The sequence below is a fragment of the Moschus berezovskii genome, chromosome 6 (assembly GCF_049115385.1).
Source record: "Moschus berezovskii isolate FMDL1 chromosome 6, NW_MosBer_1.0, whole genome shotgun sequence".
In the NCBI taxonomy this organism is placed as follows: domain Eukaryota; kingdom Metazoa; phylum Chordata; class Mammalia; order Artiodactyla; family Moschidae; genus Moschus; species Moschus berezovskii.
The window spans coordinates 35100523-35385770 of NC_142465.1; the positions used below are offsets into that span (position 1 = coordinate 35100523).

At 44.6% G+C, this 285248-nt stretch overlaps 7 protein-coding genes, 3 non-coding genes and 1 pseudogene across 23 annotated transcripts; 8 read left to right on the top strand and 3 right to left on the bottom strand.

Annotated features, from left to right (window-relative positions):
* The first annotated feature begins 17416 nt into the window (after window positions 1-17416).
* Window positions 17417-24254, top strand: RND1 (Rho family GTPase 1). 2 transcript variants are annotated; one of them, XM_055396225.2, is made up of 5 exons: window positions 17417-17623; window positions 18336-18423; window positions 20996-21105; window positions 22186-22320; window positions 23261-24240. In XM_055396225.2, exons 1-5 carry the CDS (start codon window positions 17504-17506, stop codon window positions 23504-23506), a joined length of 699 nt encoding a protein of 232 aa, XP_055252200.1. In that variant the 5' UTR covers window positions 17417-17503; the 3' UTR covers window positions 23507-24240. The 2 variants fall into 2 exon arrangements, with proteins under 2 accessions (XP_055252200.1, XP_055252201.1); XM_055396226.2 differs by lacking the exon at window positions 22186-22320 and having other exon boundaries at window positions 23261-24254.
* A 4474-nt stretch (window positions 24255-28728) lies between these two features.
* Window positions 28729-43410, top strand: DDX23 (DEAD-box helicase 23). 2 transcript variants are annotated; one of them, XM_055394804.2, is made up of 18 exons: window positions 28792-28866; window positions 29344-29411; window positions 33880-34088; window positions 34497-34607; window positions 36105-36198; window positions 36314-36379; window positions 36836-36974; window positions 37252-37385; window positions 37502-37614; window positions 37842-37985; window positions 38082-38307; window positions 38610-38755; window positions 39116-39293; window positions 40004-40246; window positions 40675-40826; window positions 41054-41162; window positions 41901-42075; window positions 42509-43410. In XM_055394804.2, the coding sequence occupies exons 3-18, from the start codon at window positions 33880-33882 to the stop codon at window positions 42730-42732; spliced, it is 2463 nt and encodes an 820-aa protein (XP_055250779.1). In that variant the 5' UTR covers window positions 28792-28866; window positions 29344-29411; the 3' UTR covers window positions 42733-43410. The 2 variants fall into 2 exon arrangements, with proteins under 2 accessions (XP_055250778.1, XP_055250779.1); XM_055394803.2 differs by lacking the exon at window positions 29344-29411 and having other exon boundaries at window positions 28729-28866.
* An 867-nt stretch (window positions 43411-44277) lies between these two features.
* On the bottom strand, window positions 44278-56745 carry CACNB3 (calcium voltage-gated channel auxiliary subunit beta 3). Of its 5 annotated transcripts, XM_055394807.2 has the most exons (14): window positions 51910-52003; window positions 49741-49823; window positions 49542-49664; window positions 49216-49338; window positions 48494-48609; window positions 48106-48170; window positions 47888-47907; window positions 47609-47689; window positions 47350-47408; window positions 47073-47182; window positions 46614-46765; window positions 46311-46406; window positions 46070-46219; window positions 44278-45619 (listed from the first exon to the last, which is right to left on the bottom strand). In XM_055394807.2, exons 1-14 carry the CDS (start codon window positions 51986-51988, stop codon window positions 45305-45307), a joined length of 1572 nt encoding a protein of 523 aa, XP_055250782.2. In that variant the 5' UTR covers window positions 51989-52003; the 3' UTR covers window positions 44278-45304. The 5 variants fall into 5 exon arrangements, with proteins under 5 accessions (XP_055250782.2, XP_055250786.1, XP_055250785.1 ...); XM_055394811.2 differs by lacking the exons at window positions 49741-49823; window positions 51910-52003 and adding an exon at window positions 56588-56745; XM_055394810.2 differs by lacking the exons at window positions 49741-49823; window positions 51910-52003 and adding an exon at window positions 53288-53902.
* A 26094-nt stretch (window positions 56746-82839) lies between these two features.
* Window positions 82840-103904, top strand: ADCY6 (adenylate cyclase 6). 4 transcript variants are annotated; one of them, XM_055394533.2, is made up of 22 exons: window positions 82840-82979; window positions 88407-89265; window positions 92758-92907; window positions 93300-93421; window positions 93509-93620; window positions 93782-93909; window positions 94412-94570; window positions 94656-94797; window positions 94907-95035; window positions 95308-95333; window positions 95565-95712; window positions 95907-96004; window positions 96177-96264; window positions 96409-96525; window positions 96785-96943; window positions 97215-97393; window positions 98356-98391; window positions 98474-98603; window positions 98917-99180; window positions 99937-100141; window positions 101178-101302; window positions 101523-102695. In XM_055394533.2, the coding sequence occupies exons 2-22, from the start codon at window positions 88408-88410 to the stop codon at window positions 101646-101648; spliced, it is 3501 nt and encodes a 1166-aa protein (XP_055250508.1). In that variant the 5' UTR covers window positions 82840-82979; window position 88407; the 3' UTR covers window positions 101649-102695. The 4 variants fall into 4 exon arrangements, with proteins under 4 accessions (XP_055250508.1, XP_055250507.1, XP_055250506.2 ...); XM_055394532.2 differs by lacking the exon at window positions 82840-82979 and adding an exon at window positions 83712-83872; XM_055394531.2 differs by lacking the exons at window positions 82840-82979; window positions 101523-102695 and adding an exon at window positions 103482-103904 and having other exon boundaries at window positions 85469-89265.
* A 127-nt stretch (window positions 103905-104031) lies between these two features.
* Window positions 104032-163139, bottom strand: SPMIP11 (sperm microtubule inner protein 11). 3 transcript variants are annotated; one of them, XM_088836945.1, is made up of 6 exons: window positions 163040-163139; window positions 145243-145332; window positions 133901-134054; window positions 107620-107739; window positions 104925-105069; window positions 104032-104502 (listed from the first exon to the last, which is right to left on the bottom strand). In XM_088836945.1, exons 2-6 carry the CDS (start codon window positions 145243-145245, stop codon window positions 104454-104456), a joined length of 471 nt encoding a protein of 156 aa, XP_088693071.1. In that variant the 5' UTR covers window positions 145246-145332; window positions 163040-163139; the 3' UTR covers window positions 104032-104453. The 3 variants fall into 3 exon arrangements, with proteins under 3 accessions (XP_088693071.1, XP_088693070.1, XP_088693072.1); XM_088836944.1 differs by lacking the exon at window positions 163040-163139 and adding an exon at window positions 162832-163025; XM_088836946.1 differs by lacking the exons at window positions 145243-145332; window positions 163040-163139 and adding an exon at window positions 162832-163025.
* Window positions 163140-163184: 45 nt separating this feature from the next.
* On the top strand, window positions 163185-205803 carry CCNT1 (cyclin T1). Of its 2 annotated transcripts, XM_055394421.2 has the most exons (9): window positions 163187-163483; window positions 167110-167191; window positions 182617-182745; window positions 184828-184888; window positions 186379-186441; window positions 187794-187839; window positions 188641-188804; window positions 188969-189039; window positions 198256-205803. In XM_055394421.2, the coding sequence occupies exons 1-9, from the start codon at window positions 163323-163325 to the stop codon at window positions 199654-199656; spliced, it is 2178 nt and encodes a 725-aa protein (XP_055250396.2). In that variant the 5' UTR covers window positions 163187-163322; the 3' UTR covers window positions 199657-205803. The 2 variants fall into 2 exon arrangements, with proteins under 2 accessions (XP_055250397.2, XP_055250396.2); XM_055394422.2 differs by lacking the exon at window positions 182617-182745 and having other exon boundaries at window positions 163185-163483.
* A 3723-nt stretch (window positions 205804-209526) lies between these two features.
* On the top strand, window positions 209527-227889 carry KANSL2 (KAT8 regulatory NSL complex subunit 2). 2 transcript variants are annotated; one of them, XM_055394657.2, is made up of 10 exons: window positions 209527-209654; window positions 210242-210500; window positions 211288-211466; window positions 211960-212074; window positions 215141-215308; window positions 215469-215631; window positions 216556-216652; window positions 220272-220423; window positions 226355-226474; window positions 227163-227889. In XM_055394657.2, exons 2-10 carry the CDS (start codon window positions 210250-210252, stop codon window positions 227292-227294), a joined length of 1377 nt encoding a protein of 458 aa, XP_055250632.1. In that variant the 5' UTR covers window positions 209527-209654; window positions 210242-210249; the 3' UTR covers window positions 227295-227889. The 2 variants fall into 2 exon arrangements, with proteins under 2 accessions (XP_055250632.1, XP_055250630.1); XM_055394655.2 differs by having other exon boundaries at window positions 220272-220525; window positions 227163-227888.
* On the top strand, window positions 216744-216879 carry LOC129537317 (small nucleolar RNA SNORA2/SNORA34 family). Its single transcript, XR_008681984.1, has one exon. It is a non-coding gene; the product is annotated as a small nucleolar RNA SNORA2/SNORA34 family (small nucleolar RNA).
* On the top strand, window positions 225265-225396 carry LOC129537318 (small nucleolar RNA SNORA2/SNORA34 family). Its single transcript, XR_008681985.1, has one exon. It is a non-coding gene; the product is annotated as a small nucleolar RNA SNORA2/SNORA34 family (small nucleolar RNA).
* Window positions 226801-226939, top strand: LOC129537319 (small nucleolar RNA SNORA2/SNORA34 family). Its single transcript, XR_008681986.1, has one exon. It is a non-coding gene; the product is annotated as a small nucleolar RNA SNORA2/SNORA34 family (small nucleolar RNA).
* Window positions 227890-241580: 13691 nt separating the features above from the next.
* LOC129535987 (natural resistance-associated macrophage protein 2-like) lies at window positions 241581-256399 on the bottom strand (annotated as a pseudogene).
* Between the last annotated feature and the right edge of the window lie 28849 nt (window positions 256400-285248).

Genomic DNA, 285248 nt, shown 5'->3' on the forward strand with positions numbered 1-285248 from the left:
CATTACATATCCTTTGAGATTATGCTAAAAATACAGACTCTCCCAGAAAGAATGTACTGCAAATCTAGAAATGCTGTTGCGTGGTTCGGGGAATCTCATGAACTCCTGGGAGTTCACCCATGGGCCTCAGGACTTAAACTCCTGGTTTACCGTGAGCCCTGTGCTGGGCTTTGAGGGTACAATACAAATGAGGTACACATATCCCCGCCCTGTCTGAGCTTCAGAGGCTAGTGGGATACACAGATGATTAAAGACATTTTTACATGTTGAGGTATGTGAAGTCATTATGATTTATGTGTGAGTTAACTTTGATGCTAATTAGAACAGTGTGTTTGTGGCCTATCAAACATACATTGTACATCTGCTTTAATTATTAAGGAAAAGGGCACGTTGACCAGAAGTAAAGAATGTCCATGTTAAAAATAAAGATTAAATATCTCCCTTCCTGGGAAGCCAATGCTGAGCACTCCTTCAGTGATAAGACTCCCTTCCCAGGTGCCAAGGCCATACTGACTCACTATGTACAGTGCCTGTCTGGTTCTTCTTTTGAAACCTTGAAGGAAGGTATCCCTGACTTTTTCAATGTTCTTTGTTCTGTGCCAAAAACCGTGCTTTTCCTGAACAGCTCCTCAGAGTTACTTGAGAGGCTGTCTTCCTGGTTATAATTCTCAGTTTGGTTCAAATAAAACTTTTTTCTATTCCTATTATAGATCGTTTATTGATTATTTTTCACTGACACAGGATAGTAAAGAAAGGCTTAAAATTCAGTGGGGAAATTCAGGAGACCCACAAGGACCTAGACCAAGGGCCCTTATGGAAAGCTGAGACCTGAAGACGGAGCAGGAGCCGGTCAGGCAAAGGCTTGAGGAAGAACACATTGGGCAGGGAGAAAAGCACAGGGAAAACCCCTGAGAAGAGGGAACAGCAAACCTGAGAAGCCAACAGGAGGCCTGTGCAGCTGGCTCAGAAGTGCCAGGTGGAGAAGGCATGAGAAATGGGGCTAGAGGGTAAGTGCCATATGCAGCCCCTGAGATGTGACAGGGAACAGGGAGACAGCTGCCGCCCTCAAGGACACTGGCAAGAAAGCTGGTGGTTCTGCTGTAGAAGGGTAAGTTAAACACCAGGAGTGAGCAGAGCACGGTGTGGGAGTGTGCAGAAGCTGTATACCCAGTCCTGGGGATCGGCCTAGGGCCCAGGACATGAGGCTCAGTGATACACATGGTATATATCCAGAATACCCGCAGCCTCTGAAAACAGCCAGAGGATGAATGGGGAGGGAGCAATCACAAGTGCACCTCGGTTTGACTGCATCCTACCATTAGGAACAAACAGCTTTTATGCTGGGGGTGAAGAGGGCTCAGCTGGAGTGAGCTCAGCTCTGCCTACTTTTTACCTTCAGAGTTGAGGCCAGAAGCCACCTTGGTTAGAAAAGTGGGTGAGGAGGGAGAGGAATAGACCTGCTGCCCCCACCCCCTGCTGTAGGGTTAGGGGTGGAACAGGAAGAGCACCGGATGAGACAGGCAAGCAGGTATTGCCGTGATTTATTGTCAGTGATTTATTTTAACAAATACTCATCTAGGACTTACTGCATGCCAGGCACTGCCCTAAACACTTAATCAACTTTCATTCATAACACTTCTAGGAAATACGCATGATCTTCAGTGTCATTTTACACCTGGGGAAAATGAGGCACAGAGCAGTTAAGTGCCCTGGCAAAATCAAATAGCAAGGGACAAAGCCACCATCGGGACCCCGGCAGTCCGGGCTCTTCACCGCTGAGTGAGGCTACCTTTGGAACGGAAGGCAGTTGCAAGAGCTAAGAACTGAGCCTGGGCCTCCCACGTGAGAGGTGAGAACTCTTGCAGTCCACCTCCCAAGACACTGATTCCGCACTTGGAGGCTTGCTCTGCAGGAGGTCCCAGGGCAGTGGGAGGAGCACAGGGAATGGTGAGGCCTTGGACATCTGCTAGACTAAGGCTGAGGATCCAGGACTGGAGAGGGGCAACGAGCTAAGCAAGAAGGTCAGGGGCAGAGTAAAGTGGACTCTCCTACTGTGGCCCCTGAACGCCAGACTCTTCCTCCCTTAGCACTGTCATCTCTAGCCATTCTCCCCTCACAATGTTTTCCTCTCGCTGTTCTTTCCTGCCCCCAGGGCCTTCTTACTTGCTGTGGCCTCTGCCCTGAACCACCCCACCCCCTGCACACAGATACACCCTCCTCACGTTTTCTCAGGCTGATCCCCACTCATCCTTCAGATTTCAGCCTCACTGTGGGTTTTTCAGAGAGGCCATCCTGGATCCCATCTCTGGATTAGATTATTCTGTTATACTTTCATAGTAGTAACCTATTACTTCCCTTTATAACCTATATTATAATTTGAAGTTATAGATCCAATTGTGCTTGATGCTTGATTCTCCTGTTAGACCACAAGCTTCCTGAGGACCAGGGCCCCACCCTATTCTCCGCTTTGAACTTTGCTTATGGACTTCCCTGTTGGCACAGTGGATAAGAATCTGCCTGTCAGTGCAGGGGACACGGCTTCGATCCTGGTCTGGGAAGGTTCCACATGCAACTAAGCAACTAAGCTTGTGCACCACTTCTACTGAAGCCCAAGGGCCCTACAGCCCATCCTCTACCACAAGAGAAGCCCCGGCAATGAGAAGCCCATGCATTGCAATGAAGAGTAGCACCCGCTCTCCACAACTAGAGAAAGCCCACACAAAGCAATGAAGACCCAGTGCAGACAAAAAACAAACAAACAAAATGAAACCTTGCTCTTGGCATAGTGCTAGACACATATAGACACTCCATAACATTTTGCTAAATGAGTATATGAATTTAGAAGGGTTTTAGAGGTCTACTGGTCCAATGTTGGCTCCCTCTATCATATGCCCGGTAGGCAATCATTTACTTTCTCTTTGAATATCTCTAGTGTCAGAGAACTCACTACTTCACAAGATGCCCATTCCATTTTTGAAGAGATTTAATAGAAAACGAGGGGAAAAAAAATTGCATCATGATGGTTCAGCAGGTAAAGAATCTGCCTGCGATGTAAGTGACACAGGAGGATAAAATGGCAACCCACTCCAGTATTCTTGCCTGGAGAATCTCATGGACAGAGGAGCCTGGTGGGCTACAGTCCATGGGGTCACAAAGAGTTGGACACGACTAAGCACAAGCACAGGTAAAATAATAGTTCCTTCTTATTGAAAAAAAAAAACTTATTCCCCATTATTTCTTTGTCCTAGTTTGGCCCTCTGGAGCTACATGCAATCAAGACAGTCCTTTAAGCACTTACAGACAGCCATCCTGCTCGCCCCCTCCACCCCCAAGCCTTTGCTGTGCCACCTAAACAGTTTTTTTCAGCTTTGGAAGTCTTGGTTTCTCAACCCTTTCCACCCTGGGCTCTTTTCTCAAGAAACACCCACTTTGGTCAGCACTCAGAGTGTAGCCTTATTTTTGAATTATTACCCCCTACTCTCAGCCACTTGGCATAGGTGCAGCGGGATGATGGAGGAAAAAGTGAGAAAAGAAAGCTGTTTCTCTCCAGTGTAAGAGGGGATGTGGTTCTCCAGGAAACAATATTATTAATAATGGCTGGGGCCCCAGGCTAGTTCTGAACCAGATGTACCGTTGTCAGCTGCATTCTGGGTCAAGTGGCCTTTCTGGACCCTTTTCTTTGGGGAAAATGTGTTTGGGTTCCAAACAACCAAGTTATATATAAACCCTTTAGATAACCAGCTTACAAATTGGGAGCTGCTTCTGGAGAAGTATTTAGGTAACACCGAGTGGGAGAGTGAAGGGACGAGAACAGAGTGGGCTTGTTCAGAAAAGTTTCCAAGAGGCTCTCAAAGCAGAGGCAGGGAAAGTGGAAAGGCACACAGGCTTCAGAGCCAGACGGACTTGGGTTCAAGTCCCAGCTTGGCCATTCCTGCTGGGGGAGGCCCAGCTGTTGTCACCTAACTTTCCTTCGGGTTCCTGTGTCTAGAAAGACAATCATTGCAGAGTTGCCTGACAAGTGCTAATGAATGGTAGGCATTCTCATGTTTTCAAAGTGTAAGTCTTTTCCCTTGAGGTGCGGTGTCATGATCCATGACTTACTAAGACCCTGACCCCAATACGCAGCTGGCTCACACGCAGGAACACGAGCTGATTACAGAGGACTGTCCATAAGGAGATGTTCCAAAGCCTGGCGGGGGTAAAGGGGGTTTCAGAAAGAAGTTGGGGTGACAAAGGCATTGGGGGTCTGAGTGTCCCCCAAAACACGTGCTTCGGTGCACACCGTTTCTGTAGAGGTGTGTGTCTGCGTGGGCCCTGTGAGGTCTGGTGACTGTGTATGCCAGCGTTCTGCCTGTCAGCGGGACTCACGAGAGTCCCCTCCTTCTCTGTGGCTCCATTACCAGCTCTCGGCAGTCCAGCTCTTATCGCTTAGCTGTCTGCCCTCTGGCCTCTTCCCTTTGTTTACCAGCTTGGCTGGTTTTCTCCTCTGGGAACAAAGGAGGTGTTCAGTTCTGGGCAGTGCCTGGCTCCAGCTCCCTGCCCCCACTCCCTTCCCCTCTACCCCGGAGCGTTGCCCCCCACTCCCCCTTTCCTGTCTCAAGCAGACCCCTTGGTTCTGAGAGACGAGACTGGACTCCTTGGTCAGCATCCCCCTTTTTCTCACCCTCTAGCCCTCATTCCTGTCCCCGATGAGGCCTCTGAAGCTTCACTTGTCTGGGCTGGAGGCAGCTCCTCTCCCCATTGTCTGACCAGGATTTGGAAGCTCTGGTTTCCATAGCAACCCCTGGGCATTTAATTAAGGGAGGAGGCCTTCATCTCTTCTAGTCCGGGCAGTTCCAAATCTCTGCCCGAAAAGGATACCCTGAGGGAGTGAGGGGAAAGCATTGTCCTCCAGTATGGCACAATTCTGGCTTCTCCATCGCACCCTGGATAGCTTTCCCAGCTCATCCACTCCCACCTGCCGGTCTCCCCACCTCACACCAGAGCAGGCTGGGGAAACCTCACAGACCAGCCAGGGCAAACCCCAGGTGCCAGAATAGCAGGGCTCTGGGTCAGGGGAGCAGGTAATTTCTGCAAGCCACTCCCTCTTCTGGCTTTGTTTCCTGCACTAGTGGATTGGAGATGGGATGGGTGGTGAAAAAAGTGTTGTTAGTCAGTCGTGTCTGACTCTGTGACCCCATGCACTGTAGCCCGCCAGGCTCCTCTGTCCATGGGATTCTCCAGGCAAGAATACTGGAGTGGTTAGCCCTTCCCTTCTCCAGGGGATCTTCCCAACCCAGGGATCGACCACAAGTTTCCTGTATCACAGACAGATTCTTTACTGTCTGAGCCACCAGGGAATCCCTTGGTGGGATGGGATGGGGGTGGGAGCTAACTCAGCACTGGCTCTACCATCTAATTGCTCTTTGAAACCCCTGGAATTTAATGTAAAATGTTGTATATAAATTCTTACAAGCTGCAACTCTTGTTGTCTAGTCACTAAGTTGTGACCAACTCTTTGGCAACCCTACGAACTGTAGCCTGCCAGTCTCCTCTGCCCATGGGGTTTCCCAGACAAGAATACTGGAGTGAGCTGCCATTTCCTTCTCCAGGGAGTCTTCCCCACCCAAGGATTGAACTCTCATCTCCAGTGGGCTTTCATCAGCTCCACGAAGGAATCTGTGATCTCAAAATTTTCCCTAGATCTGTCATTTTCTAGCTCTGAGAACTTTGGGAAATTACTTAACCTCTCTGGGCCTCCAAGTCTTCATCTGTAGAGTGGAGTTCATAATTCTTACTTCGAAAGATGGTGAACACTTGGTAAGGGGCTATTCTTGTTACAGTTATTATTACTATGAGAGGGGGCTAAATGGAGGACCCCACCCCTTATTCGTTCCAAGCCACAGCCCCTCAAGATGACAGGTCTGCCCTCGGTAGAAGGCTTTCACCTCCCCCTCCCTCCTCCCTCTCCGCCCCACCCCAGACTGCTGGAAAGTGCTCCAGACTCTGATCGGAAGCTGGCAGCTTTCAAGAGCTCGTCATGAGGTGGAATTTCCAAGCTCCAGTAACCGAGTTATCCGGGTTCCTGAAATTCCTGACTCCAATTTCTCAGCTGTTGCTGTGACCACTTTTTCCCATTTCTGGTTAGGTTAGTTTGTGTGTGAGTGTGTTTCCTTTTCACTGTATTTTTAGACTTCGGAAAAAATAAACACAGCTCACACAGCTAGCACCTTCCTGGTCTTTCGGTTCTTCACAGGCACGGGGGTGAGGGCAATTCTTTCCATGACCGCGACCATTCTTCAACCCTGGCCAGCCCCACCCATCCTTACCTTCTGTTGAAAATTTCCAGCCTTATCCCACCCATCTCGCGTTACCGCCTCTCCCATCCCCTCGACTCTGGTAAATGTTGACTGTAATGTGACCCTTCTGGGTCTTACACCCTTTCCACACTTCTGTCTTGTTTCCCTCCTGTTGTCCCACAGTGGGAAGCTTCCCCCACCGTGGCCTGCTTTCCCCTCCCTTCAGAAGAGCCACTCTATTTCTTTGGTTCGGGGCTCGTCCCACTGTGACAGTGCCTGATTCAAAGGAGGAGCTGGGGAGTCCGATGAATCTAGGAACCCACACCCCACCAATTAGGTTTAGGCTTCATCATCAATAAAATAGCACTTACCTAAGGCTCAGTGGGCTTCCCAGGTGGCACCAGTGGTAAAGAACCTGTCTGCCAATGCGGTAGACATTAGAGACACAGGCTCGATCCCTGGGTTGGGAAGATCCTCTTGAGAAGGGAATGGCAATCCACTCCAGTATTCTTGCCTGGAGAATTCCATGGACAGAGGAGCCTGGCAGGCTACAGTCCATGGGGTCACAAAAGAGTCAGACACGACTGAGCAACGAAACAACCAGAGTTGTAGCGAGGTTGAAATGAAATAATGCAAGGAGAGGACTGAGCTCAGGTGCCTTGCGGGTGGCAAAGGCCTTGATAATGGAGCTGTGATTCACTGGACCTAAGGGTCTCCAGGACGCAGGACTGTATCTCAGCCCTCGTTCATTCAACCCTGTCCACATGCCAGTCAGAGTCCTGGAGCTGGAGACACAGGTGACGTCCAGAGCTGGCACAGGAGAGGTGTAGGGGGAGGGCTCAGGGTTTTCTCTTGTGAAGGCAAGAGTCAAGGATTTGGACTATCCAGTCTGGAGCAAACTGGAAGAGGAAGGAAAGGCTTTTAATAATAATAACAGACTTCAGGGCTCTCTGTGTCATATTCTGTTTTCTCTCCCTCAGGGAAGAGGAAGTGTTGGGGTTGGAGAGTCTAGGAACTGGTGAGCAGAAGAATGTCCCAGCTGTGCATGAAACCTCGGCTCAGGAAATTCGAAATCTCTGCCAAGGCTCACAAAGGTTGCCTAAGGTCACAAGGTAGTCGGTGCTGGGCCCTGGACGTGGACGTAGACCACAGCCCACTGAACGGGGGCCAAGGCTTTCAACCCACACGCTGTGACCAGAGGCCCGGAGCCCCAGGGGGTCAGATGGGTTGGCAAACCTAGTGGAGACTCCTGATTTGCTTAAGAGTCCCATCCCCAGGAAGTAGTGGAAAGAACACGAGGTAATGCAATATTGCCACCCCCATTTCAGAAAAAGCAAAGTTCAGTGAAAGATGGAGTAATTCACCCAGTTCACATAACTGGAACCAAGATTCGAACCCGGGCCGCATGATTTGAGCCTGGGTTCTCTGCCTGTGCGGCCTCTGGATGTGTGGAGTCTGGTTCTCAAGCTAGTGGGGCGGACTCCGGAGTGGAGTTGCTAATGAAGTCCTGTAGCGCCTCCTGGACCCTCAGAGGACTGAGGGCTGAGTGAGACAGTGCAGGTGGAGCCCGGCACGCAGGGAGAGCCGGCGCAGCTGTCCTCACTGTGTCTGGCTGGCTTCGGCTCTGCTTTTCTGCTCTTTGCTCTGTGCCTGGGTTTATGCCCTTGGCCTTCACTAACCTGGAAGCAAATATCTGTCCTTCCTCCGTGTTTGCCCTGACTCAGTAAACAGGATTGTGGGTTAAGGGGTGACTGCCTGACCCTCACAGTCCCACCCACCGCCAGACTCTGGTTGTTTGGGGCTCATCCCTGACGTGCCCTGGAAGACTGGACTGGGGGTGAGCTGGGAGGCTCCCAGAGAGCAAATCCAGCCTCACGTTTTGTATAAGGATGCTGAGGCCCAAAGAGAGAGAGTCTGGGTCAGGGTCATTCCTTCAGTCTGTCCACATTCACTGAGCCCCTGCTGTGTTCCAGATACCGTTCTAGACATTGGGGATATGGCAGGAAATGGTTCTGAAAAGACCCCACCAAGAGGCAATGTAAGAGATGTACGTTCGATTCCTGGGTCAGGAAGATCCCCTGGAGGAGGGCATGGCAACCCACTCCAGCATTCTTGCCTGGAGAATCCCCCAGACAGAGGAGCCTGGTGGGCTGCAGTCCATAGGGTCGCAAAGAGTTGGGTATGACTGAAGCGACTCAGCAAACACACACGCAAGTCTGCCTTACCAGAGTGGAGGAGAAAGACAACAACAAAACACAGGTACACAAAAAACAGATGCCAGAGAAAGGTCACGGTGAGCAATGCCAGGGAACACGAAAGGGAACTGTCGAGTGGCTGCTTCAGTTAAGGTGAGGTCTCTGGGCAGATGACACTAAAACCCCAGATCTAAGGTATGAAAAGATACCAGTGGGGACCATCAAGAAGCAGGGTGGCCGTGGAAGAGGGAATGCAGCTAAAAGCTCCCAGGCACAAGCAGAGTACATGGTACTTAGTAAAGGTGACTGTTTGGGGAACTTTAAGGTTCTTTTTTTCCCCAGGAACTTTAATTTCATAGGGAGCTGTCATGCTGGGGGAAGTCTAAGGGAGGAAAGGCACTCAGGAACATGGGAGTGAGCTTGGAAATGATGTGAAGGCTGGACCACACATACTCCCTTTCCAGTTTCCCAGGTCCGTCCGCTTCCTCATCTGCTAGTGTAGTAGGAATGTGTGTGTGTGTGTACGGTAAATATATATTTATATGTAAATGTATGTGTAGATTAAGTGTGAACATGTCTGTGTTTGGGCTGTGATGTAACGTGTTTCTTTTTTTAAAGTGTTTATTATTATTATTATTATTGTTTATTTGACTGTGCTGGATTTTAGCTGGGGCTTCCCTGGTGGCCCAGGTGGTAAAGAATCTGCCTGCAACGCAGGAGACCCCGGTTCGGTCTCTGAGTTGGGAAGATCCTGTTAGTTGTGGTACATGGTGTTTTCAATTTTCGCTGCAGCAGGCAAAACTCTTAGTTGCAGCACGTGGGATCTAGTTCCCTGACCAAGGATTGAACCCATGTCCCCTGCATTGGGAGCGTAGATTCTTAGCCACTGGACCACCAGGAAAGTCCCCATAACAAATTTCTGACTATGACTTGTGATAGAAAATTTGAGAGCCGTGACTGGAGGAAGCAAAGGTTCAGCACGGCTAGAGCACAGTGGGAGAGGGGCAGAATACAAGGGCAAGACAGGTTAGGTATGGTTCTAAAAGAAACTGGATTTTATTCAAAATGAACCTGACCCCATAAGACTTAAGCTGAGAATGGACATGACCTATGTAGTTTCTTGGTTTTGTTTTTAATCTTGCCTTTTAGAAATAGATAAACTGAATCTCTTTATAGTTACTTTTCCACCAAAACAGATTTGCCTTGCTTTTACTGGCAAGAAATTGGGTTGGGGGGAGGCAAAGGAAAGTTATACTTCTGTCCACCTTGCCAGGTCAAGAAGGACCTCTGGGAGGGACCCAGGAGAGGGGGCACACAAAGATCCCTGGGAGGCTGTACTGAAGGGTGGCAGAAGGAGGCCCAGAGAGGGTGGAGGGGGAGCGTTGCCACACTAGTGGATGAGGAAGTGCTGGACCTGGGAAACTGGAAAGGGAGATGTGTGGCTCAGTGTTCACATGGCTTCCCCGCTCACTCCCATGTTCCTGAGTGCCTCTCCTCCTTAGACTTCCCCCAGCGTGAGGGCCCCCTAGCACCTCGGTCCTGACCAAGCCTTGGTGGTGGCAAGAAAGGCAGGAAGCCCTACCTGCTGCGGTCTTACCAGGGTCCTCTGCTCCAAGTACCTGTTTCAGGAATGGTGGCTACACTCCCTCTGGCCACCTTCTGCTCCTCTGTTCCCCACTCCCAACCCACAACTCAGTCCAAACCAGGCAGAACAAGGTTTCCCCAGGACTACTGTCTTTACTGTGTCCCTGTTTCCCCTCCTGCCCCATCCTCAGCCATCTTTTTCCTCCTAATTCTTAGTCTAGTTCAGGTAGCTTTCATTTCTTTCTCTTCCTGTACAGGCCTTCACACACACACACACACACACACTCACTGGTCCTCTTTTTCCATCTCTTGCTTCCACGCCATCCCATTCCCTAGATCATTCCCTGTATACTACCCACCTCTCAGCATCTTATTCTTATTTTAACCATAGCTCAATGCTACTTCCTCTAGGAAGTTTTCCAAGAAAATTCTTCTTTTTCCTTTTGTTTCTGCTTCTAATCGCTCACCAGACGCATACAACACTCAGCTATCCGAAAGAGGAGCAGAAGAGCGCAAGAAGGAGAAAAATCCCAGGAATGGGCCTGGCCATCACAGCTAATCTTTGGTTTTCTCCTATGGAATATAACACTTTCACAGAATATCAACATCAAGCAAGGCTGCCCAATGACCGAAATAGAGCAAGAAGAAGACCTCACTGTAGTCACATCCAAATACAGACAAAACCAAGAAATTGTCAAAGCCATAAAAATGAACAAACATCCCCCTTTTCTAGCTCATACTAGTGGCTGCTTCTCCTTTACCAATCAAGCATTAGGTTTGCTTCGTTTTTATTTACTAAGGTACCATTATGGTTTAGAACTGAGAAGGTGGGGACTTCCCTGGCGGTCCAGAGGTTAAGACTCTGTGCTTCCACTGCTGCTGCTGCTAAGTTGCTTCAGTCGTGTCCGACTCTGTGCGACCCGATAGACGGCAGCCCACCAGGCTCCCCCGTCCCTGGGATTCTCCAGGCAAGAACACTGGAGTGGGTTGCCATTTCCTTCTCCAATGCATGAAAGGGAAAAGTGAAAGTGAAGTCGCTCAGTTGTATCCGACCCTCAGCAACCCCATGGACTGCAGCCCACCAGGCTCCTCCGTCCGTGGGATGTTCCAGGCAAGAGCACTGGAGTGCCATCGCCTTCTCTGTTACTTCCCTGACCTCTCCCCAAATCTGCAAATTTAAGTCCAAATCCTAAGTCTTTTCCTGGATGCCCCACAGTTGATGTGTGCTGTTCTCTTTGATGAAATGAGTTCACAAACCCAATTTTGTTTGACTGTAAGTGTCTGCTGGTAGTCTTTGGCTGGAGGGCATTGACAATCAAGAAAAAACATACAAGTATACTTGTGCGTATTTTTTAAAACTCTGAACTCCTACGCTTTGGTTTTTAAGTGTATTTTATGATATTTCAGTACCACATTCCCTTTCCTAATTCTGTTCTCAGGCAAACTGCCCCATCCCCTGAATCATCTGCTTCAGCTGGTTACGTTGATTTTTCTGTCCTCAGGCGAGCTGAGCATTTCCCTGCATCTCTCCTCTCCAGTCTTTTTAAATAATGTTTGTCTGTTTATGTCTTTGACTACCTTGGGTCTTAGTTGCAGCTCTGTAGCACTTGCTTCAGTGGTTACGGCACGCTGGTTTAGTTGCTTTACAGCATATGGGTATGTTGGTTTCCAGAGCAGGGATCGAACCCACGTCCCCTGCATTGTCGGGAGGATTCTTAACCACTGGAGCAGGGAAGTCTTGCCGTCTCCAATCTTGTATTAAAACTGAGGCCCGGGAGAAACCACTCTCTTAGATGAGGCTTCCAAGATCACCTGACCAGATCTGACCTCTCCCTTCGCAGCACTCCTACCACACTAGTTTCAGTTACCCGCCAGGCTCTTGTTTTATCTCCTCCTCATAAGCTGTAAACTCCATGAAGATGGGGACTGGGTCTTAAAATCTTGTTTAGCACTCTAGTGAGTGCTCCAGCTAAAAGGCCCCGTCAAAGGGTAGGTATTCCCATGGCCAGGAGCCAGGGATCCCTGAGATCATGAGAAGCTATGGTTTAGAACTGAGAAATGGAGCGCCTGAGTCATATTAAGGAGGGGTGAGTGGGCCTTGCCTTCTGGACTCCTGGGGGACACAAGTGGCAGTGTCCCTAGGAACTCTTTGTAAGGATCCCTAGGGCAGAGAAAGTCCTGGGTTTGTGTACTCTGTGCTAAGAGTCAGAGTGGATTTGAATTTGCTACCACTCTGAACACCTTGGTGTATTACGTCACTGTCCTAGATAAGGACCTTATCACAGTAATCAGAGTCAAAAAAAGATAGGACAGCCCTGAGCTTTGACAGTGTGGTACACACACACACACACACACACGCATGCACATGATATCCAGTCTAGTGGCTTTTAAATTGTGTTCCCTGGAGTTTGTCCCCTAGAAGTACCCTGGAAGGCTGAGTGTGTCCCATCCCAAGTCCCTAATTCTGATTTAACACTGAAGTTTTGTTTTTCATCTTTTTGTGTTTTGGGATACTGCATGAGATGTAATTTAATACATGTTAACAACACCATGGAGATGCAATCAGCAAAATCCAGAATATGGAAAACACTGTAGAATAAACAACCTAGTTTCTTCATCAGGTAAACTTTAGGGGAAAAAAAGGAAATGGAATCTATGAAATAAAAGATGCTTAAGAGCCATATCAATGAAATTCAGTGAGTGGACTTTGTTTAGATTCCAGTTTAACTAAATCAATGAATGACACAATTGGGGAAATTTTAGCACTGACTGACTATTTGGTGATTTTTAAGGAGTTATTTATTTTTAGTGGGGATAATGGTATTTTGATTATGTTAATGAAGAATCTTTTATTTTTCAGATGAGTACTGAAATCTCTATGGATTAAATGATATGATGTCCAAAATTTGTCTTATAATCGTCCAGTGAGGAGGTGTAGTGGGGAGAAGCTGGGTGGGGGTATAGATGAAGTAGGATTGTGTGGATGATTGTTGAAGCTGGGTGATGGTTACAAATGGGTTCATTGTATTTTTCTATTTCTTTAAATGTTTGAACATCTCCACACAATACATTTTTTTAAAGAAAAAAACAAGTTAAAGGAGATTGTAAAGAGAATTTGAAATTATAATCTTATTTATTTATTTATTAAGTAACCGCTTTGGACTTCCCTTGTGGCTCAGTGGTAAAGAATCTACCTGCCAGTGCAGGAGACATGGGTTCCATCCCTGGTCCGGGAAGATCCTACATGCCAAGGAGCAGCTGAGCCCATGACCACAACTGCTGAGCCTGTGCCCTAGAGCCCGTGCTCCAAAACAAGAGAAGCCACTGCAATAAGGAGCCTGCTCACAGCAACTAGAGAGTAGCCTGCACAGCAACAGAGACCCAGCACAGCCAGAAATAAATAAATGAATAAAATGTCAGGAAAAGTAACGGCTTTATCAAGATATAATTCACACACCATACAACTCACCAATTTAAACAATCCAGTGGTTTTTAGCATATTCACAGACTTGTACAACCATCACCACAATCAAGTTTAGAAGAGTTTTGTCACCTCAAAAAGAAACCTCACACCTATTAGCAGACATTCTACATTCCTCCACAACCCTTACAGCCCTAGATAACTACTAATCTCCTGTGTCTGGATTTGTTCTGGATGCTTCATACAAGTGAAATCATATAATATATGGCCTTTTGTGACTAGCTTCTTTCACCTTAGGATAATGTTTTCAGTTATAACCTTGTTTTAAAATTTCCTGGTCTTATAGGAGGGCTTCCTTGGTGTTTCAGTGGTAAAGAATCTGCCTGCCAATGCAGGAGACCTGTATTTGAGTCTTGGATCAGGAAGATCCCCTGGAGAAGGGAATGGCAACCCACTCCAATATTACTGCCTGGAGAGTTCCATGGACAGAGGAGCCTGGCAGGCTACAGTCCATGTGGTTGCAAACAGTCAGTCTTACAGGAAAAAACAACCATATAAATTTATTACTCTGGTTTTGGATTTTTAAATAAAGATACATGGAAGAGGTTTAAACAAACTTGGGGGAGGGAGTTTAACTGCTAAAAAAAATAAAGAAAGGTGAAAGCCCCTTTGTTAGTCCAAACCCCTCACCTTACATTCAAGGAACTAGGGGCCCAGAGAGACTAACCCAAACACACATAGCTTGTTAAGGACAGAGCTGGTCCAACACCCAGACCAGCTGAATTTTGGCTCCATCCTCCTTTCATGTTGCCACACTGCCTTCTGAACACACACACACACACAAACATACACACACACACACCCCCCATATTTCCCACTGTAATTCATAAACATGTGACCCACAAAATATCTTCGGAGACACATCTTGACAAGGTGAAGGGACCTAGAGAGGAAGTCTGGAGATCTCTCCCTTCTGCTCAAGGTCAGTTTTACTTCAGCCCCGATCCCCAGGAGGCCCCATGATGGGGGCTGCTTTGTCTCACAGCTCAGGCTTTCTGCTTTCCTCCCCTGAAATGCAACCACTCAGGGAAGAAGCAGTGTTAGCACCAGCTCACAGAATTTCTGTCTCCGTGGACCTCAGGAGTGGCAGTCTTGTTGGAAGTTAGAGGAAGGTGTTTGCATAGCAAGAACAGTTTTTACTTATTTGGATATTATTTGGAGTGCCGCAGGAGAGGGTGCGCGTAGCGGGAGGCTGGGACAGAGCATGGGGAAGAGAGAGGGCTAGAGCCTTTGGGGCTGCCATTGGAGGAAACCCAGTTAAGGGTTAAGAGGCTGCATGGGAACCCCACTGGTGCTTCCAGGACTGAGTTCCGATGAGATGGAGACACCAGGAAAAAGTCATGCTAAGGGGGAGAGGACTCCAGGCTGAGGCAATCTGTGATCTTACAGCTGTTCCTGGAACACTCCCAAACCATGTTTATGGGCACCTCGGCGAGGCTGTCAGGCTGCTGCAAAAGGGCAGGAAGAGGACAAATTCTATAGACAGAACATTATTTTAGGGCTGAGGATGAGACCTGGGGAATGGTAGGGGAAAGAAGCTTCCAGAGAGCCTGCCTGGGAAAGGAGGGTAACCAGCCAATGGTATCACCTGGTAACTGTGTTTCTACCCTGGAGATTCCCTGAAGTGACCCCTGATCCCTGGAAAGGGGGCCTTAGGGCAGAAGACAGTGCAGGACTTAGCCCCAGGACCCTCAGCCAGGCAACCTGGACCAGACACAGGAGACCTAGGTTCGATCCCTAGGTGGGGAAGATCCCCTGGAGAAGGGAATACTCCCCACCCCAGTATTTTTACCTGGAGAATTCCATGGACAGAAGAGCCTGTCTGGCTATAGTCCGTGGAGTCCGGGAGGTCCCAAAGAGTTGGACACGACTGATTGATCAACACTGTTGGGGCTTCCCAGGTGATGCTAGTGATAAAGAACCCTCCTGCCAATGCAGGAGACATAAGAGATGCAGTTTCAATCCCTAGGTCAGGAAGATCCCCTAGAGGAAGGCATGGCAGCCCACTCCAGTATTCTTGCCTGGAGAATGCTATGGACAGAGGAGTCTGGTGGGCTATTGTCCAAAGTGTTGCAAAAAGTCAGACGCTGAAGACTGAAGCGACTTAGCATGCACGCACACTGGTTAGGCCACATTCTCAAAATACTCTCCATTCTCCTGTCTATAGAGGGCGTTGGCAATCTTACCCTTAGAAATCTTTCCCTTTGGGACCAGGGAAAATTTTAAACATAAAGCTGATCGCCGAAGAATCGATGCTTTTGAACTGTGGTGTTGGAGAAGACTCTTGAGAGTCCCTTATACTGCAAGGAGATCCAACCAGTCCATTCTAGAGGAGATCAATCCTGGATGTTCATTGGAGGGACTGATGCTAAAGCTGAAACTCCAATACTTTGGCCACCTCATGCGACGAGTTGACTCACTGGAAAAGACTCTGATGCTGGGAAAGGTTGGGGGCGGGAGGAGAAGGGGACGACCGAGAATGAGATGGCTGGATGGCATCACCGACTCTGTGGACATGAGTTTGAGTGAACTCCGGGAGTTGGTGATGGACAGGGAGGCCTGGCGTGCTGTGATTCATGGGGTCGCGGAGAGTCGGACACGACTGAGCGACTGAACTGAACTGAACTGAACTGATGTAACAGGGAACACACCCCTTCCCCTACTCCAGTGGGGCAGCAGTGAAGTTCAAAGGAAATAGGGCTCAGGCTGTGCTCCAGAGGCACTGGGCTTGACAAGGTGAAGGGACCTAGAGAAGTCTGGAGTGCTCTGCTTTTGCCCAGGGTCAGTGTCACTTCAATCCCTGATCCCCCAGGAGGCCTCATCTAGACTGTTTTGGTTCCTGAATAATCAGTGGGTTATTCAAGCTGGTTCTGTCTAGTGGAGAGGCGGTAACATGAAGGGCTCTGAGGGCCAAGGGCTGGCAGGCAGTTACGTAGGTCATCTCAACCTCATTTTGCCCTTCAGCTTCTGAATCCCAAAGTCCCAGGCCCATTCTTCCAGTCTGGACTTCAACCAGCTGACACATGCAGTACAGCAGCGTCAGTAGGTGTCAACCTGAAACTGGACCTGCGCCTGATTCATCCAGGAAGCTGAACCCAAGAGGTAGAACAAACACCCCTAAAGCAGCCCCTGCCAGGCCTGGGGTGAGAGGTTGTCTGGCCAAACAGACAGCAACTTTGTTTGTTTTGCCCTCTTCATGCCCCTCCCCACTTGCCAGACTCCCTCATTCCTTTCTCTGTGCCCATCTCTAGGTCAGAAGCTCTGTGGGTTTTTTCCAGATGAGGCAAGAAAGTTATTTAATTTATGTACTTTTTAGTGAAGGTGACTTCTGAGGAAGAGACTTGGGTGTTGAAAAGGGTCCAAGAGAGTTGATAAGGGGGTCCAGCAGGAACTTCTGTGAAGAGAAGCCAGAAGTGGGAAGTGGTCCGAATGGGGATTAGATGGAACAAAGGGGCCAGACATTTCTGGGACCACCCCTTCCCCAAGGAAGTGCCACCAGTCTACAATTTAGACTGTCCTGTTCTCCTGGCACAACTCCAGCTTGACTCCACTATCCACATTCTTGGCTAGTTTATTGTTTTTGACACTAATTGGTGGACACTCAAGACCATTAAATTTTTGTTTATTTTCCCCCACCCCAACCCCGATACGAACGCAAAACAACGTGGGAATTCCCTTTCAGAGGAAGCAAGAAACGGTGCAGCTTTAAGAGAAAGGGAAGAAGAGGGTTCTGACTCAGATCCTCCTGCCATTGGCTGCTAGAGGGGATCCCACTTCAGGGATTGGCTGTGACGGAGTCCGCCTCCTCTTGTGATTGGCTCAGCCAGGGCAATATAAGGTGGCCGTACTGGCCTCTTTCTCAGTTGGAGAGAGACAGGGAATCCGGCTGGGTGGTGTGCTGAGACGCACCTGGCGTAACCCTCTCCTTTCTGAATCCGAATCCAGGTCCCGCGGAGGCTGCAGCCATGAAGGAGAGACGGGCCCCCCAGCCAGTCGTGGCCAGATGTAAGCTCGTTCTGGTGGGGGATGTGCAGTGTGGGAAGACAGCAATGTTACAGGTGTTGGCGAAGGACTGCTATCCCGAGGTGAGTTGCTCGCCCGCCCGCTGGCCACCTTTCCTCTTTGACCGCCTGCTGCTGCGGGTAGATTCCCACCTGCCCAGGGGAGCTGTTTCATCCCACCCCACCCCTCCCCATCCTCAGCCGCTTTCTGGCTGGAGGACCGCCCTTCCTTAGCTTCCCCTGAGACCTGTTCCACTTCTGCCGCCTAGCTGGCTCCTCCTCACCTCTTCACCCATAGGTCCCTGGTCAAATCCCCTCCTATCTCTGTTCATCCTGGAGTCTGCTCTTAGTAGAGGAAACTGGAAGCATTTGAGTCAGGGGTTTCTTCTTGACGTAATACCTGCCGGTCCCTTCATCCGTTCTATGCGCTTGACCCCAGGCAGGCTTCTGCTGCCCTGCTGGTTCAAGGGACTTGTGGGGAGAAAAAGCTAAAATTGATTTGTGGCTCTGAAATTTGGAGACAGGCAGAGCTGGGGACAAGAGGAATCCGTGTGTGTGTGGTGTCTCCCTGACCATTTAGGGTATGGGGAGATTGCCCTGGCAGGAAGTCTTTTACATTTCTCATTTTGACCCATCTCTCCTGTCCCATGTGGTCCTTCCTGCCCCAGGTATGCTCCCCTTTCCTGCTACTTTAGTGTCTCACTAGGGCGAGTGGCTTCTTGTGTAGCCCAGCACTAAGTGGAGGGGTCTGAGGGTTGGTGCATCCAAGGTGTGAATAGTTCCTCTGTTTTCACAGACGTATGTACCCACTGTGTTTGAGAATTACACAGCCTGCTTGGAGACAGAGGAACAGAGAGTGGAGCTCAGTCTCTGGGACACTTCAGGTAAGACTGCTGGCCCCAAGTGCCCCTTTCCCACCCCCACTGGTCTGTTGCAGTTGCTGTCTCTTAGAAATGGTTTTTCTCTTTGACGGGGAGGAGTCCGTCAGTTTGCCCAGAAACTGAAAGAAAGAGACCTGAAGATTCTTTGGTGGGGGTGGGGCTTGGCTAACTCAGTTGGCTCATCCAGGGGTGCAGAATGGATGAACCCCAGAAGCTATCACTTCTCTTGGTCTGGCTCCATCCTTTAGAGAGCTGGAATGGGGAGGTGAATGGACCCCAGAAGACTACTGGAGGAGGCAGTTAGGGCTTCTCCATTTCCACACTCTACCACCCAACACACGCACTCACAGCCTTTACTGCCCCAGAGAAAAGCCAAATAAAAGGCAGGAGGCAGCGCTGGTTGTGGCAGGGAGACAAGTCTGCTTTGGGGGAAATGTTGCTCCTGACTCAGTTTTCTCGTCTGCATTTCATCTCTGGCACTGCTGCCTGCCTGCCTGCCGCAGCTCAGCCCCACTGTCATACCTCTGCGGCTGAGGGATGAAGCGATGCATCGTCAGTGTTTTGGAGGGTGGGGGCTCAATATGGGTCATGGTCATGTTGTACATAGCAGGGGGGTGTTGACTGTGACTAGGCTGAGGTAGAAGATGCTCTATCTTTCTGGAATGTGGAAAGCAATGTTTTAAGTCTCTCATCCCTAAACCTTCAGTGCTAGGCTATCCTTTGCTTTTCACTCTGAACCCCTTTCCATTATCTCTTTACCCCAGCCCTTTTTAAATAGACTGAGCTCAGAATCATAATTAAGGACTGAAAGCCAGAAATATGAGAAAGAAAATAAAATCCATTTCTCTTAAAAATGCTGAGTTTAAAGAGGAACTATAAATCACTAGGGGTTTCCTGTTACATATAAATATGCCATCCTACTCCTCCAAAGATCTATTATTCCCATCATCCAATTTTGAGGATTGGAAAGACTGGAGGTAGGATATGAGTAATCAGAAAATGAGACATGCCCCTCGCTCACCACTCCCCAAACCAAGACAGAAATTCCTCCACCTGGTATGCTTCCCTCTGTTGCAGTTCCAGGGGTTAGAAGCCAGGATTCTGATTATCCGGACTGTGCTATGCTGGCTGGATTGAGCTGGAATGCAGCTTGGCTGTATGATATATGGTTTTTCATCTGCTGTACTCTGCCCACCTCTCAATCTTCCCAGAATCTTACTGCAGCTCATCTCTTTTCACTACCACCGCCCCCAAAGAGCCCCTCCCCCTCTTCCCACAGTCAGAATGCAGTCCTTGAATCCCAATTCAGATAATGGAAAATCAGCAAGGTGGTCTCTATTCCCTGTGTCGCATCCCCACCCCCCAAGTTCCAAAAGGATGCCGGCTATCCTTCAGCCTCAAACTCCCTCTTTCAAATGAGATGCCTGTAAGGAAGGAGGAATGGCAGGGGTGTGTGGGATGGGGCTTCCCAGCAGTGGGGCCATTATTCACTTGCTGGTCTTAGAGGAGGGGGATTGCTTAGAGCCAGAAAGGAGGCCTCCTCTCCTCCTCCTTCCCCAGTGCTGCAGTGTTCCCTTTGCACAGTGATACTGTGATGAGACCCCACTTCATCCCTCAGAGAGGGATGGGGGCTGATTACTGAAGGAGCAGGCAGTTATCCCAACTCCCCTCTACTCCCTTTTTTTGAACAACCAACCCCCTGCCTCAGCTTGGATTCCCCCCAGTTTCCATGGCGATTGCGGTTCAGGGAGAGGGGCTGCTTGCTATTCTGAGCACGGATTGTCTGGGTTCCAAAGCTGCTACTGTTCCTTCCCCAGGGTGGAGGGGGCAGGTTCAACCCCCAGCCTTCTCCCACATTGGACCACCTGGGTCTGCGCTGCCTATTCCCCTCCCAGGGATGGACCCTTATTCGAGAGCCTCTAAATCCCAGCTGTTGGTGCTGCTGTCTTTGAGAATGCCTCCCTGAGATCTTGGGACAGGGGGCTGCAGCTTTCCTTTTGCCATTTTTCAGTGTAAGCTGATTTGGGTAGGAGGAGCAGTGGGACCCTGAATTCCTGATGCTTTCCCTCCCCTGCCTGCCTCCTAGAGTTCTGACCCCATGGCAAAGAAGCAGGGCAGCCAGTTATATAACAGGCAGTTGTGTTTCTTCACTGGGGAGACCCTGGAGCAGAAGCCAGGAGCAAAGGTTGGACAACAGGCAGACTCTAGAAAAGAGACCTTAAACAAGGCCTGGTCTCTCTGCAGGAGAAGGAGGCGCTTCCCCTGGGACTCAGAAAACTGGTGGACCTTCAACGAAGCCCACTGTAGGAGACCCAGACAGGGCCTGGTTACACTTCACCTCCCTTTTATTTTGCCCCCTTTCCCTTTTTCAGGATTAAGGAAGATGACCTTCTTGCACTGTCTCTTGACAGGTGGTCAGGTCCCAAGCTTCCCACTGCAGCACGTTCCCCTGGGAGATAGGTGGCTCCCTCTCCCTTAAGGGACCAAGCGTGGTGTTCCCAGCGCTCTTTGGGTTTAGGCCTCGAGGGGAGGGAAAGTGCCATGATTACCATCGGCTCTCTCTCCCCGCTACCAGGGTCTCCCTACTACGACAATGTCCGTCCGCTCTGCTACAGTGACTCGGACGCAGTATTACTATGCTTTGATATCAGCCGTCCAGAGACTGTGGACAGTGCACTCAAGAAGGTAAGACTGAATGAATTCTGCCATCTCTAGCTCAGCTGGAGAACAAAAAGGAATCTTGGGGACCTTGTCATCTAACCCCTCTTATGTAGGGAGAAATTGAGGCCAGGGAAGGAAGAGATTTGCCTGAGGCCACACCATTAGCTACAGGTTCTGGGACCAGAGAGGCTTCTCAGGTGGTTCAGTGGTAAAGAATCTGCCTACCAATGCAGGGGGCACAGGTTCAACTCCTGGATTGGGAAGATTCCCTGGAGGAGGACATGCAACCCACTCCAGTATTCTTGACTGGACAATCCCATTGACACAGGAGCTTGGCGGGCTACAGTCCATGGGGTCGCAAAGAGTCAGATACAACTGAGTGACTAAACACTGGGGCTAAACCCAGATCTCCAGTTCCTCTTCATCCTGCCTTTGCCCCTATCCTGCACTGATCCATCAGAGGCCCAGCAGGGGAGGGTGGTGTTGGAGACTCAGGAAGTGAGGGTTGAGAGTAGAGAACTTTTTGGTGATCTGGTTTGAGGGTTGAAGAAGGGGCCTTTGGGTGGCAACTTTACAGACCTTGATCCCAGGCCTTCTGGGACTTAGCCAGGCAGACCTGAGCTGAACTGCTGGTAGGAAATGCTTCGGTCAGGGTAGTAAGGTCTACCCATACTGAGGAGTCCCAGGAAACCTTGTGGAACTAGCCCAGTTTCTCAGAAGACTCCGGGATTATCTCCTTCCCTTGGAAAGAGACTGGTTGGCTTCTTGGCTTTCTGGACTTGTGCAGCCCTTTGGGTTGAGGAGGTGGACTCATGCCCCATATGCTTGGCAGAGAATGAGAGATTTGTCCCTGTGCTCTCTTTGGAGACTGGGCCGTTGAATCTGGGGACAGACTCTTGGGTCAGCACTCCTGTAGCCTCAAAGGCCTCATGGACAGGAAGATGATGTAATTAGTGCAGTGGCAATGCTGTGACTCACAGGGAGGGCTGGGCTGGGGATAAGCGGAATGGTGTATGTGATGTTGCCAACTGGGTTCCTCCGGGTGTCCATCAGCCACTGATTCTCCTTCCTTCCTCCTTCCTATCTTCTTGCATGGCTCTTCAGTGGAGGACGGAAATCCTTGACTATTGTCCCAGCACCCGGGTCTTGCTTATCGGTTGTAAGACAGACCTGAGAACAGACCTGAGCACTCTGATGGAGCTGTCACACCAGAAGCAGGCACCCATCTCTTATGAGCAGGTGTGTGTGTGTGTGTGCCCATGTGTGGGCTGGGAGTGGAGCTGGGGAAGGCTATAGGAGAGGACTTGGAAAATGGCTCTTGCTCACACTCTTTCACTATAGCAAGAGAGAATTGGTATTCTGGGGGGCCATCTATAATCAGCAAACTAGTTACCTAGGTAGTGGTAGTGGATAACAATTTGCTCAGATTCATACTTCCCAGGTGGTGCTAGTGGTAAAGAACTTGCCTGCCAGTGCAGGAGACATAAGTGATATGGGTTCGATCCCTGAGTCAGGAAGATCCCCTGCAGGAGGGCATGGCTAACCCACTCCAGTATTCTTGCCTGGTGAACGCTATGGACAGGGGAGCCTGGTGGGCTACAATCCACAGAGTTGCACAGAGTTGAGCACGTCTGAAGTGACTCAGCATGCACGCAGGCACATGCTGTAGTTTTTCAGGTGAGCCATTCCTGTGTGTGCCAGTGTTTCTCAGGTGGTTTTTTGTGTGTATGTGAGGACCACCTTTATTAGAATCACTAGAGGTGTTTGTCAGAATTCCTGACTCCTTATCTGCGGAGTCATTCTGGGAGAAAAGTATGGGAGTTACATTATAAATTAAGTCCCTGGATAATTTCTTATGCGCATGGGAAGGTAAGGATCATTTCTTTAAACCAGTCTCTCACATTACAATCATCTGAGGACTTCTTAAAAATACTAATTCCTAGGCCTACCCCCAGAAATTCCGATTTACTTGTTCTGGCATCAGTATGGTTTAAAAATGTTCCAGATGACTTTAAGGTGTAGTCAGGCTTCACCTTCAGATAATGATCAGTAGAGGGTGGTGGTAGGAGCCTGGCAGTTGGGTCCCTTGGAGCAGCCCTGGGGAGGACCGCTAACCTGAGAAAGCAGGGTTTCAGAGCCATTTTGGATCACTGCATGGATGACCTCACTTCCCCTGCAGGGCTGTGCCATTGCCAAGCAGCTGGGTGCAGAAATATACCTGGAAGGCTCAGCTTTCACCTCCGAGAAGAGTATCCACAGCATCTTCCGGACGGCATCCATGGTGTGTCTGAACAAACCCAGCCCGATGCCCCCGAAGAGCCCTGTCCGAAGCCTCTCCAAGCGACTGCTCCACCTCCCCAGCCGTTCTGAACTCATCTCTTCCACCTTCAAGAAGGAAAAGGCCAAAAGCTGTTCCATTATGTGAAGTGGCGGTTGGAGAGGGGAGACAGCCTCCCACTTCCTCCCTTGGGTTGCAGAGGCACGGGGAGAGGGAGGAGGAGACAGTTTAGGACTCTGGACATGAGATTTTCAGATGGCCACGGTGAGGGCTCGGAAGGAGACAGGAACGAGACAAGGAAAGAGCCAGGCCCGGCTTGAGGACCTGACACCGAGAAAGAACCATCACACCCCAAGTCAGGCCCTAGGCGGTGGAGGGGGCGGCTGCCCCAGTGCCCTCTGCTCCAGCAACAGAAAAGGTGTGGGGGTTTGGGGGGCATGCTGGCCTCACGACTTTGGTTGGGGCCCTACAGGATCCTCACTTCAGCATCATGCCTCTTCCACACAGCGTTTCCATGTAGGCCAGGGGATGGGAGGGGTCCCTGAGCCCTTCCCTTCCCCTCTGAGGAGGCTGCAGAGGACTGGAGAGTGGGGAAGCCAAGAGGCAGCTCCCTTGGGAGCTGAGCCTAGGTGCTTCATAACTGGTAACTGAAATCAGAAGGCAGGAGCTGGTCAGAGCCACTGAAAAGGAAACCTCATCTTTGCATAGCCCATGCCTCATGGAGGGGTGACATCATACATTCGCATGCTTCTCACCTGAGTCCCCAGGGTCCAAGGGAGAAGCCCCAGATCCCCTTCTCTTGCAGTGTGGGGGTGGTGGTGCTGCAGGAGGCAGGGCTGGGTGGGGGTCACCAGACTTTTTCTGTCCTTAGGGCAGTATAGCTGGCATTTGTTTTATAGACTCTTGTCTTTGGAATTGGGGGGGAGGGGGGAGTGTTTCAATCTGTTATATGTTCTGTGTTTAAAGAAGAAAACCTATTTATTAATTAAATATATAAGACATACAAAGAAGTTGATTCTGTTTTCTTAGTTTCTTTCTTGATTTCCTTTGGTCTCCGATGCTGAGGAGAAAGTGGTGCTGGGGTCCTTTCTGTGCATTGCAGAGGGGCTGCCTCCACTGTTCCCTGGCACCTCCAGCAAGGATCTGCTCCCTCTCCCCACATCCCTGCTTCATCCCCTTCCCCACCCATTTCCTGCTAATCAAGTGATGATCTCTTTACCTCTGGAGCCGGGTTTCTCAACCTGGGAACCAATGACATTTTGGAGCAGCTAATGCTTTGTGGTGGGGGCTCTTTTGTGCACAGAGGATGTCTAACAGCATCCCTGGCCTCTCCCTGCTAGGTGTCCATAGCACCCTGAGTTGTCCCAGCCAAAAACGTCCCTTGCATTGCAGGTAGATTCTTTACCATCTGAGCACCAGGGAAGCCCAAAATGTCTCCAGATGTTGCTAAATGTCTCCCAGGGCTAAGTCGTTTGGGGTTGACAACCATTGCCCTAGAGAGTCTAGAGGAGAGAGACAAAATCCAGTGAAAGCATCAGATGGAGAGCCAACCCCACCCCTATAGAAAGTGGACAGGCTGAAGCCAAGGCTGGGAGGTTCCAAGGGTTCAGGTCACCTCTGAATGCAAGGTGAGGTGATGCCTTTTGCTTTCTTGACCTTCTGATTCCAAGGCCTGTTGATGGCAGCTCAGGGGTCTTATCATCTCTTCTCTTCAGCTGCTTATAGATCCTGTTTTCTAAGTTTCATACTTTTCTGGAAATAAAAATTTACTGTGTATTGCATACCTATATGCTTAGCATTGTGCTGAGTGCTTTACCTTATCACATTTTTTTTTATTTAGTATTAAAAAAATCTTATGGTAGTTTGTTTTCAGTGCTGTATTCCGGTGTACAGCAAGGTGATTCAGTTACATATTGTTTTTCTTATTCTTGTCCATTATGGTTTATCACAGATATTGAATATAGTCCCCTGTGCTTTACAATAGGGCCTTGTTGTTTATCTAACCTATGTGTAATAGCTTGTATATGCTGATCCCAAACTTCCAATCCTTCCCCCTACATTATCACATTTCACCTCATAAATGAAGATAACATTTATTAAATGTTTACTATGGGACTCTCAAGAGTCTTCTCCAGCACCACAGTTCAAAAGCATCAATTCTTCGGCGATCAGCTTTCTTCACAGTCCAACTCTCACATCCATACATGACCACTGGAAAAACCTTAGCCTTGACTAGACGGACCTTTGTTGGCAAAGTAATGTCTCTGCTTTTTAATATGCTGTCTAGGTTGGTCATAACTTTCCTTCCAAGGAGTAAGCGTCTTTTAATTTCATGGCTGCAATCAGCAAGGAGATCCAAACAGTCCATTCTAAAGGAGATCAATCCTGGGTGTTCACTGGAAGGACTGATGCTAAAGCTGAAACTCCAATACTTTGGCCACCTCATGCGAAGAGTTGACTCACTGGAAAAGATTCTGATGCTGGGAGGGATTGGGGGTGGGAGGAGATGGGGACAACAGAGAATGAGATGGCTGGATGGCATCACCGACTTGATGGACATGAGTTTGAGTGAACTCCGGGAGTTGGTGATGGACAGGGAGGCCTGGTGTGCTGTGATTCATGGGGTCGCAAAAAGTTGGACACGACTGAGTGACTGAACTGAACTGATAGGTCAGGTGTGCTTATAAGTTCTTTATGTTTCTTATTCTTGTGATAACCCTATGATGTACTAACGCCATTCCACAGACAGGAATACTGAGGTTCAGTGAGATTAATGTGCTTAAGGTCACACAGCTAGAAAGTGGTGGAACCTGGATACAAATCCAGGCAACCTGGCTGTCGAACAGGCACTTAAAAAAAAAACCATTTAATTTTTTTCATTAAAAAAAATTGAATGTCTTTAAATTCTATAGTGCTGTGCAATTTTTAAGTTTCACACACATGATTTCAAATAATCCCATAAAAACCATTCTTCCCCCCACCCCTATATTGCCCCTTCACTCTCCCCACTGGTAACCAGTAGTTTGTTCTCTACAGAACATGCGCTTTTTACTGGTCTGCTGTCCTACGATTGTAGTGGTGTTAGGTGCTCAGTTGTGTCTGACTCTTTGTGACCCCATGGACTAGAGCCCACCAGGCTTCCCTGTCCATGGGATTCTCCAGGCAAGAATACTGGAGTGAGTTGCCATTCCCTTCTCCGGGGGATCTTCCAAACCCAGGGACTGAACCTGGGTCTCCTGCATTGCAGGCAGATTCTCAGCTATCTAAGCCACCAGGGAAGCCCATGCTATCCTATCCTGTGAGGCAAATGGTCTTATTATCCCTATTTTATAAATGAGGAAATAGAAGATTCAGAGATGCCATATAACTTGCACAAGATCGTACTCTAGTAAATAGTGGAGTCAGGATTCAAACCCAGTCGCAGTGTAAACTAACTCCATGGGTCCTTTACTGCTAGCCATGTGGTACTGAAATAGGAAACTATACTTATGAACCCTAAAAGAATGTAGTCCCTTTGTCTCCATCTCCAAAGGTGCATATTTGTGAAAGAGCTAGCAGGGTAGGACAAACCATGCAAGTATCCCTTTTTAAAAAAAAATTTTTTTTTTTTTGGTTGCACTGCTAAGCATGTGGGGTCTTAATTCCCTGACCAGGGATAGAACCCACGCCCCTTGCATTGGATATGGAGTCTTAACCACAGGACTGCCAGGGAAGTCCTGCAAGTATTCTTTAAACTCAATGTCTCACAAGTATCATGAGAAAGCTATGTACAAGTACTAGGGAAATTCTGCCTCTATGCATTTGGACAAGCTTAATCAATTTTCAGGGCCTCAATTTATTGATCTTTAAAGATGATTGAGAATGGTAGCCTGAAAATAGGGACAGCATCTATGCTGAAGTTGAACTTGGAGTTGAATCCTGGCTTCATTCTTTTAACTATGTGGACTTCAAAGGTATAATTAATCTTTTTGGGCCACGAATCTTATCACTAAAATGGAGATAATGCCCATCTTACAGTGTTAGAACAAGTGAAATAAGTAATGTAGTTAAGTATCCAGCACAGAATTGGGCAGTAGAAGATAACTTAGTAACGAGCAGCTGTTACCCCTTGGTCTGAATGTTAGTTCCAGTCTGCGAGTGGAGAGCCCTCCAGTGTTCACTGGGTGAATTACACCTAACTGATCTTGGACACCTTTTCCCTTCCCTTTTCTGAGGTCCAAGTGGGCAGATCAAAGGCTTCAGAATTCTAAGAGCAGAAGGGTGCCTCTCCTGGGGTTACTTTGGGACTTTGTGCAGTGAGGTTCCGAGTTTTAGGTTATTTGGGCTTACTCCAGGTTCTGCTTCAGCAGCACTGAACACATTCAGAGAGAAAAACCAGACCAAGAGCTATGTGGGATTGAAACCCAAAAGCTTGTGATGGGAAAAAAGGAAAGGAAGGAGACATTAGTTACCTCCTGGTCCATGGTGCTGCAAAGAGTCGGACACGACTGAAGCGACTTAGCATGAACGCATCTATCTAAACCGTCTTAGAAGTTGTCAAGATTTTTGTTTCGGGGAGGAAGGGAGGTAGAATTATTAACCACAAGACCAAAGAGAAACAAAATGGAAGTACAGTTTTTTAGGGAAAAAAACTCATTGGAGGACTGACGAGAGGGAACTAGAGAGAGAAAGAAGAAAAAGTATTAAGGTAACCCAAACAACTGGCCAGATTCCAAACAGCAAGAAAGTGAAAAGGGCAGGTCCTACCTGGGATGTTTAGAAAACCAGATGCCACAGCACGGAAGATACTATCTTTCCAAGAGGCCTTTGCAATTCATTGTGTGAGCTCATTTCCAAATGTTCAAAATGTTGCAACAGTAACTACGGTGTTACCGCGGGGCCAGGGTTGTTAAAATGTCATTCTAAAGCTGGGATAGTCTCACACAATGAATTGTCCCACCCTCACTGGTAAATACTAGGCTGCTCCTGTAACTTAAATTTTCATTTGTCCATCTGTAAAACGGGGCTAATAATCTATCTCAAAGATTTTTTGTAAAAACCGGCTTTTCCACAAATCGTATTTATTGCTCTTACACAGTTGCTAGTTATAACTACGTGCTATTGATATGTAAGGAAAGCCTTAAATTTCTCCGTTGTAAGCCACGGGCCATGATGTCGTTAACTATACTTTCCAGGAAAACCAGCATATTCCAGGAGGGCTACGCCCGCAGAGAGAAAAACCTTCTGATGAAAGTCGACCTAAGAAAAACTCTTCCTCCTGCAGACTCAAACGTTTGGCGAACCACATTGCCCAGCGGCCCCCGCGTCCGGGGACCGGCGCTCGCGCCATGCATTCTGGGATGGGTAGTTCTCGGCCCCGCGTTGTTGGCCTGCGCTGCCTAGGACCAGGAACTCGCCTTCCCGGCTTGCCGTGCGGCCAAGGGAGCAGCCCGGCGACCAGGAAACGGGAAAGATGGCGACTACTGGGCGACGTTGAGGCCGCGTTGGGCGGTTTGGGCTCAAGAGTGGTGAGTCTCGGGCGATGGAAGCGGTTTCCACGAGCCTGCAGAGAAAGCGAGAGTGAGGGCACAGCGGTTGACCCTGTCTCTGGGACGAGGCGAGGAAGAACGCCATAGGGAAAGGGCACGAGCTTGGAAAGCTCAATCCGGCAGGAGCGAAGGGGCGCGGGCCCCAGTGGGAGTGTTGGCTCCGGCGGGGATAGGGCAGGTCCCTGGACGATGTTACGGGTCAGACCTTTGCCCATGCGCACAGCACCCGTGATATCCTCAGTCCGATATTATTCTTTCATGTTTGGAGTAGCCCTTGCTCCAGCCAAACTGAAACTCTGGCTTTTCTCCCATAGCTAGTCATGCTTTCCCGCCTCTGCGCCTCCTGTATTCTTTCTTTTGCCGGGAATGACTTCTTTCCGGCACCCTCAATTACACATCTTCAAATTCTACCTGTATTTTAATACTCAAGAGCCACTTCTTCTACACTCTTTCCAGATTTCCTTTTTCAAGTGAAAGGAAACTTCTTTGAACTCCTGCAGTAATTCATCTGAGCCTGCATCTTGGTATGTGTCTCATATCGTCTATTGTTTTGTAAGCTTCCTGTGGACAGGATCTTCCTGATTTCCTTTTATAACTCACTCACTGTGCCTAGCACTGTGCCTTGCATGTGGTGGTTGTTTGATAAATGCATTCTTCATTGAATGAAAAAAAAGACTCTGCCCCTGTCCTGCAAGCACTGAGGAACTCAAAGATCCGGAGGTTTGTGATGAGTAGAACCTATAATAAAAGTTGCCTGTGTTTACTGTCTGTTTATTTGCACTTCTCATTTTCTTCTAAACTCATTGCACTCAGGCTTTTACTCCCACCATGCCATTAAAACAGCTCTTGTCATCTCTGTTTTTACAAAGGCGAGGGTGACTCCTTTATCTTCCCGTCTTTCTTCACACAGATCAGCATTCCCTCTTTGAAACACATTTTTGGCTTCTGTGATGGCGTACTTTACTATTTCTTCTTTCCATGGCATACTTTACTATCTTTTCTTCTTTTTCACTGGCTATTGTTTCTTTGCAAGGAGATCCAACCAGTCCATTCTAAAGGAGATCAATCCTGGATGTTCATTGGAGGGACTGATGCTAAAGCTGAAACTCCAATACTTTGGCCACCTCATGAGACGAGTTGACTCACTGGAAAAGACTCTGATGCTGGGAAAGGTTGGGGGCGGGAGGAGAAGGGGACGACGGAGAATGAGATGGCTGGATGGCGTCACCGACTCTGTGGACATGAGTTTGAGTGTACTCCGGGAGTTGGTGTTGGACAGGGAGGCCTGGCGTGCTGTGATTCATGGGGTCGCGGAGAGTCGGACACGACTGAGCGACTGAACTGACTGACTGACTGACTGACTGACTGTTTCTTTCCAGTTTTCTTCTCTGGCTTCTATGCCTGACTTCTAAATGTTACAATGTTTCAGAGCTTAATCCTAGTTCCTCTTTTTTAAAAAGCTATTTATTTATGACTGAGTTGGGTCTTAGTTGCAGTCAGGGGTGGTCGGGGGCGGCTGTGGTGTGGTGTAGATTCTTTCTTGCCGGCGCTTGGCCTCTCTAGTTGTGGCATGTGGGATCTTACTTTCCTGACCAGGGATCCAACCTGTGTCCCCTGCGTTGAAAGGTGGGTTCTTAACCACTGGGCCACCAGGGAAGTCCCTGGGTCCTCCTCTGTTTTCTTCCTAACTAGAATGCCTACTTAGGTAATAATCATTTAGCATCCTGTGGTTTTAAAAGCCATCTGTATATTGATAACTCACATTACTGTCTCCAACTCTCTAAGTTCCAGAATTGCATTTTCAGCTGTCTTCCTGGAATCGCCACCTGGTTTTCTTACCGACATCTTACATTCACTGTGATCAAAATGAAACATTTAATTTCTTCCTAAATCTTTTCCTTCCCCAGTCTTCTCCCGTCACTAATGGCACTGTGAACCATTTAAGTTGGTTCAGACCATATATTTAGGAGTTTTAGTGTGTCTCCTCTTTGTTTCCTCCCTTCATCAGTAAGTCCTGTCAACTCTGTCTTCAGAATCTGCCTTGAGGCTCTTTACTTCTTTCCGTCTCCACTCTCACTTTCCTAGAACAAACCGCTGTTACCTTTTTAATAATATTTATTTATTTATTTGGCTGTACCACGTCTTAGTTGTGGCACAAGGAATTGTTTAGTTGTGGCATACAAACTCTTAGCTGTGGCATGTGGAATCTAGCTCCCTGATCAGGGTTCAGACCTGGGCCCCTTGCACTGGGAGTGCAGAGTCTTGGCCACTGAAACACCAGAGAGGTCCCCCTGTTATCTTTTGTCTAGACAACCATAATAGCATTCTCAGTGGTTCTATGTCCATTCTTGCCTTTTGCAAGTCACCAAAGTGATTCTTTAAAAATGTAAAATAAGACCATATTACTTCCGGTTTAACACCTTTCTAAGGTTCCCACTGCAGTTAAACTAAAATCCAAGTTCTTCTAGCCTGGCCTAAAACATGTTTCCGTGATCTGACTCCTGCCTACCTCCTTGAATGCATGTTGAGCCAGTCTTCCCCCGTGGTCACTGCCGCTCCTGACCACATGAGTCTGTTTTTTTGGCAGTGCTGCACAGCTTGCAGGATATTAGTTTCCTGACCCAGGATTGAACCTGGCCCTGGCATTGTGAGGGGCTAATTATTGGACCACCAGGGAATTCCACACGTGTCTATTTTTAGTTAGCAAACATGCTAAGCTAGCTCTTGCCCCAGTGTTTTGCTGTTCCTTCTACACAATAAATTCTTTTCCTTGATTTTTACGGACTATTTCCCATCATTCAAGTCTCTGCTTACATGTTATCTAAAAAAATTCTTTCCAGAGCCCTCTTGTTCATGCTGCTCCCCATCACACACCCTGCTTTGTTCTCTTCATTAGCACTTATACTGTTTGAAATTCTCTTGTTTTCTGCCTGACTGCTGTCTGCTTCACTGGAATTTAAGCATTATGAGTGCAGAGACTTTGTTTTGTTTGCTGCTGTGTCTCTAGTACTGGAAAGGTTTCTGGCGCCTCTCAGGCACTCAGTGAGTATTTGTTGAGATAATGGTGATGTCCAGGATTGCCTGTCCTCTGGATTGTTTTCTTAGGGCTCTAAGTGAAAGAGACATAAGTATAATTTCCATGTTCTATGCATGATGTACTGGCAGTTCTGAGGTAAAATAGGTTGTCTCCAACATTTTTAAAGTGCTACTTGTTCATTTTTCTTTTCTTTACCTACTCTTCCTTCTTAAAGATACATGGCAGGAATTACATGGGAAAGGGGGATTGTAAGCTGTAGCTTAGGGAACTGTTATTTCATGGGAACCATTTGGAGCTAAAGTAAGTTTTGAGAACTATATCCTGAGGCTTAGGAATGATGATGGTGATGGTAGAATAGAGGCAGATTCAGACTTGCTGTCTGAATTTAGCACCTCGCTGAAATAGATTTTATAGTCTAAAGGGCAGTTGACAGTATGGTATGGTGTTCAGTGTCCCCCAGGCAGGATGGGGACAGAACAATTCCTGCTCAAACTTTTTGTGGGACGGGATCATAATCAAGGCTGTGAAAATCTGAGTACAGAATGTCAGAATGTCTGTGACTTCTAGTTTTTGGTACACTTCTTCCTCCCTCCGTCCCTCCTTGCTCTCCTCCTTCCTTTCCTCCCTTATTTTTAATTCTAAAATAATCATAGATTCACAGTTCATTTCAGTCACTCAGTCATGTCCGACTCTTTGTGACCCCGTGGACTGCAGCACGCCAGGCTTCCCTGTCCATCACCAACTCCTGGAGCTTGCTCAAACTCATGTCCATTGAGTCGGTGATGCCATCCCACCATCTCATCCTCTATCGTCCTCTTCTCTGCCCGCCTTCAATCTTTCCCAGCATCAGGGTCTTGTCAAATGAGTCAGTTCGAATCAGGTGGCCAAAATATTGGAGTTTCAGCTTCAGCATCAGTCCTTCCAATGAATATTCAGGACTGATTTCCTTTAGGATTTACTGGTTGGATCTCCTTGCAGTTCAAGGGACTCTCAAGAGTCTTCTCCAACACCACAGTTCAAAAGCATCAATTCTTTAGTGCTTAGCTTTCTTTATAGTCCAACTCTCACATCCATACATGACTACTGGAAGAACCATAGCTTTGACTCGATGGACCTTTGTTGGCAAAGTAATGGCTCTGCTTTTTAATATGCTGTCTAGGTTTGTCATAGCTTTTCTTCCAAGAAGCAAGCATCTTTTAATTTCCTGGCTGCAATCACCATCTGCAGTGCTTTTGGAGCCCAAAAAATAAAGTCTCTCACTGTTTCCATAAGATATAGATTCACAGGAAATTTTAAAACCAAAGTGCATGGAGGTCCTATGTACCTGTCACCCAAGTTTTTGCCATTGCATAACTAGAAGTACATTTCTTTTAATTTGTGTAAAAGTGAGTTTCTCTTCTATTTGAACTTAGGTTTTCCTTGAGGTCCTGATCATAATCCCACATCTCAAAATTAAACTCCATTTTTCTCTTTTGAATTTTCTTTATGCGCTCAGGAGAACATATCTCCCTTAGATGTAGTTGATTGATCCTGGTGGGCTGGCAGATACAGTAGATTTCTAAGATAAGCAATATAAGATATTTCTAGAGATAGTTAGTATACTATTCATTTGGTAACTTTTTTAACACTCTTGCAGTTTAATTATAAAAATTAGGTATGCTTATTGTATACTTTTGGAAATGAATATATATAAAAAGGAATCCCAGAGAGAGAGTATTAATGAATAAGAATGGGCCTCTGGAGCCAGACTGCCTGAAACTCTGACACTTAACACCCAGGTGTCCTTAGGCAAGTTACTTTATATATCTGAGCTTCAGTTTCTTTATCCATAAAGCAGGCACACCACTATATCTACTTCAGAGGATTGTTTTGAAATTAAGTCAATTGTAAAAATTCATAAAAGAAGTTCAGAAAAGTACCTAGTACATAATAAATACTCGTCTTATGCACCATAGATGGCAGGAGAGCTGGCTGATAAGAAGGACCGGGATGCATCACCTTCCAAGGAGGAAAGGAAGCGATCTCGGACTCCTGACAGAGACCGCGATAGAGACCGAGAGCGGAAGTCTTCCCCACCTAAAGACAGGAAACGGCATCGTTCCAGAGACAGGCGCAGAGGAATCAGCCGTTCTCGCTCCCGTTCCCGATCCAAGTCTACAGAAAGGTAACGTAACTTGCTGTTTGTTACCTGGAAAGGGAGTGTACATTTCAGACTCCTTTATTCTTGGTTCCTCTGATGCCTCCATGTTGGGACATGAGTCTGTCATAGGTTTCTCTACACCTGGGGACCCAGTAGCTCTTAAAGAGGAAACTTGTAAGATGAAGGTCCCAGTGATTGAGGAAGATAGTTCATCTGCTCACGCAGTCCATGGCCTATCATTGTCATTAATACTTAACAGTTCAGCTTGAAGTTCAGACCTTATTAATAGAATTCTCTCATAACTTCTTGGGAAACACCTTTTCTAATTTGTACAATATTCCTTTGGGAAGAAAAGGGCATGGGAACCTTCCCAGGGCTGCAGTGCAGGTGCACAGGAAGTACCCCACGATTTCTCAATCGCTCTGTCTTCAGGGATCGCCGGCACAAAGAGCGAGAGCGAGAGAAGGAGCGAGACCGGAATAAGAAGGACCGCGACCGGGATAAGGATGGGCACCGCAGGGACAAGGACCGCAAGCGATCCAGGTGCCTGGCGGCTCGGAGGGGGCTTTACGGCACCGCCCTCACTGCTTCCTCTCTGCACCCTAGCTCGCCCAGCTTCATGGGAAAGTGAATTTGCCACAGTGAATCCTGTTGGTAGTTATTGCAGAGCTGTCTTTTAGAAGGCACACATCTTCTTTAGAATGTATAACCAGTTAGTGAAGTCACAGCCCCTTGAGGGTCAGCTTGTTCTTAGAATTTTGAAATGAGTTTGAAAAGGTTACCAGGCAACAGAACATTCCTATAGCTCCATCAGACCATTCAGTTTTCTACCCAGAATATACAACATGTACTTGTTGGGTTAGCTTAGTGTGCCAATATCTTGATCTTTTTGTTCTGGAAACTTTCTATACAAAGTTTTTATTAGGTCCTGAATATGTAGGTTAGAATTCAGGGTGAAGGATAGAATCCTCATAACAAACACTGTGGTTATTTGAGATCTCTTGTATATTAAGCTTATAGCAGATGTCGGGAAAAGATTGCTGGGACTGATAGGAAGGAGAAATGAGCAAAGGACATATATAGCAGTATCTGGGAAGGGTGTGGGTGGTGGCCATGTTGGCTGAATTCACTGCGCATTACAAAGTAAGGCAGGGTCTTTTTTTTCCCTTCTGATGTGCCTTTACTATTTGGAGGAATTTTTTTTTAATTGAAATATAGTTGATTTACAATATTGGGTTAGTTTCAGGTGTACAGTGAAGTGATTTCAGTTACACATATATATTTTTTTCCAGTTCTTTTCCATTATAGGTTACTATGAAATATTGAATGTAGTTCCCTGTGCTACAAAGTAAATCCTGTTGTTTATTTTATATATAGTAGTGTGTATCTGTTAATCCCATACTCCTAATTTAGCCCTCCCTGCCCACTTTCCCCTTTGGTAACCATAAGTTTGCTTTCTGTGTCTGTGAGTCTGTTTCTGTTTTGTAAATAATTCGATTATTTTTTCAATACCATGTATAAGTGATACTGTCTAATATTTATCTTTCTCTGTCTGACTTACTTTACTCGGTATGATCATCTGTGTCCGTCCATGTTGCTGCAAATGATATTTCATTGCTTTTTGTGACTAATGTTTGGAGGAAATATTTTTGATATCAGTAGTTAAGACCCAGTTCCCAGAGGAGATTAGTTTCAGAAAAGGAGATTCAGGTAGCATGGGGCCAAGACAGGGCCGTCATTAGGTTTCAGAGCAGGCAGAGTGACCAGGCCTGCAAAAGGAACTTCAGGACTTGCTGGATGACCACGGGCCAGTCTTGTTGAGTCATGGGAGAAATTCCATTCTCTTTTGGGGGGCTCAGTCTGAATCTCATCCAGGGGCTAGAGTAACAGCGATATGGGGAGCTCTCTGGTGGTTCAGTGGTTAAGACTCCTTGCTTCCCCTGCAGTGGATCCCTGGTTGGGGAACTGAGATCTCACATGCTTCACAGCATAGCCAAAAAAATGTGATGTGGACTTTTCCCCTGTTCCTTTGCCTTAAAGTTTATCTCCTGGTCGAGGAAAAGATTTTAAATCTCGGAAAGACAGAGACTCTAGAAAGGATGAAGAGGATGAACATGGTGATAAGAAGCCTAAGGTAAAAAAAAGGAAGAATTTTTTTTTCCCTTATCATTCTCTTCAGTTTAAGCCTGACTTTGTTGTTCTTCAGAGGGAGAAAGCCTCTGGACTGAAGTCCTGTGTTTTATCTTCAGGCCCAGCCATTATCCCTGGAGGAACTTCTGGCCAAGAAAAAGGCTGAGGAGGAAGCCGAGGCCAAGGTAAGAGCTTGAGGGTCTGTATTAGTTGCCTAGGATTGCCATGACAGAACATACGGACTGAGTGACTTAAACAACAGAAATTTATCGTCTTCCAGTTCTGATGGCTTTTCCATCTTCACATGCTCTTCCCTCTGTGTACAGGCCCCTGGTGTCTTATAAAGATACAGTTAGATCTGTGTAGCGCCCACCTTTGGAGCCTCATTTTACCTTAATCACCTCTCTAAAGGCTCTGTCTCTAAATACAGTCTACTCAGAGGGATGTGAGTTAAGGGCTTCAACATCCAGATTTTGAGGGACACATAGTTTAGCCTTTAACAGGGTCCCAGGCCTCTTCGTGTTTTCCTTACACATTTACCGCCTGAGCAGGTATTTCTGGGCCCTTTGCCATCTTGCCGTCAGTGACTTGAGTCTACCCTGTCCCCAGATCCTTGTTAACAGTTGTGATCTATTTTTTAGCCCAAGTTCCTCTCCAAAGCAGAACGAGAGGCTGAGGCCCTGAAGCGACGGCAACAGGAGGTGGAGGAGCGGCAGAAGATGCTTGAAGAAGAGAGGAAGAAAAGGAAGCAGTTCCAAGACTTGGGCAGGAAAATGTTGGGTTCGTTTTCTTACCCCGTGGCCCTCGATAGGGGTAGGAAAGGGTGGGACAGGATTGTGGTTCACTCAGAAGGGCTTGAGACCTGTGTGAGCTTGGAGGAGGGTGGCTGGGGCACTTTCATGGGAAACGCCTCTTTCTGTTAGGTCTTCGTTCCCCTTGTGTCATAAGTGTCCCCCCTTCCTTTTTACTCAGTTGGTGTCTATTGTTTGGATGATCTCCATGCCCTCTTTTTTCTTCCACTGAGTTGTTCTGCAGCTTTGTTCTCTTTGGTCTGCAGAAGACCCTCAGGAACGGGAACGTCGGGAGCGCAGGGAGAGGATGGAGAGGGAGACCAATGGGAATGAGGATGAGGAAGGGCGGCAGAAGATCCGGGAGGAGAAGGATAAGAGCAAGGAGCTGCACGCCATTAAGGTTCGGGCCCCACCCTCCACACACACAAGTGAGGTTTAGGTGTGTGGTCGTTCTGATCTCTGTATGTGAGGTTTGGGCCTCCTGCTCGAAGGGCTTTGTGTTCTGTCCTTGGGCAGGAGCGTTACCTTGGTGGCATCAAGAAGCGGCGCCGGACAAGGCATCTCAACGACCGCAAGTTTGTCTTTGAGTGGGATGCATCTGAGGACACTTCCATCGATTACAACCCCTTGTGAGTGGCTTCATGCCTCAGCGCTAGGTCTTTTAAACTAGGCAGGTACTAGAGAGAATCAGTGACGACAGAGATAGAAGTGAGATAGGCTGGGATGGGGAGATGGTAAAACAGTAGTCAGCCGGCCCTCTGGGTGGGGAAAGACTGACCGAAAGGGGAACTGGTACACCTTCAGCCTTGTGCTTAGCAGCTCCCTGTCTTTTCCTCTTCCTCTGTCTCAATCCTAGGTACAAAGAACGGCACCAGGTACAGTTGTTGGGGCGAGGCTTCATTGCAGGCATTGACCTGAAGCAGCAGAAACGAGAGCAGTCGCGTTTCTATGGAGACCTAATGGAGAAGAGGCGGACACTGGAAGAAAAGGAGCAGGAGGAGTGAGTGGTCAGGGCTATGGGTGCGGGGGCACAGCCAAGTCTACAGGAAGGAGATGGAGGATATGGACCCAATTTATTCCCCGTGTCCTGCTCCAGGGCAAGACTCCGCAAACTACGGAAGAAGGAAGCCAAGCAACGCTGGGATGATCGGCATTGGTCCCAGAAAAAGTTGGATGAGATGACGGACAGGGACTGGCGGATCTTCCGCGAGGACTACAGCATCACCACCAAAGGTGGCAAGATTCCCAATCCCATCCGATCCTGGAAAGACTCTTCTCTGCCTCCACACATCTTGGAGGTTATTGATAAGTGTGGCTACAAGGTGAGAACAGGCAGACTGGCCCAGAGATCTGACATGTTGCCGGATTCTAGGGGGTACATACTTAATTTGAGAACAGAAAACTTTGTTCCTTGACTATTTGGTGCCTTCTCTGCCAGTGGGCACCAGGGTGATGTTGTTGTCAGTTTCTGAAGTATTGTTTATTGATTGTGTTTCTTCTCGGGTCCCATACCTTTTCACTGTGCTTGATTTCTTCCCATTGTGCCCACCCTGACAGCGATAGCCCAGGTAGCGTAATTCTGTACCCATTGTCTGTACCCATTGTTATCTCTGGGTCACTGCAGGAGCCAACACCTATCCAGCGTCAGGCAATCCCCATTGGGCTACAGAATCGTGACATCATTGGAGTGGCTGAGACTGGCAGTGGCAAGACAGCGGCCTTCCTCATCCCATTGCTGGTTTGGATTACCACTCTCCCCAAAATTGACAGGTGAGAGCAGCCAACATTGGTTCCACTGGGTGGGAAAGATGAAAATGGCAAATGAGCATTTGGTCTTCTTTTTAAGTCTATAATCAGAAGGTCCCTTCTTTATTTAGTCTGGGTCAGATATTAGGGAATAATTGGATCATGATAGCAAAGAAGCATATGGTTATTTTATTGCTGGTGCAGATCACTCCTTGGAGTGCTTGGCTGTCCTAGAGTCTGATTTTTAAGAGCGCTTGTTGCATTCTTTTCCCACCACCCTCCCCATTCTCATAGCTGCCCTTAAGAGTGACTTTATCTTGCTCCTGTTTGTGGTTGGATGAGAACCAAAGCTCATGAAACTGCGGGCTGCCCCATTTACCACAGGATCGAAGAGTCCGACCAGGGCCCTTACGCTATCATCCTGGCCCCCACTCGTGAGCTGGCTCAGCAGATTGAGGAAGAGACCATCAAGTTTGGGAAGCCGCTGGGCATCCGCACTGTGGCTGTTATTGGCGGCATCTCCAGAGAAGACCAGGGCTTCAGGCTGCGCATGGGTTGTGAGGTTGGTTCACTTAGCCAGCAGCCAGCCTGCCATTTGGGATGGAAGTGTTTCTAGTTCTGCCACAGATGTACAGTAAATGAGAAAAGGGGCTGGTTTATAGATGTGTACTGTTGTTTATGGAGGACTTAGGCACCAGGGATTGTACTTTGCACATCATTGTCACAATCACCTTAAGAGAATAGATAACGGTACTTCCATTTTACAGATGAAGCTGAGAATCAAGTTAATAACTTGCTCAGAGTCACAGCTGGTGATGGGCAGAACTGAGATTCATGTCTGAAGGCTGTGCTCTTAATCACTCTGCCAGACTGCGTCATTGATTTGCTTTGCATTCTTCTCAGGGTAGGGAAGGAGAGCTTTTTACAAGAAGTGTGCTGGAGGAATTGAGTCTTCTTCAGGCTTCCTAATCCTACTATCCAACCCCCTCCACTGTATCACTTAGTCTCTCTTCCACCTAAGAAAGTTCCTGTTGATGTTGCCTCTTCCATCTAACCCCTGGACCTTACCCAGAGACCCCATTCATTCCTGAGAAAAAAAATCCAAGTGATTTCATGCCAGTTCTCTGGAATTTTCACTCCCAAAACTAAATGGAGTTTGGGGGCCAAGTTTCTTAGCATTGGGGATCTATTGCCCAAGTAGGTGGATAGTTGACAGGAGGGGAAGGAACGGGTACCTGCTGGGGCCACACGTGACTCCCCTGTACCCCCCAGATAGTGATCGCTACCCCAGGACGTCTGATCGATGTGTTGGAGAACCGCTATCTGGTGCTGAGCCGCTGTACTTATGTGGTTCTGGACGAGGCAGACAGGATGATTGATATGGGCTTTGAGCCAGACGTCCAGAAGATCCTGGAGCACATGCCTGTCAGCAATCAGAAGCCGGACACAGATGAGGCCGAGGACCCTGAGAAGATGCTGGCCAACTTTGAGTCAGGAAAACACAAGTACCGCCAAGTAAGGCTGCTTCCCCAGGCCGGGAGAAGTTGGGCAAGTTGCCAGACCTGCTCCAGGTCCCTTCGTGCCCTTGGTGGGCCAGAGTACATGTTTCCAGAGTGGTGGTGCGTGGCCACGCACAGTCCTCTCCCAGTGCTATCAATGTAGCCTCTTAGCCTGGAGAGATGATTCTGGAGAGTCATGCTGCTGCTGCCGCTGCAGGCACTGGCAAGTCACTCAACCCTTCCTGCCTGTTGTCATAAGGCAGAAAGTACTCTGCTGAATAGTCATTGAGGAAAGAAGTGGGAAGGCAAGGGGCAGTTTTCTGAAACACTGTTTCCTGTCCAGGCTCATTTTCTGTTCTTCAGTTAGGGCTGCGCTGCTTGTGCTGATGGTGGGATGTGTGGTGTGTCTGCCTGAGCTCAGGGCTAGACCTCTTGTTTTCACAGACAGTCATGTTCACGGCCACCATGCCCCCAGCGGTAGAGCGTCTGGCCCGGAGCTATCTTCGGCGACCTGCTGTGGTATACATTGGTTCTGCAGGCAAGCCCCATGAACGTGTGGAACAGAAAGTCTTCCTCATGTCAGAGTCTGAAAAGAGGTATGGGGGCACCTGAGTCAGGGGACAGAATGGAGAAGGGGCTCTTTTTAGTGCGAGGGGTAGCTGGAGGGTGAGTGTTCTGCCACGTTGAAGAGTTTCTGTTTTCTTGTTCAAAATTCCATGGGCATTGGAGATTCTGGAGTTGGTGTTTGTAGATCAGGGCTGGGCATTTCACTTGGAGTGGAGGAGAAGTATGCGTGTCATTTTTCTCATCCTTTTCCCTCCAGGAAAAAGCTGCTGGCAATCTTGGAACAAGGCTTTGATCCACCCATCATCATTTTTGTCAACCAGAAGAAGGGCTGTGATGTTTTGGCCAAATCCCTGGAGAAGATGGGGGTGTGTCTGGCAGGGGAGGGCAATGCCTCGCCTCTTTGGTGCTGCTTTCTGAAACTAGTCGGGCCCCCTGGGCTCCTGCTTTCAATGCCGGCCCATTCTTGAACCTTTGCAGTATTTATCAAGTCAGGGTCAGAGGGAAAGGGGTGGTAGATGGGGATAGAGGACTTGGTCAGTTGCTGTGACTCCCTGCCCCTTCCAGCAGTGCCAGCCACGGCTGCCTTGGGTTTTCCTCCAGGCGGGCTGGGGCCAGGGAGACACGTATCCTGGCAGGATCTGAGGCTGTGGAGTGGAGTGGGTTGGAGTGTTCAGTTATCAAGTATTTTGGGGAGAGGGGATGGTGTGGTCAGGAGGGAGGTGTGACCTTTACTCCTGAATCTGGTGTTTGAGGGGAAGGGTGTCTCCTGATCACTCAACGCTTAAACGTCCTTGAATTTCTTGGTCCTTGCTTTCCACCCTCATCTCGCCCTCATGCTCTTTCACTTCTTTGTCATCTGTCTGACTCCACGTCTCACCTCTGACTGCCCTACCTTTAACCTTGTCCTGTCTGTCTTCCCCACCCCATCTCTCCCATCCCTTTCTTCAGCTCATCTGTTCCCTTCTTCCTGCAATTGCCCTTGTTCTCTCCTGCCTCCTTTCCCTTTCCTTCTCCCTCAACCTTCCCTCCCTGTCTACCCTCCTACCTTCTGTGTCTCTCTGTGATCCCATTGCTCTTTCTTCACCTCACCATTCTTCCAACAGTACAACGCTTGTACGCTGCACGGCGGAAAAGGCCAGGAGCAGCGAGAGTTTGCACTATCCAACCTCAAGGCTGGGGCCAAGGATATTTTGGTGGCTACAGATGTGGCGGGTCGTGGTATCGACATCCAAGATGTATCTATGGTCGTCAACTACGACATGGCCAAGAACATTGAGGGTGAGTGCAGGGGAAAGCAGCTTCACTGCAGGTAAAGGGTGATTCTTTGCCTGCTTCTTCTCGGATGTCTCCACCAAGGGGGCCACTGCTGTCAGCTCTCTCAGCCTCGAGCCTGGGGTTGCTTGTTTCCGTGAGAAGAGCTCCTGTCCTTCATCTCACCTGGGTGTGTTGTCTCAGCACTTGGGACAGCACTCTGTGTTCTGGGTGTGGAGAAGAGTGGAGCAGGGCCACACTGTCCAAGTGTAATAGGGGGACCTCCATCCGCAGTGCTGGTGGGGAGAGTACCGTGGGCCCTGCAGGTTCAGGCAGCACGAGCTGTGTTTACTGCCCTCGGAGGTGTGGCAGGGAAGAGGGTGCCTTTAGAAGTGGAGGCGTCAGACACTGCCCACGAGGGCATCTGGCCTGGTGCCCTGACATTTCTCCCCCTCCCCAGATTACATCCACCGCATTGGCCGCACGGGACGAGCAGGCAAGAGTGGCGTGGCCATCACCTTCCTCACCAAAGAGGACTCTGCTGTGTTCTATGAGCTGAAGCAAGCCATTCTGGAGAGCCCGGTGTCCTCCTGCCCCCCAGAGCTAGCCAACCACCCTGACGCCCAGCACAAACCAGGCACCATCCTCACCAAGAAGCGCCGGGAAGAGACCATCTTTGCCTGACACAGCACTCGCCCCGGGTTCAAGGCCACGCTCTGGAGCCTGTTCTTCAGGACCCTTACATCTCTTCCCAGGTCCTTACTCTTCCAGGGGCTTAGGAAGCAATCCGACTCCCTGCCCCAGGCCCTCAGGTCTGAAGGCCTGAGTGCAGGTCTGTCAAAGGGGAGGAGGCTGCTCTAGGAGGCAGGCAGAACAAACTACCAGGATTTTGGCCCAGCTCTGCCCCTCAGGCAGGCTTTGGGATTGCATCGGGCCATCAGCTCTTGCCAGTTAAAGGGGCAGCCAGTTGGCATCGCCTCCCAGACTGAACAAAAACCTGGCTGCTGGGCTGGGACTTCTTTGGCACAGACTTGACTGCCTAAGCTATGGCACCATTGTTGCCCTAGATGACCCAGGGAATCGGGTACTGAGGATTATGGACCTTGGACTCTTATCGTCATTTTGACAGCTGTTTGCCCTTTTGGATTATAAAACAAGTCGAGAACCTTGTTTAGAGTTGTGCATGGCCCCTGTGCCAAGGGGTGTTGTGCACTCGAGGCGTCCCTCACCCAGGGAATTTTTATAGTAGATGAGGGGACAGGGTGAGCTGGCTGAGTCCATCTTGAAGTCAGTGAAATTTCTGTTTTCTATTCTCTGAGAAGATGAGTTTGTATGTTCTGAGAATAAATACATGAATATTAAGGCTGTGTCTAGTTCTCGCTAAACTCATCTCCCAGGTCCTCCCTAGCACCACAGGAGACAGGACAGCACTGGGCACAGTGGGTTGACTTGGGAGATGAAGGAAAATCACATCCAAAAAAGATCCTTGGGTCTAGGCTGTTAGTCTTAAGTCTCTAGGAATCACTTGAGGGGAGATGGGGAAGGCAGTGACAGTAGAACTGTCATGCATCTTCCCTCCTCAGCTCTGGCTTCACAGAACTTGTAGCTGTGGCCTGGACAGCCTCCTGGGGTCTTCACACAAGGGTGAGGAAGGAAAGCTGCTGTGAAACTCTGCCAGAAGCACAGTCAGAACCGTTCTCCCATCCTGGAACAGTGTGCCTGACCCCGAGTCTTCAGGACCATGAGCCCACTGCTCTGGAGGGTGAGGAGACGGGCACCAGAGACAGCAAGGAGAGATGAGCTGGGCCCGGCTGAGTCCGTGGTGGGGAGGGGGCTGCAAGGCCTGGGTCCTCCCCCAGTACTCTTACCTGCTCTTCCTTACCCCTTGAAGAGCTGGGCGAGGACATGGAGTTTGAGTTGCAGCTACTTCAGGACCTTTCTGGCCTGAGGCTGGGACATTGTGAGGCTGTGACTCAGCCTCTTCTCCACCTCCCCAAACAAGTCCCTTCTGTGCTGCTGACAGCTTCCCTCCAGGGCCTGGGCATGAGCGGGTGGGTCAAGGGGTGCCCGGCAGTCTCGTGCCTCCCCCAGCTCTGTCCTTTTCCCTTCCCACTCAATGGGTCTTTTCTGAGAGAGTACATCGAGGATACGTCTTCAGCTCCTCCAGACTTGGGCCATGCAGTGAGGCCCTTGGCTACCTGAGCCAGCAGACAGAACAGGAGCCCGAGGGTCTGCGCATGGTGTTTATTCATGATGACAGTGAGGTGGGGAAGGGTCTTGTGGAGCATGCTCTGTAGGTCACACACTAGAGCCTCCTAAGACAAGGGTAGCCGGGCTGACAGGGCCTCTGGGGGCTGTCCGCTGGGTCCTATCTCTCCCCCTCTAATCCTAACGAGCAGCAGCTATGGATCAGGGAATAAAGTCTGAGGCCCATATCCCATGGGCGTGGGAGGCGTGAAGGCCAAGAACAGAAAAGACAGGATGCAAGAGCGAAAGAATGAGTGGGGCAAGAAGGCCCCCGAGGCGAGCCATCCATACATTCTCTGCTACCCTCCCTCCCCCAGCCCGCAGTCCACCATGTCCCTAGCCCCGGTCCCTTCAGATGTTCAGACGCTTCCTGGCAGGTGAGGAGAGCCCTTCCCTTCTGGAGCTTCAGCTGGCCCTAGCCCAGCGTCCGTGCTCCAGCCTTTGTGTGGATGCCCCGCCCCGGCTGATGCCAAGAGTGCCACCCTGCTGGGCTTCGATTGTCTCATGTGGCAGTGAGGTGAGTAGAGGCCCTCAGACCCCAGAGCACAGCCCCTGAGTCCCTCAGGGTAGGACAGGGCTGCGCCTGCTCAGGGGCCTTGTTTCTTCCTCATGCCATGCTGCCCACACCCCACCCTCTTGTCACTCTGAGTGGCATTCCTTCCCTGAGTCTGGTGGGAAGGCCCCTGCTAAGGGGTCCTGGCCTGAGGGCACTGCCCAGTGGGGCAGTTTCTTGTGCAGGAGGAGAGGAAGGTGCCAGGGTACAGCACACACAGCTATTTCCTGGAATGGGAGCCTAGGGTGGGGTCATTGTGCCCAGGAGGTGAGGGGGCCCCCTGCTCTTCTTCCAGAACCTCGGGACTGCAGGCAGGCCTGGAGCTGGGGCTGGGCAGGGGGGTTCGGGCGCTGAGCCTAGTGCCAGCCTCATGCCAGTCTAACTCCAACCTGCCTGGAGCAGGGGCCCCAGCCAGCCTGTGCCTGTGCCTGCGGGGCAGGCTGGCAGGAGGCTGTGTCAGTAGCTGTCCTTGGGCCAGGGCCGGTTGCGCTGCCAGTTCCGGTCACTGTGGTTGTGCTCCGAGTCCTGGGCCAGGAGGCGGTCTTGGGGGTCGTGCCCGTTCGCACTAGGCAGCCCCGAGGTGTGTTGGCGGTGAGGCTGGTACAGGTCGTGATAGGCCTCTGCATAGTCCTCCTCCAGGTGGCGGGAGCTGCGCTGTGAAGATCCCGTCCAGGCTTGGCGGGAGCTCTCGCTGGCCTCATCTGAGGGCATCAGGCTGTCCCGCTCCAGGGGCGAGTGCTGCTCGCCACGCTCCCCTAGCAGCTGCTGGTTCTGGGGGCAAGATGGCAGTTCTCAGTGGGGCCATGCGGACCTCGCCTCAGGCTCCCTCCCCACTCTGGCAGCGTGAGGATTCCTGCCCTCAACTCTCGGTCCCTGGGTACAGGAAATAATGCAGAAGGAGCAGCACACCGGAGTATTCTGCCACTTCAGACAAGGAAAACTGGAGCTTTTGACTCCCGCCAAATCCAGGCTCTGCCTTCAAGACAGACTAGGAGAAGAGTTTGGAGAGTGTGTTTCTTTGGAATCCTAGGAAAAGTGGCCTCTGGTTACCTGTCTCATTGCTTTCTTCCCTCATCAGGGAATGCCTTCACCCACACACCCTTGCTCTGCTGTCTGATCCTTTGGCCTTCAAACTGGAGGTCAGGAATGATCCTCTAGGTGGGGAGGGGGCATTGCTTTGGCTAGCTCAGCCTGAGCATCAGTGCCCCTGGAAATGGTTACCTGAAGTCCAGGGATGGCACTGGGAGGGCCCAGAAGCCCAGGGCCAGGGGCTGGGTGGTGGGTCGCCCTCCAGTAAACCTCCAGGTACTCAGCCAGGTGCTCGCAGGCGTCTTCCAGCTGGTTTTCATCCAGAATCACATCAAATGACTCCTGGAAGGAAGGGGGATGTTCCATCTCTGTCAGCCCACTCCAGCCCCGGAAAAGCAAGAGTGGGCACAGGAGTGGTGCCCCAGCCACTTACGGGTGGGCACTGAACCAGCTTATCGTATGCCATCATTTGCACAGTCAGGTGCTTCATCTGTGACTTCCCCCGGGAGCGGATGAGGCGCTGGAGTACCTGAGGGGAACGGGCAGAGCTGGGCCCAGAAAGCACTGGGCTTGTCCCCGACTCATGGCACGAGGAGCAGGCGGGGAGGACTCAGAGCGGTGTTAGGCAGCAGCAGGAAAAGGGGACTGAGGAGCCCCTGGGCAGGGAGCAAGCAGAGCTGTACGGCATTCAAAGAGGGCTGCCCTGTAGGCCGCCTCCATCACCACGCTGACTTACCTTCGGTGAGGACACTTTGACAAAGACGATAATGGGGGCCAGTGAGGTCTTGGCCAGCTGTGCCGGGTGGTTGATGGTGTCTGCATCCAACACAACTAGCTGCAGGGATTTGGCCAGCTCGAATATGCGCTCAATCTCACTCTGCACTTCAGCTATGAAGGGAGGGAGGGGTGGGGGGAGCCACAATGCTCACCGGTGGCTCCACCCCCATCTGACTCCAACAGGGCTTTGGGGTCTCCCAAATGGTGGATGGGAAGGAATGGTGGAGGGAGAGGATGTTCATCAAGGCGTGGGCAGGCAGAGGCACGGGGAATTGAGACTGGGGTGGGTTCTTGCCAATCCTGGGGAAGGTGGAGAAGGGGTTGGGCAGGAATGCAAGTTGTCAGGGGAGAGAAAGGTATGAGGAAGGTTTTCACTAATGCATGAGTGGGCAGAAAAGCAGGACTGGGGACTTCTCACCAATGCTGGAGCGGGCAGAAGAGCGCTCGATGATGGTCCTCTTGCCAGGATTGTTGAGCACGGATCGCTTTGCCAGTGAGAGGTCTGCAGTGACTCGAGTGATGGAGATCCTGGGGTGGGAAGGGGGAAGCATAGCCCACCTCTAAATTTCAAGCCTAGGCCCCTCCCTACCCAGATCCTACCAACTTTCACTTTAGAGAAGACCTGGCTATAGCATCTGGAAGGAGGCAAGGACTTCTCCCTGGTTCTCATGCCTCTCCAGGCCAGAGCAGCTTACCTGCCATCAAACCTATGTTTGAGGAAGTCGAAGAGCGCCTTCTGCATCATGTCTGTGACCTGGGGCGGGGAAAGGGGGAATGAAGGGAAAGGCGTGGAATTGACTGGGAGCCTTCTTAGAGATGGGTGGCATCCCCAGGTACGGCCATGGAGCTCACCCCCTCCACACACAGACCTTGACGGATGGGCAGTGGGGAACATCCCCTCCCACTGTTCCTGTGCAAGTTTGTAGAGGCAACTCTGGGTCAGGGACCTCTCACCTCATAACCTTTCAGAGAGGGTCCCACCAGCACCACAGGCCGCATGGAGGGTACCACGTCATATGGAGGAATATGTTCCGCCTGCAGAATTGACCTGAGGTCAGGCAAAGTCATGGCCGCGTGGCCTGCCCTTTGCCTGAGTGGGGTGGGGCAGATGCAGACGGTCTGGGCCCCCTCCCCTCTGTGTTTTCTTGCCCCTTCAACAATGACTGCCCAGAGACCTGTCCCCACAGCCAGATGCCATGAGCCCCCCAAGCCCCAGTCCCTTCCTTGACTCACCTGCTTTTGCTTCTGCTTGGCTTTTTGGAAAAGGAAATAAAAGATTAAAGTTGGTGAAGGGGGAAAGACCCTGAGGGCACGGTGTTCCCGTCCCCAGGGGAAACCCTGGGCTGCTCCCAGCTCCAACCCCTTCCCACACTGTTCACGGGGAGGATCTCCCTTCCCCCTGTGTCTGAGTGGCCCACCTACCCAAGACAGGCGGGTGGAGGGGAGGCTACCTAGAGATGGAGGAGGGGAGCGTCGGCTGCCAATGTCACTCAGGCTGGATGGGTTCCCAGATCTCCTGAGAGCAGAGAGGGAGGTCAGTGAGAGTCTGCGTGTCTGCTCTACACAGTACGCAATAGTTGTACACACACACACACCCCTGTACACACACACCCCTGTACACACACACACACCCCTGTACACACACATAAGCCCACATGAGCCTTTGTGTGTGAGCTTCAATACGTGTGCATTTGGACCTGTGCATTGTGAATGTACACATTAGGCCTGAGTGTGCACACTGAGTATGGGGGGTGGGTATGCATGCCTGTGTGGTGATGGGCACCGTGGAGAAAGAGCACATGTGGGAGGGTACTTACTGAGTCTCAGCCCTGCTCTCACCTGGCCTTCTGCTCCTGCTTGAGCCGGATGCTCTCGAGGCGCTGGGGGCTGGGGATGAAGGCGATGTCTCCGCCCTCTTTCACTAGCCGCCCGATCCACCAGTCATTGCTGTATTTCTAGGGGTGGGGTGGGGCGCAAGGGGTGGTGAGAGGAGGTGGTCCAGGCCTCAGCTGCTGACTCTTCTTCAACGAAAAGGGAGGCGCTGGGAGAGCTGGTCTGAGCCAGGCAGCGCAAGGGAAGGGGGTCAGGAGAAGGTGCCAGAGGGGAGGGCAGCCACGTCTGAGACCCCCAAGATTTCTGTGTGAGGCCTCACACTGGTCACAGGGAGCCTCAGAGGCAACTAAGCTAACTGCTCACTTGTACAGATTGGAGCCGAGGCCTAGGGCTCAGGCGGACAGAGACCCTGGGGACCACGTCTCGGGGATGAGGGGTGTGTGTGTGTACAGGGGTGTGTGTGTGTGTACAGGGGTGTGTGTGTGTGTACAGGTGTGTGTGTGTGTGTGTGTACAGGGGTGTGTGTGTGTGTGTACAGGGGTGTGTGTGTACAGGGGTGTGTGTGTGTGTACAGGGGTGTGTGTGTGTGTGTGTACAGGGGTGTGTGTGTGTACAGGGGTGTGTTAAGGATGAGCTTAGGAGTTTCGGGACTTGTATAAGCAACAGGCCTGGGAACTTGGGTAAGAGCGGAGAAACCAAGCAGCTGCTGTCAGGAGGGGGTCAGTCACCTCTTTAATGTGCAGAAAGTCTTTGGCCTCAAAGTTGACTCCAGAGCCCTGGACCGGACACTCCTCATCCAGTACGCCACAGTAGCTGACATTGGTCCTCACAGCAAACGCCACAGGTTTGTGCTGGGGAACACAACCGTCGGCGCAAATGAGGGGAACCTCAGAGCACCCCTTCCAGGTTCAGGGCCCATCCGTCCACCCAACCACACGCATACTCATTCGCACATCCTGCCTGTTGACCCCTCGAGACTTAGGACCTGGCATCAGTTTCCACCCAGCCTGGCCCACTGTGCCCCCAGCCGGCATAGAGGATGCCTTGGCCCTACCTTGGCCCTTTCAAGCTGCTGCTGAGCCTGGCTCTCCACTTCACGCCGGGCACTCTCCCGGTCCTCCTCCAGGGAGACGTCTGAGTCCAGAGATGGGCGGCTGGTATAGGAGTCGGCTGAACCCTGGTGTGGGGAGAGGCTGTGACCTGTGGGCTCAGGAGTGCTGGGTACTAGAGAGGAACCTCTGAACCCTACTAACCTCAGCCTCTCCAGCTCCATGGGGGTGGCTGGCCCCGTCAGTTCCTCCTGTTTCCCCAGGAAAAGGCACCAGTGCCTCTGGGGCTGCAGAAAGCCAGTCCAACCCATATGTGCTGAGATCTGGGCTCTTCCTCCCAAAACTATTAATATTGCAGCCTTGAATAGAGCCTTCATTTCCCTCCTTCCTCCCTTTTCTCCCCTTGACCATCCCCATGAGGCAGAGGGAAGCGAGATGTAGTGAAGATGACATACTGGGGAGGATTCGGAATCTTTGGAATCCAGAAGACCCAACCCTCTTGTTCGCATCAGCCTGCAAAGCAGTCTGGAAACTATTTCCTTAAAATGCCTGGCAGGAGTATAGCCAGCCAGGAACAGTCAAGAGACACTGGTTGGCATGGCACTGGTCCTGAGTGTCAGGATATAGCTGCCTACCCGCTTAGCTCCCCTCTCTCGTCCAGGGTGAAGGGGAGGACGCAGGGCTCCCAACTCCTGGCAGTTACTCCCTCCCTGCTCTCCCTACCCCCACTTTCTTTCCTCTCACACCTGCTGGGACAACTGGCCAGGTGTGGGCAGCACAGACTGAGGAGGCAACAGAAAGCTACCTCCTTGAGTCCAGGTGAGGCCTGGCCACGCTGCCACCTGGCTGACATCTCTCCACCCCTTGCCCAGGGGGATATCAGCCCTGGAGGAAGGCGGTGCTGGTGCCAGGCAACCCAGACAGGAGCAACCCTGGGGACGGAGGGAGGGGGTCTCTGGTAACCTGAGCCAGGAGGGTGTCTGAGTCCTGCTCAGAGGAACTGCCTCTGGGCAATGAGGGGCCTTAGGAGGGTGGCAGAGCTCACCTTCAAGGCCAGGAGGGTGATGAATAACTGAACAAGGGAAGCTGGACCTCAGGGCAGGAGGGAAGAAGTCAGAATGTCTGGGTTTCCCCCTCAGTCTAGGGAAAAGGGAATCTTTTGTTTCCTGCCTCAGTTTCCCCTCTTTATGAGCAGAAGCCAGAAGTGACACTTGCATCAGTTCTGAGGTCCAGGGGGCAGAGATAAGGCAGGAGCCTAGATAAAGGGACCGTGTGGGATTGTACACGTGTGTGTGCGTGTAGTAAATGTTCTCAGGCTGAGGAACATTCCTTCGGACCCACTGTGCATGACCACCGCAGAAGGCAGCGGAAGCCTGATTCTGGGAGGGGAAGACAAACCCACGCACCTTGCCCGGCCTCACCGTGGGCAAGAGGGCTGCTCAGCCTGCGGGTAGCCCAGGTCCTAGTGTGGAAGCTAATGACAAGGTCCGTGCTAGTCCCAAGGCAGGAAGACAGCACGAGGAGGGAAGGGCCTCCATTTTACAGAGCACGTTCCCCATCTCCCTTGAGAACTAAATGAGGCCGGCTTGGCAGCAGGATAAAGAGCGGCTGAGCCCCGGGAAGAACCTTGGCTCTCTCAGCTGCGTAGGGGACCTCGTCCCAGGGGCCTGGGGCGCAGGAGCTGCCTCTGTGGGTCACAGCTGTCTGAAGTGAACAGGGGCCAGCAGGTGGGGCAGGATGACCACTTGCGTTGCTAACACGCCAGATGCTTCCTCAGCGGGAGAGGAGTCTGACCCTCCTCTCTGTTCTCCAGGCTCTCAGTCTAACTGAGTCATCGCTGTGCCCCATTGCCTGGGGCACCTGGGTTACCTGACCTCTTATGCTAAGATGGGAATGACAGGGTCTCTCCCTAATGTTCCGTGACTCACGCTCAGAATGCAATCCCCGCTCCATCTTTCTCAGGTCCTCAGAGCTCACCCATGACTCAGGGAGGCCAGGGCTGCCCCACCAAGCAGACCCTGGGGTCTTGCCTCCCCCACCCCCTGTTATGCCAAAACAGCCAGAGGCTCAGTGCCTTGGAGCTGCCGGGAGTTGGCACTGTGCCCTGGTGGTGCCCCCTCGCCTGGTGAGTGTGTGGGCAGGCTGCAGTTCTACTCTTGCCTGGCATGGGGGAAGGAGAGGAGGGAGATGAGCCGCTGGATTTATTTAGAGCCTGATTTCCCTCCTACTGCTTCAGAGGGGGCCTCAGGGAGAGCAAGGAGCCAGGCAAGAGAAAGGAAAGTGGGGGAGGGTAACCCAGGAACCAGAGAGGGGTGGGGAGGCAGCAGTGGGTTAGCAGGCTGCCCCAAACACCATCCCTATGTCAGGCTTTACCTTGTAACAGTCCCAGCCTTCTCAACCAGGGATGGGAAGAACCTTCTAGGGCCCTCCAGCCCCACAGAGGGAGGTTCATTCTCCAGCTCACCTTGGCACCCTGGGCCGTGGCCAGCTGTCCCTTCAACTGTTAGGAAGAGGTGTTCACCAGAGCCTTGAAAATCATCTGCTCTAGCTGCAATGTAATTAGCCCCAGAGGCCCAGTGGGGAATTGGGCCCAGCAGGGTCCCAGTCCCCGAAAAGGACTGATAGACAGGTGCCTTTCCTGAGCCCCAGAACTCATCTATCCTGGACATGGCAGCAGGAGATGGGAGAAGACACCAACACTCCCCTTTGGACCCTGGAGCACTCTACCCTCCATAGCAGATCAGGGACCCCTCTCAAGTCATCCAGCTGCTTTCATAAGGCGGCCTTCTTGTAGGATGCTGGAGAGAAGGGACTGAGACACTGCTGTCCATCCTTGCCCCATCTTTCCAGGCACTCTCCCTGCTCTCTTGAGCTCCGGGAATCACTGCCTAATGAGCTGATTTGTCTCAGTGGGTCAGGAGATAAAAGCAAAGAGGAGAATTAAATATTTATCAGTTGCCTGGTTCTCTGAGCAAAGAGCTTCCTCTCCATCCCCAGGCCCTGGGCTCCTCTGGCTTCACCTCCCGGCCTCCCTGCTGAGCAGGTGCTCAGGATGCCCCCCTGCTTGGGGATGCCTCAGCAGGAGGAGTGGGATGGCTGGGGCACAGTCAGCCAGTCCACCCATGTGCTGGGCACCCAGTTTCCAGCCTGGGAGAGAAGCTGGGCTGAGGGGTGAGGAGGTAAGGCAGTGCCCGGGGATGGCCAGCTGAAGGCGATAATGGAGGTCCTCAAGTTTTATGATCCTTCTGTCTGAAGGGGCTGGTATGGGATTCTCTGCTCTTCTCCAGGCTCCCTAATCTGTCCTTTACTAAGGCACAGGAGGACTGGATTGTCCCCCTCTGCAAGAGCCCCCGCATCTCCTGTGTCTGCTGTGTGCAGACCCCAGAAATCCTCCCGTGGGAACTCCAGATGTTGCCCGAGGCCTCTCTAATGCCTCTGTGCCCTCAGACCCCAGCCCCGCCTCCCTCTACCCTTCTGTCCTGGGCTGTGGAGCCACCTGCTCCGAGCCTCCCCCAACCCGAGCCCCTCGGCACACGCCGGATGCCCGCTGCTCTAGGACGGGGGCACCGGGAAGCCTCTGGCATGAACATCCATCGCTCCACTTTGCTGGAGCGCCACCCCCCGCACCCCCCACGACATGCCCTGGCCCGCCACAGAGGCGTTCCTCAAAGTCCCGAACCGGGGGAAGGGTCCGAGGGACAGGGGGTGTCACCCCAACTTCCCCACCCCCACCCTCCCCGTGGGCACTCACCGCCTCCGAGTCCTCAAACCCGGGCACGTAGGAGTCGTCATACATGGGGGAGTCCGGGTGGGGGGGAAGCGAGCGGCGCCGGGGGCGGGAGCGGCCCGGAGGCAGCGGCGGTGACAGCGGGCCGCGCCCGGGAGATGCCGCCGAGCCCCGCAGCCCTGCGGGCGGCGGCGGAGAGCGAGAGCGCGAAGGAGGGAGCGAGCGCGAAGACCAGCTGCTCCGAGCTCAGCTCTCCGCTCCCCCCACCCCACCCCCCAAAACCCTGCCGGTCCCACCCCGAGCGCGGCTCAGGAAATCTGGCGCCGGCTCCCGCAACAACAGCGCCCGCCCACCCGGGAGCAGGCGAGGGGCTGGCGGCGGGGGGCGCCGGCCGCCGGAGGGTGGCCGCCGCCCGCGGGCTGGACGGTGGGCGCCGCGCACCGGCGGGGCGGCTGGGAGGAAGGGGAGGAGAGACTGCGGGCGGGGCGGATCCCGGCGCGGAGGGGCGGGCCGAGGAGGGACGCGGAGCCCGAGACGCCAGGCGGCCCAGGAAATGCGCCGCCGGGAAACAAAGGGCCGGCGCGGGGGCGGGGCGGGGCGGAGAGCGCCGCGGGGCCGGGGCCCGGGCGCAGCTGCGGGGCGGCCGCGCAGAGAGAGGGGCAGGGCCGGGGCCGCGGCCGGGAGAGGAAGCGGGGAGGCGGGCTAGTGGGGGACGGAGACACGGAGGGGGCGGGGCGGGCGGCAGGTGAGAGGGCGGCGTGTCTGCGCCCCGGCGGCCCCGGAGACTCCGAGAGCAAACCCCGCAGGGGCCCCGGGGAGGAGTGGGTTTAGCGGCCCCCGGCCAAATGCCGAAAAGTAGCCCCTGGCCCCCGCCTCCCCAGCACCCCCCACGCCAGGCGCTCGGCCCCTTGAGCGCGGGGACTCTCTCGCAGCAAAGGGCCTCGGTGGTTGCCCAGCCCGGGCGGGTTGGGGCCCGGCCACCCGACTACACCTGTTGCGCGGGCAGGTTTCATCCTAGTCTGGCCAGGATGGGGGTTCCCTTCCTCCCTTCCTTGCCAAGGACTGTGCCAGGCATTGCCAAGGCGTCGTGGGAACTGGCGTAGGGAGGGGCTGCTTTAGGCGAACCCAAAGGGAGGGGGAAAGAAGCCAGAGAGTGGAGGTAGGGGGATGGTTGTGGCTGGGACTGAAGGAGGGAGCCTGGCCACGCTGGGGTTGGCGGGGGTGAGGAGGGGGGAGCAAGTCTCCTCAGAGTCACTGGTCTAAGGCCAGATACCCTCCTTAGCAAAAGGCTGAGGGTGGTCCGGGTGGCCAGTGTGTGGGTTGGAGCCACAGGTACCACTCTTCCAGTCAGTCTCCTTCAAAGGGGCACTAAGATTTGAGGTTAGAGACCCGAGCAGCAGCCCTTGTCTTGAGGAAACTTCCTCAAAGATCCACCCATTTGAACTCCAGAGCAAAATTATTCCTTTGAATTTTGATTGCCTCCCTACCCTTTCCTCCCCTCTCTGCCTCCTCCCAGAGATTGGGGCGGGTGGCGGGGATGGGGATGTGAGATAGACAGAGGGGTGCTCTTGGACGGCTTCTGGGTCTCAGTCCTTCTCCCCTCCCAGAGCCTCATACCCAGGAGGGTGAATCTGATATTTGCTCATCCCTTTTCCTCCTGGGCTACAGGGGAGTTAGAAAACCAAAACTCTGACAGGGTTGGGTGAGATCTATGGTAGGAAACACTCTGCCTGGGAGAGAGAGCAAGACCACCCAACCCAACTGGCTTCCCACTTGAGCCACCTGTTCCTGTTCCCTTAACAAGAAAAAGAGAAGGGGGTCTCATCTTAAGACTGTCTTGGCCTGCCTTTAGTCTCTCACCACCCTGTGAATGGTGCAGTCCAGCCCTGCCCAGCACCTAGCTCCCGCAGGGATTTGGCCAACAACTTTCTTGGAGCCCCTATGGCTCACTATTGGGGGAGGCGATGTACTTTCACAGTTCCCTCTCCCGAGTCCAGCACCACTTAGGGCTTGGTTATTTGTTTTGGATTCTTCTCTATCGAAAGTTCCCAGACACTCTTCTCACTTTGTGCCCTCTCCCAGTTCCTCATTATTTCTCATATCCTCTTTTATTCTGTCTCTTCTGTCCTTCCAGAGGGGCAGAAAGGGGGCATTAAATGTGACACAGTAAGACCTTAGGGTGCTCTCTCCTGGTAGGTGATTCTAATGAAGGCGACAGCTATGGGGCATCTGCTTCTCTCCGTCCCTGAATTTACTCTCCGGGCCCCTCCTTTTGGGACTCTACCCACCACCGGAGTGTCCAGGGGACTGTAGGTAACGGTGGATCTGCTATCACCCTCACTCCTGTCTTACACACCTTGTCTTCATCCCCATCTGGGGCAGTGGTGTCTTAAGTCTGCTCATGAAGCATGAATTGCCATGCCAACCACCCCCAGGAGATGCATTCAAGTTCCTCATACCTGGGCCATCTCCTGGGTCCTGCGGGAGCTTCAGAGCCTCTCCCTGGTTCCCTTCTCTCCGAGTTGCTACTCACTGACATTTCTCACCTCACCCACACCTGCCTGCTCTAGTTCTCATGCCAGCCTAGTCTTCCTGTCCTATAACAAGACATGTGCCTGTCACTATCCATGTGGTCCTTCATCCATTTTCTTTTCCCTGGCTAAGCATAAGGAGAGCAAGCTGGGGGTTGGGGTGGGGGGAGGATTCATGGACAGGATTCCTCCTGCCTTCTTCTTTCTAGGAGAGCTTCATTAGACTGGCAGCTGGCAGATTCCCAAGGCATGGAAGCAGGACATGGGGTTGGGGCTGGGGGGAAGCCTGAATAACCAGGTTTGGGAGTTGGAATTCTTGGGAATCTCCAGAATACATTCTAGCTTCTCCTATAAGTGCACCAGGAAACTGGATGGATCACAGTCGCGGAGTGTTGAAGGGAGAAACTGAGGCAGGAGCTAGGACCTCTAGGAAGTCCTCCCCAGCAGTATTTAAGATCTGGAGAAAGCCAAAGCGTCTAGCATTCTAGCTGCTGGGCTGCTCCCAGGGAATGCAGGGAGAAGCACCAGGGAGCTTTGCAGAGTCCTTCCCTCAGTCCTCACATCTAGACCCCTTTCTTGCCCCTACACAGTTTCCCGCCCCCCCATCCCAGTCCCAGTGCTTAGAGGCCGCCAGCACTGGCGCTCCCTCCTTTCCTACCTGCCACCTCTACCCTTAGCCTCACCTACTCCACCTCCCTCCCCATCACTGCAGTCTTCCCCCAAATGCCAGCCCTCTCCCTAGCTCGGAGTGGGCTCTCCTCCCACCCACTGGGGAGGGGGCCCTCGCGTTTACCTCATTCAGCAGGAAGGTTGCACTGGAGTCAGAAAAAGACATAGACCGCGCTGGCGGCCTCTCCCCTTCCCCCGGGCCAGGGGCTCCGAGGCGGGAGCAGGACGGGCAGCTGCTCTGCACACTGGCTCCCGCCTGCACGCCTGGCCTCGCCCCACGCCCGGCTCCCACGGCGCTCCCTTCCCTCTCTCCGGGCTCCCTCCCCCTTCCCTCCTCCCTCCTCCCTCGCTTCCTCCCTCTCTCTTCCTTTCTCGTCGCCTCTGTCACTCTGTCCCTCCCCTGTCGCTTTTCAGCCCAGCTTTCTCCATTTCCGTCTCTTCCCCTCTCTACGATCCCTGTGGTCTGTTTATCTGGGGGCCTGCCACTGCCCTTCCATCCTCATATCTCGCCTTTCTTCCCTGACCGCCCCCCCACACCACCTTCTCTTCCTTAACTCTCTCCCGCGAAAAGGTAGGAGCTCCGGAGCTCCCACCGCCGCAGGCAGAAGGGCAGGAGTAGCCGAAGGGCTGCCCGGACTCTGGAGCTTTAGGCGGAAGGTTCCGCTCCCTCCCGACACCGGCTCGGTGCGCCGGGAAAGAAAGGCGCCGCGGTCTCAGAGACGACTTCGACCTGTCCTCAGTAGAGGAAGAGATCGGAAAGGAAGAATGCGTGTGTACAGCTCGCTAGCCCCAGCGGCCAGCGCTCTGTCTGGGTTCCGGGGAAGCTCCGTCCATCCACACGTCCCAGGCCCAGACCCGGTGGCTCCTATGGGATCCAACTGGCGACAACCCAGCGGAGATGCGCCCGGCGCCCGGGCCGTCTCTGCTGTCGCTCTTCGCTCCCGGGTGCCGGGGGCCGCGGGACTCAGCTTGCGCGGGCGGAGAGCGAGGCGAGCGGCTCCTCCCGGCCGGCTGCAGCGCCCCCTGGGCTCGCTCGCCCCGCCGTCGCGGTCGCACACGCCCTCCAGGTGGTGGCAGCCGTCAGGCTCCGCCTGTCGGCCGGCAGGGCTCCGGCCCTGCCAGCAGGAGGCGCTGCCCTGGCTAGAGCAGAGGCGGCGCGTTTCGGAGCCAGACCCTCGCCCGCCAGAAGCTTAACAGGGCCCCCTCATCCGCTCTTCTTTCCAGGAGCTGCGATCCCACCTCCAGACCCCTTTGGGATCTGCACTCTATCCCCTGCCCCGAGGGGCTTCCTTGAGGTCTTTGGCCCTTCTGGGTCCCTGCGCTGCTCCTACCTCCATCCTGCTCTCCGGGGGCGCTCCTTCTGAGCCCGGCGGCGTCCTGGCCCGGCTTGGGTAGCAGGGAGTACGGAGTCGTGGGACCAGTCCTCGGGTCAGTACCCGCTCCCGCCCGCTTCTGCGGGCACGTCAAATAGGACAAGCCCAAGTTCAGGCGGGGGAAGGGGGGAGCAGGGGTGTAGCCCCAGCCGACTCTCTCCTTGCACCCTTGTGAGCGGATCAGCTTCTCATTGGTCCCTCCAAACCCCCAGTATCCCCAGGCTGGACTCTTCTCCATACCAAAGACTGCGGACGGAGGCAGGGGGCGGCCGACTCCTACGCAGAGACAGATACACCCTGAAGCCCAGTGACCCGTCTCCAACTTTCCCCTCGGCATCAATTAGAACTCTTTCCTTTCGGATCCAGGGTATTATTCCACTTTCCTTGGCCCTTCTTCTAACTCCTTTCCTTTGGGGAGTTCCCGACTCCCCCATCCTCCCATCCTCTGGGGATCTTGGAAGACTTCTCCCCGCTTCCCCGTTCAGCTTCCCCCGTCCTTGCCCCCATTCCGGAGGGAGCTAAAGTGAGGGAGAATCAAGTCTCCTCTTCCCAGCGCCAGCTCCTCCTCATGTTTAACCTGCAAAGTCCTTTGGGAGAGGACCTCCTCTCTCTCTCTGTGGTCTAGTCCCTGCACCCCCTCCCACCAACCTACCCCTCAGTTACTCAGCTTCAACTATTCAGAGGCGATAAAGAGGTTGCATGTGTCCTTTAAAATTGTGCATGGAGGGTTTTATGGGTTTTGTTTTGTTTTGGTTCTAACAGAGGGAGCAGAAGCTTTGCTATCATTTGGCAATAAGACCTGGAGGGAGAGAGGCCCCTCCCTACACCCCTGCTGACCACAGCTAATGGACTAGCTCCTCTGGGCCTTGGGGCAGCTTAAGTTTCCAAAGGAGAAGGGGAGGGAGCGGGGGTGCTGGCCAAGGCAAGCAATTGTTCCTAGCTTCCCCCTCCCTCCCTCCTCTTCAAGAATGTACAGCCTCTCCATCCCTTACTTTAAAATAGAAATATCAATGACTTCTCTCTGAGCCTATCAGAGGGAATATAGGTGCACACACCCTTCAGTTGTTCTCATTTCCACTCCAGCTGCTGGAGCACACACCCCTCTCTCTTTTGCTACTGAGAAAAGGTAGGACCCTCAGAGCTGGACCCTCAAGGCAGTCCTCTTCCAGCCCCCTCCACGTGAGATGACTGCTTAGAGGACCCTTCCTTCTCGCTTTACCTCCCTTAGTGCTCCCATCTCTGGCCCTGACCTCACAGTGTCTGACACCAGTTCAGAGGGGCCTCAGAGCCTGGATGCACTCCTGTGAGCCATGCTTTAGGTTGGCTCCTTCCGGCCCCTAGCTCCAGCATCTGCACCCCCCCCCCGCCCCCACCCTCCAGGGCTTCCCAGACAGCCTTCATCCCTTCTCCCTGATGTCACCTCCTCTCTGACCTCCCAGGTTGTCAGGACCTCAGGATATTTGACAGGACTCTGCTAGCCCTCTTTGTGCAGACACCGCCCTGCACAGGGTGTTGTGCTACTGACCTTGAGCTAGAGTTCAACCCCCACTTGCCTCCTCAGCAGGGCATAACTCACATAACTGTACTCCGTGGCCCTAACTTTTGAAAACCCCTAACTTTTGAAAACAGAGAACAGAGATCACCATGTCTGTCCCTTTATGCCTGCTCTACCGAGAGCTTCTGAGAAAGCTCTGTGGGGGTAGTTTCCACAGGGAATCCCTGTTGCCAACTCCAGATATTACACTGGGGAAGTTCCTCTACCATCAAACCTCAATCCCTCTTGCTGCAATCTCTGTTTTCTTTTTCTGGGCTCTGCCTCTAGACCCGTGGTGATATTTGATGCTTCTGGGCGCTTTCCGGCTCCATCCCCTGACGCAGCATTTGCTATAAATATGTCTGAAGAGTTTCTTGCTGACAGTGCCCAGCAAGACCGCACCTTCCTTCCCACACAAGGCCTCTCTAGAGGGACTGGGCTCTCAGCTGTGTCTCCAAGACCCAACTCTTGCCGGTTCTGAGGCAAGTGGTGTGGCTGCTCTGTGGATTTGGGGGTTCCTTTTCATCCCTGGAAGAGGGGAAGGTGAGAAGGCTGAGCTGCTTAACTCTCATTCTCTTTCTCCCTGGAGCCTGGCTCCGAGTAGGTGGCACATAGTAGGTGTTTGACATATGTTCATTTAGTCTTAGATCTTAGTTTCCATTGACTGTGACTGGTGATTCCAGTTCCACAAAATGGATTGGAGAGAGGAACAAGGCTGGGCACAGGAGGGGAACTCTAGTGCTGCCCCAGGTGGAGGACGGGGTTGAGAGGCAGGCTCCCTAGGGTAGCCTGGGGAAGGGGGTGCCGGCCTGGACTTTACCTCCTTCTCTCCTTTGCTCTTGCCAAACTCTTAACACTTCCAGACACTGAGTTACAGCACCACCCTAGGGATCAGGTCAAGTCCTTCCTCCACCCTCACATAGTTACAAGCTTTGTAAAACATCAGGGGTTGGGTGGGGAAGCTGGGGTTGAAAAGAGACGCGATGGAGGTGGGGAATCCCTGGGAGGAGTGCTGAGGCCTAAGTGGGGGTAGGATCCCCCAAGTGGAGGCAGTGGGAGCATCCCAGGCCTTCCAAAAGCTGGAACAGAGGGAACTTGAGCATCCTTTAGAAAAGTGGGGCTGCTGATGAGAGGCTGAGGTGGCCTCAAGAAGGCTCAGGGCAATGGGAATAAGGCTGACCCTGCTGTGCATACAGCTGGAGTGAGAGAGCTGAGACGTAGGTCCTTTCTTTCTGCACCCCTGGGCTTCCTGCAGGTCCTCGGCTCCTTTATCTCTCACAGGACGCCTGACCTCCACCCAGAGCAGTTCTTTCTCTAAAATAAGAGTTAGTGGGAGAGGTGTCTGTGGTGGGGCTGGAGGCTGGGTACTCTTCTACTTGCTTACTCTAGCTCTCTCAGCCACCTGTGACTCCCACCACTGTCAGTTCAGGATCTGAGCTGTGGTAGCCATCTCCAGCTCAGAATGAGGGCCTGGTGCCCTCAGCCTCCCCGGGAATGAATTATTGAAGAGAACACAGTGCTAGCTGCTTAGGCGGCTGCCCTCTGGGGCCTGCCATTGCCTCTCACTCCGCTTCTCTTCTCGTGGCTCCTTCCTTCCAGCTGTGAGGAAGATGAGGGCTGGGTGCTGGGATGGGACAGGCCTTAGGAGGTATTAAGGAGAGGCTGGAACTTTGTAGGGATGGGGAAGTGCTGACTCGGGCCTTGGGGAGAAGCCTTCTGGGGAAGAGGGCAGAGGACTGGTGAAGAGTTGTGGCCCCTCATCGTGGATCATGATGGAGTGCTCACCCTGGAGCTGGGTTGGGAAACGAGCCTGGAAGACCCTTGACTTGAGGGGCTGCATTGGTGAGGGGTGGACTCCTACATGCCTTTCTGAGTAACATAGAGCCAGGAGTCTGGATCCTTCTTTGAGTCAGCATCAGGTCACTAGGGGTGCTCTGTACAGAGCTCTCTGTTCCCCCGAGCCCCCCTCCACCCTGGAAATAAGGCCCTACTAAGACCAACCTAGATAGTATATTAAAAAGCAGAGACATTACTTTGCCAACCAAGGTCTGTCTAGTCAAGGCTATGGTTTTTCCAGTGGTCATGTATGGATGTGAGAGTTGGACTGTGAAGAAAGCTGATCGCCGGAGAATTGATGCTTTTGAACTGTGGTGCTGGAGAAGACTCTTGAGAGTCCCTTGTACCGCAAGGAGATCCAACCAGTCCATTCTAAAGGAGATCAATCCTGGGTGTTCATTGGAAGGACTGATGCTAAAGCTGAAACTCCAATACTTTGGTCACCTCATGCGAAGAGTTGACTCACTGGAAAAGACCCTGATGCTGGGAAGGATTGGGGGCGGGAGGAGAAGGGGACGACAGAGAATGAGATGGCTGGATGGCATCACCGACTCGATGGACATGAGTTTGAGTGAACTCCGGGAGTTGGTGATGGACAGGGAGGCCTGGCGTGCTGTGATTCATGGGGTCGCGGAGAGTCGGACACGACTGAGCGACTGAACTGAACTGAACTGAACTGAAGATTGCAGGAGAACCACAGAGCAGCTGGAAGCTGGTGCTGGTTTATGGTTGACAGGGAGGAGGGCAACAGTCAAGGGTCAAGGTTCTAGGTAGGTCATTGGTGGAAAGAACACAGGGTGTGGAGTCCGAAAACCATCAGGCAAGTCCTGATTCTATCACTAGTTCAAGCAAGTTACTTGGAGACAGTCTTCTTACTTTTGAAAGGGGCAAGAGCAGTGCTTGCTCAAGAGAGTCTGTGAGAATTCAGCAGGAATATTTGTGTTTCATAAGATGTAAATTCCTATGGAAAAGCTAGTTGTTATTATAAACAGGGAAGCTGCACACAGGGGAGAGAACCTGTCCAGAGTCGTGATCTGCGGTGCCACCCGCGCCCTGTGACTGACCCCTGGTCTTTCCACTTCTGTGGTTACAGGGCTTCTCAACAGGCCGCACTCAGTGCTTGGATCTGGATTTAGACCTAGATCTTCAGATTCTGTCTCCTGGGTTCTCTACATTACACCATGAGGGCTGGACACTCTGGTCCACTCTGACCTTCCACCCGTGCTCAGCACAGGGGACTTCCCCGAAAAGTCCCCCACACCCCGATGCCACAGCGATGAGTACTTCATTCCTTTGTCTCTTGTGTGGCCACACCCCTCTCTGCTTCAGGAATAACACAGCAAATACATTTCTTAGCTTTCCCCTGAGGCAGCATAAATGATATTATCAAGCATTTGGAATGTAGTTTAAAAATAACTTTTTATCATTACAGAAGCAGTGATTATGTATTGGATAAAGGAAATGCAGACAAGCAACAAGATGGGACAAATCAAAACACAGTATTCTAGCCATCCTGTTATTTCCACCATTAATGCTTTTGGTGTAATCCTTCTGGATATTTTTTCCTTAAAAAAATTGGGATATAACTCAGTTGTATATAGCGTACTGATTTAAATGTACAATTGGGTAAATTTTTTGCATATACGTACCTATACATCAATGTCTGTGTAACCACACCCATGTCAACGTCTGTGACATCCTCACTCAAGAGCTGACCTTGTATGGTCAGGATCCAGACTCTTGTGCTGATGGCTACTTAGGCTCTTATCACTATAGATTAGGTTTGCCTGTTCTTGAACTTCATATAAAAAGGGTTGTGCAGTGTGTACTCTCTCATATCTGGTGTCTTTCCCACAATATTACATTTTTGAGATTCATCTCTGTTGCATTTATCAACAACTTAAAAAAATGTCATGTGGTATTCTATTGTTAGAATACATTATAATTTACTTTTCCATTTTCCTGTTGATGAACACTTAGGATGTTTCCAATTTTGTGTATACTGAATAAAATTACTGTGAACCTGCTTGAACATGTGTCTTTTGGTTAGATACATGAACTCATTCCTCTTGGCGGTGTATAGCAAGAAATGAAATTGCTGAGTTGTAGGCTAGGCTGTATCTTTTTTTTTTAATGTACACACACACATACACACACGCAGAAATGAATGCTTTTTTAACCTGTTTATTTTCATCCAATGTTCTCCACGGTTCCATTTCATTAATTTTCATTTTATCTAATCCCAGTCAATTTTCAGATCTCCCAATTGACCCCAAAATGTCTTCTATAGCTGATGTGCCCTAATCAGTATCCCATCAGGAATTCACACACGGCATCCTGCAACACCTCACCTTGGGTCCTTGCTGGTTGGTGGCTGGAGACATGAGTTCCTTGTCACGTGGACCTCTATGCAGGACTGCACACACATGGCAGCTGCTAAGAGAGAATGAGAGAGCAGGTGTGGTCTTTTTGGAACCTAAGTTTGGGAGTGACTTTTCGTCTTGCTGCATTTTATTCCTGAAAAGCAAGTGACTAGATCCAACCCACACTCAGAGGGTGGCGATTAAGCAAGGACTTGGATACCAGAAAGTAGGGATCATGGGGAGCCATTTCAGAGCTGATGGGAAGATATGTAATAATTTAAAGGGAACTTCAATGTATACATAAGGACTTCCCTGATAGCTCAGTTGGTAAAGAATCTGCCTGCAATGCAGGAAACCCTGGTTTGATTCCTGGGTTGGGAAGATCTGCTGGAGAAGGGATAGGCTACCCACTCCAGTGGCTTGTGGCTCAGCTGGTAAAGAATCCACCTGAAATGTGGGAGACCTGGCTTTGATTCCTGGGTTGGGAAGATCCCCTGGAGAAGGGAAAAGCTACTCACTCTAGTATTCTGGCCTAGAGAATTCCGTAGACTGTATAGTCCATGGGGTCGCAATGAATTGGACACGACTGTGTGACTTTCACTTAATGTATATATGACACACACACACACACACACACATATATAGACCAATACTTCTATTTACATTTTATGAGTGAGAAGACAGCCTCCTTTTTCATTCTATTTAAAGTAGGTCCCTTCGCTCATAGACTTAGAGATCAAACTTACAGTTACCAGGGAGGAAGATGGGAAAAAAGAGGGGGGGGACGGATAGTCAGGGAGTTTGGTATCAACATGTCCACACTGCTGTGTTTTAAATGGATAACAAACGAGGGCCTACTGCACAGCATAGGGAACTCTGCTCAGTGTTCTGTGGCGGCCTGGATGGGAGGGGAGTTTGAGGGAGAATGGATGCAGGCATATGCATGGCTGTCCGCTTGAAACTGTCACTGCATTGTTAATCAGCTACGTGTGTCTGTGGTCCCTGACTTCGTCGTGTTTGACTCTTTGCGACCGCATGGACTCTAGCCCATCAGGCTCCTCTTTCCATGGGATTTTCTCAGCAACAATACTGTAGTGGGTTGCCATTTATTCCTCCAGGGGAACTTCTTGATACTCCAATATAAAATAAAAAGTTAAAAAAAAAGTAGGTCCCTCCAGTTACCTTTTATTATAATTACCTTTTATGGTAAGTTCTCACAACATCCTTAAAAAATAGACTATTTTTAGAGCAGTTTTAAGTTCACAGAAAAATTGAGGGGAAAGTAAATTTCCCATTAACACCCTCCCCCTACACATGCACAGCCTCTCCCATTATCAATATCCCCCACCAGAGTAGTACCGTATGATTCTGTTAAAATCAATAGAGGCTGATTTTGACACATCTTTGTTACCCAAAAGTCCCTACTTTACATTAGGGTTCACTCTTGGTGTTGTACATTTTATGGTTTTTTACAAATTTTATTTATTCTTTAATTGAAGGATAATTGCTTTATGGAATTTTGTTGGTTTCTACCAAACATCAACATGAATCAGCCATACATTCTATGGGTTTTGACATATATCATGGAATATGCCCACTATTATAGCATCCTACTAGAAGAGTTTCAGTTCAGTTCAGTTGCTCATTTATGTCCGACTCTTTGCGACCCCATGAACTGTAGCACACCAGGCCTCCCTGTCAATCACCAATTCCCGGAGGCCACCCAAACCCATGTCCATTGAGCTGGTGATGCCATCCAACCATCTCATCCTCTGTCGTCCCCTTCTCCTCCTGCCCTCAATCTTTCCCAGCATCAGGGTCTTTTCAAATGAGTCAGCTCTTTGCATCAGGTGGCCAAAGTATTGGAGTTTCAGCTTCAACATCAGTCCTTCCAATGAACACCCAGGACTGATCTCCTTTAGGATGGACTGCTTGGATTTCCTTGCAGTCCAAGGGACTCTCAAGAGTCTTCTCCAACACCACAGTTCAAAAGCATCAATTCTTCTGGGCTCAGCTTTCTTTATAGTCCGACTCTCACATCCATACATAACCACTGGAAAAACCATAGTCTTCACTAGATGGACCTTTGTTGACAAAGTAATGTCTCTGGTTTTTAATATGCTGTCTCAGTTCAGTTCAGTCGCTCAGTCATGTCCGACTCTTTGAGATCCCATGAATCACAGCACGCCAGGCCTCCCTACTGCTGCTGCTGCTAAGTCACTTCAGTCATGTCCGACTCTGTGTGACCCCATAGACGGCAGCCTACCAGGCTCCTCCGTCCATGAGATTTTCCAGGCAAGAGTACTGGAGTGGCTTGCCATTGCCTTCTCCGTCAGGCCTCCTTATCCATCACCAAATCCCGGAGTTCACTCAAACTCATGTCCATCGAGTCGGTGATGCCATCCAGCCATCTCATTCTCTGTCGTCCCCTTCTCCTCCCACCCCCAATCCTTCCCAGCATCAGAGTCTTTTCCAGTGAGTCAACTTGTCACATGAGGTGGCCAAAGTATTGGAGTTTCAGCTTTAGCATCAGTCCTTCCAATGAACATCCAGGACTGATCTCCTTTAGAATGGACTGTCTAGGTTGGTCATAAATTTCCTTCCAAGGAGTAAGCGTATTTTATTTTCATGGCTACAGTCACTATCTGCAGTGATTTTGGGGCCCAGAAAAATAAAGTCAGCCACTGTTTCCCTATCTATTTCCCGTGAAGTGATGGGACCGGATGCCATGATCATAGTTTTCTGAATGTTGAGCTTTAAGCCAACTTTTTCACCCTCCTCTTTCACTTTCCTCAAGAGGCTCTTCACTGCCCTTAAAATCTTCTGTGCTCTGCCTATTCATTCCTCTCTCCCCACAAACCTTGGCAAACACTGATCTTTTTACAGTTTCCATAGTTTTACCTTTGCTAGAAACTCGTATAGTATTTGTTTTGTTGTTAGCAACTATAGTACAGTTGATAAGTTGTTTGTGTCCCCATGGACTGCGGCATGCCAGGCTTCCCTGTCCTTCACCATCTCCCAGAGTTTGCTCAAACTCATGTCCATTGAGTCGGTGATGCCATCCAACCATCTCATCCTCTGCCAGCTCCTTTCTCTTCCTACACTCAACCTTTCTCATCTCATTGGGTTTTTCCAGTGAGTTTCCTCGTCAAGTCAGGTGGCCCAAGAATTGGAGTTTCACCTTTGATGTCAGTCCTTCTAGTGAACATTCAGGGCTGATCTCCTTTAGGATGGACTGGTTTGATCTCATTGCTGTTCAAGGGACTCTCAAGAGTCTTCTCCAACACCATGGTTCAAAAGCACCAATACTTTGGCACTCAGTCTTCTTTATGGTCCAACTCTCATACCCATACATGACTACTAGAAAAACCATAGCTTTGACTATATGGACCTTTGTCAGCAGAGTGATGTCTCTGCTTTTTAATATGCTATCTAGATTTGTCATAGCTTTCTTTCCAAGGAGTAAGCATCTTTTGATTTCATGGCTACAGTCACTGTCTGCAGTGATTTTGGAGCCCAAGAAAAAAATCTGTCACTGCTTCCACTTTTCCCCCTACTATTTGCCATGAAATGATGGGACTGGATGTCATGCTGTTACTTTTTTGAATGTTGAGTTTTAAGCCAGTTTTTTCACTCTCCTTTTTCACCTTCATCAAGAGGCTCTTTAGTTCCTCTTTGCTTTCTGCCATTAAAGTGGTATCATCTGAGTGTCTATGGCTGTTGATATTTTTCCTGGCAATCTTGATTCCAGCTTCTGATTCATCCAGCCTGGCATTTTGCATGATGTACTCTGCATATAAGTGAAATAAGCAAGGTGACAATATACAGCCTTGATGTACTCCTTTCCCAGTTTGGAACCAGTTCATTTTCCCATGTCTGGTTATAACTGTTGCTTCTTGACCTGCATACAGGTTTCTCAGGAGACAAGTAAGATGGTCTCTATTATCCAACGAATGTTGGCAATTTGATCTCTGGTTCCTCTATCTTTTCTAAATCCAGTTTGTACATCTGGAAGTTCTCAGTTTGAACATTACCTTGCTAGCATGTGAAATGAGCATGGTTGTTCTGTAGTTTGAACATACTTTGGCATTGTCCTTCTTTGGGATTGAAATGAAAACTGACCTTTTCCAGTCCTGTGGCCACTGCTGAATTTTCCAAATTTGCTGACATATTGAGTGCAGCACTTTGACAGCATCATCTTTCAGGATTTTAAATAACTCAGCTGTAATTCCATCACTTCTACTAGCTTTTTTTATAATAACACTTCCTAGGGCCCACTTGACTTCACCCTCCAGGATGTCTGGCTCTGGGTGAGTGACCACACCATCATGGCTATCCAGATTATTAAGGCCTTTTATGTACAGTTCTTCTGTGTACTCTTGCCACTGCTTCTTAATCTCTTCTGCTTCTCTTAGGCTCTTACCGTTTCTGTCCTTTATCGAGCCCATCCTTGCAAGAAATGTTCCCTTGATATCTCCAATTTTCTTGAAGAGATCGCTAATCTTTCCCATTCTATTGTTTTCCTCTATTGCTTAGCACTGTTCACTTAAGACGGTTTTTTTTTTCATCTCGCCTTGCTCTTCTCTGGAACCTTGTTTTCAGTTGGGTATATCTTTTCATTTCCCCCTTGCCTTTTGCTTCTCTTCTTTTCTCAGCTATTTGTAAAGCCTCCTCAGAAAAAAACTTTGCCCTCTTGCATTTCTTTTTCTTTGGGATAGTTTTGGTCACCACCTCCTATACAGTGTTACAAACTTCCTTCCATAGTTCTTCAGGCACTCTGCCTACCAGATCTAATCCCTTGAATCTATTCATCACCTCTACTGTACGATTATAAGGGATTTGATTTAGGTCACACCCAAATGGCCTAGTGATTTCCCCAACTTTCTTCAATATAAGTCTGAACTTTGCAATAAGGAGCTCATGATCTGAGCCACAGTCAGCTCCCAGTCTTGTTTTTGCTAACTGTATAGAGCTTCTCCATCTTCAGCTGCAAAGAATATAATCAATCTGATTTCAGTATTAACCATCTGGTGATGTCCATGTATAGAGCCCTCTCTTGTGTTGTTGGAAGAGGGTGTTTGCTATGACCAATGTGTTCTCTAGGCAATTCTGTTAGCCTTTGCCCTGTTTCATTTTGTACTCCAAGGCCAAAGTTTCTGTTATTCCAGGTATGTCTTGACTTCCTATTTTTTTAAAAAGAGATCATAGTTGTTTTTTTTTTTTTAATATTTACTTATTTGGCACTGGGTCTTAGTTGCTTCATTGGGATTCTGACCAGAGATAGAACCCAGGCGCCCTGCATTGGGAGCATGGAGTCCTAGCCACTGAACCACCAGGGAACTCCTTGACTTCCTACTTTTGCATTCCAATTCCCTATGATGGAAAGGACTTCTCTATTTTGTGTTAGTTCTAGAAAGTCTTGTATGTCTTCATGGAACTGTTCAACTTCAGCTACTGTGGCATTTGTGGTTGGGGCATAGACTTGGATTACTGTGACGGTGAATGCTTTGGAATGCCTTGGAGACCATCAGAGATCATTCTCTTGTTTTTGAGATTGTACCCAAGTACTGCATTTCAGACTCTTTCATTGTCTATGAGGGCTACTCCACTCTTCTAAGGTATTCTTTGTAGTAGATACAATGGTCATCTGAATTAAACTCGCCAATTCCTGTTCATTTTAGTTTACTGATTCCTAAGATGTCGATGTTCCATCGTGCATCTGCTGCTTGACCATGTCCAATTTTCCTTGATTCATGAACCTAACATTCCAGGTTCCTATGCAATACTGTTCTTTACAGCATTGGACTTTACTTTCACCACCAGATATATCCACAACTGAGCATCGTTTCTGCTTTGGTCCAGACACTTCACTGTTTCTGGAGCTACTAGTAATTGGCTTCCACTATTCCTCAGTAGCCTATTGGATGCCTTCTGATCTGGGAGACTCATCTTCTAGTGTCATGTCTTTTTGCCTTTTCATATTGTTCATGCAGTTCTCGAGGTAAGAATACTGGAGTGGTTTGCCTTTCTCCTCTCCAGTTCTATAGTATATTCACACAATATGTAGCTAGACTATGCAATATACTTTTCATGATATATAGTTCTATTTCATTTGCCTGTTTGTTTATTATCTGCCTCCTTGGACTCGAATGCAAGTAGTATGAGGCCATGAACCTTGTCAACCATTTTTACTTCCCATTATATCCCAGTACCTAGAACTGTGCCTGCTACCTAGTAGCATCTCACACACTAGCAAAGTAATGCTCAAAATTCTCCAAGCAAGTTTTCACCAGTACATGAACTGAGAACTTCCAGATGTTCAAGCAGGATTTAGAAAAGGCAGAGGAATCAGAGATCAAATTGCCAACATCTGTTGGATCATTGAAAAAGCAAGAGAGTTCCAGAAAAACATCTACTTCTGCTTTATTGACTATAGCAAAGCCTTTGACTGTGTGGATCACAACAAACTGTGGAAAATTCTTCAAGAGATGGGAATACCAGACCACCTGACCTGCCTCCTGAGAAATCTGTTTGCAGGTCAAGAAGCAACTGCTAGAACAATGGACTGGTCCCAAACTGGGAAAGGAGTACATCAAGGCTGTATATTGTCACCCTGCTTATTTAACTTACAGGCAGAGTACATAATGAGAAACGGCGGGCTGGATGAAGCACAAGCTGAAATCAAGATTGCCAGGAGAAATATCAATAACCTCAGATATGCAGATGACACCACCCTTATGGCAGAAAGGGAAGAACTAAAGAGCCTCTTGATGAAAGTGAAAGAGGAGAGTGAAAAAGTTGGCTTAAAGTTCAGCACTCAGAAAACTAAGATCATGGCATCCGGTCTCATCACTTCATGGCAAATAGATGGGGAAACAATGGAAACAGTAACAGAATTCATTTTCTTGGACTCCAAAATCACGGCAGATGGTGATTTAGTCATGAACTAAAAGATGCTTGCCCTTTGGAAGAAACGCTATGACAAATCAAGACAGCATATTTAAAAGCAGAGACATTACTTTGCCAACAAAGGTCCATCTAGTCAAAGCTATGGTTTTTCCAGTAGTCATGTATGGATGAGAGTTGGACCATAAAGTAAACTGAGCACCAAAGAATTGATGCTTTTGAACTGTGGTGTTGGAGAAGACCCTTGAGAACCCCTTGAACCACAAGGAGATCAAACCAGTCAATTCTAAAGGAAATCAGTCCTGAATATTCATTGGAAGAACTGATACTGAAGCTGAAGCTCCAATACTTTGGCCACCTAATGAGAAGAACTGACTCACTGGAAAAGACCTTGATGCTGGAAAGATTGAAGGCAGGAGGAAAAGGGGATGAGATGGTTGGATGGCATCACTGACTCGATGGACATGAGTTTGAGCAAGCTCCAGGAGCTGGTGATGGACAGGGAGGCCTGGCGTGCTGCAGTCCATGGGGTCACAAGGAGTCTGACACGACTGAGCAACTGAACTGGACTGAACCTAGTAGGCAATTAATGAATATTTGCTGAAAGGATGAATACGTTTTACAGTTTTTCCATGTTACATTCTGATTGGAATCCAGGTCTTCATGACTTCACAGCCCAGATGGATGGGTGTTCATTACATCACATGCGTGCATGCTCAGTCATGTCCGACTCTTTGTTTCCCTGTGGACTGTAGCCTGCCAGGCTCCTCTGTCCATAGCATTCTCCAGGCAAGAATACTGGAGTTGCCATTTCCTCCTCCAGGGGATCTTCCCAACACAGAGATTGGACCTGCATCTCCTACAGTTCCTGCATTGGTAGGCAGATTCTTTACCACTGAGCCACCTGAGAATCCCTCATTACACCTCACTGGGAAGGAAAAAAGATGATGGGTAAGAGAAGGGGATGGGCAGAAGGAGTGAAGGCAAGAAAGGAAGAGGATAGGAGGCAAACAGCTTTTCTTTAAGCACACTTAGCCAAGGGAGAAGCTCGGGAAGGCTCTCCTTTCCCCAGAGAGTCCTGCACCAGCAAGAAAGCTAAGAGTTCACATGCCTCTGCGACAAAGACTGAAGCTCCCAAGTGCTGCAAATAAGACCCGGCACAGCCAAACAAACAAACAAACATATATATATATATGTTAAAGAAAGTTCCCATTCTCACTACAGCTGGCTTTATCCTTGGACATCCAGGCTTGGCTCCTTTATAGATCTTGCCCCCCAGATAACTGCTGCTGCTGCTAAGTCATGTCAGTCGTGTCAGAGTCTATGCGACCCCATAGATAGGAGCCCACCAGGTTCCCCCGGCCCTGGGATTCTCCAGGCAAGAACACTGGAGTGGGTTGCCATTTCCATTTTCAAAGTTGCTTTCTCTCTCTCTTTTATTTTTATGACTTTGGAGTCACCTTTTATGCCTTCTGGGTTTCCCTGCCTCCCAGCTTCTAGCCTGTTTGCGCTGGTTGGTGGGTGTGAGGACATGCTAAGATGACCTAAGTATGAAAAAGATTATAATGATCCTTGTACAGTGACAAACAATTCAACCCTCAAGAAATTCAACTGCAAAAAAATTTAAGAGGTTTAACAAAATTCTGAAAATTTCCATGACAAATTTGATGTGTGGGGGAAAATATCAAATATAAAATTATTTCTGAATAAATATTTTTCAGTGCCCTGTTTTGCTGACACCTGGCCCTCGGCATGTCTATTGAGTAAACAGTCACTGTTAAATCCCCCAAACCCCACCTTGGTGGGAGGAAAATGTGAAATTTAGGGGAATTATAGTATATTGCGTCTTTCCTTATTTGGAGTATTTTCCTGAATTGGCATTTCCCCAAAAGTTTGTCTTGAAAATTTCTGAACCTTTCTGCAGATTTAAAGTTGCAAGAGTTACATGACTGTATACGCCTTTCACTCAGAGTCACTGGTTGTTAGAGTTTCCCCACATTTGCTGTGTAGACATGTGTTTTTGCTGAACCATTTGAGTCAGTTCCAGATACCAGCTTCATTCCTAAATACTTCACCATGTATTTGCCAAGAACAGAGACATTTCTGCCTAAGCACAAAATGTTATCGCATTCAGGAAACTTAACATTGTTACAATATTATCTACTATAGGGTCTGTTGCAAATTCCCCCAGTGGTCCCAACAATTTTTCTATGATTAAAAAAACAAACAATAACCAAAAAAAAAAAAAAAACTCCCCCAAACCCCCGGGATCCAATCAAGCATCATGCATTACATCTAATTATGTCTCTCTGGCTTCCTTAAAACTATAAGATTTCCCTGCTCCATTTTTTTTCTTGCATAACATTGATATTTTTGAATGGTGCAGGCCAATTATTTTAGAAATATACCTCAATTTGTCTCCTTGGGATCAGATTCAAGCATTTTTGGTAGGACTATGGCAAGTGACCTTGTGTCTTTCCCGGTGCATCCTACGGGGGACAAGTGATGTCAGCTTGTCCCCTTTTTGGCGAAGTTAAATCTGGTTACCTGGTTGGACTTCCTTGGTGGCTCAGTGGTAAAGAAGCCGCCTGCCAATGCAGGGGACACAGGTTCCATCTGTGGTCCAGGAAGAGTCCACACGCCGCAGAGCAACAAAGCCCACGCACCACAACTGAAAAGGCCTCACTCTAGAGCTGGTTAGCCACAGCTACTGAGCCCACATGCCTGGAGCCCGTATTCCACAAGAGAAGCCACCCCAATGAGAAGCCCATGCACTGCTGCCAAGAGTAGCCCCGCTTGCTGCAACCAGAGAAAGGCCGTGCAAGGCAAGGAAGACCTAGGGCAGCCGAAAATAAGTAGATAAAATCACGTACAAATTTAGCCATCTGGATAAGGTGGCGGTCATGGCATTTTTCTTAATTAGGTAGGATGGTACCTCACCGAGGAAGAGAGGGATGAGAGAGCTGGAGGGAAGAGTGAGAAGACCCGGGAGGAGGGGAAAGGAAGGGCTAAGGTGGGTCATCATTCTTCCCGGGGCCAGCGCCGCGCATAGTGCAGGCTGCTTCCTACTCCCTGCCGTCGAGCCTTGCAGCCAGCCTGTGCCAGGGCAGCAGCGACTCAGGGACTTTCTCTTCTTCCTTCTCTCCCCCGATGCCCAGGTCCGGCACTGAGGGCTGAGGAGCACCGGGGTCAAAGCCAAGTTCAGAGAGAATCCTTGAGTGTCCGCCACCCTCATCTACAGAGTGAGAGCTGAGTCCTAGGTGCTGTTCTCCATCCTGGGATTTCTCTACAGTCCTTTCTCTTGATCTTGATCTGTCCTGAAGAACTAAGCACGATACAGAAGGGGAAATGCCATATGCTAAACACCAATTTTTTTTTTTATGACAATATCTATAGGCCAATGACAATCATCTCCACCCCACATCCTTCTGTTCAGGGTGGATGGAAGCATTTTAGTGAGGTTATATATATCTATCTATGTCAGCCAGTTCAGTCAGTTCAGTCGCTCAGTCGTGTCTGACTCTTTGCGACCCCATGAATCACAGCACACCAGGCCTCCCTGTCCATCACCAACTCCCGGAGTCTACCCAAACTCATGTGCATCGAGTCGGTGATGTCATCCAGCCATCTCACTCTCTGTTGTCCCCTTCTCCTCCCACCCCCAACCCTCCCAGCATCAGGGTCTTTTCCAATGAGTCAGCTCTTCGCATGAGGTGGCCAAAGTATTGGAGTTTCAGCTTTAGCATCAGTCCTTCCAATGAACACCCAGGACTGATCTCCTTTAGGATGGACTGGTTGGATCTCCTTGCAGTCCAAGGGATTCTCAAGAGTCTTCTCCAGCACCACAGTTCAAAAGCATCAATTCTTCAACACTTACCTTTCTTCACAGTCCAACTCTCACATCCATACATGACCACTGGAAAAACCATAGCCTTGACTAGACAGACTTTTGTATATATATGTATTTATGGGGGTTCCCAGGTGGTGCTAGCAGTGAAGAACCTGCCTGCCAATGCAGAAGACCCAGGAGATACAGGTTTGGTCCCTGGGTTTGGAAGATCCCCTGGAGGAGGGCATGGCAACTGACTCCAGTATTCTTGCCTGGAGAATCCCACGGACAGGAGCCTGTCAGGCTACAGTCCATAGGGTCACAAAGAGTCAAACATGACTGAAGCGACTTAGCACACAACACACACACATATATATTTACAGCCTTACACACAACCCTCTGAGGCTTATGAGATGAGGAATTCTGATATTTATTAAATATTGTTTCTTTTAGTCCGATTCCCATCTTGAATACATATATAAAGCTGACTTTCTAGACCATTTTTGGCAAGAGCAAAAGCAACTTTTTCCATGGCAACTACTCAGTCAGGGAGATTGGGAAGCAATGGGAGAATGGCCTTATGACTCTCTTCTTACTACTCTAAAATATTTTGAACAAAAGTGTGGGCGTCATAATATTCTACCACTAAAAATTTCAGTAGTATTTCTCAAAAAGAACATTTTCTCATAGCACTGAAATTACATTATCCCCCAACACAATTAAAAATAATTCCATGTGAGACCCAGTATGTCAAGCTTCCTCATTTGTAAGAAAGGTTGACTGGGAAGAGTTTGGGTTGAGGAGGGAGTTGACAAGCCCTCAAGAAGGAAGTGGGATTCTGAGGCTTCCCTGGTGGTCCAGTGATTAAGACTCTGCACTTTCACTGCCTCAGGCCAGGGTTCAGTCCCTGGTTGGGGAATTAAGATCTGCAAGTCGTGGGGCATGGCACACACCCTCCCCACCCCGCCCCCCACCCTCCAAAAGAAGGAAGTGTGATTCTGAACAAGGCCTAGAATGAAAACTAAAAGCTACCTCACTGTGGCAGGCTGACTCCAAGCTGTCCCCAAAGGATCCCTGTCTTCTGGTATCCACTCCTCTGGCATAAGGGCCAGCCTCGTGACGTGCTTCTAGTTTACAGAACATAGCGAAAGTGATGAGATGGCATTTCTTTGATTAGGCTACAGGAGCCTGTGACTTCCATCTTGCTAGCAGACTCTCCCTCTGGTTTTGATGAAGTAAGCTGCCATGCTGGAGAGATACATGTAGCAAAGAGCTGAGACCCTCAGTCCAGCACCCTTCAGGAGCTGTCAACAACCACCTGAACCTGGAATTAAATTCTTCCTCATTCAAGCCTCAGATGAGACTGCAGCCCTGGCTGACACCTTGATTACAGCTCAGAACACACAACTAAGCCACGCTCCGAGTCCTGATCTATAGAAACTGAGATAGTAAACATGTTTAAGATGTTAAATGTGTGGTAGTTAGTTAGGCAGCAATAGATAACTAATACACTCATTTAGTAAAACAGTCTTGAAAAAAGAATTCCCTTTCATCCCTTTTTACCAAAGAGGAAGCTAGAGCTGAGAGAGGCTGGATCAATTGTCCAATCAATGTATCAGTCATCTTCTTGGTTGTAAAAGCAGAAATAGACTCCAACTAATGTGAACAGAAGAGATATTTATTGTAAGGTTGTTGGAAGGTTAGGGAATATCTTGAATTTCCCTGGTGGCTGATGATAAAGAATCCGCCTGTAATGCAGGAGACCTGGGTTCGATACCTGGGTTGGGAAGATCCCCTGGAGAAGGAGATGGCAACCCATTCCAGTATTCTTGTCTGGTAAATCCCATGGATAGAGGAGCCTGGCGGGCTACCGTCCATGGGGTCACAAAAGAGCTAGACATGACTGAGCGACTAACAACGGAATAACTTGCTCATAAAAATGATGGAAAGGTCAGAGTACCAGGCTTTAAAAACAAGCAAGAACAAAGGGAAATTACTTCCCAGGTGGCTCATGCTAAAGAGCCAACGTAGAAGATGCAGGTTGATCCCTAGGTTGGGAAGATCCCCTGGAGGAGGAAACAGCAACCTGCTCTAATATTCTTGCCTGGAAAATTCCATGGACAGAGGAGCCTAGCGGGCTTCAGCCCGTGGGGTCATAGAATCAGACACGACTGAGAGACTGCACGCGTGTGCTCACACGCACACACACACAACCATGGAAGAGCCTGGTTCCCACAGTGTCCCCTGCCCTGCCCCAGCACTGATTGTAGTGTTCGGTGAAAAACTGGAGTCTAACTGTGGGCTGCAGTGTCAGGAAAGTGCCACCAGAGGGCACACAAGACTCAGAAATCAAAGGGAGCTGGTGGGCTTGCGGGCAGTAGAACCTGGTGGTAGAGAGAAGTGTGGCTAGACTGTGGCTCTGGTATGTTGAGGCTGTGGGGACTCAAAGAAGCACGAGCACTGGTGTGGGCACCAACTGGTTTCTCTTGTCCTCGTGACTGCCTCATCTCCCCATTGTTGGAGCTTTGGGCTCTCTCAGTCTTTGCTCTGAGATCTTGGGAGGACTTTGGACTCATTTTTTATGGCATCAATTCTCCAATTGTAAACACTTCCCCCACCCCCATCCCATTAACTCCAGCTCAGCACTGAAGTATAGTGCAGGGGTGAGGTGAGGGTGTGGCCATGGCCCTGAAAATGGGACAGGGCCCGGGGTGGGCAGTAGCTTGCCCAACCTAGAGCTTGATATGGTGGTGGGGCGGGAGAGGGTAGATTCGTCTTCTCCTCTGGACTGTAACTTCTAGCGCCTAGCACAGTGTCTGGCATACAGTGGCTGCTCAATCCATATTTGTCAGTTTGGGATTATTATTTGTTGTGGATCAACCATGCAGAGGGAACCAAGACAGGTCGTTAGGGTATTCCAACTCCAAACCTTTCACTTCTCAGCAGCCCACTATTACCACCATCCTTGTCTAAGACACCGCTGTTTTCCATCTGAACAACTGTAATAGCTTCCTAAGTGGTTTCCCTTGCATCTCTTGATCCCTTGATTTATTCTTCATCTAGCAGCCAACATGATCTTTTAAAACCATAAATAAGATCATGCCGCTTCCGAGCTTAACATATTCCAAAGGCTTCTCATTACACTTTGAATGAAATCCAAGCTCCTCACCCTGGCTTCCGAGCTTTTCCACTAGCTAAGGCACGCCTTCCTCTCTGACCTCATCTTTACTCTCTTCCTCCAGCACACCGGGCTTCAACCTCGTTGACTTGCTTTCTGTTTCTTGAACCCAGTGAGCTTGCTCTTGCCTCCGGACTTTTACATTAGTTGTCCCCTCTGCCTGGATGCTCTTTACTCATATTTTTTGCACGGCTGATTCCCTGTCATTCAATTCTCCATGAAAACATTACTTCGTTAGAGAGGAAGTTACTTCCTATCTGTCCCCTATTTATTTTTGGCTGTGTCAGGTCTTAGTTGCAGCACTGGGGACCTTTCAGTGAATTGCACGGACTCTCTAGTTGTGGCACGTGGGCTCAGCAGTTGCAGAGCATGAGCTTAGTTGCCCCGAGGCATGTGGGATCTTAGTTCCCCACCAGGGATCAAACTTGGGTCCCCTGCATTGCAAGGTGGATTCTTAACCACTGGACCACCAGGGAGGTCCCTGTCCCCATTTCTAATGGTTATCATCGCACCTATCACCATCAACATATCGTCTCATCTATTCGTTTCTTGTCTCCTCCCACTAGAAGGAAAGCTCCGTGAGAATAAGGACCCAGTCTGCTGAGACTGTAGCCCCAGTACCTATGAACAGAACAGTACCCAGCCTTAGTAAGCACTTGATAAATATTTGTGGGAAGAATGAACGAATGATGGGGAGCTAAGGAATGAGGAAGTTTGTATCCATCTTGTGTTGACAGTTAATCATTCCATTCCCATAGGGGGTAGTGGCTGTGGGACTGGTGGTAGCCAAGGGCTCCTCTAATCTGGGACCTAGAGGAAGCCAAGAGTCTCTGGGGTGGTGATGGTGGCAGTAGCCACGTTCCGGTGGGGTAGTGGACAGGGGATATACGAATGTGGGTTGTCTTGACACATCTTTCTTACTTTCCAGCAATGAAATACACAGAAATCTGATCTTGAAGACAGAAAAGTCAGGCAATGGTTGTCTGCACTGTAAAGGAATCCTTGCCTTGTAAAAGGGAGTAGGCAGAGGCTCGCTTAGCTGTTTCCCAAACAACCCAGGGAAAGCTCAGGGGACCCGGGCTCTTCCATTAGTTATGTTCCAGGGTGCTTTCAACACTGGATATTTATAGCATTGTCCAGACACACGCACAGTGATATGGGACTTGCATTTACATACGATGCACTTTTCTCACAGGAATTTCCTCTTGTGAAAACGAGGGGTTGAGAGTCTATCAGTCTGTGACTGTGGCCTGTATTAGAAAAAACCGCAGTCATTGCCATGAAGCTGGACTTGGATAATAGAAACAGTTCATGCTAACTGCCTCTCTCTTTTTAATTCTCTTTGTTAGGGTTAAAACTTTCCAACTGATTCCCGACTGGTTTTATTTTCCACCGAGGGATAAGAAGGTCTTTTCTGAATATTTCACTTATTGTAGTGATTCTCAAACCAGGCTCAGCAGGGCTGGTGTTCCCTCAGCTGGATCAAGGTGTTCTGCCATGAAAATTGAGTAACAGCCATTGTGTTCTGGCTCAAGGACTACAAATTATTAGAATTTTGTCCAATATTTTTTTCTAAAACATTGGTGCCTGTGATTCTAGAGTCTATTAGATCTGGCAAAGCACAACATTATGTATTTTAATATATTAATATTTCATCATGGTCTGCTAGGAGTACCATTTCTTCCAGGGGCTCAGGATTCAGTCTGAGAACCACCGTCTCAAAAATTCCATGTTTGCTATGCAAGCTCTTCTAAGTAGCCTTGGTGCATTTCAGAGGGAGGTGATTTGACTTAAAAATGTCCCACACCTGCAACCTTCTCTCACCGAGGGGCTGGTGGAGGGCCCAGCCGCTAACCCGCAGTCTAATCGAGAGTCCCTGGCCCTCTACAGGCAGTCACTGGCAGCAGGTCTCACTCTTCTGGGGTCGGGAAGCTACAGATCAGGGGCCCATTGTCCTTGCCCTTCAATGCATTCCCCACAGCCAACGGGGAGAAAAATGTTGCCACCTGCCAGCAGAAGAATGTCGTGCCTCTGAGCGAACATAGGGAAGGCTGAGAAAAACTCACGTCTATGATCTTGCGTTGGTGAAAAGCTCATTTGGGTTTTTCCTTACGATCATATGGAAAACCCCAAACACACTTTTGGGCCAACACGGCGAAGCTGCGTGGAAAGGGAAAGGAACCGGGCTCAGGGCTCTGTGCTCTGATCCTCCTCCCGTACCAGTCAGCTGTGTGATCATTTCTTGCTGTTCAGTCCCTCAGTGGGGTCTGACTCTCTGTGACCTCGTGGACTGCAGCACGCCAGCCTTCCCTGTCCTTCATTATCTCCCGGAGTTTGCTCAAACTCATGTCCTTTGAGTCAGCGATTCTATTCAACTATCTCATCCTCTGCCACCCGCTTCTCCTGACCTCAATCTTTCCCAGCATCAGGGTCCTCTCCAATGAGCTGGCTCTTTGCATCAGATGGTCAATGTGTTGGAGCTTTAGCATCAGTCCTTCCAATGAATATTCAGGGTTGATTTCCTGTAGGACTGACTGGTTTGATCTCCTTGCAGTCCAAGGACTCTCAAGAGGTTTCTCCAGCACCAGAGTTTGAAAGCACCACTTCTTCGGTGCTCAGTCTTCTTTATGGTCCAGCTGTCACATCTGTATACAGCTACTGAAAAAAACATGCTGTGCTAACTCACTCAGTCGTGTCCGACTCTGTGTGATCCCATGGACTGTAGCCCTCCAAGCTCCTCTGTCCATAGAATTCTCTAGGCAAGAATACTGGAGTGGGTTGCCATGCCCTCCTCCAGGGGATCTTCCCAACCCAGGGATTGAACCTGCGTCTTTTATGTCTTCTGCATTGACAGGCAGGTTCTTTACCACTATTGCCACCTGGGAAGTCCATAGCTTTGACTATACGGACCTTTGTCAGCAAAGTGATATCTCTGCTTTTTAATATGCTGTCTAGGTTTGGGTAATCATCAGTTCAGTTCAGTTCAGTTGCTCAGTCGTGTCCGACTCTTTGCGACCCCATGATGGACACGCCAGGCCTCCCTGTCCATCACCAGCTCCCGGAGTTCACTCAAACTCATGTCCTTCGAGTCGGTGATGCCATCCAGCCATCTCATTCTCCGTCATCCCCTTCTCCTCCTGCCCCCAATCCCTCCCAGCATCAGAGTCTTTTCCAGTGAGTCAACTCGTCGCATGAGGTGGCCAAAATATTGAAATTTCAGCTTCAACATCAGTCCTTCCAATGAACACCCAGGACTGATCTCCTTTAGAATGGACTGGTTGGATATCCTTGCAGTCCAAGGGACTCTCAAGAGTCTTCTCCAGCACCACAGTTCAAAAGCCTCAATTCTTCGGCGATCAGCTTTCTTCACAGTCCAACTCTCACATCCATCCATGACCACTGGAAAAACCATAGCCTTGACTAGACGGACCTTGGTTGGCAAAGTAATGTCTCTGCTTTTTAATGCTGTCTAGGTTGGTCATAACTTTCCTTCCAAGGAGTAAGCGTCTTTTAATTTCATGGCTCCAATCAGCATTCGCAGTGATTTTGGAGCCCTTCAAAATAAAGTCTGACATCATAGGCAAGTCAATTCCCATCTCAGGGGCTGGGTTTTCCAGAGTCAGTAGAGGACAGTGGTGACACACACAGACTCTGAAGCCAAGCAGCCCGTGTTCAGAACCTGGACCTGCCACTCTTTGACCCTGGGATTATTGAAACTCTCTGTGCCTCAGTTTTCATGGGAAAAGTAAGGCACATCCTCATTCTAAAGTGAGGCTGGAAATAGCATCATGAACTTAATTATGAAGATTAAATGAATTCTTTTAAGTCAAGGGCTTAGACGACTACGCAGTGCACAGCAAATGATATAAATGTGCTTGCTATTTTGTTTATGAAAAGTATAGCAGCTGAATTATGTAAAGATTTCTTCCTGCTCTAATATCGTATAGATTAAAATTTTAAATTATTGAATATTCCCCTCATGCCTAGCACTAGCTCATGTTTCCTATCTGTGGAGTAAAGGGCTGGAATCATTTTTATGACTCCAACAGAGCTAGAAACAGATCCTCTGTGTAAGGTGCTGATAGTAGGGATCAAAGAAACATGCTGGTGACAGCCTTGCCCTTCAGGAACCAGAAAAGGACTTTAGGAGGCCAGACTGACAGCAGCTTTACAGGAGGGTAGAGGAGGCCAGAGATGTACCCCTAGCATATTTCTTCAGCTTACTTGGTTGGTGTCCCCCAAATTTTCTTTTTCATTCCAAAATAAAATGAAGGGTGAAGCCTTCCATTCTGAAATATGCAATTTCATAACACACACATTTCTTTCCCTCAATGTCTTTTGTATTTCCCCAATACTGTCCATAAACATATTATTCTAAGAGATAAATGGCAGATTCTAGATTCAGATTGGAGAGGAAATTTTGACAGTGGTCAGAACACTGGCTACTTAAAGAGAGAAGTCAGGCAGAAAGGCCCCAAAGGTCAAATTACAGGCCAGGCCTGCACCACTGAGACTCAAACATGGAAGAATAAACTGTCCCTTTTTCACTTTCAATTTTCAAACATTTTAACCAACATTTTTCTAGCTTGTCCTGAAAATTCTGTAAGACGAGACAAGACAGTTTTACCCCTATTTCATAGAAGAGGCGCCAAGAGAGTAAGTGATGATTAACCCCAGATGAAGAGTTTGCAATTATTTATGCCTGAGAAGTGACTGAAAGAGGCTTTTTTTCTTTTTTAAAAAATATTTATTTGGTTGTACCAGGTCTTAGTTGCGGCATGTGGGATCTAGTTTGCTGACCGGGGATGGAACCCAGGCCGCCTGCATTGGGAGCGCGGAGTCTCAGCCACTGGACCATCAGGGAAGCCCCCGAAAGGGATTTTCTTAATTCTTCCCGCTCTCTTTCTGGCCTCAGGCTCTGTCCTGGGCTGTGGAATCCTAGTAGGAGTTTGGCAAGGACAAGAGTTGGGCCCTGAAGCACAAGTGCAAGGGAGGGCGGGAGGGCTGCGTCTGAGGAGCAGCTTCAGATATCTAGGCTGGGACCTCGGGTGTGAAAGGCGTACTGGTCTGGTTGCGGACCCTGCGAGGCGCCTCCAGGGGAAGGCTGACAAGCCGCCCTCTCCCCAGCTTGGGAGGACTGGCACCCCCTCTAAAGTCAGAATCACCTACATCCTGGGTGAGTTCACCCACCCTCTTCTCCTCTCTGGCTACACCGTCTTTCTAACCCTCAAAGGGTTAAAGCGGTTTCCACGTGATTTTTCCATCCTCCAGGTTACTTGGGCTGCAGCTTCCGGCTTGAAAACGTGGGAAATAAAAGTCCCAAACAATTTCTCAGTACCCTAGCAATGCACCCTCTCTCCACCCCCACCCCCACTCCACAGAGAAGCACAACCCTTTGGGTAAAGCGTCTATGTGTGTGAAAGGTGCAGGTGTGTGTGTGTGTCTACATATGGGCAGGTGCTGGGGAGCGGCTTCCCGGAGAGAGCGGGGCCACGTGGTGAGTGCCCCTTCCCTCAGTCCCCCTGGGGCTCTGGGTGCAGGAGATTCACGTGGGGCCAATGCTCCGGAGGGAGGAGGAGGAAGAGGAAAAAAGTGGTGTGTGGGGAAGCAGGCCGCACACACCTGGCGCCTTGTGGAATGAAATCTTTATTAATCATTAAACTGAGTTCCCTCGGGAGCGAGCAGAGCCGTGGCAGGCGGGGTGGAGGCTGGGGTGGGAGGAGGGGTGAGGAGTGGGTGCTGGGCACCCGTTCGGTCCCAGGGTACCCCGACAGGAAGGAAGCGGACCCTCGGGGCGCGGGGCGGGGGCGGGAGGGGCTCGGGTAGTCGCTGCTGGAGGGTGGGCTTCCCCTGCGCGTGCGGGGACCCCGCGAGTGAGGGCGGGCCGGGAATGCAGGAGGCGGCAGCCCGGGGGTGGAGGGAAGTGGGGAGAGGGCCGGCCGGCCGGCTCCTCCCCGGGGTCTTGATCCCAGAACAGTAGCCGCCTGTTTCCCCAAGACTGGGGGAGGGAGCGGCCGGAGGAGAGGAGGGGGCGCGCGGAGGGAGGGTGTCCATTCTTCTTCGGGCTCGCTCGCCCCTGCCCCGCTGCCGCGAAGGGGATCGGGCCGCGCGGCCGGGCGCCCGGGGCGGCGGGGGGGGGTGCCCGGACAAAGGGAGCTTGTGCCTTTAAGGCGGGGAGTCCGGGAGCCGGCGGGGAGGGGACTTCTGGATCCGGGGTAGAGGGCGGCTGCGCTGGACAGCCAGGCGGGGGGCGCGGGCGCGGCGGGCGGCGGGCGGCGCGGCCGGGACGCTAGGGCACGGAGCAGGCCCGCGGGACTGCCGGCCGGCCGGCCGGAGCCCGCGGGGACGGCGGGGCGCGGGCCCCGGGCAGGCGCCGACCCCGGCCGGCAGGTGAGACCGCGCGGAGGAGCGTCGGGGGCGGCGGCGGCGCCCGGCGCTCGGGTCTCGGCGCGGCGGCGGGCGGACTCCCGCGCGGCCCCCCGAGCGCTCTGTGGCCGCGGAGGAGCGGGGAGCTTCGGGCCGTCGAAACTGGCGGAGGGAAGTCCGGGAGGGGATGGACGGGGGACGGTAGACTCAGGTCGGGGCCGCAGGCTCCCACCCTCACCCTTCGCCGGGCGCTTCTCTTTCTCCACCCGGAGTGAGTTCCCGGCCGGCGGGGAAGGTGGGGAGAGGCATGCACGGGGGGAGGGCCTGCCCTGAGGTTTTTGCAGCCGGGCTGTGGGTGCGTCTCCGAGTTTGAGGTAGAGTGTGGTTGTGCTTGGGGAACAAGGGAGGGAGGGGTGCCCTCTGCCTGCAGTCACCCCCCTCACCCCAGACCTTGGGAACAGAAAGGGTTGGTGTGCTGGCTGGCTGCTAAGGCAGACTTTATTCACAACAGCTCTGGGGCCGGACTGAAAAGCTCGAATCAGGAGTCAGGCGGTGGACTCTCTTCCCCCAGCCTCCCCTGACCCGAGTGCCTTGTGACTGGAGGACCCTGATGGGGGTTTTCTGGCTGTGGCGGAGGACAGAGCTCAGTGCCATCTTCAGGGAAATCAGGGGCTGGGGAAGGGAGGGGAAGGGTCGCCGGACCTCCTGATACAGGCCCTGGCAGGGCTCATCCACATCTGGATAGGCCTGGAATTGAGGCCCACGTCCCAGCCTGATGGCTGGTGCTGGCACTGAAGTGCCCAGCCGGGGCAGCGCCTTCTGCCATGAACTTTCTTAAGTCCTTTTAAAGTCCCCTGGAGCCTCCTTTTGCCAAAGAGGGCAGGGGCAGAGGGGTCTGGGGACAGGAGTTGGCCAGAAAGAGGGTGTAGAGTGAAGGGTGTAGGGCGAAGCAGCGAGTACAGCCATCCTTGGGGCTGGGGCCTGGGCTGCTTCAGGCTCCAAGACCCACTGGAGGATCCAGATTTGGGGTCAGGGGCCCTGGGCCTGGGTCTGCCAGGCTGCATGGACACAGCTCCCAGGTGGAGCCGTAGGTGCCTGTATCTGCATTGGAGCAGAAGATCGGTGAGAGAGAGCAAAGAGACCAGGAGCCTGGGGAGGAGGGGTCCGGGGCACAGGCTCAGGAGCCTACTTCTGGGGAGGAGCGGGTGGTCTGTGGTTCACAGTGTTGGGTTCCTGGACATGTAGGGGTGGGGGCCCATATAGGGAAGTTTGTGGCTTTGAACAGTACCCTGCCCTGTTCCCTGCCGTACCAGCCTGGCATGGGGTGCCAGGAGTGAGTTCTCCCAAGTTGGGCAGCGCCTGGAGTGGAGCCCAGGGTGGGATGGTTGCAGTTGGTTGGACAATTACAGATCTCTGAAGCTATCCGCTTGTGGGGTCAGGGTGTTCTTGGGAGGGTCATGCTTTCTGCTGGACAGTGTCTGTGCCTTCCTCTGTGAGTACAAGCCACATGCTAGAATGTGCTTCCAGGGGGCTGGGAACATGGCCAGAAACGGGTCTTGGGAACAGAGGTCTGGCCAGTGGTGGGGGGGTGGTGGTAAGGACAGGTCAGGGGACGGGTGAGCGTGAGGAGACTGAAGCAAAATATCACAGGGAGAGGGCAACCTGCTCGCTCTGGGCTGTGTCTCTTGCAGCTCTGGGGACTGACAGTTGAGGACATAGCGACACGTGACTGGCTGGCATGCGTGGGGTTTTGCTCATGACTTTTCCTCTCTTTCCATCTCTTGGACATTGACAGGCCATTAGGTTCAAAGTGGTGGAAGGCGGGGAGAAGAGCTCATATTTATTAAGTGTGTATGACGTGCATGGCAGGGGCTGTTATTCTTTCCTTGTGACACTTCTTATTCCCATTTTACAGATGAAGAAAGTGACATAGGGAGGTGATGTGACTTTGTCCAAGGCCGTGAAGGTAGCAAATAATCACAGTAAGGTTTGAAGCCTGATCTCATTCCCAAGACCCCGTTTCCAGGGAAGTGTTTTGAAGAGCCAGGCTTGCTTCGGTGACCTTTTCCAAACGCCAGCCTGACCAGGAGTCTTAGGTTTTTGATCTGTTTCTCCAGATGGTGCTGTTGGTGATGTTAAGGGGTTGAAGGACAGTGAGGGAACTTGGTGGAGTGTGCTTGGGAATGGGGGTTTCCCACATGCAGTGAGGTCCCCAGGCTGCCTTCTGCTTTGTGGGTCCCTGGATGTCAGCTTGAAGCACTGCTTCTGTGGCCACCTGGGGCAAGTGCTGGGTACTCCTCTCGTGAGTACAAATGTCAGTGCTGATAGCTCTGCAGGTTTAAGTATGAGGAGCCCCTCAGGGTGCCCCGTGGCCATGGAGGAGTGTATTCCTGGAGGGGACACAGGCATCCATGGTGGCAGGGCTCTCACCCTCACCTTCTCCTGAGCTGAGCTCAGCTGGAGACACATCCAGGGTGTTGTCAGGGAGTCCTCCCGCCCCAGGTCAAGACACTTCCCTCGCCGAGAGTTGAGATCTGGGGCTGACTTGATTACTCGTGATCTCTAGAGCCTGGGCCGGCCGTGTAAGACTACAGTGGACCTCAGTTTCATTATGTTTTGTTTGGCTGTCAAATCTGCCCTGTGCGCTGGGTGGCCACAGGACCAGCCTCACAAGGTTTTGGTGATGATCAGATAATAGTTTAAAGCAGAGGGAAAGTGCATGGAAGTGTTATCTATCCATCCATCCCCCAAGCCACCTGTCCACTCAGTGAACATTCATTTAGACCCTTCTAGGTGTTGCAGATGTGGCAGTGAGCAAAACCAGCCAAAATCCTTGCCCTCGTGAAGTTGGCGTTCCAGTTAGGAGAGACAGACAATGAACAGATAAGAAAATTATATAGAATGGCAGTTGCCGATAAGAGTGGTGGAGAAAAATAAAGCATAAAGCTCGGAAGAGAGATAGGGAGCTCCAGGAAAGGGGGTTGCTATTTTAATACAGTGGTCAGGGAAAGCTCACTGATAAGGGGGTGTTTGAGCTGTGACCTGGAGGAGCCCTTGTTCTAGGCAAAGGGGACAGCAAGCACCAAGGTCCCAGGCTGGCTTGTGCATGGTGTGTTGGGGAACAGCATAGAGGCTAAGTGACCCGGAGTGCAGTAAGAGAGATGGAGAATCATAGGATTATCACTATTAGTTATTATTTTACCTTAGCTTCTCTGAACTAGTCCCTTGAGCTTGCTTTTTTCCTATCTTTTCAACATATAAATTGGTTGAGTACCTACTATGAGCCAGGCTCAATGCTTGGGGTACCTGGGGGTGGGGATAAAGTGCTGAACAAACTAGGTATCATCCCTCTTTTCATAACATTTATAGTCTGGGGGCAGAGTCACACAATAAACAAGAGGTGTTGTGGTTGCTGCTCAGTTTCTAAGTCTTGCCCGACTCTTTGCGACCCCAAGGACTGCAGCACACCAGGCTTCCGTGTCCTTCATCATCTCCTGGAGTTTGCTTAAACTCATGTCCATTGAGTCAGTGATGCCATCCAACCATTTTGTCTTCTGTGGCCCCCTTCTCCTGCCCTCAGTCTTTCCCAGCATCAGGGTCTTTTCTAAGGGATGATTTAGTTTCCGTTGTGATCGGTACCACGGAGGAAATGCATGGAGAGTGAATAAGGGACCAACCTAGTCTGGGTGGGGGCACTGGGACACCTTCTGAGGAAGTTACGTTTAAGCTGGAACCTGAGGGAGAGTTTGACTTTCACTCGGTGAAGTGAGTGGTGTGTGTGCGCGCACGCACACCTGCAAGATCCCCTCTTGTACAGAGGTCACCAATTGGCAGCTCACAGGCTGAATTCATTCCATAGATGTGATTTATTTGGCTTGCAGTATTGAGAAATGTTGGTTACGTGCCAAAGTTTAATTTTTTTTAAAAAATCTTTTGACTGCACCACACAGCATGTGGGATCTGGTTCCTGCTCAGGGATGGCTCCTGGGCCCCCTGCTTTGGGAGAGTGGAGTGTTAACCACTGAACCACCAGGGAAGTCCTTTGCCAACATGTAAAACCAGGAGATGTCGTGTTAAAGTCTACTTTTTTTTTTTAAAGCTTCTGTTGAAAAATCAGATCGGATTCCACTGGGATACCAGTGGCACCAGTCCCCCAGTGGCGGGGTGGTGCTAGCCTCTGTCTGGGGTGTGCCCTCTCTCCTGAGCCAGGTGGCTTTTCTCCCTGACAGGCACGCGAGTCTGTGACCACCAAATCAGTGCCTTGTACGGAAGAGGTGGATGTTTAAGTGAACTGCTTTGGAGTCAGACCGATCTGGGTTAGAATCTCGGCTCTTGCGCTTGCGTGGCTGCTTGACCTTGGGCAGGTGACCCTACCCTCCTCTGCTTCGCTTTCCTCACCTGTTGACTAGGGCTACCCTGGTCTTCCTCAGAGTCGTTTTAGGAGGAGGATGTGCCTGAAGTGCTCAGCTTGGCAGCAGGAAGTGCTCAGCGAGAGCTGCTGGTGGTGGCAGCCTGTGATGGGGGTGTTGACACCATCTCATTCCTTTCCTCCCTGCAGGATGTCGTGGTTCAGCGGCCTCTTGGTCCCCAAAGTGGATGAACGGAAAACAGCCTGGGGGGAGCGCAATGGGCAGCAGCGGCCGCGCCGCGGGACCCGCCCCAGCGGCTTCTGCACACCCCACTACATGAGCTGCCTCCAGGGTGTGCAGCCCCCCAGCCCGACCCCTGCCGCTGCCCCTCGGTGCCCCTGGCAGGAGGAGGCCTTCATCCGGAGGGGGGGCCCAGGCAAGGGCCCGGAGCTGGGGCTGCGGGCGGTGGCCCTGGGCTTTGAGGACCCCGAGGTGGCCGTGGCCGTCGGGGCAGCCGAGGCGGCCCCCACCGTGGCCTCCAGGAGCAGGCGAGCTTGCTGGCGCCAGCTGGTGCAGGTGTTCCAGTCGAAGCAGTTCCGCTCCGCCAAGCTGGAGCGCCTGTACCAGCGGTACTTCTTCCAGATGAACCAGAGCAGCCTGACGCTGCTCATGGCCGTGCTCGTGCTGCTCACGGCCGTGTTGCTGGCCTTCCACGCGGCGCCCGCCCGCCCCCAGCCCGCCTACGTGGCCCTGCTGGCCTGTGCCGCCGCCCTCTTCGTGGCGCTGATGGTGGTGTGCAATCGCCACAGCTTCCGCCAGGACTCCATGTGGGTGGTGAGCTATGTGGTGCTGGGCATCCTGGCGGCCGTGCAGGTCGGGGGCGCCCTGGCGGCCAACCCGCACAGCCCGTCCGCAGGCCTCTGGTGCCCTGTGTTCTTCGTCTACATCACCTACACACTCCTCCCCATCCGCATGCGGGCCGCTGTCTTCAGCGGCCTGGGCCTCTCCACCTTGCACTTGATCTTGGCCTGGCAGCTCAACCGTGGTGATGCCTTCCTCTGGAAGCAGGTGGGTGGTCGGGGAGGTAGGCCATGGGGCATCAGGCCAAGAATGAGAAGGGGTCTGGTGATTGGTGATTGGTGGGGAGCGGGGGCGGGTGAGTCCTGGATGGACACTGGGTGAGGGATGTCTGGCTGGATCTCGAAGGAGGGCCAGGGGTTGGGAGGCCTGGTTACAGGGGTCAGTCTCCACCTGGGATCTGGGGCAGAAGGCCCTGCTGAGGGGAAGGAAGGCTGCAGACCCTATGCTGTGTTCCCATGGCCACTGTCTGCAGCTCTTTAGCCTGAGGCTCTTGAAATAGTAGAATCTGCAGAGACGTGGTGTAGGGCTGGAGGAGGGCAGGTGGTGTTTAGCCCCTGGGTGGGGGCAAGGCCGAGAGGGCAGGGGAGGCTGCATCCTACCCTGACCTCTGACCCCAGCCTAAGACTCCAGGCTTGGTGCCTTCCTTCTAGGCAGCTTTCGGTGGTGATGCGGGGGGATTGAGTAGGTTTTCGGTGGAGTTAGCGAGGGAGGAGTGGCCTGTCTCCTGGACCGAGGCCAGCTCCAAGAGGACAGGGGAGTGATGGGTGGACTCTTCTCTCCTGGGCTGGGAGTAGTTTGGGGTGGGACTGTGGACAAGAGGGGCATTAGGCTCCGATCTCACCTCGCCTACTTCCCACTGAGCACCAGGGCTCTGGCAACTGCCTTGAGGCTGTCTGCCCACCTGGGCTTCTGCCTCTGGGTTCTGAGTGGTGTGTGCGGTGAGGCTCTCGTGAGAGCTTGACTGCGGGCAGACCCGGTTGTCCAAGGGGCTGAAATCTCCTCTGAGAGTGCAGACAGCACGCCTTGCCTCTCCCAGTCTTGGTTTCCCATTCTGTAAAAGGAAGATACAAGTGGTGTCCACCTCGTGATGCTGCTGCCAGCGTGGAGTAGAGCCTCACAGGGTGGTGTTCTCACCTGCAGTGAGCTGTGGGGAGGCTGGAGGGGATGGTACCCAGTGATGGGGGGCTTCCGGGACGTCCGTTGCAGAGAGACCTGAGACAGTGGAGTCGTCTGTCTCATGTCATTCCCTGACCAGGCACAGGGGCTTTTGCCCGGCTGGGTCTTTGGGGCTGCTGTAGATACAGCTCCCCAACACTCCTTGTGATCCCTCCATTGGCCCCTGCTTTAGATGGTGCGGTCCTCTTTCTTGCTCTGCCTTGCCCAGAGCTTGTGGCCTGTAGCCCACCCAGCCCCACCCACAAAGAGGAAGTTGCCTGGGGCTCCCAGGGTGAGAAGCTGGGTGCTCTGGCATGATGCCCTTCCCTGCCTTGCCTGTGGAACAGAATGTACCTTTTTAAGAGTAACCTTATAGCCAGTTTGTTTGTGGAGCGCCTACCCGCAGGTCGCTGTCAGATCTCTTAAAGGGCCAGGGTCCTTCTGCCGTTGCTAGCCCCCCGTCTCTCTCCAGGGGAGCTGTCACACTGGGCATTGGAGTTGGACTGCCCTCTTGGGGAAGGAGGAGCTTGGAGGTGGGACCTCCCATCCCCCATCCTTTCTGGGGTAGATGGGTGTCTCTTCCTTGCTCTCTGCTGGCCTGGTGCCCAGAGCCAAGCCCAGGGCCTGACTAGGGAGGCACAGTTCCATGGAGGCCAGGACTGTACCAGTCTCCTGCCTCTCCAGGGTGCCCAACCAGTGGGGCTCAGTGGGCACGTTCCTGGGGCGAGTGGAGAAACCTGCCCATGCCCTGTGCCAGTCCTTGGGGCCAGGGCAACCCATACCCCTTCTCTGAACTGAGGATTCCCTGCACCCAGTTGGCTTTCAGGTTTCTGGGTGGGGCTCTGGCCTCCTTTCTATGGTCCTTGGGCAGCCCCTTCCCCAGATCCAGACCCTTCATGCTCCTCTGACCCGCTCACCCAGACACACTGAGCAGTTTCACCCAGTGACCCAGTCCAGCCTGGCGTGTCCTATGGTGTCCTGGCAGCCATGTTTTCCCACAGTCTGATCGGGGTCTGTGTACAGATCTGTTTCAGTCTCTCGTCCCCCTTCCCCTTCCCTCCACCATGACTCACATTTTCCTCTTGGGCTCCTGGGGCCAGGAAGGGAAGTTGCCTGGCTTGCCCGCCCCTTCTTCTCCCCCACTGGGGGCTATTCTTAGAAACCCCCGAGGGAGATGGAGTGCCCCCCTTCACCCCTGCTGTTGGGAAGGGAGGGTCTTGTGAGCTGGACAGAGAAGGGAAGCTGGGAGACCAATCCTAGAGGGCAGGAGCTGGGAATGGCGGGGGGTTAGCTGGCCCACCCTCCATCTTACCCAAGGAGCAGGAAGCCGAGGTCCCAGAGACTGAGTGCCAGGCCCAGTTTTGCAGGATGAGTCCTGGTTCCGGGCAGAGCCCAGAACTCCTGGCTTCCAGTTGGTGCTCTTGCCCTCCCTTCTTCCAAAAACCAGAGCCCTGCCCCAGTCAACTCTGGGGTGGAGCCACAAGTGCCAGGTTAACCCCTGAAGTTCCAGAATCACCGAGGCCCGCTTCTCTTAGACTCGCTCTGCAGTCACTGTTGCTGCTGCTGACTGAGGATGGAATACCCTTGGGTTGGGGTCCTAGGGTGGAGGGACCTGGCTGGACCAAGTGTTGGGGGTGGCCAGGCATGGCGGCACCCCATCCCAGTTCAGGAGGGTTCTTCGTGTCGGTGGAATTGATGACTCCCAAGCCTGGGTTCTGAGGTGGGCCTCGAGAGCGTTGTTGAGTGGAGCGAGTTGGAGTCCTGGGAACGTGGGCTGTAGTACATGGTAGGGTTAGGACACAGCCTGGACTCTGATTGCCCTGGACGAGTCCCACACCAGCTACTACCAGCGGTGAGATCCTGGGTAGGTTATATAGCTTCTGTGCACCCGAGGCCCTCACCTTTAAAACGAGATCGTGCTCCCTGCCTCATAGAGTTGTAAGAAATGCATTCGTTAATGTATAGAATATACCTATAGAATCCAGGCACATTGTAAATAGCCAACAAATTAGCTCCAGTAATAATAATAGTAGTCATTATGATCATACTAATTTATGTCAGGGTAGGGAGGAGCCTTGGAGATCTTACTGTCCCTCTCCAGGTTCCAGACAAGCAGACAGGCCCAGAGAGATGAGGTGACTTGTCCTGGGCATGCACAGGAAGATTTGGAGCTCAGGTCTCCTGGGTGTCATCCTGTGGGGGGAACCGCATGCTGGAGCAGCAGCATGTGTCTTTTGTTTGGGGTGTTTGTGGGGCAGGGAGTCAGTGACTGGGCCCAGGCCTTGTTACCTACCTGGCCCTGGCTGGTGCTTCCACTCCCAGGAGCTGTGAGAAGATCACATTTCTCACCACGGGTGAGCCAGGCAGGGAGCTGGACCCCTATGGGGAATGGGGAGCTGGACTGCAGGGGTGGGGCTGGCTTGGGGAAGACAGGGCACAGGATCCTGGCTTCCTCCCCAAAGCAGTGCGTCTACCAAGAGCCTAGCTAGTTGCAGCTGTGTGTGTTGGGGGTGGTCACCATTTGCCTCTGCCACCCCTCTGCAGCTCGGTGCCAACATGCTGCTGTTCCTCTGCACCAATGTCATTGGCATCTGCACACACTATCCGGCTGAGGTGTCTCAGCGCCAGGCCTTTCAGGAGACCCGCGGTTACATCCAGGCCCGGCTGCACCTGCAGCGTGAGAACCGGCAGCAGGTGGGGCTGCTCTCCCTGATCACGGCCTTCCCCCGCCCCACCTGCCAGTAGCCTGCAGCTTGGACCTGCCACCTTGTGCAACTCCATGGAGTCATGTGAATGGTTCCCCCTGACTGCATCACAGAGGCTCTCTGACTTTGGAGTTGCTGGCCTGTCACGGGAGGGGAGGGAATCAATGGAGCGCACCTGAGGGGTTGAGTGGGGTGTAGTCAGAGAAGACTGGGGTGAGTGTCTGCTGAGGGCTCTCCCGGAGGAGGGTCGGGCTGTGGTCCAGGAGGGAAGCTCAGGTCTCCAGAGAGGTCAGGGAGGGTTCCAGGGATGTGGAGGGACCAGGAGGGATTAAAGCATGAGGCCAGGAAGATAGTGGTGCCCTGTTGAAACCACTGGTCTAGGAGCGGCTGCTGCTGTCTGTGTTGCCCCAGCACGTTGCCATGGAGATGAAAGAAGACATCAACACAAAGAAAGAAGACATGATGTTTCATAAGATCTACATCCAGAAGCACGACAATGTCAGGTAGGGTGGGGGTGGGGGGACACTGGGGGGGGGTCTGAGAGTCTCTGAGGGCCACACTGTCCTTCCATCTGCTGCCATCCTCCACAGCATCCTGTTTGCGGACATCGAAGGCTTCACCAGTCTGGCGTCCCAGTGCACGGCGCAGGAGCTGGTCATGACCCTGAACGAGCTCTTTGCCCGGTTTGACAAGCTGGCTGCGGTGAGGGTGCTGGGGCGAGGGGACAGGGCTGAGCGGGTGAGGGCACACCTCTGGCAGCAGCTTGGGGGTGAGAGCCCGTGGAGTCTGCAGCGGGAGGAGTGGGCTAGGCGGGCTGGGTGCTAAGAGAGTAAAGGTGACTCTCCCCCAACTCTCTGCTTCAGGAAAATCACTGCCTGAGGATCAAGATCTTAGGGGACTGTTACTACTGCGTGTCAGGGCTGCCAGAGGCCCGGGCAGACCATGCCCACTGCTGCGTGGAGATGGGGGTGGACATGATCGAGGCTATCTCGTGAGCACCATCCCCTCCCGGGCTTCCTGGGACTGAGGGGGGCTCTGCCTGCCCCTCCCCTTCAATGTGTCCGTAGGACCTTTCCTCAGTCTCGGCTCTCTCAGTCTTGGAGAGCCACGTCTGGGGAGGGGAAAGGCTTCAGGCCGTGTGAAGATCCATGTGCATCTTAGACCCCAGTGGCTGGGATGGGGCAGGGGAGTCCGGGTGAGGGGATTTACACTGGTGGGAACGCCAGTTGTAGGCCTGCTGGGAGGGTGGTGATTCCTCATCTCCTCGCCCAGTCCCATAGGATGCTGCTGGACCCCTGCTGGTGAACAGGGTTCCCAAAGGTTTGTCCTTGAACCGAGTGCAGCCTCCTACCTGTGTCCCGCCAAGGGTGTGCCGTGTGCCCTGTGGCTGGGTCTGTCCTTGCCAACTTGGCTGCAAGGCGAGCTCTAGGCCTGGGCTCTGGGCTGGGGGTGGGGAGGGCTACCAAGAGCTAAGCCAGGCTACCTCCTCCCAGGCTGGTGCGTGAGGTGACAGGTGTGAACGTGAACATGCGCGTGGGCATCCACAGCGGGCGTGTGCACTGCGGCGTCCTTGGCTTGCGGAAATGGCAGTTTGACGTGTGGTCCAATGACGTGACTCTGGCCAACCACATGGAGGCCGGGGGCCGGGCCGGGTGAGTGCAGGTCCCGGGGGTAAGGGGTGGGAGCCATCGGGTGAGCCATGAGCCGGGCTCTTACCCGCCTGTCCTGCCCGTGCAGCCGCATCCACATCACCCGGGCCACACTGCAGTACCTGAATGGGGACTATGAGGTGGAGCCGGGCCGCGGTGGGGAGCGCAACGCCTACCTCAAGGAGCAGCACATTGAGACCTTCCTCATCCTGGGAGCCAGCCAGAAACGGGTCAGGGTCGGGCTGGGGAAGGAGGCTGGGGAGAGGGGCAGATGCAGGGAGCAAGCAGAGGCCTTCTCTGCGTGCCCCTTCCCAGCCTGTACCTGTGCTGTCCACACAGAAAGAGGAGAAGGCCATGCTGGCCAAGCTACAGCGGGCGCGGGCCAACTCCATGGAGGGGCTGATGCCACGCTGGGTACCTGACCGTGCCTTCTCCCGGACCAAGGACTCCAAGGCTTTCCGCCAGATGGTGAGGGTCCCACTGCGCCTGGACCCGGGCCTTGGTTTCCTGTTTCCCTCAACACTCAGCATCCCCCTGCCCTCTTCTGCCTCCCTTGTTGAGGCTGTTGTCTCTGTAGTTTCTGGAATTGGGGATGGGAGGGCTTATTTCATCCCAGGGGTCCCAAGCTCCCCAGAGTCTATGGGGAAAGCCCTCAGCACGGTGTGGGGGTGGGGAAGTGACTGTAGAGGTGAAGATGGCCTGCCCGTCACCTCACGCACACACCCTCTCTCTTTCTCCAGGGCATCGATGATTCCAGCAAAGACAAGTAAGTCAAGTTGTTGAGGAGGGTGGGGGGCTGAAGGCACTTGCACCCTGGGGTGAGGTGGTGGGGACCTGAGATCCCCCTCTTCCCTGGACTTCAGACGTGTTGTGTGGGCACAGGTGCCACCTGCCCCGCTCACACTTCTCCTCTGAGTGCTGCCCATGCCCCTCCCTTCTCATCACCTGTCACGTGGCCGTGGTCAGGCACTGGTGAAGCCATGTCCTCTGCCCTCAGCCGGGGTGCTCAGGATGCCCTGAACCCTGAGGATGAGGTAGACGAGTTCCTGGGCCGGGCCATTGACGCCCGCAGCATCGATCAGCTACGCAAGGATCATGTGCGCCGGTTCCTGCTCACCTTCCAGAGAGAGGATCTTGAAAAGAAGGTTTGGGGGATGCAAGGGCAGGAGGAGGAGGTCCCGGCAGGGTGGTCTGAGCACAAGTGAGGGAACAGGAGAAGTTTCTGGGGAGTGGGGGGTGACCACAGGGCACTGTGGGGATTCATCTCAGCTGGGCCAACTGGCAACACCTTGCTTTCCGAGGGCAGTGGCAGTGCCCAGCTCAGTCTCCTCTCCCTCAGTACTCACGCAAGGTGGACCCCCGCTTTGGAGCCTACGTGGCCTGTGCCCTGCTGGTCTTCTGCTTCATCTGCTTCATCCAGCTCGTCGTCTTCCCACGGTGAGCTCTGCCCCTCCTTGCTGGGCTTCTCTTCCCTCTACCACTTCCCAGACCCTTCTTAAACACCCTCACAAGCACACAGTCCTGGCGCCTGCCCCCTGCCTGCCCAGGGAATGGGAAAGGACCCTCAGATCTCCCAGAGTAACATCTTCCCTGGTCCTCTCCCGCCCAGCTCAGCCCTGATGCTTGGGATCCACGCCGGTATCTTCCTGCTATTACTGGTCACTGTGCTGACCTGTGCCGTGTACTCCTGTGGCTCTGTACGTGGGGGACCTTCCAGGGCTGATCGGGGAGGCCAGGCTGGGAGTGGGGAGGGAGGAGAAGGCCAGGCCTCTGCCACTAGGCCTGGCCCTGGGTGGCCTTACCCGTTGGGTGACGTGGCCTCTGTCTCTGCCTCCTGACAGCTGTTCCCTGAGGCCCTGCGACGTGTGTCTCGCAGTATTGTCCGCTCGAGGGCACATAGCACCGCAGTTGGCATCTTTTCTGTCCTGCTTGTGTTCACCTCTGCCGTTGCCAGCATGGTAAAGGTCCAGGGAGAATTCTGCTCCTCCTCTGTGCCAAGCACTGTTCTGGGTGCTGGGTCTGCAAAGAGGAACGAGACACATTTCCTCCCCAAAGCAGGAGTGAGGTTAACCCCTGTCCTCCTGGCTTGCTCCCTTTGCCTCTTGTCATCCCTGAGAACTTGGGCCTCTGGCATATAAGGCACTTGGGCATGGCCCTGGTAACCCCTCCCCTCCTCAGTTACCCTAATATATACCTCCTCTCCCCCTGTTTTTGCAGTTCACCTGTAACCACACCCCCGTACGGACTTGCGCAGCCCGGATGCTGAATTTAACCCCTGCTGACATTACTGCCTGCCACCTGCAGCAGCTCAATTACTCTCTGGGCCTGGATGCTCCCCTGTGTGAGGGCACCGCACCCACCTGCAGCTTCCCCGAGGTGTCCAGGCAGTGGTCAGGCGGGGTTGGGGGGGCGGTCCTGATCAGTACCAGTTCTTGACCTTTCTGTGCCAGGCTTGGTGGTGGGCACTGGGGACCCAGGATCTCACCAGAGTCTCCAACTCCAGGAGCAGCCCTGGCATGGTGTGGTGTAGGGGTGTGTGGAGGGTGAAGGAGGCTTGGGTTTGAGGTTGTTGAGGGGGGCTCAGGTCAGGCGGCGGCACGCCTTGTCCTCTGCCCTCACCCAGACGCCCTCTGCCTTTGCTCTGCAGTACTTCATTGGGAACGTGTTGCTGAGTCTCTTGGCCAGCTCTGTCTTCCTGCACATCAGTAGTATCGGGAAGTTGGCCATGGTCTTTGTCCTGGGGCTCGTCTCTCTGGTGCTGCTTCTGCTGGGTCCCCCAGCCTCCGTCTTTGACAACTATGACCTCCTGCTGGGCGTCCATGGCTTGTGAGTTTACCCTCAACTCCTTTAACCCCCCAGGAGCCTCTTGACCCTGCAAGGCCGCTGAGAGCCCTTTGTGCCCTGGCATGCTACTGCTCATCCCTCACATGGGGGGAAAGGAGGCAGCACATGACCCCCAACAGTCACCTCAAGGAAACCCCAGACCTGGGAAATCCCTTTGTCTTTAGGCTAGACATTAAAAATAAAATCTCTCTCTTGGATTTGCATGTTGCTTTCATATCCACTCTTAACTACTTGTAGGTCACATAGCTGCTTGGGGTAGAGCCCGGCTAGGAAAGGAACCAAAACTCGGGCTCCTGCTTCAGGGGTATGCCTGGGACAACACTGGCTTTTCCTCTGTAAAAGGCCACACCTTATGTGGCAGAAACATATGGTGTGGTAGAAAAAAGCCTCTGCAGCCTGTTGAGTTTGAATCCCTACTCTGTTTATTAGCTGTGTGACCTCAGATTGGTGAGTTAACTTCTCTGAGCCTCAGTTTCCTCATCTGTAAAATGGCAGTGCCATCTATATCACAGGGTAGTTGTAAAGATTATAGTAACTAATACTTATCGAAGACTTGTTGATGCCAAGCACTGTGCTAAGTCTTTTTTTTTTTTTAATTAAAAGCATTTTTTAAGAATTTAGACTGTGCTGGGTCTTTATTGTGCTACTTGGGCTTTCTATAGCTGTGGATGTGCTAAGCCTTTTGCTCACATTGTTTAGGTCTGATCACTCTTGTATTGATGAGGAAACTGAGGCTTACAGAGTTAAACAACTTGTTCCAGGTCACATAGTTGGTGGGTAGAGGAGCCAGGAGGAGCGGAATCTCTGCTCTAATATAAGCAAATGCCTTGGCCTGGTCCCTGATCTGTGGTGCTCAGTAAATGCAGTTTCTGTCTTCTCTTCCATGCCCTGACCTGGCGACCCAGGAAGAACCAATGACTTTGTCTCTTGTATCTTCCTGCCAGGGCTTCTTCCAATGAGACCTTTGATGGGCTGGACTGGTGAGTGAGGGCTCCAGGGCAGCAAAGGGCTTGGCTGCCAGACGCCTCTTTCAGCCACTGAGCCTGCCTCTGCTTCCCTCAGCCCAGCGGCCGGGAGGGTGGCACTCAAATACATGACACCCGTGATTCTGTTGGTGTTCGCATTGGCGCTGTACCTGCATGCCCAGCAGGTGGAGTCCACCGCCCGCCTAGACTTCCTCTGGAAGCTGCAGGTGACAGGGCAGGCCTCTGGGGTGGGTGGGTGGTTCCTGGGGGTGGAGCCTGGGCCATGTCAGGCATCTCTTAGGCTGGTCAAGGTTCAGCCTGCCCTGAGCCCACCCTGGCTCCATGCTTTCCCTGTGCCCACCCCCATCCCCCGCCTCACCCTGTCCGTGCCCCCTCGGCCTCTCTGCCTGTTCTTTGGCCTCATCTCTCCCTGGTTTTCTTCTCCCACGTGGTTCCCTCGGATACCCTTCTCCAGGTGTTGGCCGCTGTACCCGTGCCTTGTGGATGTTGGGCAGTGGGTGATGGGTGTGGTGTCCACAGGCAACAGGGGAGAAGGAGGAGATGGAGGAGCTCCAGGCCTACAACCGGCGGCTGCTACATAACATTCTGCCCAAGGACGTGGCCGCCCACTTCCTGGCCCGGGAGCGCCGGAACGACGAGCTCTACTATCAGTCCTGTGAATGTGTGGCCGTCATGTTCGCCTCCATCGCCAACTTCTCTGAGTTCTACGTGGAGCTGGAGGCCAACAACGAGGGTGTCGAGTGCCTGCGGCTGCTCAATGAGATCATTGCTGATTTTGATGAGGTCCTTGTCCCTTAGGCTGGTGCTGGCAGAGGGTGGGGGGTTGTGGGGACCAGAGGAGTGGGGAGAACTTTGGAGAAGAAGGCAAAGATTGGAGGGGCCGATCTGATGGGACCCAGAGATGAGAAGGGCAGGAGTAAAGGTAGGCGCAGTGGAGCTGGGGACAGATGCGAATGTGTCACAGGCAGCAGGGTCAGCTCCAGTGCGGCAGGGTCACTGTTATTGGGGAGCAAAGGAGGACGTGATGATCTGTGGGGGGGCCCAGTAGAGTTAGTGAGTGGATGTCACTGAAGAAAGAGCTGGTAATCTGTAGACTGCAGCCTTATGAGGCCAAGTAATCAGGATGATCCCCTGAATAGAGAAAATGGAAGTAAAACATGAGGAAGCGTGCTGAACATCCAGGTCAGGTCTGGAGAGAAGGCACTTCCTCAGTCCGGGACCCTTTCCCCAAAGGTGAGGGTTGGAATCATTAATGCCTGATATCCCTCCTGTGGTTCTGGGTTCTGTAGCGGGCTGTTGACCTGGAGTTGTGTGCTCAAGTCCCTGCTTGGGTTTTGATGGCTGCCTAGTAAGGGAGATGTTTTCCCGGTTCCTAGCCTGGCACCAAGAGCGGTAGTTGGAAGCGGGGCTCACTTACTGGAGGGAAGTACTGAGACAGGGAAGTGCGGCAGGGGCCAGAGCATGGCCAGGAAGGAGCCCTGGGGCAGGGCTGGGTCTGGCCTTTCTGCCTTGACAGCCAGGTCCCCCTGTGCTGTCCAGATCATCAGTGAGGAGCGCTTCCGGCAGCTGGAGAAGATCAAGACAATTGGTAGCACCTACATGGCTGCCTCTGGGCTGAACGCTAGCACCTATGATCAGGTGGGCCGCTCCCACATCACTGCCCTCGCTGACTATGCCATGCGGCTCATGGAGCAGATGAAGCACATCAATGAGCACTCCTTCAACAATTTCCAGATGAAGATTGGTAAGAAGGCCTGGATCATGGCACGTTTTCCCAGGGCTGTTTCTGGGGTGAAGCTGAGGCAGCAGGCTGGGGATGGCGTCTCAGACTCCCCATTAGGAGTCCTGTGGGGGTTTTCTTTTCTCCCACTTCCTATATCATCTGATGTTAAGAATAGATACCATTTATTAAGGGCCTCCTATGTGCTAAGCATTGTCTCAGACTTTTTTTATTTAACACATATCATTCCTCACATCATTATCCCCTTTTACAGAAAAGAGTTGGATTTTCAGAGTGGGTAAATAACTCAGCCAAGGTCATACAACTAGTTATGGCTGAACTGGGATTCAAGACCAGGTTTATGCTCATAGCTCAGTTGGTTAAGAATCTGCCTGCAGTGCAGGAGACCCGAGTTTGATCTCTGGGTTGGGGAAGATCCCCTGGAGAAAGAAATGGCAACCCACTCCAGTATTCTTGCTTGGAAAATCTCATGGACAGAGAAGCCTGGTGGGCGGCAGTCCATGGGGTCACAAAGAGTCGGGCATGACTGAGTGACTAACACTTACTTACTTATGTAGATACCAGTACCTATGTCCCGATCTGTGGCTGGTCTGATAAGAGGCATTTCATCCCAGATGAGCCGGTGGATGGGAGTGGTTAATAGCATCGGTTCTGGAGTCAGAATGTCTGGTTTGAATTCTGGCTCTTCCACCTATGGGCTTATTTAAAAAAGTCACCTAACTTCTGTAAGCTTCAGGTACCTTTTCTATAAAATGGGGATGATGAGCCTTACCTTGTAGGGCTGTTGAGAGGCTGAGATAGTATAAAATGCTTATAGAGCGGTTGGCACAGCATGAACCTTTGGTGGATTAGCTGCTCTTCTGGTATAGCCCTTCTGACTCAGGGGAGCTCCTTGGCATTCTTTACAACCAGGAGACTTGTCCCTTTTCCACTTTCTGCTCTGGGTCCTTCTAAAGGTGCCGGGAGGTGGTGCCTCCCTGGGCTGACTGGGGAACATTCACTGCTCTCAATTTCTTACTTTTATCCCTGCTCACCCCAGGACTGAACATGGGCCCAGTTGTGGCAGGCGTCATTGGGGCTCGGAAGCCACAGTATGACATCTGGGGGAACACAGTGAATGTCTCGAGTCGAATGGACAGCACCGGGGTCCCCGACCGAATCCAGGTGAGGGGGTTGTAAGCGGAAGCTGGGAGGGATCTGGGTGTGGGGAGCTTCCACAGGAACCCCTCTGCAGTCAGCCAGGACAGGGGTAGGGTGGCGATATTCTGTGTTTGGTGGATGGGGTTGTGGGGGGAGATGGTAGCATGGCCAGAGAACCCCTGGGCCCCTGCAAATGCAGCAGGAAGGATCCTGGCCTAAGCAGGTTCCCCCCCACCCCCCCCAGGTGACCACGGACCTGTACCAGGTTCTAGCGGCCAAGGGCTACCAGCTGGAGTGTCGAGGGGTGGTCAAGGTGAAGGGGAAGGGGGAGATGACCACCTACTTCCTCAATGGGGGCCCCAGCAGTTAGCAGGGCCCAGCTACAGATCACCTGAAAGGACCAAGGTGGGCATTTGGGTGGACTCTGTGCTCGCTGGGGGAAGCTGTTGCAGGGGGTGCTGAGCCTCCAGACCCTGCTGATCACAAAGGGAACACCCCAGCAGGCTGTATTCAACCACATCCTCAGGCTGGTGAATGAGGGGATACCAAGAGGATTATGCAAGTAACTTTTTAAAACTAGGGTAGGGCTGTTTTCCCTCCTTTCTTCCAGCTTTTAGGAGCAGGGGAGGGGGCAGCAGCAAAGGTGGGGGGACCCTTCCTGCCTGAGAGATTAAAATGGCAGCTTGTCACACCTCCCCTTTCCCTGTCTGTCTGGGCAACAGGCTCAGGGCTGGGCCCTTCCTTTCCCTTTTCCTGGGAATCTTTTGTACAAAGACTGGGGCAGGCTTGAAGAGTGCCTGTTCCACGCTTGCCTTTGCCGTGCCTGCATCCCCAGCATGGGTCCTGGGCCCTCCCCACCCTGCCAGGTCTCCCTCAGGGACACAGGGCCAAGGAGGGAGAGACTCAGGAGACCCAGCTCTGTCCATATTTCAGGGGAATGTTTCCATTTGCCAAATCCTAGTCCCATGATCTGTCCCCAAAGGGGAACAAAGGGACTTCTGACAGCTCAGATTAGCCCTAGTTCCTGCACAGCTCCAGGGAGAGGGGCATCTGGTCTCATTGGTACTGTGAAAACACCCAGCCAGGGAGCAGGCACGTGCATGAGGATTTTAGAAGACTGGAAGGTGGATGTTTGCCTGCAGGTGCCAAAGAGAGCAGGCGGGCCAGGGGTGGGGGTGGTGCCACACTCCGAAGGTCAGGATCAGGTTGCTCTGCCCCCGTGCACTCTTGCTGTCTGCTGCAAGGGACACAGAGCGTCTCTACCCCTCTGTTGCCAAATAGAAAAGGGCCAGGGCCTGGAGGAAGACGACCCTGATCCTAAACCCATCCTCCCAGACCTCTGGCACTGGGGAGGGCCTGTGTGTCTGTGTAACTGTGTGTGCACGGTGGTCCGTGTGTGTGTCTATTTTCCAGGTCTGTGTGTCCTTACGCTCCTGCTCCTCGACTCTCCACCCTGGGTTGCCTCTCTCCTGTGGGCCTCTGTCTTCTGGGAATAAGGCAGGATGTCTGATTTCAAGGGATGGAGACAGATGCCCAGTTTGCACAGGAGTGGGATGGGGTGTGGTAACAAGAGGAGGGTGACTGGGGAGAGGAGGCCTTTTGTGCCAAATCCCTAATTGCCTTGTGGGGACCATGTGCACAGCATGACTGTCTCTCTGCTAGGGCAGGGACCCAAGCACCTGCTGGAGCCCTCATGCTCCTTGCACTTGAACTCTCTGGGGTTTGGTGGGCAGAGGCTCAGGAGTCCCCTGGATTTCCCCAGCTGGTATCCTGGGACATGGTAAGCCTTGGGGCTGGCGTAGCATGGGATCCCCCAAGGACCCAGATTCTGGTACTAGAGGCAACGGGAGAGGAACCTGGACCTCAGCTGTTTTACAGCCTGAGCCCAGCGTGCTCCAGGCTCCCCAGTCCCCTAGCCTGTGAGGGCTGGCAGGAGGGTTAGGAGGGCTGGGCCTTAGATTCCCTTTCTGTCTGCGCCTGACTTTCACCCGCTTCCCTGCAGCCTTGCCTCTGACCTGAATGAGTCGGTGCCTTGGTTTCTCTGTACCTGTTTAAGCTGAGGCATTGGCCACGTTTTGCTTGAAGATCGCTTTGTCTCAGAGGTGTTAGAGGCAGAGGGGAGAGGGTCCCAGAGCTGCTGACTCTGGGGACTAGAAGGGGCAGGTGGTACTCTTGCCCTTCCTCATGCCCTTTCTGACTCTAGTTCCTTGCAGAGGTTGTTTCTGGCTCGTACTGACTGCTCTGGGGGATCTTCATGTATCATCCAAGTGGGCCATCAGTCACTTTAGCCAAGGCAGAAGAGAAAAGACTAGGTGGTCCAGATGAAGTCAGCTCCCCTTCCCTCAGCCACAGCTCTGAACAGGAAGGTTCTGCAGGGGGTCGTGGGGTGGGGATGAGGCTGTAAGGAGACCAGAGTGGAAGACTGCTTCACTTACAGCGGAAGTGACTGACTTGTTTCTGCTTCTTGCCAGTGGAAGGGGCCTGTCTGCACCCTGGCTCCCCACACCATAGTGCCAGCCATGCATTTCCCCTGGGCTGATATTGCCCTCTTCCTTGCCAGTTGGTGGGGGAGTCAGTGGATGGGAAGCCCGTGGACTTTGATTTTATAATGTAACCAGCGTGGCGGGGTGGGGGGAGGGTGGCATACCATTGTATTTCAGTGAAATATTTAATATATTTAAATATCAATAAAAATCAAACTCTTTGTAAAATTCCCTGTTTTCTGCAGCTGTTCTGGGCCCTGGGTTGGGTCCAAAGTGGCAGAGCCTGGTGGAGGGGGCAGGCCCCTGCCGGAGGTTCTGTAGACCTCTCTCATCTGCTCGGATGAAGCTGCAGTGTCTGCAGAGAGCGTGACTGCTCTGAGGCCCGGCAGCATTCGTTACTCTGACTCCTACCATCCATGAGCTCAGGACCCCTTGTAGTGGTCTGTCCTGGCCCCTCCCAAACCAAGCACCAAGCTCTGACTCTGTCAGGAATCTCTCACAATCCTGATCTCACAGGAATTGGGGAATAATTTCCCACTCCCTTATTTCCTGTGTACACAAGTTACTTCTAGGTCAGTCTGTTTATTGCACTTTCTCAGTCCCCTCCTCCCCTCAGCCATCGGAACCAGGATACCGCCCTCTTCATCGCTCCATCCGCAGTACTATCTTGTCCTTCTGCAAACACATCCTGCTCAATACAGACTGAAGTTTCTGTCATTGAGAATAGAGTGATCCATAAACCTGGAAAAGAGACAGTCTCAGATTCAGCCAGCTTAGGCTAGACTGGGGGTTGGGGGGGTTGCTTAAACCTTGAATGGGCAGGGGTAGTGATGAAGAAGTGGAGCTGCTGCCAATGGGTGGTGCTTAGAGGGGTGGGAGGTGGCGGCGAAGGGAGCAGAAACATTCCAGGCCTCCCACAGGAATGCTGTAGATTCTTGAGTCTGTTCAGAAGTCATAGCCATAAGGTGAAACACACAGACATGGATAAATCTTTAGCTCCTTTGAATAGCCACTACTAGCAGCAGCCACTACTGCCCAGATTCCGGGGCCAGTTTTCCCTGGTAAGACCAAAACCTCCTATTCCATTTTCCAACTCTGAATAGAAATGAAAGCATCTCCAAGGATTTAAGTGATTTCCCCACCCTCACCCCTCCCAACCTAACCTGGTCATTGCGCTTTTGATGAGGCAGTGGCGGCGGCTCCGGATCCATGGCATGGTCTCTTCTGGGTGCACTCCTGCAGTGTTGGACCGCCAGAAGCTGAAGTTCTGAGCATCAGTCAGGGGGACCCTGAAGACCTGATTGGGGACTGAATGGTTGGGCAGGTTATCAGATTTCTTAGAGTTGGGTGCCCCCTTTTGTGCCTCAGGGCACCATAAGCCCAACCTAGCAACTAGGCTTGACCAGATGCTGAGAAGTCCTGGAAATGTAGTCACCACACGCAGCTCCACTTCTGGATTTCAGCAACTTATACCTTTCATGGTCAGTGGAATCAGTCTTGGTTCTTCCTTTGTTTACCACAAGTCCATCTCCAAGAGCACTTTCCCCAAGTGCTAAGGTGGTGCAAAAACAAGTGGTCTGCCTACTTGGTTTCTTTTCTATTTGGCCGTGCCACATGGCTTGTGGGATCTTAGTTCTCCAACCAGGGATTGAACCCAGGTCCTCGGCAATAAGAGCACAGAGTCCTAACCACACAACCAACCCACTTGGAAAATGTGCAAGATGGGTCTACTGGTTCTTCCTCTCCTCCCTCTTTGCTTATTTCAGGAAATTCTCTGAAATTTAGCAGTGATACTGCCTTATATTTAGGTATTGCTAACATAATTTATCAAGTGAAAATGAAAGTGAAGTCGCTTAGTCGTGTCTGACTCTTTTTGACCCATGGACTGTAGCCTATCACGCTCCTCCATTCATGGGATTTTCCAGGCAAGAATACTGGAGTGGATTGCCATTTCCTTTTCCAGGAGATCTTCCTGACTCAGGGATTGAACCTGGGTCTCCCACATTGTAGGCAGACGCTTTACCCTCTGAGTAACCAGGGAAGTCCTATAATTTATCAAGTACCTGTTAAATTCTACATGTTGTATTAGGTATTTAAAAAATTTTGATTATCAGACTTAACCTGCTGCTGCTGCTAAGTCGCTTCAGTCGTGTCCGACTCTGTGTGACCCCATAGACGGCAGCCCACCAGGCTCCGCCATCCCTGGGATTCTCCAGGCAAGAACACTGGAGTGGGTTGCCATTGCCTTCTCCAATGCATGAAAGTGAAAAGTGAAAGTGAAGTCGCTCAGTCGTGTCTGACTCTTCGTGACCCCACGGACTGCAGCCCACCGGGCTCCTCTGTCCATGGGATTTTCCAGGCAAGAGTACTGGAGTGGGTTGCCATTGCCTTCTCCCAGACTTACCTAGATTTTCTTTTTTTGGATTTTCACTCTTTATTGTATAAATCTAATTATACCAGTGTATAAAACTTGTGTACATTTTAAAACTTAAAATTATAGCCTAATATTCTGGCTATCTAGTCTTTATAATTATTATTATTATTTATTTATTTTATTGGAGGCAAATTACCTTACATTAATATATTGGTTGGTTTTGCCATACATTGACATGAATCCGCCCCAGGTGTACATGTGTTCCCTTTCTTGAACCCCGCTCCCACCTCCCTCTTCCCCATATACTCCCTCCAGGTCATCCCCGTGCACCAGCCCCAAGCATCCTGTATCATGCGTCGAACCTGGACTGGTGATTCATTTCACATATGATAATATACATGCTACAATGCCATTCTCCCAAATCATCCCACCTTCACCCTCTCCCACAGAGTCCCAAAGACTGTTCTATACACCTATGTCTTATAATTATTATTTAAAAAAAAATCCCTACTATACTATTGGGGCTTTCCAGGTGGCTTAGCGGCAAAGAATCTGCCTGCCAATGCAGAAGACTCGGGTTTGATCCCTGGGTTGGGAAGCATCTCTGGAGAAGGAAGTGGCAACGCACTCTGGTATTCTTGCCTGGGAAATCCCATGTACAGAGGAGCCTGGGGGGCTACAGTCCATGGGGTTGCAGAGTCCAACACGACTAAGCAAAAAAAACCCACCACACCTCCACATTTCAGTGTTACAACCAGGCTATTAACATTGATACCGTTCTGTCACCACAGGATCCCAGAGTTGCCCTTTTATAGTCACACTCCTCGGTAATCAGTAACGTGTCCTGCAGTTCTGTAATTTTGTCAGTTTAAGAATATTGTATAAATGGCATCATACAGTACAGGATCTTTTAGGGACTGGCTTTCTTTACATAGCAGAATTCCCTGGAGATTCCTGCAAGTATCTGCCTATATCAGTAGCTTGTCCCAGGTACTTTTTAAAATGTAAGTTTCTCTTTCACAAAAAACACTAGAGTGTTATTCCAGTTTTCAGATGGTCCAGAGAGGTTAAGTGATCAAAGGATTTTGCCCAAGGTCACACAGCTTGTTTGGAGTTGAAACTCAGTTCAAATTCCAAAGCTTTGATCCTCATAACAATCCTGTAAGGTTGGTGGAGTCAGCATTTTCTGCCTTTTTTTTTTTAAATGAATGAGGAAACATGTTAAAAAAGGATATCCACGGTGAGACACTTGAAAGAGACAGACAGTACTCACAGGTAGATCTGCTGTCAATTCTGATTCAGTATTTATCTCATCTTGCTTACCTCACTATTGGAGCCTACTTTCTCCCTCTTCTCAGTCTCTTCTTGGCTCTTTTTGACCTTGCCGCCTGCTCTAAAACAGCGCCCCACCACATCCCAGCCACTTTAGCAACTCAGACACACCTTTTCTGCCCCTAGAATGGTGACAAATCCAAGATACTTACATGTCTTTAACGATACCTTCCGAACAGCTTCGTGGTACTTTGTGTGGCTATTTTGATGCACGGAATAATTCCCATCTTCTGAGAAAATAGGGGGAAGCCTAGTGAGAACTGGATCCTGGTCTGAAATGAGAGCAGACTTGTTCTGAGTACCTAGCAAATGGGGTTATTCGACTTTCTCAGTCTCTGGTCTCCATGCTAACCAGGCACCAGGCAGGGATCCCTCCAAGCCCCTCACAAGCCAAGTGTTGCAGGGTAAGAAGCGGTTCATGGGACACAGTAGTATCAGGAAGAGCATTTTGGGCAGCAGGTATCAAGTGTGTTAGAAGCATTAGAGAGGTCTCAGCTTGCTTCTGGTTTAGAGCTGGACTGGTGCTGGGTCAAGTGGAGAGGGACAGGGCCAGGAGTTGGAAGGGTAGTATAGAGTGGGACAGTGTAGTCTTAGCATTCTTACGGGGATTTAGGAATCTTCTCAGATGCAAAATCTGTATCTTCTCATAGTGACTGAAAAGATGAGATTTTCCTTACCCAGTGCTGTGGTCTAAATGTTTGAATTCCCTCCACTCCCCCACCCCCCAAATTCATACGTTGAGAACCTAATGCCCAAGGTAATAGCATTTGGAGGTGGGGCTCTTGGGGTGTGATTCATGAGATGGAGCCCCCATGGAGTAAGTGCCCTTATAAAAAGAGGCCTGAGAGAGCTTCCTGGCCCCTTCTGCCAAGTGAGGGAAAAACAGGAAGTCTGCAACCTGGAAGACAGCCCTCACCTGACTACCTGATCCTGGACTGTCAGCCTCCAAAACTCTGAGAAATAAATCTCTGTTGTTTATAAGTCACCCAGTCTATGGTATTTTTTTATAGCAGCCTGCATGGACTAAGATACCCAGCCTCTCTTGTAGCAAGGCCAAGGGTCAAGAGTTTTGGCTAGGCCAATCAACATGTCTTCTTCAGATTTTGAATCAAAGATTGGGTTTGCAAAGAAGCTGGGACCACGTGAAGTCTTTCTGTTGATGGAGGTTGGGGCAGTGAAGCTGCCTCTGGTCTCCAGCAGCATTATCTGGGGCCCAGTGTCCTGGTGCCGGCAGCGCCCACCACAGCACTGAATGCACTGGTGTCTCTGCATAGCCAGGTCTATGGACGCTTGTGAACCTGGTTTCTGGTTACTATTTGCCAAACTAGGTTCTCTGTCCCTTCTACAGTTTTTACGTGCCTCCTAATATTTTTTAAACAACTACTTCAAGGACTTGCCTGGTGGTCTAGTGGTTAAGAATTTGCCTTGCAATGCAGGGGGCTTGGGTTTGATCCCTGGTCAGGGAACTAAGTCCCACACACCACAGAGCAACTGAGCCCGCGCACCACAGGGGTCTGTGGGCCGCAGTGAAAGATCTCACGTGTTGCAACTAAGACCTGACACACCTGAATAACTTTTTAAATAAAAAATTACTTCATTGTGTAACACACACACAGTTGTATATACATAAATTATACAACTTAATGAGTTTGGAGATAAGTATACACCTGTGAAACCATCACCAAAATCTATGCCACAAACACATCCATCTCCTCCAAAAAGTTCCTCTCACCTTCTTTATTATTATTTTGTAATAATAACATCTAACATAAACTCTAGTCTCTTTGCAGAGTTTTAAGTATATAGTATAGTATTAACTATATTATGTTGTACAGTAGATCTCTAGGATTTAGTCATCTTGCATAACTGAAACTTTGTACCCTTTGATTATTGCCCTCCTGTTTTTTCCTCCCCTGAGCCTCTGGCAAACACTATTGTATTCTTTGCTTCTATTGAGTTTAATTATTTTAGATTCCTCATATAAGTGGTATCATGTAATATGTGTCCTCTGTCTGGCTTCTTGGCGTATCTTCCAGGTTCATCCATGTTGTTACAAACGCCAGGATTTCCCTAGTTTTTTCTTTTTTGAAGGCCAACTAATATTCCATCGTATGCATTTACCACATTAAAAAAATCCATTCAAGCCCTGATGGACATTTGTCACTTCCATGTCTTGGCTAGTGTGCATAATGCTGCAACAAATATGAGAGTGCAGATATCCCTTTGAGATCATGATTTCAATTTCTTTGGGGATATATATCCCAGAAGTGAGATTGCTGGATTATATGGTAGTTCTGTTTTAATTTGAGAAATTGCCCTGTTTTCTACAGTGGCTGTACCCATTTGCTTGCCCTCCACAGTGAACGTGGGCTCCCTTTTCTTCTCACCAATGCTGTTAACTTTTGTGGATTTTTTTTTTATTATACCCACTTTAAGAGGTGTGAGGTGATATATCATTGTGGTTTTAATTTGCATTTCCCTGATGACTAGATGTTGAGCATCTTTTCATATACCTGTTGGCCATTTGTGTGTCTTCTTTGGAGAAGTCTATTCAGATCCTCTGCCCCTTTAATTGGATTTTCTTTCTTTTTGCTGTTGCATTATAGGAATTCATTATGTGTTTTGGGTATTAACCCTTTATCATATGTATGGTTTGCAAGTATTTTCCCCCATACTGTAGGTTGTCTTTTCAATTTGTTTCCTTTGCCATATGGAAGCTTTTAAGTTTGGTGTAATCTTACCACTATCTTTAAAAAAAATTCATGTTCTGCTTAAATAGGCTGGATTTGGCTTGCATCTCAGAATCCTGAGCTTGTTGTGAACTGGATCAAAGTTTGCCATTCTCTCTGGAAACTGTTGAGATTGCTGACTCATCGTGGGTGGGTGGTGGGGATGCCTGCTGTTCTGTAGTTCTTCCGCAGTTCCTGCTTTCCCCTTTATTCTGCTTGGCCTCACACGTTCATCACCTCTGTCCCTCCACCCTCCCTTTTGCCCTCCCATAGACATCTTTAACATTCTCTGCGACAGTGACACCACCAGAGTGGGGCAAAGTTTGAGTCCCCTCCATTGACAGTTGAGGGCTGGGACAGGTGGAACCCTGTACTGAACCAGGGGTTGGCTTTGTACTTCATCACAGGTTACATTTCCTAGAAACAGTGTCATTTGAGTTTGGTTGTTTGACTTTGGGCTAAGTGAGGGTGGCAGAATGTCCATGGCCAAGTAAGTGCAGACCGAGAAAAAGCAGGAGCATATTCCTAGTGGGCAATGGGACCTGGACTGCAAGTAAGTACTGATTTGGGCACAGGTGACAGTGGGAGCTCTTTCTCTGGTCCTGAGGCCTCAGGCTGATTGTTCTTTAAAGTACAGCCATATGATTATCATCAGATGACTGTTATGTCAGTTTCTGAGTAGTAGGCGCCCAGCTTCCTGTAAGGGTAACCATGTGCTTGGAGGTATATTAGACAGTATCACCCACTTGGATGCCTTCCTCTTGAATCAAGCACCAGTTGGCCTACTCCGTGGATCAGTATTTGGCAAGCTGGAGGATATTTTTGGTAACCCATGACTTTGCCAAGTTTTGGAAGCCACCCGAGGTGAAGAGAGTGAGGGGTAGGTAAGAACCATGCCACAGCTACTGTGAAAGGGCATGTTCTGGATAGCGCGATGCAATGAACTCTTTATGAGCAAATTCCACTGTGGCAAGGGAGAAAAATTCATCATTTTTTTGGCAGATGGTATAACAGAGGTTCTTCATCCACTTAGTTAATACTATATTCCATATGGTTTTTTGTGGTAAATAGATAGGAAGGGCCCTGACAGCTTCTTCTAGAACCAGGCCATAAATTAGGAATTGCCAAAAGACCACATTTAATGCTTTGAATGGACTGTGAAGGATATATGGGGCAATGCAAAAGTAGTTGGCTGGATCTTCTACTTTTCCAAATTTATGTTGCAGATTTCTCAGTAGTATAAGCTTCCCAGGGCCCCTAAGAAGGTCACAAAAATCTTAGTTTCCCACTGCTCTGCCCGCTGTTTCTGTTAGTTGGAACTGGGGCTGATTGGCCACAATGTTTTCAGGCTGAAAACTTTTTAGAATGGGTCTGCCTATGATGGCTTAGATGGTAAAGAATCTTCCTGTGATGCAGGAAACCTGGGTTTGATCCCTGGGTCAGGAAGATCCCTGGAAAAGGGAATAGTTACCCACTCCAGTATTCTTGCCTGGAGAATTTCATGGACAGAGGAGCCTGGTGGGCTATAGCCCATGGGGTCACAAAGAGTTGGACATGACTGAGAGACTAAACATGTACACTACCTCAGTAGCTCCCAGAATTCTGAATTTTAGGTTAAGGTATTTGCCTGTCTGTTCCAGATTCTTAGTACATAGTGATGATAATATCTAACAGATATTACTTGAAGTTGGTGTCACTGTAAGCAGAGTAATACCACCCAGACTAGAAATGCATATAAGATATTTGTAGAACATACTTGTAGAAATGCAAACAACATTTCTAGATGCTGTGGTTTTGTACATAAAATATGACTCCTATCTAAAAGGTGAGGCAAGTTGACTGGAGTATTAACACGGACTGAAACTGGTTGAAGTATTTTTGGAAGGCTATCTTGCACTTAATCTTTCCTGCTATCAGGAAACTGTCAGTGATTTGGGAGGAAGTGAACAAGAACATAAACCCAGGGAACCAGACCAATTCACAGGGCACATTTTACACATGGGGGCAGTTCCTTTGCCTCCGAAAATATCTTTCTTAAAGTGGTGCAGTTCTTCAGGATTCTGAACACAGGGAAAGTGGGGGTGGGGCACGAGATGAGAGAGAGGCAGTGCTGGTTGCAGACTGCTGATATAAAATGGACTGCATGGATCTTCTAGTGATAACAACAAAGAGCTGATACGCAATGAATGTGCTTGGCACAACTGTAAAATGTGGGTACTATTACCTTATTTTATAAATGGAGGAACGGAGACCCAGAGAAGTTCAGTGACTAGCACATGACTAGCATATGGCCAAGACATGAGTTTAACCCAGCACTTTGGCTCTACTGCCCATGCTCTTAACCACCACATTAAATTGGCTTTTGAAATATCATCAGGGTTTCCAGGAAAGACCAAGGGCTAAGGAAAAATGAACTGACAGAACTACCCTCTTAGTGGGCTCCCTTGTGTATAGCTCAATGAGGGCCCTGTCAAGGATATCTTCTCACTCTGAAGAAGCCTTGTGTTGGGTAAGGGACTTAGTAATGATATTACCTTGTTCCAGAAGCAGATCTTTGCCTCCCTGAGCATCATTTAAATGCAGAACATCATTTCCTATGGCTAGCATCAAGGGAACAGAGAAGACTGGAACCTGGTGGGTCACTCTTCAGTGGGTTAGACCAGTCTCAGTGGGGCGAACCAGTAGGGAAAGACCAAGCCCTGAGGTGCCCATTCCTGAGGCTCCGGCAGGGTGGTATTACTCTGCTTGCAGTTATACCAACTTCAAGACAACTGCAAGTAATGTCTAATAGATATTATCTCACTCCAAAATCACTGCAGATGCTGACTGCAGCCATGAAATTAAAAGACGCTTACTCCTTGGAAGGAAAGTTATGACCAACCTTGATAGTATATTAAAATGCAGAGACATTACTTTGCCAACAAAGGTCCGTCTAGTCAAGGCTATGGTTTTTCCAGTGGTCATGTATGGATGTGAGAGTTGGACTGTGAAGAAAGCTGATCACCGAAGAATTGATGCTTTTGAACTGTGGTGCTGGAGAAGACTCTTGAGAGTCCCTTGTACTGCAAGGAGATCCAACCAGTCCATTCTAAAGGAGATCAGTCCTGGGTGTTCATTGGAAGGACTGATGCTAAAGCTGAAACTCCAATACTTTGGCCACCTCATGCGACGAGCTGACTCACTGGAAAAGACTCTGATGTTGGGAAAGGTTGCGGGCGGGAGGAGAAGGGGACGACAGAGAATGAGATGGCTGGATGGCATCACCGACTCTGTGGACATGAGTTTGAGTGTACTCCGGGAGTTGGTGATAGACAGGGAGGCCTGGCGTGCTGTGATTCATGGGGTCACGGAGAGTCAGACACGACTGAGCGACTGAACTGAACTGAACTGAACTGTGAGTAGATTATCTTCTCCCTCTAGTTTCAGGTGGATGAGGATGACAGTCTGTAGCAGCTATGAGATGTATGAGTGTTTCCAAAAATACACTTCTATAATTTCAGTACATTTATCCATTTAGAAAGGCAGAGGGGCTGACTTCGACCAGTTCACTCTACTCTTGGCTGCATTGTGCCATTCACACTCCTGTTCGAAAAGCCAGAACTACAGTGCCCTCTGCTGGAGTTTTAAGAATGGCATATCCAGCTGTCTTCTCATAGCGGGTCATCAAAGAGGCAGCTAGGAGAGGTCAAGAGAACTAGGAGACTGAGCAGAGTACTTTCTAGCAAGAGTGGGGAAAACCACCTATGGGATCCTTTTGACAAGAACCAGAAAATGAGAATACAAGTGATACATACTCAGATTTTACCAAATATTTACTTTTTCTTTGAAAAGATTCATTTGGAAGTAAGAGCAACTAGGAGGACTCATTATGGAATTCCTCTGTGAGGTGGAATGATAAAGGCCGCAGTGGAGGAAGATGGAGTGAGGCCCTCTGGATATGCAGAGCTCGGAGGTCACTTTGTTTGGTGCTGGAGGGCAGTCACTAGAGAGTCTGGCAGGCAGACTCTGTCATTTGTTTCAAATCAAGAACAAGCATAAGCACTCTTTACCACCAGTCCCCATCAATTTGCCTCTGAGACGCCTGTCAGTGGGCAATGCCATGAGTGGAGATGTGTGTTGGGATTATGTCTAGCTTGACCTAGGTTTTTCATATAACAAGGCAAGGGAGTTGTGTTAGCAAAGGGCCACATAAGAGAATTTTTCTGAAATTCTAAGACACTCCTGAACCAAGAAAAGAGTCCAGGTGTGATGCTAAAAGAAGATGGGAGAACGGGGTTCAAAGCAACTGGTGAGACAAATTCAGCAAAGGAAAGGACAGATATGTGGCCAGGCTTTCCTGGGCAGGATAGGGAAGGGAAAGCTTAGGCACTCAAGGTGAATGAACTCAGGAAGCCTAGGAAGCTGGGCTGAACCTGCAGGGGCAACTAGTACAATTAGGATCAGTAAGGTGAGTCTGGGAGGGGTAGGAATGACTGATTGGTGGACAAGAGAGTTCTGGTCATTGGTCAGGGATGCTCTTCTGTGAGCAACTGCAATTGACCAGGCTCTTTCAGGGTCTGGATGAGCTATCCTTTGATGCCTGCTGGCATTTGTTGCTTCTCAAGAAATCTTATGCTTAAAAATATTGCTTTTTTTTTTTTTCCTGGTGGTCTGATGGTTAGGACTTGGCACTTTCACTGCCAAAGGGCCCAGGTTCAATCCCTGGTTGGGGAACTAAGATCCTATAAGCTATATGACCCAAATATATATATTGCTTTTCAGCCTCTCTACCCTGGCAAGTATGTTTTGAGTAGCAAATATATTCCAGTCAGAGGAAAGGTATATATTCCTTATGTAAATAATATTATGGTTTTTAACTTTTCTTCCAATCATCTGTCATACAGTTTTATGTGCTAGGTCTTAGGTGGATTACATACATTGTATATTTAATTTACTCTCCACAACAGATCAGTAAGGAAGGCATTATTATCTCCATTTACAGGTTAGGAAAATGGGGCAAGCTGAATTTGCTTAGTGTGAGTTAACTACCTGAACAACTTTGAGTACCTGATAAAAATGAGTTTCTGAAGTCAAGGATAGACCAAAATATGCTCTCCACATCCAGTTTTCCTCTTTGGCTTTTCTATTTTGGTTCTTTATCAGGAGGAAAAGAAAGGAAGGGGCAGAGGGTGGCAGAATATTTAGTTACCTGTGTTGACTCATTTCTACAAGTTTTCATTATGACTGTAATAAGGAAAGCTTGAGTGGGCCCTCATATCTACTAGAAGGGAAAAAAAAACTTTCTTCAAAGGAAAATTGTGAATAACTTAAAAATATCATTATGGTATGTGTTAAGAATGTGAAGTGTTAATAGGTTCATTTTAATGTTGCTGTTAAAGCCCTCACTGAAGAGCCAGGTAAAAGTGTGGCTGATCTGAGCATGGAGAACAGGTTGAAGTGCTAGTACAGGCAGTCAGAAAAAGATCAAGCCACTTGAGTGAATGTATTAACAAGGTGAAATCAGTCAGAAAGCGAGCAGGGCTAGAGAATCATTCTGAAGATAAGTGTGGGTTACAACTCACAGTCCTGTAAGATCACTTGTGTTGTGGAACTAAGGGTGAGCACAGACAGGAACTGTGTTCCTGAAATTAATGAATGTAGAAATTGAGATTAGAAAGACCTGGTTAAGCATGGTGGATGGATGTGGTTTTGTAAGAGCCAAACAGAATGCAGTATTTTCTCCACACATACTTTTTCCAAACCAGTTCTGAAGTAACAGAAAGGTATGAAGCAAATTCCCCATATGGTGGTCCACATTCCCAAACCTCTACCAGCTGACATATTGTAAGCAACATTAGCACCATCAGGATTCAGAACCAGGTGAGCTCTGTTGCTCTTCCTTGTTAATATGTTAAATAAGATGAAAGCTAAGAGTTTACCATTTAATTTAGCAGCATCACCATGGATAGGAGCAATGGTGACTAGGTATGTTTCAGTGATTTGGTGGGGGCAAGAGCCCGACTGATGTAGGTTCAAGAGAGACTGGCAGGACATCTGGAGACAGAAAGACCAGACAATTCTTTTGAGAAGCTTTTCTGTATAGGGGGTAGGCAGGGAAATAGGATGTAAGGTTTTAAGATGGAAGAAATTATAGCATGTATGTATGTAGACAGGAATGGTTAGACATGGAAAAACTGATGCAACAGTTGGAGTAGTATTGGAGTAGTATCTTTGAATAGTCAAAAATCTGATGCACAAGTGGAGGGGTTGGTCTTAAGTGTGTAGAACATTCACTTGTTATTATAAGACATATATGGGCACAGATGCAGGTAGATGGGTAGATACGGTTTGTGAGGGGTTATATAAATTATCTTTCAGTTGCTTCCGCTTTCACTGTGAAATAGAAGGAAAGTCATTATCTGAGAGTGAGGATAGGGGAGGAAGTGGTGGAGGTTTGAGGGAAGAGAAGGTATGAAGAGGCCTTCAGGAGAGTGAGAGAATGCATAGAACAAAGAAATGTAGTCTGACATTTGGGCAGCTATAAAGACCCCCTTAGTTTAGTGATCAGGAATTTTAAAGTGAGGTCAATCAGCATGGTTGTTTTTCTCCTGTTGATGAGTATAAACTACTTTTCCTAGGAATTTTGGTATAATCAGGAGTGGGAGGGGGGAGAGTGGTGGAGAAAGAAATGGGGACAACAGCTTGAGGGGACCATATGATCAGGAGAGGATTCCTTTTTTCCCCAGATGGAAGAGATTACAGCACATTTGTATACTTATGGAAATGATCTGGGAAGAGGGAAAAAACTGAGGGAGAAGGGGATAATTACAGGAGCAAAATCCTTGAGGTTAAGAGTGGATTAGATCCATGACTTCTCTGGTGGTCCAGTAGTTAAGAATCCTCCTGCCAATGCAGGGACACAGGTTCAATCTCTGTTCCAGGAAGATCCCAGAGCAACTAAGCCTATGTGCCACAACTACTGAGCCTGCGCTCCAGAGTCTGGGCTTCATAACAAGAGATGCCACCACAATGGGAAACCCATTGCACTGCAACAAAGAGTAGCCTCCACTTGCCAAAACTAGAGAAAGCCCACTCACAGCAACGAAGATCCAGTGCAGCCCAAAATAAATAAACCTAAAAAAAAATGTGGATGAGATACAGTAGATAAATGGAGTTAGTTCATTCATTGTAGCAGAGGGAAGATAGAAATGCAGTGGAATGTTAGATGTGATGACGGAAAGTGTCTTTTGATTACTCCTACTTAGTTAAATAAGGAACAAGGAAGTTATTACCTCAGCATGCGGATGGGAGAGGGCATTTTAGAGATTTGAGGAGAGAATAGATGTGAAGGTGCCTTGAGGAGTGGGAGAGTGGCTAGGGAAATATAATAGGATTATCAGGAAGTCCCAAGTGCACACTTGAGATTTGTGGTTATTGTTCCTAATCATTCTAGGAAGACTAGATGTCCTAGGAGGAGAGCCATATACACATACCTTTGTCTTGATAGATTGCCCTGGAGTTCAACACTCCAACTCCCTTGAGTTTCATAGCCTTATCCTGAGTTCTAGAGTTAGCCTATGTACCCCAGAGCTTGGTCACATGAGCCCAGACTTCAGTTCTGAGGCAGCTGAAGTGGCTTCAAGGGAATACTAGAAACAGAACATAATTGCTATTGAGTGGAATTTTTACATAGAAGTCTGAATAACATGACTGAAACCGAACTTCGCAGAGGGTAGTCAAGTTCCCTGAATGTCTTTGTGCATAGATATTTCACAATGTGCACAATTAAAATGACTGGTGAAGAACATACAGTATTCTGCCACTTTATGGCAAAAGACACATGGACTCAAAGTGAGGGGATAGAAAAAGATATTTCATGCAAATGGAAACAGTAAGAAATCAGGAGTAGCAATACTCTTATCAGACAAAATAGACTTTAAAACAAAGTCCATACATAAAGACAAGAAGGACACTATATGATAAAGGAATCATTATATTACAAGAAGAGGATATTACATGTGTTATTAATAACATCAGTCAGTTCAGTTCAGTTCAGTCGCTCAGTCGTGTCCGACTCTCCGCGACCCCACGAATCACAGCACGCCAGGCCTCCCTGTCCATCACCAACTCCCGGAGTTCACTCAAACTCATGTCCATCGAGTCGGTGATGCCATCCAGCCATCTCATTCTCCGTCGTCCCCTTCTCCTCCCGCCCCCAACCTTTCCCAGCATCAGAGTCTTTTCCAGTGAGTCAACTCGTCGCATGAGGTGGCCAAAGTATAATAACATAAATACACCCAATATACACCCAACAAGACAAAATGGTTCTCTGAGGAGGTATTACAAAATAGCTGAAAAAAGAAAAGAAACAAAAGGCAAAGGAGAAAAGGAAAGATATACCCATCTGAATGCAGAGTTCCTAAGAATAGCAAGGAGAGATAAGAAAGCCTTCCTAAGTGAACAATGCACAGAAATAGAGGAAAACAATAGAATAGGAATGACTAGAGATCTCCTCAAGAAAATTAGAGATACCAAGGGAACACGTCATGCAAAGATGGGCACAATAAAGGACAGAAACAGTATGGACCTAACAAAAACAGAAGATACTAAGAAGAGGTGGCAAGAATACATGGAAGAACTGTACAGAAAAGGTCTTAATGAGCTGGATAACCACCATGGTATGTTCACTCGCCTAGAATCGGACATCCTGGAGTGTGAAGTCAAGTGGGCCTTAAGAAGCATCACTACGAACAAAGCTAGTGGAGGTGATGAAAATCCGGCTGAGCTATTTCAAGTCCTGAAAGATGATGCTGTGAAAGTGCTGCACTCAATATGTCAGCAAATTTGGAAAACTCAGCAGTGACCACAGCACTGGAAAAGGTCAGTTTTCATTCCGATTCCAAAGAAGGGCAATGCCAAAGAATGTTCAAATTACCGTACAGTTGTGCTCATTTCACATGCTAGCAAGGTAATGCTCAAAATCCAAGCTAGGCTTCAACAGTATGTTAACTGAGAACTTCCAGATGTACAAGGTGGATTTAGGAAAGGCAGAGGAACAGAGATCAAATGGTCAACATCTGTTGGATCACAGAAAACCCAAAGGAATTCCAGAAAAATATCTACTTCTGCTTCATTGACTAATCTAAAGCCTTCGATGGTGTGGATCACAACAAACTGTGAAAAATTCTTAGAGAGATGAGAATATCAGACCACCTTACCTGCCTCCTGAGAAATCTGTATGCAGGTCAAGAAGCAACAATTAGAGCCAGACATGGAACAATGGACTGGTTCAAAGTTGAGAAAGGCTGTATATTGTCACCCTGCTTATTTATGCAGCATACATCATGTGAAATTTGCAAGCTGGAATCAACATTGCTGGGAGCTATATCAATAACGTCAGATATGCAGATGACACCACCCTAATGGAAGAAAGCAAAGAGAAACTAAAGAGCCTCCTGATGAGGTGAAAGAGGAGAGTGAAAAAGCTGGCTTAAAACTCAACATTGAAAAAACTAAGATAATAGCATCTAGTCCTATCACTTCATGGCAAATAGCTGGGGAAACAATGTAAATGGTGAGAGACTTTATTTTCTTGAGTTCCAAAATCACTGCAGATGGTGACTGCAGCCAAGAAACTAAAAGACGCTTGCTCCTTGGAAGAAACGCTATGACAAACTTAGTGTATTGAAAAGCAGAGACATCACTTTGCCAACAAAGGTCCATCGAGTTAAAGCTATGTTTTTTTCCAGTAGCCATATATGGATGTGAGAGTTGGACCAAAAAGAAGGCTGAGCACCAAAGAATTGGTGCTTTCAAACTGTGGTGGTGGAGAAGACTCTTGAGAGTCCCTTGGACAGCAAGAAGATCAAACAGGTCAATCCTAAAGGAAATTTCCTGAATATTAATTGGAAGGACTGAGGCTGAAGGTGAAGCATCAATACTTTGGCCACCTGATTCAAAGAACTGACTCATTGGAAATGGCCCTAATGCTGGGAAAGACTGAGGGCTGGAAGAGAGGAGAGTGACAGAGAATGAGATGGTTGGATGGCATCACTGACTCAATGGACATGAGTTTGAGCAAACTCTGAGAGACTAGTGAAGGACAAGGAAGCCTGGCGAGCTGCAGTCCACTGGGTCACGAAGAATCAGACATGACTGAGTGACTGAACAACAGTAATGGAAATACACCCAATATGGGAGTACCTAATACATAAAACCAATACTGACAGATATAAAGGGAGAAATTGACATGAGTTATGTGTACATATGACGTGTGTGTATATATGTAAATATATGTGCATATACACATATACACCTATACATGGTAAATATTTCAGTAATGGTAGGAGACTTTAACACCTCACTGACATCAAAGGACAGATCTTCCAGACAGAAAATCAGTAAAGCAACAGAAATCCTAAAGAACACAACAAAACAGCTGGACTTATATCTACAAGACACTACATCCAAACAAAACAAAACAAAAAGCAAAACAAAACAAAAGAACCAGGACTTCCCTGGTGGTGCAATGGATAAGAATCTGCCTGTCAATGCAGGGGGCACATGGGTTTGATCCCTGGTTTGGGAAGAGTCCATATGCTGAGGAGTAACTAAGCCCATGCACCACAACTGCTGAGCCCATGCTCTAGGGCCCACAAGCTGCAACTACTGAGGCCCACGTGCCTAAAGCCTATGCACCACAATGAGAAGCCATCTCAGTGAGAAGCCTGTGCACCAGAATGAAGAGTAGACCCTGCTCGCCACAACTAGAGAAAGTCCACACAAAGTAACAAACACCTAGCATAGTCAAAAATAAAGACAGATAAACAATTTTTAAAAAAGAACCAGAGTACACATTCTTTTCAGGTCTCAAGGAACATTTTCTAGAATAGACCACATAATTTCACACAAAACAAGACTCACCAAAGTTAAGAGAGAAATAATTTCAAGCATCTTTTCTGACCGTAACAGTATGAAACTAGAAATCAACCATAGGAGAAAAAAACGCTTGTTACATATGGGAGATGAGTCACAGGTTTCTGACTGGGATACAGTGAAAGTAGTCTGTGATGAAAGTGGGAGCTGGAAGTGCTTTGCTATAGTTTTGGCGTTGAACTGCTTCTAGATTTTGAAATTTGCTGTTAGGAAGTTCTTGCCTTAGCTCTACACATGGCTGGTTCATCCTCATTCTTCATGAGGCTGCTCAAACATTACTTCCTTGATTATTGTCTAAAGTGGGCCTCTCCAAGTTACTCTCCATCATGGGATCTATGAACTCAGTTGCCTCCAAGAGTCAGGCAGATAATAAGTAAAACAAACCGATCAAGAAACTTGTCCAATCAAAATGGGCAGCTGCTACTTTACTCTGGCCATTTGTGCTCATGTGGGAACTTAGGGCCACTGCGGCCAGTTCTAATCCTTAAGAGAAGTCAGAAATGTGGAATTTACATAAAATCTCCTGAGTTTTAGATGTTGGTCCAAATTTTTTCAAGAAATCACTCTGCAGGCTGAGTCTGACCCTCTGGCCAGCAGTTTATAACTCCTGAGCCATTGCATCAACTCTCCCACCCTTATGTCCTTACTATACTTGTTATAATCTGTGAATATCTTGTTTATTTATTTATTGTCTGTGTTAGTCACTTTTGTACTCCCAGTGTCTAACAGAGTGCCGGCACAGTCAGTTCCCAACAAATAAATATCTGATGTTGGATGAGAAGGGGAGTCTGGATTGATGCTCCACTTGGGGGTTTTCTATGTACTCGGAATATTGTATATATGAATTATAAATATGTGTGTGTTTTATATGTATGTGTGAATTATAAATTTATGTGTTTATATAGAGGTGTGTGTATATATATGTGTATGTGTATACACACATACACATATATAAATAGCAAATAATTTTCTCTTAGTCTTTATTTATTTAATTTTGGCCATGCTGCATGGCTTGTGGGATCTTAGTTCCCAGACCAGGAAACTAAGGTCCTTGGCAATAAAAGTGTGGAGCCCTGACCCCTAGACTAACAGGGAATTCCCCTCTTTGTTGCTTTCTTACCTTTAACTTTATGATGTCTTTTGATACAGAATTATAATTTTTTATTTAGGAAAAGTTGTCAATCTTTAATTTTAGGCTTCTGGGCCTTATGTCCTATAAGAAAGTTTTCTGAAATAATCCTAGGATTGTGAAATATTTTACATTTTCCTGTAATATTTCTATAGGTTTGTCTTATATGCTTAGGTCTTTACGTCATCAAGAATTTATTTTTGTGTATGATATGAGGTGGATATTATGCTAATGATGTCCTTTTTTACTTAATTTACAAAGTGTTTTCTAAAAGTGTCAAATGCCTTTTTAGTTCCTAGTGATAGTTGGATATAACTTTTTGACATACAGGTGTGATATATTTCCTAATAGTAAATCGTCACTGCATTTCTGGAATAAATCCTACTTGATGGTAGATGATTGTCTTTATTCTTGAGCTTAGTCTGTTAGTGAATTTGTCCATTTATTGGTCTATGGGTTCCTCTTTTGTATGGCATTCTGTATTGTTTTATGTTATTTTACCAGTTTGTGTTATTATTGTAAAATTAATTGGTTATTTTCATTTTTTTCTATTAAGAATGGAATTATCTGTTAACATTTTGAAAATATTTCCTATCAAAATTGTCTGAGCCCACATTTTGTTCTATGCAACTGTAATAACTTTCATTTTCTCTTATGATTATTGATTTAATAAGTTTATACTTATTTATTTTAAATCTGTCTTATAATCCAAACATTTACAAAAATACATAAACCTCTTTTCACTTACTTGACAGTGTTCTTTGAAACACAGAAGTTTTTAATTTTTATGAAACACAGTTTATCTATCTTTTCGTCTGTCATTTATGCTTTTGCTGTACATTTATTACAAAACATTGCCTAATCCAAGGTCGTGAAGATTTTCCTTCTAAAGTTTTAGCTCTTACATTTATGTCTGTGATCCATTTTGAATTTATTTTTGCATATGGTGTGAGGTGGGGTCCAATTTCATTCTTTTGCATATCCAGTTTTTGCAACACCATTTGTTGAAAAAACTATTCTCTCCCATTGAGTCTTGGCACCTTTGTTGCAAATCAATTGACCATAAATATAAGGGTTTATTTCTAGACTCTCAATTCTATTTCACTGATCTAATATGGCAATTCTTATGCCAACATCACCATGGTCTTGATTATAGAAGCTTTGTAGAAGAACTGAAATTGGGAAGTATGTCCTCCATCATTCTAATTCTTCAAGATTGCTTTGGTTATTCTGGATACCCTACATTTCCATATGAATTTTAGAGTATCTTGTCAATTTCTATCAGATATCATTATCTTTGGGTAATATTTCTTTTTTTTAACTGAAATATAGTTGACGTAAAATATTACATTAGTCTCATTTGGGTGATATTTCACCACAAGGAATTCTAAGCTTCTAAAATATGTCTGGAAAGGGACCTCACATTTATTCCCCCCTGTATCCTAACTCACATATAGAATTTGGCAAATATTCAGGAATCTCTAGCTTGGTCAAGGACAAGCTTATCTAAGTTTTTATCAATAATTCTTTACAATGGCCTAGTTCTTTGATGTATTTGAGAATATTAAATGTGAATAGCTCAATATTATAAATATTAGGAGCTCTAAAGAAGCTCCATTGAATAGGTTTGCTAGATTAATGTTCTCCATTTCCTCTGAAAAATGTATTAAAAGATGTCTGAAACACTCCAGTCACAGCCAAGAACTACTCTCTAGCTTACCTGCATACTTATGCTCCCACCAGTTGAACTGTATGCATACCAAGGGTCAGCTGTAATTTTTCTCCCCACAAAATTTATTCCAGTTTTACTTTGTAATTGCAATTTAATGATATATTATTTAAACTAATGGAATATGTATTTTTAAAAAAGGATCAGTGAGTACCTCCATGAGATTTGCGAGGGGCACCCAAAGCAAACAGTCCCAACTTTTCTCTATAAAATGTATCAAGCAAGAATTAAATAAACTTCTGGGATACTAAAAAAAGAGCAGTGATTTTATATAAAAATGAAATTGAATACTTTGGAAAAACTCATGACTAAACTTTACACTTGGAGTTAAAATGGATGTGAGTTCCTTTTTTGGAACTATCATAGCAATAACTGAATCATCAGTAGATGCTAAAACTAGTAAGAAAAAGTTTTATGTAAAATAGGGTATTTACATTTTTTCAAAATATCTTCCTGGAAATCACTACTCATTACAAAATAAAAATAGTAACTTTGAAACTGTTTGGGTTTGTCTCAGGGGCTCTGAAGAGCTCTGATACTGTAGTTTTTTATGTCTCAGTGCAGAAAAGAATTCAACAAGAGATAAAGTAATAGATAAGAAGTAGCTGATTAGAAAAGGACACTTGGAGGCTTACAAACAGGTGGGCAAGGGGATGCCATGCTCTGAGAACTTACTGGGCTAGTTTTATAATCACAGGGAAAGTGGGGATAGGGAGAAGGACTTCTTTGTCTTTCTTGAATAGACGTCACGCTTCCGTCATCAGCTCCTCCTCCAGGTTGGGCAAGGGAGTTTTCTTGTCCCTACATGGTCAAGCTAGGTGCACAAATTATTGTTTTTTATGTGTGCAGAGAGCATGTCCTAGGGATCATTAACTTACTGAGCTCAATGGGCAGGATGTGAGTCTCATGCCACCATTGTTTTATTGTTTTCGGTCATGTCTTCTGCTGCTGTGTGGTTCTGTTGCTAAGCTAGTCAGCTTGGTTTCGTGGTTAAGCAAACCTGCTTTTTTAAGTAATCATTAAATTACAGGGTCTCCCATACTGTTTCGTACAATCCCCCAGCGGGATTAACTACTTATTCACCTATTTTATCCCTTTACTCTGTTGCTATCACCTTGGCAGTGAAGAAGACTGGAAAACACCACCTTAATCAAATGGTCAAAGTTAACATCACCAATAATGGGATGAAATGACATCACAAGGCCTCCTGATGTGACGTATTGAAGATGGAATATTGCTTATTCCTGCCAAAAACATTTAAACCTGATCTAATCTTGAGAAAGGAAGTGTTAGTTGCTCAGTCATGTCCAACTCTTGGCAACCCCATGGACTGTAGCCCACCAGGCTCCTATGTCCATGGCATTTTCCAGGCAAGAATACTGGAGTGGGTTACCATTGCCTTCTCCAGGAGATCTTCCCAACCCAGGGACTGAGGCAGATTCTTTACCATGTGAGCCATAAGGGAAGCCCTTAATCTTAATAAATGTCAGATAAACCCAAATTAAGAAAAACTATACAAAATATCTTGCCTGTACTCTTAAAATTGTCAGAGTCATGAAACAAAGGAGCAGAGAAATTTTTCCAGATAAAAGGAAACTAAAGAGGCATGTCAACTAAATGCAATGCCTGATCTTTAATTGGATCTTAAAAGGGAAAATTTTGTTCTAAAGGACATTAATGGGGCAACTGGAAAAATTGGAATATACACTGTAGGTAATTAGATAATAGAATTGTATCAGTATTAAAATTGCTGAGCTTGATTACTTATACTGTGGGTTATCTTAAAAAATGTTCTTATTCTTTAAAAAAAAAACTTTTATTTTTTTGTTTCTGGCTGTGCTGAGTCTTTGATGCTGCTCGGGCTTTTCTCTAGTTGCAGCGAGCAGGGGCTGCTCTCCAGTTGCAGTGGGCAGGTTTCTCTTTGTGGTGGCTTCTCTTGTTGCAGCGGAGAAGGCAATGGCAACCCACTCCAGTGCTCTTGCCTGGAAAATCCCATGGACGGAGGAACCTGGTGGGCTACAGTCCATGGGATCACGAAGAGTCAGATACAACTGAGCGACTTCACTTTCACTTTTCACTTTCATGCACTGGAGAAGGAAATGGCAACCCACTCCACTGTTCTTGCCTGGGGAATCCCAGGGACGGGAGCCTGGTGGGCTGCCATCTATGGGGTCGCACAGAGTTGGACATGACTGACGTGACTTAGCAGCAGCAGCTCTTGTTGCAGAACATGGGATCTAGGGTATGTGAGCTTTAGTAGCTTTAGCAGCTGCGGCTCCCAGGCTCCAGGGCACACTGCCTTAGTTGCTCTGTGGCATCTTCCCAGATCAGGGATCGAACCCATGTTCCCTGCATTGGCAGGTGGATTCTTTACCACTGAGCCACCAGGGCAGCCCCTATTTTTAAGAAATACAAATTGAAATATTTGAGAGTAAAGGACATAATATGAACTACTGATTCTCAACTAGCTGAGAAAAAATAGATGTTTATATATAGATATGCTAATATATAAATTATATATATATATATGAGGGGAGAGAGAACAAGCAAATATGGCCAAATATTAACAATTGACTAATTTGGGTAAAGGGTATAGGGAACTTCTTTGTACCAGTCTTACAAATTTTCTATAATTTTGGAAATACATCACAAAAATCAGTTTTAAAAATGATTAACCATAAAGTTTATTTTCTTTCCCTTCTAAATTTCATGACATCAAAATAGCAACAACAAGGACTTCCTTGGTGGTCCTGTGGTTGAGAATCTGCCTGCCAACGCAGGGGACATGGGTTCCATCCCTGGTCTGGGGAGATTTCACATGCCCCGGGGCAACTGAGCCCATGCTCCATGACTGCTGACACCAGTATGCCTAGAGCCTATGTTCTGCAAGAGAAGCCACTGCAGTGAGAAGCCCACACTGCAACCAGAGAGTAGCCCCTGCTTGCTGCAACTAGAGAAAGCCTGTGCACAAAATGAAGATCCAGTTGCTGCCCCCCAAAACGAACAACAAACAACAATGATAAAAATGCATTAACCTTCAGGGGCAGAGAGAGAGAGTAAGGATACAGTAGCAAGATGATATATTTCACTGGAAACATCTTTTGAAAAATGGAAAGTGGATTAAGGGGTAGCAACTAACCTACAGAATGTGCAAGCATGTGTGCTAAGTCACTTCAGTCCTGTCTGACTCTTTGAAACCCTATGGACTGCAGTCCACCAGGCTCCTCTGTCCCTGAGATTCTCCAGGCAAGAATACTGGAGTGGGTCTCATGCCCTCCTCCAGGGGATCTTCCCAGCCCAGGGATAGAACCCACATCTCCTGCATTGGCAAGCGGGTTCTTAACCATTAACGCTACCTGGGAAGCCCCACTTTATCAGAATAGGAAAAGTTTTAACTTAAGTTTCTGCAATGGAGGGTATATCTAGAATTGACCTAATCTGTTTGAGAAACTCAAACTTTAGTATATAGCAGGTACCACAGAAGGTATAATAAAAAATAGGTTTGCGAACAGGGAGGTATTCACTGAAACTCTGTCTACAGAGCACATGGCACAACCAGGCTGATCAAATTCACCATGCCCTAGCAAGGAGATAAAAGATTTCTCTGTCCAGAAACCCCATTTCTGGCTGTATATCCAAAGGCAATAAAAACAGGATCTTGAAGAGAAATCTTCATTTTCATGTTCACTGCAGCATTATTCACAATAGCCATTTATAGAAGATTAAGTGTCTGCCAATGAATGAATGGATAAAGAAGATGCAGTATAAATACATATATAATGAAATATTATTCAGTCATGGGAAAAAAGGAAATCCTGTTATTTGCAACCACACGAACGAACCTCCAGGGCATGATGCTAGGTAAGATAAGTAAGTGAGTCAGACAGAAGAAGACAAATACTGTATGATCTCACTTATATGTGGAATCTATAAAAGTAGAACTCAGAAAGTAGAATGGTGGTCACCAGGAGCTGGAGGTGAGGGGATGAGATGTTAGCCGAAGGGTATAAACTTCCATTTATAAGATGAATAAGTTATGGGGATCTAACATACAGCATGGTGATTATAGGTAATTAAATGGTATTATATATAATTGAAAGGTAGTGAGAGAGTCGATTCTAAATGTTATTACCACAAGAAAGAAATGGCAATTATGTGATGTCATGGAGGTATTAAAGCTAATGCTACAGTGGTTAACATTTTGCAATATATTTTAGATGTATCAAATCAACATATTGTACACCTTAAACTTACACAATTTGCTTGTTGTTGTTTAGTAGCTAAGTTGTGTCTGACTCTTTGCGACCCCATGGACTGTTGCCCACTAGACTCCTCTGTCCATGGGATTTCCCAGGCAAGAATACTGGAGTGGGTTGCCATTTCTTTGTCCAGGGGATCTTCCTGACCCAGGGATTGAACTCACGTCTCCTGCTTGGCAGGTGGATTCTTTACTGCTGCGCCACTAGGGAAGCCCAAACTTACACAATGTTATACGTCAATTATATCTCAATAAAAATGGGGAAAAAAGAGAAAGATGTCTTTGGAGGAACTGAATCTTGGAGGCACTGCACTCCTGGACAAGATTTACTGAGAGGGATGGCATATGGTGCAGGACTAAAAATACCATGATTAAGTGAAAACCAAGATCCTCAAAAGTGAGACTCTCAGTCTTGGTCCCAGTATGCTAGCAACAAACACATAACAATCCCCAGAGAGGCAAGTATGGTGCTCTTCCCTGGAGAACATGTAGAAAGCCAGTGGAAAGCTTCTCAGTTCAGTTCAGTTCAGTCGCTCAGTCGTGTCCAACTCTTTGCGAATCCATGAATCACAGCACGCCAGGCCTCCCTGTCCATCACCAACTCCCAGAGTTCACTCAAACTCATGTTCATAGAGTCGGTGATCCATCCAGCCATCTCATTCTCTGTCATCCCCTTCTTCTCCCGTCCCCAATCCTTCCCAGCATCAGAGTCTTTTCCAGTGAGTCAACTCGTCGTATGAGGTGGCCAAAGTATTGCAGTTTCAGCTTTAGCATCAGTCCTGCCAATGAACACCCAGGATTGATCTCCCTTAGAATGGACTGGCTGGATCTCCTTGCAGTCCAAGGGACTCTCAAGAGTCTTCTCCAGCACCACAATTCAAAAGCATCAATTCTTCGGCGATCAGCTTTCTTCACAGTCCAACTCTCACATCCATATGTGACCACGGGAAAAACCACAGCCTTGACTAGACGGACCTTGGTTGGCAAAGTAATGTCTCTGCTTTTTAATATACTATCTAAGCTGGTCATAACTTTCCTTCCAAGGAGTAAGCGTCTTTTAATTTTATGGCTGCAATCAGCATCTGCAGTGATTTTGGAGCCCAAAAAAATAAAGTCTGACACTGTTTCCACTGTTTTTCCATCTATTTCCCATGAAGTGATGGGACCAGATGCCATGATCTTTGTTTTCTGAATACTGAGCTTCAAGCCAACCTTTTCACTCTCCTCTTTCATTTTCATCAAGAGGCTTTTGAGTTCCTCTTCACTTTCTGCCATAAGGGTGGTGTCATCTGCATATCTGAGGTTATTGATATTTCTCCCAGCAATCTTGATTCCAGCTTGTGCTTCTTCCAGCCCAGCGTTCCTCATTATGTACTCTGCATATAAGTTAAATAAGCAAGGTGGCAATATACAGCCTTGACGTACTCCTTTTCCTACTAGGGAACCCCAAAATGGATAACCAACCCTGCCCTCCAGGCTTCTAGACAGCTTTTTAGTTCCTCACTCTTACAATAAAGAGCCAAGGATAACCAGTTATTTGACAATAGTTATCAATGAGGAAAACAGAAACCAGAATAAACTCATAGGAAAGAGAGGCACAGGAGAAACAGAGCTAATGCAGAGAACAGAAGAGAATTTCAAATAAAGTATAAATATCCCTGAAGAAAAAAGATGTGGAAAAGGAAAACCAGAGGACCAAAAACAGTCCTTGGAAATTAAGAATATTGTCACTAAAATATTCTGATACAAAGATATGGTGATTTGCCCATGTCCACAGCTTCTTTCTTTATGTGTGGACTGAATTTAGTGACTCTCTTCTAACAAAAAGAATAAGGTGGAAGTGACAGTCACTTCTGAGACGAGATCATAAGAAGACATTCGGCTTTCTTCCTCCTTCCTCTCTTTCTCTGATCACCAGCTTTGAGGAAAGTTAGCTGCCAGCTTAGAACACTCAAGCAGCTTATGGGGAGGCCCATGTGGTGAGAAGCTGAGGTGTCTTGTCAAGAGCCAGAGATGCCTGGTTGTTGATAAGAACTGAGGCCTCCAGCCATGAGATGACTGGAGCCCCTGTTGACACCCTGTCTGAAAACACATGAGATACCCTGAGCTAGAACCACCTACCTAAACTCCTTTTGGATTCCTGATTCACAGAGACTATAAGGTAATACATGTTTTGTTGGTTTAAGCCTCTATGTTTTAGGGTAATTTCTTACACAGCAAAAGATAATTAACCCAGAAGGTTGGAAGATAAAATTGAGGAGGCTCCTAAAGAGTAAATTTTTTAAAACCCAAAAAAAATATAGAGAAATATGAATAAAATCAGAGGATCACCTCAGGTTTTACAGCTGATAAATGGAAGTTCCAAAAACAGAGAAGAGAGAAAATAGATAATAAATTAATAAAGAAGTAATAGAGGAAAATTTATCAGAAATGAAGGGTACGAATGTCCAGGTTGAAAAAAGCTCATGGAAAGTCTATCACAGTGAATGAAAAAGGACCTATAGCAAGTTCCAACATTATGAAATTTCGAACACTTAGGGAACAAAAAGCTTCTGGAAACAAATACATCCTACAGACAAGAATACAGCCAGAAGTTAGAGGACAATAAAGTATACCTTCAAAGTTTTCAGAAAATGATTTTCAACCTAGAATTCCATATCTGGAAAAGCTGACAATCAAGTGTGATGGTAGTCTAAAACCATTCTTCACTCAAAAATATACCTCCGATACATTCTTAGAAAGCTAGTCAAGGATATAGTCCAGGAAAAGGAGAGAGTAAAACCAAGAAAGAAAACATGGGATCCAGGAAACAGGGAATAAAATCTTGCAGAGAGGCAAAAGCAAGTTTTAGGAAAGAGCTATGTGCCAGGAAAAGAAGGCAGAATGTAGGAGTAGGAGAGAGAAGTTTGGGAAAAAAGAAATTGGTAGATTACTTGTGTTTTGAATGATTAGAAAAAATATCACTGGGCATTGGATAGAGTTGTTGAAGTAATAGCAGAGAACCAAGCAAATGGGAGGAAAAAACAATGGTGGCAGTTCTTAACTAGGAATAAACAAAAAATTGAACAAAAAAGTTATTATAGTCAAATTAATTGCCTTAGAAGTAAACAATTTTTACATATTTGAAGACTACAAGACTATAGATACAAGCTTGTATTAGGGTTTCTACCACTACATCTCAAATGACCACAAATTTAGTGGCTTAAAACAACACCCTGGTGGTCCAAGTGGCTAAAACTTCCCCCTCCCAATGCAGCTGGCCAGGGTTCAATCCCTGGTCAGGGAACTGGATCCCACATGCTGCAACTAGAAGAGGATTCCCGTGAGCAGCAACTAAAGATCCCACATGCTGCAACTAAGATGGGAGAGCCTATCTGCCGCAACTGAGATCGGACACAGCCAAAATAAATACTTAACAACATCATTCACTCACTATCTGACATTTCTATAAGTCAGAAGTCTGGCAGTCTCTACTTAGTCTCACAAGGCTGAAATCTAAGTCTTGGCTGGGCTTGGGTCTTATCTGGAGTCTCTAGGAAGAGTCCATTTTCAGTTTCATTCAGGTTATTGACAGAATTCAGGTTTTAGTTGTTATAGGACTGATGCCTTGCTGACTGTCAGCTGGGACACTTTCCGCTCCTAACTGCCACCCACATTCCTTGGCATGCAGCCCCACTCCATCTTCAGAGCCCCACATGCTTCCAATCTCAAATTCCTCTTTCTCTGTTAACTGGGAAAAAACACTCAGATTTTAAAGGGCTTGTGTGATTAGATTAGGCCCACTCACATAATCTCCTTTTTTTCTATGTAAAGTAACAATCACCAGAATGTTTTCCATCATATTCAGAGGTTCCACCCACATTCAAAGGGGAGGGGATGATATAAGGCCAAGATTCACTGAGGGTCATTCTTAGAATTTTTCTTACCATAAACCTAGAACTGTGACATAACTATACTGGAAGAACTAGGATGGGAGAGGGGAAGCTAAATTCTCAACTATCATTGCTGCTGCTGCTGCTGCTGCTAAGTCACTTCAGTCGTGTCCGACTCTGTGTGACCCCATAGACGGAAGCCCACCAGGCTCCCCCGTCCCTGGGATTCTCCAGGCAAGAACACTGGAGTGGGTTGCCATTTCCTTCTCCAATGTGTGAAAGTGGAAAGTGAAAAGTGAAAGTGAAGTCGCTCAGTCGTGTCTGACCCTTAGCGACCCCACGGACTGCAGCCTACCAGGCTCCTCCATCCATGGGATTTTCTAGGCAATAGTACTGGAGTGGCTTGCCATTGCCTTCTCCGCAACTATCATTACAGGAGGGCAATATATAAACCAGAACGGAACATGGGAAATTAGTGAGTTAGGCCAAGTGTGTTTCTCTGAGAGAGGGTGATGAACTGAGAGAGGGTGATGAACTAATTTGGAGACAAAAATATCCTCACCAGGGCACAATGCTGCGATCCAGCTGGGTGGGGGCAAATAGGGTGTAGGGCTATTAAGGGATTCCTAGGGTCTATTAGTGGGACCCTTTGTACAAATCTTATCTGAATGCTAAATACATGAAACAGAGCTTCTTTGATAGGATTAGAGAACAGAGAGTGCCTGATGGAGTCCTACACAAGATCAGTCCTTCTCAGCCTTAACTTTGTGCTTTATCCTTCCCCAGTTATCCCCTCCCTTTACCCCAATACAACGTTTGCATCAGTTCCTGCCCACACTTAATTTCCTTCACATGTGTTCTTCATTCTGCCTGGAATACCCTTTCTCATTTATTTCTATTTTCAAGTGATTCATCTTTTACTATCTTAATCTTGTCACATCTCCTGTAAATCCTCCCTTTAGAATTAGTCATTCAGTATCACTATTCATTCACTCTACAAATACATTTATTAGACCTCTATTAGATATGAGGTACTGCTAGGTATTGCAGGTATAATATGGGTCTGATAATTTACTCACTGCCTACTAAAATTCCTTCAATAGTTCCTATAAAGTTGAAAGGTTAGCATGGATAACATAATCCTCAATTATCTGGCCCCTGCCTAGTTTTCAACACCTGCTTCTTAGCTCCTGTCTACCACTTGTCTGTACTCAAGGACTTGGAGCTCATTTAATAAGACTCTCAATTCTCTGTTCCTTTGTCTGTGCTGTATTCCCTTCTTGTCTACTTGGTTAATTCCAATCATCCTTTAATACTGAGTTCTAGAAGCACTTCCTATGGGAGTTCTTCTCCAAAGGATCCCTGTATTCTCATTTCAATCTAGTAGCATTAGGTATTTCCTCCTTAATGATTCTACAGCATTCCATATTTAACTGAATCATACACCATATTGCATTTTTTTTTGTTTGCATACTTATCTTCATTGGCTAGTCAGCCACTTTATGGGAGAGAGAGGTCTAATCCTATCTATCCTTGTAACCCCAGTCACCAACATAAAGTCTGACACACAGTTGGTGCTTAATAAGTGTTGATTAAATTTAGCAAATGAATTTATTCAGTTGAACAGACTGGGTGTCTCAATAAGGATATTAAATGACAGGAGAGGGAATGGATACTTTCTCTACTCCATAATTTTAACTAGGGTAGTGGTTAATCTTAGGGAATAAAACTCTAACCCAAGGTAGGAAAAGAAATGACTTAAGAAGTGGCCCTTCTAACCCTCTATTCTATGTTCCCCTTACTTGTTTCTTCAGTTTTGTCCCTTTTCTTGTTCCGAAAGGAATTTTGATATCCTAACAGATGTAAGTTGAAGAAGGCCATCTCAAGTCGTCCCTGCCGTCTTCTAGAATGTTCAAGCTGGAGCAGTGGAGTCTGTTTGGTAACCATGGTAATGTCCTGAAAAGGGACATTTTTGGGTGTTAGTTCTAGAAGGTCTCGTAGGTCTTCATAGAACCATTCAACTTCGGCTTCTTCAGCATTACTGGTCAGGGAATAGACTTGGATTACTGTGATATTGAATGGTTTGCCTTGGAAACCAACAGAGATCATTCTGTTGTTTTTGAGACTGCATCCAAGTTTCTGACTCTTTTGTTGACTATGATGGCTACTCCATTTCTTCTAAGGGATACTTGCCCACCGTAGTTGATAAACGGTCATCTGAGTTAAATTCACCCATTTCAGTCCATTTTAGCTCACTGATTCCTAAAATGTCAACGTTCACTCTTGCCATCTCCTGTTTGACCCCTTCCAATTTGCCTTGATTCATGGATCTAAGATTCTAGGTTCCTATGCAATACTGCTCTTTACAGCATCGGAATTTACATCCATCACCAGTCACATCCACAACTGGGTGTTGTTTTTTCTTTGGCTCTGTCTCTTCTTTCTGGAGTATTTCTCCACTGATCTCCAGTAGCATATTGGGCACCTACCAACCTGGGGAGTTCATCTTTCAGTGACCTATCTTTTTGCCTTTTCATACGTTTATTGGTTTGCAAGGCAAGAATACTGAAGTGGTTTGCCATTCCCTTCTACAGTGGACCACGTTTTGTCAGAACTCTCCACCATGACCCTTCCGTCTTGGGTGGCCGTACATGTCATGGCTCATAGTTTCACTGAGTTAGACAAGGCTGTGGTCCATGTGATCAGATTGGTTAGTTTTCTGTGACTGTGGTTTTCATTCTGTCTGCCCTCTGTATCAAAGGGCAAAATGACAGGATACTAAATGAGGAATTCCCCAGGTCGGTAGGTGCCCAGTATGCTACTGGAGATCAGTGGAGAAGTAACTCTGGAAGGAATAAAAGGATGGAGCAAAAGCAAAACCAATACCCAGTTGTGGATGTGACCGATGATAGAAGCAAGGTCCGGTGCTGTAAAGAGCAATACTGTATAGGAACCTGGAATGTTAGGTCCATGAATCAAGGCAAATTGGAAGTGGTCAAACAGGAGATGGCAAGAGTGAACATCGACATTCTAGGAATCAGTGAATTAAAATGGACTGGAATGGGTGAATTTAACTCAGATGACCATTATATCTACTACTGTGGGCAGGAATCCCTTAGAAGAAATGGAGTAGCCATCAGGGTCAACAAAAGAGTCTAAAATGCAGTACTTGGATGCAATCTTAAAAACGATAGAATGATTTCTGTTCGTTTCCAAGGCAAACCATTCAATATTACAGTAATCCAGGCCTATGCCCCAACCAGTAACACTGAAGAAGCCGAAGTTGAACGGTTCTATGAAGACCTACAAGACCTTTTAGAACTAACACCCAAAAAAGATGTCCTTTTCATTCTAGGGGACTGGAATGCAAAAGTAGGAAGTCAAGAAACACCTGGAGTAACAGGCAAATTTGGCCTTGGAGCACGAAATGAAGCAGGGCAAAGGCTAATAGAGTTTTGTCAAGAGAACGCACTGGTCATAGCAAACACCCTCTTCCAACAACACAAGAGAAGACTCTACACATGGACATCACCAGATGGTCAACACCGAAATCAGATTGATTATATTCTTTGCAGGCAAAGATGGAGAAGCTGTATACAGTTAGCAAAAACAAGACCAGAAGCTGACTGTGGCTCAGATCATGAACTCCTTATTGCCAAATTCAGACTTAAATTGAAGAAAGTAGGGAAAACCACTAGACCATTCAGATAGGACCTCAATCAAATCCCTTATGATTATACAGTGGAAGTGAGGAATAGATTTAAGGGACTAGATCTGATAGATAGAGTGCCTGATGAACTCTGGATGGAGGTTCGTGACACTGTACAGGAGACAGGGACCAAGACCATCCCCATGGAAAAGAAATGCAAAAGAGCAAAATGGCTGTCTGAGGAGGCCTTACAAATAGCTGTGAAAAGAAGAGAAGCGAAAAGCAAAGGAGAAAAGGAAAGATATAAGCATTTGAATGCAGAGTTCCAAAGAATAGCAAGGAGAGATAAGAAAGCCTTCCTCAGTGATCAATGCAAAGAAATAGAGGAAAACAACAGAATAGGAAAAACAAGAGATCTCTTCAAGAAAATGAGAGATTCCAAGGGAACATTTCATTCAAAGATGGGCTCGATAAAGGACAGAAATGGTATGGACCTAACAGAAGCAGAAGATATTAAGAAGAGGTGGCAAGAATACACAGAAGAACTGTACAAAAAAGATCTTCACGACCAAGATAGTCACAATAACGTGATCACTGACCTAGAGCCAGACATCTTGGAATGTGAAGTCAAGTGGGCCTTAGAAAGCATCACTACGAACAAAGCTAGTGGAGGTGATGGAATTCCAGTTGAGCTATTTCAAATCCTGAAAGATGATGCTGTGAAAGTGCTGCACTCAATATGCCAGCAAATTTGGAAAACTCAGCAGTGGCCACAGGACTGGAAAAGGTCAGTCTTCATTCCAATCCCAAAGAAAGGCAATGCCAAAGAATGTTCAAACTACCGCACAATTGCACTCATCTCACACGCTAATAAAGTCATGCTCAAAATTCTCCAAGCCAGGCTTCAGCAATATGTGAACCGTGAACTCCCAGATGTTCAAGCAGGTTTTAGAAAAGGCAGAGGCACCAGAGATCAAATTGCCAACATCCGCTGGATCATGGAGAAAGCAAGAGAGTTCCAGAAGAGCATCTGTTTCTGCTTCATTGACTATGCCAAAGCCTTTGACTGTGTGGATCACAATAAACTGTGGAAAATTCTGAAAGAGATAGGAATACCAGACCACCTGAACTGCCTCTTGAGAAACCTGTATGCAGGTCAGGAAGCAACAGTCAGAACTGTACATGGAACAACAGACTGGTTCCAAATAGGAAAAGGAGTACGTAAAGGCTGTATATTGTCACCTTGCTTATTTAACTTATATGCAGAGTACATCATGAGGAACGCTGGGCTGGAAGAAGCACAAGCTGGAATCAAGATTGCTGGGAGAAATATCAATAACCTCATATATGCAGATGACACCACCTTTATGGCAGAAAGTGAAGAGGAACTCAAAGGCCTCTTGATGAAAGTGAAAGAGGAGAGTGAAAAGGTTGGCTTGAAGCTCAACATTCAGAAAACAAAGATCATGGCATCTGGTCCCATCACTGCATGGGAAATAGATGGAAAAACAGTGGAAACAGTGTCAGACTTTATTTTTTTGGGCTCCAAAATCACTGCAGATGCTGATTGCAGCCATGAAATTAAAAGACGCTTACTCCTTGGAAGGAAAGTTATGACCAACCTTGATAGTATATTAAAAAGCAGAGACATTACTCTGCCAACACAGGTCCGTCTAGTCGAGGCTATGGTTTTTCCCGTGGTCATGTATGGATGTGAGAGTTGGACTGTGAAGAAAGCGGATCGCCGAAGAATTGATGCTTTTGAACTGTGGTGTTGGAGAAGACTCTTGAGAGTCCCTTGTACCGCAAGGAGATCCAACCAGTCTATTCTAAGGGAGATTGATCCTGGGTGTTCATTGGAGGGACTGATGCTGAAGCTGAAACTGCAATACTTTGGCCACCTCATGCGACGAGTTGACTCACTGGAAAAGACTCTGATGCTGGGAAAGGTTGGGGGCGGGAAGAGAAGGGGACGACAGAGAATGAGATGGCTGGATGGCATCACCGACTCGATGGACATGAGTTTGAGTGAACTCCGGGAGTTGGTGATGGACAGGGAGGCCTGGCGTGCTGTGATTCCTGGGGTCGCAGAGAGTCGGACACGACTGACGACTGAACTGAACTGAACTGAACTGCCCTCTGATGGAGAAGGATTAGAGGCTTGTGGAAGCTTCCTGATGGGAGAGACTGATTGAGGGGGAAACTGGGTCTTCTTCTGATGGGCGGGGCCATGCTCAGTAAATCTTTAATCCAATTTTCAGTTGATGGGCAGGGCTATGTCCCCTCCCTGTTGTTGGACCTGAGGCCAAACTATAGTGGAGGTAATGAAGATAATGGCGACCTCCATCAAAAGGTCCCATGCAGGCACTGCTGCACTCAGTGCCTCCAGCCCTGCAGCAGGCCACCACTGACCCACCCCTCTGCAAGAGACTCCTGGACACTCATGGGCAAGTCTGGATCAGTCTCTTGTGGGGTCACTGCTCCTTCCTCCTGGGTCCTGGTGTGCACAAGGTTCTGTTTGTGCCATCCAAGAGTCTATTCCCCCAGTTCTGTGTAAGTTCTGGTGGCCCTATGGTGGGGTTAAAGGCAACCTGCTCCAAGAAGGCTTATGCCATACCTAGGTCTACTGCACCCAGAGCCCCTGCCCCTGCAGCAGGTCAAAGGCTAACAGAGTTTTGCCAAGAGAATGCACTGGTCATAGTAAAAACCTTCTTCCAGCACAAGAGAAGATTCTACACATGGACATCACCAGATGGTCAATACCAAAATCAGATTGATTATATTCTTTGTAGCCAAAGATGGAGAAACTCTATACAGTCAGCAAAAACAAGACTGGGAGATGACTGTGGCTCCGTTCTGTTCCGTTCCATTGCTCAGTCGTGTCCGACTCTATACGACCCCGTGGACTGTAGCCTACAGCTCAGATCATGCAAAAACAAGACCGGGAGCTGACTGTGGCTCAAATCATGAACTCCTTTTTGCCAAATTCAGACTTAAACTGAAGAAAGTAGGGAAAATCACTAGACTATTCAGGTATGACCTAAATCAAATCCCTTATGATTATACAGTGGCAGTGACAAATAGATTCAAGGGATTAGATCTGATAGAGTGCCTGAAGAACTATGGATGGAGGTTCATGACATTGTACAGGAGGCAGTGATCAAGACCATCCCCAAGAAAAAGAAATGCAAAAAGGCACAATGGTTGTCTGAGGAGGCCTTAGAAATAGATGAGAAAAGAAAAGATATCAGAGGCAAAGGAGAAAAGGAAAGATTTACCCATGGAAATGCACAGTTCCAAAGAATAGCAAGGAGAGATAAGAAAGCCTTCCTCAGTGATCAATGCAAAGAAATAGAGGAAAACCATAGAATAGGAAAGACTAGAGATCTCTTCAAGAAAATTAAAGATATGAAGGGAACATTTCATGCAAAGATGGGCACAATAAAGGGCAGAAATGGTATGGACCTAACAGAAGCAGAAGATATTAAGAAGAAGTGACAATAATACACAGAAGAACTGTACAAAAAAGATCTTCATGATCCAGATAACCACGATGGTGTAATCACTCACCTAGAGTCAGACATCGTGGAATGTGAAGTCAAGTGGGCCTTAGGAAGCATCACCACAAACAAAGCTAGTGGAGGTGATGGAATTCCAGTAGAGCTATTTCAAATTCTAAAAGATGATGCTGTGAAGGTGCTGCACTCAATATGCCAAAATCTGAAAAACTCAGCAGTGGCCACAGGACTGGAAAAGGTCAATTTTCATCCCAATCCCAAAGAAAGGCAATGCCAAAGAATGCTCAAACTACAGCACAATTGCACTCATCTCTCACGCTAGCAAAGTAATGCTCAAAATTCTCCAAGCTAGGCTTCAACAGTATGTGAATCGTGAACTTCCAGATGTTCAAGGTGAATTTAGAAAAGGCAGAGGCACCAGAGATCAAATTGCCAACATCCGCTGGATCATCAAAAAAGCAAGAGAGTTTCAGAAAAACATCTACTTTTGCTTTACTGACTATGCCAAAGCCTTTGACTATGTGGATCACAACAAACTGGAAAATTCTTCAAGGGATGGGAACACCAGATCACCTGACCTGCCTCCTGAGAAATCTATATGCAGGTCAAGAAGCAACAGTTAGAACTGGACATGGAACAACAGACTGGTTCCAAATCAGGAAAGGAGTATGTCAAGACTATATTGTCACCCTGCTTATTTAACTTATATGCAGAGTACCGCATGCGAAATACTGGACTGGATGAAGCACAAGCTGGAATCAAGATTGCCGGGAGAAATATCAATAACCTCAGATATTGCAGATGACACCATCCTTATAGCAGAAGAACTAAAGAGTCTCTTGATGAAAGTGAAAGAGGAGAATGAAAATGTTGGCTTAAAACTCAACATTCAGAAAACTAAGATCATGGCATCCGGTCCCATCACTTCACGGCAAATAGACAGGGAAACAATGGAAACAGTGAGAGACTTTATTTTGGGGGGCTTCAAAATCATGAAATTAAAAGATGCTTGCTCCTTGGAAGAAAAGCTATGACCAACCTAGAGAGCATATCAAAAAGCAGAGACATTACTTTACCAACAAAAGTCCATCTAGTCAAAGCTATGTTTTTTCAGTAGTCATGTATGGATGTGAGAGTTGGGCTATAAAGAAAGCTGAGTGCTGAAGAATTGATGCTTTTGAACTGTGGTGTTGGAGAAGACTCTTGAGAGTCCCTTGGACTGAAAGGAGATCCAACCAGTCCATCCTAAAGGAAACCAGTCCTGAATATTCATAGGAAGGACTGATGCTAAAGCTGAAACTCCAATACTTTGGCCACCTGATGCAAAGAACCGACTCACTGGAAAAGACCTTGATGCTGGGAAAGATTGAAGGCAGGAGGAGGAGGGGATAACAGGGGATGAGATGGTTGGATGGCATCACTGAAGCGATGGACATGAGTTTGAGTAGGCTCTGGGAGTTGGTGATGGACAAGGAAGCTTGGCGTGCTGCGGCCTTTGGGGTCTCAAAGAGTCGGACACGACTGAGCGACTGAAGTGAACTGAACTGAACGTCCTGAAGAACTACTAAGACTGAAACTCCCATTGTCTGAGGAGGCACAGGATTTACGGGTTCACAGTAGGGATGGAATGGCAATGGACAAAATCACTTCAGAAAAATTGATGAGCCAAGTGCTTGTTACCCTTTCTCTTGTCTAGTCTTCTTTATACTGTAAGCTTCAGAAAGCAGTGAGTAGAAAGAGCACTGAAAAAAGTGAAGTGAAAGTGTCAGTCGCTCAGCTTTGTCCAACTCCTTGTGATCCCATGGACTATATAGCCTGCGAGGCTCCTTTGTCCATGGAATTCTCCAGGCAAGAATACTGGAGTGGGTTGCCATTCCCTTCTGCAGGGGATCTTCCTGACCCATGGATCAAACCTGGGTCTCTTGTATTGCAGGCAGATTCTTTACTGTTTGAGTCACCGTGGAAGCCATTGATGTGGGTTCAAATCTTAGTTTTGCCATATTCTAGGTGTCTGACTTTGAACTGATTAATTTAAAAAGGGCTATGATATCTAATTCATAGGTAACAGAATTAAATAACATATGCAAACTTCCTCAGCATGTGTTCTGCATATAATAGAACCTTATATATGTGTATAATGCATTAATAAATCTGAATATGGTACTTTCAATAAGTCTTTAAATTATTTCAAGAGTAATGTGCTGTGCCAGTTCATATTGACTTTTGAGAACTACTTGCTAAGTTTTCAGGGATTTTGTGAGCTGGATGTTAACCCATTATTATTATTGTTGGTGCTATTACAGATAACCTACAGATTATCTAGACTTACAATTGAATAAAATATACTTATTAAAAATAAGGGTGGTGGTGGTTCAGTTGCCCAGTCTTGTCTGACTCTTTGCAGCTCCATGGATTGCAGCATGCCAATAGTGAATACTAAAAATTCATCTTTTCCTAATTATTTTATTACATTTAACTATTTTCTATGTTCATGAAGTTATTTACATCTACTGTATCTAGATATTCTGTTCTGTTGTTTTCATTACTTTCCTCTTTGCTTTTCAGTTTTGGAAGTTTCTACTGACCTATCTTCAAACTCCCTGGTTCTTTCCTTGATCATGTCCAGAGTAGTGATTAGCCCATCAAGGCATTTTTAATTTCTGTTTTAGTGCTTTTGATTTCTAGCCTTTTTATTCTTTCTTAAGAGTTTTCATCTCTCTGCTTGTATCACTCACTGATTCTTTCATGGTGTCCACTTTTTCCATTAGAGTCCTTAGGATATTAATTAGTTACATTTCCAGTTTCTGCCATATATAAGTCTGATTCTAATGCTTGCTTTATGTGTACATATATTTTTATATATATCTCGAATGCCCTGGGGCGTGGCCAAATATATATTTGTCCAATTGTCCAATATGTATTTGTATATTTGGCCATGCCCCACGACATGTGGAATCCTAGTTCTTTGACTAAGTGTTGAGCCTGGGCCCCTCTGCAGTGGAAGCATGGAGCCTAACCACAGGACTGCCAGGCAAATACCTAGACTGTATTTTTTGCATTTTAGCATGCCTTGTAATTTTTTGTAGAAAGTGAGACCTGATATATTTGGTAAAAGGAACTGCTGATGCTGCTAAGTCACTTCAGTCGTGTCCGACTTTGTGCGACCTCACAGACGGCAGCCCACCAGGCTCCCCCATCCCTGGGATTCTCCAGACAGGAACACTGGAGTGGGTTGTCGTTTCCTTCTCCAATGCATGAAAGTGAAAGTGAAGTTGCTCAGTTGTGTCCAACCCTCAGCGATCCCATGGATTGCAGCCTTCCAGGCTCCTCCGTCCATGGGATTTTCCAGGCAAGAGTACCAGAGTGGGCTGTCATTGCCTTCTCCGGGAAAAGGAACTGAGGTTCTATGTTTGTCTGGCTGGGAGTTAGGCTATGTTTCCTGTTTGTTAAAGCTGTAGGTGTCAAATTTCCTCTGATGTCCTTGTTTCCTCTGATGTCTTTGGTTTCCCTAGAAACTCCTTCTTAATAGGGTCTGAGTTTATAGTTCTTTTAGACGGAATCACCTGTTACAGGAACCCAACTGATGTGTTGGTAAAGCAGGGGAGGGGAAGTGTCCTATAGGTCTCATTCTTTTAGTGAGATTGTGTCCCCGACCTCTGACCTTCATAGATGCTTTTTGTCTTTTTTCCCTCTTACATGAAACAAGACAGCTACAGGAAACTGGAGTTGGCTTATTTTCCTTCTCCCAAGATGGTCAGGCTCTGTTGAACAGTTTCTCTTGAGGGAAGGTCTTTTTTAAGGAGAACTGAATGCTCTAGTATATTTCAAAATGGGTACTTTGCACTCTCCCCATTGGAAGGATGAAAGGATTTTTCTCCTGTCTTCATAGTAAGACCTGTGGGGCTCTGAGAGGTAAAACTCATGAAAATGTGGATATCTACTTAGGCTGGGCACTAAGGAGCTTTTGTTTCTGGTAATCTTTCAATCAAGTTCATGTTCAGTCTCCAGTAGTTAGTCAATTGTCCTTTAAATATTTACATCAGTTACTGATTCCATGATTTTGCTCCTAGTAAGCCACAATTCTCTGTTCTGCCTGTTCCGATTCTTCTTTTTTGTGGTAGAGGTTTGCCCTGTCACCTTGATTCTCTGATGGATCTAAGAAGGGTTACTGATTTTCAGTTTGTTCAACTTTTTTGTTGTGAGAACAGGAGTGATAACTTCTAAGCTCTTTATACGTCATGCTGGAAACCAGAATCCCTGTCTATTACGTCTGTATGGAGGAAATACTAAGTGATGGTATGTTCACCTCTTCCCAATTTCATGATCAGTGATGCCACACTGGTAGTTTGCAATTAACTATGGTGAAAGAATTATACTACAGAAATTGGCAAATACTACAGTCAATTTATTTGTTTTGACAACCATTTAGACTTAAGAAAGTGATCAAGAAAATGTTAATAATGTACATTAAGTTTAAAAATGTATCACATCTGCAGCCATTAAATTGTCAAAAGCACAAAAAATTGAAATATTTTCCCAGTATTCAAAAACTTATCCAATTCAGCAAAGACGTTGCTCAAGTAACTAACAAATAAGTGAAGTTCCAACATGTCTCTTTGCTTCACTTTCACCTTATTAATGCATATGAAAATGTCAATCAGCAATCAAAGCTATACAGGCATCCCTCATTTTATTGCCCTTTACTTTTTTGCACTTTGCAGATACTGTGCTTTTTAAAAACTGAAGGTTTGACTGAGTCTACCAGCATAAACTTTTTTCCAACCACATTTGCTCACTTCGTGTTTCTGTGTCACGTTTTGGTAATTCTCACAATATGTTTAACTTTGTCATTACTATTATATTTGTTATAGCGATCTGTGGTCAGTGATCTTTCGTGCTATTATTGCAAAAAGATTACAACTCATTGAAGGCTCAGATGGTGGTTAGCATTTTTTAGTAACAAAATATTTTTAAATTAAGGTATGATTGTTTTTTATAATACCACTGCACACTTAAGAACAAAATATTCATGACTCAGTTTATTGCAATATTTGCTTTACCGTGGTGGTCTGAAACCGAGCCCACAATATCTCCAAGGTATGCCTGTATTTGTCTGTCAAATGTCACCACAGATTTGGTTCTTGATTCAAGGTTTGGGAAAATTCAATGAAAGCATTTCATGAGGATCAGCTGGCTAAAAAAAATTTATAATAATTATATATTTTAGTTTTATAAATTGCATGCTTCATCCTATCAGTAATTTTTGTAATACACTTATATAAATATACACATCACTCAACGTGGAGCTGGGGATAGTTATGAATAGCAAACCATATTTTCACATTTTTGTTTGGAAACTACATGAATGTGTGGAGAAATTGTTGTAAAAGCAGTAAATGGTAATGTGTGACACGACTGAAATATGACATTCATAAGCACAATGCAACCAGTCCATTCTAAGGGAGATCGATCCTGGGTGTTCATTGGAAGGACTGATACTAAAGCTGAAACTGCAATACTTTGGCCACCTCATGCAACGAGTTGACTCACTGGAAAAGACTCTGATGCTGGGAAGGGTTGGGGGCGGAAGGAGAAGGGGATTACCGAGAATTAGATGGCTGGATGGCATCACCGACTCTGTGGACATGAGTTTGAGTGAACTCCGGGAGTTGGTGGTGGTCAGGGATGCCTGGCGTGCTGTGATTCATGGGGTCACAGAGAGTCGGACACGACTGAGCGACTGAACTGAACTGAACTGAACTGAAGCACAATGCAAAATAAGATCAAACCATGAAATATCATCCTATACCCAGAATGAATAGCCTTGTAAATGTGACAGGAAATAGAGTTCTATTTAAAATGTAAAAAAAAAAAAGAGGAAAATTTCTCTGGTCTAAGATTTTGTCAGTTGTTCTTTAAGGGCCATGTATCTGAAAGCTAACGCTATTTTGACAATAAGCATATGTTGAACACCTACCATGTGCCAAACGGTGTTCTGTTCAAGGATGACATTTAAGATCACAGCTAACAGCAATCAGTGAAGAAAAATAAGTAAAGGGAATCCAAACTGGAAAAGAGGAAATTAAACCGTCACTGTTTGCAGATGACATGAGAGTATACATAGAAGATCCTAAAGACACTACCAGAAAACTACTGGAACTCATCAATGAATTTGGTAAAGTTGCAGGTTACAAAATTAATACACAGAAATCTGTTGCATTTCTATACGCTAGCAATGAAAGATTAGGAAGAGAAGTTCAAGAAGCAATTCCATTTACCATTACATCAAAAAGAATAGAATCAGTTCAGTTCAGTCGCTCAGTCATGTCCGAATCTTTGTGACCCCAAAGACTGCAGCACACCAAGCTTCCCTGTCCATCACCAACTCCCGGAGCCTATTCAAACTCATGTCCATCGCTTCGGTGATACCATCCAACCATCTCATCCTCTGTTGTCCTCTCCTCCTCCTGCCTTCAACCTTCCCCAGCATCAAGGTCTTTACCAATGAGTCAGTTCTTCGCATCAGGTGGCCCAAAGTATTGGAGTTTCAGCTTTAGCATCAGTCCTTCCAATGAATATTCAGGACTGATTTCCTTTAGGATGGACTGGTTGGATCTCCTTGCAGTCCAAGGGACTCTCAAGAGTCTTCTCCAACACCACAGTTCAAAAGCATCAATTCTTCGGCACTCAGCTTTCTTTATAGTCCAACTCTCACATCCATACATGACTACTGGAAAAACCATTGCTTTGACTAGACGAACCTTTGTTGACAAAGTAATGTCTCTGCTTTTTAATATGCTAAGTTGGTCGTAGCTTTTCTTCCAAGGAGTGTCTTTTAATTTCATGACAGTAGTCACCATCTGAAGTGATTTTGAAGCCCCCCCAAATAAAGTCTCTTACTGTTTCCATTGTTTCCCCATCTATTTGCCATGAAGTGATGGGACCGGATGCCATGATCTTAGTTTTCTGAATGTTGAGTTTTAAGTCAACATTTTCACTCTCCTTTTTCACTTTCATCAAGAGGCTCTTTAGTTCTTCTTCACTTTCTGCTATAAGGATGGTGTCATCTGCGTATGTGAGGTTATTTATATGGAATATTATTGAGCCATTAAAAGGAACACATTTGAGTCAATTCTAATGAAGTGGATGAACATAGAGCCTATTACATAGAGTGAAGTCAGAAAGAGAAAAACAAGTATCATATACTAATGCATATATAAGGAATCTAGAAAAATGGTTGGAGAAGGCAATGGCAAGCCACTCCAGTACTCTTGCCTAGAAAATCGCATGGACAGAGGAGCCTGGTGGGCTGCAGTCCATGGGGTCACTACTAGTCGGACACGACTAAGCGACTTCACTTTCAGTTTTCACTTTCACACACTGGAGAAGAAAATGGCAACCCACTCCAGAATTCCAGGGACGGCAGAGCCTGGTCGGCTGCTGTCTATGGGGTCGCACAGAGTCGGACACAACTGAAGCGACTTAGCAGCAGCAGCAGCAGAAAAATGGTACTGATGAAATTATTTGCAGGGCAGCAGTGGAGACACAGACATAGTGAACAGACTTATGGACACAGTGCAGCAGGCAGTGGTGGGGGAGGTGAGGAGAGGGTGGGATGTATGGAGAGAGTAACATGGAAACTTACATTACCATATGTAAAATAGATAGTCAATGGGAATTTTCTGTATGGCTCAGGGAACTCAAACCAGGACTCTGTAACAACCTAGAGGGGTGGTATGGGGAGGAAGATTTAGGAGGGAGGTATACATATGGCTGACGAACACTGACGTTTGGCAGAAACCAACACAATTCTGTAAAGTAACAACCTTAAATTAAAAAATAAATTTAAAATTAAAGGGGGGCGGTCCTAAGATGGCAGAGGAATAGGACGGGGAGGCCACTTTCTCTCCCACAAATTCATCAAAAGAACATTTGAACGCTGAGAAAATTCCACAAAACAACTTCTGAACGCTGGCAGAGGACATCAGGCACCCAGAAAGGCAGCCCATTGTCTTTGAAAGGAGGTAGGACAAAATATTAAAGATAAGAAGAGAGACAAAAGACGTAGGGACAGAGATCCGCCCCGGGAGTTCAGTTCAGTTCAGTTCAGTCGCTCAGTCGTGTCCGACTCTCCGCGACCCCATGAATCACAGCACGCCAGGCCTCCCTGTCCATCACCAACTCCCGGAGTACACTCAAACTCATGTCCACAGAGTCGGTGATGCCATCCAGCCATCTCATTCTCCGTCGTCCCCTTCTCCTCCCGCCCCCAACCTTTCCCAGCATCAGAGTCTTTTCCAGTGAGTCAACTCGTCGCATGAGGTGGCCAAAGTATTGCAGTTTCAGCTTTAGCATCAGTCCCTCCAATGAACATCCAGGATTGATCTCCTTTAGAATGGACTGGTTGGATCTCCTTGCAGTATAAGGGACTCTCAAGAGTCTTCTCCAACACCACAGTTCAAAAGCATCGATTCTTCGGCGATCAGCCTTCTTCACAGTCCAACTCTCACAACCATACATGACCACGGGAAAAACCATTGCCTTGACTAGACGGACCTTGGTTGGCAAAGTAATGTCTCTGCTTTTTAATATACTATCAAGGTTGGTCATAACTTTCCTTCCAAGGAGCAAGCGTCTTTTAATTTCATGGCTGCAATCAGCATCTGCAGTGATTTTGGAGCCCAAAAAAACAAAGTCTGACACTGTTTCCACTGTTTTTCCATCTATTTCCCATGAAGTGATGGGACCAGATGCCATGATCTTTGTTTTCTGAATGTTGAGCTTCAAACCAACCTTTTCACTCTCCTCTTTCACTTTCATCAAGAGGCTTTTGAGTTCCTCTTCACTTTCTGCCATAAGGGTAGTGTCATCTGCATATCTGAGGTTATTGATATTTCTCCCAGCAATCTTGACTCCAGCTTGTGCTTCTTCCAGCCCAGCGTTCCTCATGATGTACTCTGCATATAAGTTAAATAAGCAAGGTGACAATATACAACCTTGACGTACACCTTTTCCTATTTGGAACCAGTCTGTTGTTCCATGTCCAGTTCTAACTGTTGCTTCCTGACCTGCATACAGGTTTCTCAAGAGGCAGGTCAGGTGGTCTGGTATGCCCATCTCTTTCAGAATGTTCCACAGTTTATTGTGATCCACACAGTCAAAGGCTTTGGCATAGTCAATGAAGCAGAAATAGATGTTTTTCTGAAACTCTCTTGCTTTCTCCATGATCCAGCGGATGTTGGCAATTTGATCTCTGGTGCCTCTGCCTTTTCTAAAACCTGCTTGAACATCTGGGAGTTCACGGTTCACATATTGCTGAAGCCTGGCTTGGAGAATTTTGAGCATGACTTTGCTAGCGTGTGAGATGAGGGCAATTGTCCGGTAGTTTGAGCATTCTTTGGCATTGCCTTTCTTTGGGATTGGAATGAAGACTGACCTCTTCCAGTCCTGTGGCCACTGCTGAGTTTTCCAAATCTGCTGGCATATTGAGTGCAGCACTTTCACAGCATCATCTTTCAAGACTTGTAATAGCTCAACTGGAATTCCATCACCTCCACTAGCTTTGTTAGTAGTGATGCTTTCTAAGGCCCACTTGACTTCACATTCCAAGATGTCTGGCTCTAGGTCAGTGATCATGTTATCGTGACTATCTTGGTCGGGAAGATCTTTTTTGTACAGTTCTTCTGTGTATTCTTGCCACCTCTTCTTAATATCTTCTGCTTCTGTTAGGTCCATACCATTTCTGTCCTTTATCGAGCCCATCTTTGCATGAAATGTTCCCTTGGAATCTCTAATTTTCTTGAAGAGGTCTCTTGTTTTTCCTATTCTGTTGTTTTCCTCTATTTCTTTGCATTGATCACTGAGGAAGTCTTTCTTATCTCTCCTTGCTATTCTTTGGAACTCTGCATTCAGATGCTTATATCTTTCCTTTTCTCCTTTGCTTTTCGCTTCTCTTCTTTTCACAGCTATTTGTAAGGCCTCCTCAGACAGCCATTTCGCTCTTTTGCATTTCTTTTCCATGGGGATGGTCTTGTTCCCTGTCTCCTGTACAATGTCACGAACCTCCATCCAGAGTTCATCAGGCACTCTATCTATCAGATCTAGTCCCTTAAATCTATTTCTCACTTCCACTGTATAATCATAAGGGATTTGATTGAGGTCATATCTGAATGGTCTAGTGGTTTTCCCTACTTTCTTCAATTTCAGTCTGAACTTCGCAATAAGGAGTTCATGATCTGAGCCACAGTCAGCTCCTGGTCTTGTTTTTGCTAACTGTATACAGCTTCTCCATCTTTGGCTACAAAGAATATAATCAATCTGATTTCGGTGTTGACCATCTGGTGATGTCCATGTGTAGAGTCTTCTCTTGTGTTGTTGGAAGAGGGTGTTTGCTATGACCAGTGAATTCTCTTGACAAAACTCTATTAGCCTTTGCCCTGCTTCATTCCGTGCTCCAAGGCCAAATTTGCCAGTTACTCCAGGTGTTTCTTGACTTCCTACTTTTGCATTCCAGTCCCCTAGAATGAAAAGGACATCTTTTTTGGGTGTTAGTTCTAAAAGGTCTTGTAGGTCTTCATAGAACCGACTAACTTCAGCTTCTTCAGCATTACTGGTTGGGGCATAGGCCTGGATTACTGTAATTTTGAATGGTTTGCCTTGGAAACGAACAGAAATCATCCTGTCATTTTTAAGATTGCATCCAAGTACTGCATTTCGGACTCTTTTGTTCACCATGATGGCTACTCCATTTCTTCTAAGAGATTCCTGCGCCCCGGGAAGGGAGTCTTAAAAAAGAGAGAAGTTTCCAAACACCAGGAAACACTCTCTCCAGCGGGTCTGTGGTGAGCCTTGGAATCTCAGAGGCCAAAATAACTGGGAGGAAAAATAAATAATTAAAACCCACAGATTACGTGCCTAACAGCAACTCCCAGCAAAGCAGTAGCCCAGGCGCTCACATCCCCCACTAGCAAGCAGGGGTTGGACAGGGAGACGTGGGTTGCAGTGCTTAGGGTAAGGACTGGGCCTGAATGCCCCGAGGGCAATCTGAGGGAACTAGCTTGAGACAGCAACCCAGACTGTGGGATAGCTATCCCACGAAAAGCCCTGACCTAAGACTCCGACAGGCCTGTTCACAGAACGAAAAACTGAGCAGAGCTAGCTGGCTGCAGACTGGCCCATCCCCCGCCAGAGAGGGGCAACCAGAGCCGGAAGGGGGCAATCGCGGCTCCAGAGAGACATCCTATACCAAACTGCAAGCAGACTTCATTGCTAACCAAGACTTCTTGGGATTCTGGACGGTCGACATCTGCCGTGAGGGTTGCAGCCAGAGATCAGCTCCCCAGTAGAGACACATGAGAAGGCGTGCCCATTGTATACCCAGAAAACCCAGCGGCTGGGATGGGGGAGGCGATAAGTCACAGCCTTCAACTGGGGGCAACAGCGCTAGCCAAGCACCTGGTCACCTGAGCTGCTCGGACTGGGGATGGGCACAAAACACAGGCCCAACCAAATCTGCGCCTTTGTGGAGTACCTGAGAACCTGAACCTGAGCAGCTTAGACCTGGGGAGTGCATGCAACCCAGGGCCAGCATCAGACAGTTCCCAGCAGAGCAACCTAGAGCCTGAGCAGTGTAGACTGGGAAACCACACACGCTGTGAGCGGCAGGGTGGTGGGGGCAAACCCAGCGTGGCTGAATCACTGTGAGCACACACCAGTGATATCTGTTTGGAGTGTTCCTCCCTTTGCACAGCAGGATTGAACAGGTGAGCCACCGGCCCCCTTGTGTCAGGGTGGAAATTAGATACTGAAGAGACCAGCAAACAGAAGAAGCTAAAATAAACAGAGGGAACCGCTTTGGAAGTGACAGGTGCAACAGATTAAAACCCTGTAGTTAGCACCGACTACATAGGAAGGGGCCTATAGACCTGGAGAAGTACAAGCTGGACCAAGGAACTATCTGAAAATGAACTGACCCCACACTGTGCACAACAGCTCCAGAGAAAGTCCTAGATATATTTTTACTATTATCATTTTTTAAATTAAAAAAATTTTTTTATTTTTAAGTCCCCTATTACTCCTTTAATTTTCATTTTTATAACCTACTATTACTTTGCCAAAAAAAGACCCTATTTTTAAAGCAAACTTCATATATATATATATTATAATTTTTGTGACTTTTTTAAAAAAAATATTATATTTTTGAGAATCTAACCTCTACTCTAGATGTTTAATCTTTGCTTTTTGGTGTTTGTTATCAACGTTGTACCTTTAAGAACCCATTCTTCAGTGCCCATTTTTACTTGGCAGTGAGATTACTGGCCTGACTGCTCTCTCCCCCTTTGGACTCTCCTTTTTCTCCACCAGGTCGCCTCTATCTCCCCCCTCACCTTTTCTTCTCTACCCAACTCTGTGACTCTCTTTGTGTGTTCCAGACTGTGGAGAGCACATAGGGCAGTGATTAGTGGCTAGCTTGCTCTCTCCTTTTGATTCCCCCTCTTCTCCTCCTGGCCACCTCTGTCTCCCTCCCTTCTCTCTTCTCTGTGTGACTCCGTGAACATCTCTGAGGGGTCCAGACTGCGGAGAGCACATAGGGCAGTGATTAGTGGCTAGCTGGCTCGCTCCCCCTTTGATTCCCCCTCTTCTCCTCCTGCCCACCTCTGTCTCCCTCCTCCCTCTTCTCTTCTCCATGTAACTCTGTGAACATCTCTGGGTGTCCCTCACTGTGGAGAAACTTTTCATCATTAACCTAGATGTTTTATCATTGGTGCTGTATAGATGGATAAGTCTTGAGGCTACTGTAAGAATAAGACTGAAAACCAGAGGCAGGAGGCTTAAGTCCAAATCCTGAGAACACCTGAGAACTCCTGAATCCAGGGAACATTAATTGATAGGAGCTCATCAAACACTTCCATACCTACACTGAAACAAAGCACCACCCAAGGGCCAACAAGTTCCAGAGCAAGACATACCACATAAATTCTCCAGCAACACAGGAAAATACCCCTCAGCTTCAATATACAGGCTGCCCAAAGTCACACCAAACCCAATGACATCTCAAAACTCATTACTGGACACTCCATTGCACTCCAGAGAGAAGAAACCCAGCTCCACCCACCAGAACACCGACACAAAGCTTCCCTAACCAGGAAACCTTGACAAGCCACCCGTCCAACCCCACCCACAGCAAGGAAACTCCACAATAAAGAGGAACCACAAACGGCCAGAATACAGAAAGGCCACCCCAAATACAGCAATATAAACAAGACGAAAAGGCAGAGAAATACCCAGCAGGTAAAGGAACAGGATAATGCCCACCAAACCAAACAAAAGAGGAAGAGATAGGGAACCTACCTGATAAAGAATTCTGAATAATGATAGTGAAAATGAACCAAAACCTTGAAAACAAATTGGAGTTACAGATAAATAGCCTGGAGACAAGAATTGAGAAGATGCAAGAAAGGTTTAACAAGGACCTAGAAGAAATAAAAAAGAGTCAATATATAATGAATAATGCAATAAATGAGATCAAAAACACTCTGGAGAGAACCAACAGTAGAATAATGCAGGCAGAAGATAGGATAAGTGAGGTAGAAGATAGAATGGTAGAAATAAATGAAACAGAGAGGAAAAAAGAAAAAAGAATGAAAAGAAATGAAGACAACCTCAGAGACCTCTGAGACAATGTTAAATGCCCCAAAATTCAAATCATAGGAGTCCCAGAAGAAGAAGACAAAAAGAGAGACCATGAGAAAAGACTTGAGGAGATAATAGTTGAAAACTTCCCTAAAATGGGGAAGGAAATAATCACCCAAGTCCAAGAAACCCAGAGAGACCCAAACAGGATAAACCCAAGGTGAAACACCCCAAGACACATAATAATCAAATTAATAAAGAACAAATATTAAAAGCAGCAAGGGAAAAAACAGCTGATCTTTCAAAAGAAGGATAACAGCTGATCTTTCAATAGAAACTCTTCAGGCCAGAAGGGAATGGCAGGACATACTTAAAATGATGAAAGAAAATAACCTACAGCCCAGATTACTGTACCCAGCAAGGATCTCATTCAAATATGAAGGAGAAATCAAAAGCTTTACAGAGAAGCAAAAGCTGAGAGAATTCAGCACCACACCAAACCAGCTCTCCCACAAATGCTAAAGGATCTTCTCTAGACAGGATACACAGAAAGGGTGTATAAACTCGAACCCAAAACAATAAAGTAACTGGCAATGGGATCATACTTATCAATAATCACCTTAAACGTAAATGGGCTGAATGCCCCAACCAAAAGACAAAGACTGGCTGAATGGATACAGAAACAAGACCCCCATATATGCTGTCTACAAGAGACCCACCTCAAAACAAGGGACACATACAGACTGAAAGTGAAGGGCTGGAAAAAGATATTCCACGCAAGTAGAGACCAAAAGAAAGCAGGAGTAGCAATACTCATATCAGATAAAATAGACTTTAAAACAAAGGCTGTGAAAAGAGACAAAGATGGACACTACATAATGATCAAAGGATCAATCCAAGAGGAAGATATAACAATTATAAATATATATGCACCCAACATAGGAGCACCGCAATATGTAAGACAAATGCTAACAAGTATGAAAGGGGAAATTAACAATAGCACAATAATAATGGGAGACTTTAACACCCCATTCACACCTATGGATAGATCAACTAAACAGAAAATTAACAAGGAAACAGAATCTTTAAATGATACAATAGACCAGTTAGACCAAATTGATATCTACAGGACATTTCACCCCAAAACAATGAATTTCACCTTTTTCTCAAGCGCACACGGAACCTTTTCCAGGACAGATCACATCCTGGGCCATAAATCTAGCCTTGGTAAATTCAAAAAAATTGAAATCATTCCAAGCATCTTTTCTGACCACAATGCAGTAAGATTAGATGTCAATTACAGGAGAAAAACTATTAAAAATTCCAGCATACGGAGGCTGAACAACATGCTGCTGAATAACCAACAAATCACAGAAGAAATAATAAAAGAAATTAAAATATGCATAGAAATGAATGAAAATGAAAACACAACAACCCAAAATCTATGGGACACTGTAAAAGCAGTGCTAAGGGGAAGGTTCATAGCAATACAGGCTTACCTCAAGAAACAAGAAAAAAGTCAACTAAATAACCTAACTCTACATCTAAAGCAACTAGAAAAGGAAGAAATGAAGAACCCCAGGGCTAGTAGAAGGAAAGAAATCGTAAAAATTAGGGCAGAAATAAATGCAAAAGAAACAAAAGAGACCATAGCAAAAATCAACAAAGCCAAAAGCTGGTTCTTTGAGAAGATAAATAAAATTGACAAACCACTAGCCAGACTCATCAAGAAACAAAGGGAGAATAATCAAATCAATAAAATTAGAAATGAAAATGGAGAGATCACAACAGACAACACAGAAATACAAAGTATCATAAGAGACTACTATCAGCAACTATATGCCAATAAAACAGACAACTTGGAAGAAATGGACAAATTCTTAGCAAAGTACAACTTTTCAAAACTGAACCAGGAAGAAATAGAAAATCTTAGCAGACCCATCACAAGCACGGAAATTGAAACTGTAATCAGAAATCTTCCAACAAACAAAGCCCAGGACCAGATGGCTTCACAGCTGAATTCTACCAAAAATTTAGAGACGAGCTAACACCTATCCTACTCAAACTCTTCCAGAAAATTGCAGAGGAAGGTAAACTTCCAAACTCATTCTATGAGGCCACCATCACCCTAATACCAAAACCTGACAAAGATGCCACAAAAAAAGAAAACTACAGGCCAATATCACTGATGAACATAGATGCAAAAATCCTTAACAAAATTCTAGCAAACAGAATCCAATAACATATTAAAAAGATCATACATCATGTGGGCTTTATCCCAGGAAGGCAAGGATTCTTCAATAACCACAAATCAACCAATGTAATACACCACATTAACAAATTGAAAAATAAAAACCATATGTTATCTCAATGCTGCTGCTGCTGCTAAGTCGCTTCAGTTGTGTGACCCCATAGACGGCAGCCTACCAGGCTTCCCCATCCCTGGGATTCTCCAGGCCAGAACACTGGAGTGGGTTGCCATTTCCTTCTCCAATGCATGAAAGTGAAAGTGAAGTCGCTCAGTCGTGTCCGACTCGTTGCGACCCCATGGACTGCAGCCTATCAGGCTCCTCTGTCCATGGGATTGTCCAGGCAAGAGTACTGCAGTGGGTTGCCACTGCATTCTCCAGATTACCTCAACAGATGCAGAGAAAGCCTTTGACAAAAGTCAACATTCATTTATGATAAAAACCCTCCAGAAAGCAGGAATAGAAGGAACATACCTCAACATAATAAAAGCTATATATGACAAACCCACAGCAAACATTATCCTCAATGGTGAAAAATTGAAAGCGTTTCCCCTAAGTCAGGAACAAGACAAGGGTGCCCACTCTCACCACTACTATTCAACATAGTTTGGAAGTTCTGGGCACAGCAATCAGAGCAGAAAAAGACATAAAAGGAATCCAAATTGGAAAAGAAGAAATAAAACTCTCACTGTTTGCAGATGACGTGATCCTCTACATAGAAAACCCTAAAGACTCCACCAGAAAAGTACTAGAGCTATCAATGAATATGATAAAGTAACAGGATAAAAAATCAACACACAGAAATCCCTTGCATTCCTATACACTAACAATGAGAAAACAGAAAAGAGAAATTAAGGAAACAATTCCATTCACCATTGCAACGAAAAGAATAAAATACTTAGGAATATATCTCCCTAAAGAAACAAAAGACCTATATATAGAAAACTAAAAACACTGGTGAAAGAGATCAAAGAGGACACAAATGGATGGAGAAATATACCGTGTTCATGGATCAGAAGAATCAATATAGTGAAAATGAGTATACTACCCAAAGCAATCTATAGATTCAATGCAATCCCTATCAAGCTACCAACGGTATATTTCAGAGAACTAGAACCAACAATTTGTATGGAAATACAAAAAACCTCGAATAGCCAAAGCAATCTTGAGAAAGAAGAATGGAACTGGAGGAATCAACCTGCCTGACTTCAGTCTCTACTACAAAGCCACAGTCATCAAGACAGTATGGTACTGGCACAAAGACAGAAATATAGATCAATGGAGCAAATTAGAAAGCCCAGAGATAAATCCATGCACCTATGGACACCTTATCTTTGACAAAGGAGGCAAGAATATACAATGGAGAAAAGACAATCTCTTTAACAAGTGGTGCTGGGAAAACTGGTCAGTCAGTTCAGTTGCTAAGTCGTGTCCAACTCTTTGTGACCCCATGAATCACAGCATGCCAGGCTTCCCTGTCCATCACCAACTCCTGGAGTTCACTCAAACTCATGTCCATCGAGTTGGTGATGCCATCTAGCCATCTCATCCTCTGTCGTCCCCTTTTCCTCCTGCCCCCAATCCCTCCCAGCATCAGAGTCTTTTCCAGTGAGTCAACTCTTTGCATGAGGTGGCCAAAGTGTTGGAGTTTCAGTTTTAGCATCAGTCCTTGCAATGAACACCCAGGACTGATATCCTTTAGAATGGACTGGTTGGATCTCCTTGAAGTCCAAGGGACTCTCAAGAGTCTTCTCCAACACCACTTGTAGAAGAATGAAACTCTAACACTTTCTAACACCATACACAAAAATAAACTCAAAATGGATTAAAGATCTCAACCTAAGACCAGAAACTATAAAACTCCTAGAGGAAAACATAGGCAAAACACTCTCCGACATAAACCACAGCAGAATCCTCTATGACCCACCTCCCAGAATATTGGAAATAAAAGCAAAAATAAACAAATGGGACCTAATTAAAATTAAAAGCGTCTGCACAACAAAGGAAACTACAAGCAAGGTGAAAAGACAGCCTTTAGAATGGGAGAAAATAATAGCAAATGAAACAACTGACAAAGAATTAATCTCCAAAATATACAAGCAGCTCCTTCAGCTCAACTCCAGAAAAATAAACGACCCAATCAAAAAATGGGCCAAAGAACTAAACAGACATTTCTCCAAAGAAGACATACAGATGGCTAACAAACACATGAAAAAATGCTCAACATCCCTCATAATCAGAGAAATGCAAATCAAAACCACAATGAGGTACCATTTCACACCAGTCAGAATGGCTGCTATCCAAAAGTCTACAAGCAATAAATGCTGGAGAGGGTGTGGAGAAAAGGGAACCCTCTTACACTGTTGGTGGGAATGCAAACTAGTACAGCCACTATGGAGAACAGTGTGGAGATTCCTTAAAAAACTGGAAACAGAACTGCCATATGACCCAGCAATCCCACTGCCGGGCATACACACCGAAGAAACCAGAATTGAAAGAGACATGTATACCCCAGTGTTCATCGCAGCACTGTTTGTAATAGCCAGGACATGGAAGCAACCTTGATGTCCATCTGCAGACGAATGGATAAGAAAGCTGTGGTACATATACACAGGAATATTACTCAGCCATTAAAAAGAATACATTTGAATCAGTTCTAATAAGGTGGATGAAACTGGAGCCTATTATACAGAGTGAAGTAAGCCAGAAAAAAAAACACCAGTACAGTATAATAATGCACATATATGGAATTTAGGAAGATGGTAATGATAACCCTGTATACGAGACAGCAAAAGAGACACAGATGTACAGAATGGTCTTCTGGACTCTGTGGGAGAGGGCGAGGGCGGGATGATATGGGAGAATGGCATTGAAACAGGTAAATTATCACATGTGAAACAAATTGCCTGTCCAGGTTCGATGCATGATACAGGATGCTCGGGGCTGAGGCACTGGGATGACCCAGAGGGATGGGATGGGGAGGGAGGGGGGTTCAGGATGGAGAACATATGTACATCCATGGCGGATTCATGTCGATGTATGGTAAAACCAATACAATATTGTAAAGTAAAAAAAATACATAAATAAAACTGAAAAAAAGAAAAAAATTCAAAAAAAGAGAGGACTAAAAACTTAAAAAAAAAAAGATTCCATCACCCAGGAATGAGCCTTAGAGAGCATCACTGGCTGCCCTTGGCCTTTGTAAGGCTTAGCAAAATTGGCCTGGTGTAGGGATGGAGAAGACTTTAGTGGCCAGAGGACTGCCAGAAATTGTGATGAGGAGGCAATGGAGCAGAAGATGCTGAGCTGGTAATGAGACAAATGGGTTTAAATGGTTGAAACTTTGGACTCTGGCAAGGAACACTAGACTCTCACTCTCAAAAAAAAAGACAAAAATGTGAGAGAGAAGTACTGTACCTGTGCAGCTCAAGTTCACGGAACAGAACAGACCAGACCAGACCATTGTACAGAGGATACTGGATTATTTATAGATTCTACCTCCTCAGCAGGAACACTAGGTCATATTAGCTACATTCTTCCGTATACTCTGACAACAGTTTTACAAGGAGTAGGGGAAGGAATAATAACAGTTTGAAATACTGAAAAGAAACTGTTAAACCAGAAGAAACTGAACTATCTTAATGGAATAATTAAACCATTGGATCTGAAATTTTACCAGATTAGATTAACATTTATTTTTTCCTCTATTAATGAGTAGTACCAATGTGTATGTGTAGAAAAAATTGGAGAATGAGAACACAGGGAATATAGCCAGCATTTTACAATAATTATTAATGGAGTATAACTTTTAAAAGTTGTGAACCACTATATTATATATCTGTAGTTTATATATCAACTATACTTCCATATAATATTTTTAATTAAAATAAAAAATAAATAGGAGCTTTCTTTCAAGAAAAAAATGTGATACATATATACAATAGAATATTACTCAGCCAAAGAAATAAGGCCATTTTCAGCAACATGATGGACCCGGAGATTGTCATACTGAGTGAAGTAAGACAGAAGGAGAAATATCCTATGACATCTGTTATATATAGAATCTAAAAATAAATGATACAAATGAACTTACTTACAAAATAGAGACTCATAGACTTAGAAAATAAACTTATTGTTTTGGCGGGGCAGGGACAGTTAGGGAGTTTGGGAAGATCGTGTACACAATACTATATTCAAAATGGATAACCAACAAGGACCTATTGTATAGCACATGGAACTCCACTCAAAGTTTTTGTGCCAGCCTGGATGGGAGGGGGGCTTTGGGGGAGAATGGATACATGCATATGTACAGCTGAGTCCCTTCACTGTTCACCCGAATCTATTGCAACATTGTTTATCGGCTTTCGGTTCGGTTCAGTTCAGTCAGTTCAGTCGCTCAGCCCTGTCTGACTCTTAGAGACCCCATGAATCACAGCACGTCAGGCCTCCCTGTCCATCACCAACTCCCAGAGTTCACTCAAACTCGTCCATCGAGTTGGTGATGCCATCCGGCCATCTCATTCTCTGTCGTCCCCTTCTCCTCCTGCCCCCAATCCCTCCCAGCTTTACCCATATACAAAATAAGAAGTTTAAAGTTAGAAAAAAAATAACAATAATAATTTTTTAAAAAAAGATTACACAGCTAGTCAATACATAACTGGGAATTTTTAGAACATTACACTAAGTGAAACAATCTAGTCACAGAAAGACAATCCCGTGAGACTGTCTCATATAACATATATGAAATACCTGTCCACTGATATGAATAAATACCTTTCCACTTATACGAAATATCTAAAGCATTCAAATTCAAAGCAACAGAAAGCAGAATGGGAGTTGTCAGGACTGGGGGAGGGGGAAACGGGAATTTTTTCAACGGATATAGAGTTGCAGTTATGCAAAAAGAAAAATCTGTAGATACCTGCTGCATAACAATATAGTTGACACTGAACTGTACACTTCAAAGTGGTTAAGACAGTTTTAAAATAACTGGGATTTGAAATCATGCCTGAATCACAAAGGTATGTTTAGTAATTATGTCGGAGAAGGCAATGGCAAGCCACTCCAGTACTCTTGCCTAGAAAATCCCATGGATGGAGGAGCCTGGTAGGCTGCAGTCCGTGGGGTCGCTAAGGGTCGGACACGACTGAGCGACTTCACTTTCACTTTTCACTTTCACACATTGGAGAAGGAAATGGCAGCCCGCTCCGGTATTCTTGCCTGGAGAATCCCAGGGACGGGGGACCCTGGTGGGCTTGGGGTCACACAGAGTCAGACACAACTGAAGTGACTTAGCAGCAGCAGCAGCAGCAATTATGTAATCACTGTTGCCTACTTTCAATAATTTATCTTCAGTCAAAGAACATTCCCTTTCTCTGATTTACACAGGTCCCCTCTTCCATATGACAGGGTAGTAAACCATTGGCTAGTGTTTGCTTTGCCTGAAGCCTGTCAAACACCAGAACTTCTTCTTGGAGGACTGGTACACAGCTACAGTAGCAAATTCAAAATGCAGTCATCAATCCAACAGACTCAGTGGAGAACCAAACCCTGGTCAGAGAAACAGGCAAGAGGGATATGGGAGAAATAATTTTGGCTGTTTAAAAGACAAAATTCATGATGACATGACCAAAAAGTGCTTTTTCTATTAACAGAAAAAGTCTGCCATGGAAGTAGTTTGAAAGAAAAAATGTTTAATGATATAATTTGAAGTAAGTATTTTTGAAACCATTTGGTGTCATTTCAGGGGCTCTGAAGAGCTCTGGTACCAGTCCTTTATAGCTCAGCACAGAAAAAGAATTCAGCAAGAGACAGAGTGATAGATAAGAAGTGATTTATTAAAACTGGATGCTTGTGAGGCTCATGAGCAGATGGAAAAAAATGATGCCATGCCCCGAGAGCTTACTGGGCTAGTTTTATAATTAAAGGAAAAGTGGGGAGGGAGAGCAGAACTTTGTTTGTCTTTCTTGAGTAGACATCATGCTTCCATCATCAGCTTCAGCTCCAGGTTGAGCAGGGGAATTTTCTTGTCCCTACATGGTCAGGTTAAGTGCACAAATTACTGTTTTTTATGTGTGCAGAGAGCATGTCCTAGGGATCATTAACTTACTGAGCTCACTGCGCAGCATGTGAGTCTGATGCCACCATTGTTTTATTATTTTGGGGCATATTTCTTGCTTCTGTTGCATTATTTTGTTGCTAAACAAGACTACTTGGTTTTGTGGTTAAGTAAACCTGCTTTCTTAAGTAATTATTAACTTACAAGGGTCTCTCAGACTACTTCTAGTTACAATCCCCTAGTGGGATTAACTATTCAATCATCTACTTTATCCCTTTACTCCATACCTATCATCTTTTCCTCAATTTTTCTGCAGTAAAATGGAGCTAATGGTAGCTCAGATGGTAAAGAATCTGCCTACAATGCAGGAGATCTGGGTTCCAATCCTGGGTCGGGAAGTTCCCCTGCAGAAGGGAATGCCAAGCCACTCCAGTATTCTTGCCTGGAAAATCCTATGGACAAAGGAGCCCGGTAGGCTATAGTCCACGGGGTTGCAAAGAGTCAGACAGAACTGAGTGACTAACACTTATTTAACGGTAATTATAGGCAGTATATGGCAGAGGAAGGCTTGCAGTAAAAGAAAATACTTCTGAGAATGAATTAGAATCAAACTGAGTGGGAAAAGCCATGTCTAGAAATGACAAAACTCAAAATATTTTTTATAAAAGACAAAAGGTTCTAATATTACTCAAATATAATCAAGGTGAATTGACTGTTCCAGGAAAGGAAGAACAATGAAATTGTACTTGATTTTCAAATCTACACGTGCCGTACTGTAGGGCAAACTACCTAACCTCTCAAGTCTGTTTATTATTGGAGAAGGAAATGGCAACCCACTCCAGTGTTCTTGCCTTGAGAATCCCAGGGATGGCAGAGCCTGGTGGGCTGCCGTTTATGGGGTCGCAGAGTCAGACACGACTGAAGTGACTTAGCAGCAGCAGCAGCAGTGACCATTTGTTTGACAAACACTCATTTACTAGGGCCAGGACTACAGTAGGTAGGTGCTAAGGATACAAAAGCATAGATGGTATTGTTCCTACCCTCAACTTCACATAATGTAACAAATATTATGAGGAAACCTACTGAATGTTTTCTATGTGCCCGGTACTACTATAACTGCTTATAACTTATCAAATCACTTAATCCTTTTCAGAACCTAAAACTATGTACTATAGTACTAAAGTATGTACTATATACCATTTATAACAGGCACAGAGAAGTTAAGTATCTTGCCTAGGAACAAACAGCCCTCAAGCTTGGAGCGGGGATTTAGCTTGACCGTGGACAGGAATTTAAAAATCTATGCTTGCGCAGCATGGAAGTGGAAGTTTTCCACACGGAAGGAGCAGTTTTAGATCATCCGGTCATACAGTGGGGTTAAGATAGTACCACTTTTTCGGGTTGTGCCGATTGAATAGTGTAGTCAAGAATCAGCGATGTGGTAAGCACTAAATTATTAATAAAATGAAATTATTAATTTTATTTTATTCCTTTAAATTGGTTCAGCGTGGCGAATCATTAGTGTTTTCGAGGATTTAGCTACGCGTTGAAGCTTTTCAAATGAGTCATTTATACTGCTACCAACGAATTCAGAGCTTTCCGGTGGCTCAGTTTTTGACACTCTTACCCATTTTCTCTGTCAAGTTCTCTAACTGCCTGATTTTGTACAGTCACCTCCGTCACAAGCGAAATTCTCCGAGGAACCGCCGCGCGGCGCAAGGGCGGGAGCCTCATCCAACTACAGCCTTTGCCTCGCCCCCTTGCTCAGGGCGCGAAGGCTCAAAATAGTTCTCGCGAGAGGAGACATTTTTTTTTAACTAGAACCCCAACCCCACCTTGCCTCTCCATGGTCACGTGACTGGCGCCTGCGTCCTAGAACCAAGGTTTTTCTGATCGCCTGCTGGCTGTTAACTCGGCTACAGGCTGGCCAGGAGTCCATCCCGGAAGTAGATCCTTTAACTAGTATTTCCTCCCCGGAAGCGTGTCACAACCTAGCCGTCCGGCTTTTGCGGAAGTTCGTCACGTCGCAGTTGCCCCCGCACAGCGGATGTGTGTCGCCGCTTAGGTGACGCTGAGAAGTGCTTGCAGCCGCCGCCGCTGCTTTCTAGTTGAAGCACTATGGAGGGAGAGAGGAAGAACAACAATAAACGGTGGTATTTTACTCGAGAACAACTGGAAAATAGCCCGTCTCGTCGTTTTGGCTTGGATCCAGATAAAGAACTTTCTAATCGCCAGCAGGCGGCCAATCTGCTCCAGGACATGGGCCAACGTCTTAACGTGTATCCTTGCGGCCTAGGCCTTCGGCCTTGGAGTCGGTCCCGCCCTGCTCTGCTTCCACTCTTCAAGGTCTGTTAGACAAGAAGGGAAGAGGGTGGGCAGGGACTGGGTGTCTAATTAGGAGAGCCTACGATGGACAAAAGTTAAGTGTTCGCGAGAGGGAAGCGAGGCGGAGTTAATTTCCCGCTCGCTCACCCGTGCCACCAGCCTTGGTGGGAATGAGTTGCCTTTCCGCTTTGTATTTTAAAGTAGTAGTAGTCCCATTTCGGTGTGTTGTGATCTCCTGTTCTGGTGACTTTGAGATTCTGCTTTTCTGTTATGCCCAAAGTGTCTAGTGGAGGGTTCACTGTTGATGGCTGTCTTCTTAAACTTACTTTGTAAAGAGAGTTTTGAGAAATTTCAATCTTATTAAAAGGGTGGCTTAGAATTAATACCCCAGCTTTGGCTTAAAATCCGTTCCTTCCACTTACTGGTTGTTTAAGACTGGTTTATAAAATGAGATGATACCTCTTGAATTTGATTTCTATGCCCAGCACAATATTTGGCACTTACATGTTCAAAAAGTAGTTACTGTTAAGAGTTTTATAGTATTTCAGAGGAAGGAAGGATGTCAGTTTAGTTTGTAGGCATGTAGACTTACAGATCTAATGTTCTGAAAAATCTTTTATAAAATACTGGGGTTTTAAGTTACTCAAAATGCTAAAGTATATTCGTTTTTCTCATATTTAAAAGATTTAGTGGGTTTTTTTTCCCCCCTTTAAGTGTTTTGGTCAGAAAACCTACTCATTTTTAGCAGAGAAAGCTGTCGAGTTTTGAAGTTCTTTCCACTTAGGAAGTAAAAATTTGTTTCTGGGTGCAACTTCCATTTAAATGTGTTGCTGGCTATATGTTTGTTTCTTAAGGTTGTCCTTACTTGAAAAAAGGTGTCTTTGGTGCCCATATTCAGTTTGTTTCCTAAGCATCCAGTCAGTACTGAGTTAAAAATTTCTTTTTAAAATTCTGTTTTAGTGCATCCTAGTATTTTCCTTTTTATGTGTGTATTATTGTGGTACTGTCTCATCTCTGTGTGCTCAGTCGTGTTCCACTCTTTGCGGCCCCATGGACTGTAGCCTGCCAGGCTCCTCTGCCCATAAAATTTTCCAGGCAAGAATACTGGAGAGGTGTGCTATTTCCTACAGGGAGGGGGAGAATCTTCCTGACCCAGGGGTTGTTCCTGTGTCTATTGCGTTTCTTGCATTGACAGGCGGTTTCTTTACCACTAGGGCCGCCTGGGAAGCCCCCATCTCTGTATATCCTACATTGTTTCCTGAGGTCTTTGCCTTACTTAAAGGCATTCAGAAATTTTCCTTTTCAAGAGAACCCTTGGACAGTGTTGGTGGTAGTGTATATTGGTGCAGTCATTGTGGAAAACCAAATAGAGGTTTCTCGAAAAGCTAAAAATTGAATTACTGTATGACCCAGCAATTCCACGCCTAGGTATATATCTGAAAAAAACAAAGACACTAATTTGTAAAGATATGAGCACCCAGTTGTTCATAGCAGCATTGCGTATAGTTGCCACGATATGGTAGGAAACTGAATTTTCATGGACAGATGAATGAGTAAAGAATAGGTGGTATATATAGACAATGGAATACTATTAAGCTATAAAAAGGTATGAAGTAATGCCGTTTGCAGCAATGTGACCTAGAGGTTATCATACTCGATGAAATAAGTCAGAAAGAAAAAGACATACATTATTTACATGTGGAACCTAAGGAATACAACTGGTGGAAACAAAAAGGTAGACTCACAGATATAGAGAACAAACTAATGGTTAGCAGTGGGGAGAGGTGAGGGGCCAATGTAAGGGTGGGGGATTGTGAGGTACAAACTACTGGGTGTGAGATAGACTACAAGGATGTATTTTACAACAGGAGGAATATAGCCAGTATTTTGTAGAAATTGGAAATGGAGCATAGTCTTTAAAAATTGTGTTAAAAATTAAAATCAGAGTTTTTCTTTTCAGTGAATATCAAATAATTCATTAAATACCAAAGTGTTACTGGTCCCAGGGATCACCTTATGAGAAGGTTTGGTTGCCAGAGGGAAATACAACTGAAAAGTTAATTGCTGGAGCTTAGAAGATGAGGAGATTACTGGAAACATACCTAGGAGGAAATCAATCCTGAATGTTCATTAGAAGGACTGGTGCTGAAGCTGAAGCTCCAGTGTTTTGGTCACCTGATGCGAAGAACTGACTCATTTGAAAAGACCTTGATGCTGGGAAAAAATGAAGGCAGGAGGAGAAGGGGATGACAGAGGCTGAGATGGTTGGATGGCATCACTGACTCAGTGGACATGAGTGTGAGCAAGCTCTGGGAGATGGTGAAAGGCAGGGAACCCTGGTGTGCTGCAGCTCATGGGGTTGCAAAGATCGGACACAACTGAACAACAACCTAGGGGGCAGATCAGGCAGGGCTTGAGAATATGCGATAAGCAGAAGCATACCTAGAGGACAGATCAGGGAAGGGTGTTGTTAATCACTGTGAAGAGATATTCTCTGCTAATGGATCACCTTGGCAGGATTTTCAGTAGACAGGTGACAGGTTTAGGTCTTAAATAGTTTTGTTTGTAGTCTTTGATCCACACATACTGAGACCTTGTTTATTAATTCAGCAAGTTTATAGTGAATACCTGTTTCATATAAGGCCTGTGTTAAGTGTCAATAGTTTGATGAAAACAGATTTGCTTTTTAATTCTGAGAGGCAAGTATGATATCTCTTTTTAAAATTTAAGAATTACAATTATTGATTTCCAACATTGTGTTAGTTTCTGGTGTACAGCAAAGTGATTTAGTTATACGTATATATAAATGTTCCTTTCCATTATGTTTTTTTACAGGATATAGAATATAGTTCCCTATGCTGTTATCTGTTTGCTTATATGTACATATGTATATATAGTTGTTTGTCTGCTAATACCAGTCTCCTAATTTATCCTCTCCTGCCCTCTTTCTTCTTTGGTAACCATAGTTTGTTTTCTATGTCTGTGAGTCTGTTTCTGTTTCATAAATAAGTTCATTTGTGTCATTTTAGGTTCCACATAGAAGTGGTATCATATAGTGTTTGTCTTTCTCTTTCTGACTTCACTGAGTATGATCATCTCTCGGTCCATCCATGTTACTACAAAGGGCATTATTTCATTCTTTTTTATGGCTAAGTAATACTCCATTGTGTATATATACCACATTTTCTTTATTCATTCATCTGTCCATGGACCTTTAGGTTGTTTCCATGCCTTGGCTTTTGTAAGTAGTGCTGCTATGAACATTAGGGTGCATGTATCTTTTGGAATTAGAATAATTTTCTCTGAATATATGCCTAGAAGTGGGATTGCTCCATCATATGGCAACTCTGTTTTTAGTTTTTTGAGGAACCTCCATACTGTTTTTCATAGTGGCAGCATCAGTTTACATTCCTACCAACAGGGTAGAGAATTCCCTTTCTCCACAGCCCAAAGAGGTAAGTATGATTTTCACTTAAGAGCATCTACTCTGCTTGGCTGCATGGTCCTTTTGGGAGGATATAGAGATTGTATTTTGGGGGATTGTATTGTCTGTTTTGGGACCTTAACTTGAACATTTTAGCTCACAATTGACTATCAACACTGCTATAGTATACATGCATCGATTCTACATGATTCAGTCCTTTACACAGTTCCATCGAAATGTAAGTATAATTTTTTTATATAGCATAATTCTTTTGTGATTAATTTCAACTTCATATTTCTTTTGTGGTTGATCTTTGCTGCTGAACTGGGGTTTGAAATTTAGAATTTAGCATTGCTCACTTTCATTATATATCATACTGCTATTCTGAATCCAGACTTCTAGTTTTCCTGTTTAGTGTCTAGCTACTTGTTTAGCTTTAGTGCATTCTTAGAGTAGGTGGATTGTCTAATAGATCATTGAACACTTAGAGTTAACATTTTTGGTTTGGGAGAGTAGCATTAAAGGGGAAACTATGCTTAATTGAAGTGTAACTTTTGAACTGGTTAATAATATGGGCATAGGAAAACAAATGAATGTTAGTCATTTACATTTTCTAAAAATCTTTGAAAAGAGTCCAATCAGTGGTCTGGTTGGAAGGGGAACGTACATTATGTGATGACTGGGTGATGACTTTTAAGATGAGAAATAGAAAATAATAGTAATAAAGGGATTTTTTTTTTCTGGACAGAATTGTAAATAATGCTATTTTCAGTTTTGCTACCTGAAATGGTCCTATTTAACATTATTGTAAATGACTTGGAAGCAAGTGCATAGTGATATTCCAATTGCAGGTAAGAATATATTTGTTTAATAAAATCACAAGATAATAGGGCTGAACTTGGTGAACACTTCATATGGATTTATGAGTCAAATATTTCATTTTTTTTTTAAGAAAAGGTTATGTTTTGAGGTAAGGTGTTTCAGTCTTACCCTTAGGATAATAGGGTTTGAATTCTCTTTTTTATGCCATAGGAAAAGAAATTGGAAAGCAGGATATTAGTGGACTCATTATTGGGAATAATTGTACAGGAAGTCCTTTAGATTTGTGGATTAAATATCCCCAATTTTTGCTGACTATTCCATCATTTTGGCTGTCTCTTATCTTTAACCACTCTACGTCCTCTGATTGCCAGGAACACATTCTTAAGAGAGAAACATTTATTGAGGCTATCTGATAGCTCTAGAATAGAAAGTAGTGGATAAAAAATGGTATTTGAAGAGGAAGTCTACCACTGTCTTGCCCATTCTAAAATGCTTTCTGCATTTCTTTTCTTTTATTATGGTAAAGATTTGAAATCCAGGGTGAAATACATCTCAAATCAATTTGTCCACTCTGTGCATGTGTGTGTGTGTATTTATATATATGTGTGTGTGTGTGTCTGTGTATGTATGTATGTATGGGCTTCCCTGATGGCTCAGTGGTAAAAAATCCACCTGCCAATGCAGGAGATGTGGTTTCAGTCCCTGGGTTGGGAAGATCCCCTGGAGAAGGAAATGGCAACCCACTCCAGTATGCTTGCCTGGGAAGTCTCATGAACAGAGGAGCCTGGCGGGCTACGGTCCGTGGGATCAGGAAAGAGTAGGACATGACTCAGTGACTAAACAGCAACGTGTGTGGGTGTGCTTCCCCTGCTTTACCTTTTAAATTACATCTTGTCTTATTTTCTGTGTGTTTATATTAGTAAGGACAGAGACTCACTTTTCTGTGTATCCTCTAAAGCACCTTCAGTAAACTTATTGAATGAATGAATGATCTGGTAATTATCCAATATAGAGATATTCTTTTGGATTTCAGTACCTTTTCGAGAATCCAGTGATTCTTTTAATTTGGGGTTATTGATCCTCTTTAGAGAACTGATTTTAGGAACATTCTGGAATTAATGGATGAAAAATATGACTCCTGCAGGATGTTAATTCTAAGGGTTTAGCTGTGGTAAGTCCAAATTAAAATTTAAGGGGATTTAGTACATTGTGGCATTGATACGTAGTATGTCCTGTGAAGTGCTCATACATTTTTCTTGTTAATTTTTTCTTATTACAAAAGTAATAAATGCTTGTGGTAAAAATTAATACAAGCATGTGTCATATAGAAAGTAAAAGCCCCTCTGTAATCCCATCCTCCAGAAGTAACTTTTGATAAATATTTTGACAGTAGTGTCTCAGACATTTTTTTGTGCCTGTAGTATCAGCATTTATGTATTTCTGTAAAAATCACTTGTTGCTATACTACTCGTATGCAATTGTCTTTTATCACTTAACAGTATTTATGTATTGGGCATTTTCTTGTTGTTTTAAATGGCCACATAGTATTTGAGTAGTTGCTATAATTTATTTTACCAGCTTTTGATTGGTGGATGTTTGGGTTGTTTATAGTTTTATTGTATTGTAAATAACTTATATAAGATAGTCTGGTACACATGACTGATTTATAAGTTTCTATAGTTGGAATTGTGTCTCAGGGTATGTATTTAGAAGATTTTTGTTGTGTCCATTTGCTCTACTGAAAGATTATATCAGCATATATTGTTTCCAGCACTGTGGAAGACTGTTCTTTTCTCTTCCTCCTCACTAACAACAAATACTCATTATTTCAGGAAATACTATTTGTCAAGTACTAGGGATAGAGTCGGAGAAGGCAGTGGCAAGCCACTACTATTATTGCCTAGAAAATCCCATGGATGGAGGAGCCTGGTTGGCTGTAGTCTGTGGGGTCGCTAAGGGTCGGACACGACTGAGCAACTTCACTTTCACTTTTCACTTTCACACATTGGAGAAGGAAATGGCAACCCACTCCAGTGTTCTTGCCTGGAGAATCCCAGGGACAGGGGAGCCTGGTGGGCTTCCGTCTATGGGGTCACACAGAGTCGGACACGACTGAAGTGACTTAGCAGCAGCAGCAGCAGGGATAGAGTGGTGAGCAAGATAGTGGGAGTCCTATTTTCTTAATTTATATTTCTTCAGTTAGTGAAGTTGAACTTCTTATGACTGTTGGTCGTTGTTTTTCTTGTGAAATTGAAGAGTTGACTTAAAAATTCTCTGTTGATTCTTTATGCCCCTATTTTATTTTGATTTTCTCATCTATCAAAGCTGTGTGCCATGTGCAATGAATACTTCTCTTGTTTGTTTGTAACTCTTTTATAGTGTTTTAGAGCCTAGAGCTCTTGCCTTTTTTAAAAAAAATTAAAAATCTTTATTGAGGTATAACATAAAGCATGGGCTTCCCTGGTGGCTCAGTAGTGAAGAATCCACCTGCCAATGCAGGAGACGTGGGTTCAATCCCTGGGTCAGGAAGATCCCCTGGAGAAGGAAATGGCAACCCTCTCCAGTATTCTTGCCTGGAAAATCTCATGGACAGAGGAACTTGGCAGGCTACAGTTCATGGGGTCGCAGAAGAGTCAGACAGGACTTAGCGACTAAACAACAATACCATCAACATTAAGCACTCAAGTTTGAGGTGTGCAGCACAATTGTTTTTTGTATTTTATTTGTACATAACCTCCACTCAGAACAAGATATCGTGTATTTCCAATACCTTTGAAGGTAGACAACTTACCTTTTGATTGCATAAATTGTATTCCTTTAGTGGACATGATTAAATGACTGGTTTGTTTTTACTTAAATTCTGGCATTGCATTCTTTTTTTGAGAAGAAATTCAGCCTCACTATAGTCCGTGGGGTCGCAAAGAGTTGGACAAGACTGAGCGACTGAACTTAACTGAATTGAATTTCCAAATATACTAACTTAAATGTTTTCAAGTGGGGGAATGTAAAAGCAAAGGTGAGCAACTTGATGTGTGCGTATTTATGTTGTATTTTCTAACATTTGATACACAGGTGTTGTCTTGTAATAGCTGACAACTTTGGGTGTATATTACTCTCATTAACTGATTCTTAAAAGGTGAAGTTTAGTATTTCAGATCCTAAAAGATGATGCTGTGAAAGTGCTTCACTCAATATGTCAGCAAATTTGGAACACTCAGCAGTGGCCACAGGACTGGAAAAGGTCAGTTTTCATTCCAATCCCAAAGAAAGGCAATACCAAAGAATGCTCAAACTGCTGCACAGTTGCACTCATCTCACATGCTAGTGAAGTCATGCTCAAAATTCTCCAAGCCAGGCTTCAACAATACGTGAAGCGTGAACTTCCAGATGTTTAAGCTGGTTTTAGAAAAGGCAGAGGAACCAGAGATCAAATTGCTGACATTCTCTGGATCGTGTAAAAAGCAAAAGAGTTCCAGAAAAATATCCATTTCTGCTTTATTGACTATGCCAAAGCCTTTGACTGTGTGGATCACAATAAACTGTGGAAAATTCTGAAAGAGATGGGAATACTAGACCACCTGACCTGCCTCTTGAGAAACCTGTGTGCAGGTCAGGAAGCAACAGTTAGAACTGGACATGGAACAACAGACTGGTTCCAAATAGGAAAAGGAGTACGTCAAGGCTGTATATTGTCACCCTACTTATTTAACTTCTATGCAGAGTACATCATGAGAAACGCTGGGCTGGAGGAAGCCCAAGCTGGAATCAAGATTGCTGGGAGAAATATGAATAACCTCAGATATGCACAAAGAACAAAAAAGAGCCTCTTGATGAAAGTGAAAGAGGAGAGTGAAAAAATTGGCTTAAAGCTCAACATTCAGAAAACTCAGATCATGGCATCTGGTCCCATCACTTCATGGCAAATAGATGGGGAAACAGTGGAAACGGTGGCTGACTTTATTTTTCTGGGCTCCAAAATTGCTGCAGATGGTGGTTGCAGCCATGAAATTAAAAGACTCTTACTCCTTGGAAGGAAAGTTAGGACCAACCTAGACAGCATACAGTCCATGGGGTCGTGAAGAGTCGGACACAACTGAGCGACTTCACTTTCACTTTTCACTTTCATGCATTGGAGAAGAAAATGGCAGCTCACTCCAGTGTTCTTGCCTGGAGAATCCCAGGGACAGCGGAGCCTGGTGGGCTGCCATCTGTGGGGTCGCACAGAGTCAGACACGACTGAAGTGACTTAGCAGCAGCAGCAGCAGCAGACAGCATATTAAAAAGCAGAGACATTACTTTGTCAACAAAGATCTGTTTAGTCAAGGCTATGGTTTTTCCAGTAGTCATGTATGGATGTGAAAGTTGGACTAGAAAGAAAACCGAGTGCCGAAGAATTGATGCTTTTGAACTGTGGTGTTGGAGAAGACTCTTAGAGTCCCCTGGACTGCAAGGAGATCCAACTAGTCAATCCTAAAGGAAATCAGTCTTGGGTGTTCATTCGTTGGAGGGACTGATGTTGACGCTGAAACTCCAGTATTTTGGCCACCAGATGGCAAAGAACTGACTCATTTGAAAAGACCCTGATGTTGGGAACGATTGAAGGCAGGAAGAGAAGGCGAAGACAGAGGATGACATGGTTGGATGGCATCACCGACTCAGTGGACATGAGTTTGGGTAAACTCCGGGAGTTGGTAATGGACAGGGAGGCCTGGTGTGCTGCAGTTGACAGGGTTGCAAAGTCGGACACGACTGAGCAACTGAACTGAACTGAGTGGTTAAGAGGATGATCTCTTGAGTAAGACACATCTCAGTGTGGATCGTTGCTGCACTGTCTACAGCTCTTTGGCTTTGGACAAGTTACCTTGGGCCTCAGTTTTCTTATCTCTTTGGAGTCAAAAATGGTTCCTACCTCATAGGATATTGGTGAATTAATTTTCAAAGTGCCTACATGTAGCAAATATTAGCTGGCATTATTACTGTTCCTTTATTATGGAAAAAATCTTACACTCAGCATAAGAATTCCTTTGGAAACTACCTTTGATAGGAAAATACTTTGATAAACTAGCTTGGTGTAGGATTTCGTGAGGAGCAATGAGTATATGGTTGATTGCACAAAAATTAGGTTGAAATTTATCTGTTGCAGTCTTTCACTTAACTGCGATAGTGCCTTGTAAGACATTGTTTTTATTATATATATGTGTGTTTGTGTGTGTGTGTATATATATATATGATTCTTTCAAGTGTATTTTTAGACCCTTGAAGGCAAAGTTGTAGGCTTAATATTTTAGTATTGCCTTTGAGTTATCTTTTTCCTTTTTCCCTTTGTCCAATCAGTTATAAAGTCCTATTAACTTCTATAATAGTACTATTCTGTTTTTCTCACCCTATAAATATGTATTTTTATCATAAAATTAAAGATAACAAATTAAAGGAGGTAATTATGTCCCTGTAACTCTGGTCTTCAGAGATAGCCCTATTAACCTTTTGGCATATATTCCCACTAGAATTTTTTTCTCTTCATGCAGTTACATATATATATATATATATATATATATATATTTTTACTGAAAACCTGTTTACATTTTTCAAAGGTGAAAATTGCATCTCTTTTTTACTTAATTTCTACTGCTAGTGTGTATTCTAAATTTTGTTTCCTAGTGCTTGTATTAGTAAAATTTTCTCTTAAAAAAAGTAACTTAATATATCTATCCTTTCTTCCTTTTAGTCCGATCTACCACTGGATTAATCTTTCTAATTACTTCTTAAACTCTACATTTTTTTTCTCCAAAATGTTTAATGTCACTCTCTTCTTAAAAATCTTTTGTGACCTATATCCTTTTATTTATATCCTTTAACTACTCAATGTACTGTTCAAAATGTGCTTGGTGCCCTAATTTCTCACATCTTTGTTCTCGCCCATTTTCCTCTGGTTTTTCTTTGTTTTGAGGTCTAGTGGAATATTTGTAGCAAGCTCCATATACAACTGCAACAGATATAAAGGAAGAGGATTATTATTCTGAATTGAATTTGTGGAGAAAAATCTTTTCGCAAAGTAATGCAAATAAATATTAGAATGCTTATCAATTCTACTCAGTAAATAAATATTTAACTTTTATAAAATTATTGTTTTCTTTGACTTCTGGTGGATTCTGTCTAGTTCATGCCATTGCCGTGTTTGATTCACTGACACATTCTTGTTAAGATTCTAGAGAAGTTCTGCTTCCTGAGATTTCCCAAATCACCAGGCTATGTTTATGTCCTATTCTGATTTCTTCTTTAGCATCTGAGTTTTCTGTCTTCTTGTGTATTGGCTTGACTTTTCTTTTTTTTTTGGCCTCACAGCATGGCTTGTGGGATCTTAGGTCCCTAAACAGGGATTGAACCTGGGGTCCCAGCAGTGAGAGCACTAAGTTTTGTGCTCTTCTCCATATGTAAGTATAATTGAGATAATTCGCATACGATAGTATTCCTTCTTTTGATGTGCAATTCCCTGGTTCTTGGTATATTCAGAGGTCAGCAACCATCACCATGAACTAATTTCAGAGCATTGACATCACCCCAGAAAGAAACCCCTCACACTTGAGCAGTCACTTCCATTTCTCTTTTCCCAGCCCCTGGCAACCACTAGTCTACTTTTGTCTCTAAGAACTTGCTGATTCTGGACATTTCAATTTACTCCTTGTTTTGCCAAAAGTTTTATTTTCATTTTAGGTTTGAAGGATTCGTTAACAAAAGAAACCACTCATTACCATAAATAAACAATTTCAGTTTTTTCATAGAAGGTTACTTGATTAATTTTAATATACAGTCATTAAAAAACAAACCATAAAACAGTAGAGAAAAGTAATAGAATTGGACCGACAGCCTATATCTAGATTTGAACAGCACTGGCCAGTCCCTTGTTAACGGCAATCTGGAGTCCCAGTTGGAAGGATCCTGGGTGGTACGTCCACCCCACAGGTGAGACTTCAAATTGCAATTTTGGGGGCTCCTGTTTGTAATCTCAGACCACAAACTGATATCATCATCAGTTTGTGTGCAAAAAAACAGCTCTTGTGAGAATGTAACATTGTAAATATCATCTCCGCATAGTTTTTGGTGACTGATGATAAAAATAATTTTAAAAGATTCCTTCAAAAAGATGCAGCTCTAGTTTTAATTTTGCAATGCTGTTTGTTCTATCTTCCTGAGTCTTAAGACTTCTTAGATGGGGAAGAGGGGCAGAGGGGTGGGAAGGTGGGGAGGAGAGGCTGGCCAGGCCCTGAGGGGCTTAGGGATTTCAAGTCCTACTCCCTTTCTGTAAAGTGCCGATTGACCTGATGTGCTTGTAGGCAGGCATGTAGTCCAGGCTGTGTCTGGGCAAGGTCTGAAGTCGGTCAAAGGCCTGCTCCCCTATTTCTGAAGCCTGAACAAGACTCATCCGTACCAGTTGACGTCAGAATTGTTTAGGCTGAGGAGCATAGGAATAGGCAGAGTAACATGAACAGTCTCTTTAATTGTATAAGTCAAATAACAGTTCCAGATAGTCAATAGAAATAAAGTGATCAAAGAAATATATAATGGGTTAAGCAGTGCAGGAAAGAATCTTTGGGCAGTAGGGGATTTAGTAAAGAAAAAGACCCACAATGAATGAGAAGTATGTTTTTGTACATCAACTACATCCGTTAAGTTATTGGCAGTTAGAGTAGTAACAACAAAATGCTCTATTAAGGTATGATTGTGTTTATCTATGAAATTTTTTAACTCTTGGATTCCTTGCAAAATCTTTTCATAAATTTTCTAAGGGGAAGCTAATACTGGGAACAGAGAGAGTAGGGAATAGGATTTGAGTCCACAGTATCTAAGTTCTCATGGAGGAAAAGTAGTAGGTGGTCCCCTTCCAATATAAATGATCAACATGTGTTAGGCATCTGGAAAAAGGGGTTCCTAACTGATGAGCCTGGTGGGCTGCAGTCCGTGGGGTCGCTATGGGTCGGACACGACTGAGCGACTTCACTTTCACTTTTCACTTTCACACATTGGAGAAGGAAATGGCAACCCACTCCAGTGTTCTTGCCTGGAGAATCCCAGGGACGGGGGAGCCTGGTGGGCTTCCGTCTATGGGGTCACACAGAGTCGGACACGACTGAAGTGACTTAGCAGCAGCAGCAGCAACTGATACTTCAGCAGCTATGGTTTTTCCCGTGGTCATGTATGGATGTGAGAGTTGGACTGTGAAGAAAGCTGATGGCCGAAGAATTGATGCTTTTGAACTGTGGTGCTGGAGAAGACTCTTGAGAGTCCCTTGGACTGCAAGGAGATCCAACCAGTCCATTCTAAAGGAGATCAATCCTGGGTGTTCATTGGAAGGACTGATGCTAAAGCTGAAACTGCAATACTTTGGCCATCTCATGCAACGAGTTGACTCACTGGAAAAGACTCTGCTCCTGGGAAAGGTTGGGGGCGGGAGGAGAAGGGGACGACAGAGAATGAGATGGCTGGATGGCATCTCCGACTCTGTGGACATGAGTTTGAGTGAACTCTGGGAGTTGGTGATGGACAGGGAGGCCTGGCGTGCTGTGATTCATGGGGTTGCGGAGAGTCGGACATGACTGAGCAACTGAACTGATACTTAGAAGTTAGTTTCCACATTACTGGTTACAGTACATACAAGTTGAGGGGCTATTTCAAAAAACATAGGATTTAGGGAAGATAGTCCATTTACAATACTTGATGAAGTTCTGTATTAAGTAGGGTTCCCAAATGTGAGATGTTGGTCCACTTAGCAGTCTGTTGGTAGCCTTATCACAGTCTGTCATGTCAGTAAGTGGTGAGATTATTAAGGTCCAAGCAATTCCCAGTAAAATGCCACAACTAATACTCTCCCCCAGATACAATGAGTAACACATGAAATTGGTGTAATCTGGCAGACAGATAAATTTTGTCCATAGAAAGTCAAAGAGAGAACAGGCCTTGCTTGCAAGGCAGTTGAAGTTATCCTGAGTTTGGGTCTGGCTCCGATTTCTCCATCTGAAGATTCCCCAACATTTTTCTTCATGTTTTCTTAACTGTAGCAGATAGGAGTTGAGATATGAATAACAATCCACATTACAGTAAGGCTCCAAGAAGAGTCTTTTCTCAAGAATAACAGTGTGTTAATGGCACATATTACCATTTTTCCTGTCCAGAGATTATATGATATCCTCCCCCTGTGCAGTCATATCAGCAGCAGGTATGGGAGGACGGTTAGGCTGCTTCACCTGGACTTTAGCTTCAATAGCATATATTTCATTTGTGGACCCAAACCCTCTTATCACCTCTGACCGTTAGTAAGGTGAGAGGTTCTCCATTTTGTACTTTTCCAGTTACAGATGGAAGAATCAGCAATTGACAATTTGATTATGTTTATTAATAAGTAGATCATCCTTTTCCTCATTTAGTAAAATTACTGAAATTTCTCCTTGGTAGTCTAGGTCTGTAACTCCCCCATGAATACAAATCCCTTTTAATGCTGAACTGAAGCATTTTTGGATTAAATCAAAGTGTCTGGGAGACATTTTAATTGAAGTACCAGTTGAAATAGCACGTATCAATCCTTTAGTAAGTCTGTGTCCAGATGTAGGTGACAAATCCAGTCTGGAGGCCTCAGGAGTAGCTCAGAAAGGAGCTAGTGCTGCTGGGCTGATTTTCCAATTCTAGCTGTCTCAGGATGGAAGTCTGTTTTATGAATCTGTAAGTTTAGAATAGTCATCCTCATCAAAGGAGTTTCTAATTCTCCTATAGGTCTGTTATTTAAAATATTGAGGGCAGTATTTAAATTAGTCCTTCAGTTTTTATAAGAACCCTCTCCAAGTTTAATTAATTGCTATTTAAGCAGATCATTCATTCTTTCAGTCAAGCCAGCATCTTGAGGATAATAAAATATGAAAAATCCATTGTACATTGTATTCCTGGACAAACTCTTGTTTTAACTTACTTTAAAATGTGATCCGTTGTCACTCTGAATTTGAAGTGGAACACCATAATACAGATTAATTATCTCCAATGTTGTAATAGTATTACTCTGATTGGCTTTCCCCAAGGGAATGGCCACTAAATATCCAGAATAGGTGTCCACAGCAGTACACACACGTTGGCATCCTTCTTCCCAAATTAATGGACCAATATAATCAGTTTGCTGTATTTGCCCAGGCAGCTTGCCATGTGCCATTTGTCCTTTACTGGTTGTGGCAAGCTTCTGTGCTTAATTGTTGACAAATTGGACATTGTAAAATAACAAATTTAATGAGATCTATAGTTAAAGAAACACCTTGATCCTGAGCCCACAGGTATGTTGTTTCTCCCAAATGGCCACATTTTTGGTGTGCGTATGAAGTTGAACATTTTAAGTTGCTGGAGTCTGGATCAACTTCTGCTTCTTGAATTTGGGTTCCTTCATCTCTAATAGAGTTGTAACATTGTTTCCTAGAATTTGGGACACTGTGAGCATCTACATTAAAGACTGAAACAGTAGTAGTCTGACAGTTTCCCAAATGTCAGACCATAATTCCTTTCTCCATAGCTCTTTGGAGTGAATTTGCCAGTTATTCTTTATGCTTAGGGGAAGCCTAGGGGAAGCCAAGGGGCCAATCTATTCGTTGGCTACTGACCAAGAATCTGTGTAAATATGACATTCTGTTAAATTTTCTTGTTTTAGAGCCTGACATACTGCGTATAATTCAGCAAATTGACTATTCTTAGTATAACTCTTTCCGGCCTCTGGAAATTTCCTGTTCTAGAAACCCAAGGGCTCTATTTTGTTTTTTCCATAAGCTCCAATTGGCATATAGTTCATTGATTGATACAGGTTATTTTATGTCACAGGGTATCTGCTCTCCATCCAAAGATGGATTCCTGAGATAAGCTTTAGAATAATTCAGTTAAACGTCTTAGCAATAAAATATAACAGCAAGGAGCTATCTGGGAAGTGAGTCTTGGTAAAAATAGATCTCAGTTAACAAAACTAGAATTTACTATTAAGGGAAACAATTTTTAGTGAAGGCATTAATCCTCTAGCCAGGGTTAATGGTTAGTCCCATCAAACAAAAAATGAGGTTTATCAGGGAGCCGGGAAAAGTCAAGCAGCCATCTTGGATTTCCTGGTGCCCTGACTATTTGATTTATAGCCTTTGTTTACCCATTTTAAATTCCTTGATTTAGAAGTAGATAGTTGCCATGTTCTAAGAACATCAGGATAGCAAAAGTCTGACAGTAAAGGACTAATTTTTTGTAGAAGCAAAATGAGCAGATCTGTGTGTGCCACATTCTTCATAGATCATTGTGAAATAATATTTATTTACCAAAGTTGCAAAAGATTTTAAAAACAAATATAAATCACGTAAAGGCAAAGAAATTCGCATAGTCTTGTTATCAAAAGCCATATCCCAAAAATGCTGTTTTCTTAACAGAGAAAACCAAGTTCCAGTCTGATACCAGCTTACTGTTAATAACAAAATTTGTTTATCTATTACTAGTTAATTTAATCTTCAAGATTTCTTTAAATCTTGAAGAGGTGATATTTTTACAAAGTTGTTATTCAGTCGCTAAGTCGTATCTGCCTCTTATTGCCACCCCATGGACTGCAGCACGCTAGACTTCCCTGTCCTTCACTATCTCCTGAGTTTGCTCAAACTCATGTCCACTGAGTCAGTGATGCCATCCAACCACCTCATCCTCTGTCTCACCCTTCTCCTTTTGCCGTCAATCTTTCCCAGCATCAGGGTCTTTTACAGAGTTGGCTCTTCGCATCAAGTGGCCAAAGTATAGGAGCTTCAGCATAAGTCCTTCCAGTGAATATTCAGGGTTGATTTCCTTTAGGATTGACTGGTTTTATTTTGTTGTCCAAAGGACTCTGAAGAGTTTTCTCCAGCACCAGTTCGAAAGCATCAATTCTTTGGCGCTCAGCCTTCTTTATGGTCCAGCTGTCACATCCATACATAAATACTGGAAAAACCATGGTGTGTGCGTGTTAGTCACTCAGTTGTGTCCAACTCTGCAACCCCATGGACTGTAGCCCACCAGGCTCCTCTGTTGATGGCATTCTCCAGGCAAGAATATTGGAGTGCGTTGCCATTCCCTTCTCCAGGGGATCTTCCCAACCCAGGGATCGAACCCAGGTGTCCTGCATTGCGGGCAGATTTCTTTACCATTAGCACCACCTGACCTACTATGGAAAAACCATAGCTTTGACCGTACAAACCTTTGTTGGCAAAATGATGTCTCTGCTTTTTAATACACTATCTAGGTTTATCATAGCTATTCTTCCAAGGAGCAAGCGTCTTTTAATTGTTTTTACAAAGGCATCAGAATAAAGCCATAACTATAATGACAAAAGGCTTTATTTAATAATTTTATTTGTTTATTTTTTGGCTGTGCTGGGTCTTCATTGCTGCGTGGGCTTTATCTAGTTGTGGCGAGTTGGGGCTACTCTCTAGTTGTGGTGCACAGGCTTCTCATTGTGGTGGCTTCTCTTGTTGTGCAGCAAGGGCGCTAGAGCCTGCTGGCTTCAGTAGTTGCAGCGCTAGTGCTCAGTAGTTGCCATTCTGACTCTGGAGCACAGACTCAATAGCTGTGGTGCACAGGCTTGGTTGCTCTGTGGCATGTGGGATCCTCCAGACCAGAGATCGAATTCGCGTCTCCTGCTTTAGTAGGTGGATTCTTTACCACTGAGTCACCAGCGAATCCCTGTTATGTTAGGGAGACTTTCCTAAAGCGTAATTATTCTTAATAAAGTTTAAAAGCTCTTATCTCATTTACATTTTCTTTCCTTAAAAATTTCTTTACATTGAGTTACTTTCCTTGCTGACAGATTTGTAAAGGAAAGAGCAAGATTTTATTTTTTTAGCCTAGGCACAGTGAAAGTATTCTACTGCTTATTATACGATGACTCTTAAGACATGTCTATACTGATTAACTCAACAGACTTAAACCATCTTCAATAGCAGATATCAGCTTGGTACTAAACATTTCCCAGATCATGTGGTCCTAAAATTTATCTTGGCCAGTTTTCTAGGTATTTATATTTAATTTGTAAGCACTTACTTTTAAGTCAGTTAAATAGAACTCATTTACAAGTTAACCTTAGCAATGTTATCCAAGGGCAAAGACACATACTGAGACATACACATATATCCAGACAGGCAGCGGTTTCAATTTCTCTTTGAGATGTAAAATGTCTCTTGGCCTGTATTCTTTTCCCCCTGTCATTTCCTGAAAATGAACTTCTTTTTGTTAACCTTGCCGTGCTTCTTTCGATATTTAGCTTGTACAGTCTTTTCAGCAGCTTTTTCAGCTACCAACTGGAAAGTGGACACTTGGTCAGCTAAAATGTAGTTTTGACATTGTAACGTGGACAATCACCTTGCAGATCGCATAATTCTTTCTCCAGTTTTGACTTCTTTTCAACCAATTTTAATTTGGCTTCTTGAACCTTATGGTAGGCAGAGAGGATCCAACCTCTCTTATCCATCACGGTACATTTTTGTTCTCAGTTGGCAAGAGCCGCAAACATTCAATAACTTTTAAAGGTTCAGCCCTCTTTAATTTGGGGTCCCAATTCACACACAATCCAGTGGATATGTCCCACTCAGTAGCTAACAAGAAGTAAGGCAGATCTTCCCAACTGGAAATAAAGATTTCATTAATCTTAATGTCTTTCTTCTTAAAGAGTGGCATTTTGCTTCACGAATCCTGCTCACAGCGCCGATTTATGTTTTGCCAAAAGTTTTACTTTCGTTTTAGGTTCGAAGGATTCATTAACAAAAGAAACCACTCGTTACACACAAATAAACAATTTCATTTTTTTGTAGAAGATATTTGACTTAATTTCAGTATACAGTCATTAAAAGAAAAGAAATAGAAGTGTAACAGTGTATACATCACCAAATTGGGCTGACAACCTACATCCAGACTTGAACAGCCGTGAGAAGTTAACAGCAGTCTGGAGGCCCAGTTGGAAAAGATCAGGGTGGTACATCTATCCCACGGGTGAGACTTCAGATTGCAGTTTTGGGGGCTCCTGCTTATTATAGTCCTATGCTGCAAACTGATATCTTCATCAGTTTGCTAGCAAAAAAGCAGCTCTGGTTTTACTTTAACTTTACAATGCTGTTTATTTCATCTTGTTAGTCATAAGACTTCTTAGACCCTGGAGGTGGGACTGGGCTGGCCAGGCCCTTAGGGGCTTAGAGATTTCAAGTCCTACTACTCCCTTTCTTCTCTAAACTGCCTCTTGACTTGCTGGTACACGTTGGTGTGCTTGCCAGGCAGACATGTAGTCCAGGCAGAGTCCGGGCAAGGTCAGAAGTCGGTCAGAGGCCTGCTGCCCTACTTCTGAAGTCTGAACAAGACTGCTGGTGGTGGTGGTTTAGCCACTAAGTTGTGTCTGACTGAGCCTGCCAGGCTCCTCTGTCCGTGGGATTTCCCAGGCATGAATACTGGAGTGGGGGTTGCCATTTCCTTCTCCAGAACAAGAGAACAAGATTACCTCTATTTTAATTTCCCTAACAATCCTTTAAAAAAAAATATATAGAGTATTTTGATAAAACTTAATCTCATTTTAAATAGAAAGCTGTCTACTTATATCTAGTGGCTACTTGAAAGTAGCTTTTAATGAGAGTTCATTGAAGGATTGATTTAGGAAGTGGGCTTGGGTTAGGAAGTGGCTTGGATAGGAGAGAAGATATTTTAAATAGAAGGGAAAGCATAACAAGAGGTGATGAAAATTGAGGTAAGCAAAGAAGTTGGTTTAAAACTTAGTTCTTTTTTAGAACTACCTTGCTCTATAAATAAATAATGAAAGTGATTTATCTTCTCTTCATTCAGTCTGTGGCTCCAGCAGCCTTATTTTTAGCAGCCAAAGTAGAGGAGCAGCCAAAAAAATTGGAACACGTCATCAAGGTAGCGCACACTTGTCTCCATCCACAGGAATCACTTCCTGATACCAGGAGTGAGGTAGGGGGTTGATTAATTGCATACATCTGTTCTTCTTAATTTATTTTGATCATAACTTAGTTTTGCAACTTTGATTTACTGAAATCTCATTGGGGACTGTTAAAGGAACTTTTAGTGTTTGTTTTTTCCTTTAAAACATAGACATTATATGGCAAAAGTTAATTGTATTTTTTCTGGTAAAATTGGAAAATGCAGAAAAAGAAGAAAATGTGTAAACTAGGTATAATTTGTACCACAGATATATAAATGAACCAGTATTTCCAGCTTCTTTTCTATAAGTAGCTGTACATATATATATTTTATACCTACTTTTTTCACTTACTATATATCAAATATTTCCCCATCAATTCTCCACTTTCTTTAAATATTGATATAGAATTTCATCATGTGCATACATATATTTTAACCATTATCTCTTAAGATAATTTCCAGCTTTTTATTGGAATTATCTCTATGGAGAGAACATTATTTTTGTTAATGAATTTTTAAAAAATGGATCCTGTCACTTATGGGTTTAAGTTTTTAAGAAATTCAAGTATGCTCATTAGAAAAGAACTCAAACACTAAAGAATCATTTAAAGTAAAAGTCAAAGTTCATCTCCCCTTCTTCTCCTAGGAGAATACTGTTGATTATAATTCAGATATATATTCTTCTACCCCTTTATCCTTTGTGTCTACATATAGCTTCCCCCCTCCCCCCATCTTTCCTTGACCTTATGAAGAAGGGAAACTCTCCTGGCTTTAGAATTTAGTGATGGGGGAGCGATGGGTTTGAAGAAAAATTACAGATTTTTGTACCAGATCATTTGTCTGTTACAGTGGATGCACGTAATAGATAAGTGGAATTGTGGAATCACAGCTCCTAGTTATATGAATCAAGTGTTTAGAATAGCATTGTCTTGACTTCATTTTCTCTCTGGGCTGCACCAGAGTAGTTTTGTTGAAAAGTTGTTGGTCTGAACTTTTATGTTAGAGACTACTAACTGCCATTGTTCCGTAGAATTGACCAAATAAAATTTTAATGAAATAAAAAGGAAAATCCCAACTTTTTTTTCTTTAAAGTATATTTACATGACTTCTCACCTGAGTCTGTCTTATGAGGTGACTTGGAGAAGATACTTTCTTCGTTATGTGAAAAGGAGAGCTACCATAGTTCACGTCCTTACTGGACTCACTCAAGATCATAAAGTTCAGTGGAAAGTTAGCAGCAACATAAGTCACTTAACTCTTGGCTCAAGCTTCATTCTCCTTAAGCTCTAGACCAGTGCTGTCCAATAAAAATATAAGGGAAGTCACATACGTAATTAAAATTTTTAAGCTTTTCATTAAGCTTTTATTTTAAATTTTTATTTAAATTTAAAATTAATTTAACATTGTATATAGAATTTTGCTTAACCCCAGAATATAGTCATTTCAGCATATAGTCAATTTTAAAACATTATTAATGAAGTGTTTTTTAACATTATTATTTTTTAACTAAGTCTTTAAAATTCATTGTGTATTCTACGTTCATAGCACATTTCAGGTGCTTGATGGCCATGTATGGATAGTGGCTATGTAATGGCTGTACAAATCTGAAGGAATTTTGTTTGTTCAATTTTCTTGTGAACTCCTTTGTGAATTTTAAAAATCTAGCATTACTTTAAAAGGAAAGTTTAACAGGAATCAAATGTTTGAGATTGCGTACAGTATTGTGGGAAGGCTGTGCAGTGTGTTTTGATGATGTTAAAAAAAAGGTGTGTTAATATTTTAATTTTAAAAAAGTTTTTAATCTGTATCATATGAACATTATAACCTAAAATGTCAGTCTGAAAATGAACCAGATATTTGGTGTTTATTCTGTAGACCATTATAAATAAAGTGACATCTTTTGCTATACCACTTATTTATCTATTTCTTTTTTTAAAGGAGAATCTGTTAGGGATAAGGATTAGTTTCCGTTCCTACTTTCCCTCATAACTGCACCCTTGCCTTTTGTGGCTTTGGTTTCCTTTGGAGGTTGTTATGATAGAATTGTCTACACTTTATGTTATGTACTGTGTCTTTTTGGGGAATGATTTATGTGTCTTTTCACACCTGCAGGCTTACCTGCAGCAAGTTCAAGATCTGGTGATACTAGAAAGTATAATTCTACAGACTTTAGGTAAGTTTATTTTCCTTTAAAACATTAAAGAAATATGTATGCAATATAATGTTTTTCTAATTTGCAAATTAGGAAACAGGAAGAGAATTTCTTGGGAAGGTTTTTGCACATTGTAGAGATTGCTTAAGCCTGCCACAGAGAGAATGAAGGCACCACCGACCTTTGAGATGGTCATTAGCAGGGTTTTTCTGCTTGTTTTTATTCTAGGATTCATGATTTGCTTGCTAAGATTTGGCAGTTTTTAACTTTCTGATAAATAATGGCAGAAACTATCTAAATAATTTTTTTCTTTGCAGGAGTTTTTATAGTCTGTCCTTATATTTAGATAACAGTATTTGTTTTTAAAATAGGTAATCAGCATTCAGAACAGTAGAGTGGAGATGGAGGAATTCAAGCTGAATTGAATTGAGGGACTAAAGAACTGATGATGTTCTGTTTTTATCTATTATTATTTTCATCAGACTACCTTTAAAAACTTAGCAAATATGGAAAATAAAGAATTTCTATTTCTTTTGGGCTATCATTTTTCTCTTTAGATAGGAGAGTATTTCATGAGTCATGTTGAAAAGTTGCTGATTGGCCTGTATGTTTTGCATATACACCTATACACACAATGAATTCTTCAAAGTTTGTCTCTGAAATTAGTTTCTGCTAATTTTTACTTTAAATTAGTTATCTTCAAGGTAACCATTCTTTAGGGGACAATGATATCTTTCTGGTGGGATACATTTTTATTAATATTTTAATGTGGAAACCTGTAAAATCTAACTTGTAAGAATCAGTTGTGCTTGTAGAATAATTTGGATCAAGTAAATTTTGCAATAGGATTTTCTTCTTTTTTTTGATCAGTTTGCCTCAGACTTTATTTTTATTTTTTGGACGTGCTGCACATAGCTTGTGGGATCTTAGTTCCCTGACAGGGATTGAACCCAGGCTCTCGGCAGTGCAAGTGCAGAGTCCTAACCACTGGACTGCTGGGGAATTCCATTTCTTTACTCGTACTAGATAATTTTATTTACGTACACAAAAAGAAACTTCTTCAAAAATTTTTATAGACATACTACATTTTGGTTAAGATTTAGAGTTAGATAAAATGGTCAGTACTTAATGATGACTGAGATGATGAAAAGAAAGAAGACTGAGGTGAGAGAGGAATAGGCTTTAAAAATGTTTTCTAAAGGTTAAGCTTTCAGAGATAATCATAATGTAGCTGCTTCTTTTCCAATCATATATTCTGTTGTCCCTAAGAACATGCTTTGTATTCAGATGTTATTGATAGCTCAGGGATCTTGAGACTGCATTAACTTTATTATCTGAGTGGTGCCTTTGAAGATAATCTTGAGTGTGCTGCATACTTTATGTGACTCTCAGTCTCTCAGTAGGCAGTTTTGGGACCGGAAAATGAGAGAGGCCGTCATTGATGACTCAGATAAAAGCAGTATAAAATATTTTGAGTATCTAGCTTTTTTTAACCAGTTACTTTTTTTTAGGCTTTGAACTAACAATTGATCACCCACATACACATGTGGTAAAGTGCACTCAACTTGTTCGAGGTAAGGAATCCCAAACCCAACTTGAGACGATATCTTAAATTGTTTTACCATTTAGAGGCTAAGATTTACTAAGTTCAAAATGAATGGTTGGAGCTTTTCTGTTGAGTTCTTATAGTGTTTTTAGGTGATCTCCAGATAAAGTGAGTTTCTTGTTTATCAAAGCTGGAGGCAGATTTTGAAGTCACTAAAATCAAAGTATCCAATAGCAATTTTAGGGATATTTTGGGAGTGAAAATGAAAGTGAAGTCTCTTAGTCATGTGAAGACTCTTTGCAACCCTGTGGACTGTAGCCTACCAGTCTCCTCCGTCCCTGGGATTTTCCAGGCAAGAGTACTAGAGTGGGTTGCCATTCCTTCTCCAGGCAATCTTCCCGACCCAGGGATCAAACCCAGGTCTCCTGCGTTGTAGGCAGATGCTTTATAGTCTGACCAGCAAGGAAGTGATCTTAATTTGATTGTAGGGTTGATTGTCCTGGACACTGTTAAGGGCCACCCAGAAGGCCATGTAGAATTGATTTGAACTTTCATCATTGTTAATTTCTTGGCAGACTTGCTTTTTATTCTAATTTAACTGTAGTAGTCATGATTGCATTAAACCTAGTTCTTCTTTTTATTCAAATAGTAATATCAAGAAAGAACATCTAAATACCATTGTGCAATTTCTTGTTTTGAAGACTTTCACTGATAATTTGCCTTATCATGTGTTTCACCTGAAAACTCGAGTTTTTTGAGTTCTTTATATTTTGAGAGCATTAAAAGATTTACATTGAGCAAGCATAGTGTTAAACAGAGATGGGTTAAATACGTTAATATTTCATCTAAAGAAGATTAAAATTTACTTTGTCATCCAGACAAATTTTTTTTGGAGGAATTTTTTTATTGTAATATGTTTAAATAATTTATGTCATTTGCTTATTTTTTCCAAATATATAAAGGTCTTCTGATCTTGCCTCCAGATTAGTTCATTGCCTAGCTTAGAATTTCTCAGTGGACTCTTGTATCAGGATCTCTGAGTTACTTGTTTAAAATGCTCATTGTTACTACATCCTTCTCCGAAAGTGTTGAGTTAGACTCTAGGGAGGATGCCCAGGAACTGCATTTTAAATATGTAACCCTTATACCTGGTGTGCAGAATAAAGCTTAAGTCCCTAAGTCTGGAAGCAGTATAATTGTTAATATAATTAAAAATCACTTAAACTGTTTCATTTGACAGTGGAATGTAAACATCAGGTGGTCAGAGACCATGTCTGCCTGATTTGCCACTGTGTTCTCTGCCTTGCAAATATTAAATGCTTACTAAATGATTACTGAGAATGCATGGAACTAATAATCCTCCCCCTTTTTATTTTTTAGCAAGCAAGGACTTAGCACAAACTTCTTACTTCATGGCAACCAACAGGTTTATATTTTAATATTTTTCTCTTCTCTTTTTGGGGTAGTACTTTACTTGGGTTGGAATTGTCACTTTTAGTTGGGTATATGGAAAGATGATAGGTCTGGCACTTAGTAAACTAGGAGCCAAAGATCTAGTCAGGGATCTCTGATATTAATAGAATGTGTTATAGACAAGTCCATGGTAAATGTTGATTTTTCTGCACAGTTGTCATGCATGCCTTAAAATTTCTATGCTGCTTTTTAAATTTGTTAAGGTGATACAATATTTTTGTTTCTGATTGATAGCCAAATTAATTCTGCATTTGTTACTTTGCATTAAGTATGCAAGAGCAAGCATATTCACACTTGAGAGAGTGATTATCTAGTCATTTCTTAAAAGAGACCAGACCTATGACTGGCAAGAAATAAGATAATTTTTAGGATAGTTCCTTAAGTATTTGATTTAGGGATTGCACATATTAAAAATCTTAAAATTTTTCTTATGTTCTGAACTTAGTCTCAGAATGATTAATCCTTATTTAAAAAAAGTGAGTACTCAGTCTTTTATTGTTGTTTTTATTTTTTCTGGTCCTTCATCAGTGTGTGGATTAAATGATGTATAGTCAAAAAAATTAGAAAAGTTATTACCTGAGCAGATGGGTTAACAGAAAGATTAGGTTGGGTGTTGGATCAGAGCGCTGGCTATTTCTCGCCTTTCTTGCTCTCCAGTGTTTTTTTTTTTTTTTTAATAATGGAGAGTTTTTTAACTTTAGGTTCAGAATTGAGAGCTCATGACACTCTCTTGTTTCCTTCCCTCTGATGTCAGCCTGCACTTGACCACATTTAGCCTGCAGTACACACCTCCTGTGGTGGCCTGTGTCTGCATTCATCTGGCTTGCAAGTGGTCCAACTGGGAGATCCCAGTCTCAACTGATGGGAAGCACTGGTGGGAGTATGTTGATGCCACTGTGACCTTGGAACTTTTAGATGGTAAGTTTTAGAGTAAGGGACCTTGAAAAGCACTTGCTCTTGATCTGTCACATATCTGGCCAAAGGTGACTTGATTTCAGATGAATACAGTTAGTTGAGGTTATTCTTATTTCATTACTTCTGCCTCTCTGAGTTTTTCTTAAATGTTCTAATTTCATTTGTAGAACTGACACATGAGTTTCTACAGATTCTGGAGAAAACCCCCAACAGGCTCAAACGAATTTGGAATTGGAGGGTAAGAGTTATTGCTGTCACTTTCTTTTGACTGTACCAGTGAGATACCAGATATGGATATGTACCTAGGTTTGGAATTTCCCTTTTTTAACGCAGTAGTTGTGATTTCAACTTCATAGCTGGGATACTGGCTCAGAAATCCATTGATGTAGGTAACAGCAGGATTTATTTTGTGTTTTGCACCTCTTCGTGGTTTAGTCATTTGGTCAGCAACATTGGTTGAGTATTTTTTTGTGTGTAGAGAGTGTTAAGGGGGAAAATTAGGCTTTCCTGAGACACAGAATGTTGGCTTCTTATATAGGAAAGATAGAGAGTTAGGAGATTAGAGCTGGTATTGTAATTTTATCTTTGACATTGCTTGCTTTTAAATGGATTTTAGAATTTTGTTTTTATATAGATCACAGTTTAAAGTTCTATTTCAGGTATTCTTGAAAGTCTTATTTATGATTAATGATTAATGAAATTATTCTCTTTTTTTTTTCAGTGTCAGAAAGCTTAAAAGTATTCCTTGCATTTCTGAGAATTCTAGACTGAGGATGCTTAATTTCTTTCTCCTAAGTTGAGTCATAGAAAATGAGTTTGCCTACGGTTCAAAAGAGATTTGAGAGGACACAAGTCTTATCTTTTACTTTCGTGTAAAACTTTACCAAAATTTCTAGAGTTTTAGACTAACTAATCATAAGACAAGGATGTTCATGAATGAATGCAACTTCATTATTTTTATTGCCTTGTAGCGGGACCTTAGTTTCATGTGTGTGTGTGTCTCTGTGTGTGTGTGTGTTCAGTTTCTGACTCTTTGTGACCCCATGGACTGTAGCCCCCCAGGCTCCTCTGTCCATGGAATTTTCCAGGCAAGAATACTGGAGTGGGTTGCCATTTCCTCCTCCAGGGGATCTTCCCGACCCTGGGACTGAACCCATGTCTCTTGTGTCTCCTGCAGTAGAAGGTGGATTCTTTACCACTGTGCCACCTGGGAAGCCCCTATTTTCATGACCAGAGTTAGAACCTGGGATCCTGGCAGTGATAGCACCTAGTCCTAATCACTGGACTACCAGAGAATTCCCACAATATTATATGTTCCACTGTAGGTACTGTGTTGTACAGAGGGTCTCTTGGATATATTCATCTTGTGTAACTGAAACTTTTTGCCCTTTGGCTAATATGTCCTTGTTTCCTCCTTCCCTCAGTCTCTGGAAACCACTATTCTACTGTCTATAAGTTTGACTATTATAGATTCCTCACATAAGTAAGATCACATAATACTTGTCTTTCTGTGTCTAGCTTATTTTACTTAGCAAAAGGTCCTCCAGGTTCATCTGTGTTGTTGCAAATGGCAGAATTTCCCTCTTTTAAAATTTTTTAAAAAAATTTAAATTGTGGTAAAATACAAATAACATAAAATTTACTGTCTTAGCAATTTTTAAGTATACACGTATTACATGCATTTATACTGTATTCCAGTGTTCTTGCCTGGAGAATCCCAGGGATGGCGGAGCCTGGGGGGCTGCCATGTGTGGGGGGGTTGCACAGAGTCGGACACGACTGAAATGACTTAGCAGCAGCAGCAGCATACTGTTTTGCAGTCATTATTACCATATATCCCTATAACTTCATTTTCTAAAACTAAAACTCTATAACCATTAACAATAACTGTCTGTTCCCCGACCCTGGCAGCCACAATTATATTTCATTATTTAGACTATTGTTAGTACCTGTTAACCTCATGTAAGTGGAATCATACATTATTTGTTTTTTTGTGACTGACTTATTTCAGTTAGCACATCCTCAAGGTTTGTCCATGTTGTAGCATATTGTAGAATTTTAATTGTTCTCTTAAAAGGCTGAATAATCTTTTGTGTGTTTGTACCACATTTTATTTATCCATTCTTCCATTTATAGACATTTGGTTTGCATCTGCATTTTAGCTTTTGTATATAATGCTGCAATGAATATTGGTGTACAGTATCTCTTTTGAGACCCTGCTTTGTATTCTTCTGGGTATATACCCAGAAGTAGAATTGCTGGGTCATATGCTGCTGCTAAGTCACTTCAGTCGTGTCCAACTCTGCGTGACCCCATAGACAGAAGCCCACCAGGCTCCCCCATCCCTGGGATTCTCCAGGCAAGAACACTGGAGTGGGTTGCCATTTCCTTCTCCAATGCTAATTCTGTTTTTATTTTGTTGAGGAACCACGACACTGTTTTCCATACTGGCTGTACCATTTTACATTCCTACCAAACAGTTCACAGAGTTCCAGTATCTTTATATCTTTGTTAACACTTGCTGTTAATGTTTTTTTTGGGGGGGCAGTAGCTGTCTAAAGGATATGAAGTGGTCTTTGATTTGCAATTCCCTAATAATTAATGATGTTTGGCACTTTTCATATTCTTATTGGCCATTTGTGTATCTTTGGAGAAATGTCTATTCTAGTCCTCTGTCCATTTTCAGATTGGATTGTTTGGTTTTTTGTTGTTGAGTTTTAGGAATTCTCTGCACATTCTGGATACTAATCCCTCATCAGATATATAATTTACAAATATTTTCTCCTATTATGTGTGTTGCCTTTTACTCCAGATAAGTGTCTTTTGATGCACAAAATTTAAATAGTTCCATGGAGTCCTTTTTGGGGAGGGGTGTGGTCACCTGGCCTTTGCTGTCATTTCTAAGAAGTCATTGCTAAATGCAATGTTGTGAACCTTTTGTTCTTTGTTTTCTTCTAAGAGTTGTATTTTTTTTTTAATTGGAGGATAATTGCTTTACAGTGTTGTGTTGGTTTCTGCCTTACGACAAGTGAACCAGCCATTGTTGTTCAGTTGCAAAGTCATGTCTGACTCTTTTCAACCCCATGGACTACAGCATGCCAGGCTTCCTTGTCCTTTACTGTCTTCTGGAGTTTGTGTAAACTTGTGTCCATTCATGCCATCCAGCCATCTCATCCTCTGTCATCCCCTTCTCCTCCTGCCTTCAATCTTTCCCAGCGTTGGTCTTTTCCTTTGAGTAGGCTCTTTGCATCAGGTGGCCAAAGCATTGGAGCTTCAGCATGAGCATCAGTCCTTCCAGTGTATATTCAGGGTTGATTTTCTTTAGGATTGACAGCTTTGATCTCCTTGCCGTCCAAGGGACTCTGAAGAATCTGTAGCGCCACAATTCCAAAGCATCAGTTCTTTGGTACTCAGCCGCCTTTATGGTCCAACTCTCAAATCTGCACGTGACTACTGGGAAAACCATAGCTTTGACTATACAGACCTTTGTTGTTGGCAAAGTGATGTCTCTTCTTTTTAATATACTATCTAGGTTTGTCATAGCTTTTCTTCCAAGGAGCAAGCATCTTTTAATTTCATGGCTGCAGTCACCATCTGCAGTGATATTGGAGCCCAAGAAAATAAAATCTATCACTGTTTCCACATGGTAATGTATATATTTCAGTGCTACTCTCAATTCATCCTACCTTCTCCGTCCTCCACAAGGGGAAGTTCTCTGTCTTCACAAGTCTGTACTCTGTGTCTATTCCTGCCCTGGAAATAGGAAAATACTATTTTTCTAGCTTCCATATATTCATATATGATAACTTGTTTTTCTGAGTTACTTTATTCTGTATAACAGGCTCTACGTTCACCCACCACAGTTCAACTTGCCTCCAATTCATTCCTTTTTGTGGCTAAGTAACATTCCATTGTATATAGGTATCACAATTTCTTTATCCATTCATCTGTTGATGGACACCTAGGTTGCTTCCATGTCCTGGATATTGTATATAAATAAATAGTGCTGCATTGAACATTGGGGTACATATGTCTTTTAGAATTATGGTTTTCTCAGGGTATATGAGTTTTATTGTTTTGGATCTCAGATTTGGATACTTTATCTGTGTTAATTTTTGTATATGGTATTAGGTAAGGGTCCAATCTCATTCTTTTGCATGTGGATGTGTAGTTTTCCTAGCACCATTTGTTGAAAAAACTGTTCTTTCCCCATTGAATGGTCTTGGCACCCTTGTCAAGAATCATTTGACCATATATGACAAGGTTTTTTCTGGACTTCTATTCCATTCTTCTATATGTCATTACCCCATTGTTTTGATTACTGTGGCTTTGTAATAAGTTTTGGAATCAGGAAGTGTGAGTCTTCCTGCTTGGTTTTTCATTTTTGAGATTGTTTTGTCTATTCAGGGTCCTTTGAGATTCCATATAAATTGTAGGATGAATTTTTTATTTCTGCAAAAACTGTCTTTGGAATTTTGATAGGGATTGCAGTAATCTATACATTGCTTTGAGTCTGCACATTTTAACAATACTAATGTTTGAATTAATGTTTGGATCCAGAACACAGGATAAGTTTCCAGTTTTGTTTTCCGTAATATCTTTCACCAGTGTTTTGCAGTTTTCATTGTGTAAGTCTTGTGTGTGTGTGAGTTGCTGAGTCATGTCCGACTCTTTGTGACCCCATGGACTGTACAGCCCACCAGGCTCTTCTGTCCGTGGGATTTTCCAGGCAAGGATACTGGAGTGGGTTGCCATTTCCTTCTCCAGGGGATCTTCCCAACCCGGGATCGAACCCGGGTCTCCTGCATTGCAGTCAGATGCTTTACTGTCTGAGCTACTAGGGAAGCCCGTGCAAATCTTTTACTTGGTAATTTCTAAGTACTTTGTTCTTTTTGATGCTATTGTAAATGGAATTGTTTTCATATAATTTCCTTTTCAGATTGTTTACTGTTCATTCAGGGAACTGTAATGGAATTTTATTTATCCTCCTACTTTGCCTAATTCATTGATTAATTCTAATAGAATTAGAAAAAATACTTTTTGATGGAATCTTTGGAGTTTTCTACATATAAGCTCATGTCATCTACAGACCAATAATATTACTACTTCTTTTCCAATTTGATGCCTTTTATTTCTTTTTCTTGCCTGATTGCTGTGGCTAGGACTTCCAGAAGTGTGTTGAATGCAGGTGTTGAAAGTGAGCATCCTTTCCTTAATCTTGATATTAAGGAAAGCTTTCAGTCTTTCACCATTGAATATGGTGGGTTTTTTATATATGGCTTTTAAGTTTAGGTAGTTTTCTTATATCCCTAGTTTGTTGAGTATTTTTATCTTGAAAGTGTATTGAATTTTGTCAAATGCTTTTTCTTCATGAATTGAGATGATCATGTGTTTTTTATTTTCCCCCTTCATTCTGCTTATGTGATGTAATGTGCTTGTGTACGTGCTCAGTCGTGTCTCATTTTTTGTGAAATATTATATCTTTTGATTTCCATATGTTGAACTGTCTTTATATTCCAGGAATAAATCCAACTTGGTCATGATATGTAGTTTTTAAAATAGGCTGTCAAATTCATTTTGCTAGTATTTTGTTGAAGATTTTTTATCTATGTTTTTAAGGGATATTGGTGTAGTTTTCCTTTCTTACAGTGTTTTTGTCTGATTTTTGTATCAGGGTGATGCTCACCTCATAGAATGAGTTGGGAAGTATTCCTCCTCTTTTTTTTTTTGGAGAGTTTGAAAAGGATTGGTGTTACTTCTTGTGGTGGCTTCTCTTGTTACGGAGCACGGGCTCTACGTGTGCGGGCTTCAGGAATTGGAACACACAGGCTGAATAGTTCCAGGTCAAGGGCTCTAGAGCCTGTGCTCGGTAGTTGTTGTGCATGGGCTTAATTGTTCCATGTCATGTGGGATCTTCCTGGACTAGGGATTGAACCTTTGTCCCCTGGCAGATTCTTAACTACGAGACCACCAGGGAAGTCCACAAATTTTGTTTTGATTTTTCTCTATTTTTCTTTTCTCCATTTCATTCTCTGCTCTAATCTTTATTGTATCTTTGCTACCTTTGTGTTTAGTTCCTCTTTTTCTAGTTCCTTAAATTGTAAAAGTAAGTTTGTTGTTTTGAGATGTTTGTTGATTTGTTTTTCTGGGATTTTAGTTTCCTGATTTTAGTGTTTATAGCTGGAAAATCCCATGGATGGAGGAGCCTGGTAGGCTGCAGTCCATGGGGTTGCTAAGGGTCGGACACGACTGAGCGACTTCACTTTCACTTTTCACTTTCACACATTGGAGAAGGAAATGGCAACCCACTCCAGTGTTCTTGCCTGGAGAATCCCAGGGACAGGGGAGCCTGGTGGGCTTCCGTCTATGGGGTCACACAGAGTCGGACACGACTGAAGTGACTTAGCAGCAGCAGCAGCAGCAGCTGTAAATTTCTCCCTTAACACCACTTTTGCTACATCCCTTAAGTTTTGAAATGTTTTACTTTCGTTTTCCTTTTTCTCTAAGTATTTTCTCATTTCCCTTTTGATTTCTTTGATCCATTGGTTTAATTTCCACAATTTGTGATTTTTTCCCCCCCAGTTTTCACTAACTTTTATCTCGTTTTGATTTTTAGTGTGATATGTGTCTTTTAAAATCTGTTGACTAAGTTTGCGGCCTAACATATGGTCTGTCCTGGAAAATGTCTCATGTGCACTTAAAGAATGTATGCTGCTGATTTGGGGGAGAGTGTTCTGTATATATTTGTTGGATCTAGTTAGTTTATTTATTATTTAAGTCCTATTTCCTCATCTTCTGTCTGATCTATCATTGTGAGGGGGTATTGAAGTCTTCAACTATTACTGTAAAGCTGTCCATTTTTCTTGAATTCTTTTAGGTTTTGGCCTCATATATTTTGATGGCCTGTCACTTGGTATGTAAATGTTTATAACTGGTGTGTCTCATTTCTGTACTTAGCCTTTTAACATACATAGTGTCCTTCTTTGTCTCTTAAAACCTTTTTTGATTTAAAGTCTATTTTGTCTGCTCTTAGAATAGCCATGCATGTTCTCCTGGTTACTGTTTGCACTGTATTTCTTTTTCCATCCTTTCACTTTGCTTGTTTGGGTCTTTGGATCTCAGTGGCATATAGATAACCGCTGGAGTTCAAGCATATGTTTTTACCCATTCTACAAATCTGTCTTTTCCTTAATAGTTTAGTCCACTTACACTTTAAGTAATTACAGATAAGGAGAGACTTACTTCTGTCACTTATGTTATTTTTTATATAGGCATACCTAGTTTTATTGCACTTTGCAGATATTGTAGTTTTTATAATGAAGGTTTGTGGCAGCCTTGCAATGAAAAGGTCTGTTTGTGCCATTTTTCCAACAGTATTTGCTTACTTTGTGTCTGTTACATTTTGGAAATTCCTATTATGGTGATATGTGATCAGTAATCTTTAATATCACTACTACAACTCAGATGATGGTTAGCATTTTTTAGCAATAAAGTATTTTAAATTAAGGTATGTGCTTTTTTTTTAAAGAAATAATGCTATTGCATATTTAATAGACTTAATATAAGGATAATTTTTATATGCACTGGGTAATGAGAAAGTTTTTGTGGCTTGCTTTATTATGGTGGTGGTGTAGTCGCTCAGTCTGTCCGACTCTTAGCGACCCCGTGGACTGTAGCCCACCAGGCTGCTCTCTCCCTGGGATTCTCCAGGCAAGAGTACAGGTGTGGGTTGCCATTTCCTTCTCCAGGGAATCTTCCCAAGCTGGGGACTGAACCTGGGTCTCCTGCACTGTAGGCAGGTTCTTTACCGACTGAACTACCCGGGAATTCCCTGACTTTATTGTGATACTAGCTTCATTGAGATGGTCTGAAACTGAACCCACAGCATCTTCACAAGTATGCATGTGTGCCTTAGAGCTTTTCTGTCCATTTCCTGCATTACTGTTTTTAGTACTTAGTTGATTTTTTCATAGTGAAAAAATTTAAACTTTCTTGCTCATTTTTTGTATTCTAGGCGGTTTTCTTTGTATTTATCATGGGATTATCTTGAACAGCCTAAAGTTATAGTACTCTAATTTTTTTTCTTTAGGTTCCTCAGACTTGATATAATTTCCATTGTGGTGTCTTCAAGTTTGCTGGTTTTTCTGCCTGTTCGATCTGCCTTTGAAACCCTCCTGTGCATTTTTCATTGTAATTTCAGCTCCAGGATTTCTTTCTGGTTTCTTTAAAATTTTTTACTTTCTTTTTGAATCTCTTTATCTCATTTTGTTAACATGTTGTTTTCTTAACTTTCAACTTCGTTTCTTTAAGTATCTTTAAGGCAGTTATTTTAAAGTCTTTGCCTAGTAGATTTGCCATTGGGTCTTTTTCAAGACAGTTTCTGTTGATTTTTTTTTTTCCTTTCAAATAGGCTATACTTCTTGTTTCTTTATATATGATTTTTTTGTTGTTGAAGATTGAATGTTTGAATCTAATAACACGGTAGCTCTGGAAATCAGATTCCCTCGCTTTCCTGGGGTTTGTTATTTTTTGTTTTAGTATATTTGGGCTGGTGGCTTGATTTTGAGGGATATCTCTGTGCTGAAGATTAGTCTGATGTGCAAAATTATGGACTTCTCTTTTCTGAGCCTTCTCCTAGACATTTCTGTATATGTAGTTTTTTAATGTTCTACCATTATATATCTGGCTCCCAAAGAGGGAAAAGGAGAAAATGAAGTGGGAGAGGAAGGGTACTGGACTTTCATATCTGGGGAATTCACTTCAGCCAGAAGAGGAGGGGATCACAACAATGGAGGGAGGTGCAACAACAGTGGTCACCTGCCTCTATACCTCTGTGATTGAAAGCAACAGTCAGCGATCAGAGCACAGATCTTCAGTATTTGCCAAATAGGCTTCCCCAAGCTGTGAGAAAGCTACCGTAGGAACAGATGCACAGCTGCCTGGGGCTGAGAGCTGAAATTGAGGGAAATTAAACCCAATTATTTGTCCATGATTTACTTACCCTGGAAATTATAAGCCTTCAGCAGACTACAGTGTTCCAAAATAGTTATATCAAAAAGATTCTGCCTGTGCAGTTGTTTAGGTGGAAGACAGATTCTTGGGGCTTCCTATTCTGCTATCTTCACAGAGTCTCCCTCCTCTTTTAAGGCTAAATGACGTTTCATTGTATGTATAGGCCACATTTTTTAAATCCGTTCTTTTTTTTGTTGGACACTTGACTTGCTTTCATACCTTAGGTATTGTGCCTCTTTGCAATCTTGTGATTCTTGATTGAAGTTTTAAAAAATCTTAAATCTCCTGATGGTGATAATTATCAGTCTCATGTTAGAGTAGCCTTCTGGTTATGGGCTATCCCAACTCCCAATGCCACAGCAGATACAGTCTACTCATTTCAGTGTTTTCTCCCCATATGATGAATTACTTGAAGTGAAAAGTGCTATTTGCTTCATTCTAGGCATGGCAGGCTGACAGAAAAACAAAAGCAGATGACCGAGGAGCAGATGAAAACTCTTCGGAGCAGACAATCCTTAATATGATTTCCCAGAGTTCTTCAGATACAACTATTGCGGGTTTAATGAGCATGTCAGCTTCTTCTACCACAAGTGCAGTGCCTTCCCTTCCAGCCACTGAAGACTCAAAGAGCAACTTAAGCAATGCGGAGATGTTGTCAAGTGAGCGTTGGCTATCCTCCCACCCTCCTTTCAAGGTAGAACCTGCTCAGGGTTATCGGAAGAGTGAGAATTTAGCACTTGTAGGAGTTGATCATTCCTTACAACAGGATGGTTCAAATGCGTTTGTTTCCCAGAAACAGAATAGTAAGAGTGTGCCGTCAGCTAAAGTATCACTGAAAGAATACCGTGCAAAGCATGCAGAAGAGTTGGCTGCCCAGAAGAGGCAACTGGAGAACATGGAGGCCAACGTGAAGTCACAGTATGCGTATGCAGCCCAAAATCTCCTGTCTCAGCATGATAACCATTCTTCGGTCATTCTGAAAATGCCCATAGAGGGCTCAGAAAACCCTGAGCGGCCTTTTCTGGAAAAAACTGACAAAACAGCTCTCAAAATGAGAATCCCAATGACAGGTGGAGATAAAACTGCCTCTATAAAACCAGAGGAGATAAAAATGCGCATTAAAGTTCATACTGCAGCTGACAAGCACAATTCTGTAGATGACACAAAGAACCGAGAGCACAAAGAAAAGCACAAAACTCACCCATCTAATCATCATCATCATCATAATCACCACTCACACAAACACTCTCACTCACAGCTTCCAGCTGGCACTGGGAACAAGCGTCTGGGTGATCCAAAACATAGTAGCCAGACAAGCACCTTAGCACACAAACCCTATAGCTTGTCTAGCTCTTTCTCCTCTTCCAGTTCTTCTCGTAAAAGGCCACTCCCTGAAGAGACTGGAGGGGCGGCATATGATCATTCAGCCAAGACTGCCAAGAGTGCTAAAACCTCTTCCATAAATTTCTCCTTCCCACCTCTTCCTACAATGGCCCAGTTGCCGGGGCATAGCTCAGACACAAGTGGCCTTCATTTTTCACAGCCCAGCTGTAAAACTCGCGTTCCTCACATGAAATTGGATAAAAGCTCCACTGGGGCCAATAGTCACAATACACCCCAGACCACAGACTATCAAGATACTGTGAATATGCTTAACTCCCTTCTTAATGCCCAGGGTGTTCAGCCCACTCAGCCCCCGGCGTTTGAATACGTTCATTCTTACGGAGAATATATGAATCCAAGGGCTGGTGGAATGTCCTCCAGATCTGGTAACACAGACAAACCCCGGCCACCACCTCTACCATCAGAACCTCCTCCACCGCTTCCACCCCTTCCCAAGTAAAAAAGAAAAAGAAGAGGAGAAAAAAGCTTCTTTAAAAACGCATTTGTTTTTAAACTACTGATTTCTGGACTAAGAAAATTACTTCTCATATGAAATATGTCACCCTTCTTGGACTAGGGAATAAATTAATATTGAGACATAGGTGGGAGGGTGGTTGAGGGCCTTGGTTGTTAGTATCTCCTGCCTCAGAAATTTAACTATTTTATTATAGTTTTTACTGGTATTGGAGAGGTGAGAATGTGTTAAAGCTGTGAATGATTCAGAATACTTTCTCTCTTCTTGGCCTCTCCACCTCCTAATTAGGTTGATTAGAGTTGATATCTTCCCTCTTCTTGCCAGGACTGAAATACGAGGGTTTGTTTTATCAAACAGTTGTGGATCCTTTTGATATTTAATATATCAGAAGAGAGGAAGTATTTAAACGTCAAAATCTTTTAAGAGACTTTTAAAAAATAATTTAAAGAAAGTAAGTTATCTGTTTAGTTTTTTTTTTTATATATATATAATTGGGGAAGGGGTAGGGATTTTGCTGTGTGTATGAGATACACAGTAATGAGTCCTTCCGGGTGGGATTGGAGGGTTGGGGGTGTGTGTAGGCTGGATGGGAAGATAGGATTTTGGCCTTGAGTTCTGAGACAGGCTCTGGCCACTTGAAGTGTTTCGACCTGTAAGTGTGTATATAAGTGTGGGTATGTGTGATATTAAGTGTGCGTGTGTTTAAAAATCATGTTTTATCTTTCCCTCCCTGTCCTTCACCATTTCTACTTCTCGACAGTCTACTAGAGAGAACACGGTGTGGCCTTTTTGAGCATAAAGGGAGGAAGAGGCATATATTTGGCGTGATATTTTCCCCTATTCTTTATGTTGTAATTGAAGGTAGCCTTCTTAATTCTACTTTGGGCAGGTGCAGCCAGTAGTCTGACTTTGGACTCTTACATAAACTTCCTTTTTTACCCTCTTTTTCCTTTTGATAGAGAACAAAGATGGGATTGAGGAAGAAGGCTGGAGAGCTAGACTGGCTTTGGCCCTACAGAATTATATTGTTTTTTTTTTTTTTTCCCCCATGTTGGGCTTTAGGAAGGTGTTCAAGTGAGAGCTGTCTCAGGGTCTCTGAATGGAAGTGGGGTGTGCTATCCTTTCTGTGAAGCCCAGACCATATGTGAGAATAGTTCTGGGAGAAGCCATGGAGCTAGAGGATACTGAAAACAATGAAAATTGTGATTGGGAATTTTTAGGACATTATATTTTAAATTATATTATGAATGTAAGAGTTTCTGTATGTCTGAAGGGAAGCAGCTGCACCCTCTATTTTTGCAGTCTATATGACTTCAGAGATCGAAACTTACGAATTTAACAGTGCTGATGCCATGAGGGTGAGCAAGCCTAGCCTACAGATAACTGCTACGTTTAGATTGTCTGTCTTTGGTGGCTTTAATTCTAGGCAGAAGTTCTTCTGGAGATTTCTAAAAGTCCTTTAGAAAAATGGATCAGGAGTCCTGTTCTTATGGGTACTTAATTGTCCCATATTTTAGGAGTGAATATTTTTGTTGAGGAAAGAAATCTTTCAGGGGGCTAGAAAGAATTCTAAGCCAAGTTGTCCAGCTGAAAATGTCACCAAGTCACAGAGCATTTAATGTGATATTCTTCAGTCTTTATGGTGTTTTTTGCTATGGAAAAGGTGATGCAATTTGAATTTCTCATCTTGATTTTAATGCAGCTTTTTTCACACCAAATATCTTTAGGGATAAATTGAATTTTTTCATTGGAATTCATAGGGAGATAGGAGTTTTATGTGTGCTGCTGCTTGCCAGGAACAGGCTGGGGAGGAACCTGAGGCAGTTGGAATTGATGATGCACTGGCCTAATATAGGAGGGAATTTGTACAATAAACCTTAATTGAAGGTGAGTTAGTGTCCTACGTCTCTGCATATTTTAACTGTCTAGAGTGCCTGCCATTGCTGTGTAAAGTGAGCTCTCTGCTGATCGATACATCAATAATACTTTTGACTTGGAATGTCACTTTATTTTTACGGATGACATTTTCTTCTTTCTCCTTGATATTTTCTGTGTATGTTTGGTAATTGGTAGATGCGTGATGTGTTTACTAAATTTAGGCTGTTTGTTTAGACTTTGGTGGAGTCCGCTTTCTTCCCTGACCTTTAAAGGTTATTTAGTTTGCTTTTGTATCTTTGTGGAAGATTGATGATCACTGATTTGATTATGAAAATGTCTCTTACAGCTTTAAGTTTTTCTCATGAAATGTCACATATTTTCTAATCACATTCACTTCCTCACCACAGAGATACACATCCACTTGGCCTCAGCAGTTCTCCATGGCAGTCTGTAGTTAGTTTCTTAGAACTTTGTCAGGAGTGACCTTGAAAAAAGTGCTTACTAGAGCCTAAAAGCTGCTTTCTGCTGCATAGTCTGGCCTTTGCACTAGTAGATCATTGCTGATATAGTTCAGTTTAGAGACTTTTCTATATTAGTGCCTCCTGATAACTGTTTTAAGATACCTGCAGTGTCTGCTTTTGTATCTGTGCATATGTAATGAGCCTCCTTATGGGCTCTGCATGAAGTGTTTGCTGCATTGTCTTTGGGTTAGCAGATGTCCCTGTCAACTAGCATGCATGTTGTCCAAATTCCAGAAACTTAGGCTTCATGAAGTTGTGTGGTTTCTAAACACTGTGTCATCTTTTACCCTCACCACTTCAAAGGGTGAGAAACAGGAATTATATATCTGAAGTTAGTCTAGTAAACATGGCTTTTCCCCCCTCCTTTTAACCTAGACTATCAAGGATAAGTGGTGATAAGCAGGCCTGGAGCCTCAAGTTCTATAAATCTCATTCCTGAAACTTTGCTTGAATCTCATGTTGGCAAAAATGATTATCTGTGAATTGTCCTTAGGACTTTTAATCAGATACCTGTGTTGCTGTTCGCTTACCTTTAGTGAAGCATTACTCTAAAGCTACGTTGGTCTTCTGAAGTATCAGTTATGCTTTTTGGGTTTAGAAAATACATATAAATTAGTCTAGTCTTTTTACTTGAATCAATGTGTTTCCATATCTGAGACCCTCAGCTCCCCACCCCCTGTGTTTTTTTTTTTTTTAACGATTTTAGTGTTTTCATTTAATGTATCCTTTTACATAGTTCTGTATTATTGGCTTCACCAGTATTGATAGAAAAATTAAATCTCCAGTTGGAACAGCAATGGATTAGAATATAGAAATAAAATCATGGTAACATCAGTGCTGGATTTACTTTCACCTCTGCTACCTAATTCCCCATATTGAAAATCCATTCCCCTCTTTGTTCCTGGACAAAGGGCGATTAGAGGGGTCTTATCCCAGTATGGTTGGATTCTAAACATACCTGTGTTTCCCACAGAATCTACAGGGGACTTTGGGAACTGATTAACTTTTAAGAGGATTATTCCTTTGTTGATAATCTGTTTTGATCTTAATGCCGGGAAAAGGGAACATCTTGAAGTTGGAATACAAATGTTATTCTCTTGGGGTTGGGAGAATTTAAGCAGCCTGTGCAACCCTTCACATGGTGAGAAGTAAGCCCTCTGCAGTCCCACTAAACTTTCAGTGACTGATGCCTCCCCAGATTCCTTGTGTTGCTGCTTGTCAAGACCCAGCTTTTAACTGATTGTTCCTGGTGGTTTAAAATTCATATTGTATCACACTGTCAAGTTTTATCTCTTTATCCTTATGTGGGATAAAAAGCCTGGTACTATAATCCTGCCTGATAGAGTGGTCTTGAGTGAGAATTATTTTTAAGTGGGAGACCCTTCCATTTTAATGTCTCTGAAGGAATGTTTACTGAAAAGTGGTGTCTACTCTTCCTGTTTTTAAGTGTGTATTCACGGTGAATGAAAAGAAGAGAAAGACTTGGGTTTTCTGTTGCCATATTAAGCATGGAGAGGGATGCTTGACAGCATGCTAATTGAAGCCAGAGCAAGTATGTCTCCATCAAGTTATCAGGAACTCTTCAGTTGAAAGCTGGAGGCCTTAACTGATTAATGGTTGATCACATTGGATTTGGTTACAAGATGGAAGTGCTGGCTGGGTTAAGCACACAAAGAAAAGAATGCAGCTGACTTGACTTAGTGTTAACCTAGGTTTCTGGATTTGAAACTGACCACCTGCTCACCCTACTCCACACACCTAAAACTGTTTTCTTATCAGACCAAAGAGCAAAGAAGGAAAAAAAAAGTGAAACACTTTACCAATCTATGTCACTCAGGTACAATTTTGTGGTGATATTTTTGTCTTTTTTTTTTGTATTGCTCTTAAGAGTCCTTTCTCAGCATATTATTCAGCTCTTGCCTCTGTCTTCCTTGGGGCACCTCAGTTCTGGATGCTACTCCTGGGATCTCTACTGCTGTTATGTGAATGATAAGATGTAAGTGACCATTACAGTAAGGGCTCTTTGTAAAAAATTTTAAAAAATGTTTTTAAAAATTAAACAAGTACATTGTATACATTTTATAGTCTGGCTATCAATTTGATATTTTGCTGTCAAGTATGTTTCTCAGTCTGTATTTATCCATCCCATCAATAAATGTTAAACACTCATCTGATGATCATTTATGTGTGCTGAGTCTTCAAGTTAGTCTTTAACTGTCATTTCATTGATATGATAATAGTTGTCTTAGCTTTGGTAGTATAGTATGTACTTTCTTACTGCACAGGATCCTATGGGAATTGAGTTCAGTGGGAATACCTAAGATTTGATCATCACAGTGAACCTGACAGTGTAAGTATGATGTGGCTCATTCTGTATTGTCACATGGATACCTGGAAGGGTGACTGGTACACAGAAAAACAGACAACTCTAACAGAAGATAGCAACTTGTACTGCTTATCTAGTGAGCACTACCAGTGATTCATACTTGTATATTTGGTTCTTTGAAAAAATCTGAAATGTTGGTATAGACAGCAGTGCTTTTGTAAGAAAAAAAATTAATAGCCTCTGATAGTGAATACTCACCCTTTTCCTGGGAAATAATAAAACCACATACACAAGGTAATTCTTGTAAACCACACATTTAAATAGAATTTTTATGCTATAATGCTTAAATTATTTTTTAAAAAATTAGGAGTAGCTATAGTTTAAAAGCCCTAAAAGGAAAGAAAGATCAATTTAACAGTGTTAAACACTTCTGAAAAAAAAATTGAGTTCTGTGCATTTCTTCTTCCATTTTCGGAAATACTACAAGAACATTTTTGTTGGCTGTGCCCCTCCTGAAACTTTAGTGATAAAGTTGCTGATATTTTCGGAATATTGGTCTGACTTAAATGGAAGAACAGAGAAGTAGTAAATGAACAGTGTGAGAATGGGTGATAGAAATTTATTATACATACATTTAGTGATTTGCTTTTGTTAAAAAAGATATCAACTGTATCATCCTTGGGAATAGATGAGGTATAAATCAATATAAACTTCCAAACAGCTGGATCCCTAGTTACAGAGGTTTGTTAAACTAACTGGTATAGTGTTATGTTTCATCTTACCATCAGTGCCTATATCATCCTGGTCTCTGACACTTTTGAAAAGCAGTAAGATTGGCTTGATCTCTATCGTTCAACATTCTGTAGAAAGTTTGAAGCCCTCTCTGACTTATGTAGATTCCCTTAGAGGCTTGTATTTATTGTAATCTCTAGCTCGTGGGCTGCCGTCAGTGGGGTCACACAGAGTTGGACACGACTGAAGTGACTTAGCAGCAGCAGCAGCAGCTCTGGGGACTACTTCTGTTGAATTGATTCGGTTTGTGGATTGTCATTTGTCTTGTGCTACCTTTTTTACACTGTGGAATCTTAAGCCCTTTTCTTGATTCACATAACACTCAAAACCAAAGAACCCCAGTGATGAAAACAAGTTAAAACTGAAAACTAGATACCTCTTTTCTGGAAAAGTAGTTTCAGGCACTCCCTTGCCTTTAATTTATTCCTTAGTTAGAATATAGTATTTACTGAGTACTATATATGCAGATGACACTACCCTTATGGCAGAAAGTGAAGAGGAACTAAAAGGCCTCTTGATGAAAGTGAAAGAGGAGAGTGAAAAGGTTGGCTTGAAGCTCAACATTCAGAAAACAAAGATCATGGCATCTGGTCCCATCACTTCATGGGAAATAGATAGAAAAACAGTGGAAACAGTGTCAGACTTTGGGCTCCAAAATCACTGCAGATGCTGATTGCAGCCAGGAAATTAAAAGACGCTTACTCCTTGGAAGGAAAGTTATGACCAGCCTTGATAGTATATTAAAAAGCAGAGACATTACTTTGCCAACCAAGGTCCGTCTAGTCAAGGCTATAGTTTTTCCCGTGGTCATGTATGGATATGAGAGTTGGACTGTGAAGAAAGCTGATCGCCGAAGAATTGATGCTTTTGAACTGTGGTGTTGGAGAAGACTCTTAAGAGTCCCTTGGACTGCAAGGAGATCCAACCAGTCCATTCTAAAGGAGATCAATCCTGGGTGTTCATTGGAAGGACTGATGCTGAAGCTGAAACTCCAATACTTTGGTCACCTCATGCGACGTGTTGACTCACTGGAAAAGACTGATGCTGGGAAAGGTTGGGGACGGGAGGAGAAGGGGACGACAGAGAATGAGATGGCTGGATGGCATCACCGACTCTGTGGACATGAGCTTGAGTGAACTCCGGGAGTTGGTGATGGACAGGGAGGCCTGGCGTGCTGTGATTCATGAGGTCGCGGAGAGTCGGACACAACTGAGCGACTGAACTGAAGTACTATATACCATTTACCGATGGCAGTAAACAAAGCAAGCATCTTGCCCTCATACAACTTACATTCTAGTTGTAGAAGAGACAAAACATGCTAGATGCTAAGTACTTTGGAGAATGTAAAGCAGGGAGGAGAGGGATTTTCGTGTGTGTGGGTAAGATTGTTGAAATTGGAAATAAGATGGCTAGGGAGGAAGGCCTTATGAAATTACAGTTCATCAAAGACCTAAAAGAGGTGAGAGAGTAAGCCATGGGAATATTTGCGAGTAAGATGATTCTAGGTTGCAGAGTTTGTATGGTGAGAAGATACTGGCATGTTTGAGAAACAGCAAAGGGGCCAGTGGGGCTAGTTACAGAATTGACTGAGGAAGACGGTAAGTAGTAGGATAACATGGTTATAGAAGCAGCAGAAGGCTAGATAAAGTAGGGCCTTGTAAGCCATTATAAAGACAGTGAAATGGAGCACCACTGACAAGTGTTGAGAAGTGACATGATCTAGCTTGGGTTTTAAAATATTCATTTGGTGGGGAATTCCCTGGCGGTGTAATGGTTAGGACTTTCACTGCCGAGGGTCCAGGTTCAATCTCAGGGAACTAACATCGTGAGCTGCTGGAAGCTGTGAGGCGTGGATCCCCCCAACCCTTCCCTCCAAATATTCATTTGGCTGCTGTGTTGAAAGTGGACTACAGGAAGTCAAAGGTAAGGACACTCACAGTAATTAAGGTACCGGATGAAAGTGGCTTGGACCAGGTTGGAAGTGCCGAAGGTAACAAGAAGTACATATCTTGAAATTGGAGCAGGTAGGATCTGCTGTAAGGTTCGAAGAGAAATCAAGGATAACTCCCAGTGTTTGGGCTGATAAGCTGGAAGGAAAATAGGTGAGGATGACTGTAGAAAGTACAGGATTTTAGCATTCACTTATTCCCCCCCCCCCAATACTCACTTCTTCTAGGATTAGCCCCCAAAACTCCAAATTAAAAATGTCCTTCAATTCATCTTTCCTAATCTCTATTTACGAACAGCTTCAGGTCTACCTTAACCTGTTCAGTAGCTAACAAAGTGTTCCTCGGATTAAAAAGAGCCATCTACTTTGATAAAAAGCAGAAAGAATTTGATGGTTCAATAATCTCTGCCCCTCCTCAATTTAGAAGTAGTTCTAAATGGCATTTTTTGTCTTCTCAAGCTAAGTAGGACTTCACAGCCACGCCCTTCCCCCCCCCCCCGCCCCGCCCCAACTAAGGCCTTCTCTAGACTCCCTAATTAAAGCCTTTGTTGCATCTCTACCTAGTCCCTAATGCCTCTTTACAGTGTTCCCTATAGTAGTTTTAATTTTCCTTTTTGATATCACTGCATTTGGTTGAAGATTCCCAGGTTTTCTGACTGCCTCCCCTAGTTTTGAGTTACAGGATGTTTATAACAAATGTCTCTGTACTTCTGAGAGTTGGAGTGTTTGCTTATGTATGTAACACAGTTGCTATTTAATGGTTGTATTGCATCCACAATTCCAAACTACTCTAGAACGTGTACCCCAGAAGAGCAGTTGTCATTCTCATTCTCTGAAAATGCCTTCTAGGATTGCCCTCATCTTTGGGAAAAGGGACCTATAAGCCTTCCTTTTGGAGAAGGAAATGGCAACCCACTCCAGTGTTCTTGCCTGGAGAATCCCAGGGACAGGGGGAGCCTGGTGGGCTGCCGTCTATGGGGTCGCACAGAGTCGGACACGACTGAAGTGACTTAGCAGCAGCAAGCCTTCCTTTCCCCATTTTGGTTTTAATAACTTCTTGTGCCTAAACTACTGTTCTGGAGCTTTGTGCATTGTCTATGGTCACCCTGCTCACTGGCTCATTGGTCATGGAGAAATAGCTTACATAAATGAAACTGACAGCAGATAGGAGAGTTTGGGAAGGTTGGGATGCAAAAAAGATCTAGAAGGGTTATGGAGAGAATATGTTGGCTCATGTCTACCAAAGTCCTGGTGAGATGAAAGATGCTTTTAACTAAAAATCCTTAAAGGATTATAAGATTGGGATTTATCTGCCATTCTATATACCTGCGTTATTAATATGGAATTGTATTTTAGAGAAGCAAGGCCTCAACTAGAACCCATTTACTCAATTTTCTCAGTCCAAAAAGTGAAACAAAGTGAAAGTGAAGTCCCTCAGTCTTGTCAGACTCGGCGACCCCGTGGACTATAGCCTACCAGGCTCCTCTGTCCATGGAATTTTCCAGGCAAGAATACTGGAGTGGGTTGCCATTCCTTCTCCAGGGGATGTTCCCAACCCAGGGATCCAACCCGGGCATCCCGCATTGCTGGCAGACACTTTTTACCATCTGAGCCGTCTGGGAAGCCCGCTCAGTCCAATGCACTTCACTATAGAAGAGAGAAGAAAGGGATAAAGAATGAGTGTTAGTCACTCAGTCGTGTCCCACTCTTTGCTGCCCTTCTCCACCAGGCTCCTCTTGTCCATGGATTCTCCAGGCAAGAATACTGAAGTGGCTTGGCTTTCCCTTCTCTAGAGGATCTTCGGGACCCAGGAATAGAATCCGGGTATCCTGCACTGAAAGTGGATTCTCTACCGTCTGAGCCACTGGGGAAACTCAGAATAAGGGCTGGATTCAAATTCACCTCCTTGCCCTATTTACTAGATATGGGCCCGTTCTATTCCTCCATTGTCTTATCTGTAAAATGGAAATCATAGTTTCTACTTCTTAGGGTTCTGAAAATTAAAAGTTTATATGTGTAATTTCCCAGGCTCAGTAAATACTTGAAAAAATGTTTCCATAAGTGAACAAAAGTTCACAAAAGAAAACTAAAGCCTTTTCCTGTATAGACAATGAGAGTCAAATGTACAGTGATTCTTTGGCCTCTACATGTCGATTTTGTTGTACCCACTGTGTAGGGGTGGTGAAGTAGCTGCGGCCTAAGATCACACACAGAGCGCCCCAAATCCGCCTGAACATCAGTCACGATCGGAAATGGAAAGAGCAGTCCCCACCGAGCGGGTCCCACAACCCACGCTCCCTTCGCCTCACTCTCTCTGGAGCTGAGTTGCTGACAGACACCTCTTCTAGCCACCCCAGCCGCGCCTTTTCCCAGTGCCCCGCCCCCTGAGCTCGACCGCTAGCCAATGGTGGCACAGAGTCGTAAGCTCAGTATCCAATCAGTGGCTGGGAGCCCGGAAAGGAATGGTTAGAAGTGGCTGGCGCTGCCGGAAAGCGAGTGGCGTGGCGCAGCGGCAGAGGTAAGATCGTGTCTGTGCTTGCTCCTTCGCCTTTGGAGTTAGGCTGCTGCTTCGCCCCTTCTGTTTGTTCCGAGCTGCTGCTCTGTCTCAATCAGCGTCAGAGTCGCTTTACTCCTTTAGACTTCCAGGACCCAGATTCGCCGGTGCTCGGAGTCTTAGGACAAAATGGCGCTCGCACTGGCCTCCGAGGATGGGCAGGGCCCAGCCTGCAGCTTTGAGGCGGGCCGGGACAAAGGCTGCCTGCGGGGAGGCGGAGGCCAGGGGTGGGGCGGGAGGCTCTGCGGCGGTGCGGCGCGGCGTGGGGCACGAGCTGGCGCTTCCGTCTCCTGCTGCTTCTCCCTCGTGTGGCGACCGTGCGAGCCGTTGAGATGCTTTCAACGTGGCCGTGGTCGCAGTTGGGGGAGGGCTTGAACAGAGAAGTTGAGATGAGACAAACGCAGTAACATCTTGGTAGACCTGGGGGACGGGAGTTAAGGAGCGTGACTTCCGCCTGGCGTTTTAGAAACCGCGCGCAGTCTGCCGGGGTATTGTGGAGCTGGGCTTTTCGGGAAGGGTAAGGGCTTTTTGATCTTTGTGCGACCCTGCAGGTTTTGGTATGAACAGGATTCGGATTCACGTCTTGCCGACCAATCGGGGGAGGATCACCCCAGTGCCCAGATCTCAGGAGCCCCTGTCTTGTTCGTTTACTCATCGTCCATGTTCGCAACCTCGTCTGGAGGGGCAGGAATTTTGCATTAAGCATATCCTTGAAGACAAGAATGCGCCTTTCAAGCAGTGTAGTTATATATCGACGAAGAACGGAAAAAGATGTCCCAGTGCTGCCCCAAAGGCTGAGAAAAAAGATGGGTATGTGTGTATAGATATATATATATAGATAGATAGATATCTGTCATATGTACTTTTAGTTTTTAAGTGAGAGGAAGATGTGGCAGGATGTGGCCTTGGAAACAGCCGCCAAGTTTTTTAGGCCACGTGTTTGTAAAATTGAAGTTATGGGTGTATCCTTGGAAAATTTTTTAAAATGGTGAAAACGAGGAGGCATCTCCTAGTTGGGCCATTTTATTATCTCTTTGGCTATTTTACCTTACCTGTAAAATAGAGATTATTCTTAAGCCTAGGTTCCGTGGCTCTTTTGTCTGTCCTTGAATCTTAGGTAATGCAAAATTGTATACGTGTGTATTTTTCTAGGAAAAGTGTTCATCATTTAAGCAAGGTATCCATGCAGAAATAATTTGGTTAGATAATTCTGCATTGTGTCCCACATCTTACTACCTACAATGGATTGATTTTGAAGTGTTATAAAAGTAAAATTGCCTTCCAGAACCAATTTTGAGAGATGAAAGTGGATCAGTGTGATTTGTTGCAAAATGATACCAGCACTTTTATAGTTGGAATATTTCCTTAGATGGATAGATCACTAAGGGTATGTTAACCTGTGTTTCCCTTCAGTAATACCAAATGAGTTGACCTTGCCTGTTAAATTATTCTGCCTCAGTAGCATTTTTAATCTATAAATGAAGATAACAGTCATTTTAATTTCCGAAAAATGATCTAAATATCACTGTCTGTGGAAATCCTTGAACTCTTGTAAGAAGGAGCGTGAGTATAAAATGTTAATATTTTGTCTCCTTAGGGTATCCTTCTGTGCTGAACATGCTCGTAGGAATGCCCTGGCACTTCATGCGCAAATGAAAAAGACCAATCCAGGGCCTGTGGGTGAAACACTCTTGTGCCAGCTGAGCTCATATGCTAAGACCGAGCTGGGATCTCAGACTCCAGAAAGTAGCCGCAGTGAAGCCAGCCGAATTCTGGGTAAGGATCTTCTCTCTCATAATGAAAAAATAGGAAGAAAGTTAACAAAGAACTTTGGTTTACCTCAGTGCCTTGAACATATGTGGCACTTGAAAATACAATATTATTATTAATTCATTGCCAGTTTGGGAGAATTCAGGACTGCTGCTGTTCACCAGTCTTTTTGGTTTAAAATAGTGTGTACTTAGGTTTCTTTCCTGAGTTTATGACTCTGTCAGTGCTGTTTTTATACTTTGTTAGGTAAGATAATTTCAGGAAACAGAATAATTTTGAGTTGACCTTTCTGTCCTTTTGAGGCTATGGTTAACTCGTTTGTGTTATAAGTACTTATACTCAGGAAGTATATTTCTCAAGCCATTTTTATTTGCCAGTGCTTCTGTATTAAGCATTTTTAATTTTAAGATTTGGATTGGTGTGTTAAGTAATCTAGTTTTGTGTGGTGGAGTTACAGAGGTGGGAAGTCTTAATGGCTGCTCTCCCTTCCTTGCCTCAGATGAAGACAGCTGGAGTGATGGGGAGCAGGAACCCATTACTGTGGATCAGACATGGAGAGGTGACCCTGACAGTGAAGCTGATAGCATAGACAGTGATCAAGAAGATCCCCTAAAGTAAGTTGTAACTCCACATAGGGCTTTAAAATATTTTAGTAGGTAGTATGTGGAATGTAGTACTGCATGTTGTTAATAGATTAATAAGCTAGGAGGGTTGAAGATAGTTTAGCTGTTTGTGAGCAGTGATAAATAGCTTCTGCATATTAAAGTGTCATTGTTCATCACCATCCTGCCTCAGAGTAGGATTCGATTTTTTTTTAGAAGTCTTGTAATTTGGGAAAATTTTTGGACATCAGATTCTACACCTGAGAAAGTGCAGGGGGAAAATAGATTTCTTGGACATAGGAGTTGAGAGATGGGTGGAGATCAGAGAAGAGAAAAGTGATTAGAATTTGTTCTTAAACCTCAAGAATAAAAAACTGATTATATTTGAGTAACAACTTTTTTCCCCAAAAAGTTCTGATTAATTTATATTTTATTTACCTTTATATGTTTAAGAAAAATGAAAAGATGTTTAAGAGCTTCTTTTGGTTGCATGCCTAAGAGAGAGAAACTGATTTAGAAACCCAGGAGTAATCGTCCTAATTATATCTTACTGAGGTTCTGCTCTTTACTTAACCAAGGATCGCTTTGGAGTTACAGAACATTGCCACTCAAAAGTAATGTTTCTGTATCTCATAGTTTGGGTTTAGTTTTTGTTTTTTCCTAACTTCTAGCTCTTCATACTTCCCACTGACAGTTTAGATGGAAGAACTGTTAAATAGTGGGGGAAGGGTAATGCATTTCTAGACTTGACTGTGTTTAACAAATTCTTAGAATAGCATCTTCTTCATTCCTTGGATTCTGAAGTTTATAAGAAGTCATTTAAGGTTCTATTTTCCGAGTAGAATAATTTCATCTATTTTAAGTAATCTGAATATAGAGAGCTATTCAGGAACTACTTGTTTGGAAAGCCCATGTAAGTAATTTGAGAAGGAATGCTTGTTTCTAGCAGGATATTTCCACAGTAGAAACTTAATACTAAGCCACAGATAGATATAGATGTAATTTATATAATTACATTACATTGTGCTTCTGGAAATGCCATACTTGATTGAGGTGTATGTGCTGTAGGATCACAAAGTGATTGTCTTTTGGTGTGGTAAACACTTAGTTTCTAAGGTCCAGAAACTTTATTTTGTCTCTGCTAATCTAGAGTGGGTCAATATTCACTGATCCACATTTACGCTAACCTGACTTATATACAGGAGATTTGGTAGTTTAGTCGCTAAGTCGTGTCCAACTCTTGCGACCCCATGGACTGAAGCCTGCCAAGTTCCTCTGTCCGTGGAATTCTCCAGGCATGAATACTGGAGTGGGTTGCCATTTCCTTCTCCAAGGGATCTTCCCAACCCAGGAATTCTTCCCAGGATTCTTAATACAGGATTTGAACCTGGATCTCCTGCATTGCAGGCAGATTCTTTACCGACTGAGCTAGGAGGGAACCCCTTAACAGGAGATTGTTACATGAAACTAAATACCAGTTAATTTTATGAGAAGTATAAGTGTTAAAAGGGCTAGGTGTCAGTTTCCCCTGAAAGGAACATTCAAAAGGAAAAAACAATTTAACAAGATATAATAAGTGATTCCCTTTTTTGAAATTGATCTAATAATGAACCTCGACTTATATTTGTGCATATCAGAGCAAGAAGAGTTACATGATTTTTTAAATTATAACTCGCTGTGAATATTTGTGGTTCCATCTTTAAATAAACGACTCATTTGTCACATGAACTAGGCATTTACCTCAGTTAGGATGCTCATCTGCCTCCCTAAGTGATTTGTTGTAAATTCTAATTGTAGTCCCCAGTTAAATTCTCTTCTGACAGGGTACAATGAAATTAATTTCATTTTAACAAATGATAGGTTAAGGCCTCAGTATTTTAGGAATACAGGCATTAATGCAGACATGCCCCATATTCCTGAATATGAATAACTTCATCACTTTGTTTAAACATTAGATATTTTTGAAATTTTCACATTTTCTGAGTCTTAGGTTTTGCCGTTTTTATAATTTCAGAGTATTTTGTAGTTGTACTTTTCTTATACCCAGGTATTATCTCCTGTTTAAGAAAAGTTTTTGGCAGAGATTATTTGCTCTCAGTCCTAACGTTAATAATTTTATTCTTTGTATTTCAGTGATTTAAGAGTTAAATTTTAAAGAGCACGTACTTTTTGGATTTAAAATTAGTATATAGTTTATGTATATTTTGCCTTTTAAGTAATAGAAATAATTTTTACTAGGTCACAATATGAGTATCAAGGTATATATCTAGCTTTTTTTTTTTTTTTAGAATAAGTTTTTTTTGTTTTTTTTTTTAGTTTTGTTAATTCATAGTTGGTAGCAAAGCTTAATAAAGTTGATGTGGATCTGGATCTTTGGCAATTAAGGGTTTCTCCAGGGTACTATATTTTGAGAATATTGTCAAGAGAATGAGCTGAGGACATTGACTAGCCATTGGGATCAGTGTTTTGAGGGCTGTATAAACTCCAAAATATAAGTGTAGCTTATTTTTATTTATTTTTGGCTATGCTTTGTGGCTTATGGGATCTTAGTTGCCTGAACAGGGATTGAATCCAGGCCTCTCAGCAGTGAGAGGGTAGAATCCTAACCACTGGACAACCAATTAAAAATGTACTTTTAAATTAGAAGTTGTAATTATTTGTGATCTTTTGTACTTTAATTAAAATATATTGAGATACATGCTACTAAATTAACACTTTAATTTACTGTGATTTTTTTCTGTATTAAATTATTAAAGGGAACAAGACTGTAGATTAATAAAAGTTTTGAGTGTTCTGTATCTTTACTCCTGTTTAAACATAATGCAAATAACTGGGGAGCATAATGAAGTATTTTTCCTTCTCCACATTTTGAGATCATACATTAGTATCCATTCTTGGGTATTTTGTTTTTTAATAACAATAGTAAAATGCTGTGAAAACATTCTTACTTAGTAAGGTGATTGTCTCAGCACTGACTGCTTGTTGAATAGCAAACCTAAGTCTAACCTTCATTCTTTGCTCCTTTTAAGCTTGGGTCTTATTGTGCTTTCTTATCCTTTTTGAATCGTCTTATTCTAGACATGCTGGTGTCTACACAGCAGAAGAAGTGGCCCTGATTATGCGTGAGAAGCTTATTCGTTTGCAGTCTTTGTACATCGATCAGTTTAAACGACTTCAACATCTGCTCAAAGAGAAGAAGCGACGTTACTTACACAATCGCAAAGTGGAACATGAAGCTCTAGGCAAGTTTTATGCCAGTTCCAACAACCTGTCATGGTGAATTTGGTAGTTAGACATTTCTTTTTTGTTACCTGGACTGAAGAAGGATTTGCTTTTGAAACTGTTTGAAGATGCATCCTTGGTTGCTTGGCAAATAACATCTTGACTGTTTTGACTTGCCAGGTAGTAGTCTTCTGACTGGCCCAGAGGGACTTCTGGCCAAAGAACGAGAAAACTTAAAGCGTCTAAAATGTCTTCGGCGGTATCGTCAGCGCTATGGAGTGGAAGCCTTACTACACAGGCAGCTGAAGGAGCGCAGAATGCTGGCCACAGATGGTGCCGCCCAACAGGTAATTTGTGTATATACCTCTAAGGTGTATACATTTGCTTTTAGAGTTATGGTGAACACTGTTATACAGTTTTGGTTCTAAAATCTAACTTATTAGGCTTACAGGGCTTCTCTGATGGCTCAGATAGTAAAGAATCTGCCTGCAACACGGAAGACCTGGGTTTGATCCCTGGTTTGGGAAGATTTCCTGGAGAAGGAAATAGCTACTCACTCCAGTATTATTGCCTGTAGAATCCATGGACAGAGGAGCCTGGTGGGCTACAGTCTATGGGGTCGCAAAGGGTTGGACCTGACTGAGCGATTAACTCTCACTTTCAAAATTTTTGTTCTGAAATCTAACTTACTGGACATGGGATATATTGAGCACTTACCTGGGAGTCCAGAGACATGGGTTTTAGTTCCTCTGATCAGTTCTGTGCCTGCTCTGATAAGTGAACCTCTCTGGACTCTTTATTTTCATCTGCATATTGAAGGATTGCCATAGATTTCTAAGTTACTTGGTTCAGAAATCATTTCAGAAATAGGCACAGAACACTTAACAGTTTGGGACTCTTGTTTTAGAAAGCAGAGAAATAAGTAGAATAAGAACAGTGAACGTCAGTAAGTTTGACGAACCAAGTTACGTGATCATTTTTAAATTTGTTTAAAATGATTTTTAAACAAAACGTCAGTAAGAGTAATTCCACTTTTCTCATATGTTTTGAAGCTCAACATAAGACTACAATATAAGGTAAGTAAAAGGTAGTTTGAAAAACACTAGGCCTGTGTATCACACTTTGTAATATGGCGGGGTTGTATTTCAAATTATGTTTGGCTTGTTATTTGGACATAAGGTTTAATTTTTTTTTTCCTTTTGCGTAGCATGGGTGAATAAATTGTTAAATGATAGATAATTTATTTTGACTAATGTGTTTTCTCATTTTAGGCCCATACCACTCGTTCCAGTCAGAGGTGCTTGGCCTTTGTGGATGATGTTCGTTGTTCCAATCAGTCTCTTCCAATGACCAGACACTGCCTTACCCGTATCTTTTTTGCTCTGTTTAGTTTGCTAGCTAATCTGAAGGCTAGTGGGGATCTGTGATAGTTTAGTTAATTGAAGGTCTTTGTTTTCTTTTGGCCCTGAATCAAGGCCAGCAGTTTGCTGAAGCTGTTGGTTTCAAACAGGAGCCTAAAGAAGTCTCTTTCTATGGTCTGTTGGCCATTTCAGATCTTGGAAATGTAATGGTCAATTCATTAGAAAGAAACATCTCAGTCATTGGTGATAGGGGCTAATACTTATTTGTAGTTGATTAATACTAGGATTCAAGAATTTAGAGATCCCTGGTTTAACTTTTTCATTAAAATTATAATAATGTTAAGTCCAGTTACTATAAAAGAAAATTGCCAAAAACAGTGGGATTATTCTGAACTGTGAGCTGTCTTTGAATATTATCATTTTGTGTGGTCAGGGCCATGGCTTGTATATTTTCGTCTTCATTCAAATAGGAAACTTATATTTATAATTGGGTTGTAAAATTTTTTGAGTTGTGTATTAGATTGTGAAAGTGCATCTACATTACAAACATTGATTGAGAAAAGTCACTTTCATAGTTAATGCACTTTTAAAATATAATCTTCATTATATGAAAGGCATAAATCTTTCTGGATTTCATTTGCCTGGTAAAATATACAAATGTTTGGAAAAGTAAAATGTATTTTCTTTAGTAAGGGAAGGAAAACTTTCTTTTTTGAAAGGAAAACTGATTTTTTTTTCTGTTCTGTTTATTAAATACTTTATAAGTTTATTAATTATTGTGACATGTTTGATAAAGGATTATGTCCTTGATATCAGCATATAAAATTTTTATACAGAGTAATTAAAAACGAAAGATAAATACCGAAAACATAATTGGGCAAAGGCTATCTACAGACAGATTAAAAGAAGTGGCTGATAGTTGAAAAGTATTCATCTTCACTATAAATAAGTGAACTAAGGAAACAAGTTTTTTTAATCTATGCATTTTGTTTTTGTTTTTGGCTGCACTGCCACAGCCCGTGAGATCTTAGTTCCCTGACCACGGATTAAACCCAGGTCCTGGCAGTGAAAGTGCTGAGTCCTAACCACTGGACCACCAGGGAATCCCCTAATTTAGAAATTTGATACTTATCTATGTATGAAATATAATTAGTAAGTTTCAAAAATTTGTGAGGGAATAGTGAAATGGGCCCTTCTAAACACTGCTAGTGAGACTGTAAAGTGGTACAGGCTTTTTAGAAAGCAGTTTGACAATATTCACATTCTTTTTTTTTTTTCTTTTTTAATGTTCTTGTTCTTTGATGTCATCTCTGGGAATTTAAGAAGATAATCAAATACAGATCAATATTTTTACATAAAATTCTTCCAACTAGAGACAGCCTTAAAATTTTCAGGGATGGAAAATAGGAAAATTTTGATAAAATGTAATATGTAATGTGTTCAGGAATTAAACATATTTAAAGTTTATGAATGATAAGAAAATGATAGTGACAAAAATAGAATATGGAATTCAGTAGAGTATGGTTTTAACCACATGGAACTAATACTGGGAGGAAATATAACAGAAATGTGACTGTTTTTGGATGGTGGAGTTACGAATGCCCTTTTTCCCTCTGCCTTGTAGGTTTTCTTCAGTGGCCTTGAATTACTTTATAAGGCAAAAAAACCCAACTTATGGATATTAAAGAGTATTCTAGACTTTTTCTTACTTCACTATACTCAGTTTATTAGAATTTTAATGTTTTAAAAAAGCAAAGTTGAACGTAAAATGTATTTGAAAAGAGAAGGGAAGTATTATTTTTCTCTTTTATGCTCTTTTCCTTTCCACTCCATGGTTGTCTAAGTCACTTACCCTTCCTTAAGTCCTTACCCCAGAGAAAGATGCGACTGCCATTGGTGACCTAACTCTTTACTCTGGTCTAATGGAGAGAGCCCTGGACTGAAAGTGAAGGACCCAGTCTCTAGTTGTAGGTCAACCATTCCCTTCTTTGTTGTCCCCATCTGAAAGGAAAGGGGTGGAGGAGGGGGTAAAAGGTTTTTCAGGGATATTGTGATAGTAAGAGGCTTGTGAAAGTCCTTTGAATTACATGAAAAAGGTTCTAATTAAAACATTTAATGGATTAACATTTAAGATTTTGATAATTTAAACAAGATTGGGCTTCTTAAGCACACAGAGATTGCAATTTGTTGTTCACTTGAGCATTGATTTTCATTTCAATAGTTATTTGTTTACAGTGAGCTCTATATACTGTACCTTGAGAGCAGTAGTTCTCTGCTGGGGCCATTGTCCCCCATTTGGCAGTGTGTGGAGACATTGTTGTCCTAGCTCTGGTGGGGGTGCTGCTGCCATCTAGTGGGCAGAGGCGGGGAATGCTGCTAATAAGCATTCTGCAGCACACACAGAGCCATGATGCTGGTAGTGGCAGTGCTGTGTAACTCTGTTTTAGTTTGGCAAGTTCTTAGAATGGATTAAAAAAAGTAACTTTCTTTGAGAGGTTTTATTTGGCTTAAAAATTCTAATGTACTTTAGATTTTTTACCTTTTAAAAATTACCTTAAAATTTGGAAGATTAAAAATTACCCATACTGGCATAATCAGTTTATAGAAAATTGGGTACAATTAATTTATAGAAAATTGTGCTTTCTGGTTTAAAAAATAAGCCCAAATTTGAAATGACAGTTGTCCATTAATTTAGGGAAAACAACTGTGTAGTTAGGATATTAGGAAATACTAAAACTTGAGAAAAATGTATTTTGTAGACTGACTTCTGAAATTTTGTTATCTAATCATGATTTCAATGTTCGTTCATCCTACAGCGCTTCTTTGCCAACTTGGAAATATAGTCCCTTTCTGCTTCTACCCATAATAGAAGTTGTTAGGGCTCCTGGAGTGTTTTTGCAGTACTTCTTTTCATGGGCCCTCATTAAAGCAAAGTATTTTCTGTTGGAGTATGATACCTAGTTACATTACTAGAGCTTCTGTTTTCCCCAGTACCCTGCTTATTTTAAACAAATGTGTGTAATAAACATTTTGGAAACAAAAGTTCAAAATGCTTTTTTTTAAAAATAAAAACTTTCTGCCCATCTGCTTAACAGCAGAAACAACATGGTATCTTTTGACTCTTGGAAGGAGTTGGTAGGGGCCTCTGCAAGCTATTTGCTTTTGCCCTGACATGTTTCTTCTGGATAGATATAGATTTCTAGGATCATTACTGTTGACACTTCACTTCAGTTCAGTTCAGTCTCTCAGTCGTGTCCGACTCTTTGCGACCCCATGAATCACAGCATGCCAGGCCTCCCTGTCCATCACCAACTCCCGGAGTTCACATGTTTTTAAATGTTAATATTTGACCCTCATGGAGAGAATGAGATTAGTGTCTACTCTAAAGTATAGATCCTGAAATGGAGTTTGGGGACTAGTTTTACACTATTGGTAGAGCTAGAATTACTTTAGTAAATGAAAATTTGAGAAATAACTAATTGTTACCTGCATTTGATTCTGTATCAAATGTAACTAATAATCTTGTGTAGTCCTGACCTTGAATTTTACATGGCAGACAACATTTTGTGCCTCGGATTTTTTTTTTTTTTAGATCCATTTTATTTCCCTTGACCGTTTTTCTACAGATATTTGTCAGGACACGAATCAGGTTCTCTTCAAATGCTGCCAGGGGTCTGAAGAGGTACCCTGCAACAAACCAGTTCCTGTAAGCCTTTCTGAGGATCCTTGCTGCCCACTGCATTTCCAGTTGCCTCCTCAGATGTATAAGCCCGAGCAGGTACTGTCTGTGCCAGACGATCTGGAAGCCGGCCCCATGGATCTGTACTTGAGTGCTGCCGAGCTTCAGCCCACTGAGAGTTTACCTCTGGAGTTCAGTGATGTAAGTTAGAGAAGCTCTGCTCTGGTTGGCCCTTGAGGCAAGGCCTTATTTATTAATGGTGAGATAGGTTAGTCATTTGTGGTTAAAAAAGAAAAGAATGGATAAAATTTTTTGAAATGATATGTATGGTTGTATTTGTATGTTAACACATTTGTTTAGAGACAGTTTAAATTTACAGAAGTTTTTCTGAGGGCATAAGGGAAATTATAAACTAAGGGAAGTTGGAGGAAAGTCTCTTTGTGATTGGATTTATGTAGCTGGGAAATTTGGTGCCAATTCACAAGGTAATTCACTAGAATCTTAACAATACAAATGATTTCCAATATCTACTCAGCAGTACAAAGTGCTTTGGTTGTGTAGTCAGGGTGAGCATTTTTAGATTAATGTGTCTCCCCGAAAAAACAGCCCTAAACTTAGCTCTGCCTAGTGTTTTTCAATTTTGATAGTTATTAAAGATTCTTTTGTGAGCGGACTCGGATAGCAGTGAACTCTCTAAATATTTACTGTGACAACCTTCTAAGTATATACACTTCATTGCCTTTTTCAGCCTGCTCCTCAACTGGTCCCAGCTCTTAAACACATCTCTGATTGTATTTGCTTCCCTAATTAGCACTACCCTACTATGTCTTTCACTTTAGGGATCAGTTGATGTTCCCTGTCTTTTTTTAGCACTTGGCTTAATCTTTAGCTTTCTGAATAAAGGTTTTCATTATTATGAAGATAAATCTTCTGAATTTAATAAATAAGATGTCTTGTATATAACCATGGCATATTTAAAGTGATAAATCTAAATAGAAAATTTTGTAAAGGTTGCAGTATTGTTTGTGTAGGGGTAGAAGCAGAATTTGGATGGCCAAAGATACATCAGGAAAGGCTAATATCTTAAAAAGTGGTACTGATTCAGTAAACTGATTCCGTGAATCAGTAAGCTGATTCCAAGGAATTCCCTGGATGTGCAGTGGTTTGGACTGGGTGCTTTCACTGCTGTGGCCTGGGTTCATTCCCTGGTTGGGGAGCTATGTTCACACAAGCCAAGTGGTGTGGCCCAAAAAGAAGAGTGAATTGAATAAATTTCCTTCCCCTCTTTTTTGATTGTATACTGTCTATAGGCTTAGTATATTAATGTTTGTCACTTCATGATAATAAAATTATACTTTTGGTTATAATCTTGATTATGATTGCTTTTAAAAACATTTCTTTCCGGACTTCCCTGGTGGTTCAGTGGTTTACACTCCCCACTTCCACTGCAGGGGGCATTGGTTCGATCCCTTAATGGAGAAACTATGATCTGGCAAGGTGCATGGCACAGCTAAAAAAATTTAAAAAATTTTTTCTTTGAAACAGATTCATAGGATGTGACAATCTTAGAGATTATATACTCCAGTGCTTTCCAAAGTTTTCCAGTGAGATTGTGTTGAAGAGAGTAAATGAATAGATAGCCCTAGATTGATGGGCAAATTTTTGTCCACTTCTCTTCATTTTTACATGTGAAGAAAACCCAAAAAGGTACTATCTTTCCTTTTTTTTTTAACTGAGTAACATGAACAGATTCATCTGTTTTAAAAACAACCTGATCAAGTACTACGTTGCCAGATTGCCTTCACATAGTAATGTATATATGTAGAAACTAGCACATGTTTTGTTTAGATGTACTGGATTGTTGTTAATTTTTATTTCATGTGATTGTTAATTTCTAGAGCCATTTCTGTTTTGACCCTTTTGTTTCCCCTTTCACTTGTTTTTGTCATTAAAGAGTGTTCTCTCTCAGACTTTTAGATCAGAGAAAACATGACTTTTTTGTTGAAGATTATATTCTTGTTTTCAGAGAATAATAACACAAAATGTTAGCAATTACGAGATGTGAAAGAATGCACGAGAAATAACTATTTTTGAGAATTGAATGGGCTTTTAAGAGGGACTTTTGTTGTTAGAGGCTTAAAAGTGATAATTAGCTATTTTTACTTGATCATCTATTATGTCCATATTAATGTACTTTAGATGAACCACACTGGTCATTTAAAAAGTAGTTTTCTTTGGAGGTAAAAATTCTCCAGAAAATGTGGAAACATATTCAAATTAAAAAAATTTTTTTTTGTCCTCCCATAAATTCTGAATATACTAGTCTTGCTGGGAAAAAATAGTTTCTTAATTATGTGAATTCCACCCAGCAATCTACCTATGTTCTTTCTTAGATATCATTTCTATAACTTAATAATAATTTCTGGTAACTTGTGGGAGGACCAGGTATCAGACATTAAAACTTGCCTGTTTTCTGTCCTTTGATGTAAGGATATTTAACAAATAATAATTTAATACCTTAATCCTATTACTTTGAGCTTGCTCTCTTTTTATGTTTGTTTTTTGAGTTCCGGAACAAAATGTGGATTCTCTCCTATGTTCTGGTATGTCTCTACATATTCCTCTTATGTTAGGCATTTCTGCTCATCCTTTCTTCCTCTCTTATTTTAGGTTCCTGTTCCCCATTTTAATTCTCATAACAGACAACACTCAATATGTGAAGAAAGCCTTTTTAGTATCTGTTTTTCTTTGAAAACTTTCTATGCCATTGTCATCTTGAGACTTTGAAACATTTTGAAACATTACTTGGGTTCTTTTAAATTTCACATTAGTCTTGCCTGGAGAAACCCAGGGATAGGGGAGCCTGGTGGGCTTCCGTCTATGGGGTCACACAGAGTCGGACATGACTGAGGTGACTTAGCAGCAGTTGACTCTTGAACAACTTGGGCTTGAGCTTGTGTGGGTTCACTTACTACGCAGGTTTTTTTTTCCAGTGAATACTTTTTAGTCTTCATGATCTTCAGTTGATTGAATCTGAGGGTACAGAACCATGGACACAAAGGGCTGCCTTGAAGTTATGCACTGATTTCTGACTGGACATTGCCCCTAACCACTGCATTGTGCAAGGATCAAGTGCATGATAATTGTGCATACTTAAAGAATTGGATAAAACAGTTCACAGTCTGTTTTTTTTTTCCCCCTTCTGTTTGCAGCATGCAGGATCTTAGTTTCTTGAAACCAGTGTAGGGATCAAACCTGTACCCTCTATAGTGGAAGCACGAAGTCTTAACCACTGGGCTGCCAGGGAGTCCCAGCAGTTAATAGTCTTAACGGTGTGAGAACACTGGTTTCTGTGTATAGAAGTTTCTAACACATCTGAAATAGATGTTAGGTAGCCAGCTATATCCTTTTCCTTATATTTCTGCTTAAATTGAGCAGCTTTAAGTCTAGCACATCCTTTATCAGTTCAGTTCAGTCACTCAGTTGTGTCCGACTCTGCGACCATGGACTGCAGCACGCCATCACCAACTCTCAGAGCTTACTCAAACCCATGTCCATTGAGTCAGTGATGCCACCCAGCCACTTCATCCTCTGTCATCCCCTTCTCTTCTTGACTTCAGTCTTTCCCAGCATGAGGGTCTTTTCAGATGAGTCAGTTCTTCACATCAGGTAGCCAAAGTATTGGAGTTTCAGCTTTACCAACAGTCCTTCCAACGAATATTCAGGACTGATCTCCTTTAGGATGGACTGGTTGGATCTCCTTGCAGTCCAAGGGACTCTCAAGAGTCTTCTCCAACACCACAGTTCAAAAGCATCAATTCTTCAGCACTCAGCTTTCTTTATAGTCCAACTCTCACATCCATACGTGACCACTGGAAAAACCATAGCTTTGACTAGATGGACCTTTGCTGACAAAGTAATGTCTCTGCTTTTTAATATGCTGTCTAGGTTGTTCATAACTTTTCTTCCAAGGGGCAAGTGTCTTTTAATTTTATGGCTGCAGTCACCATCTGCAGTGATTTTGGAGCCACCAAAAAGTCTTTATTTCCACTGGAGAAGGAAATAGCAACCCACTCCAGTATTCTTGCCTGGAGAATCCTGTGGACAAAGGAGCCTGGCGGGTCACAGTTCATGGGGTCTCAAAGAGTCGGACACAACTGAGCGACAAAACACACCCCCACACACAGTTTCCGTTTTTTTCCCATCTATTTGCCATGAAGTGATGGGACCAGATGCCATGATCTTAAGTTTTTTGCATGTTGAGCTTTAAGCCAGCTTTTTCACTCTTGTTTCACTTTCATCAAGAGGCTCTTTAGTTGTTCTTTGCTTTCTGCTATGAGGGTGGTGTCATCTGCATATCTGAGGTTATTGATATTTCTCTGGGTGATCTTGATTCCAGCTTGTGCTTCATCCAGTTCAGCATTTCTCATGATGTACTTTGCATATAAGTTAAAAAAGCAGGGTGACAGTATACAGCCTTGACATACTTCTTTCCCAATTTGGAACCAGTGTGTTGTTCCATGTCCAGTTCTAACTGTTGCTTCCTGACCTGCATACAGATTTCTCAGGAGGCAGGTAAAGTGGTCTAGTATTCCCATCTCTTGAAGAATTTTCCAGTTTGTTGTGATCCACACAGTCAAAGGCTTGAAAGTTATATTCCTTCCTTTACCTTAATTATCTTGAGGATCGGATCGTTCATTTTGGTGATCAAAACCAAGGGAAAGGATTTTGAATTCTTAAGACTTATTTTTAAAGCATAGAACTTTGCTTTTCTCAAGAAGCTGAATTACTGTAGACATAGATCCTTTATAAAGTGCCTTGAACACAGGACAATATAAACACTTGGATCGTTTTCATTCTTGGGAAGCAGAGTTTAGCAGTAATGCTTAGAAAGCAGAGGCATGAAAGTGAGTTTGACACATTGAGCTTTTATAGCACTTTAGGCCCTGAATCAAGACCAGTAGTTTGCTGTAGCTGTTGGTTTCAGACAGGAGCCGAGAGCATTGTCTTCCTATGGTCTGTTGGCTTCAGCCCTCCAGTGGGAATAGCCAGTTCACTTGGAAGAAACATAGTCTGTAGAATATAATGTTGTGTGTGTATTTTAAAGGGCAGTTTGATTATGTTAGGTTTAAAAATCAGGTACTCATTTTCTGTGGGGGTAATGACTTAACCAAAATATTTCCTGGTCATTCAGAAGGACTTTGAGTTTTTTTGTCTTTGTTCTTTCTTCCCTATACCTCTTCCTGTTTTACTCACTGGCTGGCTTTGAGGCTGTTAGACTATTTATCAAGTGGTCTTATATTGTCCAATCTATTAAGGCAGGATTTCATTTTAATTTATAATTATTCTGCTGTCCATTTTAGATACATCACTCATGAAATTAGAGGTTGACTACAGCTAGTCTTAGAAGTATATGCCTGTTTTGGGGAGGACAGGGTGCTGCACACGTCTAGTTCCCCAACCAGAGGTTGAACCTACACCCTTGGCAGTGAAAGAAAGCATGGAGTCCTAACCACTGGACTGCCAGGGAATTCCCAGTATATGCTTTTTTTAAGTATTTTTTATTGTGGTAAGATATTTATAATGTAAGGTTTGCCATTTTAGAACATACTGTTCAGTGGTGTTCAGTACATTTAAACTGTATTGCAACCATCACCACAATCAGTTTCCATTGAACTTTGCACAGAACTTTTCTCAGTGCAGAGACTGTGTCCATTAAGCTGTCGCTCCCACATCGCCTCCGTCTCTAGCCCTTGGTAGCTGCTATTCTACTTTCTGTCCCTGTATTTTCCTGTTTAAAAAATACTCTTAAAAGCTTCTGTAGTGGTCTTCACTTTATATTTGACAGCAAGAGTCAGTACTTTTCGATCTTGTCCCACTTGTTGCGTGCACATGTGTTATTGTTTAAAAGTAGACAAGGGGTGAGGGAAGGATGGGAGAACTGCTGTGAGAGTTGCTAAAAGTAGGCAAACTTTAGCTTGTTGGTTCCCTCGGTGTTGCTGATAGGTTTTTTTCTTTTTCTTTTCTTAGGATTTGGATGTTGTGGGTGATGGTATGCAGTGCCCTCCTTCACCCTTGCTTTTTGATCCTTCACTAACCCTTGAAGATCATCCAGTCAAAGAAATTGCTGAAGGCCCAGTGGATATTTTGGCAAGTGAAGAATAACTTTGGCCAGGCAGAGAGCTCTGTGCTGGCTCTGGCTGGCATGTACTCCTGGGGGTTGATGTTGTCATCACTAGCTGTAAAGGTGCCCCTGGTTGCAGTTTTCCAGATGGGCCTTAGAACACTTACTAGCCCCTGGTCCCCATATCTGGGACAGCAGGACATAAATTTATTTGGTTAACTAGCAAAGGTTGAGGCAAGGAATGTAGGTAAATTGTTGATTTAAGGGAGAGTTCAGTATTGGATTTGTTTTTATCATAAAGTTAAGCCCACGCAGTGTGATTTGGTTTTTTTGAGCTTTGGATGGGACACTCATGGCCCTGACTGAAGACCTGCAGTTACACTATAGCTGTTGGTTTCAAACAGAGGCCCAGAGTACTGTCTTCCTGTGTGATCTGTCAGTTGTTCTGGAACATCAGCAGGGAATGGCTATTTCATTTGGAAGAAACAACCCATAGCTTTCCTTTGCATTGGGAGAGCCTCGGGAATGCTACCAGTAATGATTTGTGACTCTGGGGGTCAGGAATAGTCAAGTATGGGGAAGAGCTACTTCATAGTTATTTTATATCTGCTGTCTTGTTCTGGTTGCTTACTATACATGGGCTTTATATAAGTCAGATTTATGGTGCAGGCCACAGTGAATGAGTTTGTAACCAAACTGACTTTGTTTTAACAGGGCCAGATGCAGATGGCTGGAGATGGGTGCAGATCACAGGGGCCTCGAAATTCTGAGAAAGCCCCTGCACCATTGCCTCAGAGCGGAGTAGCTACTGCAAATGGGAAGCCGGAACCCAGTTCTGTTAGTTGATAGCTTGTTCTGGGAACCAGTTGACTCTGGAGGATTTGTATTTCCCATTTGTTAAACAAGTATTTCTGACCCGTCTCTGACTATAAAGGACAGCCCAGACTACCTTGTTTTTCTTTTGGGTTATTGACTGCTCTAGTCAAACAAATGTTGGGGGCAGGGACCAATAGTGTCTGCAAGCTGTGGATGTCTTCCCACTCCATGCAAAGGGGAGAGGTAGGTGATTCTCATCAGAGCTGCTGGGACTGAGAGTCCTGGAGACTGTGCCTAAGGGAAGAGAAGTTTTTGTAATGGTTTCCCGAGTCTTGGGATGTTGAGGGACCCGGTGGTTGGTTATCTCTGTCTGGCAGCCTATATTTTAGCCTTTCCTCACCTCTCATCCTTATTGGGTACTCTGAAGCTCCTCTCCTCAGTGAACTCTGACCCATAGCCTCTGAAAAAACAGCCCATAGGACTGGGCCTTCCTAAACCATCCATCTTGCTTCTAACTTATGTAAATTTCTGTAGTGGCTATCTAATGTAAGATACAATAAAAAATTATTGTACATAGTTTCTATTAAAGTGTTATGAAAATGTAAAACAATAAGTTGAATGCATGTTTTGTGTTTGAGAGGGTGGCGTCTGTATGTTGGGGGGTGGGTTGGGAGCTGCCTGATGGGAAAGGGAAAACAAGACAGATACACTTAAAAGATTTAAAAACCTGTGATAAGTCAATGGAAAGGGCTCCCTTATTAAAACCTACTTGCCCAGTTGTGGTATTTCTGCATATTCCTCCCAAGTGTCTTCTTTCTTTTTCATCCTCTGTGCTCCCTCCTCCCACTCACATTTTTTTCTCACAATTGATGGCTGATTGTTGTCTCAAAATTCTCTAAGGCTAGCAGTGTGTGTGTGTGGTCTCCAAAGTTCTCTAAGACTGGGAGGTGGAGGGGAGAGAGTGTGTGTGTGTGATCTCCAGAGTTCTCCAAGGCTAGGAGGGTGTGATCTCATCATAACGTAATATGACAAGGAGGCCAAAAAGTTACCCTTTTTAAAAACGGAATAGAGAAAAGTTATATAGTTACATTATCACCTTGGCTTTAGTTTATTTCCTCGGAATGGGCAGGAAGTGACTCAGACCTGTCAGATGAATCCTGAGGTCACCTTTAATAGGACTTGCTGTATACTCCAATTTGTTCCCATTGCTTTCTTGTCTAGTACTTTTTACACTATTTATGAACATCCCTTACGCAGATTGAAAAACTGCAACAGGATTAGGGATTAAAACATCTTCCCATTTTTTTTTTTTGCTCCACCACACAGCATGTAAGGTCTTAGTTTCTCAACGAGACCCCTGCTCCCCTGGGGTGGTAGTGCAGAGTGCTAACCACTGAACTGCCAGGAAAGTCCCATCTTTCCATTGTTTTAAGAAGTTATTGGCAAACTGCTAGCATCCATGTCACTCAGTCTGGTGGTTTTATAAATTAACAGATTCAGGTACCTTTGGGTGGGTCGCGGGGATTGTGGAGTAGAGGCCATGGAACCTGTATCCTAGCACCCAGAGATTCTGATGGTCACTTGTCTGCAAATGCAAAGTGAAGAGTTTGGAAAAGGCCACACATAGCTGCTACTCTCCTCCAAGATTTTATCCTCTGTAATTAAGATTTGGTAGGAAGAGACTTACTTGGGCTGCATTATAGCTCAGGAAATGCTGTTGGATGGGAGTCCCTAAGCAAGTTACCTGTTAGACGACATGGCCTTCCTGTAGTGGCTGCAGCCTGAGGGAGCTGTGGCCTCAATGCAGATCTAAAGATGGAGCTGGAGCCCTACTTTGTTCAGCTGATCAGTCAGTTATCCTGCTGAAATGCAGCTCCTCTCCTGGACAGAGTTTGAAGTTCCCTGGTGGTACTTCGGAGAAGGAAATGGCAACCCACTCCAGTATTCTTGCTTGGAGAATCCCAGGGACAGGGGAGCCTGGTGGGCTGCCGTCTGTGGGGTCGCACAGAGTTGGACACGACTGAAGCGACTTAGCAGTAGCAGTAGCAGGTGGTACTTAAGAGGAGGAGATGGTTGGGGGTGTGATTGACTCAATGAAGAGGAGTTTGAGCAAACTCCAGGAAATAGTGAAGGACAGGGAAGCCTAGCGTGCTGCTGTCGATGGGGTTGCAAAGAGTTGGACATGACTGAGTGAACAGCAAGAGTGCCTTTAGGATCAGGACCTGTAATCTTGCAGAGCCTAAAGTCAGGTGGAAATACCCCAGCAGGTCATGGGTGTAATAAGTAGGGCTACTCTGCTTCTGTCTCTTGGTCCGAAGCCCATTTTTTTTAATTCCCAGGGGAACATAACAGTTTATAGAGATCTCTTATTTAATGCATGTTCTGTGTCCTGAAGAAGAGGGCTTCCCCAGAGGCTCAGCACCTGCAGTGCAGGAGACCCGGGTTAGATTCCTGGATTGCGAAGATCCCCTGGAGATGGAAACCACTCCAGTAATCTTGCCTGAGAAGTCCCATGGACAGAGGAGCCTGGTGGGCTACAGTCCATGGGATAGCAAAAAGAATTGGACACAGTGACTAAAATAACAGCGAACAACTGTGTCCTGAAGGATAGCACCCATCCTTGAAAAGTATTTCCTCCATGCTGGTGTTTACCTTCAGTAGGCTGTTCCAGGGCTGTCTAAGGTCAGCTGCTTCTGGATGGTGCAGTGTGTGATATGATCAGTTGATTCTCCTTTGCTGTGCAGTGGATTCCTTAGGTGCTGTGTCATGTGGAATTTCATGCCTGCAGTGCTGCCTGAAGTCCTGTGAACAGGAAAGGCAAAACCCGTACCTGAAATAGGCATCCCTGTGAGGATGGGTCACTTGCTCTTGAAGGACTGAAAGGGCCTGGTGTATTCTGCTTACTACCAAGAAGGTGGTGTGGTTGAGGGATAGTGCATAACAGGGCTCAGTGTTGTCTCTGTTGGTGGCTGGTTAGGCGTTTGGAGGGGACAGTAGCCAGGTGACAACTAGGAGTCCATTTCAGCAAAACCTCCCTCCTCGTCTACTTTGTTTATGTAATCTGTCCTAGTTCTGGGTGATGATGAGGGATAGTTGACATCAACTGGTCAAGTCACTGTGTCCCCTGGGTTTTTCAGTGCCGTTTTTACGTGGGGAGTGCTTTCTGGTGGTGTTAACAAGTGACAGAGAAACATTTCCGTATTTCGTTCACGTTCTCAGTCTTGTCACATATCTTTACCTCACCCTCTGTGTGTCTTCTGGTCCCTTTACTTCCAATTTCCTGACCAGTCAGCCAGATCCTTGGTCGCTGCTTAAGAATCTGTATATATTCTCACCTCGGGCCACGTCTCCTTCCACAAAAAGTAGATGGCCAAGTGCACTGCTCACATCTTCATCTACTGAGATGTTTTTCTCTTTTCGCTGAGGGCTGAATTAAAGCATATAGGAAGATGTCCCTAGGTTATATGCGAATACTGTGCAGATTTTAGTATGCCCAAGTGTCCTTGAATCAACTCTCCATGGATATGAAGGGATAACTGTTAAATGCTCCAATAAAACATGGGGATAAATCTTCATAATTTTGGATTTAGCCAGTTTTGTAGTTCTGACAGCAAAGCACAAGCAATGAAAAAATAAATTGGATTTACTTTAAAATTAAAAATCTGTTTGCATCAAAAGATACAATTCAGAAAGTGAAAATATAGCCCATAGAATTAAAGAAAATATTTGTACATTAAATATTTGATGAATCGTTATGCAGAGTATGCCAACATAAAGACAAAACCCCCAATTTTAAAATGGATAAATGACCTCAATGACCATTCTCTACACAAGAGATACAAATGGTCAGCAAGCAGAAAAAAAGATGTCAAATATCATTCAGTTCAGTTCAGTTCAGTCGCTCAGTCGTGTCCGACTCTGCGACCCCATGAATCACAGCACACCAGGCCTCCCTGTCCATCACCAACTCCCGGAGTTCATTTAAACTCATGTCCATTGAGTTGGTGATGCCATCCAGCCATCTCATCCTCTGTCGTCCCCTTCTCCTCCTGCCCCCAATCCCTCCCAGCATCAGAGTCTTTTCCAGTGAGTCAACTCTTTGCATGAGGTGGCCAAAGTATTATTAGTCATGATGAAAGTGCAAATTGAAATCACAATTCAACAACCCCTTCACATATTCTAAAATGGTTATAATCAAGAAAACTAAAAAAATGTTAGCAACAATGTAGAAAAATTGGAAACTTTAAAAATTGTGGAAATGGGAAAAGGCACAACCTATGTTTAGAACATAAATGTACAGTTAGCATATGGTTCAACAACTCTGCTCTCAGATACATACCACAAAGAATTGAAAACAGCTGTACACGTGTATATTGATAGCAGCACTGTTCATAAGAGCCCAGAGGTAGAAACAATGCAGATGTCCATCAGTGGGTAAATAGATAAGCAAAATGGAGTAGGTCCAGAGGTTAAGTGAATCCTGATGGTCCAGTGGTTAAGACTCCACACTTCCAGTGCAGGGGTGCAGGTTTAATCCTTGGTGGGAAATGAAGATACCATGTGCTGCGCAGTGTGGCCAAAAAATAACAAAAATGGGGTAGATTCCATACACAGCATTATCTGTCAGGAGGAATAAAGTAAAATGGTTCAGCCTCTGTGGAAAACAGTATGGTAGTTCTTTGAAAACTTAAACACTGAATGTATGATCAATTTCACATGAGGCTATATACCAAAAAGACTGAAAGTAGGGACTGGAACAGATATGGGTACAGTCATATTCATAGCAGCATTAACCACAAGAGCAAGTGGTAGACTCAACCCACGTGTCCACTGATGAACGAACGGGTAAACCAAATGTGGTACATACACAAAGTAATGTAATCCAGCCTTCAAAACTAAGGAGGTGCCAGCATGTGCTACAGTGTATATGAGCCTTGAAGTCATGATGATGAGTGAAATAACTGTCACAAAAAGACAATGTGATTTCACATGTATGTGGTATCCAGAAAAGTCAAATTCAAATTCAGAACATAGAATGCGGTTTTTTGCCAGGAGCTGAGGAAAAGTAGAGCGTAATGGCTACAGAGTTTCACTGGTGAAAACTGAAAAGTTCTGAGCATGGATGGTGAGGATGTTTGTATAACAATGTGAATGTTGTTAATGCCATTGAATTTAAAGCATAGTTAAAATGGTTTGAATGGTAAATGTTATGTATATTTAAGCACAATGGAAAAAATGAAGTACTGATACCACGTGGATGAACATCCCAAGTGACAGAAGCCACACAGAAAAGAGTAGCTTGATCATACTCATCTGGTGGACTTTAAATCCATCAAGATTGTGAAACTGAGGTAAAGTGTTAGTAATGGTTCCAGAAAAAGAAAAGTGGATCAGTTTTAGTCTGGTGACAAAGTGAGGAATCAGAGGCCACGGCAGATCCCCTCGATGGAAGAGCGAGCAGACAGTCCTCTGTGAAAGAACAGTGTGCAGGACCCATCAAAGGCCCACAGTGCATTTTTGTGTAGCAGTGCTGATCCTTACCGGAGAAGGCAATGGCAAGCCACTCCAGTACTCTTGCCTAGAAAATCCCATGGACGGAGGAGCCTGGTGGGCTGCAGTCCGTGGGGTCGCTAAGAGTCGGACACGACTGAGCGACTTCACTTTCACTTTTCACGTTCACACATTGGAGAAGGAAATGGCAACCCACTGCAGTGTTCTTGCCTGGAGAATCCCAGGGATGGGGGAGCCTGGTAGGCTTCCGTCTATGGGGTCACACAGAGTCGGACACGACTGAAGTGACTTAGCAGCAGCAGCAGCAGCAGCTGATCCTTACAGTTGGCCCCACTAAAATTCTTGCTCAATTTTTCAAAGATTCATCATAGTACTGGTTGAAATAGTAGGAAATTGGCAACAACACTGATGTTCACGGAGATGGGGGTGGGATCCATCAGTTTTAGTCCACGTGGATGGACGAATTCTGTGCAGCTGAGAAAGTGGGTGTAGGGTCTCTATCTGATGACAAGGAGACCTCAGGGTTCTCTTTGTGGATGTACAGGGACCAGCTGTCTGTATCCAGGATCCTGTCTATAAGACCACATTTATGTGACATCAACATAGATGTAAACGAATCTGCTCGTGTGTGAGAGAGAGACAGAGGAGAGAAGCAGAGCCTGAGAGAGATGCACAAAAACATTCATAACAGTCACTTCTGGGGAACTTACAAATCTCTTCTCCTTTAGGTGAAATTTCATTTTTCAATAATGTGTGTATAATATTTTAATAATTAAAAAATAAAATCATGTGTTAAATGTGGTCCATTCATCACTCATCTGTGGTGGCACTAATGGTAAAAAATCTGCCTGCTAATGCAGGAGATACAAGACACTGATTCGATTCTTGTATTGGGAAGATACCCTGGGGAAGGAAATGACAACCCATGCCAGCATTCTTGCCTGGAAAATTCCGTGGACAGAGGAGCCTGGCGGGCTACAGTCCATGGGGTCACAAAAAGTCAAGACACGAAAGCATAGCAGCAGCACAGCATAAAGAACTACAACTTAACAGCAAAAAAAAAAAAATCTGTTTCAAAATTGGGCAGAGGAACTGAATCGATGTTTTTTCCAAAGAAAACAGACAGAGGGGCAACAGACACGTGAATAGATGCTCAACATCACTCATCACCAAGGAAATGCAAGTCCAAACCACAATGAGTTATCGCCTCACACCTGTCAGGATGACTATCATCAAAAATACAAGGGAATAAGTTTTGGTGAGGATGTGGGGAAAAGGGAAACTCGTTGGTGGTGGGAATGCAAATTTGTGCAGTAGCTGTGGAAAGTAGTATGAAACTTCTTCAAAAAATTAAAAGTAGAATGACAATGTGATCCAGCATTTCCACTCTTGAGAATATATCCAAAGGAAGTGAAATCACTCTGTCAAAAGATGATGCTGGTAAAGTGCTGCACTCAGTATATCAGCAAATTCGGAAAATTCAGTGGTGGCCAGTCTTCATTCCAATACCAAAGAAAGGTAATCCCAAAGACTGTTCAAACTATTATACAATTGCCCTAATTTCACATGTTAGCAAGGTAATGCTCAAAATCCTTCAAGGTAGGCTTCAACAGTATATGAACTGAGAACTTTCAGATGTACATACTGGATTTAGAAAAGGCAGAGCAGCAAGAGATCAAACTACCAACATCTGTTGGATCATAGAAAAAGCAAGGGGATTACAAAACAAAACATCTGCTTTATTGACTACGCTAAAACCTTCGAGTGTGTGGATCACAACAAACTGTGGAAAACTCTTACAGAGATGGGAATACCAGACCACCTGACCTGCCTCCTGATAAATCTGTATGCAGGTCAAGAAGCAACAGTTAGAACTGGACATGGAACAAACTGGTTCAAAGTTGGGAAAGGAATGTCAAGGTTACATGTTGTCACCTTGTTTATTTAACTTATATGCAAAGTACATCATATGAAATGCTGGGCTAGATGAATCACAAGCTGGACTCAAGATTGCCAGGAGAAATATCAACAACCTCAGATATGCAGATGATACCACTCTAATGGCACAAAGTGAAGAGGAACTAAAGAGCCTCTTGAGGGTGAAAGAGGAGAGCAAAAAAATTGGCTTAAAAACTCAACTTTCAAAAAACTAAGATCATGGCATCTGATCCCATCAGTTCGTGACAAATAGAAGGGGAAAAAGCGGAAACAGTGACAGATTTTGTTTTCTTGGGCTCCAAAATTACTGTGGACTGTGACTGCAGCCACGAAATTAAAAGATGTTTGCTACTTGGAAGGACAGCATATTAAAAAGCAGAGACTTCACTTTGTTGAAGTGAAGGACAGGGAAGCCTGGCGTGCTACAGTTCCCGGGGTCGAAAAAAGTTGAACACGACTTAGCGACAACAAAAAAAAGTCAAAGAAATACCTGCACCATATTCATTGCAGTATTATTTACGATAACCAAGATATGTAAACAGCCTAAGTGTCCATTGACAGATGAATGAATAAAGAAAATGCAGTATATAGATACAATGGAATCTCTTTGAGTCATAAAGAAGAAAAGCAAATCTTGTTATTTGCAAAAACATAGATGGACCTCAAGGGCATGATGATAAATGAAATAAGTCAGACAGAGAAAGACAAATATTTATGATCTTAATTATGTGTGGAATCTGCAAAATAAACTGAACTCATAGAAACAACAAATTGATGGTTGTCAGAGGCAGGGTGCTGAGCTGAATGGGTGAAATGCGTGAAGATGGTCAAAAGGTGCAAACTTCCAGCTATATGATAAATCCTGGGGATGTAGTGTACATCAGGGTGACTGTAGCTAACAACCCAGTGTTGTGTGTTTGAAAGTTGCTGGGTTTGATCCCTGGGTCGGGAAGATCCACTGGAGAAGGGAATGGCTACCCACTCCAGTATTCTTGCTGGGAGAATTCCATGGACGGAGGAGATTGGCAGGCGATTGCAAAGAGCTGGATATGACTGAGCGACTTTCACTTTTAATTCTCTTCCCCACCCTCAGAGGGGGCTTCCCAGATGGGGCCAGTGGTAAAGAACCTGCCGGCCAATGCAGGAGACCTAAGAGACAGTCCATGGGGTCGCAAAGAGATATGACTGAAGTGACTTTAGCACACACACCCTGAGAGAAGTCTCACTGTTCCCATTTTACACATGAGAAAACAGGCTCATTTTGCTTTTAATAGCCATCCAAGTGCTGGAGCAGCTTTGAACCCCAGTGTTCTTATTCCAAAGCCCCAAGTTCTAGACGGTGGAGTCCAGGCATTGGAGACTATCCCTCTCTCACACTGATGGTTTGCTCTAGGGCCGGCCATCCCAGAGGCTGCTGGATTAACCATTTAATCCACTTGCTCTGCACCCCCTCAGCCCTCTGGTGGCTGCCCTCTGACTGCTGCCTGACACTTCAGCAGGCTGAAGTTTTACAGGTGAATCATCACCATCCCCCTGCCTTCCTTGCCACGTGGGGCAGGTCCCTCCTGTCCTCATTATTCTAAATCTTTAACTCACAAATCTGCAACACTGTGTTAATAAAGCCCTGTTCACCGCGTGTGTGCAGGCTTTGAAAAGGGAATCTAAGAGGGAGTTTGGGGTATGAAAGGGACAGTATTTATGTCCATAATGGGACTTAATCTGAAGCTAAAAACTAGGTCTCAGAGAAGAAGAAAAAAAAAGTTGAGACTGAGGGCTACAAGCTGCTGAAAAGGGGGTTGACTACTGGATTGTAAATGTGTAATTTAATTAAAAAAAATCAACACCTGGATGATAGCAGTTTGCCCTTTAAGGCCAGACTGGCCACCTGACACTTGGGCATTCCTCAATTCTGGGATGCGATTGTCTCAGCTTTGGGGGACTTTGACTGGGGGTGCTTTCCTCTCAGTCATGGGCACACCTGCCCACATGTGCACCCATGACTGCAATCCTACAGGGCAGGGTGCCCCTCATGCCTGGCCCCAGGAAGTAAGGAAGGAATAGCGTGTCTGTGCGGTCACACGTGCGCCCTCTGCAGGAATGAGCATCACGTGGAGCAGAGGCCTCCCCGTTCAGCAACAGCCTGGCTCGGGGTAGAGGAGCTGCCCCGCTCTGAAGTCATAAAGTGGATGGTAGATTGGGATCCCTCCACCCCAGACTCACCAGCAAGCCCCTCACCCACATCCACCTTCTGCTCTCTCCTCTGTAAAGTGGTTGACCACTATGTAAATTATAATGCAAAGTACTGGGGGTTTTGAGTGCCTTGGGTTGTGCAGATCCCACGGCTGGGCAGAGGGCAGATGGAAGAGGAAAGATGTGGGTGTAGCAGGCATGACAGCAGAGCTAAGAGTTGGCCCAGCATGTGGATTTTAATATCCAGAAACAGGTAGTTGCCACAAGCAAATCCATTAAGGCCATGTTTACTCTCTCATCAGTTACAATCATCTGAACAGAAGCCTCTGGAGCTTATTAATGGCATTATTGCCCATCACAGAATGGCTCTGCTCAGCTCCTAGGCACTGGGGCCTCCACACACCATGATTTTCCATGTGCTTGTGCACTTCCGTTCTTGCTTAGTGCCTCTCAGTAGCTCCCTGTTGCCTAGGGCCTGTCCTGCTCCAGGCAGAAACCGCCATATGAGGTCCTGCCTGCCTTCCCCACCTGTGCTGCGTGTCTGCAGCAGTGAATCACCTGCTGACTTAAAGAAGAGTCACAACCTAAAACCTGAGAGTTATGCTTCCTCCCGTGGGAATTTTTAGGACTTCAAGCCCAGTAGACAGCATCTCAAGTAACCCTTGAGAGAACTACCCTGAGGAGGTGAGGGGAGGAGCCAGATTATATAGAAGTTTTGCAACAAAGGGCAGGTAATCTTAATAGTAAAAGATCATTGTTAATCAAAGAAAACTAGTTATCCAAAGTTAGGGAGTTTAATGCTTTTCTATGTATGGGAAGATACAACAGTCCGGGCTCACTGAAATTCATTTCGTGTGCATGTCAGCTATCCTGGGCCAGTATCCTCTGTTCTTTCACATCTTGAGCTCCCTTGGGGCTCACCGTAGGGAGTGGCTGCAGTCCTGATGGCTGTTGGATCACAGGTATTCTTCCTCCTGAGTGCACTTAGGGCTTGCCAGCTCACACTGGAGGGCTGAAATTGCTAATGACTGTGACATCCTTGTTTACTGACATGGCAGGAAGTGCTCCATTTCTCACACCGTGATCCCCAAGCACTCAGGTCAGGTCATTGCCTGTACTTCTACACCTTTGCATGTGCTTCTCCTCCTGCTCTCCTGTTCCCTTGTCTTTGAACCCTCAGCTTCCTTGTCATTTCCTCTTTATAGCAAGATGGTGTTGGTTGCTCACCTGGAAATCTTTGCCCAATCCATCCTGCCTTCTTCCTGTGGATGTTCAATGTGGAGGAATTGTTATTGGTCCAAGCCAGCCATGACAACCACTTCCCCCACTGGTGATTGGTCAGGACAAGGACTCATGATCCAGTTCTGGAAAATGAGATACTAGAGGAAGTCTACAGGGGCTTCTGTGAGAGCTTTTCCTTCCTGAAAAGAAAAAGATGGGCAAGGAAGAAGGTGCCTCCTTGTTTTTGGCTTGAGCACTCTGCCACACACTATGTGGTCCTGAGGAATTCCTCCCCCTCTCTGGGCTTCTGCTTTTTCATCTGCAAAACAAGGCACTATGGAAAAAGAGGTTCTGGAGCCTCCTCAGCTCTGACATACTGTGGTTGGTGTCTTAAAAATATGTCTCTCCAGCTGTAAGTCAGCCTATGAGCACCATGGACAGTGACCACTATTTTCCTAGGACAGGGCTGGGCTGAGGTGAGTCCACAATCACATCTAAATCGGAACTTTCATGGTTGCTGAGGGCACCCAGGACAGATGAGGGTCAGGGTTTCCTGTGCCTGTGAGGACTCTGGGCTCTAGGTTCCTATGTGATTCCCCAGTGCTGCTGCTACAGAAAATCTCCCTTGGGGCATTTGTGAATCTCAAGCCCTCTGACTGAAAGGCAAGTTTGGAGCTCTGAAAGGGAAGCAGCGGGAGACCACGTGGAGGGAAGGGAGGAAGATGCAGAGGTTCCACAGAGCCTGTCCGTCATCTACTTCTCTCTTCCTCCCACCCTCCTCTTCCCACACCTTTCTCTATCACAGAGGAAACTTCTTGTGGCTCCTTGGAAGAATAGAGATCCCTGGTGGGGTCCCCTCTGAGGCAGGCCCAGTGGAGAGACTTTTTTCTTCTGGATAAGTAGAGTTTCTCTTCATTCTTTGAACATTTGGGGACATGAACTAATTTTCTTGGTCAATCTGTCATTTATTGTTGGTTCACTCAGGCTCTCATCACCTTGTTAACTCATGTGTTCCCTCCTTTATTTAACTCTCACTTTTTTTTTAAGTAAGAAGGGAGTTTTATTAGAAGAAATCTAAGAATAAATTATGGAACCATAAAAAACTCAGAATTGCCAAAGCAATCCTGAGGGGGAAAAAACAAAGCAGGAGGCATAACTCTCCCAGACTTTAGAAAATACTACAAAGCTACAGTAATCAAAACAGTGTGATATTGGCACAAAAACAGACATACAGATCAATGGAACAGAATAGAGAGCCCAAATAAACCCCACACCTGTGGTCAATTAATCTTTGACAAAGGAGGCAAGAATATAAAATGGGAAGAAGTCTTTTCAGTAAGTGGTTCTGGGAAAGTTGGACTGCTGCTGCTGCTGCTAAGTCACTTCAGTCGTGTCCGACTCTGTGTGACACCATAGACGGCATCCCACGAGGCTCCCCCGTCCCTGGGATTATCCAGGCAAGAACACTGGAGTAGGTTGCCATTTCCTTTTCCAATGCATGAAAGTGAAAAGTGAAAGTGAAGTCGCTCAGTCATGTCCGACTCGTAGTGACCCATGGACTGCAGGCTACCAGGCTCCTCCGTCCATGGGATTTTCCAGGCAAAAGTACTGGAGTGGGTTGCCATTGCCTTCTCTGGTTTACAGTTGCATGTAAATCAGTGAAGTTAGAATACACCCTCATACCATGCACAAAAGTAAACTCAAAATGGCTTAAAGAGCTAAATTTAAGACATGACACCATAAAACTCCTAGAGAAGAGCATAGCAAAATATTCTCTGACATAAATTGTACCAGTGCTTTCTTGGGTCGGTCTCCCAAGTCAATAAAAGTAAAACCAAAAATAAACAAATAAGACCTTGCTTTTGCACAGCAAAGGACACCATTAAAAAATGAAAAGAAAATCTATGAAATGGGAGATAATATTTGCAAATGATGTAACAGACGAGGGCTTAATCTCTAAAATACACAAACAGCTCAAACAACTCAACAACAAAAAACCAAACAACCCAATCAAAAAATGGGCAGAGGACCTTAATAGGCATTTCTCTAAAGAAGACATACAGGTGGCCAGTAGGCACATGAAGTTGCTCAACATCAGTATTAGAGAAATGCAAATCAAAACTACAATGAAGTACCATCTTGCACCAGTCAGAATGGCCATCATTAAAAGGTCTAAAAATAACAAATGCTGCAGAGGGTATGGAGAAAAGGGAACTCTCCTGCACTGTTGGTGCGTAAGTTGGTGCAGCCACTATGGAAAACACTGTGGAAGTTCTGCAGAAAACTAAAAATAGAATTACCATATGACCCAGCAATCCCACTCCTGGGCATATACCTGGACAAAACTATAATTCAAAAAGATACATTCATCCCTGTGTTTATAGCAGCACTACTCACGATAGCCAAGGCATGGAAGCAACCTAAATGTCCATCAAGAGACGAATCGATAAAGAAGATATGGCTTATATACAATGGAATACTGCTTAACTATAAAAAAGAAAATAATGCCATTTGCAGCAACATGGATGCAACTAGAGATTATCATACTAAGTGAAGTAAGCCAGAAAGAGAAAGACAAATGGCATATGTTGTAACTTACATGTGGAATCTAAAATATGGCACAAATGAACTTATCTACAAAACTGAAACATACTCACAGACATAGAGAACAGACTTGTGGTTGCCAAGGGGGATCGGGGGTGGGGGAGGAAAAGATTGGGAGTTCGAGATTAGCAGATGTAAACTATTATATACAGGATGGATAAGCATCCTATATACAGGATGTATAGCACTGGGAACTATATTGACTATCCTGTGATAAACCAGAAAGGAAAAGAACAGTAAAAAAAGAGTATCTGTAGGTGTGTAACTGAGTCACTTTCCTTTACAGCAGAGCCTGGCACAACATGTAAATTAACTATACTTCAATTAAAAAAGAATAAAAGGTAGCATCATCATGGGTTCATAGTGATGCTTCTGATTCAAATACAGAACTTTATAGGATTTTAATTTAACCCCGTCAATCTTATATCTGCTTCTCCTTTCCACACATTGAAATTTTTAGGGTGCAAAACGACAAGATAATTATTTATTTGCAACATCCCACCTGTGTAGAGCATTTCAACAACAGAACATGCAGTTTCTAATTTTATCTGAAAGCTCAGCGTGGAAAGAACATTTGTTGACAAGATGGTGATCATATTCTGTTTAGAACAAACAGCATGTGCAAAGATCCAGAGGCTTAGGAGCATATAGTTCACTCGCTGCTGCTGCTGCTAAGTCGCTTCAGTCGTGTCCGACTCTGTGCGACCCCATAGACGGCAGCCCACCAGGCTACCCCGTCCCTGGGATTCTCCAGGCAAGAACACTGGAGTGGGTTGCCATTGCCTTCTCCTTCAGAGAGTCAGAGGCCTTCGGTAACCAACCCCTCCTCCCTGGGCTCCTCCTTGGAGTGGGCTAACCCCATCTCCAAGGCTGCGAGTCCGGCCCCAGAGCCGCAGAGCTTCCGCGCCCTCTAGCGGCCTCTCGCCGTAACGCCACACTCAGGCCTAACACCCTCTTCAGCACTTCTTCCTCTGCCTTTCCGGCAGCATCCGGACCACAAGATCTCCTGCAGGTGTGTCGCTCCCTAGAGGTGCTGTTGGGTTGAACCAGGCTCCTGAGGCCGCCCCCGGGGTGGTCCCAGGCTTTTGGCCACTTTTCTTTTGTCCGTATCTCTAGCCGGCTACCTGCCATTGGCCAGTATAGGCTTCTGCTCTGAGGTGGGCCCACATGCGGACTGCCCCGGAGGAGGCCCACCTGAGGGAGGCGGGTCCGGTCCGCCCCGCCCTCCGAGGGGCCCGAGGCTCCAGGTGGGAAGCCCTCAGTGTCTGATCACAGGGCACTGCATTCTCCAGGTGAACCCGTGGAGTTACCTCCATAACATTTTAAAAATGGATCTCCTACTCGTCATATTTATGAGATAAAGAATGTCCCCTATTAAAGTTTGGAAATATATTATTAAAAGGAACAGGAAGACACAGGATGCTCCCAAATGAGCTATTACTTGGAAGATTCAAAAATTCTAATGAGAGAACACGCACTCTCTTCACCATCTGGGACATCAGCACAAGTTGGGAATTGGGTGCAGTCTTTATTAATTCCTCTGATTTCTCCAGAACCTTTCCTTCAAGGAGAAATCTCTGGGCTCTGCTGGGACTGTGGGTGGTGACAGGTAACTCTGAGACTGAAAAGCTGGAGGAAAAGAGACGGGACAGAGATGAGAAGTGATAAGGAGCAGCTGGAGCATCATGTTCAGTCTCAGGCTTAGAGTCTCAGTTCATCGTCAGCGAAGGTAAGGGCCACCAGGAGCTGGCCCCACTGGCCTTGTCATGTCGTGTGGGAATGGGGGACAGCCAAACCACTGTGGCCACTTTCAGAGAAATAAAGAAGAGTGAGAGGGCATCCCTGGGAGCCAGTTTGACATGGTCATTGTTGTGAAATGATGAACTTTTCAGAAAAGTGAAGACTGTTCTTTTGATTCTCAAAGACTTGCAGTGTTAAAGGAAAACTTGACATGGAGAACATCTAATGATTAAGAAAGAAGAGAAAGGAAAAATGGTAGACAGCAAGAAAAGGAGAGAGGGGGAAAGATACAAGGAGGAAAGTACAGTTGATAACAACGTCAGCTGCCTGGGTGTCAAAGATGGTAACAATGGGGAGAAATATGGCCAGGCTGTCAAGAAGTATTGGGCTTTTAGACAAAAATATCACTCATCAACCAGAGACTTCAGAATTAGAATGGTCCAACTAATACCAACTAATACTCTTGATGAAAGTGAAAGAGGAGAGTGAAAAAGTTGGCTTACATTCAGAAAACTAAGATCATGGCATCTGGTCCCATCACTTCATGGCAAATAGACGGGGAAACAGTGACAGGCTCGTTTTCTGGGCTCCAAAATCACTGCAGATGGTGACTGCAGCCATGAAATTAAAAGATGCTTGCTCCTTGGAAGAAAAGTTAAGACCAACCTAGGCAGCATATTAAAAAGCAGAGACATTACTTTGCCAACAAAAGTCCATCTAGTCAAAGCTATAGTTTTTCCAGTAGTCATGTATGGATGTGAGAGTTGGACTATAAAGAAAGCTGATCGCTGAAGAATTGATGCTTTGAACTGTGGTATTGGAGAAGCCTCTTGAGAGTTCCTTGGACTGCAAGGAGATCCAACCAGTCCATCCTAAAGGAAATCAGTCCTGAATATTCGTTGGAAGGACTGATGCTAAAGCTGATACTCCAATACTTCGGCCACCTGATGTGAAGAACTGACTCATTTGAAAAGACCCCGATGCTGGGAAAGATTGAGGGCAGGAGGAGAAGGGGCTGACAGAGGATGAGATAACTGGAAGGTATCACCGGCTCAATGGACATGAGTTTGAGTAAACTCCAGGAGTTGGCGATGAACAGGGAGGCTTGGGCGTGCTGCAATCCCTGGGGTTGCAAAGAGTCGGACATGACTGAGTGACTGAACTGAACTAATCCCCATTAAATAGGGCTCTTCCCTTTCTCTGCTTAGCGTTCTGAGGCTTAGCCAGCTTCCAAAGCTCCTTGCCTGCTCACGTGTCAGGGCCAATAATATCTCACTTCCAGAAACTACAGGTTGGTCTTTGTTCCTCCCAACCTCACAGTGTAAGCTTCCCCTGATTTCCTCCCAACCCGACGTTCACAGCAGTGTATTTCCCTCAGCCCAACCTGGCCTTCTGGCCTGACACAACTATCCTGGAACACAACTCCAAGCTCTGTGAAAATTTCAAAGACCCCTTTACCCTGAAGTAAGAAAGTCTATTAAACCAGTCTATAACCATTTCTTGCCTCAGAAAAAAATGTTTTGCCCTTATAATTAGGTAGCTTTTCTCTGGCAAATGTGAGGAATGTTACCCTTAGATTACATTCAACTCATTTATTCCAATAACAGATACTGGCTCCCTCCAATGTAGATTGACCTTAACAATTTTAAGTACATATTTTCCTCAAAATTTCTTTGCTTAAAGCAAAGAAAATTTATCTGTAAAGACAGACAATACATATAAGATTCCCCAGACTCATACAGGCCTCCTACTTTTTTGGAACCTATTAACATTTCAATAGCTAACTTGCAGCCTCCTTTCATTACCTAGGAATTCTAATAATCACTCTGTACTATTAGTGATAAATGGAACCAAGGCAAACAAAAATAACCCACACAGGATGACCTACTAGCAATAGGAACAAAGACAAGACTGAGAACCCTAATTTCCCAATTTAAGTCTTTACTGGGAACTGATCCTTCCACTAAAAAATGAACTTAAATTAAAAGTGGAAGAGGAATTAGACAATAAATATATTTTTATCATTCCTGGCCAACTCTTTTATATTCCATTCTGATGATATTATAATTTATAATTCATATTCTTTGTTTTATTATACCCATGATATTCCCAGCAAAAACAAGACCAGGATCTGAGTGTGGCTCAGATCATGAACTCCTTATTGCCAAAGTCAGACTTAAATTGAAGAAAGTACGGAAAACTACTAGGTTATTCAGGTAGGACCTAAATCAAATCATTTATGATTATACAGTAGAAGTGACAGATAGATTTAAGGGATTAGTTCTGATAGAGTGCCTGAAGAACTATGGATGGAGGTTCGTAACATTGTGCAGGAGCCAGTGTTCAAAACCATCCCCAAGAAAAAGAAATGCAAAAAGGCACAATGGCTGTCAGAGGAGGCCTTACAAATAGCTGAGAAAAGAAGGGAAGCTAAAGGCAAAGGAGAAAAGGAAAGATATACCCATCTGAATTTGTAGAGTTCCAAAGAATAGCAAGGAGAGATAAGAAAGCCTTCCTAACTGAACAATGCAAATAAATAGAGGAAAACAATAGAATGGGAAAGACTAGAGATCTCTTTAAGAAAATTAGAGACAGCAAGGGAACATTTCATGCAAAGATGGGCACAATAAAGGACAGAAATAGTATGGACCTAACAGAAGCAGAAGATATTAAGAAGAGGTGGCAAGCATACACAGAACTGTACAAAAAAGATCTTAATGACAGATAATGATGGTGTGATCATTTACCTAGAGCCAGACATCCTGGAATGTGAAGTCAAGTGTGCCTTAGGAAGCATCACTATGAACAAAGCTAGTGGAGGTGATGGAATTCCAGTTGAGCTATTTCAAATCCTAAAAGATGATCCTGTTAAAGTAATGCATTCAATATGCCAGCAAATTTGGAAAACTCAGCAGTGGCCACAGGACTGGAAAAGATCAGTTTTCATTCCAGTCCCAAAGAAGGGCAATGCCAAAGATTGTTCAAACTGCTGCATAATTGCACTCATTTTACATGCTAGCAAGGTCATGCTCAAAATCCTCCAAGCTAGGCTTCAGCAGTACATGAATCGAGAACTTCTGGATATACAAGTTGGATTTAGAAAAGGCCGAGAAACCAGAGATCAAATTGCCAACATCTGCTGGATCACAGAAAAAGCAAGAGAATTCCAGAAAAGCATATACTTCTGCTTTATTGACTTTGCTAAAACCTTTGAATGTGTGGATCATAACAAACTATAGAAAATTTTTACAGAGATGGCAATGCCAGACCACCTTAGCTGTCTCCTGAGGAACCTGTATGCAGGTCAAGAAGCAACAGTTAGAACCAAACATGAAACAACAGACAAGTTCAAAATTGGCAAAGGAATGCGTCAAGGCTGTGTATTGTCATTCTGTTTATTTAACTTATATGCAGAGTATATCATGCGAAATGCCAGGCTGGAAGAATCACAAGCAGGAATCAAGATTACTGGCAGATATATCAATAACCTCAGATATGCAGATGACACCACCCTATGGCAGAAAGCAAAAAGGAACTAAAGAGCCTCTTGATGAAGGTGAAAGAAGAGACTGAAAAAGCTGGCTTAAAACTCAACATTCAAAAGGCTAAGATCATGGCCTCTGGTCCCATCACTTTGAGAGCGTTAATAGTAGTCTTGATAGGGAGGCCAGAGGTCCCCAAGTGGCAGGAGGAAATAAAACTGCCAGTGGCAGACATTTTTTTTTTTTTCTTTTCTCTTCTAATCTATGTTGTCATGGTGACACCTGGTTCTGCCTGAACTTTATCTCAAACCTTGAGCTAACCAATGCATTTTTTCTCATGGAAATATCTTCCTTAAGCTACGTTAATTTACCATGTATTTGCTTGGAAATCTGCCTTTCTTTAAGATTCATGTCAGTGGCTTTATGGCTGGGGATGACTCACCTTGTGCCAATGCTATCTCAAAATGCATGTTGTGGGTGAGGGGCCTGGCGCAACTCTTAATTTTGAGGTGTTTCCTTTCTCTAATTAGCAGTTTTTGGACTTCAAGGAGATCCAACCAGTCCATTCTAGAGGAGATCAATCCTGGGTGTTCATTGGAAGGACTGATGTTGAAACTGAAGCTCCAATACTTTGGCCACCTCATGCGACGAGTTGACTCACTGGAAAAGACTCTGATGCTGAGAGGGATTGGGGGCGGGAGGAGAAGGGGACGACAGAGAATGAGATGGCTGGATGGCATCACCAACTCGATGGACATGAGTTTGAGTGAACTCTGGGAGCTGGTGATGGACAGGGAGGCCTGGCGTGCTGTGATTCATGGGGTCGCGGAGAGTCGGACATGACTGAGCGACTGAACTGAACTGAATAGGTATATTACTCCTAGCTAAAGACTAGTGACAGGGGACTCTTTCTGTCCCCTTCTGATGTCTATGTCAGAAGCTTTCCCTATCTCTTTTATACTTTAATAAAACTTTATTACACAGAAAGCTCTGTGCCATCAAGCTCATCACTGGCTCCCAATCAAATTCCTTTCCTTCGGAGGCCCAGAATCCTGGCATTGTTCACAGCTCATGGCAGTAAACTTTCAACTTCATGACATAGATGGGGAAACAATGAAAACAGTGACAGACTTTATTTTATTTTGGGCTCCAAAATCACCACAGACAGTGACTGTAGCCATGAAATTAAAAGACACTTGCTCCTTGGAAGAAAAGCTGTGAGAAACCTAGACAGCATACTGAAAAGCAGAGACGTTACTTTGCCAACAAAGATCCATATAGTTAAAGCTATGGTTTTTCCCGTAGTCATGTATGGATGTGAGAGTTGGACTATAAAGAAAGCTGAGCGCTGAAGAATTGATGCTTTTGAACTGTGGTGTTGGAGAAGACTCTTGAGAGCCCCTTGCACTGCAAGGAGATCCAACCAGCCAATCCTAAAGGAAATCAACCATGAATAGTCAGGAAATCAACCAGTCCTTCATTGGAAGGACTGATGCTGAAGCTGAACCTGCAATACTCTGGCCACCTGTTGTGAAGAGCTGACTCATTGGAAAAGACTCTAATGTTGGGAAAGATTGAGGGCAGGAGGAGAAGGGGATGATAGAGGACTAGATGGTTGGATGGCATCACTGACTCAATGGACATGAGTTTGAACAAACTCTGGGAGATGGTGATGGACAGGGAAGCCTGGCATGCTGCAGTCCATGGTGTCACAACAAGTCAGACACAACTTAGTGACTGAACAACATCAAGAACCAGAAGTCCTGATGTTATGCTGCTGCTGCTGCTAAGTCACTTCAGTCGTGTCCGACTCTGTGTGACCCCATAGACGGAAGCCCACCAGGCTCCCCCGTCCCTGGGATTCTCCAGGCAAGAACACTGGAATGGGTTGCCATTTCCTTCTCCAATGTATGAAAGTGGAAAGTGAAAAGTGAAAGTGAAGTTGCTCAGTCGTGTCCGACCCTTAGCGACCGCACGGACTGCAGCCTACCAGGCTCCTCCATCCATGGGATTTTCTAGGCAATAGTACTGGAGTGGCTTGCCATTGCCTTCTCCGCCTGATGTCATAGGTCAGCATAATCTTAGTGTGCCCATGGTTTACTGGGGAAGAATAAAGCAGAGATATATCTATCCAAGACATAATTTTTCAATTTTCACTAAAATGTTTTCCCAATCAAGTACCTACCCTCTGGCAGACACTGGCATGGGGACTAGGTACGTGTTATAAAGATGAGCAGGTCATTTCCACCCTCCTGCCTTGCCATTCTTTGTAGTAGATAGGGTATAAATTCTGAAGTCCCTAACCTTCAGCCCTGTGTTTTTTAGAGAAACCTGTGTAGAATAGGGAGGTGGATGTGTTGTTACTTTAGCTGCTTTTCATTGATATAAGGAATGTTACAGAAGAACTGGAAAATAGAGAAAAGAATAATATCCACCATCCCACCATACTAAGCAACTACTACTACCAATTTTATGTAATTTACTCTAGACTTTGACAATTTTTTTTATTATCCAGGAATACATAATTCTTTTTCTATGGAGCTATGTTTTATAACCATCATTTTATTAATTCTAGAATAATACAAGAGGTTATCACTATTTACTTGTGTCGTCATTGGACAACTATTAAGCAGTAGAGCTGGGCAGGGCTATGAACCCACATGTGCTCCCTCCAAAGATCTGAAATCACACAACACAGCTCCCTTCTCCAACCCCATCTCATACCACTCTCTGCTTTCTACACGGCTGATCTTCTTTGAGTTCTTCAAACATACTACACTCTCTAGTTAGGAATTATAGGAATGGAAACCAGACAGAATGACAGAAATAGGAAAATGACAGCTCTTAGGAATCAAGTGAAAATTTTATGGTTAAAAATATTCTTTAGTCACAACTGGTTTAACGATTTCATGTAAATTGTGTCAATAAACTGAGGACAGATTACTATGTGCTCTTTTGGGTTCTTTCTCTTCTGAGCATTAGCTCTACCTTGACCACCCCTGCCGCCTCCCAACTGGACTTACCAAGTAAAACACAAAGCTCAGATAAGCTACGCTGACCACTGCAGCCACCACATACAATGTCACATGCCCTAGATACTGGACATAAGCCACGACAAAATACATGTTGATGAAACAGATAAGGACCATGATACTGCCTACGATCCTCCAGCCTCTGTCAAAAGAATCAGCACAATTACTGGTGGAATAGTCCAACCTCTCCACAAACAGAAAAAGACACTGTGTTTTTTGGGATTGCAGGGCAGGAGTAAGCAGCATTTCAAAATAATCTGAAAATTGCTTCTTATGTCCCAAATTAGGTTAAATGAGCCAAAGTTACACAATGATAGGGAGAAAGAGGAAAAGAAAAACACTATAAAAAATCTCTATTATTTAAGTCCTTACAAAGGCAACAAGCCTACAACTGAAAAAGTAATGAGTCCCTAGAGATCCAGCAATTCATTTCAAATATCCCACATCCTTTAGAGATGTATATAAAAGGTATTAGCTTATTCCTGTCTCATCGAGATCATTTAACATGGAATTAAGATGCTTTAACTTTCAGTGGCTGAAGTTGAAGAGTTAAAGCCCTAAAAGCTGAAAAACTTCTCCCAGAAATAAAAAATGTGCTTTCCCTCCTTTGTTACATTCACTATCTCTATTTTCTTTTCTTTAATTAAAAAAAATTGACATATAGTTGATTTACAGTGTTGTGTTTATTTATTTTTAATTTTTTGTCACACTCTGTTGGTCCCTGTGGGACTTTAGTTCCCTGACCTGGGGTTGAACTGGCACCCCTAGCACTGGAAGGTAGAGTCTTAACCACTGGACCACCAGGGAAGTCCCCAGCAGTCTCTATTTTCTAAGTCAGAGATTAAAGGGACAGCCCTAGCAGTTGACTCTTCAAGCATATAGTTCCCCTAAGATGGATTTTCTGACTGGCCTGTTTGATGAAGATACTATTTTCCCACACATCTTTGGGAACTAACAGAAGTGCACTCATAATCCATTGGCAAATTCGCTCATTACAGGCCGCAAGCTAACGTGAGGATGGGTATGAGAGCAAACGGAAGCTGCAAAAGAAAAAACTAAGATCAGACGGGGCTATGGGGGTTCCTGTAACACCCCAGAGAGCAGCAATTTAGCAAAAGGGAACCACAGACCCTGCCTCACCTACTCTGTGAGAAATGATTCCTGTCATCGCAACACGCTGGAGGGTTATGTGGAAATCTGTAGCATGAACCTAGCATCAGTTATGCTCATAGTGTCTACAAAGTTTGTATCTGCCTTGTCTTCTTAATCTCCATAAAGCCCAACAGTGTCCTATACATTATTTAATGTTTGCTTGGGTTAATGAACAATAATTTTGTGTTCTATGTGTAATTACAGCTTATAATTCCCATTCAACAGGCTTAGAAAAAAACAAGCCACTTCTAAAGGCCTTTTAGATTTCAGAGATTTCATAAGCGTTCACCATAGACCAAGACTGTGCCTCTCCCTCTGAATTTTCCCCACACCCACACTAGGCTTGTTATCTCAGCGCAATACAGAATGCCTCCTGACTCAATGGGATGTGAGCTTCCCCAGCTCCCTCCTCACTTGTAAGCTCTGAAGAACATTCAGGAAGTCATTCATCCCTGTTAGATGCTCCACATCTTGGAAGACGGCCACAAGCAGAGTGGGGATGATGGCAATAGAGCGGGTCAGAATCACTCGGGCAAAGCGTGACCACTTTAGGTTCAGGAATCCCTGGAAGAAAACACAGAAGCAGGATGAATGTCTGGAAGGAAATAGAAAAAGGGCTGGGAAGTTTGGGAAGGCACGGGATTAAGAAGGGACAAAAGGGCAATGTCCTCTCGTCTACCCCCTGCACAGCAGCACGTACCTCCATGACAAACTGGCCGGAATAGGTCCCCGTCATGGTGGAGCTCTGCCCCGCAGCCAGGATCCCCACCGCCCAGATGTAGAGAGCGGCAGGCCCGAAGTAACACCCCAGCACAACACCCTGAAGAGGCGAGGGAGAGAGATCACCTGAGACAGCACCCAAATATGTCCTTGGTGTCACTTCTCCTTGTTCCTGGCTCCGCACCCACCTCTACCGAGTGCTGTGCCGGCGCTGTCCCAGAAGCTAGACTCGGGTCCTGACCTCATGCTAGAGGCTTTCAACCTAAATTCTGCTGGATGGGCCCCCATTACTCCTCAGCCTAGTCCCTTCTCTTCTCTAGGCTCCTAAAGCCTTTATCCTCAGCTCATATGTTAACTATTAAGAAAAAGTCTACAATACATTTCCTATACCGTATTCCTTAATACAGTATTCTGGAAGATGGTAATAGGAATGGAGAGAAAGTGCAAATGAATTCTGGAGATGCTACATACTATTTATTCTACTCTTGGAGGTTTACAATGCAACCAGCATAAAAGGGAGAGTTCAGTTCAGTTCAGTTCAGTCGCTCAGTCGTGTCCGACTCTCCGCGACCCCATGAATCACAGCACGCCAGGCCTCCCTGTCCATCACCAACTCCCGGAGTTCACTCAAACTCATGTCCACAGAGTCGGTGATGCCATCCAGCCATCTCATTCTCTGTCGTCCCCTTCTCCTCCCGCCCCCAACCTTTCCCAGCATCAGAGTCTTTTCCAGTGAGTCAACTCGTCGTATGAGGTGGCCAAAGTATTGCAGTTTCAGCTTTAGCATCAGTCCCTCCAATGAACATCCAGGATTGATCTCCTTTAGAATGGACTGTTTGGATCTCCTTGCAGTACAAGGGACTCTCAAGAGTCTTCTCCAACACCACAGTTCAAATAAAGACCACTTTACGGAGACTTTCTTGGTGGTCCACTGGTTAAGACTTCATGCCTTCAATATAGGAGGTAGGGGGTGTTTAACCCCTGGTCAGGGAATTCAATCCCACATGCCACACAGTGTGGCCAAAATAAATAAAGTCTCCAGCCACTGTGGCAAGGTGGGGAATACATATTAAAAAAATAAGAACACTTTACTAAGAGCACTTTCTTTACTCACCCCAATTAAAACCTAGAGAACAATATACTATCAACACAAGTTTGGGAACTGCTGATACAATAGATTCATCTTTTTGGCTGATCCTCTAATCCCTTCCATGTAATCCAGAATCCTGTTTGGCATCTGAATCTCTGAAAATAAAACACTCCAGAGAAGATATGCTGAGCTCTGAAGTGAACCCATGGAAAAGACCAGATACTAGGCTAAAAATATTGATCCAGGAAGAAAGATCAGAAATTTGAACAAGTTTATGCCTTTGTAGATGTCCACAGCTAGCATTAAGTTGTCATCAGGGAAAAAGTGAGTGTGGGAACTGCTGCTGTTTTTACAGACTGCAACCTGGAACCAAAGAAGTTTAGGAACAGCTTTTAATTTTGAGTCCAGGACTCAGAGAAGACCTCTCCTATAGATCACATACCTGTCATCTAAGAGATGGATGCTGAAGGCGAGACGCTGAACATGGATTGATGACAGAAGAGGCTGGCAGCTATGTCACTGCGGTCTTCCTCCATAATTTTTCTACACCCTCATGTCATCAAAACTTCCTGAGTTAGAATGTGCATGGTAATACATGAATGCTGCGTCATTTTAAATGGTGACAGGAGCTGAGGGCCCTTAGAAGGCTTCAGATATGAGAGGGCACCCAGAATAGGGAGTCCTTAGCCACAGCAAAGCCAGGAGTCAGAGGTCCTAGGATGGGAAACAAAAGAGTGAGCAAAACTAGATTGGCAATCAGGAGTCAAGAGACAGAGAATTCAGTGTGATGAAACAGCCTGTCTAGCCACAGATTTTGTTTCCTGTGTGTTGATTCCTCCCAACCTGTCATCACAAAAGGCAGGACTGGAAAGCAACCAGTATTTGGAAGGGAAAGGGGATGAGAAAGAGTCAAACAGACATAAAGCCACTAACAACAGCTTGAGACAATCCTTGTCTGAGGAAAACTCCCTTCCCAGTCCGAAGCCGGGAATGATGGGTCTGGACTTGGCCACAGCCCCAGACTATAAACCTGACTAGCGCAGTGACTTAGGGGCAGCACTGAGCTCTATTTCCTCTGAGCTCGAAGTCACTGTCACGTTTTCCTGCCCCAATTAGCCTCCTCTTTACCCTCACATTCACTACTACCCAGTTGGTTTTCTCAAAAAATGCTTTAGCAAACACTGAGGTGACAAAGATGATGATAAAGGAAACAAAGCAATGCAGGATTCAGTGAAGAAGTATTTATTGGCTTCTCGAACTTCCTGCTTATTGGCTCGGTCTACCTGTCTGGACTAGAGAGATAATAGAAACAGTCACTTTTTGACAAGTTGGAACAAGTTTCCTTGTGATATTTCATGAGTTGGGGTCAGCTGAAAGTCTTAGAGGGCAAACAACTGACCACGTGAAATATGAGACTCCACTTATTTTTTTTTTTTTAGTTTATTTTTATGTATTTATTTATTTTTGTGATTTGTTTATTTTATTTTTTTTTAAATGAGGCTTTTAATTAATGTTTGACAGAGCTGATTCAAGTTGAACAGACTAAATTTCTTTAAACAAACTTACTTATACTCCAGAGTCCTTTAAAAACTTAATAGCATTTATACATTGAAGGTATTTGATTTTCTTGTAACTAGCACTTCAAATGCAACAAGCATTTGAAGCAACAAGCATTTGACCCAACAAGTAAAACTTTCTACAGTTCATAACTTTTATAAATAAAATAAATATACAGTGAATAAGCTCTCTGAAATATTTAAATATTTCTGCAGGTTTAGTAACATCGTAAAATATATTTCAACTAAAATTCACAAATCTAAAAACCTGTTAGGCATTTTTAGGCGTTTTAAGTTGGAAATGAAGGCCAATGTTACATTGTAATATGCCAATTACAAATAGTACTTCAAATAGCAAATACTACAGTTTGTCCCAAACTTTAAAAACTATTCATGAACTCAACATTGAACTATTGATGGCTATGAGAATTGTTTCCTAGACTTTTTGAAAATTTCAACCCATTTACGTTTAAGGTAATTATTGATAAGTACGATCCCGTAGCCATTTTCTTTATTGCTTTGGGATCAAGTTTATACACTCTTTCTGTGTTTCCTGTCTATAGAAGATCCTTTAGCATTTGTTGGAGAGCTGGTTTGGTGATGCTGAATTCCCTCAGCTTTTGCTTGTCTGTAAAGCTTTTGATTTCTCCTTCATATTTGAATGAGATCCTTGCTGGGTATAGTAATCTGGGCTGTAGGTTATTTTCTTTCATCACTTTAAGTATGTCTTGCCACTCCCTTCTGGCCTGAAGAGTTTCTGTTGAAAGATCAGCTGTTATCCTTATGGGAATCCCCTTGAGTGTTATTTGCTGCTTTTCCCTTGCTGCTTTTAATATTTGTTCTTTGTGTTTGATCTTTGTTAATTTGATTAATATGTGTCTTGGAGTATTTCGCCTTGGGTTTATCCTGTTGGGGACTCTCTGGGTTTCTTGGATTTGGGTGATTATTTCTTTCCCCATTTTAGGGAAGTTTTCAACTATTATCTCCTCAAGGATTCTCTCATGGTCTTTCTTTTTGTCTTCTTCTTCTGGGACTCCTATGATTTGAATGTTGAAGCGTTTAACATTGTCCCAGAGGTCTCTAATATTGTCCTTCCTCATTTCTTTTAATTCGTTTTTCTTTTTTCCTCTCTGTTTCATTTATTTATGCAATTCTATCTTCTAGTTCACTTATCCTGTCTTCTGCCTCTGTTATTCTACTGTTTGTTCCCTCCAGAGTGTTTCTGATCTCATCTATTGCATTATTCATTGTATATTGACTCTTTATTATTTCTTCTAAGTCCTTATTAAATCTTTCTTCCATCTTCTCAATCCTTTTCTCCAGGTTATTTATCTGTAACTCCATTTTGCTTTCAAGATTTTGAATCATTTTCACCATCAAAATTTGAAATTCTTTATCAGGTAGATTCCCTATATCTTCTTCTTTTGTTTGTGTTGGTGGGCAATTATCTTGTTCCTTTACTTGCTGGGTATTTCTCTGCCTCTTCATCTTGCTTATATTGCTTTGCTTGGGGTGGCCTTTCCCTCTTCTTGCAGTTTGTGGAGTTCTCTTTATTATGTAGTTTCTTCGCTGTGTGTGGGGTTGGACGGGTGACTTGTCCGGGTTCCCTGGTTAGGGAAGCATGTGTCGGTGTTCTGGTGGGTGGAGCTGGATTTCTTCTCTCTCCTTTAGAAGACAATGGGCTGCTTTTCTGGGAGCCTGATGTCCTCTGCCAGTATTCAGAAGTTGTTTTGTGGACTTTACTCCGCGTTCAAATGTTCTTTTGATGAATTTGTGGGGGAGAAAGTGGTCTCGCCGTCTTATCCCTCCGTCATCTTGTTCCTTCCTCCCCAGAACACTGGATTCTTATATTCCACTTGGTCGTGGAGTATCTCTTCCCAGCTGCTCCAGCAAGGTGCAGCCGCTGTACCTTACCTTGGACGAGGGGTATCTCCTCAAGGCCGCCCCTCCTGCTTTGAATGTGGAGCAGCTCCTCTCGGCCCTCCGGTGCCCAAGCAGCCACCGCCTCCTGGACGTGGTACAGCTCCTCTCGGCCACCGCCCTAACCCTGGTCGCGGGGTAGCTCCTCTCAGCCACAATTCTGCACGTGGTCGGTTGCGCCGGAGCCAGGCGTCTCTCGCGTCTGCGCCACCAGGAGCCGGGCGTCTCTTGCGTCTGCGCCGCCGGAGCTGGGCATCTCTCGCCCCATTCTGGGACTCCACTTATATCCTGGTTCACTGAGTAAGAAGTCATGACCCTTTGATGACGTCACATATCCAAAATAGGAAAAAAGTGACAGAGTGACTGCCCTCAGTTACCTTGGCTGGAAGAACCACTGACCTACATAAACAACCTGATTTCAGGGGGAGACGACCTTAATTAAAAAAGTCTCTGAAATCTCCCAGCAAACGATTGTGTTGGACTGACTGGTAAAAGCCAAGTTGGGCTCTTTCCTCCTGACCTCCATAAGGCCACTCAGACTTCTGAGATTTAAGGACAAATGACATGGTGCCCCACAGGTTTTTTAAGAAAGACTTTAGTCCTTTCTAAATGGGGTCAGTTATCTCTGGCCACCTTTTACTATCTCTGGTGGTAAAAACTGAGTCCAAGTATGTCGAGTGCAACTGTGGAAAAACACCGTGCTCCTTCAGGGCTCCAACAATTGTAAACTAAGTGTGTGTCCCTTGCAATGAAAGGAAAAGATGCCATGAACTACATAAGTCACTGAGATAAGATAGGTCTTGCTCACCTTGACTAAGGCAGAAGGCAGGTATAGGTTGTGTGTCGTGATCATGGTGCCCACGATGGCCACAGCCAGAATGACCTGTGGGGTATGACAGCCTGAACAGGATGGCAGGAATAGACCTTGGAGACCTTGGAGGACCTCGGTCTGGCTGGGTTTCACTGTAACATACCACATACAAACAGAACAGCTATTAGCCTTTTCTGGAACATGAGACTAGGGAGTAATACAGTACTAGTGAATGCTGAATTCTGTACTTCTTAAGCCCCTTCATCAACACCTACATAGTAAATGAGGAACACAGAACTGTCCAAAGAAACCAAGCAGCACAAGGTCAGAGAGTTTAGGACTGGGGTATCCAGACATTTCACATTATATTTTAGATATACAAAATAGATGTGTAGAGAATTTAATTAATATTCTAAAAAAATAAAATGGCTGCTAAGGGCTTTATTGATATTAGTGTCACAGTAACTCCAGTGAGACACACCTTAGAATATAGTCAATTTTTGATTACCCACACTAATCATGTTTCTGTGCTCATGTCTGTATAGAAAAATCACTTACGCTTGCCACTAGCATCTGCTGAGACTCACTGAGAAACACTTCTCATACACAATTTTTCGTGGTTCAGCATATCCCTTGGAGCCTTAGACCAAGCTGTATCGTCTACTCACAGAGTAGACACATTTTCAAAAGCTTAGCTAGGCCAATATACAGAAATCAGTTTATAATAATTGGACTTAGAAAGGTGCTGGGTTTCACTTCACTGCATATAATGGTAAGGTTAGGGTTAACCCAATGCAGTGTTGGGGCTGGGGCACAAAACAGGAAACATGCACTGTATCCCCTATAGTTCGTTAACTGTTACAATACAGAGAAAGTCCAAGCTGGAATTACCGTCAACCAGGATGAGCAAAAACAGAACCTGTCAAGATAACAGCCAAGAATGACCCTGCAGCTCCTCTCCTAACCCTTTCTAAGGCTGTTCTGTTATTGGGCTATTCTTTATTGTCTCCTGTGTATAAAAGAGAAACTTAGACTTGGTGAGTTTTAAGTCAGTTATTCAAGGTCATGGTGGAGTCATGATTTGAACCCAAGTTTGCTTGACTCCAAAGCTCCTGCATCATTTACTGTCTCACAGTGCTTTCCCAAATACTTTCTGAGTGAGTTATTTACCTGATAATCTTGGCTGAGCATCAACAGGAGAACCATCCCTGGTAAACTCTTCTGGAATGGTAGGAGAGAGCTCGGGACTTCTTGGGGAAATGGTTGTACTCTGAGGTCATGCACATTCCTGAAGCAGTCACTCCTCTCAGACTATTTTCCCTGTCCAAGAACAGGAGACTTGGAAATCCTAATAAGCAATGTACATCATCTTCTCTATGAGAGACGCCATAGAGAAAGATCTGAATTAACTCAGATCACACTCTCCTGGGAAGTCATTCTTTTTCCCTGGACAAGTGGCCTGTTGACTGTTGGTAAAGCCATTTTTAAACTTTGCCCAGTCTCTGATCAGTTTGTTGGAAGCTGAGGATACTTTCTTTTTCTTGTTTCTCCTGCACTATGTTCCCTATATAGGTCAAATGCCCCATTTACCTCACCTAACTATAGATTCTTTAGAAATATCTACCTTCACATAGGATTTTTTTTCTCTCAGTTATTGCAGGAAGATAATACCAAATAGGAAAACCTTCGTAAGTATTTGCAGAATAAATAAATAAATAAGTTATAATAATAACTTTCCAACGGTAAACTGCCATGGAAAATTTTAGCAACTGAAATTAATGCTTGGGTTAGAGAATGAGACATTTAAATGATTCCTAAAAGGAAGAAGGAATCTCTGGTTCCTCCCCTAACTGAGGGAATATTGAAATATTGCTATTCAGAGCTTGAGATGGAAGCATGATTAAGATTGGAGGTGGAAGTCAAAGCGGGGTGTGTGTGTGTGTGTGTTAGGCTGCAGAAACCAGAAGGCCCAACATAATGTAGAGTTTTCTCATTTTTGAAGTTAAGAAAGAAAGATGACATTCCACATTAGCAGATGGCAGCAGGAACACAGGGTGTTTATGTTCTTTTCCTGGTTCTACCTTTCCTTCTGGCCTTGAGCTTACATCATGCAGACACACACTGGTCTCAGGAGATGTATAGACACAGAGCAAACAGAGTACTTTCATATGTTTTTGAACATATTTTGTCTTCTATATACTCAGTTCAGTTCAGTTCAGTTCAGTCGCTCAGTCGTGTCTGACTCTCTGCGACCCCATGAATCACAGCACGCCAGGCCTCCCTGTCCATCACCAACTCCCGGAGTTCACTCAAACTCATGTCCACAGAGTCGGTGATGCCATCCAGCCATCTCATTCTTGGTCATCCCCTTCTCCTCCCTCCCCCAACCCTTCCCAGCATCAGAGTCTTTTCCAGTGAGTCAACTCGTTGCATGAGGTGGCCAAAGTATTGCAGTTTCAGCTTTAGCATCAGTCCTTCCAATGAACACCCAGGATCGATCTCCCTTAGAATGGACTGGTTGGATCTCCTTGTGGTACAAGGGACTCTCAAGTGTCTTCTCCAACACCACAGTTCAAAAGCATCAATTCTTCGGCGATCTATGTACTAGTGACATCCTTTTTAAACATTTATTTATTTTTAATTGAAGGATAATTGCTTTACAATATTGCTTTGGTTTCTGCCATACATCAGCATGAATTAGCCATGAGAGACGCCGGGTCGGTGGAACCGACCACGCGCAGAAGCGTGGCCGAAAGGAGCTACCCCATGCCCAAGTTCGGGGCAGTGGCTGAGAGGAGCTGTCCCACGTCCAAGAGGCAGTGGCTGCGCGGGCACAGGAGGGCCGAGAGGAGATACTCCACATTCAAGGTCAGGAGGGGCGGCCTTGAGGAGATACCCCTCGTCCAAGGTAAGGTACAGTGGCTGCACTTTGCTGGAGCAGCTGTGAAGAGATACTCCATGACCAAGGTAAGTGAAACCCAAATAAGACGGTAGGTATTGGGAGGGGGCATTAGAGGGCAGACACACTGAAATCATAATAAAAAAAACTAGTTGATCTGATCAAATGGACCACAGCCCTGTTGAACTCAATGAAACTAAGCCATGCCGTGTGGGGCCACCCAAGACGGGTGGGTCATGGTGGAAAGGTCTGACAGAATGTGGTCCACTGGAGAAGGGAATGGCAAACCACTTCAGTATACTTGCCTTGAGAACCCCATGAACAGTATCAAAAGGTGAAATGATAGGATACTGAATGAGGAATTCCCCAGGTTGGTAGGTGCCCAGTATGCTACTGGAGATCAGTGGAGAAATAACTCCAGAAAGAATGAAGGGATGGAGCCAAAGCTAAACAAATACCCAGTTGTGGATGTGACTGATGCTAGAAGCAAGGTCCGATGCTGTAAAGAGCAATATTGCATAGGAACCTGGAATGTTAGGTCCATGAATCAAGGCAAATTGGAAGTGGTCAAACAGGAGAGGGCAAGAGTGAACGTCGACATTCTAGGAATCAGTGAACTAAAATGGACTGGAATGGGTGAATTTAACTCAGATGACCATTATATCTACTACTGTGGGCAGGAATCCCTTAGAAGAAATGGAGTAGCCATCATGGTCAACAAAAGAGTCCGAAATGCAGTACTTGGATGCAATCTTAAAAACGACAGAATGATTTCTGTTCATTTCCAAGGCAAACCATTCAATATTACAGTAATCCAAGTCTATGCCCCAACCAGTAATGCTGAAGAAGCCGAAGTTGAACAGTTCTATGAAGACCTACAAGACCTTTTAGAACTAACACCCAAAAAAGATGTCGTTTTCATTATAGGGGACTGGAATGCAAAAGTAGGAAGTCAAGAAACACCTGGAGTAACAGGCAAATTTGGCCTTGGAGCATGAAATGAAGCAGGGCAAAGGCTAATAGAGTTTTGCCAAGAGAATGCACTGGTCATAGCAAACACCCTCTTCCAACAACACAAGAGAAGACCCTACACATGGACATCACCAGATGGTCAACACCGAAATCAGATTGATTATATTCTTTGCAGGCAAAGATGGAGAAGCTGTATACAGTTAGCAAAAACAAGACCAGGAGCTGACTGTGGCTCAGATCAGTTCAGTTCAGTTCAGTTCAGTTGCTCAGTCGTGTCCGACTCTCCGTGACCCCATGAATCACAGCACGCCAGGACTCCCTGTCCATCACCAACTCCCTGAGTTCACTCAAACTCATGTCCACAGAGTCGGTGATGCCATCCAGCCATCTCATTCTCTGTCGTCCCTGTCTCCTCCCGCCCCCAACCCTTCCCAGCATCAGAGTCTTTTCCAGTGAGTCAACTCGTCGCATGAGGTGGCCAAAGTATTGCAGTTTCAGCTTTAGCATCAGTCCTTCCAATGAGCACCCAGGATTGATCTCCTTTAGAATGGACTGGTTGGATCTCCTTGCAGTCCAAGGGACTCTCAAGGGTCTTCTCCAACACCACAGTTCAAAAGCATCAATTCTTCGGTGCTCAGCTTTCTTTATAGTCCAACTCTCACATCCATACATGACTACGGGAAAAACCATAGCCTTGACTAGATGGACCTTGGTTGGCAAAGTAATGTCTCATGAACTCCTTATTGCCAAATTCAGACTTAAATTGAAGAAAGTAGGGAAAACCACTAGACCATTCAGATATGACCTAAATCAAATCCCTTATGATTATACAGTGGAAGTAAGAAATAGATTTAAGGGTCTAGATCTGATAGATAGAGTGCTTGATGAACTCTGGACGGAGGTTCGTGACATTGTACACGAGACAGGGACCAAGACCATCCCCATGGAAAAGAAATGCAGAAAAGCAAAATGGCTATCTGAGGAGGCTTTACAAATAGCTGTGAAAAGAAGAGAAGCGAAAAGCAAAGGAGGAAAGGAAAGATATAAGCAACTGAATGCAGAGTTCCAAAGAATAGCAAGGAGAGATAAGAAAGCCTTCCTCAGCGATCAATGCAAAGAAATAGAGGAAAACAACAGCATAGGAAAAACAAGAGATCTTTTTAAGAAAATTAGAGATATCAAGGGAATATTTCATGCAAAGATGGGCTTGATAAAGGACAGGAATGGTATGGACCTAACAGAAGCAGAAGATATTAAGAAGAAGTGGCAAGAATACACAGAAGAACTGTACAAAAATGATCTTCACGACGAAGATCATCACGGTGGTGTGATCACTCACCTGGAACCAGACATCTTGGAATGTGAAGTCAAGTGGGCCTTAGAGAGCATCACTACGAACAAAGCTAGTGGAGGTGATGGAATTCCAATTGAGCTATTTCAAACCCTGAAAGATGATGCTGTGAAAGTGCTGCAATCAATATGCCAGCAAATTTGGAAAACTCAGCAATGGCCACAGGACTGGAAAAGGTCAGTCTTCATTCCAATCCCAAAGAAAGGCAATGCCAAAGAATGCTCAAACTACCACACAATTGCACTCATCTCACATGCTAGTAAAGTCATGCTCAAAATTCTCCAAGCTAGGCTTCAGCAATATGTGAACCATGAACTTCCAAATGTTCAAGCAGGTTTTAGAAAAGGCAGACGCACCAGAGATCAAATTGCCAGCATCTGCTGGATCATGGAGAAAGCAAGAGAGTTCCAGAAAAACATCTATTTCTGCTTCATTGACTGTGCCAAAGCCTTTGACTGTGTGGATCACAATAAACTGTGGAAAATTCTCAAAGAGATGGGAATCCCAGACCACCTGACCTGCCTCTTGAGAAACCTGTATGCAGGTCAGGGAGCAACAGTTAGAACTGTACATGGAACAACAGACTGGTTCCAAATAGGAAAAGGAGTAAGTCAAGGTTGTATATTGTCACCCTGCTTATTTAACTTATATGCAGAGTACATCATGAGGAATGCTGGGCTGGAAGAAGCACAAGCTGGAATCAAGATTGCCGGGAAAAATATCAATAACCTCAGATATGCAGATGACACCACCCTTATGGCAGAAAGTGAAGAGGAACTCAAAGGCCTCTTGATGAAAGTGAAAGAGGAGAGTGAAAAGTTTGGCTTGAAGCTCAACATTCAGAAAACGAAGATCATGGCATCTGGTCCCATCACTTCATGGGAAATAGATGGGGAAACAGTGGAAACAGTGTCAGACTTTATTTTTTTGGGCTCCAAAATCACTGCAGATGCTGATTGCAGCCATGAAATTAAAAGACGCTTGCTCCTTGGAAGGAAAGTTATGACCAGCCTAGATAGCATATTAAAAAGCAGAGACATTACTTTGCCAACCAAGGTCCGTCTAGTCAAGGCAATGGTTTTTCCTGTGGTCATGTATGGATGTGAGAGTTGGACTGTGAAGAAAGCTGATCGCCGAAGAATTGATGCTTTTGAACTGTGGTGTTGGAGAAGACTCTTGAGAGTCCCTTGGACTGCAAGGAGATCCAACCAGTCCATTCTAAAGGAGATCAATCCTGGGTGTTCATTGGAAGGACTGATGCTAAAGCTGAAACTCCAATACTTTGGCCACCTCATGCGATGAGTTGACTCACTGGAAAAGAGTCTGATGCTGGGAGGGATTAGGGGTAGGAGGAGACAGGGATGACAGAGAATGAGATGGCTGGATGGCATCACCGACTCGATGGACATGAGTTTGAGTGAACTCTGGGAGTTGGTGATGGACAGGGAGGCCTGGCGTGCTGTGGTTCATGGGGTTGGAAAGAGTCCAACATGACTGAGCGACTGAACTGAACTGAACTGAACTAAAGTGATACATATGTCCCCTCCTTCTTGAATCTTCCTCTCACTTCCCACCCTTTCCCACCCCCTCTAGGTTGTTACAGAGTCTCCATTTGAGTTCCCTGATGCATACTGCAAATTTCCATTGGTTACTAGTGACATCTTAAAAAGCTAGGGAGATATTTTAGAGTGGAATGGGACTCTATGTTTAAGCAGAGAGATGGAGCAAGAGAAGAAATCAGTAAAACTAACTAAATCAACAACCAGTCCACTGACTCAAAACTTTTCAAATCTGGACTCTGAATCAATGCTTATGATCAGAAAGTTATAATTGCTCTTGTTAACCAGTGAATTTGACCTTGATCCCTGGTAAAATTCTTAGATGTTTTGCAGAACATTTGGAATTCTCAAAGGACATATCATGAGGAGCTATGTAACGCAAATTACAGTGTGAAACTTCACATAATGCCTTCTACTGATAGTATTAATAATAATTTAGTTGATCAAAACCAATCTAGTAGATCAGGAGAAAGGAGTAGGAAAAGGGGATATCAATTCCATTAAGTGTCACAGAAAGGATGATGACTATGAGCTTAAAGATAATACTCTTAGTTTGGCTACTATAACTAAAAATATTCATTAATAACCCTTGAAAGTCTGAGAAAGACTTCTAGTGAAAAGAAGAAGGTTTTGTTGATCTTGTCTTCATCACCTGTTTTAGCAGTGCCTTTGATAGACATAGACTTTTATGTGAATCAAAGAAGGGAAAGCAATATTATAGGTAATAAATTATAATTCAAAATTTCTTGTCATTTGGAATGCTAGACTATAAAACAAGATGAAATTTAGCAAGAGCAGATATAAAATCTGCATGTAGACTTCAACAGTCAGCTGAAAAAATACAGGAAGGATAAGATCTGATTTGATAGCCCTTCATGTGGAAATGATTTGACGCTTTTTTCAGGATTTTTTTGATTATCATGAATTAGGATTTAGTAGGTATAAAGTATGGGCTTCCCAGGTGGATTCGTGGTAAAGAATCTGCCTGCCAATGCAGGAGACGTGAGTTCAATCCCTGGGTCAGGAAGATCTCATGGAGGAGGAAATGGCAACCCACTCCAGTATTCTTGCCTGGGAAATTCTACGGACAGAGGAGCCTGGTGGGCTTCAGCCTGAGGGGTTGCAAAGAGTTGGACATGACTGAGCACATAGGCATGCAGGTATAAAGTATGAGGAACATCTGAAGAATGTGGAGATATTTAATCAGGAAAAGACAAAACAAATGGAAGATGTGATAGCTGTCTTCAATATTGTTGTTCAGTTGCTCAGTTGTGTCTGACTCTTAGTAACCCCATGGACTGCAGCACGCCAAGCTTCCCTGTCCTTTACCATCTCCTGAAGTTTGCTCAAACTCATGTCCGCTGAGTCTGTGATGCCGTCCAACCACTTCATCCTCTGTTGTCCCCTTCTCCTCCTGCCTTCGGTCTTTCTCAGCTTCAGGGTCTTTTCCAATGAGTCTTCAGTACTGGAGGGATTCTTATGAAGAACAGGGATTATAGGACTAAGGGCGTGTTTGTGGTGGAAAATCCAAACCCACCTACCTGTGCTGGTTTCATAGAGGTGATCCCTATAGGGTTAACAATTGTTATTTACAGCTTGGCTTCTGAGAAAGAAAATAAACTAAGGCTCCCTGAAGAGGGTCAGATTGGGGTAAATAAATTTTCTTCCTAGAGCCTCCAGAAGAATGTTGGCAAATATGGGCCCCATTCATTGGATGTTCCTGGAACAAACACAGACATTAAAAAAATATGGCAAGCTTCCAGATTTGTTTAGGTTGGGTCAGAGGTGGTACTCTCTGTAGGTAGAGAGTAGTGTGGGTCCAGATGAATTCTAGGTACTCAGATTCAGTAGAGAAGGAAACCTGACCTGCTTTGGGCTTAGAGTCAATAACTTCTCTCCTGATTGTCTTACCCCTGGACTAAATTATTCTGCCAGGTTACAGGTCTGTGGATGTTCTTCTTCTCTCCTATGAAGGTTCCATGTATTGCTTCTCCCCAAACTTGGATACTCACAGAAGACTGTTGACTCTGTTCCATATATGCTGCTATCGACAAGACAGACTCCTTTTCTTGTAGGGGTTGAAGAAGCGCCTCCCGAGGGAGGAGATGTATCTTGGAGTCAACCAGATCAGCTGCAACTGTGTTTTTGTTCCGGGGGAACGTTTTGGTTCATTAGTAACAACACATCTAGGTGTTTCACTCAAATGTAGTGACCTCTTCCTTATCAGACAGGGAAAGACTGGAAAGAATAGCCATCATTAAAACCAGTATATCTAATAGTTTGTAATTCATGAAGCAAATAGTCACGTATTTAATAAACATCTGATACTCTGAATGAACCCCAAGGTGAAATGTGAGTATGCTGTGATTTGTTCTTGCATTCCTGGGGTGGATTACCCAGAGATGATTACTTCTAAGGGCAATAGTAGTCTTTCTACTCTGGAAGGGGTTAGGACCTGGGTCCTGCTTTAGTCTCTTAGCAGAGAGGAGGCAGGAGAAGATGGCCATGTAATTCTGTAGATTATTTAGTTCTGTTTATTTTTTAACATTCAGTTCAGTTCAGTTCAGTTCAGTTCAGTCGCTCAGTCGTGTCCGACTCTCCGCGACCCCATGAATCACAGCACGCCAGGCCTCCCTGTCCATCACCAACTCCCGGAGTACACTGAAACTCATGTCCACAGAGTCGGTGATGCCATCCAGCCATCTCATTCACATTACAGATTTATATAAACCATTTCTGTCCCCTTAAAAAGAATACAAGTCAATAGTAGAACGAAGCTAAATGACATGTAAAGAAGAGACCTGCTGTAGGAATACAGCACCGAGTTCCTTCTACTTAAAAGCAGAGAATAAAGGCAGGCCAGCAGGAAGACAGCACAGGGTCACAGCAGAGGTTGAATTTTCCTAATAACAGACTAGGATGGCTCCTCCTGGAATAAATTGGATAAGTGTCTTACTTTGACAGGTGAAAGGCAGAGTGGAAAGACTTGTATGTGGAAAAGGTAACCTGCAAGGAAGTTCCTAACATATTGTCTTTCAGAAAACATTAATAGCTTAGAATAAAGTATGACCTAAGTTTTGGGTTGTGAAGAGCCTGAGAGAGATGCCAGGTGACAAAGAAAAGAGTAAAAGACTTTTCTAGGTAGAAAGAAAATCCAATATTTTTAACTTAGGATTTATTATATAGTAATAATAGTAATAAAAAAATCCACCTTGTGTTTAAAAGTTTAATTTCAGCAATTTTTCCTGAAGTGCTTTTTTCTATCAAGTTTTTATTTAAAAATTTTTTATCTTATATTGGACTATAGTTGATTTACAATGCTGTGTTAGTTTCAGAAAAGTGATTCAGTTATACAGATACATATATTTATTCTTTTTCAAATTCATTTCCCATTTATTATAGAATATTGAGTTGGGTTCCCTATGCTCTACCTTAGGTCCTTGTTGGTTATCTGTGTTAAATACAGTATTGTGTATATATTAACCACAAACTCCCAATTGACTCATTGGAAAAGACCTTGATGCTGGGAAAGATTGAAGGCAAGAGGAGAAGGGGACGACAGAGGATGAGATGGTTGGATGGCATCATCGATTTGATCGACATAAGATTGAGCAAGCTCCGGGAGTTGGTGATGGACAGGGAGGCCTGGTGTGCTGCAGTCCATGGGGTTGCAAAGAGTCAGACATGACTGAACCACTGAACTGAAACTCCCAATTTATCCCTCCTACCACTCCTGTCCTCTTTGGTAATCATAAGTTTGTTTTCTAAGTCTGTTTCAGTTTTGTAAATAAGTTCATATGTATCAATTTTTGAAGTGCTGTCTGTAAGTGGAAATGAAAGGTCTATATGCTATTTTCTAGGTATTAGATTATATTTTTGTATAAAACCATGCCACACATTAATTAATTCAAGAAATACCAAGTATTTATTACCTGTTGGGTGCTGTTCTAGACTCTAGGTATTAATATAAAGCAGTAAACAAGTAGTAACCGGAGTTACCTGAACTCCTTTCAGTTTCCTGTGCCTTGATGATGGGTCCATATTACCCTCATGGGACACTCCTTTCATCCAGAGCTGGCATTCCTGAATGCAAAAATCCTGCTTGCGGAAAAATTCATCTCCATAGGACTAGTTTCCTGTATCCCTTATCTCGACTAAATGCTATAAGCATCAAGAAAGAGTGGAGAGAATATAATGAGGAGCATGTGGCAAGACATGGTAGCAAAATAACGATACTAAAAGTGATCACTTAGTGAATATCTCTGTGTGCTAGGCACTATGATAAGAGTCTTACAACATTATCTCACTGAAGCCTCACATGAATCAGGGGAGGTAGTTATCACCATTATCTATAATTTACAGTTATCAGGCAACTATAACATAGACGTAAGGCAAGTGCGGAGAAAAAGAGAGCGACCCGGGCAGTCAGACAAGATAAGGAAATTTATTAGAGGGAAAATAAGAGGGTGACTGGCCGTTGAAAAGAATCAGTGTCCTCCCTTTCTGATGGGGGCTTTTTATACCCTGCCAGTGAAAAATTCTCTGAAGAGATGGTTAATTTTTAGCTTATAGCAGAGTCCTGTGGTCATGTAGTGGGAGGTCTGGTATCCGGTGGTCTTGTAGCCTTGAGAAGGTAGGTGCCAGTGGGGGAAAAATAATCTCATTTGGGCAATTTTGTAAGTCTCAAGGGTCATTGTGACTTTACTCTTTGTTTGAGAGGTCAACAAAATGAGCCATTTTAACAATGAGCCCCCATGTAATCCCCATCAACAGAGAGATCAAGTACATTGTCCAGGATCATACAATTAGTAAGTGGTGAAGTCACAATTCAAATCTAACATCCTACAGTCTAGCCTCTGGATAATGAGGAAGGGTAAATAGAAGATATTAAGAAAAAGAAGAAAATTGTGATGGCCTGGAAATGTGATTAAATTGGTCCATAAAAGTTATATTCAGATGTTGCTACCTCCTAAATATTGTGGAACAGACACACAGATCTACAGATATACATAAAATGTATCCTAACTTGGTTCCTATTGATTGTCAAAATTTTATCCTGGAAAAAATAAAGTGGATGTTATCACACAATGGCCTCAGTCATTAACAAAAAAAGTCTCAATGAAGTCACTCTAACAAAACTGCACTTTGAACAATAAAGCTTCCTGGTGAACTCTGCAGTATAAACTTGTTGCAACTACCTAATTTTCTCAGTAAGACTGTTAGTTTAATCCAGAAGATGTTGGAAGATATTTAATAAAAGTAAAGTTTGGCTTTTGGAATAACTGGTCATCCTATGCCATCCTTCATGAAGGTAGTTAGATAGCCAGGCCAATTGTCTTTCAAGACTAATTTTAGATCAAGGGAATAAGAACATGTAAACAACACATATACCTTAGAATAACTCCATTTCTCCAAATTATTTTCCTTCCAGTTTTTTATATGCATTTTATAAATAGTTGTAATTATTATCATACATATAAATTTATTCCTAGTATTTCACCTAATGTTTTATTGTAAACATTTTATATTGCTTCTCTATTTAAAACAATCATATAGTATTCATTACATATAATAGATACAGGACCATTTGCTTAACCATTTTTTCATTGGAGCTTTGTGTCTATATATAAACCTTATATAAATATATACACCATATATATCCCAACCTTCCACTAAGTGGGAGGGTTATTTATCCTTTGCTTATGTATTTCTACTGATAAGAAGACAATATATTTTGGGGTATCTTATTTAATAAATGTATTTTTGAACCCTACAACATGTAGGGCATTATTGGATGGTCAAGACATAGAATTTTCCTGTAGATAACTATGGTACAGTATGGAATGGGATAACTGCCACAAAACAGCTACACAGTTTACTGAAACTATAGAGAAAGGAGTAGAGAAATGAATGGGTAAAGAGGAATATGAACTCGAATTTAAAGGATAGTAAAGATTTTAGAAAGTTAACAATGAGGCTCTGTCTTTAGCTTCCATCTATTAAGGAGTAAACTGGCACCAGGTTGGCTCTCTTAATGTAAACAATTATGTAATGGACACAATATGTGAAATATCTGTTTATAGCTATTGGAAAACAAAAAACACAGGAGTGTAACCCCTGAGAGAAACAGCGAAGAGACTTTATTTTTTGGGGCTCCAAAATCACTGCAGATGGTGACTGCAGCCACGAAATTAAAAGACGCTTGGTCCTTGGAGGAAAAGCTATGACCAACCTAGACAGCATATTAAAAAGAAGATCAATCTTGAATATTCATTGGAAGGACTGATGGTGAAGCTGAAGCTCCAATACTTTGGCCACCTGATGTGAAAAACCTAGTCACTGGGAAAGATCCTGATGCTGGGAAATATTGAGGGAAAAAGGAGAAGGGCAAAAGAAGATGTCTAGATAGCATCACTGACTCAATGGACAAGGATTTGAGCAAACTTTTGGTGATGGTGGAGGACAGGGAAGCCTGGTGTGCTGCAGTCCATGGGGTCACAAAGAGTCAGACATGACTTTGTGACTGAACAACAACAGAATAGGTCAAGATTTAGCCTTTATTCTTTGGCTAATTTTATCTTACTCCTAAAGTGTAGTCTTTCTGAGGTTCTATTGAATGCTCCCAGTTTTCAGTAAGATGTCTCCACTCTGGTTGATTGGACCTGAAATATCTCCCACTCTGTATGAATTCCAATAGTTATTCAATCTATACTTCTAATAATACTCAGTTAAAGTCTTGTGGCTATCCGTATACAGGTTTCTAGAATTCTTTCTCTGCATGTCTCCCTCCTCTTCTGCCCACAAATTCAGGCAATTTCTGTCTCCCCAAATGCTGATCTCTGTCTCCTTAACTCAGCGAGATAATCATGCCTTGCCCCTTCTTTGATCTTGAGTCTAGAAAGGCAGAAAGCCATGGTGGTAGTATAATTCACTTCAGTCATTTCCATTCTTTCAGGGGTTTAGTTCAGTCGCTCAGTCGTGTCTGACTCTTTGCGACCCCATGGACTGCAGTACACCAGGCCTCCCTGTCCATCACCAACTCCTGGAGCTTGCTCAAACTCATGTCCATCAAGTTGGTCATGCCATCCAACCATCTCATCTTCTGTCGTCCCCTTCTCCTCCTGCCTTCAATCTTTCCCAGCATCAGGGTCTTTTCAAATGAGTCAGTTCTTCGCATCAGGTGGCCAAAGTATTGGAGTTTCAGCTTCAGCATCAGTCCTTCCAATGAATATTCAGGACTGATTTCCTTTAAGATGGACTGATTGGATCTCCTTGCAGTCCAAGGGACTTTCAAGAGTCTTCTCCAACACCACAGTTTAGAAGCATCAATTCTTCGGTGCTCAGCTTTCTTTATGGTCCAACTCTCACATCCATACATGACTACTGGAGAAACCATAGTTTTGACTAAATGGACCTTTGTTGGCAAAGTGATATCTCTGCTTTCTAATATGCTGTTTAGATTTGTCATAGCTTTTCTTCCAAAGAACAAGGGTCTTTTCATTTCTTGGCTGCAGTCAACATCTCTTTTGGAGACCAAGAAAATAAAATCTGTTCCTGCTTCCACTTTTTCCCTTTCTATTTGCCGTGAAGTGATGGGACCAGATGCCATGATCTGAGGTTTTTTTTAATGTTAAGTTTAATGTTTAGTTTTTTTAAAATGTTGAGCCAGCTTTTTCTCTCTCCGTTTTCACCCTCAAGAGGCTCTTTAATTCCTCTTCACTTTCTGCTATTAGAATGATATCATCTGCATATCTGAAGTTATTTCTCCCAGAAATTTGATTTCAACTTGTGATTCATCCATTATTCTGCATACAAATTAAATAAGCAAGGTGATAATATACAGCCTTGTCACACTCCTTTCCCAAGTTTGAACCAGTCTGTTGTTCCACGTTTGGTTCTAACTGTTGCTTCTTGACCTGCATATGGGTTTCTCAGGAGACAGGTAAGGTGGTCTGGTTTTCCCATGTCTAAGAATTTTCCACAGTTTGTTGTGATCCACATAGTCAAAGACTTCAGCATAGTCAATGAAGCAGAAGTAGATGTTTTTCTGGAACTCTCTTGCTTTCTCTGTGATCCAAAGAATGTTGGCAGTTTGATCTCTGATTCCTCTGCCTTTTCTAAATTCAGCTTATATACTTCGAATTTCTCAGTTCACGTACTACTGAAGCCTAGCTTGAAGGATTTTGAGCATAATGTTGCTAATATGTGAAGTGAGTGCAGCTGACCTGCTCTAACAAAATATAAAAACAAATCTCAAAAGATTAAACTGAACCTTAAGTATCCTCACTGTCTAGCAGTACAAAGCCAAAACTCTTTAAAGGGAGGCAATACAATTCAAATGCTCAATAACAGAACACCCTTAAGGTCCAGTATCTAATAAAACAATTATTAGAAATGCAAAGAAGCAGAGAAATGTGACCATTAGGCAGGGAAAATTGAGGCAATAAAGGACATTAGAAAGATGGCCTAACAGGAAACCTCAGAAACTCCTTCTCCCCTGGAGACAAGGATTTAACAATATGTATCAATTGCCTTTGTGAGAAATCTAGAATCCAGTTAAGAAATTCCTGGGATAGAGATCTTCCTGTCAGATTTTGAGAGTTCAGATTCTTCTTTCAGCTTCAGCTACTAACTGGCTATCCTCTTCATCTTTCAATAAAATGGCAAACTGAAACAATGTAAACAGGGACAGTTCAGTGCTTTACTTCATTAAAACCTAGCAGGCCCCAATGGGATGGGAGACCCTGGTATTCCTAAGGTTTGCTAAATGGGTAAAATGCTGCTGCTGCTGCTGCTAAGTCACTTCAGTCGTGTCCGACTCTGTGTGACCCCATAGACGGCAGCCCACCAGGCTCCCCCATCCCTGGGACTCTCCAGGCAAGAACACTGGAGTGGGTTGCCATTTCCTTCCCTAAATGGGTAAAATATGCTTCCTCAACTCTCTTCCTGGTGATTCCATGAGACTAGCTTGCAGGCTTTCTGTCACAGCTGGAGACAAAATTGCCCTGAGTCTGGGGACAGTGGCACCAAACTGCTCACCAAATGGTTATGAAGAAATGTATCTTCCATTCCTCGTTACTTATATCAGAGGAAGAATTGTGGATACCTGTAGAAATAAGCCATTTGTAATTTTGTGAAAGTGAAATCCTCAGATTTGAAAGCTTATGCCATTTAGATGTACCCATTTCTAAAAATGGGTACAAACTATTGTCTCTCATTTTTTGAGGCCAGCAGGCCCGAAACAGGGGTAAAAGAAAATACATACTTCTATTTTTGGCCTGAAAGTGGTAAAGGCAATTTTGTATTTAACTCTCCAGAAAGTGGGAATTGAAGGGACATACCTCAACATAATAAAAGCTATATATGACAAACCCACAGCAAACATTATCCTCAATGGTGAAAAACTGAAAGCATTTCCCCTAAAGTCAGGAACAAGACAAGGGTGCCCACTCTCACCACTACTATTCAACATAGTTCTGGAAGTTTTGGCCACAGCAATCAGAGCAGAAAAAGACATAAAAGGAATACAAATTGGAAAAGAAGAAGTAAAGCTTTCACTGTTCGCTGATGACATGATCCTCTGCACAGAAAACCCTAAAGACTCTACCAGAAAACTACTAGAGCTAATCAATGATTACAGCAAAGTTGCAGGATATAAAATCAACACACAGAAATCCCTTGCATTCCTATACACTAATAATGAGAAAATAGAAAGAGAAATTAAGGAAACTATTCCATTCACTGTTGCAATGAAAACAATTAAATACTTAGGAATATATCTACCTAAGGAAACAAAAGACTTGTACATAGAAAACTATAAAACACTAGTGAAAGTAATAAAGAGGACATGAATAGATGGAGAAATATACCGTGTTCGTGGATTGGAAGAATAAATATTGTCAAAATGAGTATACTACCCAAAGTAATTTATACATTCAATGCAATCCCTATCAAGCTACCAACAATATTTTTCACAGAACTAGAACAAATAATCTCACAATTTGTATGGAAATACAAAAAACCTCGAATAGCCAAAGCAATTTTGAGGAAGAAGAATGGAACTGGGGGAATTAACCTGCCGGACTTCAGGCTCTATTACAAAGCCACAGTCATCAAGACAGTATGGTACTGGCATAAAGACAGAAATATAGATCAATGGAACAAAATAGAAAGCCCAGAGATAAACCCACGCTCCTATGGACACCTTATCTTCGACAAAGGAGGCAAGAATATAAAATGGAGAAAAGACAGTCCCTTTAACAAGTGGTGCTGGGAAAACTGGTCAGCCACTTGTGAAAGAATGAAACTAGAACACTTCCTAACACCATACACCAAAATAAACTCAAAATGGATTAAAGATCTAAATGTAAGACCAGAAACTATAAAACTCCTAGAGGAGAACGTAGGCAAAACACTCTCCGACATAAATCACAGCAGGATCCTCCAAGACCCACCTCCCAGAATATTGGAAATAAAAGCAAAAATAAACAAATGGGACCTAATTAAAATCAAAAGCTTCTGCACAGCAAAGGAAACTCTAAGCAAGGTGAGAAGACAACCTTCAGAATGGGAGACAATAATAGCAAATGAAGCAACTGATAAAGGATTAATCTCCAAATTATACAAGCAGCTCCTGCAGCTTAATTCCAGAAAACTAAGTGACCCAATCAAAAAATGGGCCAAAGAACTAAACAGACATTTCTCCAAAGAAGACATAAAGATGGCTAATAAACACATGAAAAAATGCTCAACATCCCTCATCATCAGAGAAATGCAAATCAAAACCACAATGAGATACCATTTCACACCAGTCAGAATGGCTGCTATCCAAAAGTCTACATGCAATAAGTGCTGGAGAGGGTGTGGAGAGAAGGGAACCCTCTTACACTGTTGGTGGGAATGCAAACTAGTACAGCCACTATGGAGAACAGTGTGGAGATTCCTCAGAAAACTGGAAATAGAACTGCCATATGATCCAGCGATCGCACTCCTGGACATACACACCGAGGAAACCAGAATTGAAAGAGACACATGTACTCCAATGTTCATTGCAGCACTGTTTATAATAGCCAGGACATGGAAGCAACCTAGATGTCCATCTGCAGATGAATGGATAAGAAAGCTTTGGTACATATACACAATGGAGTATTTCTCAGCCATCAAAAAGAATGCATTTGAATCAGTTTTAATGAGGTGGATGAAATTGGAGCCAATTATACAGAGTGAAGTAAGCCAGAAAGAAGAACATCAATACAGTATATTAATGCATATATATGGAATTTAGAAAAATGGTAACCTAAACCCTGTATAAGAGACTGCAAAAGAGACATAGGCATTTAGAACAGTCTTTGGGACTCTGTGGGAGAGGGTGAAGGTGGAATGATTGGAAAGAATGGAATTGTAGCATGTATATTATCATAAGTGACCAGTCCAGGTTCGACGCATAAATTTTCCTCTGTTCATTTCTTTGCATTTGTGCTTTTTTAATAAAATTCTTTTTTAGAAATAAAAAAAAAAAAAGAATTGTATAGCTAGAGACATGCTTTTGACAAAATCTCCTGAGCTCTTCCAAAACTGGGATTTAAATAGGACAATGATACATTTTTTCTAGAAGCTCTATTATTACTCCCATGAGATGTTTTATCTAAGACAAATGTGAATCTGTTTACAAAGGATATACATCAGTAAATAAAACTATTTAAAATTAAAAAAACAAAAAAAAAACAACAAAAAAAATAAAATAAAATTTTCTGACTATTGTATTTAAAAAAGTGGAGAAAGAGGGAGAGAGAGAGAGAGAAATTTCTGCTCCCAATGCAAGCATGAAGCCCGGCAGGAAGATTCTTTGCATTCATTTACCAGAGCACTTTCTCTCAGCATGGCTTGGCATAATTAAGGAAACTTCTAACTCCTGGATTCTTCCTTGGGAAGGAATGAAGTGAAATGTATATCCAATATTCTGAGTTTTTGTGTTGCTGCCAAGGGACTTGTTTCTGTCTTGTCTGAGTCAAAGCACTGAGAGGAATGGGACATCAGGTTGGAGGGTCATTGACAACAGAGGCAGTCAAGGTGGCTTGGTCTAGCACCAGTTTGCAGTGCCACAGATAGACTCTAGGTGGAACTCCAGCACTGCAACTTTCTACAGCGTCAGAGAAACTAGAGTACTGCAGACACAAAGAGGAGATCTTAGGGAGAACTGGTAAACTTCTTAATTAGGCGATGACATGTGTCCAAAGAGGTTGCATCCACAGAAAAGGCTTGAGAGTTCTCCAGATTCTCCAGCTTACTGGAGAAAGTCCTCCCTGAGGAAACCAGACCACAAAAACCAAGAGAGGTAGCTGAGTTTTCAAATGCTGAAGTACTAACAGAAAACAACACACACAAAGAAACAGAAAAATATCACCTATTTAAAGGAACAGATTAAAATTCTGGAAACCAACCCTAAAGAAATGATAATATATGAACGGCAAGACAAATAATTCAAAATTAATTATCATAAGATGTTCCTGAATTAAAAAAGAACACAGAGAGACAGTTAAAATGAAATCAGGAAAATGATACATGAACAAAACACAAATATCAACAAAGAGAAATTGTTAAGGAAGAACCCTTTAGAAAATTTATGAATTTTTGTCTAGTTAAAAAAATTTATGACATTTTGATTCTACTTGTTTGACTTAGTATGAAGAGAATGTCTGATTTCTAACTTATATTCATTCAAAACTTTGATATACTTCCTTGTATTTTGACATCTATTATTACTGCTAAGGAGAAGGCAATGGCACCCCACTCCAGTACTCTCGCCTGGGAAATTCCATGGATGGAGGAGCCTGGTAGGCTACAGTCCATGGGGTTGCTAAGAGTTGGACACGACTGAGCAACTTGCTTTCACTTTTATCTTTCATGCATTGGAGAAGGCAATGGCAACCCACTCCAGTGTTCTTGCCTGGAGAATCTCAGGGATGGGGGAGCCTGGTGGGCTGCCGTCTATGGGGTCGCACAGAGTTGGACATGACTAAAGCAACTTAGCAGCAGCAGCATTACTGCTAAAAGTCTAGAAAATTTATTATCTTAGTGCTTTAAAAAATTTTTATTTATTTGACTGTGCCAGTTCTTAGTTGCAGCATGTGGGATCTAATTCCCTGATCAGGGATCAAACCCAGGGCCCCTGAATTGGGAACCTGGAGTCTTAACTACTGGACCACCAGGGAATCCTTTGTTTTTTAATTTACTTATTTTTTTTAATTGAACAATAATTGTTTTACAGAGTTTCTTTTTCCTTGCTGGAAGATTTTCTTTTCTTTATTTTTTTTGCCACTTTATTTATTTTACAATGTGATTTTTCTTATTTTAATTTAAAATGCATATGTATATTATTTAAAATTTATTTAATTAAAGGATAATTGCTTTAAATAATTTAATTTTTTTCTGTCAGACATCACCAAGAATCAACCATAGGTACACCCATATCCCTTCCCTCCCAAGCCTTCCTCCCATCTCCCTCCCCATCCCACCTCTCTAGGTTGATATAGAGCCCCTGTTTGAGTTCTCTGAGACATACAGAAAATTCCCACTGGCTATCTATTTTACATATGGTCATGTAAGTTCCCATGTTACTGTCTCCATACATCTCACCCTCTCTTCGCCCTCACCCCACCGTGTCCATAAGTCTGTTCTCTATGTCTGTGTCTCCATTGCTGCCCTGCAAATAATTTCCTCAGTACCACCTTTCTAGACTCCATTTATATGTGTAGAATACGATATTTCTCTTTCTCTTTCTGACTTATTTCACTCCGTATAATAGGCTCTAGGTTCGTACACCTCTTTCTAACTGACTCAAATGCATCCCTTTTTATGACTAAGTAATATTCTAAAAAACCTCCTAATGAAAGTGAAAGAGGAGAGTGAAAAAGTTGGCTTAAAGCTCAACATTCAGAGAACAAAGATCATGGCATCTGGTCCCATCACTTCATGGGAAATAGATGGGGAAACAGTGGAAACAGTGTCAGACTTTATTTTTTTGGGCTCCAAAATCACTGCGGATGCTGATTGCAGCCATAAAATTAAAAAACACTTACTCCTTGGAAGAAAAGTTATGACCAACCTAGATAGCATATTAAAAAGCAGAGACATTACTTTGCCAACAAAGGTCCGTCTAGTCAAGGCTATGGTTTTTCCAGTGGTCACGTATGGATGTGAGAGTTGGACTGTGAAGAAAGCTGAGCGCCGAAGAATTGATGCTTTTGAACTGTGGTGCTGGAGAAGACTCTTGAGAGTCCCTTGGACTGCAAGGAGATCCAACCAGTCTATCCTAAAGGAGATCAGTCCTGGGTGTTCATTGGAAGGACTGATGCTAAAGCTGAAACTGCAATACTTTGACCATCTCATGCGAAGAGTTGACTCACTGGAAAAGACTCTGATGCATGGAGGGATTGGGGGTGGGAGGAGACGGGGACAACAGAGAATGAGAGGGCTGGATGGCATCACCGATTTGATGGAGGTGAGTTTGAGTGAACTCCGGGAGTTGGTGATGGACAGGGAGGCCTGGCATGCTGCGATTCATGGGGTCACAAAGAGTCGGAGACGACTGAGCTGAACTGAACTGAATATTCCATTGTATATATGTACCACAACTTCTTTATCCATTCATCTGTCAATGAACATCTAGGTTGCTTCCATGTTCTAGCTATTGTAAATAGTGCTGCAATGAACAATGGGATGCTGCTGCTAAGTCACTTCAGTCGTGTCCGACTCTGCGTGACCCCATAGACGGAAGCCCACCAGGCTCCCCCGTCCCTGGGATTCTCCAGGCAAGAACACTGGAGTGGGTTGCCATTTCCTTCTCCAATGTGTGAAAGTGAAAAGTGAAAGCGAAGTCGCTCAGTCGTGTCTGACCCTTAGCCACCCCACGGACTGCAGCCTACCAGGCTCCTCCATCCATGGAATTTTCCAGGCAAGAGTACTGGAGTGGCTTGCCATTGCCTTCTCCGAACAATGGGATACATGTGTCTTTTTCAGTTTTGGTTTCCTTAGGATATATGCCTAGGAGTGGGATTGCTGGGTCATATGGTGGTTTAATTCCTAGTTTCTCAAGGAATCTCCATACCGTCTTCCGTAGTGGCTGTATCAATTTATATTCCCACCAATAGTGCAAGAGTGTTCCATTTTCTTCACATTCTTTCCAGCATTTATTGTTTGTAGATTTTTGATGATGGCCATTCTGACCAGTGTGAGGTGATATCTCATTGTAGTTTTGATTTGCATTTCTCTAATAATGAGCAATGTTGAGCATCTTTTCAGGTGTTTGTTAGCCATCTGTATGTCTTCTTCACATGGCTAGTGGAGGTGATGGAATTCCAGTTGAGCTATTTCAAATCCTAAAAGATGATGCTGTAAAAGTGCTGCACTCAATATGTCAGCAAATTTGGAAAACTCAGCAGTCGCCGCAGGACTGGAAAAGGTCAGTTTTCATTCCAGCCCCAAAGAAAGGCAATGCCAAAGAATGCTCAAACTACTGCACAGTTGCACTCATCTCACACGCTAGCAAAGTAATGCTCAAAATTCTCCCAGCCAGGCTTCAATATTATGTGAACTGTGAAATTCCAGATGTTCAAGCTGGATTTAGAAAAGGCAGAGGAACCAGAGATCAAATTGCCAACATCTGCTGTATCATCGAAAAAGCAAGAGAGTTCCAGAAAAATATCTACTTCTGCTTTACCACCTGACCTGGCTCCTGAAAATCTGTATGGAGGTCAAGAAGCAGCAGTTAGAACTAGGCATGGGCGAGAGACGCCCGGCTCCCGGCGGCCAGACGCGAGAGACGCCCGGCTCCCGGCGGCGCAGACGCGAGAGACGCCCGGCTCCCGGCGGCGCAGACGCGAGAGACGCCCGGCTCCCGGCGGCGCAGACGCGAGAGATGCCCGGCTCCCGGCGCAACCGACCACGTGCAGAATCGTGGCTGAGAGGAGCTGCCCCGCGCCCAGGGTTAGAGCGGTGGCCAAGAGGAGCTGTACCACGTCCAGGAGGCGGTGGCTGCTTGGGCACCGGAGGGCCGAGAGGAGCTGCTCCACATTCAAAGCAGGAGGGGCGGCCTTGAGGAGATACCCCTCGTCCAAGGTAAGGTTCAGCGGCTGCGCCTTGCTGGAGCAGCTGGGAAGAGATACTCCACGACCAAGTGGAATATAAGAATCCAGTGTTCTGGGGAGGAAGGAACAAGATGGCGGAGGGATAAGATGGCGAGACCACTTTCCTCCCCACAAATTCATCAAAAGAACATTTGAACGTGGAGTAAAGTCCACAAAACAACTTCTGAATACTGGCAGAGGACATCAGGCTCCCAGAAAAGCAGCCCATTGTCTTCTAAAGGAAAGAGAAGAAATCCAGCTCCACCCACCAGAACACCGACACATGCTTCCCTAACCAGGGAACCCGGACAAGTCACCCGTCCAACCCCACACACAGCGAAGAAACTACATAATAAAGAGAACTCCACAAACTGCAAGAAGAGGGAAAGGCCACCCCAAGCAAAGCAATATAAGCAAGATGAAGAGGCAGAGAAATACCCAGCAAGTAAAGGAACAAGATAATTGCCCACCAACACAAACAAAAGAAGAAGATATAGGGAATCTACTGATAAAGAATTTCAAATTTTGATGGTGAAAATGATTCAAAATCTTGAAAGTAAAATGGAGTTACAGATAAATAACCTGGAGAAAAGGATTGAGAAGATGGAAGAAAGATTTAATAAGGACTTAGAAGAAATAAAAAAGAGTCAATATACAATGAATAATGCAATAGATGAGATCAGAAACACTCTGGAGGGAACAAACAGTAGAATATCAGAGGCAGAAGACAGGATAAGCGAACTAGAAGATAGAATTGTAGAAATAAATGAAACAGAGAGGAAAAAAGAAAAACGAATTAAAAGAAATGAGGACAATATTAGAGACCTCTGGGACAATGTTAAACGCTCCAACATTCAAATCATAGGAGTCCCAGAAGAAGAAGACAAAAAGAAAGACCATGAGAGAATACTTGAGGAGATAATAGTTGAAAACTTCCCTAAAATAGGGAAAGAAATAATCACCCAAGTCCAAGAAATCCAGAGAGTCCCCAACAGGATAAACCCAAGGCGAAATACTCCAAGACACATATTAATCAAATTAACAAAGATCAAACACAAAGAACAAATATTAAAAGCAGCAAGGGAAAAGCAGCAAATAACACTCAAGGGGATTCCCATAAGGATAACAGCTGATCTTTCAACAGAAACTCTTCAGGCCAGAAGGGAGTGGCAAGATATACTTAAAGTGATGAAAGAAAATAACCTACAGCCCAGATTACTATACCCAGCAAGGATCTCATTCAAATATGAAGGAGAAATCAAAAGCTTTACAGACAAGCAAAAACTGAGGGAATTCAGCATCACCAAACCAGCTCTCCAACAAATGCTAAAGGATCTTCTATAGACAGGAATCACAGAAAGAGTGTATAAACTTGAACCCAAAGCAATAAAGAAAATGGCTACGGGATCGTACTTTTCAATAATTACCTTAAACGTAAATGGGTTGAATGCCCCAACCAAAAGACAAAGGCTGGCTGAATGGATACAAAACAAAACCCCCATATATGTTGTCTACAAGAGACCCACCTCAAAACGAGGGACGCATACAGACTGAAAGTGAAGGGCTGGAAAAAGATAGTCCATGCAAACAGAGACCAAAAGAAAGCAGGAGTAGCAATACTCATATCAGACAAAATAGACTTTAAAACAAAGGCTGTGAAAAGAGACAAAGAAAGAAACTACATAATGATCAAAGGATCAATCCAAGATGAAGATATAACAATTATAAATATTTATGCACCTAACATAGGAGCTGGAGAAGGAAATGGCAACCCACTCCAGTGTTCTTGCCTGGAGAATCCCAGGGACGGGGGAGCCTGGCGGGCTTCCGTCTATGGGGTCACACAGAGTCGGACACGACTGAAGTGACTTAGCAGCAGCAGCAGCAGCAACATAGGAGCACCGCAATATGTAAGACAATTACTAACAAGTATGAAAGGGGAAATTAACAATAACACAATAATAGTGGGAGATTTTAACACCCCACTTACATCTATGGATAGATCAACTAAACAGAAAATTAACAAGGAAACAGAATCTTTAAATGATACAATAGAACAGTTAGACCTAATAGATATCTATAGGACATTTCACCCCAAAACAATGAATTTCACCTTTTTCTCAAGCGCACACGGAACCTTTTCCAGGATAGATCACATCCTGGGACATAAATCTAGCCTAGGTAAATTCAAAAAAATTGAAATCATTCCAAGCATCTTTTCTGACCACAATGCAGTAAGATTAGATCTCAATTACAGGAGAATAACTATTAAAAGTGCCAACATATGGAGACTGAACAACACGCTGCTGAATAATGAACAAATCATAGAAGAAATCAAAAGAGACATCAAAATAAACATAGAAATGAATGAAAATGAAAACACAACAACCCCAAACCTCTGGGACACTGTAAAAGCAGTGCTAAGGGGGAAGTTCATAGCAATACAGGCACACCTCAAGAAACAAGAAAAAAGTCAACTAAATAACCTAACTCTACATCTAAAGCAACTAGAAAAGGAAGAAATGAAGAACCCCAGGGTTAGTAGAAGGAAAGAAATCATAAAAATTAGGGCAGAGATAAATGCAAAAGAAACAAAAGAGACCATAGCAAAAATCAACAAAGCCAAAAGCTGGTTCTTTGAGAAGGTGAATAAAATTGACAAACCACTAGCCAGACTCATCAAGAAACAAAGGGAGAAGAACCAAATCAATAAAATTAGAAATGAAAATGGAGAGATCACAACTGACAACACAGAAATACAAAAGATTATTAGAGAATACTATCAGCAATTATATGGCAATAAAATGAATAACCTGGAAGAAATGGACAAATTCCTAGAAAAGTACAACTTTCCAAAACTGAACCAGGAAGAAATAGAAAATCTGAACAAACCCATCACAAGCACGGAAATTGAAACTGGAATCAAAAATCTCCCAGCAAACAAAAGCCCAGGTCCAGACGGATTCACAGCTGAATTCTACCAAAAATTTAGAGAAGAGCTAACACCTATTCTACTCAAACTCTTCCAGAAAATAGCTGAGGAAGGGAAACTTCCAAACTCATTCTATGAGGCCACCATCACCCTAATCCCAAAACCTGGTAAAGATCCCACAAAAAAAGAAAACTATAGGCCAATATCACTGATGAACATAGATGCAAAAATCCTTAACAAAATTCTAGCAATCATAATCCAACAACACATTAAGAAGATCATACATCATGACCAAGTGGGCTTTATCCCAGGAATGCAAGGATTCTTCAATATCCGCAAATCAATCAACGTAATACACCACATTAACAAACTGAAAAATAAAAATCATATGATTATCTCAATAGATGCAGAGAAAGCCTTCGACAAAATTCAACATCCATTTTTGATAAAAACCCTCCAGAAAGTGGGAATTGAAGGGACATACCTCAACATAATAAAAGCTATATATGACAAACCCACAGCAAACATTATCCTCAATGGTGAAAAACTGAAAGCATTTCCCCTAAAGTCAGGAACAAGACAAGGGTGCCCACTCTCACCACTACTATTCAACATAGTTCTGGAAGTTTTGGCCACAGCAATCAGAGCAGAAAAAGACATAAAAGGAATACAAATTGGAAAAGAAGAAGTAAAGCTTTCACTGTTCGCTGATGACATGATCCTCTACACAGAAAACCCTAAAGACTCTACCAGAAAACTACTAGAGCTAATCAATGATTACAGTAAAGTTGCAGGATATAAAATCAACACACAGAAATCCCTTGCATTCCTATACACTAATAATGAGAAAATAGAAAGAGAAATTAAGGAAACTATTCCATTCACTGTTGCAACGAAAAGAATTAAATACTTAGGAATATATCTACCTAAGGAAACAAAAGACTTGTACATAGAAAACTATAAAACACTAGTGAAAGTAATCAAAGAGGACATGAATAGATGGAGAAATATACCGTGTTCGTGGATTGGAAGAATAAATATTGTTAAAATGAGTATACTACCCAAAGTAATTTATACATTCAATGCAATCCCTATCAAGCTACCAACAATATTTTTCACAGAACTAGAACAAATAATCTCACAATTTGTATGGAAATACAAAAAACCTCGAATAGCCAAAGCAATTTTGAGGAAGAAGAATGGAACTGGGGGAATTAACCTGCCGGACTTCAGGCTCTATTACAAAGCCACAGTCATCAAGACAGTATGGTACTGGCATAAAGACAGAAATATAGATCAATGGAACAAAATAGAAAGCCCAGAGATAAACCCACGCTCCTATGGACACCTTATCTTCGACAAAGGAGGCAAGAATATAAAATGGAGAAAAGACAGTCCCTTTAACAAGTGGTGCTGGGAAAACTGGTCAGCCACTTGTAAAAGAATGAAACTAGAACACTTCCTAACACCATACACCAAAATAAACTCAAAATGGATTAAAGATCTAAATGTAAGACCAGAAACTATAAAACTCCTAGAGGAGAATGTAGGCAAAACACTCTCCGACATAAATCACAGCAGGATCCTCCAAGACCCACCTCCCAGAATATTGGAAATAAAAGCAAAAATAAACAAATGGGACCTAATTAAAATCAAAAGCTTCTGCACAGCAAAGGAAACTCTAAGCAAGGTGAAAAGACAGCCTTCAGAATGGGAGAAAATAATAGCAAATGAAGCAACTGATAAAGGATTAATCTCCAAAATATACAAGCAGCTCCTGCAGCTCAATTCCAGAAAACTAAGTGACCCAATCAAAAAATGGGCCAAAGAACTAAACAGACATTTCTCCAAAGAAGACATAAAGATGGCTAACAAACACATGAAAAAATGCTCAACATCCCTCATCATCAGAGAAATGCAAATCAAAACCACAATGAGATACCATTTCACACCAGTCAGAATGGCTGCTATCCAAAAGTCTACATGCAATAAATGCTGGAGAGGGTGTGGAGAGAAGGGAACCCTCTTACACTGTTGGTGGGAATGCAAACTAGTACAGCCACTATGGAGAACAGTGTGGAGATTCCTCAGAAAACTGGAAATAGAACTGCCATATGATCCAGCGATCGCACTCCTGGGCATACACACCGAGGAAACCAGAATTGAAAGAGACACATGTACTCCAATGTTCATTGCAGCACTGTTTATAATAGCCAGGACATGGAAGCAACCTAGATGTCCATCTGCAGACGAATGGATAAGAAAGCTTTGGTACATATACACAATGGAGTATTTCTCAGCCATCAAAAAGAATGCATTTGAATCAGTTTTAATGAGGTGGATGGAATTGGAGCCAATTATACAGAGTGAAGTAAGCCAGAAAGAAGAACATCAATACTGTATATTAACGCATATATATGGAATTTAGAAAAATGGTAACCTGAACCCTGTATAAGAGACTGCAAAAGAGACATAGGCATTTAGAACAGTCTTTGGGACTCTGTGGGAGAGGGTGAAGGTGGAATGACTGGGGAGAATGGAATTGTAGCATGTATATTATCATAAGTGACCAGTCCAGGTTCGACGCATAAATTTTCCTCTGTTCATTTCTTTGCATTTGTGCTTTTTCAATAAAAATGCTTTTAACTGAAAAAAAAAAAAAAAGAACTAGGCATGGAACAAACAGACTGGTTCCGAATAAGGAAAGGAGCACATCAAGGCTGTTTATTGTCACCCTGCTTATTTAACTTTCATATAGTCATGTAAATCATGTTCAAAGTTGGTATAGAACTTAAAGTACAAAGCATAAAAAGTAATTATAAATCTATGTTAGTGGATACGCAATATAAAAGATACATTTTTTTTGACCACAGGGAATGTAAATGAACAAATCAATAGCATTAAAATATCTAGAAACAGCTCTAAGTATTTAGAATTTAAGCAACATACTTTAAAAAATAAGATAAAAAAAATTGCCTTCCTTGGTGGCTCAGATGGTAAAGCATCTGCCGACAATACGGGATACCTGGGTTCGATCCTTGGGTCAGGAAGATCCCCTGAAAATTTATATCTTTAAATTTATATCTTTAAATGGCTGTGTGAAAAGTGAAAGTGTTAGTTGTTCAGTCATGTCTGACTCTTTGCAACCCACTCCAGTACTCTTGCCTGCTAATTCCCATG

Excerpts from the sequence above, each read along its gene's own strand:
- RND1 (XM_055396225.2), top strand. The coding sequence starts at position 17,504 with ATGAAGGAGAGACGGGCCCCCCAGCCAGTCGTGGCCAGATGTAAGCTC. Across the intron at positions 17,624-18,335 it reads CGAAGGACTGCTATCCCGAG|ACGTATGTACCCACTGTGTT; the intron begins GTGAGTTGCTCG and ends CTGTTTTCACAG. Across the intron at positions 22,321-23,260 it reads CACCCATCTCTTATGAGCAG|GGCTGTGCCATTGCCAAGCA; the intron begins GTGTGTGTGTGT and ends CTTCCCCTGCAG.
- DDX23 (XM_055394803.2), top strand. The coding sequence starts at position 33,880 with ATGGCAGGAGAGCTGGCTGATAAGAAGGACCGGGATGCATCACCTTCC. Across the intron at positions 34,089-34,496 it reads CGATCCAAGTCTACAGAAAG|GGATCGCCGGCACAAAGAGC; the intron begins GTAACGTAACTT and ends CTCTGTCTTCAG. Across the intron at positions 36,380-36,835 it reads AGGAGGAAGCCGAGGCCAAG|CCCAAGTTCCTCTCCAAAGC; the intron begins GTAAGAGCTTGA and ends TCTATTTTTTAG.
- CACNB3 (XM_055394806.2), bottom strand. The coding sequence starts at position 49,989 with ATGTCATCTTCACTACATCTCGCTTCCCTCTGCCTCATGGGGATGGTC. Across the intron at positions 49,339-49,541 it reads AGCAGCTTGAAAGGGCCAAG|CACAAACCTGTGGCGTTTGC; the intron begins GTAGGGCCAAGG and ends TGTGTTCCCCAG. Across the intron at positions 47,908-48,105 it reads CTCCCCTCCTCCATCTCTAG|CCAAGCAGAAGCAAAAGCAG; the intron begins GTAGCCTCCCCT and ends TTTTCCAAAAAG.
- ADCY6 (XM_055394530.2), top strand. The coding sequence starts at position 88,297 with ATGTGCCTGAAGTGCTCAGCTTGGCAGCAGGAAGTGCTCAGCGAGAGC. Across the intron at positions 93,422-93,508 it reads CAGAAGCACGACAATGTCAG|CATCCTGTTTGCGGACATCG; the intron begins GTAGGGTGGGGG and ends CATCCTCCACAG. Across the intron at positions 93,910-94,411 it reads GACATGATCGAGGCTATCTC|GCTGGTGCGTGAGGTGACAG; the intron begins GTGAGCACCATC and ends ACCTCCTCCCAG.
- SPMIP11 (XM_088836945.1), bottom strand. Across the intron at positions 107,740-133,900 it reads GGACAAAACTGAAGAAACAA|ACCAGGATCCAGTTCTCACT; the intron begins GTAAGGGGAACA and ends CTCTCATTTCAG. Across the intron at positions 105,070-107,619 it reads GAAGGTATCGTTAAAGACAT|TCCCCAATCAGGTCTTCAGG; the intron begins GTAAGTATCTTG and ends CCAACCATTCAG.
- CCNT1 (XM_055394421.2), top strand. The coding sequence starts at position 163,323 with ATGGAGGGAGAGAGGAAGAACAACAATAAACGGTGGTATTTTACTCGA. Across the intron at positions 163,484-167,109 it reads ATGGGCCAACGTCTTAACGT|CTCACAATTGACTATCAACA; the intron begins GTATCCTTGCGG and ends TGAACATTTTAG. Across the intron at positions 182,746-184,827 it reads TTCCTGATACCAGGAGTGAG|GCTTACCTGCAGCAAGTTCA; the intron begins GTAGGGGGTTGA and ends TCACACCTGCAG.
- KANSL2 (XM_055394655.2), top strand. The coding sequence starts at position 210,250 with ATGAACAGGATTCGGATTCACGTCTTGCCGACCAATCGGGGGAGGATC. Across the intron at positions 215,309-215,468 it reads GAACATGAAGCTCTAGGCAA|TAGTCTTCTGACTGGCCCAG; the intron begins GTTTTATGCCAG and ends CTTGCCAGGTAG. Across the intron at positions 216,653-220,271 it reads GACCAGACACTGCCTTACCC|ATATTTGTCAGGACACGAAT; the intron begins GTATCTTTTTTG and ends GTTTTTCTACAG.